The sequence below is a fragment of the Gopherus evgoodei genome, chromosome 1 (assembly GCF_007399415.2).
Source record: "Gopherus evgoodei ecotype Sinaloan lineage chromosome 1, rGopEvg1_v1.p, whole genome shotgun sequence".
Taxonomy (NCBI): domain Eukaryota; kingdom Metazoa; phylum Chordata; order Testudines; family Testudinidae; genus Gopherus; species Gopherus evgoodei.
In genome coordinates this window covers 205335915-205624272 of record NC_044322.1, presented here as the reverse complement: position 1 = coordinate 205624272, position 288358 = coordinate 205335915, and the positions used below count along the sequence as shown (strand labels likewise).

The following is a 288358-nucleotide window of genomic DNA, read 5'->3' as shown; positions in this document are numbered from 1 at the left end:
TCATATCAGCAGTCATCTGTTCCCTCCTGAACCTTGCTGCCCTTGCCTGAGCTGTTTCTATACCTTCTGGCTAACCCCATTCCTCTGGGTTTGCAGCCCAAACTCCTATCTCCCAGGAAGTAACCATAGGTTACCTGCCTCTGTAACCCCAACCACACCTCCCTTCTCCCAGGGAGTGAATGCAGACTACTTCCCTGCAGCGCTTTTCTATTGCCAGATTCCTGGCTTTATAAATCTGGCCCAGCTCCTCCCACAGCTGGACTTCCTTAGCCAATTAGGCCTTAGCACTCCTTAGCTTTCCTCCAGGTCCAGCTTATAGGTTAATTGGCCTAATTTACCCATTCAAGTCTCATGCGGGGTAAACACCCCCCATTAGAGTGTCCAAAAAGAGTGCTTCAGCATTTGAGAAACATCTACAGATTTACACTTTGGGGGGGGGGGGAAGGCATCTGGCTCCAAAGAGAGAGAGGTCCTATGGTTTAGGCTGAAAAGGATCAAGGAGCCAGAACCTTGACAATCATCTGGCTGAAACAAAAAAGATAGCTTGCCTGTAAACTGCACTGCCCCAGAACTGATGCAGGAAAGCTGAGAGCTACAGCACCATCCATTTATTAAGTAATAACATAGAAAGAACTTGGCAGAGACGTCTAAGCAACAGCAGCTTCTCTGCCGCCTTTTCAAAGGGCGACAATAGCAGCACCTCCTTCCTTCCAACCTAAGCAGACAAATGTCCCACTGAGGGTTCAAATGCCTTAGCTCTTAAGAGGAAAGGGGAAGGAAACAATCAGAGAAAAGTTCCCACCAAGAGAACTAACATGTCAGGGCAGGGGGGAACAGATCAGGTCATGAAATAGCAACTAGAAGCTCTCTGGTTACTCTTAGCTCTGCACAGAAGAATGCAGTGCTCTCTTGGAGTAGATATTGGCTCTGTTGGGACATTTTGGGGAAGGAAGGAGGCATCCCCATTCTAGACCTTTTAGGAACAGAGGGAAAGGAACTACCAAACAACATAGTGCTAAACTCTTTTATGCAGCAGCTGACATTTCAGCCATTGGCTTCAGGTTGATTGTGGCTTTCTGGTATCACAGACAGATCTACCTCCTTTCATTTTGTAAAGATCCCTGCACTGATGATAAATCATCACCCCCACAGGCACTAGGATCAGAGCACCAACTTTACAACACCTCACTAACAGTGACTATATCACAGATTTTTAGTTCAACATCCCATAATGGCTGTTCTGTTAGCACCCATGAAGCACTGTGAGTACTATGTGTTAACATCATTACTGCAAAAGGCTTTGGAAATTGATACTATCCTTAGCTTAGAATTCAAAAGTCTGCTCTGTCCATTTCTCAACTCTATGGTGAACACTGATGCTGGGTGTATGGTATCCCTGGATAGAAATACAGATGCTGAAGTACACACAATTATATACAGGCACTCCTTAGCAGTTGGTTTGATATTGGTGCACCACAGTATAATAAGGTATTGCATATGATCAGCATATCCTTCCAACTGTCATTTTTTTAAATTTATCCCTTTACCCAGTAATTTGGTTTGAGTAGAGACAACTGTGTAAAATCTTTCAAATGATTAATTCCAAAAGGGTGGAGAGGCACTGCAATGTTTAGCTGACACACACTGCTACTCAGCACATGCCAGTTTTAAGCAGCAGGATGTATCAGTGTAAGCATGTTTAAATACTACTACACTTTCTTCTGCTGAAGTGCTTTCTTCTAAAGAACACAAAATCATGTCATCTCTTCATACTCTGACAGTTGCTATCAGAGTAATAGAAAGATTGTCTGCCCAGCAAAGGGACAGGAGCTAAATTCTGCTGTTATCAGATACACCAGTGTAAATTCAAAGCAACTCGACTGAAATGGAATTACTGTAGATTTACACAGGTGATAGAGGAGAATCAGGTTTGGTATGGTTCGCTGAGTCGGCAAATGCAATCCTGATGGGTACTCTTGTTCAGAAAGTTATTACAACTCAATTCACTTTTAATCAGATGTTTCTTTTATCAAACCAGCAGCAAGCAAGGAAAGGGAGTTAAAACTTGTTAACCAACTGGGAACAGAATTATTTACTCTCTGAATATTGGGTTTGTTTTCCCCCAAGCCGTACAACAAAGGCGGGACAGACTCTGAGCAGCTGAAGGGCAGATTTCTATACAGGATGAGCTAACTGGAAACTAAGGTTTTTCCACCTCTAACTCAAAGATGTGAAGATGAACATGCACCCTTAAAATTAAGTGATTTAAAAAAAACCCCACCAAACTCCACTCTCTTTCCTCAAAGAGAAAAAGGCTTTGTATAAAAACTGGTCAACTCTCTCCCATACTTGAGCACTATGAACAACAGTGACCAGACAAGGTTGTATTAATCTGGCTCAGGCCATTTCCTTTTTCAATCAAATTCACAACAACTCTGATAAATAAACCAGAGTAAAGGCTCAACAATTCTGTGTTTTAAACAGGTGTGGGGCAAGGTGGGAAACAAGCAGCACATTTTTAAAAAACCTGTTGTATGCTACATTGATAAATAAGCAAGCTTTAAAAAAAAAAGTTAGATTTATTTATATATACACACATACAAACACGTTAACCAAATTAAATCCAAACCTTGCATTAGGTCTGTCTCCAACACAGGAAGGGAGGGGCCCTATTTTACAGCAGGCGCAAAAGCTACAGCTGACTGCCCCAATTACATCAGCCTGATCAGAAGAGGCTGAGAGGAGAAACTAATGAGAGTAAGAGAAAGAGAAACAAACTAGGTAACAACATAGATGTAGCTATAACATTTCTACACACAGTTCTGCACATCCATGTCTGCTTGGTGCTCTTAGGGTGCATTACCTGCTGGGATCTCATAACATGTAGTGCCCAATTCTATATTATTCACACTCTGCAGTTCTCTCATTCTTCTCCCTCTTTTCTTCCCCTGTTCATCCTCTGCTCCACAATGCCTCTCCTGTTTTTTCAGATCAGATTTAGATGTGAGTGTCCAGTTAGGGTAGTATAATTAAAAAGGGGGATGAGCTCTTAAGACTATTCCACAAACAAGTTTTTTTTTTTTTAATTATATAATAAAAGTCTGTTAAAATTCTGCAGACTTCTGGCAAGAGAAAGCTGTTCAAGTTTGGTAATTTGGCCCAGAGGCCTTTGTCTTCAAAACCTGCAGACCACTGAAACTCAACTGGCAAGAAGCATGCAGTGCACGGATCAGATACCTGACCAAAAGAAGGATGGCGTACGAGTGGGAAAAGGCCTATAATATTGAAACAAAATACTGTGAAGCAGCAACTAGCCATGAATGAAGTGTTCTATTTATGCTACACGGTATGTTTTCAAGAGGGTGAATTCCTTCCTGTTGGTGCGGGCTGCCCAGATGAAGAGTGCAGCTGCCATAAACTGTAAAGGAGCAGATACGCAAGCCAGGCAGAAGGACCATCCAAATTCACCCTGCACATCATCAGGTGGGTGCAGCTTCTTGTGGAGCAGCTCAATCCCAGCTACGTAGCAGCTGACTGAGCCCAGCGTACACAGACCTAGGAAATAAACAGTAAAGGACAATCAGCTCACAGTACAGATGCCCTGGCTGACACAGTCAGGCAAGTCACTCTGCTAGGAGATGGAGAGGACTGGAGCACATAACAGGACCCACCTGCAAGGAAATGTAGGACTCCTATGGCAATGGCAGGGTAGAGGCTTCGACAGGCACAAGCACAAAGGCCAATCAAAGCCCCAAAGCACATTAGCCCTAGGCTGACGAAAGGCAGGAGGAACTGCAAACGCCAAAGATCTGTGTATATGTGTGAGAGAGAGAGAGAGACACATCCATCCATAGGTATGTTAAAAACATGCCAGTGTCCGACATTCTCCCTGCCCATCTATGTTCATTCCCATACACTATGCCATCACTGACTTTTAACCTGAGCTAGGAAGGACCACTGCCTGCTGTGAAAAGAGAGGGAGGAACTTGAAAGTGTGTTCACTTACTGAGTTTTAACACAACACTGTTCTCTGAATTAATCCTTTCCTACAGCAAACAAACAAATCACCTACCCTTGCCTTAAAGTCATAACTAATATCCAGGGTTATTATATGAAGCGTTGGCTGAGGTGGGCAGATCAAAATAGTGAGAGAATAAGGAGAGAAGTAATTCTAATGATTGAATCTGGAAGTGAAAATGTCTTCATTTCTTTTCCTTCCCAGTCTCCTTTATCCCGCACATCTACCTGCCAAAGGTGAAAGGCACTTACAGGTCCGGTTCAGGTCACTGCCACTATTGTGGTTCCCAGGCTCCACGTACTTCTCCGCAAATTGATCAGAGAGGGAAAAACTGATGCAGCGTCTGACCATATCAGTTTCTGGAGGGGGAAGGACAGGGGAAGAAATGCAACAACCACCATTAGTTTTATTCCTTATTTTCATTTGACAATCCTGCTCCCATCCAGTATCTGCTGTTCTTTTTATATGAGAAATCCCTTTACTTCCGAGAACTGTTCTCACCCTAAAAATAGTTAATCTTTATAGAGACTAGCCACTCCCCCTTATCCCACTGCTTCCTGGATCAATTCACATCACACATTTACAGTCGAAGCAATAAATACCGTAACTCCTTCACAGTTCACCACTCTCATTTCCTGATTTAAGAGCACTATGTCCTCTTGTCAGAGGGATAAACAACTCTGTCATACTCTGACTCATTTTAATGAGTCTCATTACTAGGAGTTACAATAGTAAGCTGCATTTACTATAGATTAAGTATTACATCAGAGAGGAATATTGAAAAATTGTGCTGGCATATATAGGTCACTCAAGTGTTGTGTCAAGCTAGCTTCACAGCCAGCTGCCTCATCCCTTACATGACACCTCAGGAAGGTTGTTGTGGTAGTTGAAAGTAAAATATCTAATATGCGTGAGTGCTTGCCAAATTATTAAAGTGAGTGCTTAACTATGCAACCATAACTTTTTCTTTATAATGATATTCCATTAAAATAAATGTATTGTGCATTTATTTCAGTGTGACATAAAATTAAAATATGCAGCACCTCCAGGCAATCTAGAGAGGTCTACACCAGCGCTTATTGATACAACAGATTGAAATAAGTGTGATGCGAGATACCCAAATATTGTATGGTCAGTGCTCTTCATTCTTTAAATTAGACATCCAAAAAAAGCAGCTGTGTTTAGCTCCATTTGAAGAGCTCACTGCCTTGTTAAACATTTCATGGAAGGCAAGTACACTTTTTAAACACTTCTATTGCACTTCTATTGCTATAAACAAGTTTTTAAACATTTCATAGTATTTGTTCCCACTGAAAATTTGTCCATTGCCACTTTGAAGTTCTAAAAGATGCCTTTGAGTTGAGATGGTTGAAATTTTCATCAAAAAGATCCTTCATTAAAAATGGGGTTTCACAGAAAATGATTCCATGGGAAAATGTTGTGACAATTTTTCATTGTTCAGAAAAACAAACAGTCTCTAAATGAAAAATTTCAGGAACATAGAATTTAAGCATATTCAAAAATTTTCATTTAGGAATTGTGAGAAAATGCCCACACCTTTTCAACCACACTGTTTCCTCTAAAAAAGTGGGGAAAACAATAAACGATATCTCTCTCAGTTGGAAAACAAAGTGCAGAAAAAAAACAAATTACACTGGACTCACTTTAAGATGAAACTGAGACTTGGTGTACACTACCACTTATGTTAGTATAACTGCATCACTCATGAGTGAGGAAAACCCACATCCCCGCTGTACACAGCACTATGCTGATAGGAGGTATTCTCCCATTGACATAGCTACTGCCTCTGAGGGAGGTGGAATACCTACACTGATGAGAGAAGCTCTCCTGTAGGCATAGGTAGCATACAGCTATAGCAGCTCAGCTGCACTGAAGTGTAGACAAGACCTTAACATATCAAATCCTGGTTCTCTAAACACTCACTAGCAGCTGCACAAGACTTTCCTTTTGCATCTTTAAAATGTTATATTTGCCCTGTTTAATAACCAGAGAAGCTTTTTGGAAAAAAGAGGTGACATAGATCCATTCTGAGGAAATACTGTTTGATACCCAACCCTTAAATTGCAGCTCAAGGCAGTAAGGAACAGGGAAGGTGGAGTAAAATGCTATTTGGAGGATGAACTAATTTACCTGGTGGGCTGTACCAGTGCGAGTTTTGGGGAACAGTGATACATCTCCGCCACAATCCAACTGTGCCATTGCACCGGAACAGTGCATCTGTATAAGTCTTCTCATCTGCATCCATACTGATGAATTCCTCCAAAATACTCCTGCTAAGTTCGCTGGCATTTCCGACTGGGCTATGGTACTCATACCAGAAATCTGTACCAATTGAGGCTGCCATATAAATGGTGGAAATGAGGCAGAGCACGCAGGCAATTACTAGAGCTGTAGCAAAGTGGTTATCCATCATGGTGTCCCAACTGCGGGGGAAGGAGGAGGAGGAAGAGAATGGTGAGAAACAAAGAGGTTCAATTAATAATAATGGCAACCCCCCCATGCCCAAGCACAAGGTTGACCCTGCTGGGATAAACTGCTCCCTTTATCCCTCGACCAATCCCTCCCTGGATGCATAACAACATGTCTTTCTTTTCTTGTTCAACATGTGGCAATGAAGGAGCAATGTTTCCGTTCAGATCCTGAATCCTCAGTTGATTATAAATGATTCAAGTGTTCAGTGAACATTTAAGATGAAATATTAACCAAGGTCCCTTCTACCACAGTAATCCTACTGCACTTGTCTGTCCGGCCCATTACAGTGCAAACACCCACTGCAACTTCATTTGCACCAGACATCCACTCATGCTCAATTACCACACGTGTATTCATTTACAGAAAAGAACCTGTCATGCTTCTAGCCCAGGGGTCGGCAACCTTTCAGAAGTGGTGTGCCGAGTCTTCATTTATTCACTCTAATTAAAGGTTTCACGTGCCAGTAATACATTTTAACATTTTTAGAAGGTCTCTCTCTCTAAGTCTATAATATATAACTAAACTATTGTTGTATGCAAAGTAAATAAGGTTTTTAAAATGTTTAAGAAGCTTCATTTAAAATTAAATTAAAATGCAGAGCCCCCCGGACCGGTGGCCAGGACCCGGGCAGTGTGAGTGCCACTGAAAATCAGCTCGCGTGCTGCCTTCGTGCCATAGGTTGCCTACCCCTGTTCTAGCCCCAGGCAAGACTCAGTAGGAGTAGGAAGCACAGACAGTAAAATAACTGCTTGGGAGAGAACATGAGGAGTAATACAATGCACACTTTTAAATATTTATGTCATACCATAAAATCCTTTACAAATTGTGTTATGTGCCAAAGCAATAGGAAGTGCTTTAAATTGAGATTTAAAGGTGGGAAGGGACTAAGGATATGTCTACACTGCAATTAGACACCCATAGCTGGCCAATGCCAACTGACTCAGGCTAAGGAGCTGTGTAATTGTGGTGGTGTTCAGGCTTGGACTGGAGTCGGGGCTCTAGAACCCTGTGAACTGGGAGGGTCCCAGAGCTAAGGCTGCAGCCCAAGCCCAAATATCTACACTGCAATCAAACAGCCCCTTAGTCCAAGCCCTGTGAGCCTGAAGGAGCTGGCACGGGCCAGCTGTGGGTGTACAACTGCAGTGGAGATATACCCTCAGTGACTGTGAGAGTGGAGGAAATTATTAAGATTTATAAAGCTTGGTAGTGATGTCTCTCACTTTTCTCTTTTGTCCACAAGGATCTAAAATTGCTTTTCAGAAGGTATATTTAAAAGCACTGAATCTGTCAGTGTTCTTGGTTCTATTCAATTGGTGTAACAGCAAACAAATAATAAGCGAGCTTAGAGTCTAAAAAGGGATGATGGACACAAAGCACAACACAGCAGCATACGGACCCTGAAGTATGAATGCTCTGTCAATTTTTTTTTTGTTTTTAATGTGTTTTTATTAACGTAGGTAAGGGAGGGAGATTGATGTACATTGATTACAACGAGGATTGAGAATGCCCAAAGCATGGGGTAGGTGAAGGACAAAGCGCACACAAGCAAAAAAAAGCTATTTTCACAGCAGCAAGTGATGAAATTGGGGATGAGGTGATAAAGTAAAGAACGGAGTGAAAGCTTTCAGCAAGCAGCAGCTTACATTTCATATAGGAAAAAAAGGGAAAGTCATCACAGAGAGCTGAAAAAAGGGGGAAGTCACAAATAAATTACCAAAATAACTGAAACTGGCATGATTATATTGTGTTATTTTAATAAAATATGCAGAATTGTAAAATATTGTGTGAATTTTTTAATTTTTTGGTGCAGAATTCCCCCAGGGGGTGCGACTCAGTTTCCCTGGGTGTTAGTGGTTTAATGAGGTGATGGGAGAGAGAGTGGACCCCAAGAAGGGCTGTCACACTGAAGGGGGTTCCCTCCAGGGATCGTACAGGCCAAGAGTGGACATGACCTGTGACTTTGAGGCAGACTGCACTGAATCTCATGGGACCAATATCCAGGAAAAAAGAACTCAGAGAATTTAACTCAAGGCAGATAATGAAAGAACTCAAATTAGCATCGACCCCTCTCCCCTACCTTCCAATTAACTTTCTCCTGTTTCCTCTATTGCACTTAAATCAGCATGCCTCTTTCACATTGCATAAAATGTGCTTCTTTTTGGAAATGAAAGCGGAAAATCCCAGAATACCCTATTTACCTTTTTTTACTTTCCTCAGAAGTCTTACAGTATGGTGATCCTCCCTCTGTATAAGGATAAAAACAGGGCACTGTTTTTAAGACCCAGAGAGGAAGGGAGGTTATTCAAAACTAACTTAAAATTCTGCCCCTGAACTGCCCTGGGATCACTGGTGGTGAGTTCACCATGGAGCAACATATTTATCGAAGGTACCAAGCCTTTCGTTTGTTTTTTGTAGCAAGCAGAAAAATGAAGTGCAAATTTCCCATCTGCCCTAACGGCTCCATTCATTCAGTTTTCTCTTATACACCATCATTTCACAAATGATGATCTATTTAGAGAGACATAAATGAGGTAGTTTAAGCTTACCATTTAACTTCTATTTTAAATAACTACCCTTACAAAACTGTTAATTTTAAAAAAGTCAATGAAAACCTTTGCTTGAATGCAAAAATTCCTGTGTGTAGTCCTACTATTGCACCACTATGCTCACACCCAGGAAGCAGGAGGTTAAAGGAGCCAGTCCAGTTTCACTGACCAAGATACATGAACCATCAAAGAGTGGGTGAATAGTTAAGCTCCTCAAATTCTGTCCTTTGTGACGATTTCTCAGATAATCAGTGATGCTAGGAAGGAATGTTATGAAAGTTAAGGAAAGGAGAGAATACGACTTTTAACCTGAGAGAGTCCTTTATTTCACACAGTTGAAGGGTATTTCATTATATTTAATTGTCCTGAAGGGGACAAGGGACATGACAGGCACCAGCCTCTGAGAGGAGGAGATTATGGGGATTTGAGGAGGAGTGTGACTCAAAGTGAAAAAATAAATAAATAAAAGGGAATAAAAATCAATAGGCAGAAAATCCTCAGATGAGGGGGGGAAATCCATTACCCTCCCGCAGTGCCCTGCCCCCACCTCCCCTGTCTCCTCTTCCCCCCCCCCCAAGTCCCCCTCGGTCCTTTCCCTTTGTCAGCCCCCACCTCAGTGCCCTGCCCCCCGTCTGTACTCCCCCAACCTGCCTCAATGTACCCCCCCCAGCGCACTCCCCCGTTACCCCCTCGCCGGGCCCTCTCCGCACTCACCGTCCACAGCCTCATACCCCCTTCCGACTCCGCCGCGCCGTTTCCGTCTCCCACCCCCGCACCACGCGGGGAGTGGGATCAGCCCGGAGACGCTCACCCGTCCCCCTGCCGCCGGGCATCCTGGGACATGTAGTTCCCCGTTGGCTCCTCGGCGCTCGCGGAGGGCGCGGGGCGGGGTACCCTGGGCCTTGTCGTTCACATGGAGGGTTGTTCGCAACGCACCCTGGGAGTTGTAGTCTGCACGGCGCTCGGCATCCTGGGAGTTGTAGTCAGTCACTGCTTGGGCAGTACGCCCCCTAGGCGCTGATGGGACAGGGAGAAGCAGTGGGTCCAGGGTCACAAAAGCTACATTTGTGCCTGGGCAAAGCAGAGTTAGGGGCTCCTCACATGCATCTGGTTGGCTCTTCTCCTCATCTCTGAGGAAAGAGAGCAAATCCTCTGCAATCGCCGAGTGTGGCTGGGCACCTGCAACTCGCCAGTCAGAGGCCCGCATGGTAAAAATCATAATTAAAAAATTATTAACATTCGTTAGATGATGTCACGTTTCCCAGATGTTCCCTGTCCCATTCAAATGGAAGCTGATTCTCACACGCTGCCCTGGCTGCATGAATTGGGGCTTCAAGGAAAACAACAGAGTGTGTGAGACCAGTAATAATTGATGAGTTTTGAGAAACAATTACCTCCCCAATCCATTTAATAAAATCCCCACGCCTCCTACACATCCTGCAGGGGTTAAATGAGGGTCTTATAATGGGCAAAGGAATTCACATGTTAAGAGTGTTTTGATTAGAAACCTAGAGTCTAACCACTCCCTGCTGTGGTTTTACAAAACCAAAAGCTGACCCACAAAATCGTGCAAAACTAAACCAGAAGCTCCATCAGAGATGCCGTGTGCGATAGGGAGGAGGGGTGGCACATGAGATCAGATGGCCCCAGGATTTCTGCCAGGGTTTATAGGCCCCGCCCTGAACCCCACTGAATATCACTAGAATCTTTAAATTCTTACTCCCGCCCAATCAACAAGTGCATGTCCTTCCTGTCCTTCATTCTGGTTCTCCACATCTCTAGTGCTTTTCATAGGAGAGTCCACCTCTTGACCAGCTGGAAAGCCTTCCACAGTCCACATGACCTAGAAAGCTGGTGGGGGTGGGGGGGGAAGGGGAGAGGGAGAGAGAAATTCATTTCAAAATAATATTTGAAGCAGAATTTTATTTTTTACAAAAGTTTTCATACACATTTGTTTCAATATTTTAACATTTATTTTCAAATATTTTCATTTTGCATTGTTCATTTTTTAAATGAAATTTTTTAAAAAGGATTTATTTTAAATTTTGAAACTTTTTTTCAAATCCCACCATATGATTAAGATGACATAAAAATTACACGGATGCTGATAAAAATCTTTTTCTTCTCTGTTTTTAATTTTTGCTTATTTTCCTCTTTACTCTCTGTATAATATTTAATTCATCATTTTAGCCACATAGCAAGATTTTTTAAAATGTATTTAAAAATAAAAATTTGTTTTGGAAAATTTGCTATTTTTAAAATAGTAAAAAAATATTTTTAATAATAAATATTGATTAAAAGTTTTGCATAAATTGGTCTTTTAAAGATAAATACAGGTTCTGAATAAGATTTGTTAATACTTGTATTAGCCTTCATTATCTTTCCATATAACAGTTTTATATAAATAGCAAAAATAGATTTAAAAAAAAATCTATGTAAAAAGAGCATTTTTAATTAAAAAATGTTGGTTAAAAAATTGTAACCCACTCTAATGACCATTATTTCAAATCCCCCTAAACTGCAGTAGAAACACCAGTAGACTCCATTAGAATTTTTCAATAGTCTCTTGGTTTTTACTGCTCACTGTTGGTTTCTTCTGTCCTCTTCATTCTTTTTTTTATCAGTGGCCCAGGATCCAGCCAACCAACTGATCGATTCTGTTTTTCCAAACCCTAGTTGCCAACTGTAATTTCCACTAGGAGAGAAACCCAGTGGAGAAGAACGTGCCCTACATCTGCCACAACCATCCTGAAGAATAGCTTCGGTTGGCACCTCCATCCACCTTCCATCTACAAAACTACCGCCCACCCCCTTGCCTATATATTGACTCAGTCAGTGCCCGCAGTTCTTACCCCAACTAGTGTTACAGCTTCCCAGCGTTGCAAGACCCTACGGAGGACAACATGACCTACATCTGGCATAAACAACATTTTAGGTATCCTAAATTGGTACCAAACAGAAAATGACCCCTCTCAGCTGGCATGCCTCTTGCTGTTACAATGGCAAGTGTTAAAGAGATCCCAGGCTGGAATCTGTATCAGCTGGGTGCCTGCAAACTTGCCATAGTCAGTGTTGGCAAGACTATAAATTCTTTCCTCTTTAACGGGTGGGCAGATCCTGCTGTTTTTCCTCTTAGTGCAGGGTTCTGAACTTATGAGTTCTTAACAGTTATGAGTTATTGCATTCTGTTTTATATCCAAATTTACCTCTGTTCCCCTCATATTATCTCACTGTTTATTACTGTCACTTTTTATTTGATGTATTTATTATTTCATTTTATATAAACACCCCGGGACAAAAAGCTTGAGGCACATGTAAATTTACAAGAAAAGCACATTTAATAAGTAAATATAAAAAAAGAGAGACTATTAGCCGATTAAAAATCTTGATGCTGGAAACGCTGAATCATGAATCTAAGATTACAGAAAATGTTATTTACATTCAAGAAATTAAAATCAATATTGCCTTAGACTTCCTATGCCGATAGTGTGGCCACGTATCTCATTTCTGAGTTTATCACAGAATCAGAAGGCTAGTATCACAAAGGTACTAACAGCCTTTTACCACCGAGAACAAGAAAATCATCTGATATGAGTGCTATTTTCTGCAAAGCTGCTGCAGATTTAGGGGAAACACATTACACTTCAACTTACAGCCATCATGATTAAGAGCGTCCTAAATTTGCCTTAAATTTCCTTGGTTTTTCCCATAGGGAAGACTGGGAATACTGCAAATATTGAGGTAATATTAGTTCTATATCTATGGCTATTAGCCAGGATGGGTAAGGAATAGTGTCCCTAGCCTCTGTTTGTCAGAGGATGGAGATGGATGGCAGGAGAGAGATCACTTGATCATTACCTGTTAGGTTCACTCCCTCTGGGACACCTGGCATTGGCCACTGTCGGTAGGCAGGATACTGGACTAGATGGACCTTTGTTCTGATCCAGTATGGCCGTTCTTATATTCTATATCTAAGGCAATTAGTACATTTTAAGCATGACAAACATATGTAAAATTGTCCCAAGATGCCTTTTTGAACACTGCAAAAATATAACCATTAAAGGAGAGCGGTGCTCATTCAAACTACTGCTTAGAAATGACTGAATTTAGGGCTAGATTTCAGAAGACTTCAGCTCCCAAGTGGCTGCATTTTCAAACGATCTTAGCTGAGCGTTTTGAAAATCTGGCCACAGATCTGGTTACAATGGTGGCTGAGAAGTAATGAGAACATTTGAAAAATCTGGTCCTAATTTAGGTGCATAAATGAGAACTAAGTTCTATTGAAAACCTGGTTGTAGCTGTGGGTGCCAGAAAATCTGGCCCTACATGAATAAGAGTCCTTACTGAATCAACACAATACAAAAGCAAGGCTAATACATTTAAAATACTTTTTTGCTGCCTTTTTGACAAATTATAGATCACTTTTTAATTATTTATGATAATGCTTCACATTGGACTTGTAAACGTTCTGAATTATTTCTAAAATAATTGTTAGTAATATGGTAACTCACTACAGCACCCAGAAAGCATGCTAGATACTCTACAGAACAAATAGAAATGAGCCCTGTTGCAAACAGCGTACACTATAATTTTTAACTAAACAAATGAGCTTAACAAACCGTAGGGAAGGGATAGAGTGTGAAACTATAAACTATGTAGTTTTTCAGTTTGGGCACATGCATATCTTGATGACTCAGGTAAGGTCTTTTTAAATATTTATGACTGATTCACTTCTTGTGAGCATTGTGGAAAAAGTTAATCTTAAGGAGAAACTGCTATTAAATGGTTAATGATGAGAGATACAGAGAGAGCCCTGCACACATTTATGAGCGTTCCCTGAATCTAGTTCTAAACACACATATGTATTTGCTAGTGTGCTGGAATTACTGTGGAGCTAATTTTAATTTAGCATATTTCCTGACACAGTGACTGAAGGGAAAGGAATGCCCATACCATCTCATCTGGGTATACAATTTTGCAAGTGATTTTTGAAGGAAAAAGTCCCTTTGAACAGAAATGAATGAAATTGGCCCAGTTCTCAACTTACTATTAGAGCTGGTCGAAAACTTCTGAATTTAAACATTTTTAAAAGAAACATGGGGACAAAGTTTTGCAAAAATTATTCTTATTTTTCAGTCATCTCTAATCACTGTGCCACACAATCACAGAAATAAGAGATGGGAAAGTTCTTTTATCTTGTTCAGTCCAAGGGGTCTCAAACCTTTCTGTTCTATGATCACTTCATAACAGGGATCTTTTCACAGATGATCTCATATCCAAAAAACACCAAACACCAAACCAGCTGGCTCTCAACATCTTTCATTTAGTGGACCAATGGGAAAGTTCCCAGGATCACTGATGATTCATAAATCATCTATCCTTGTGCCTGGGAAGGACAGGCACTACACAGTAACTATACTTTGTGGAGTTTGTGCACTATAATTTTAAATGTTCTAAGCTATGAGGCTTAGCCCATTTCTCTTGAAAGACGGTTTCAGAATCCATAGGGCTGGTGCAGGTTTGAGGATGCTGCTCATCAGGCCTGAGGTGCATTGGCAGAGTTGAGTGGTGGAGCAAGGCTGGAAAAGCTGTGGAGTTTGCCGATCTAAAGTTGCAGGGCTGAGTGGAGGAGAATGCTGGAAGAAGACGGGGGAGAGCGGCTGGAAATCAGAACTGAGATTTATTGGCTGGAAAGGGTGAAGATCAGTTATAGAATAATCAGATGTGTTGCTGTTTAGGAATATTGGCATTGGCAAAGCTGTAGTGGAATCAAGGACTTTAAAACAGAGATTTTTAAATCCAGACTAAGCAATGCTGACAGGACTGTGCGTGGGGTAGCTTGGAATTGGAATAGCAGCAGATGTTGCAGATCAGAGATTAAATGAATTAGCAAAGCTTTCAGTACAACAGCAGGAGAGAATATCATAGAAGCTACATACCAGAACTGCATGAAATTTGTAGTGCCAAGGGGAGGCAAGACTGGAATAAACAGGCATTTTGGAGGTCAAGAGTGAGGTAGTTAAGGCAGAGCTGGCGATGGGGAAGGAAGAGCAATTTTAGACTTGAAATTGCAGCAGAAAATGGAAACAAGGACCCTTTCTGACTCTTAGCCACACAGAGAGGAATCCAGAAATGGAATAGCAGGTAGTGCTGCAAGCAGGACCGGCTCTAGCCATTTCGTCGCCCCAAGCCCGGCGGCACACCACAGGGGGCGCTCTGCCGCTCGCCGGTCCCGCGGCTCCGGCGGACCTCCCGCAAGCGTGCCTGCGGGAAGTCCGTGGGAGCCGCCTGCCGTCCTCCTGACAACTGGCAGAGCGCCCCCCGCAGCATGCTGCCCCAAGCACACGCTTGGCACGCTGGGGCCTGGAGCCGGCCCTGGCTGCAAGTCAAGGCTGATATGCATCGGCAAGGCTCTGTGTGCAGATCCAAGGACTGGAATAGCAGGATTTGCTGCTACTGGTTAGAATGGAGAAGGCAGGATTTTAAATAGCTTTTCCTTAGTCACATTTATATAGGTGATAGTCACTGTAACCAGAAAATCAGTTGACAAAATAAGCCAAGGTATAAACCTCCAAGTCTTAGAAAAATATATAAACAGATTAACAACAATTTAGTCAAGAGATATAGGGAAAAAAAGAACATAATGCTGCATTAACCACTTCCTGGTTTCTCTCCATCACCTCAAACCTTCTCACCTATAATAATATCCCGCTTAAAGAGAAAGAAAGAAAAAAACCCTTACCCAAACAGTTCAAAACCTTAAAAAACAACAACAACAAACAACAACAAACCTTAAAAGCCATCATGGTCAAATGCAAAATGCAGATAAAAATCAGTTAGACAAAAAAATCCAACTCAACCCAATCGACTCCTACAGAACATCTGACTTGAGTGGGTTTGACTAATCAGACCCTCCTTTTGCTTGTCTTTATTTGATTGGCTGAGAGGGATGCAGAACTGTGAATATCAAAGTGTGTTGGGGTGTGGTTTTTTTTAAAAGACGTTTCTTAAGATCTTTCGAAAAAAAGAAGAAAGATCAGCCCTGCTATCTCTGATGATAATATTAAGGGTGGTGTCAGCTCGTTCAGAGACGGAGCTTGATCACTTTTTTTCGTTAAGATGTCTGAGATAAATTTGAGCTATAACGATAGCTATGAATATTCCTTTCCCACTGAGAATCCTGAAGAGTACTGCCAAGCTCTGGACATGCCATATATGGGCATTTTCCGTCCTATTCTGTATGCCACTATGTTCCTGGTGGGAATCGTCGGCAATTCCATCTTGATGGGAGCCCTGGTCTTCAAAGTTGGAGTCCGCAGGCTGATTGACATCTTTATCCTCAACTTAGCTGCCTCTGACTTTGTTTTCCTCCTCACATTGCCACTCTGGGTCCACAAGGAGATCTGGCAGGGGGTCTGGAGGTCAGGCTCCTTTCTCTGCAAGGGCAGTTCCTACATCATCTCAGTCAACATGTATTGCAGTATCTTCCTCCTCACTTGCATGAGTGCTGACCGGTACCTGGCCATCATGTACCCCTCTGTAGCCAGGAAAGTCAGAACAAGATTCTACACTAATGGACTTTGCATCTGTGTCTGGCTTCTCTCCTGCCTCCTAGGGCTTCCCACCCTTCTGTCCAGAGAACTCAGGCAATATAACGGCCAGGCTTACTGCACAGATGTGGCGCTCACACCTGCTAAACGGATTGTGTCACTGGTAATGTTAATTCTGGCCTTCTTTTTCCCCTTGCTGAGCATCTTGACCTTCTACTGCTCCATCACCAAGAAGCTCTGCATACATTACCAGAAATCTGGGAAACATGACAAAAAGCTGAGGAAATCTATCAAGATTGTCTTCATCGTAGTGGCTGCCTTTGTTTTCTCCTGGATTCCCTACAACATTTTCAAGCTTCTCGCTATCATCTCTGGGCTCCAGGACCTGAAGCCACCTTTCTGCCTTCCTTATGTCCTTGCCCAGGCAGGCATGGAAGTGAGCAGCCCCTTTGCATTTGCCAACAGCTGTGCCAACCCTTTCATCTACTACTGCTTCGATGGCTATATCCGCAGGAATATCTCGCAGTGCCTGTGTCCATGGGTGAAGGGCCAGAGAGCTGGGAGCAGTTCCGACACCTTGGACACTCGCATCAGCTACTCCTTGTCCACTTTTATTTATGGGGAGCATGCCATTAGGAAACGGAGACGCTCTCTGTCATTCTGAGAGGAGCGGGGACTTTGGAAGGAGACATTTCTTCCAATGGAGAGATGATGGGGAAAGAAAGGTCCACCGAAAAAAGCATGAAGGCAAAAAAAGAAAAAGAGCGTGAGAGTGAAAGGGTAGAGAGAATGAGTGAGAGAATGCAATATGGTAGCACTTCTAGTTACAGAGGAAAATATCATGTTAATTTCCTTTAATTATATAAAAAGAACAGGAGTACTTGTGGCACCTTAGAGACTAACAAATGTATTTGAGCATAAGCTTTCATAGGCTACAGCCCCACTTCATCGGATAAGGATGCATTATCCAAAGAAGTGGGCTGTAGCCCATGACAGCTTATGCTCAGATAAATGTGTTAGTCTCTAAGGTGCCACAAGTACTCCTGTTCTTTTTGCGGATACAGATTAACATGGCTTCTACTCTGAAACCTTTAATTATATAATTATAATTGGAATATAACACTGTAACTATAGGGTAACTACAGGGTTCTGCAGATTACTGTGTAATTACATTGAGCAGATCTAAAACTAGTCTACAGAGAAATACACACAAATGCTTAAAATCAAAATCCCAATGCTCTGCACAAATAACTACAAACTGTAGAGCAGCTCACCAGATTCAGAACTAGCCTGTCACACTCAGGAAGCCTGTGAGCGGAAATGCGCAAGTTCTCATTAGAGTGAAGCACATAATGCAGAAAGAATAATGAGTTTATTGAGTTTACCTTCTTTTTCGAATGTGGAAAACCCATCAAGCAGTCATGATTTTCTCAACATGTATTTGTTACTCAAAATTTGTTGAGGTTTTTGATTTTGTGCATTTTGTTTATTCATTCTAGTGTTGTCAGCTCTCACAGTTTTATCATGATTCTCACAATATTTGATGTCTTTCTTAGAGCCTCAGCTTCTGGAAAAATGGAATTATGGGAGAATCCTAAATGTCCTTTAAAATAAGTTTCTAGCCCTCACAGTTGCAGAGAAAAGCTGGAAAACGTGACCCAAGTGTAACTTGGAGGCTCAAAGCTAAATGGCAAATAAAAAGAATCCTACATTTATTATTTTCATAAAATATTGATTGTTAAGACAACCATGATATTTTGGGGCTTGACTCATGTTGTCAATGCTGTATTGTTCGAAATCCAAAATTCAGCTTGTGTTGCTTACTGCAGTTAATAATTTCAGTCACCTGGTATTGTTACAGTTCCCATATCGGAGGAGTGCAGCTCCTGCAGTCAGGTTTCTGGTGCAGATGTTTGTGAAAAGCAAAATTAAAATGTGTGTCCCCCCCAAGTATTTGAATGCTTAAGTTTGGAATTTGTTTTCTGTGAGCATTCATGGTAGCAAGATTCAGTCACATGAATGTTCACAGAAGGGAACACAAAAGGGGGAAAGTGTTAGTTTGTTAAAAAGGTGAGAGAATATTCACACAAAACAGGTTTGCAGCAATTGCAGGGTTCTCATTTTTGCTGGTGGTTAAACCACTAGTGATCTTTTAGAAATGCCTATGCCATAGAACTGTACATTTGATATGCTGTAGCAAACACACCAATTGTCCAAATAGTGCCAGCTCTGACGGCAAATGGGATGGTTTTTATCACCATGGGCAAAACTGGAGGAGCATGTAAATTCCACAGATTGGGACTATAAATTCTGTAAAGCCAACTCATGTTTTTTCATTTTCTCCCCCTTTTTCAATTTTAAAAGCCCAGTCATGTAAATACTCACCCCTAAAAGCTAGCCCAATGTTAGGTTTATACAGTTAAAACACTGAGAACTAAGGTTCTACCAGAAATGTTAACTCAGTTGTGTTGCAACATGTCCCATACTCCTGTTTTACTTGTTAAATATGTAGCTTAATCTACTATTGCTTGTCATAAAAACAATAAATCTATACCATAAAGCATCCAGGATTTGCAATGTTTAGAGATTGCCATTTGAAAGATTAGAAATTCCCTTTTGAATTTCCTGAGTTTTTACAATTTTATCTTTCTTTATTCCTGTTTTTTTCTTTTGCATTTAGCCTTTCTAGATCCAAAACTAGTTATTGCAAAACCCACAATAGGGTTTAGAGGGCAGATATCATTTGATAATCATCACCATATGATAAAATGAACATGTTGCAATTCATGATTTTCAGTATAGGTAAAGAGATCTTACAGATATTTGTAGCTATTTAAGGTGAAGAGATGCAGCTCTGCTACGGGAGGAAATCACCCGCACGACATGTTTAAAAACAACAAAAGTTTCTATAAAAGCAGCAAAGAATCCTGTGGCACCTTATAGACTAACAGACGTTTTGGAGCATGAGCTTTCGTGGGTGAATACCCACTTCTTCAGATGCATGCATCTGAAGAAGTGGGTATTCACCCACGAAAGCTCATGCTTCAAAACGTCTGTTAGTCTATAAGGTGCCACAGGATTCTTTACTGCTTTTACAGATCCAGACTAACACGGCTACCCCTCTGATACCAAAAGTTTCTATGCTATTCCTCTGCTATGCTGCAAGCGGTTGTAATTAATGGGGTCGCGGTCATTCAGTTATTTTTCGGGGGTTTTTTGAAATAGTTTTCTCATCCCTAAAAGGGGAAATTTATGCTAGGTACTGGGATGGAAAAGCATGCCAAAAATTAAGCCAGTACAAAAGTGTGCTCTAGTTGCCTGAGGGATTAAGCCATATATCTTCTATTAATTTTAATAGAAAGATGTGTGGCTAAAGCCCCTAGACAGCTTTGAAAAATATCAACAATTGAATTAACTTCTTTTTCTATTAAAATCTCTCTCTCTCTTCTTCCCCTCTTTCTGACCTCCCTACCACATACATTCTCCCTTTCTCTGTGTCCTTCCCCTCTCCACAATTGCTTCATTTTGCATCCTATTCTTTGCATTTGATTTTTTCCCCCTTCCTCCCTTTTTCAGACTCACACAGAACAAGTATGAACCCTATTATTCTCTGTTTTCAAACCTACAACGGCTGAAATCAGGCAAAGCTTCCCTTCGGATTCTAATCCTGGCACATCAGAAATTCCTTGAGGGCACCATATCTCTTATCTAAATAAGCCTTCTACCTCACTGCACGACCCTCCCAAGACAAGGAACAAATGTAGAAACATGAAAACAGCAGACCAGTCCAGATTTCTCAACAATACCCCTGCTTTTATCAACTCATTAAATGATGTAATTTGTTATTTAAAAAAAGAGGGATGAAATCTCTAGACCAGGAAGTCTATTCATTATTTATATTCCACAAGAAGTGTGGGTGATGTTTTAAAGGAGGATTGCCTTAAAAATATCAGTACAGGTAATTCTTTATCTCAGATCCCTACAATACCAATTATTTCCCTTAGCCTCTTTACCCACATGAAGCATAGCAATCTGGAATAAAATTAGACTAAGAACGACTCTAATAGTTTTAATCTTTAGGTTATTATTTTTTTCCTCTTGAAAGCTTTAAAAAAATGTCTACCTACAAAATCTTACCATGGCTGTCTCCCCAGTGAATGCAGCATTTGTCTCTAACACACCTGAATGAGCTCCCAAAACATTACAAAAATTGAGCAGGGTCTTTCACGAAAGCCACAGTGAAAGCTTAGTTTAGAGGAATATAAAAGGGAAAAGGGAAAAAAACTAGTCCAACAAAACAAAACACTTTACACTTGTATTTTTATTGGGCACAAGCCATCATGTTATAACAATACATTTTGAGCATGCTTATTTCACTCAGACAGTGTGTGTAGTTGATTATGTTTTTTCCACTAAAACAATATTTACCTTAAGTCATGGCAATGGCAATTTTGCTTATACGTTATTTCTAATCGTAAGTGTAAGGATCTGTAGGTAGGGAGCTGTTGATTTCTTATTAGTTTTCATAGAGCCAAGTAAACCTATAGTGATGTATAAATGATAGTGATTTCAAATGTCATTTAGCCAGCAATGACGAGTAATGTATTTGATCTTTGTTATGAGAGAGAAGTGATTACAAGGTGGTTTGGAAATGATGTAATTGCGATGTGAGCCCCAGCCACAACTTTTAAAAGTAATTTTTATTGCTTGTTTTTCATTTGTATAATTTTGAAATAAAGAAACAGGAAATCATGCAAGCGGACCTGGTAAGACTGGGAATTTTTTTTTAAACCTAACTTTTTCTTTTTTTTTAATTAAAACTAAACAAAACAAATGGGAAGTATTTTCAGTTACATGGCCAAAGATCTTGTGTGACTACTGTTTCATTTTAGGGCAACTTAATTCTGGAAAATATGCAGCAACTGAATAGTAATTAAGTTTCCAGCCGATTATAGCACTGGTTGAAAAATACAAATGGTGACGGAAGATTGTTTTCAGAAGCAGAAGTGAGGAGGTTAGTTTGCTATTATTTGAGTAAGGAAGGAAGATCTGGTGTTTAAGATATTGGCTGGCACTTATGAGACTGGAGGTGAAATACTGACTCCACTGAAGTCTACAGTAAAACTTCTGTTGGCTTTAATAGGGTCAGGATCTCACCCCATGCTTCTAGTCTCACTCTGTAACAAACTCACTGGGCAGCAAGCCACTCAGTGTGTCTGTGCAGCCATGAGTTTTTTTATTGCAATGTAGAAATACCAGTAGGCTCTATCACAGGGGTGGGAAAACTGCGGCCCGGGGGCCGCATCCAGCCTTCCAGAAGTTTTAATCCGGCCCTCAAGCTCCTACTGGGGAGTGGGGTCCAGAGCTTGCCCTGCTCCAGCAGTCCAGTCAGGGAGCAGGGTCTGGGGCTTGCCCCGCTCTACACGGCTCCTGGAAGCAGCAGCATGTCCCCCCCTCAGGCTCCTATGCATAGGGGCAGCCAGGGGGCTCCGCACACTGTCTCCCCCAAGCGCCACCCCTGCAGCTCCCATTGGCTGGGAACCATGGCCAATGGGAGTGCAGGGGCAGCACCTGAAGACAGGGTAGCGTGTAGAGCCACCTGGCCGCACCTCTGCGTAGGAACTGTAGTAGGGACATGCCACTGCTTCTAGGAGCTGCTTGAGGCAAGCGCCACTGAGAGCCAGCACCCATGACCTCCTCCTGCACCCCAACCCCCTGCCCTAGCCCTGATCCCCCTCCCGCCATCTGAACCCCTCGGTTCTAGCCTGGAGCACCCTCCTGTACCCCAACCTTTCATCCCCAGCCCTACCCCAAAGCCTGCACCCCAGCCGGAGCCCTCCCCCCCCTACCCCCACACCCCAGCCCCAATTTTGTGATCATTCATGGCCCACCATACAATTTCCATACCCAGATGTGGCCCGTGGGCCAAAAAGTTTGCCCACCCCTGCTCTATCATAATACAAATAATAAATAATAATTTGTAGGATCGTGTTATTCATGAGTATTCAGAAGCCCAGCAGATATCCATTGAAATGTTTGCAAATCTTGAAAGTTAATCAGGAATTTAAGCACAAATTATTACACATCCAAAAATTCCTATAGGAAAATGAGTTTGTTACTCTCCTATGTAAAATGTTTCTGTCATCCAGCAGGGAACAACTCCACGTGACATTGCAAATATCGCAGAGCAAATAGTCCAAATAAACAGCTTGTCTACAATGTGAAATTCATTCACATAAACTATTTACTGAATACCTAGGAGTAACACAGCCATTTAAAGAAATTGGGATTGGTTTGTGAACAGAAAAAAGGGCTAAATTCACAATGCATATTAAACACAATTAAAAACTTTGCCAATTCTTGATATTTCCCTTAGTGGATTCAAAAGTAATTACCATGTTACCTGGAATCTAACTTGAAAAAAAACAGGAGCTATCCTTTATCATCCCCAGTAATAATATAATCATTACCATACAAGTCTCCAGTTACTGCATCATAATTGCCATTTAAGGTTCAACAGCAACTAACTGTCCAATTTTCAAAAGTGGGCACCTCAACAGGACAGCCATAATCCAGTGCTAGATGCTCAGATCAGCATGCACACCTCAATTTTCAGACAGCCGTAAGGGAATTAGCTGTCCAACTCCCAGTGAAAGTCAATGGGATTTGGGCACCAAACTCAGGCTCCTTTGAAAATCCCAGGTATAGAGTAGGGATTTACAATAAAGATGAACAAGAAATAAGATTGTAGAAGGGCACAAAAAAGCAAGGGGTGTGAGAAACCCAGAACTTCAAGAAGTATTGATTGCTAGAGAAATTACCTAAAAGAGGATCCTACTTCTCCTGTGATGCCTACAAGAAACTGCCAGCTAGCAATGGCCAGGCAGAGAGCCAGTGGGGAGAGCTGATATTTATTTTTAAAATATCGACTGTAGGTTTTATCCTTCTCCCTCACCTTTCATATGCCACTTGTCTTTGATTGCAAGTGCTCTGAGGGCAGTGACTGCACCTTCTTATATATTTAAAGAGCACACAGATTATTGTAGGCCTTACAGTAACATAATAGCGCAGAATAATTTTACCCCCAACTTCTTCAAATTCCAAAAACTTTCTCTCTGACTTACAGAGAAGAATCTGAATCAACAGCTCCCATCACTACTCTTGATAGTACAAATTATTAGACAAGGTTCTTTTATTGTTAACACATTTCCTAAAGCATGTGGGATTGTGTGACAAGCAAGCCAACAACTAGTGGAGAATGTTTCTCTCATTTAAAACTGGAATTGCTGCTTTTATATGTGGGGTCCTAAGCTAAGATACTCAAAAATGACTAGTGATTTGGGATGCCTCAATTTCTGAGAGCCCAACTTGTGATGCCTTAGGGTACGTCTACACTGCCTGCCGGATCAGCGGGTAGAGATCACTCTATCGGGGATCGATTTATCGCATGTAGAGTAGATGCGATAAATCAATCCCCGATCGCTCTCCCGTCAACTGCTGAACTCCAGCTTGGCGAGAGGCGGAAGCAAAGTTGATGGGGGAACTGCAGTGCGCCGCGAGGATGTGAAGTAATTTTAATTCGATCTAAGATACATTGACTTCAGCTGCGCTACTCTTGTAGCTGAAGTTGCGTATCTTAGATCGACACCCCTCCGCCCCCAGTGTAGACCAGGCCTTAGAGATGACTGATTTTAAGAAAGTGCTGAGCAACCACTACATTTGAAAATGTAAGACTTTTGTTGCTGAATCTTTGAAACCTGGTAGCTAGTTCGTTCATATTAACAATATAAGGTCTGAGATTACATAAGGAATGGCCTTTCTTTTACCCACTACCTGAAGCACAGGAAAACCAGTTGGAGAACCTGCGTGGCACATTTGTGAGTTAGAGAATGAAACTCGGTCAGTGGTTTCAAACTCAGTTCAAACCTTGAGTTTGCCCCCAAACTAGATCATTTGGTCTGGAAAGCGGGTCGTGAAAAGCAAGAGCAATATTTCTAATGAGGACACTGTCTACAAATAAACACAATGCACATTTGCCCTATATATTAGCATACACACCTGCTTGACCCTCTCACACACATCTCTCTCCCCCGCCCCCCGTGGCATGACTAAACAGCTGCACAACAACCACAAGCTCATCCATCAACACCTACTTCCTCTCACTCACACCACCCCTCCCTGACAGAACCACACAAACATCTACCCACGCCCTTACAAACACAGAAAAAATCTCAAATCATGGGGAAAATATATATGTATACTCTGGGCAATATGGTTTGACAACTTTGCAGGTAGAAGTAAGGACAAAAATAATGTATGAGAGAAAAAAAGAGGGTTGGAGATGAGAGCACAGAGGACTCAGAGTCCTAGCATAAACATATTTGTCTAACTTTTCTTCATAATTATAACCAATTATAGAAAATGGGATATTAAGGACAGACCTCACTTAAGGGTGACACATTAAGCATGCTCGACGCTTCCCATCATCAGATCCTGTTTTCAATTGCTTAGACCTTTGCAAAACTTTGACCTCTGGGACTGAAATTTTCCCTGCCAGGTGTCTGTCTCAGACTGATATTTTTTAAAAAAAATTTCAATCAAAATGGTGCAGCCATTTCTTAGAATGCGCCTAAGGAACAAGATATTGTTTTGCCCATGTTACAAAATTCTGAGAACCTTTTCTTTGATATGCTCTTGCACCCCCATGCTTTGGGGCAGGGACTTCAAATATGGCCAGGGGTTGGTCTTTGTGTCAGTGATTTACCTTTTGCCATCCCTGTAAAAATCCACCCAAATTTGACCAGCTCTAATTTTTTGGGAAAAAAAAATCACATTTTGCACATAACAATAAGAGTTGCTAGAATTTAGCAGCCAAAATCTCTGAAGATTCCATCCTCCCTGAGCCTGCTCCAAAGCCTCCATCACATCACAGCTCGTACATGTGACAGGACTATGCAAGTGCTTTCCCCACACAGCCACCAAGCATGCTGCAGCCCAGGGCTACAGAGGGGCTCAGAGGGACCTTCCTTGTAAAGGTTGGTCTGGACTGGGGTGGACAGTGGACTGGAGAGCAGGCAGCTTGTGCTGCCAGTGACTCCCCCTCCCCATGCTTGGCTGTGTGGAGCAGGAACCCATCTTATCTGAATGCAGAGGGGACAAAAGCTGGACCAGGAGAAAGGGAAAGGAGTAGACTGGAATAAGGAGTCTGGTGAGACTGGGACTGGGTGGGAGCGGATAGAAACTATTATTAGGAGTTGGAAAGAGGAGACTGGGACTTGGAGCTGTGGGAGAGGGAAGACTGGGACTGGTTGAGCAAGGAGACTAGGAGCCAGTAGGGAAACTGGGGTGGGGATTGGGTGTCACTTGGCTTGGGGCGGGGGGGGGGGGAATACTGAAATAGGATGAGAAGGTGAGAGGATAGAGAAGACCAGGACTGGCTACCCAAGGAAATGGACTGGTGTGGGGAGATAGAGAGACTGGGACTTGGGCCGTGAGCCCTGATGTGGAGGTGAGGACTGATTGGCCAAGCACAGCAATTGGCACAAGTAACCTTAACTCTGGCACTTCCTAGATTGAGTGCTTGATTTTGAAACCTGAATAATGGTTAACATAGTTGTTTGTGCGTAATATTGTTCATCTTAGCACATGGCCTCATTATGCTAGGTACTGTACACATGCAGCATAAGATACAGTTCCTGTCCCCAAAGAGTTCACAGAAAGAAAGACAAAGGGAGAGGGGAGAAACAAAGGCACAGCGAGGTGGAATGATTTGCCCAAGGTCACATAGCAAACCAGTGGCAAAGCCAAGAACAAAACTCAAATTTCCTGGACTCCCAGTCCACTGGCCAACACTGCTTCTCACTACCTCTAGAATCTAAGTGCTAAATAATTTGGAATCCCTAGGTAACATCATGACAGAAGAACTGATAAGTAAAAACAGTCAATAGGTAAACGAGCTAACAAAACAAGGAGGGAGTTTTGGAGATGCAGCTTTTTCATGCACACAGTGGAACACGTTTTGAAAGACAGACTCAGAATATTAACACATAACATCTAACAGTGAATTCAACTGGCACTGGGTGTGTGTGTGTGAGATGTAACAGGGCACAGCCACTGAGAAGAGAGATGGACAGGCCTAGCCTGGATCCTTTTGACACCAGTAAGGGATGAGCAGTGTCCTAGATCAGTGGTCGGCAATCTGCAGCACATGTGCCAAAGGCGGCATGCGGGCTGATTTTTAATGGCACGCTGCTGCCAGCCAGGGTCTCAGCTGCCAACCCCGCTCAGTCCACTGCTGGCCTGGATTACGGAATTCCAGACCAGCAGCGGGATGAGCCGCTCATCCCGCTGCCAGTCTGGGGCTCCAGCCACCAGCCCCTTGCCAGCCGGGGTCCCGGCCGCCGGCCCTGCTCAGCCCGCTGCTGGCCTGGATGGACAGAACTTAGGCCAGCAGCAGGCTGAGCAGCGCCGGCGAATGGAAACCCGGGCCGGCAGCAGGCTGAGCGGGGCTGGCAGCCGAGACCCTGGCTGGCAGGATCTGGCGGATAGAACCCCAGACTGGCAGCGAAATGAGTGGCTCAGCCCACTGCTGGTCTGGGGTTCCGTCTGATGCCCCCACTGCTTGTCTGGCATGCGAAACCTTTTACTGGCACATGAAACCTTCAATTAATGAAGACATGGCACACCACTTCTCAAAGGCTGCCGACCTCTGTCCTAGAAAAACCTCTCTCTCACCATAAAATAGTTTCTAATGCCCAGTTCTGTGAGAGTAATTACCTAGCCCAGGGTGGCTGCCTCATTTGCTGAGTCACTATGCACTCCATATCCATTTTGTTTCTGCCTGACTTCTCTAGCATACCTGGATGCATACAAAAGGAGCTGTAGAAAGCCACCATGCTGTTCATGCTGCTATACTCATATAATTAGGGTAAGAATGATAAATTACACTCCCATCTGCTCACCCCTGTTTTTGCTTTGGCAAACACCAATTGAAGTCAACAGACAAAATCCTGGTCCCATTGAAATCAATGGGAGTTTTATACTATTAATTTTAACAGGATCAATGGCAGTTGGGCTGAAGTAAGGACTGAAAATCTAAGCCCCAGATCATTCACCCTCTGGTGGACAAACCTATAGGCCAGACATGAAGAGATGGAAAAGTCCATGGAGTCCCCATGCAGAGCTTCCTACTAAGCCTCGTAAAATTTGCACACCTGCATGCCCCCACCCTTATCTGTAAAAAGAGGAGCTGTTCACATGGACTGCTGACTGCTCCTGGCTCCACTGCATCAGGATCCTTGCTGGCAATGGCAACTGTAGGACAGGAGTCAGGGGACTTCACAGTGCTCAGTGAGCATTGACTCCCACATCCATGGGATTAGTGGGAATGGAGCGTGACAGCTCCTCTCTCAGTCTCCAGTTTGTTGCAGAGCCCTTCCTACATGCAGCACTCACTAGAAGGGGGGAAGGTGCCTTCTGATGATTGCTACGAAGGTGAGCTTGTACCATGGGGTGCCTTCAGCACCAGCAAGGGGAAATCCACATTAGGAGGGCCCCCTTAATATGTGGATCCCAGCCTACACTCCAGACCTGAGGATTTGGCTCCCACAGTTTACTTGGCTGTTGTTAGCTAACTGAGTGCTGCCCTCACATAAAAGAGGGGCATGGGAAACACACACAACACCTCGTGTAGTGACTGAAGGTTACTGACGTTCTCTCTTGGTACCTGCCTGCTTTGGAAGTCCCTTTCATCCTCACAGAGGAGCGCTCAGAGAGCTTTGGATTCTCCTGACAAGTGCTGAATCGGGTCCCTGATTTGCTCTCTTTTTGGTGACTTGTGGTTGCTTGGTTCATAGTCTCTTTTCTCTCTACTAAGATACTGCCGTGGTAAAGGAATGACTCACCAACACATTCGAACATCACACCGCAGATACTGTACTCAAAGTATCGAAAACATCTATGAGAAATCAATTTTCAGGATCTGAGGGAACCACGAACCAGGACACTCAGCAGTAGGCTGAAAATTCCAGCAGAGATTCTTGCTGCAGACTGCAGCAGGAGGGGAAATATAGCAACCACCTCACTCTAACATTTGGGTATTGCCCTTAATTCAAAAAGATCCCCAAAAATGCATAACGGACAGAATCTGGATCACTTCCCCTATCACTGAAATGCAACCACCCAAGACCGGCGCAACCATTTAGGCGACCTAGGCAGTTGCCTAGGGCACTAGGATTTGGGGGGTGCCATTATCTTCGGCCGCCGCGGTTGCTGCCAGCATCTAGGTGGAGGGAGCTAGGGGAGGGGAGCACAGGGAGGGCCGTCTGCAGCAAGTAAGGGGGGAGGGACACAAGGGAACTCCTCGCCCCAGCTCACCCCTACCCCGCCTCCTCCCTGAGCACAACGTGGCTGCTTCACTTCTCCCGCCTCCCAGGCTTGCGGCGCCTAAGCTGATTGGCTCCACAAGTCTGGGAGGCGGGAGAAGTGAAGCAGTGACGGAGTGCTCGGGGAGGAGGTGAGGCAAGGGTGAGCTGGGGCGGGGCGAGGTGTCTCAGGATGGGGGGTGAGGAGCTGCCACGGGGGGGCGCCTCAGGACGGAGGGGGGGAGCTGCTGTGGGAGGGGCACCTTGGGGCAGGGGCTCGGGACGGGGGAGGGTGCAAGGTGGAAGTTTCGCCTAGGGCACGAAACATCCTTGCACCGGCCCTGCAACCACCTCTGGCATGGCATGCCCTGCAGCACTATAACTTTTCCTCTTGAGAAAAGCATGCTCAGTCGGGGAAAGGGGAGATTTAATGGGTCTATTAATATTCCCTCCCATCATCAGTTTAAAAAACAAATACAGTAATTGGTCAGTAAGGCAGCCCGTGATGCCATGGTATTCTCCCTGAGGCTGATATGCTCAAAGAACAGGGCCTTCTTCATGGCAAAACAGCCTTGTGAATTACAGGCATTTCACAGGTTTGGAAGGTCGGAGCCCCTACCAATTACAGGGAACAGGGACCAACCCTCCCTTCCTCTGCCTCACAGAACAATCAGGCAGAAACTGTCAGTGGGGACAACCTATTTGTTCCTGTTGACGTAGCTGAAAGAGACAAATTTTGCTCAGACTTTCAAAAATAAAAACCCACCTTTGGGCTAAGAGCCTGGCCTGAAAATCTCAGACACAAATCAAGTTCTCTGATTCGGTTCCGAGGCACTGAAAAGGGGAGATTAGAATGGAAACAGGATCTCCTCTACAGAGCATATTCTAAAGTCGATGCGTTCCGTCTTATCGCTAAACTAGAAGCAGATGTCATTTGTTATGAGCTGGACTCAAACATAGCAGGAAGTGGCCATGCTGCTATGGTTAAGAGCACGACAACAAGGATTCTCTCGCAAGGTTAATATAGTATCAGTTATTGTGTGAAATGCAGAAAGGGTGGAGGAGAAAAATAAGAGGGTGATGCACTTCGCTGAATGCACCTGGTAAACACGATGGTGGTGCGGTGTGCTGCTTGAAACTAAAGGTACTGGAAGTCACCAGTGTTGACAGAACCTTGTCCAAGGTAAAAGGAGACAAAGTATGACATTTATTATGTTTTTCCTTTACATCTTATTACATCAAGACTAGAGTATTTGTTCCTGTTTAACTCACAGATTGTCGGGCCAATCATTCAAACATAGTGCCAGCCACCAAATAATCGTGAGATTAAAAAAAAGTGCGGAGGTCTTTTTATTTGCTTTCTGGTCTTTGAGCCATTAAGTTATGATTGGGTCACATTTTTAAGCTTTGCTCTGCAACCATGAAGGCTAGAAACTTTAATAATAATAAAATAATAAAAAAGTAAAATGAGATTCTCATGCAATCGCTTGCCTCCAGGAGCTGGGCTTTAAGGAAAACACCAAATACAGGGAGAATAACAATAAAATCATGATAATTGGCAACACATGGTCAATTAACTCAAATTAGCTGAGGTTTCTAAAAGCTGGGCTAGAGCCAGGACATACAACCACCAAACCACAAATGTGTGTGTCCTGTAATAAGTGTTTGTGGAGTGTTAGCTAACTTGAGTTAACCAACAGCCAATTAGCTGGCGTTAGTAAATACCGATATCAATAAACAAGTTAAAGCAGGAGAAACCCCCCTGTAGTCTAAACTTACTCGTAAGCAATAATAAATGATTAACTGGAAGTGCTAAAGGAGTTGAGGGCTGAAGTAAAGATTTTAAATCTGCCCACTTACCATAAATCATGAAAAGAAAAACATAGAATTTAAGCAGGAAAAAGAAGATCTTTTTATGAATAAAGAATCACAGACTCGTAGGACTGGAAGGGACCTCAAGAGGTCTTCTACTCCAGTCTCCTGCACTCAAGGCAGGACTAAGTATTACCTAGACCAGGGATTGGCAACCTTCGGCACACGACCATCAGGGAAAGCCGCTAGCGGGCCGGGCCAGTTTGTTTACCTGCAGCGTCCGCAGGTTCAGCTGATCGCAGCTCCCACTGGCCGCGGTTCACCGCTCCAGGCTAATGGGGGCTAATAAGTGGCACGGGCTGAGGGATGTGCTGGCCACTGCTTTTCGCAGCCCCCATTGGCCTGGGACGGCGATCGGCTGAACCTGTGGACGCTACAGGTAAACAAACTGTCCTGGCCCGCCAGTGGCTTTCCCTAACGGGCCGTGTGCCAAAGGTTGCTGATCCCTGATCTAGACCATCCCTGACAGGTGTTTGTTTGTCTAATCAGCTCTTAAAAGTCCCCAATGATGGAGATCTCACAACCTCCCTAGGCAATTTTTTTCCAGTGCTTAACCACCCTAACGGTTAGGAAGTTTTTCCTAATGTCCAACCTAAATGGGCTTTTCTGCAATTTAAACCCTATTCTCAGAGGTTAAAGAGAACATTTTTTTTCTCCCTGCTCCTTGTAACAACCTTTATGTACTTGAAAACTGTTATCAGGTCTCCCCTTAAGACTTCTCTTCTTCAAACTAAACAAACACAGTTTTTTCAATCTTCCCTCATAGCTCATGTTTTATCGCCTTTTAATCATTTTTGTTCTTCTTCTCTGGACTTTCTCCAATTTGTCCACATCTTTCCTGAAATGTGGTGCCCAGAACTGGACACAATACTCCAGTTGAGGCCTAATCAGCATGGAGTAGAGCAGAAGAATTACTTCTCGTGTCTTGCTTACAACACTCCTGCTAACAGAGTCCAGAATGATGATTGCTTTTTTTCTTTTTTTGGCAATAGTGTTACACTGTTGACTCCTATTTAGCTTGTGATTCACTATGACACCCAGATCTCTTCCCACAGTTAGAAGCTGACCTTTTATATTCTCTTTACAACACTGGCTTTTTCCTAGCAGAAAATCTGGCACAGTAGCTAAAAGCAAAGCACGAGTATATTCTGATGTCCCATTAGACTTATAATAATTGTTGAAAAGTCAAGCTATTTGTGATTGTTTGAAGGCACAGTCGGTCCCTGTACCATATAGTTTAGAAACAACTCTTCATGCAAAATGCATTAGATACTGGATTAGATTAGCTAGCCAGCTAGCTAGATAATTAGGGCACTGGCCTTTTGTGGTATCCTAAAAATTCTTTCAGTTTGAAAAAAAATAACCTGATGATAGAATGATTGATCTCAGCATTCAAGAAGATCTGCTAATTGTATCTTGTAAAATTAGATTTTGCCTTTTACTGGACCAATATCCTTACTCGTTAGCACAACTCTGATACCCCTTCTAACCCTAAACCCCTACCAACAATAACAAAGGTAATTAATAAAATCTTTTAAAAAAGAAAAAAAATCAAAACCAAAATCTCTGCCTCCAGACAGAGTTTTGACCCCAAAAAGAAGATATGCCGGAGGTTTAGGCTGGCCAGATGTCCTGATTTTATAGGGACAGTCCCGATTTTGGGATCTTTTTCCTATATAGGCTCCTATTAACCCCCCCCCATCCCAATTTTTCACATTTGCTGTCTGGTCACCCTACAGAGGCTCCATGAAGTCCACTAAGAACTTCACTATTTCTATTGTTTTATGTAAAAGCTGCTCAGATACTATGGTGATAGGTGGCAGTACCTACCCTTAAGGCCATGTCTACAGAAGGAGTACTCTAGCAGTATAGGAATACAGGCATACGATACCAGTAGAGCACTTCTAGTGTGGACACAGAGCTATGGTGGCAAAGCTACACTTTGTACCAATACAGTGAAACAAAACCCCATTAAGGAAAATAATGTATATTGGTTTAAAAAAATTACGAAACAGCTTTGCCCGTATAGTTGCATCTATAGTAGAGGCTTCTGCTGGCACAGCTATGTCTGTCAGAGATCGCAACTCTTCACACTCATGACTGACATAGTTGTGCCAGCAGAAGTCCGTAGTGTAGACCTGGCCTGAGAAAGATAACGTACTCAGTGACTCCAGTGGCAGTTTGCCTGACAAAAGAATGAGTACAATTGAGAAGGAACCTCAGGATTTGGTTCAATATTATTAAAAGGATTTTTGCTTTTTAAGAATATCTTCAGAGTCAGGGCTGGTTTTAGACTCGCTGGGGCCCCGGGCAGAAATGAAGCAACCTGAAGCCTGAGCTGCCTGCTGTTGCTGCTTACTCCCCCAAATGTTCCTCCAGGCCCCCCGGGGGGCACACCCCACAGTTTGAAAACCTCTGCGTTAGTGTGATTTATTTCCACTTTTAGAGATTAAATTACTGTAATACCCACATTACGTTTACCACAGGGACTCTGTAGATATGATGTAACAGCTTTGTGGGGCTCCCTGGCAACTGCCCTGCTTGCTACCCCCAGCACCAGCCCTCTTCATAGTTATGCTGAATGCAGAACAGATTATTCCTGGCTCTAGGTAGATCAGATGGATGACTGTTCTTATGCCCTATGTCAAGTATACCATAGCACTTGGCATCATCAGAAGGCCTTAAACTTCAAAAGAGAAGGAACACCACTCAAAATTCCGAACTCTTGTCCCTGTGGTCTGGGTTGTTTGGGAAGATCTAGTTCATGCAATACTAAAATAGGAAACATATGTCACCATTAGTAGGAAATTGATTAATTCTCACATTGCACAAGTGCCAAGGATGACCTAGCCTTGAATTTTTTCTTGTTTTGTTTTGATTTAAATATGATAATTTCTTTTCTCTCCTCTCCAGGCATTTGTTTCAAAAGTTTTCTTAACATCCATGTCTTACGCATTTTCTTTTCAACCAACTGCTCTCTTTAGGTGCAGCTCTGTGAATGAACAGTTAACTATTAATCTAATTTAGGGCTTCCCAAACTTCATTGCACCATGATCCCCTTCTGACCCCAAAAATTACTACAGGACCCCAGGAGGGGGGACCGAAGCCTGAGCCCACCCAAGCCCCGCTATCCGGGGGGGGGGAGGGGCAAAGCCAAAGCCCCACTGCCCCAGGCCTGGGGGCCAAAGCCAAAGCCCAAGGGCTTCAGCTCCAGGCCGGGGGCCTGTAACCCAAGTCCTGCAGCTTTGGCTTTGGCCTTAGGCCCCAGCAAATCTAAGACAGCCTTGGCAACTCCATTAAAACAGGGTCTCAACCCACTTTTTTCTCTGCCTTTTTAGGTGACCTATAACTTTAGGGTGACCAGAGGTCCCGATTTTATAGGGATGGTCCTAGTTAATGGGGCTTTTTCTTATATCGGCACCTATTACCCACCACCCCCATCCCAATTTTTCACACTTGCTATCTGGTTCCCGTAGCACACTTGCACTGTGCCTTTGCATTGTTAAAATCTTTAGTAGATGGTGTAAGTACAGTTTGCTGGGTACTTTTGGTATAAACAATTTTCATGGACACTCTGCCAGGGATGTCCAGATTATTGCTTTCTACAACAAGATGCTATGCATAGATAACGAATGTCATGAGAAACATTGCATACTAGGTCATCTGGGAAATAGTATGTGATCACATAATTAAAGACTGTATAAGGCATACCTTCATGGTGATGAGTTTAAATTTGCACATGCAACCTTAAACTATAGCATTCCCTCACTTTTGGAAGCTTACAGTGGCGAAAGCTTAATATCCTACTGAGGTAACTTTTTCTAATGGAATTTCCTAGGAATCTTCCCTCCCCCCAGAAGAATGAAGAAAGAAGAATTCCATCACGTGGGGCCACTCAGCTTGACATCCCTGGAATGCCCTGTTCATTGCAATGTGCATCTTCACTCAGTTCTGCAGAGCACCGCCATATTCCCTATGCACCTAAATTATAGGATACCCTTCATCATTCAAGCCATACCTTAGCAACTGTGCAGCTACGTTAGACACCTACATACGTGCAAGGCAACCTTTTCTTGCTTATGCTACCAATAAACTTCTATCCCAAGGACTACTCACTAGTTCTGATTTTCAAACTATTATAACTCAGTCAAATCCAAAGCAATTTCCCTCAGAGCCTGGAATGGGACATCTCCCTGGAGTAGACTATTACAATTGTAATTTACCTATTCTGCTACAAACAAATTCTGTGCTCACTGTATGGGGTCATTTGTATTCCTGTCCTAGGGTTTGCCTTTATTAACAAACTAATAAGAACATATCCACCTCCTGCCCGACCTTCCTTTGCTGGAGTGGCCAGTGCAAGTGTTTGGATTGAAGTAGGGTGTGAATTTAATGAATAACTATTCCTAAATAACTCCATGTGAAGATGCTTCTGATTCTGTAAGGAGTGCCTTGTTCCTATTTAGCTCAATCCATGTACAAAGTAGATTAAGCTAAATGGGAACAAGATACTCCTCTTTCAGAATAAAAGAGTCCACACGTGGAGTTATTTTTTTGGAGTAACTTTACTTCTGATCCTTCTCTGCACCAGATCTTACATTCCTCTACCCAGAGAGACACTTCTGCTTTCCCTTTCCATGCTCCTTATAGCCAGGTTAGAATTAACAAACCACACTTGAGTCAGCTGGGACCCCCTTGGCCTCCCAGCAGAATTTCAATATCTGCTAGCAGAGTGGGTTCAGTAGAAAGACTCTTCCGCTCTAGTACTATCTACAGCTGTTTTGGTGCTGGAGGTACGTAAACAGAAATTCACAGCCTTTTTTTCTTTTTTAATAAGAAGAAAAAGTTTCTACTCCTGTCTCTCCCACCTCCATTTGTTCAACCTTTCCAGAACACAACACAACACCAAGCAGAGGCCAGGCCTGGAGAATCTCAGCCCCACAGGTGAAAGCTTCAGAAAATGGATGAACTGAAAATAGCAACCAAAATCACACATCTCAGACCCGAGATATGAATAAAGGAATTGAACTGGAGGTTGTTTTTTAAAGTGTTACAACCTGCATCCACACCTGTGAAACACAACCACCTGGAGAGAAGCAATCAAGGAAAGGTGCCTGTGAAAACCAACCAGCACCTCAGCCCCCCATTGCAAAAACTCTGGCTAGTCTCAAATCCTACCTGAAGGGTGAAGGTACAGAACAGCCATCTCCTGCAGTGCTTAATGACACAATGAAATAGTCTATGGTTAGGCTGAGATGGTGAGGGGGAGAGAAATTGCTGCTTAAGACACACAAAAGGAAAGATTGATGGGTTTCCCCCGTGGCTCGCTGTTCAGTGGGTTAGCATCGCGTGCAAACTTTGAAGAGCCCTAAGGCCTGTCGTGCTGGAGCTGAGTCAATTCTCACCCCCTGAGAGAGAATCGGAGAAATCTGAGACGAAAAGGACTGATGCTGACTGATCTCTCTCCCCGCGCCTTTGCACGCAAAGGTTCTGTGCTCAAGGAAGAAAGCAAAGGAGAGTCTCTCTCCGTTTCAGTTCAGATTCCTAGCCGGTCAGGTAGGCTGCAGCAGAGCAGTTGGGAAGTGAGAGCAGCAAGGCAAAGAAAGAGAAATGCAAATATGAAAGACAGCTAACCGCTGCAGAGGGATCGCGAGAGAGATGAAAGAAAAGCGTGCAAGGAGGGGAGGGGAGGGGAGGGGGGAAAAAAAAGCAATGCACACGGGGAGGCCGGGGCGAGGCAGGGAGATGAAAAGAAAACGGAAAAAAACGTGACGGCAAAAAGAAAAAAAGAGAGCGAGTTAAAAGCTGCAGGACAAGAATCAGATCGAGTGGGAATGAGCATTGGTATTTGATCTCTAGCTTTGAAGTAAATCTAAACACCTGCAACATTTCCCCTCTCTACCGGCCCTGTGAGCGAGGTACCGCGAATCTACAACTCCCGCTGGGTCGGTGTTTGAGGGGCAGCAAAGGGGGCTGCAGGAATCCAGTGACTGCAGGCATCTCAGTGCAGCCGATAGAGAGGACAGTGGCGCTGAAACATTTTGTACAGTGGGGGTGCTGAAAGCCAGAGGGCCCCACCCCAAACTTTTTACCGCCCCCGCCCAGGTGGGCCCAGGAGTGGGACACAGACGTCTCCTAGAAATCAGTCTGCAGGACACTTACAGCTAGCCGAAGAATAGAAACAGCTGCATGCCGTGGTTCTAAATAGATCTGCTTGACATTTTTCATATGAAAAGCTTTGATCACAAGTGGCCTTGTTTTCAAAAACATTTTTAATTTTCCTGCGATTATTTTGGTAAACGTTTTTAATTAAAAATGGTATTGAAATCATTACAGACCATTTTCATTTACCAAAAACTGGCTTTTCAGTAAGTGAAAACTTTTGATAATGATTTTAAACACAAATGTTGATATTTTCTATTAAAAATGTCACCAAAAACTCAGCCAAACAGGTCTGCTTTTAACACAATGAACCAAAAATAACTTCAAAATGTTGCAATTTTTCACAATAGTGTTTTTCCATAATTTGGACATCTCTTTTTTGCAAATAAATTCAGTGTGCTGGTATTCACGGTATCAGCCATTATCTGTGAACATGCATAGCTTCCATTAGTCACAAAAACCCCAACTCATGCAGACTGGAAATTTATTCATTATTAGTCAGTCAATCTTCATCCTCCCCAAGATTTCAGTCATACAATCAGAGCCCAAGAAGTATACCCTGTGAGCAAGCATATGCCATCAATAGTCCAAATTCAGCAGCTCATGAACAGTTCACGAACAAATTATTCTGAAAATTATTCATCATTATTTTGGGTAGATACTTTGAAATAAAAGGTGTATTGGCAGAAAGCAGGACCAATTCATCCATCCAACCCACCACTCCGTTTCCCCCATGCAAATGTGTTGAAATTTGAGTTTCACAAATACTGTTGAACCAACTCTACCTCAAAAACTTTCCCAAAGCTGCTAAATGTGAGGTAATAATGCTTTGTTTTTACAGCACTTTCTATCCAAGGATCTCAAAGAACTTCATCAACTTTAATGGAAATTAGTAGTTGAGTCAGGAAAGTGTTTTCATCTCCATTTTACAGACAGAAATTGAGTCACAAAGACATCAAGTGACTTGCTCAGAGTTGTGTGATGAGTCGGTGGAAATAAAACATAGGATTCCGGTTCGGTGTTTTTACTAATAGAGCATGAGTTACTGTTTCAGCTTGGGAAGAGAATTTTCTCCTTCCCCTGTCCCTGACTGACTGCTCTCTTATCCATCTCTTCAGCTTTTTATCTATATCAACAGATGATCTGAGCAAGTGGGGCTGGTCAGAAGCATGGAGGCAAGAGGCATCCACAGCCTTGCTTCTTGCAGACCATTCAAGATTAGCAGGCTAATGGAGCTGCAAGCCACTGCTTTTTATACACACAAACGTGCACACAAATGGAAGAATGACCAGGTAACTCAAATACAAACACACAGATCTTTGGGCTTATTCAGATTTACCCATATATTGAATCAGTTAAATAGCAGAAATAGCTGATGAACATTTACTCACTGTGGGCAGGTCTATGCTATCGTTTATGTTGATATAACTTATGTCATTCAGGGGTGTGAAAAAGCAAGCTCCCGAGTGGCACAAGTTACAGCAACCTAAGCGCTGTCTACTCTGGTGCTATATCTGGGGGAGATGCTCTCCCACCAACATAGCTTCTTCTGGTCATTGTGGGTGGTTTAACAGAATGGCTACACAGGAGACCTTACAGCAGTGCAGCTGCAGCGGTACAGCTGTGCTGCTGTAAGGTCTCTAGTGTAGACATGGCCTAGCCGTAAGATTTCTGTGTATGTATGTGGGAAGGGGGGGACTTATTACTTGAGAAGAATTGGAGGGCTGCCACTAAGGATGTTTGTGAACATCAAAAATGTTGCCGGCAGATAACTGCCTGAGGCCAAGCAACAGCGGGGGGGTCCGTTGCCTGGTGTGCCACGCCAATAAACACACCAGGGTGGAGAAGCTAACCAAGTTTATTTGAGATCTCAAAGCGGTGCAGGGAGATTGACTCAGATCAAGCACACCTAAAACAAGCAGTCTGTTCCTTTATATCCATGAGAACTTTTCTCACTGACTAGCAATCCCCCGTTTCCCCTCCCTCCTCCTCCTTCCTCCCCCTGTAGCAATTCCATAAGCGCAGGTGCATTAAGTAATCTTGGCCGCAGCAGCTCGTTAGTAAGTTTTCCTTCTGCAAGTTATCTTGTCCTTCTGCTAAAGGTGCACAAGCCTCATTATTTCTGTTTTAGACCAGTTAGAACTGTTGCAACTGATAACAGCTGTTACACCTGGCCTTTTAGGTCGATTAAAGTTCAAACATGGAGGGACTCTTGTCTGCTGAGGCCTAAAACCAGGAAGGCTCCATACTCTTGTGGCCTTCCACCCTCCCGAGTTATGTAGGGTTATGCTTAGTGACACCAACAACTCCCTCCTTTGAGAATACTCAACAAACTTTTGGCTGAGTGTTCTCACATTTAAAGGATAACAGGTGATTAAGCTCCAGGGAGCTGAAGTGCTTTACAGCAAGCAAGCAAGAGAAGAGTAACAATACACAACACCACACCAGTGAGCAGGAGGTGAACAATGCCTTCCCCTATTTCTCCCAGGTTGAGTAACCAGCCCCAGAGGGAATTAGAAATAGTGGGTTTCCTTTCCTGGGCCTTCCACTGTTCAAAAGCCTGTTTGGCTGACAGGATGTGCTTGTTAATATCCTGTGCGCTTTCTGGGACATAAGTACAGCATTCATCCCCTATAAGGGCGCACACCCAGCCCTGGGAAGCCACACTTCCACCCAGGAAGTGTCCAAGTATGTCTCCATGATCACAGATCAGATGGTATTCCTGATGCGTCTATAAGGGCAGTGGGCCAAGTCTGGTACTTAAGATCACTCCAAATGGCCATCAGCTGGTAATTCAGGAAATCCCGAATTCCTAAACATACTAGATCCCACTGCAATGCCTTCCCAGCCTCAGTGATATTCAATACCATCTTTCCTTGGTGTAGTACTATAATACACCTGTTATTTAACTATTCTCAGGTACTTTCAAAAGGCATCGACATTAATAGCATAGGAGGGGGGTTACATTTTTAGTCACTCTCTAGGACACAGGGCGCAGCCTGTAGAATAAACCCCAAGCTCCAATCAATACCACATTTTCAAGCATGGGTCCCATAAATGTCCTCCCGCCAGTGTATAATTCTTTGTTTCTTCACCAGGGTCAGTTCTTAATGTCCTTTCTAGTCAGGAATTCCTGGACTTTGCCAATTTCTGAGTGTTCCTTCTTCTTTCCCGAAACAGTCGTGATGCAGCATCCTTGTACTTTTTCCCTACTGTCCAGAAGGCACAGTGGAGCTAGAAGGTGAAATAGGCTAATCATCAGTAGGAGAATTCTCCCGATGTGGAGGGGTCTTTTTGCAGTGAGAATCTTGGGTCCAATCTTTGGCACTTCACAGTGGTGTTGGTAGGTAGCAGGACTTAATAAGGGCCTTTCCAGGGTGTAGCCAGAGCAGTCTTTCATTGGTGGACCTTTACATCAATCCTGTCTCCTGGTTCCAAGGAGTGGCAGGGCTGCTAGGGTCTTTGGGTAACCCTTCTTTACCTGTGAGAAAAGAAACTTAACACATTTTATTAGTGCCTGGCAATGTTTTGCAAATCTCATAGCTGCGTGGGCAAATTCAAGCCCTCCTTTTCCTGGTTGTTAACCAAGTCTTAACTGTGAGCAGTGTCCTTGAATGGAGTCAGTGTCTTATCCATAGCCTGAACTTGCTATTTTATTTTATTTTATTTTTTCAGTTAATTCATTCTGTTCTTTGTCCTTCTTCCCTTCTTGGCTTCTTTTAACCTGCAAAGGAAACTTCCACTTTTTACTTATACACCTTCTTCCCAACAATGAAGATATAAACATTGTCATTATACAGTACATTAGTCTTATTATTTAATATATGCCACACATACCCTTTTACTAAAATAACCTTATTACAGAGCTTTGGAGCAACAAGCCAGGACAAGCACACCCACTTTGAGGAGTTCACTCAATACAACCTCTAGTCCAATAGCCTTTCACCATCCCCAGCCCTCTGGCTAGAAATCTGAGGTAGCCAGAAAGATCCCATGTACAATATGGGGAGTTGGTTAACTTTTCATGTCTTTGCTTTCAAAGACTGTTGGTATGCAAATTTTAACAACAATTTTGCAATTAACAGTTTGACCAATAAAGTTTCTTTTCCTTACTTAAGGAAATGCATTAGACTTTAGTATATTACATTCTCCTGATTTATCTAAACACTTTGTATTTCAAATTGAACAAAACAAGTATCTGCATTTTAATTTAACCTTTTTGTTTGATCTTAAACCAGACCACTTCATAAAAATATTAAACACAAATTCCGGTCACAAGACAAACACCACAAGACAGAACATAGAACACAAAACATGATTTCTATTGTACCAGTAAATGCATGGTACGTTGAATGCTGTTCAGCTGGCATCAGTTTTCTCTGATTATCTGAAAGACAAAAAAGAGAGGTCTACCCACCCCTTCTGGGCAGACAATCATCGCTTGAAATATACAAATACTCTTGTTGGCTTCAGGCAAAACAGAGGAATTACCCCATAGTTTCTTGTATTTGTTTCATAGGCAGCCCAGGTTTTCAATTACATAACACTGTATACATTCTTCAGCTAATTCAACTAAATTGTTCATAGCCACACCAAATGATTGCAATCCAATAACTTCTTTGCCTGAATTTATTTACAAACATTTCACAGACACCAAAAACTTTTTTTCTTTAGCATTTTTACAAAGTTCAACTGCTGTTTCGTTCAGCAACTACAGAGTTAACTTCTCACTCTCCCTTAAATCACTTGCTTGTCTCCCAACAGCCACTTTTATCAACTTAAATCACCATTCCAAGTAAGTCCTAGGTATTTGAAATCTCCATGCTTACACTTACTGACTCCTTCCTTCCACTACACCCTTAAAGTTTTCCAACCTGCTTTCCAATCTCTCTCTCTCTCTCTCTGTTGCATGCCTGCCTGGGCCCGATCCTGCTTTTCTTGCTGAACCGTCCCTTCCATGGGCACCAACTTGTTCCACTACCAGTTTAGTTAGGAGGGTGGGCTTCTCAACTAGCCCCCACCCCTCCTGGTCTCTTCCCTTAAACATTCTTACTCACAAGACTACCCGAGTCCTCCTTCATGAGGCTTGCCACCTGGACAAAAACACATGGCCCATTGGGCAAAGGCCATTTACTTAACATATAATTTAAAGGACTATTCTTAGAGGGTTTACCCAGAGACTCATTCATCTGTTTGACACTTAAACAGAAAAGAGAATTACACAGAGAGCAGAGGGAATTACAGTCTAAGCCAGACTTTCCCACTTCTATACACTGACCGCTACAGGGGACGGGACAGAAGGATCTCCATTCAACCTCAGAACTTTCTCGCACACATGGCTTCCACTCCGAGGAATTACAAACAAGAGGTTCATTTCTGCCCACACTCCTAACGCCCAAATGACCAGAGCAAAAAAACAACAGTAACCAGTTAAACAGAACAGAACCAGAACCAGATAGCGTTTTCTTATCCTATTAGGACTCACTTTTACTCATGCAGTTCTCAACATATAACACCAACAGTACCAAGCAAAGCAAACACAAAATAACAAGGGTAAAACAAATAGATGGTGTAAATTCTGCAGGGCTCCCCCCTTCTTAATTGCTCACCAAACTGTGACAAATTTCTGTTACCAATCTATCCCTCGTGTCAGGTGATCAGGCTGACACTACAGGATCGTTGGGGGAAGATAAAGAAAACACACCATATAACTGTATTTTAAAGCTCCATTAATAAAATAATAAAACAACAACAGAGAGTGTTGGGAACGCTCCCTCATCACTCAGGAAAACATTAATGCCCCAAGCCCCTTTCATACCCACACACGTACGTCCAGACTGGCCACTTCTGTGTATAATGTTCAGAGAAGGGGGGAGAGGTGGACTGGAGATTATCCTGTATACAGCTTGTCCAGAATTTCTAACATGCTTCCGCTCTTTGGAGGGCTGTTCTCTTGCACCCTGGAATCTTCTGCAGCGTCTCTTTCAGAGATTCCAGTCCAGGTCGGCTACCTGTGGCTTCTTCAGTGTGTCACCAAGCCACACTGGCTCCGGGGTCACAAAGGCACACTGTTGGATCTTACTGGACAGTTAAGCTTTGCAAATGTAATCTTAGTTCTGTAACTTGTATTGCCTTTGGTTCGCCTCTGTCTATATTTTTTCCTTCACAGCCAGCTGGGGCCAAAAGCAGCCCCTCCCTGCACCAAGCACAGTCCGCGCCGATTCCTGACCCTGAACGCAGAGCAACCCCCCCCCCTTCCATCCCTAGGCCAAGATGATTTTTAAATTAACCCGTTCCTTTCCTCAATAGACAAATTTGCTCACCCTGTGTCAGGGCTTTTTGGTGATTAAACGCTCCTCTTAGATGTATGATCTTATCTAGATTGAAGTACCTTCTAGTGGGCATTGTTTAGATGGATTTTCACGCGTGTAAATATTCCAATTCTCTAAATACCTGCAGGTTGTTGAACTATAATGTACGTACATGTAATATGCTGGGGTACCCTTAGGGGGTGAGATGGAATGTTTAGACTGCCCCCCACCCATTTTCCACTTACACACACAGGGAGGGTGCCCTGTCTGCGCTAGCGGCTCATAAACTAAGGATTTTTCCCTACAGGGTACTCACACAGGAGAGGCTAACGAGGATGGCAACGACCCTCCTACACCTCCCTTCAGCAAAGAGTGTCGGCTAGTCTCTGGGAGACAGCGCCGCTTACTCTGATTGCATCCAGAGAGATGATCAGACTGTCAGTAGCCCACACGGAAAGGAAAGGGGAAGGGAAGATGGGTACACACACTCCTAGACCCAGGCAGCTTCCTCACCAGACGATGCCAGGCCAAGTCAGCCTACCATGGGTCGGACCTCCTAAAGATCCACTAGTTACCAGGCTTGCGTTAGAGTAGTCCTGGTCACGAGCTTTTGCTTCACAGGGTACTCTGGGCGTCTTCCGGTAACACTCATTCACACTGGCCCCCAGTACCATTCTGCATCTGATCTTGCTTTTTAGCTACAACAGGGAGAGAGTGCACTAGGACATAGGGTCTCCCCTTTCTAGACAGGTCCCTCCTTTGTCCCTGCACTATCCCTAACCTGCTTTTGGATCCTTGCACTCTGCCAGACAGAGGGAGGAACTGGAGCTACAGTGGGGTATTTTTACAAGAGCTCTCCATACAAACAGCTTCAGAAACTACCCATTTGCTGACAAAACAGGAGTAATTGGAGGATCGTGTTATAATTAAGTGATCCTTCCGGTGGCCACCTTTCTGGTCCTCTAGTTGATATTGAGGCCAGTCTACTATACAGAACTTTTTAGTTTGCTTTTAGTTAGTGGATCTGATCCAAGCACTTCCCAATTCGCTAGAATGCATTCTAAGGGTGTACACCGTGCCCTGCCTGTACTCTGTCCCTGCCCCATATCCTAGGGTGACACTGGGCGTCCCCAGGTCATAACAGGCAAAAATTCAGACCACTGGACTGTTCCTACCTTATCCAAGGGACCGGTTCCTCACCGTCGCCCTCAACTGCTTCTCCACTACTCGAGCACGTTGCACCGTTGTGCCCTCTGGGGTCAGTCGAACTGCGTCTCTGCCGAGGCCCCCGGTGAAGTCACTGGTGCGCGCTGGGCGTCGGTCGTCGCCGCAAGGGATCCAGGCAAGGCTAATTTTAGCCTCAATGCCCCATGTTGGGCGCCAAGAATTGTTGCTGGCAGATAACTGCCTGAGGCCAAGCAACAGCGGGGGGGTCCGTTGCCTGGTGTGCCACGCCAATAAACACACCAGGGTGGAGAAGCAAACCAAGTTTATTTGAGATCTCAAAGCGGTGCAGGGAGATTGACTCAGATCAAGCACACCTAAAACAAGCAGTCTGTTCCTTTATATCCATGAGAACTTTTCTCACTGACTAGCAATCCCCCGTTTCCCCTCCCTCCTCCTCCTTCCTCCCCCTGTAGCAATTCCGTAAGCGCAGGTGCATTAAGTAATCTTGGCCGCAGCAGCTCGTTAGTAAGTTTTCCTTCTGCAAGTTATCTTGTCCTTCTGCTAAAGGTGCACAAGCCTCATTATTTCTGCTTTAGACCAGTTAGAACTGTTGCAACTGGTAACAGCTGTTACACCTGGCCTTTTAGGTCGATTAAAGTTCAAACATGGAGGGACTCTTGTCTGCTGAGGCCTAAAACCAGGAAGGCTCCATACTCTTGTGGCCTTCCACCCTCCCGAGTTATGTAGGGTTATGCTTAGTGACACCAACAAAAACTTCACAGATTATTCACCTGAAAATTCATACTGGAAGCATGTGATTTGCCTGCTTCAGTCATCCAGCGTTTCTTCACAAAACACACTCAACCTGTGGAACTCTTTGCCAGAGGATGTTGTGAAGGCCAAGACTATAACAGGGTTCAAAAAAGAACTAGATAAGTTCATGGAGGATAGGTCCATCAATGGCTATTAGCCAGGCTGGGCAGGGATGCTGTCCCTAGCCTCTGTTTGCCAGAAGCTGGGAATGGGCGACAGGAGATGGATCACTTGATGATTGCCTGCTCTGTTCATTCCCTCAGAGCACCTGGCATTGGCCACTGTTGGAAGACAGGATACTGGGCTAGATGGATCTTTGGTCTGTCCCAGTATGGCCGTTCTTATGTTCTTATCCAGTGAAAGAGAGGAAAAATAATACTATGATGCCTAGGTATCTTAAATCTCATGACACAACAAATAGTCTCTAACTGAAATGGATGAATAACTTTTAGTCCAAAAACTGTTTGTCTACCTATTTGTCAAATATGTAAAAATATATTCAGAAGAAATCAGGATTCATTTCTGAACAATTTGCTAAACAAACAAGATACATATTTGAAACATAGTTCAGCCAGCATTGCTGGACACCAAGCTCTATGGGTGGATTCAGGCTCTTTCCTGCAGACCCTGGATTCCTAGCTCTAGAAGAAAGAGCTACTTCTTCTTTTATGCAGGACAACAGGTAAGCACAACCCAGAGAGAAATCCCCTGGTCCTTTAAAGACCCAATGGGCCAAGAATGGTTTTAGACTACTGAATTTATAAAAACTAGTGAAAGCGGAGCGAGGGAGAAGGAGAAGAAACAGGGTGAGGTGTCACACACAAATAGGGTGTGTGTTTTCATAATGAAAGTAGATGAAGTTTCTGACTTTTTCATGTGGTAAACTCCAACAAAAAGTGAACCCTGTAGTAAAAACTGAACGCTGTTACATCTTCCCGTACGTACCAGTATATTTTCATATACGTACGTGTTTGTGCACATTCCTGCTTGACCAAATGACAGCCACAAAGAAATCCACAAAAAAAGGTCTTCAAAAGAGTAGCAGTGAAATCAGAACTAAGGCAGTGAAGTGCACAGCACAGTTTATGGCTGTGCTGTAGAGAGAATGAATCCACAGGTACTGTTTAAAGATCTGCAAAATTGGTTTCAAGCTGCTGACCATAGCCTTTATCAGCCTGCTGTAATCTGAGGAAGGTGGAGTGAGTTTTATTACCCCAGACAAATGATCAGCTGAATAAGGGGCTAGTTTTGGTAGGTTGTCCTTTTGGTACTTCAAAAATTACAGTTCTGAATGGGTGGGGGTGTTATTTCCCCAGAGAGCACCCACCATACCCTCTGCAACCCTCCAAATTGCTCCGTGAGAACAAAGCTGCTGGAGGGAGCCCATTTTCAGGGGCACAGTTTTTGTGAGAGGCCACTGAGGGAGGGTTGGAAGTATCAGACACTGTTTCAGGGAAGCCCATCTGGCCTGTGGTGTTTAAACACAACATTGAGAAAGGGAAGAAGAAGAAAGAGGAGAAAAGGATCACAGACTCTTTCGGGCTCCTGGATACACAGAGGAATATCAAGAGTTAGTACCATTATGTTAGAACAGGACACTTCTTTTTTTTAATGCTTCTAAGGTGATAGAGATACCATAGATCAAGGGTGTCAAACTCATTCTGTTGAGAGGGCCAAATACCATTATTAATTATTGTCTATGGGTCAGGCTACAAGTTTTAGGACTATATAGAATAACTCCTCACAAAGTCATCCCGGTTAATGTTGTTTTGTTGTTGATCTATCAGAGAACATGCTCGTTTAAAGATGCGCAATGCTCCCTTACAATGTTGTTTGGCAGCAGCCAGCTTTGTCCACTGCTTACAGAAAGAGCAGCCTGTTGGAGCGAGCTGGTGGGGGCATGGAACCAGCGTGGACCGGCTGCCCCCCATTAGTTCCCTGCTCCCCTAAGTTCCCTGAGTGGCAGCTGCCCAGCAGGCAGCAATTGCTGGGCAGTTCAGCTGTCCCTCCCCCCAGTGCCATGTGCTGCTCCTGCCCTCTGCCTTGGAGCTGCTCCAGGAGCCTCCTACTTGCTATGCAAGGGGGCGGACAAGAGGGGTGCTAATGTCAGGGTGTCTCCTTCCTCCCCACTCCTGTCCCCCACTCCTTTACTCCATCTCCACAGAATGGGGGGAGGGGAGGCAGAAACACACAAGACTCAGGAAAGAGGGAGCTTCCTGGCAGCAGCTGCAGTCTCAACTTGCTGATTTACTTAAAAAGGCAATGTACTTAGAGTGGGGTCAGCGACCTTCAAGAGACAATGTGCATCTCTCACATGAGGTGTGTGTCTGTCTCTCTCTGCCATGCTGTCTCCCCTCCCTTCATTTGTGCTGCCTTGCAGAGCGTGAGGCTACATTAACAACGTGTTAACCCTTGAGGGCTCAGCCTATTGCTAGTTCATTATTTAGCAGTAACGCATTCCCTGGGAAATATCCCACCCTCTTACTTCTCAACCAAGCTTCACAATCATCATTGCTGTGTACAGTATTAAATTGTTTGTTTAAAACCTTGTGTGTATATCTATATCTAGATATACACACACACTATAAAATATGGTCTTTTGTCTGGTGAAAAAAATTCCCTGGAACCTAACCCTCCCTCTTTACATTAATTCTTATAGGAAAATTAGATTCACTTAACATCGTTTTGCTTAAAGTAGTAATGTTCCTGAAAAATGCAACAGTAAGCAAGGAGTTATTGTACTACCATTGATCCACAGCAATTCTCATGCTGACATGAATCGGAGGTTTGCACAGCTATCAAGGGTAGAATATGTCCATTGGTAGGTAGCTAAACTTGCTTGTTGTCATTTGTTCATTATCACTGTTAGCATCCCTCAAAAGGGAAACCACTCAACTTATAGGACCACTGTATTTTTTGCCCTTTGCTTCTCTTCCTTCTCCATTCTCTTTTCTGTTTCTCCCCATTTTCCATCTTTGCATCTCCTTTTTTCCTTCCCTTTTCACTCCATTCGATGTAGCAACTCCCAATTCCTCCCCATGGGCTTCCATCCCCTTCCCGATTCCTTCTGCTAAAATGATCAACAATGACATAGTTCATGCTGACATTAAAGTAACATTGGGCTTTACATTTAATACCCCAATGAAGTGAATGCCCCAGTCCCCATTAACACATCCCAGAATCAGTGCTGTAAACGGACTTGGGAAGACATCATTCCATTGATTTACATCTGCTTCATATTTGGAAGGTTAACATCTCATTTTTAATAGAAGCTTTTTGTCCTTCTTAGGAAGGAGCTCCTAACCACTAGGCCATCCTGCCTGCCTGCTGGAATGATAAGAGAATTAAAAACCAGACTACCTGTGTTCTATTCCAATTTCTGCCACAAACTGCCTTGGACAAGTCACTTACCCTCTCTGATCTCAGTTTACTGACCTGTAAATTGAAGATATGCTTCCCCACCCACATGAAGGCATGTGTTGAGGCTGAGATAAATTACTGTTTTCAAAGTGATTTGGTATTTGTAGATAGAAGGAGCTTTAGTGTGCTAAACTGTAGTATTTATCCATTGATGTGTGCGCGAGTAGTTTCTGGTGCTGGAACCTATCTGACAGTGTTTGAAGCACTACAGGACTGTCTTTGGACTGTTACAGCTGGCTTGCTATCAAGTGCCCCCAAAAGACTACACCACAGGTCAGGTGACCTCCTACGAGGAAGGTGGTGAGGGGAAGTGTCTGATTTTGGTTACACTTGTCTGGATGATGCTTAGTATCACTGATATCAGTTGAGTCTTATCACTTCCCTTACATCATATCGGCTCTCACAGCAGCAGAACAAGATGTTATAAAATCACCATCCACTTAAACATTGAATGCAAAGGAGGAAACAAATGAACTATAAACACATCCAAAACTTTATTGGGGTGAGGTGGAAGGTCAACAAATTGTTGAAGGAGAAATTAGCTTTCAAGATTCAACTGCAGAATCGGTCTTCCTTCTATTCCCTTTCTCACATCAGCAGCTACTTTGATAGTGCATCCCCCCGGGAGACAGGTTCTCTGCTCTTTGAAGCTGGTATTCTCACCCCTTCTAGCAACATCATCAGGAACAATTCTATGTTAGTAGCTGATCTCACTTCATGAGGAGAAGGGACGCTGCACATTCTAATTACTCATGTCAAGTGGCCTTGTGACTTATCTCAGTTCTACTGCTGGGATGAGGCTTCCTCTTTCTTCTTCCACAGACCTCTTAATTTTTCCATCAGCTGTTCTGCCAGCACACTGATTTCAGAGGTCTCCTTCACCAGGAAGTTCCTGTAGGAGACAGTAACACATCAGTAAGGTATGTGTCTGGGCGGGGTACCTGCTGTTTCTATATTCAGAGGGCTGCCACTCTCTCATATTTGCCTGTGGGACAAATTAGTCCTGGCAAATTAGTCCATTAATATGGCTGTGGGACTCTTGAACTGCCCTGTAGGGATTCAATGCAGGAGGCAAACTAAGTGTGTGGCTGTGAGTAGCAATATGGAACTGTGTATCCCCCAGGTGGGCACACTTCTTGTTTCTGCCTGCCATCAACTGTTACCTGGGGAACAGATATTTACCTCCTGAAACACCCCTGCTTTCCTTGAAAAAAATTTAAAATTTTTCATTTGAAAACTGAAAAATTCTGCCCAACTCCCCCCCCTCCCGATTCTTCTCATTTTGACAGGAGAGATAACATGGTCCAAGCAGCTCTAATGATATGGTTAGTTCTAGAGCAGGGGCAAGCAAACTTTTTGGCCTGAAGGCCGCATTAGGTTTCGGAAATTGTACGGAGGGCTGGTTAGGGGAGGGGGTCGTGGCCCGGCTCCCACCTCCTATCTTCCCCCTGGGACTCCTGCCCCATCCAGCACCTCCTGTTCCCTGATGCCCCCCCGACCCTGCCCCATCCACACCCCCCACTCCCTGTCCCCTGACTGCCCCCAGACCCCTGCCCAATCCAACTAGTCCTCTCATTCCTGCCCCTGGGACCCTTATCCCATCCAACCACCCCTTCTTCCTGTCCATGACTACCCCTGGAACCCCTGCCCCCCCGACCTCTATCCACACTCCTGACCCCTGACCACCATCCTGAACTCCCCTGCCCTCCATCCAACCTCCCCTGCTCCCTGCCCCTTTACCGCGCTGCCTGGAGAAATGGTGGCTGGCGGCACTACAGCCATGCCGCCCAGCTTGAGATGTGCCACTCCGCCACCGCCACCACCATGCAGCTCAGAGCACTGGGTCAGGCCGGGCTCTGTAGCTGCGCTGCCCCAGGAGCTCACCACTCTGCTGCCCAGAGCATTGCGCCGGCGGCAGAGCGAGCGAGCTGAAGCTGCGGGGAAGGGGAGACAGTAGGGGAGGGGCCGGGGGCTAGCCTCCCGGGCTAGGAGCTCAGGGGCTGGGGGAAGGAGAGAACATGGTCCAAGCAGCTCTAAGGTTAGTTCTAGAGTCACTCTTAGAACAGAGATTTTCTGATTCCCATTCTTCTGCTTTAAGCACTTGATTACATTTCTTGGTCTAAGTAGGAAGGCCAGATCACAGATACAAATGGCTAGAAGTTCTCATTTATTTTACTTATACATTGGACAATCACTCAAAAACCAAAACATACAAACATCAGTTACCATCTGGCTTTTCATTGTACAGCTGGTACAGTGGAATGACATTGTAGAAAAATAGTACAAGGCACATTATAGAGATTAAATAAGATGCAGAACTACAAAAGGGCTTGTCTTCACTGCAGCATTAGCTCAAGATAATTTGAATGTTGCCCCTAACTTGACTCCCACACACGTGCAAAAATCTCTAGCCTGATTTACACTCTGGGATTTCCTTCCAGCATCAGAGTTCTCAGACCATCATAAACAGACAGTACCAGGTCATCTGCATCCAGACATATCCAATGAAGCTGATCAATCAACAAACATATATACGCAACAGGGTGAGGGGGGAGTGGAGGATGAGTAGAAATATGCTTTGGTATACGGGTTTCATAATGTTTACTCTATGATGGATGGTTCTTTTTGTTGTCCCAAAGGTCTCTCTGTATGGAAATGTAGTTTATCCTCCCCATTCCCTCACAAGCCACCTCAGGAATAGAGGAAACCTTTTCATACCTGATCTCAAGGATTACTGGAGTCTGAGCAGCTTCTGCCAAGAACTGACCAGCTTTCGGGGACACTTTATTCACAGATTCATACATGTAAAATGCAATTGAATCTGGTATGATCAGCCAGTCACGACGGACGTGTCTCTTTGAGATTGCCTTAGCACCCACTTCTGGGGAGGAGGAAGAGAATATTAACCATCTTTAATGACCATTTTCCATAATAGCACTGAGCTCTCCCAAGAAGTGCAGTGGAAAGAGATCAGCTGGAAGACTGTAGCAGGATTCAAAGTCTCCCCAGAATTCAAAGGCCAGTGTCCAAGTGTAGGATCCACACACTAGAACAGAGGTACACAAACTATATCTTGCCCATCCCCTGAGCTCTTGGTCCAGGAGGCTAGCCCCTGGCCCTTCCCTCTGCTGTTCCCCTTCCCCTGCAGCCTCAACTTGCTGGCTCTGGTGCAGGCACAATGCTCTGCGCAGCAGGGCTGTGAGCTCCTGGGGCAGCGCAGCTGCAGAGCCCAGCCTGACCCAGTGCTCTGAGATGTGTGGTGGCGCGTGGCCCATCCCCAGCTGGGTGGCATGGCGGTAGTGCCACCAGCCACCAGTGCTCCAGGCAGCACGGTAAGAGGGCACAGAGCAGGGTGGGTTGGATAGAGATCAGGGGAGTTCAGGGTGGTGGGCAGGGGGCGGGGGTGTGAACAGGGATCGGGTGGAACAGGAGGCTGAATGGGGCAGGGGACCCGGGGGGCAGTCAGGAAGGAGGGGGGGTTGGATGGGATAGCAGGAGGCAGTCAGGGGCAGCGGTTCCGAGGGCAGTCAGGGGACAGGGAGAAGGGGTGGTTGGATGGGGCAGGGGTCCCAGAGGGGCCACCAGGGAATGGGGTGGGGTTGGATGGGGCAGGAGTCCTGAGGGGGGCAGATAGGAGGTGGAGGCTGGGCCAGGACCCCCTCCCTTAACCAGCCCTCCATACAATTTCTGAAACCTGATGCGGCCCTCAGGCCAAAAAGTTTGCCCGCGCCTGCTCTAGAACACTGGTTCTAGGCTACAAACCTTCATTCTCTACATGTAGCAGAAACATGAACAGCACAGCCAGCGTTCTCATACCTGGGCATGCAGTGGGAATTAGACAGCAGAACACAGTGCTAAGATACTCCCTACTAAGCCATGTGTGTGGGAGGATGCACTAGTAACTGACTTTACACTCCCAGTCACAATGAAAATTCATGCACTCTGCCCTCTACCACCAGGCATTAATCCTAGTTCATGGCTGGGATAGACTTGTGCAAAGCAGTTTAAGTGCATATAAAGCTGAGGAATATCCCCACCAGCCTGAAGGATTTTAAGACTTACCAGAGAGACTGGTGCTGAGGAGCAGAATCAGAGTCACCGCCAAAGCCTTGGACAGAAGCATGGTTTGCAGCACAAGCTCAATGCAATACACTCAGAAACCAGCTGGAGGTACAATTAAACCCTTTGATACTGAATAGAGAAGAACAGTATACCCCGAATTAACAACAGGCAACAAGGCAAAGAGAGACATCAAGATCATTCTTGCATTATATCCTTTACCTCCTTAAAAGATGAGGACATTCACTGCAAAAAGCTAATAGTGTTATTTCACCTATCTGTACCATGAATATGCATAATTAGCAAGAACATCCAAGCGTACGTTAGATATGTTAAAGCAAAAATGCTTTATCCTAAATAAGAGTTATATTTACGTGCTTCAGGGTAAAGCCAACCACTAACCCAGGGGTCGGCAACCTCTGGCTCCAGCTCGCCAGGGTAAGCACCCTGGTGGGCCGGGCCAGTTTGTTTACCTGCTGTGTCCACAGGTTTGGCTGACTGTGGCTCCCACTGGCTGCGGTTCACTGCTCCAGGCCAACGGGGGCTGTGGGAAGCAGCGTGGGCCAAGGGATGTGCTGGCTGCGGCTTCCCGCTGCCCCCATTGGCCTGGAGTGGCAAACCACGGCCAATGGGAGCCGCGATTGGCCAAACCTGCAGACGAAGCAGGTAAACCAACTGGCCTGGCCTGCCAGGGTGCTTACCCTGACGAGCTGCATGCCAGAGGTTGCCGACCCCTGCACTAACCTAACACAGGGGTCAGAAAGACACTTCCCCCATGGGCAGGTAGCTTCTTAAATTGTACACTATATTCCTGCACCTTCCTCTAAAACATCTGATTCTGGCTACTGTTGGCCATAGGATACTGAACCAGATGGCCTGAACTGATCTCTTGTTTGTATATCTATGGTTGAGAAATGACCTGCCTAGGAGTCCAAAAGAGTTTCTCTTGGCATGTTCATGCTGGGGATAATTAAGAGCAAAAACATTGTTTATGCAGTTAACACTCTAAGCACAAATCCTGCTTTGTTCTCATCCAAGCGTCTCTCTCTGGACATTATTTTCTGCTTGGTCAAGTGAAAAGCTAATACGAGGCCAAGCCATGGGGGTAAAATTAAATAAGCTTTTAAAACACAGTAGATTTCAAAGGGCACATGCTGGAAGATAATTTAAATCGAAGCATGTTAACTTTCGAGTTAAGGTACAACACCTCTAGTCAAATCAAATCATTTCAGTGCTAGGACTTCCCATGGCAGGGAAGGCTGCTGGGCTGCCAAGTCTGAGGGTTTTGCTAACCTAACACCGGGTGGCTACCAGGGGATTCTCACCGTTAGCCTACATACTTAAGGCTGGTCCTCTCCACAGCACCTTCCTAGTCCATATTAGAAGCCATGCTGCAGATGGCAACCAGACAGCTGCTGGTTACTAGCTGTCAAAGTGACAGCTATTGCTTAGGTAGCTTCCTCTCTGTTAATCCTGGAGCCACATTCACCTCTATGGACCAAAGGTATAATATGCATCCATGTGGTCATGAAGGGGTAGGGAATCTCTCCTCTTTAAAGCCTGGAGCTCTGCTGGTGGAGACTGCTTGGGAAAAGCACTGGATCAGCACACCTCTTCCTGCACTGGCCCTACCCCGCTTTTGGAAATGTGCCAGCTGACTCCAGGTCCCTAGTGGGAGCAGGGATTGCAGATGGTTTTTGCCAATGCACCCCCATTCCAGGAAGCATTACTGCCTTGGGGTGGTGGGCTACCAACCTGGGTGAATCCAGCCCTCAGTCTGTAAGAAGAAATTAGATAGAAACAGCCTCCCCTTTCTACTCCCTCCCGTACATTCTATATAGACACCAATCAGCTACAAGGTTCGCACAGCTGGAAACGGCAGATGGAATGTTGCTCTTACCTCGCTCTCTCTCCCACTGGCAGAGGCAGGGGTAGAAGTGTGCTGGAAACACAAGCACTTACACAAAGTTAATATAGAGATAGCAAGCGGGTCAGAGGTCATGCTTAGCTCCACATTGGCTATTTCACAACAAGGGTCAGATGAGTGGGATGGGCAGGAGGTGCATAGTCCCAAGTCCTGTGCGGAGTGGGATTGGGTAATGGAGGGTCAGGCCAGTTGAGACTAGATCCTGAGCCTTTAGCTAGTGTTTGCTTCATACCCTACCCGCCATTCCCACTGAGCACGTACGCAAACAGCAGCTATATTCTCCTCTTCTTACACTATGTATTTTTGTATTTCTAATGAAAAGTCAGTCATTTAGTATGTTCTTCTCTCACATATGGAAAAAGCAAAGAATTCATTTTAAAACAAGACCCAATTAATAAGCACATCATAGTACTATTTACCTCTGTTGTCACTTATAAGCTCAAAGCAGTTTACAACCAGAGGAAAAGTATCATTATCTCATTTGACATACAGTGAGGGAAACCGAGACAGAGGGATTTGTAAAGTGACTTGATTAAGGTCCTGTAATTCTCTGTCAAAATTATTTCTTGATGGAGATTGCAAGGCCCATGTCTTCAAAAGTATTGATTTCATTGGGAATTTGGCACCTCAATACGAGTAATGGGGAAATATACGGGGATCTGGGTCTCAGTGTCTGCTTTCCTTGAAAAATTTCAATTTTTCCATTTGAAAACTGAAAAATTCTGACCAACTCCCTGATTTTTCTCATTTTGACAAAAAGTTAAAATTTTCCAGGGGGAAGGAGAGAACAGGGTCCAAGCAGCTCTAAGGTTAGTTCTAGAGTCACTCTTTGAACAGAGATTTTCTGATCCCCGTTCTTCTGCTTTAAGCACTTGAATACATTTCTTGGTCTAAGTAGGAAGGCCAGATCACAGATACAAATGGCTAGAAGTTCTCATTTATTTTACTTATACATTGGACAATCACTCAAAAACCAAAACATACAAACATCAGTTACCATCTGGCTTTTCATTGTACAGCTGGTATAGTGGAATGACATTGTAGAAAAATAGTACAAGGCACATTATAGAGATTAAATAAGATGCAGAACTACAAAAGGGCTTGTCTTCACCGCAGCATTAGCTCAAGACAGTTTGAATGTTGCCCCTAATTTGATTCCCACACACGTACAAAAAATCTCTAGCTCAGGTTAACTGGTGCTTTAAACTCAAGTTAGCTGGCCCATCGGGGGTGTGGGTAGAAGCTCAAGTGCTGCTGGGTCTAATAATGCAATGGAGACATAGCTACACTGTGCTGCTAATTATTTTCCTATGTGGCCCGCTCACTGGAGCTGAGTGAGCTCTGCAGTGAAGACAAGCTCTAAGATTGTTCCTGGGCCTTTTTGCATTCTCAGTTATGGGTTGCGCGATTGCCAGTAGTCTATGTGATTGTTTACTTTGCTTGAACAACTCAGCAGTTACACAAAAAGCAGCCTCTCGGCCTCCAGTCCTGGAATGGTGCCTACCTACTGCAGTGATAGGAGCTCTGCAAATGCATAAGATAGCCAGGCACATGGGTCCATTCTTGTTCAGTGAGAATGGAAGATTTTATACCACTCATGGCTCTATAGCAATGAGTGGAAAGCAGTTGCCAGGATCAATATCTGCCTGCCCTGCAGGCCAGGAGAGCTTGCACTGGGAGGTTCACACATATAACTAGATCCTTTCTTGTGGGTAGTGAGTAGCAGAATCACTTTGCACCCACTTCATCTCTATTGATATAGGAATTTTCTGGTATGCAAGGGATATTCCTTTGACTGTGCAACAGGATCCACAGACTAGAACTGAATCCACAACTGGAAATGAATTTATACAATTTTTCCACCTATACACAAGGTCATTGACTTATTAATTTATTTGCTCTTTGTAATTATTGGAAACTTTTGTGCAAACAAACTGCAGTCTGTGAATTTCTGACTCCATTTTGTGCAAGTGTGAGTATTTATTATTTAAGCTGCATGTTTTGTTATCTAAACCACATAGTATTGTTTCCAGTCCCTGACCGGATAATCTAAACTACTAGTGTCCATCATTTAATCACAAAATTAAATGTTTCAGCTACAGGTTTAAAATTAGTTTTCCCAAAAACATTCAAAGAAACAGAATTTAGCTCATGTGAATGTTGTCAAAAATAGGGGCCCAAATATGGTCAAAACCAGAATTAATGAATTATTCACAAATAATTTCTTCAGTTCTACTACAGAGCTGGTGGGGAAAGGGCAGAAGAGAGCTCACTTCCTCTGTGTTAGGCCAACACCCCCAAGCTGTGTCATTAATACAATCATACCATTCTGACAACCATCACCAAAGAGCACTGTTACTTGTAACCTTCATGTTCTTTTTCCACAGACTATGCCTACACTTAAAAATGCTACTGCAACACAGCTGCATGACTGTAGTCAGGGGCGGCTCCAGGCTCTAGCGCTCCAAGCACGTGCCTGGGACGGCAAGCTGCAGGGGGCACCCTGCTGGTCACTGTGAGGGCAGCAGTCAGGCTGCCTTTGGCGACTTGCCTGCGGGAGGTCTGCTGGTCCTGCAGATTTGGCGGTGGGTATGCTGAAGCCGCAGAACCGGGGACCTCCCACAGGCACGCTGCTGAAGGCAGCCTGACTTCCGTGCTTGGGGCAGCAAAACAGCTACAGCTGCCCCTGACTGTAGTGCTTCAATGTGGACAATTACTACAACAATAGAAGGGGTTCTCCCATTGCTCAAGTCTAAGTAAGTTACTCCCTTTGGGAGAGGTAGGGAGGACTGTGAAAAATCCACACTCCTGAGAGACACAGTTAAGATGACCTAAACCTTGCTGTAGACAGCTAGGTCAATGAAATTCTTCTGTTGACCTAGCTGTCTACAGCAAGGTTTAGGTCATCTCAACTGTGTCTCTCAGGAGTGTGGATTTTTCACACTCCTGAGAGATGTAGTCATGCTGATGCAACTTTTCAGTTTAGGACAGCCCTTAGCATGCAAACAAGTTTTGCCTCTTGGGAAGACATGCTGTGTTAGGTTGAAGTTATAGAAGATTTTGTGTAGAGGTGGCTTTGGGGGAAAAGAAGAAGCTGTGTAAAAAGCAGTTTACTATCTGCCTTGGGCTCTTATTAGAATCAGTTCATGGGGTGCAGTTGTTCCTTGGGAGCTGGGCACTGCTTTGGGCTGAGATAGTAGGAAGAAGAGAAGGGATTGTGCTGCATGCTGTTTGATCATCTCATTTCAGAACTAAGGTGCATGTAGATAAAGCAAGTTACACTGAATATATCCAGAATCCATATTATTGATTTTTCCTCTCTGGGAAGTCAACTTGCTCAGCCCCAGACATCTGCTGAGCAGAAGCAGAGGGGCAATGCTGAGTGCCAGGACTAGTCTATACGGGGAACTTACAAAGGCATAGCTACAGCTTTCAGGGATGTGAAAAATCCATACCCCTGTGAGAGAGAGAGAGGGATGATGACTACCCCCAGTGTAAACAGTGCTAGGTTGAGAAAAGACTTCTTAGGGAGGTGGATTACCTATGCCAACGAGAGAACCCTCCTGATGCAGTGTAGACAGCAGCAATGCTGCAGTGTTCCAGCTGGGCCACTGTAGTGGTTTAAGTGTAGACATACCCTCAGAATGGGATACTGATGTGGGAAGAAGAGGCAACAATGCTGTTCTTTAATATCAATTCAGTTGTCCACCAACTCTTCATAACTAATACAAAATCATTAGCCAACCACACAGAGAGAGAAATGTATTAAAACCATCAGAATTACATAAGTACCACTACCACCAACATATCATTAAAATCTCATTTTTAAACAACAATTTTCACAGATCCATCTAAGATAGCCAGATTCCACAGAGCAATTGTCTCTTTTTTTCTATGGGGAATGGAGACCTCATCTTTACATTCTGGTTGCTGCAATGTTAGGATTAGCTCACAATGGAAATACAGAAAAGTCTTCTCTAACATTAAATTAGGCAGTCCCTGCTGTGTCCATCACAGCTCTCAAGCTGAACTTGATTACACAGATGTGCAGCCGTGGAACAGACCCAGAAGCAACACTAGACCTGGGAGCATCATCCTCAAGTCCTGTATGGAGCCAGCTATTCCATGTGTGGGGCATGTGTGACTTAGTAGTCCATGCAAGTTATACATCTCCCAGTCCAGAGAAGAGGTGAGTGTGTTAGTCTCCTGCAGTACAGCCTGGTTTTTGATCTCAAGCTTTTAGCTCTACTGGTCCCTGTTTCAATCCCTGCTGTGCTGGCCAAGATGGTGATCATTACATAAGATGTCTCATCAGCTGTTGGCTTTGGTCTCCAACTCTTTCAGGATAATCCAGAAAAAAAACCCTCTTATAGAACAATAAGAGAGAGCTGGATGTTCATCCTTCGCCCTCAGTGTGAGAGAAGAACTAAGAAATGTCACTAGTTCCCAGGGAATTGTGGGAATTTGACTCCTTTCACAGTGGCCCTAGGTTACCAGACGGCCTTTCAGAATCCACTCGCAGCCACTGCTTCAGGCAGCAGTGCTGGGAACTGTGGGACAGTACACCCAGAGAAAAGACTGCTAACATGTTGCAGTACTGCCCAAGTATGAGCAAAGGGTAAAAGCACAAACACAAAGAACACACCTAGTGTGGTAACACCACTCCATTGATACTTGCACCAGTGCTATCCATGAGTTCATTTATTTGGCATACACATAGCCCCAGGGAGGGAGAAAAAGCACTCTATATGAATTCCAGAGGGAGGTTCTCCACAAGAGTGCAAAAAAGGGTCATTTTCAAAATCACTCCTGTAAGCTAGTTTCCCAAAGGAAGTGGCAGGCACTCCACTGATAGTTTTAGTTTTAAAGTGTCCTGTAGAGAGCAATCCTGTGCCAGCTGGGAAATGGACTGGATGAAGTAAGAATAGGTCTTGACCAACCTTTAGGTGTTGCGAATTACAAAATAATATATAAGCCATTCCCAAAGCTCCACACAAAGAGCTGAACCCTACTGTCAGCAGTTCACAAAGTGCCTTTAGAAAGCAGCTTTACCATGGTGATCAGAAGCCTCTTATCTCAACATCCAGAGAAAAGGATTCTTTTGTCTCATCTTTTGCAACACAGCCAAGAAAAAAAAACAACAAAAAACTCCACACAGACTGACCTGCTATTCTGCCTATTGCAATTGGTTTCCAAAGGAAATTCTCTCTTTGCTTTTAGTTACAGGGTAATTTATAGGCTGACACCTTAATCCAATAGTAACCCAACCACAGATCCGTTGAGCAACAAGTTTAGGAAAAATGCAATGTTCAGGGTAAAGATCAGCTCCCTAATAGCATGTCAGGAGGGCACTAGCAAAGCAGGGGACAAGACTTGTCTTCTAGAGCCCATTTTCCCCATACGCACCGCAGGAGGACAGAGGCCAAGAAGGAAAGCAGAGCATATGAGATGCTCGGGAAAGGGTGGATTCCTCAAAAAAAACAAACAAACAAAAAAAAAAAAAACACCCACACAGGGCATCATTTTTGGAGGAGACAGCGTATCACCAAGCTCCTATTGACTTAAAACAAGCATGAGTGTGGTAACTTTGAAAATCAGGCCACTGTTGCCAGGATGGCAGTTACCCATAGCTCAGCATCAGCCTATGATAACAGAACCTTATAGATTAGTTCAAAGTACACTAGAGTCTGGGTCAAATGGCCAGGCAGAGCTTCTCCATGTCCTTATTAAGGTACGTGTCAATATAAGCTGAAAGCACTGGCAATTTTCAGGCGTTTTTCCAAGCACAGAAGTTGCTGTGCTCTCTTTTAGAGAGTGCACTTAGATCCGCATGTGCATGCAGCATTCCGACACTTCCTTTACCGCACAATAAATTGCTTGCTTGGCAGTTTCATTAAGGGCTGTACCACAGAAACTCACTGAGGCAAAAAGGAAACAATCACTTGTTAGTCACAGCGAACATTCGAATGTGTGGTGCTGAATCTCAGGGCCACATGCACAACATTTGGTGATATTTGAAGTCAGAGAGGGAGGACATGCTATTTGTTCAGTGTCACCAGAAGCTCTACTCTCAAAGGGACCATGTTCCACAACCAGGGTCTGTTTGAAACCAAAGTCTCTAGAGTAAGGAAGGAATAAGAAGGTTTTCAGATGTTATAAAGGCACTGAACTCCTGGCACCCTTCGTACATTTTCCTCCTTGGTCTCCACTACATTTTATTTTATCCAGTTGTTGCAGGTTTCCTTTTCAGTCAGAAGTAGCCATCCCAAATTACACACTGGGAGGGCAAAAGGGACCCCCAAAAACAGAACCATTGAGAGTTTCAGTCCTTCCACCATGGTGTTAAATGACCATGCTTTTCCCACTGCGGGAACTTCCTTTTTCCTGCAGAATGAAAAAAAAAAAAAAAAAAAAAAGAGAATCACAAGTGTGGGGATAACACAAGTCTCCCTACCCCACTCTGTAGCAAAGCAGAAAGGACCTTTGTACCAGCAACAGAGTTAGAATTGGATCTAGGTTTCTCTAAGGGAAACCTATCTTTGTAGCTCTGACAGGAGAGGGGAGGGGAATACCACATTGCTCTGGGGCATGACCCCTTTGACAAGAGCCCTCTGTTTTAAGATCCTACATCTGAGGGACTTGGAGGTCACTTGTTTCCCCACACTTCCTAAAAATTGGGATGTATAAAAAAAAAAAAAAAAGTCAGGGGACATAGGGAATGGGCTGGATAACTCAAAGGTTGGGAATTGGATATGAAGGCTTTTGCCCCTGCATTGCCAGTTCAAATATTGCCCCAAGTTGAAAGCTCCCAAAAATTGTTCTCAGCTAATCCCTGTTAAGTGTGAAGCAATTCAGTTCTCAGTCCAGGTATCTGCAGTAGAATTGGCACTAACTGCTCAGTACCTCTGAAAATCAGGCCACTAGTTTAGGAACCTAAGTATGGACGTTGGTGCCTAACTTTAGGTGCTCAAGTCTGAATGTTTTGGCCATATTAGATACAGGTATTTATAAAGGTATATTTTGCTCCTTACAAAATTATTGTTAATTTTCTTAAATAGCAGAGAGACTTACAGAAGTAACACACCAATTGAAGTATTTAAAAAATGGAACTAATCAAAGTTTAAAACAAAAACAAAAACCCCACCCCTTGTGCCTTGGGACGACAGATACCCTTTCCCAAGGCTGTGCATCAGGGGAACAATTTGATACCCCTCCTACCCTGACACACCGTAACTAAGCTGTATGTGCACACAATGGGGAAGAATTCAGCACCTCCCTCAACCAAGCTGTGTGGGATATTTTGCACCTAACCCCAACCTTGACATACATCAGACTCCAGCACGCATTTGACACCCATTCTCCCACACACAGAGGGGCTAACCGTTCCCAACAGAGAGCAGTCAGGGACTCTGACTCACCGACTGCTGTCCCACACTGCTTCTATGTCTGCTGTCCTTGGCTGGGATGATTTCCAGTGAGCGGTAACTGGGTGGCTTGTCTTCTGGCCAACCTGGGGAGCGATGGTGGCGTTGCCTATTGTTCCCCTGGAAGTGATCATGCTCTTCTGCTGAGCTCCAGGACTCTCGCTGCACTGGAGGAGAGTAGCTGCGATGCTGGCGACCCCGCTGCTCCGAATTGCTGCCCTTTCTGTTGGAGTGTTGATAGTTTTGCCTCTCCAAAGGCTGCTGCCTGGGGTCGAAGCGGCGGCCCGAGCGCTCCCTGGCCTCCTCAGGGTAGGAGTTGCCACCATACCTGCCACGGTCTGGTCGGCGCATGGGTGAAACATCCTGCCTCGAACTCCGGTGCCTGCCCTCATAGCTGCCCTCCCCATGCCTCTGAGGTGGCTGGTCTCGTCCCTTGTCCCAGGATTCCCGATCGAAGCTGGAGTGAGAATCTCCATCCAAGGGCTGGCGTCTTCTCCAGTCCTCACTCTCATCGTCTATTGTGGAGCCCCAGGGTCCTGCAGCATGGCCAGCTCGCTGCAGGTGTGACAAGTTACTGCTCCTCTGCGAGGATGGGATGAGCTCAGTGATGGGAGGCAGCTGGATTACCCTGCGCTCCACAACCTCCGAGCTCAGGGAGGAGAGCACACTCGGATGCTGGTTGGCTCCAAAGTGGTGGGAGGGTAGGAGGGGCTGGGATAGGTTGAGGTTTTGGATCTCAGACTCCAGATAGTCCAGGATATTGTTTTTGGGAGGCAGCTGGCCCTGTGAATGCACCAGTGGGAGGCTGCTCTGCAGAGAGACATCTAAGGATAGGGGACAAGGGAGAGCAGCAGTCAGGGAGAGGCAATAAGGAGACATCCCCCTCCCTGCTAATGAGCAAATTGGCTCTCCTGAGTCAAAACGGAGCCCAACTAAGCTATCAGATACTTTCTCCCCTCTCTGCCTGTTAGGCAAAGGGGCCCCTGCAAAGCCATCTAGCCCTCACACCACATGCAGCAAGGACCAAAGCCAAGATAGTAGTGGGGCTGGAGTGTTCTGGGGAACTTAGAGGTGGTAAGTCACAGGGTCATCCAGCCAACCAGGAATGTCAGTTCAGGAGGCATTCTTCTAATTTAGCTGCTTGAAAAAGAACAAATTGTTCTGTATGGCGAGGACACCAGTTCATTTCCCTGCCAACTTCGTCAAAAGCCAAATGTAAATTCACATGCAAAACTTTGTGAAGCTGGAGTTGATTCATATTTGTGACTGTAATACTATGAAAAAAACTAAGTACTATGAAGATTAGCATAAAGAATAGCAAACTAATGAACTGTAATGAACACAGACTTATGGTATTCCAAACAATCTTAACTCTGCCCCTCTCCTCTGCCAGCATGAAATCTCCTAACAGACCTGTGTGTTATAGATAAGTGTCAGAGTACCACTTCTCAAACCATGCCAGCCTTGGTGGCTCAATCTCAAATTCATTCTGTACAGACAGAATGAGTATAAGGCCTTGTCTACACTTACTGGGGGAATTGACATTCGGTGATTGATGCATCAGCGGTTGATTTAGGAGGTCTAGTGAAGACCTGCCAAATTGATGGCAGATCGCTCTCCAATCGACTCCTGTACTCTACCTGAAGGAGAAGTGCAAGGGGAGTTGATGAGAAAGCATCTCCAGTCGACATCGCGAAGTGTACACCCCGTGGTAAGTAGATCTAAGCACATCAACTTCAGCTACGTTATTCACATAGCTGAAGTTGTGTAACTTAGATTGATCTCCCCCAGTTGTGTAGACAAGGCCAAGATGTACAGTTGGGCCAGGAAAATGGGGCTTAAGAGATGAGCAGCTATAGGAGCTAATTGACTGGCTGTACAAAGACAGCATGCACAGAAGCATGGTGGACAATATCAGTTAGTTGTAAGAGATCACTGATTAGGAGGTCTTCCAGCAATAAGCATATAAGCAGTTTATAATATGTCCTGAAATTGCAAGAGCTAAATCTGAAGATGCACATTGTGCAGCTGTATGGCTGTCAGGACAGTATTACAAAACTTGTTTCAAGTCGATGGTGAACAAGGGCAAAGTTAAAGTTGTTTGGGAAAACAGCATGCTGCACTTCCTTATTTTCCAGTGTTTGCTTTTTTAAAGTTTTTCTATAAGAAATCCTACTCTGGTTTGCTAATCATCTCTGTACAACAGTCTTTTAACCTTTTCCTTAAATTACTTACACTCATTTACAACTTTAACTATCTTTTTTGAGGGAGGGAGGGCTGAAAACATACATAAGGAACCAACAACAGGCAAGAATTAAGCTCAATGTGAATCCTCCCTTGTTTCTTTGTTAGATGTAATAGAGATATTGAGGATCATTTGTCCTCAGTCATTTATAAAGACTGGTAGCAGCATAAATGAATTGCCTTCTACTCATAGTGTGTCAGTTTTGGCTATAAGGAGTTGACTATTAACAGCATAACCCCTGTAGCTCCCTCTCCAGGGCAGAGAGACTGGATCCCCTCTTACCTCATGTATCAGAGGGGTAGCCGTGTTAGTCTGGATCTGTAAAAGCAGCAAAGAATCCTGTGGCACCTTATAGACTAACAGACCTTTTGGAGCATGAGCTTTCGTGGGTGAATACCCACTTCGTCAGATGCCTTTGCTGCTCTTACCTCATGGTACAATATAACCAGTGATGAGCTGCCAAAATCTTAACAACCGGGTCCCTATAAAAAGTTCTGATTTAAGGGTGGGGGTGGGGGAGGGGCCGGGGGGCAAATTGCCCCAGCTCCCCACCCCGCCACCGCCCTGGAGCTCGCAGCCCCCCCCCCGTCTCTTCCCTAGCCAGCAGCTCAAAGCAGCAGGAAAACTCAGGAGCTCAGCTGAGCTGCCCAGCTGCTGGGGACGCTGCAGCTCTGTGGGAGACATCCTCATGGGGCCGGAAGCCCGGGGCAAATTTCCCCATTCCCCACACCACCCCCCCGCGACCCCAGAGCTCGCAGCCCCCCTCCCCGTCACCTTGCCAGCAGCTCAGAGCTCAGCTGAGCTGCCCAGCTGCAGCTCTGCGGGGTGGGGGAAGCAGGATAGGGCCTGGAGGAGACATCCTCGTGGGGCCGGGGGCCCCTGCAGGGACCGGGCCAATTGCCCCACTTGCCCCTCCCCTCCAGCCAGCCCTGGAGCTTGAAGCAGTCTCTCCCCCACCCCCACCCCCGCCACACCTGCTGCTGCTTTTTGAGCAGCCCAGCAAGGACTCCTCTGGAGCTCAGCTGAGCTGCCCAGCTGGTGCCCATGGCTGGCCACCTGCAGCTGGGGGGAAGCGAGGGAGGGGCCAGAGGAGCCTCAGTCTCCCTAGCTGGGAATCCTGGGAGCAACAGGATGGTCCGGGTGTGGACTGGAGTTCTTTGCCCACCCCCTGGCCCTTTAACAACCAGTTCTCCACGGAAGTCTAATTTTAGCAACTGGTTCTTGGGAAACCTGTGGAACCGGCTCCAGCTCACCACTGAACATAACTGAGTCATAGTAGGAACATTTCATCATCACTGTGGCTGAAGAAGTACAGCCAAGTCACTAGACCCCAAGGAGTTACCAGACTCAAGTGCCAGCCTCACTCTCCCTGCACAGATACCCAAGGGCTCACCTTTTTGCAGCAATGGGTTCAGTTGGTAAGAAGAGAGTTGGGAGTTCCTGTCAGCTCCCACGTAGAACGGGTGGTGTGTCATCCATGGCATGAGTGTCCGAGTCTGCTTCATGAACCGATGTCGTTCCAGGGCTAGGCGAGAAGAGACACAGTTACAGCGTTTCTGCTCAGGGACACTGCCTGCCCAGCGCTCTTGATACAAACTTTGCTTGGCATATGGCGGCATGTGGGTGTGAGCAATAGAGAATTACTGGAGATCAACCACATGAAGGGCTCTCTTTGGCTTGGGGCAAAGTTGAAACAGAGGCAGGGAGGATCCAGCATAATGAGCATGACCCAGGAAAGAAGAGAAGGTCTAGAGTAGTTGCTAGAAATGGAAACAGTTTTGCACCCCAGCAGAATTCCTCTATCTGAGGCACCTGGGAAAGAGTTCCCTTGTGAGGAATGGTTCTGTTATGTACTGCACCTTTTAATGTAAAAGGTCCACCGGCTTTTTCACTAGAGGGAGGGCTGTGAAGCAGTTCAAGACGGAGATTTACACATAGTGAGAGAGGCACTTTATACTTCCTTCTTTCTCTTAATCCCTCTTTAAGTCCTCCATGCCCCCATCATTGCTGACAACACTTCCAACCTTCTTTTTGCCCAGAATTACAGCTGGTTTGATGATGGGGGAGTTACAGTAAACTCTTCGCTCTCTTTTGCCCCATCCATGCAAACTGTCCAAATCCTTCCTTTTTGTCTTCCACAAAGTATCTCCAAAGCCATCCCTTCCTCTGTCCTCAGGGCTAAGGCACTCTGTCATGCTCTGCCCAGCTCCTGTTTGGATTACGCCAACCTCTTTCTCTCTGGCTGATCCAACACCTGTACAGTATTGTACTATTCCAATCGATGCACAGTAGCGCTGCTAAAGTTATCTTTCTTGCTCACCAGTTTGACCATGTCATCCCCAACTTTGAATTTCTCCCCTTCCAAGTTTAAACTTCTTGTTCTAACCGTGCAAGTGCTATAAACTTGGCTCTGGTCTACTCCACTGATCTTTCCTCTCATTGTATTTCCCCAGCCACTCCAACTCCTGTGCGCCACCAAAGATGCCAGTCTCAAAATCCTTTTCATCTTCTCCCATTCCATACTGCCTCCGATATGTGGAATGCTCCCCTCCATATCTGTTTGCCAACCACCACACACTCCCCATGCAAGTCCCTCCTGAAGACTCACTTCATCTAAGGACACTCATAAGAAGTGAGTCCACACACAACAAATTGTGTCTTTTCTGTCCTCACCAGCGTAGGGCAGAGTATGCTCTCTGAGGCAGGGAATTTCTTCATTTTGCCTTAATCTAACAAGCCACCTAGAGTGAAAAACACCTGTTTGTTCTTATGTGGTTTGGGGATCTCCCAATACAAATATCTCACACAACCCTCACCTCACCCATCCATCCACACCAGCGCAGACCAGTGTCATGTGGTCTGAGCAACAGGCTAGGAAGTCAATAACTACAGCGCTCTAATCCTGATTGGTTTCTTTTCAGAGCAGTGCAGCCTAATAGAGCACTGCCTTGGGAACTCAGAGACCTAGATTCTTTTCCCTGCTCTGCTAACGACCCGCTAGGTGAACTCGGGGAAGTCATTTATCTCATAAGCTTACGCTGTACAGTTCTCTGTGCACTGCCAGGCCATACCATTTTGTGTTTGCACCCCAGAAGGGGTGTGCACTTGAGTGCTGTTGGGTAATCCCCAAGTTGAGCTTTCCCATACAGAGCTGACCTCAGCATGTCTGTGTGTTCCTGCAGCTGGGTGTGGCCCTGCCTGTGTGTGTGCTGGAAGGGAGCTTGAGAGCTGGTCACAGCAGCACAGAGTAAGGGAACCCAGGCTGGTGGGTCTTGCAAGTTCAGTGGTACCCCAGTGCATCCAGAAAAGTATGGGGAGGGACAACCTGTCACAGTGGTAAAATAGCCTAACTCTCTTAAGCTGATTACACTTTTCTGCACACCTGCTGAATGTCTACTTTACAGACCAATGGAGTGATGGGGGCTTGTAGTAGGAAAAGCTGCTGATAGGACGGAGTCACACAGTTTCCCCTAGTCTAGACCAACGAGTTTATCCCAGAACTTTCCACTGGACTGACACTTGCTTACACTAGGGATGAATTTGGTCCGCTGAGCATTGTGTTTATATACATAATGCAAACCCCAATCCAGGATAAACCCACCTGTTTTGTTACCAAAATCAAAATCAGTTTCAGTAAGGGCATGTCTGTACTACACACTCCTTATGGAGATGTGTACAGTACATATGATGCATGCCCCCCTTAACATGGTTATAAATAGCAGTGTAATTTGTGAGGTACTGCTTAGGTGAGTAAAGTAAGATATGCCTGAATCCTGTGACTATGCCCCCTATATGACCCAAGCAGTACCTCCCATGTCTACACTGGGACTTTTAGCAGTGTAGTGTCAAGATGCAGGAGCCTTTTCTCACCACAGGGAAAGGCTGCAGCAGTGAGGAGTCAACAGGGAAAAGCTCTGGCAGCTCCCCTCTGCCACAGCTTTTCACTGACATGTGGCTACACACCACAGTGTGGATGCAACCTGTTTACACTGTGGTGTGCAGCTACAGGTACCCCACATGCCACTGGTGTGCATTTTAGACATACCCTAAGAGATTCAGGTCCTTAACCTTTACCTGGACATCATTAGCAGCTTTTCTTGCTTCACATGGTGTGGGCCGCCCTCTAGTGGCCCAAGCAAACAAAGATACTGTATGTGTGAGGATGTGTGTCTAAAGAGTTGTGTTCTTCTGACATAACCAGTTTTTCCATAGAATGTCCTGCTATCCCAGGAACTTATTTTGAGATGCCTCTAGCATCTCATTCTTTGTTTACTTTGGAAGGAGACAAGTACCTTTCTGGACGCTCAATAATAATAATAAAGACCAAAAGGAATTGGGTCAGGGAGCAATGGAGCACAGCAATAGCTATAAGGACCTCTTAAAAGAGGCAGAAAAGGAAGAATTGCTTAGAGGGTTTCTACACGCATAAATCCCAGCATGCAGTCGAGGGAAAAGTGCAGAAGAACGGAGAGGACTGGAGAAGAGCACAAATTACAGTCAAGGAACCAGAGAAAGAAGGAGGAGGAGCAAACAAAGAAGTTGACTTCTGCCCCGGCCACCCTCTGCAGCCCAACCTGGACCAAATCTATGTGGTGCTGCAACCCCCTGTGCCAGGCTGCAATGCCCACAGCAGGGATCCAGGCCCTGTCCTGTGGGACAGAAGCCACCACTTCAGGTGGTAGGTTTGACCTCCCACACTACAACACAAGGGCTTGCTCTCCAAACACACAACTCCTCCTGCCCCAGGGCCTCCCCTCCACACTCAAGCTGAAGTGGCTGTTTGTCTAAAAGCCCAGAGATGGGGTAATCTGGCCTTAGTTGTAAACTATAGCAGTTTAGAGCTAGCCATAGTGACACAAAAATTCAGCTTTTATAAAGCTACTTTTTGAAGCAGAACTGCACTTAGGAATGTAGCTCTGTCAATGAACCTAAGGGCAGGGTCTCTACCATGACTCCTGGGACAAGGCAGTCCCTGCCTATATCAGCTGCTGGGGTAGAAGAACTGCAGTGGGATAGGGAAGAAATGACACTGAGCTAGCCATGTGAGGAAAATGGTGGAAGGGGGGAGGAGAGAGAGAGAGAGAGAGGAGGTGGGGGTTGCTTCATTTGGACATGGGACAAAAAGGGAGGGAAGGGATGGGGACCATGTTGTCTAGACTACAGTCTCTCATTTTAGAAATGTTGTTCTGAGGGTAACATTAGCCAGAGAAATGTCACAGGGTAGCTTGCTACTAAAAAGCCCTGCTTTCCCCATACATTGAGTGATACGAGATATGTTCCGTACCTGTGGATGCCGTAGTACGTGGGATATACATGCCCATTTTTGCCTCACCTTCCTCATTGCAGCAGCACCGGGTTGGACAGCAGGCACAGCGGACATGGCAGCAGCAGTGTTGGGGACAGCACTGGCACCAGCACACCCCGATCAGTATGAAGAGGAGGAGAGCACCAAGAATGATGAAGATCACCGTGAGCCAATCTAAGGGGGAGGAGGAGAAGAGGAATTAAGTTGCTGCAGGTACACACAGCACCTCCCAGAGACTTTGAGGTGAGAGAGAAAAGAGAATGGCAGGTGAGACTTACAGGTGGGTGGAAAAACAGAGTGCTGGCACTTACGCAGAACAACGAGCTTAACCTCTTTGTCTGGGTCGCCTGCAGTGTCTCCTGGAGACTCAACAGCACAGTAGTAGACTCCATGGTCCCACCACATTACCTCATTGATCACAAGATCTGCCCCTAGGGAAGAAAAACCACACAGTGAGCAGAGGCCACTTTGGGACTGGCACTGCTCTCAGACCCTAGTGTAACAAAATTCCTGTGCTACTGATCAGAGAGAGGTGCTGCACCACCATCCCTCTATTGGGAAGCTAGAACCCTGGTTCTTCATCAGCAAATTATACAGGACTGCCACTCAAGCTAACCAAGAGCTCCCCCTGTCAGTTGCAGCAGCAGGTCCCTTATCCCTTTTGTGGACTCAGCCACTGGAGGGTAGCCTTACTTACGAATAGTACACTATATCACCCTGTTCTCTGCAAAATACGATGAAACCTTTACACTGTACACACCCCTCTATCTTTCACTTTTCTCTCCTTCTAATAAGGAGTCATCCTATTATTTTTCCAGAGCATGAATCAGTCAGCCACATCAAAGCATGTTATTGCACAATAAGAAAAATATCCCTAGAATTTATCATATCAGATTGAATTCACTATCACACTCCTGTCCACATCAGGTCACATCACTGATGCATTAAGTCTGGTATCTCACCTCCTGATCACACCATATCATTCCATCAAGTCTATTAACCCAAGTCTGGCTGTAGCAACTACCTTTCTTCAGAGAAAAATGAACTCTATATAATGCACCTGGTCACTTGCCACATACGGTGCAGAATTCCTTCCTAACCCCTGTGGTGCTCAGCTTGCGTGAGAGTATGAAATCCAAGTGCCCTTATCTCAGCTTTAGCTTGTGGAACTGTAAACATCCTCCAGTGGTGACATTCAACAGGAATCTGGCTGCAGGCCTTGCTCATAGTGTCTGTCAGTCACAGACAGAGTTGACCAAATTCATGTTTTGTGATGTGATGGCGGGCAGAATGTTGGGTTGTTACTGGATTCATGCCCTTTTTCCTCCCCAGTGGTCACTTACGATTCTGGATGGTGATCTTGCGCTGTCTGTACTCTATGCCTAGCACAGGCTCGCTCTGTCCACGTCTCTGAATGACGATGCGCACCGTCCGCTGGTTGTCATTACAGTCATTGGATGGGTCCTGGCCAAGAGCTAACCCAGCCTGGTAGGCTACAAATAAGCCATTAAACACAACTTAGATGACAACAAGGATTTGAGTCAAGCCCTGATCTGAAACCCCAAATGCTATAACCTCAGAAAGGGCAGGGAGTCCCTTACTGACATATTGTGTGTATCTGTGTCATATCCCTTCTATCTGGGGGTATGTCTACATCTACAATTTTGCAGCGCTGGTTGTTACAGCTGTATTAGTACAGCTGTATAGGGCCAGCGCTGCAGAGTGGCCACACTTACAGCAACCAGCGCTGCAAGTGGTGTTAGATGTGGCCACACTGCAGCGCTGTTGGGCGGCTTCAAGGGGGGTTCGGGGAACGCGAGAGCAAATCGGGGAAGGAGACCAGCTTCGCCACGGTTTGCTCTCGCGTTCCCCGAACACCCTGCAAACCGCAGGGAAGGAGACCTGCTTGCTCGGGGATTCGGGGAACGCGAGAGCAAACCGCAGGGAAGGAGACCTGCTTGCACGGGGGTTCGGGGAACGCGAGAGCAAACCAGGGAAGGAGACCAGCTTCGCCGCGGTTTGCTCTCGCGTTCCCCGAACCCCCCTGCAAACTGCAGGGAAGGAGACCTGCTTGCTCGGGGATTCGGGGAACGCGAGAGCAAACCGCAGGGAAGGAGACCTGCTTGCATGGGGGTTCGGGGAACGCGAGAGCAAACCGGGGAAGGAGACCAGCTTCGCCGCGGTTTGCTCTCGCGTTCCCCGAACCCCCCTGCAAACCGCATGGAAGGAGACCTGCTTGCTCGGGGATTCGGGGAACGCGAGAGCAAACCGCAGGGAAGGAGACCTGCTTGCACGGGGGTTCGGGGAACGCGAGAGCAAACCGGGGAAGGAGACCAGCTTCGCCGCGGTTTGCTCTCGCGTTCCCCAAACCCCCCTGCAAACCGCAGGGAAGGAGACCTGCTTGCTCGGGGGTTCGGGGAACGCGAGAGCAAACCGGGGAAGGAGACCTGCTTGATTACCAGAGGCTTCCTCAGGTATGCTGGGATACCTGCTTATTCCACGGAGGTCAAGAAAAGCGCTGGTAAGTGTCTACACTTGATTACCAGTGCTGGATCACCAGCGCTGGATCCTCTACACCCGAGACAAAACGGGAGTACAGCCAGCGCTGCAAACAGGGAGTTGCAGCGCTGGTGATGCCCTGCAGATGTGTACACCTCCTAAGTTGCAGCGCTGTAACCCCCTCACCAGCGCTGCAACTTTGTGATGTAGACAAGCCCTGGGTGTGAGTGAATATGTGATTATACAAAGTAAAGTGTGTTGAGTCTTTAATACAAAGTATACTGCAAAACAGGGACGACAAAATCTTTTACGGAGTTAGAAAGTGAACGGAGATGGAAAGTCAGTGAGGCGGAGAGATTTTGAGAACGCAGAAGCTGCAGAGAAGGCTCTTGCTCCCACAGTGATTACGACGGCAGAGAGGAGCAGAAAGGAGGCCAGTTCTCAACGTGTAGAGGGAACCATGAGGTGACCTGAGATATGCAGCAGAGATATGGGACAAGTGGAACAAATCTCAACCATTTCAAAAAATATTAGGTTTCTTAAATAGAGTTTTGAGGTGAACAGAGATGTATGGATTGTCTCCCTTTTCCCCAACTTTTCCATGTTGCTTTTCTTGAGAATGGGGAAAGGACTGTGTCTTTCTGTGTATGTGGACAAAGTCTAGCACGTTATAGGCACTTATGGAATATAGAATCTGGAGATGGACAGTGGATCCAGTGGAATTATTAGAGGATGAGAGGGAATAGGATTTATTTCCGAGACCAAGCTAGCAACATAATCCTCAATTTCCAGGTGTCTGGTGAGCTGAAACTTGGGGAGGCATATGGAAGGGAGATAAATCACCAACCTTAACCTTCTTTAAGCCCCAACAAGTATTCTCTTATAATCACATCGAGGGGAGGAGAAGGAGAGTGGATTTGAAAGGTTTGCTGTTTGCACTTCCATAAAGTCAGTCCAAAGGATCACACACAAGATACTTAATCAAGAGAGGCCATCACTGGCACTAGTATGCTGTGGCTCATGCCCCCGAAAAGTAGGCATTTGCTCCATTTCCTCTAGTCCCCTTAAATTATAATGCCTGGTCTCTGCTGGCCAGCTGTGACCATGCGGACCTTCATTCCCATGGAGGCAGGAAATCTCAGCTATAAAGTCTGTTTGCTGCCCATTCTCACTGCCCGCAGGGCCTTTGTTTCTGACTACCCAAAGGCAGAACTCTGGGTTCCACGCACACCAGTGATGATGCGATGAGGAGGATGGGCTGCTATTGGCCAGAACTTCTACAGAGGTGGAATATTAAAGTCTTCACACCCCTCAGTGACAATCCCTGCCACAAGTTTCCCCAGCCTAGAGCCTGCAGGAAATGCCACCATACTGTTTGGTTTGTGAGCAGAGGGTCAAAGGCTTGCCCCCCCCCACAATGAGTCTCCCTCCTTCCTCCCCATTGTAGAGGCATCCCAGGGAGGAGGAGTAGAGCACTCACAGGCAGAGTAGTAGTCAAAGATGGGGTCCTTGCAGAAGGATTTGAAGCGCCATGTCACCACTACATCCTGCAGTTGTGCTGAAGTGCTGTAGTCACACTTGAGGATCACAGAAGCAAATAAAGTGGTGTATCGCTCAATATCCTGCACTACCACAAGCAGGGAGAGGCAGCCTGCAGGAGAGAACACAAGAGGCACCAGCCAATGGGAATGGATGTTGCATAAGAGCTGCCATTCAGTAGTAGCAGCACCGCCACCTTGCCCTTCTATAGCAACTTTCACTCCTAGCCTTTCACAAGTGCTACACTAAGGGAAGGCTCAAAACCCTTCACGTGAAGTATCATCATAGCTATTTTACAGATAAGAAAACTTGCCCAGGGTCACACAGGGAGTCAGTAGCAAAGCCAGGTTAAGAACTCAGAGGTTCCAATTCCCAGTCCCCATCTCTGACCTATAACATACACATTAGTCCATCTAGTCTGGTTTCCTGTCAGACAATGGCCAGGACCAATTGCTACAAAGAATGCAATATGCATCCTATAAAAGTATTTCTATGCATCATTATCCCATGGGAAGAAAATGTCATCCTGAGCCAGCATGGTAACCACAGAATCATAGACATATAGGAGTAGAACGGACCTCAAGAGGCATCTAGTCCCGTCTCCATATGGTGATCTGAAGCACAAGTAGGAGCTCTAAGGCCTGGTCTACACTATAGTTAAGCTACCTTGCACCAACCTATGTTGACCTAACACTGAAATCTATACTGAAATCTGGCTCCTTCCAACATAACTGCCCCACTATGCCAACTTAATAACATCATGTCCACGAGAGGCGTAAAGTCAAGGTCAATGTAGTTAGGTCAATGCAATGTCAGTGTAGAGTCTGCATTTTACTGGCTTTCAGGAGCTGTCCCACGATGCCCCACGCTGACAGTACAAATCGATGCAAGTGCTCCTGGTGAGGACATGCACCACTGACACAAGGAGCAAAGTGTAGATAGGCACAAGCAATGTAATTACTGTGGTTGCTATCTGCAGATGTAAATTAGCATGGCCTTAGACTTGTCAGCCTAATGAGCATATCATCTGTGGCTCAACACATTCATATAAACATCAATTTTTAAAATCATTCTAAGTTATTTGCCACAATAATATCTGGCACTAACTGTGATATAAAAAGATGACACTGCCATACTTCACTGCAACAGGGCAGTTAATAAAGGCAGCCCACTTATCAGTTCAGAACAATTCACATCACTTCTTTTTAATAGGGTATAATTTTGACTCTCTTCACCTAATTCATTTCATCCATATAGTTAATCCTTACTAGTCTGTGGCATGTTACATCCCAAACAACTACATCTACTGAGTAAATTTTTAAAGGTTTCAATAAACAGTACATTAGCTCAGTCACACTCCAGCATTCCCTTATCAAGGGAAAATAAGATAACACAAAAGGGTGTGTTTTTAATTAATAATAACAAAGATATCACCAGCACCCTTAGATAACCCAATACAAACACTGCTGAAGGGGAGAGTAGCCCACACAGGACAGGACATGGCAAGGGTGGGATGAAATGGGTTTAGGCAGAGATTTTCAAGGCAAAGGGTACCTAATTGCCCTAACTCTAGCAAAAAGTCATTGTGAGCTAGCCATCTACCTTCCATTGCATCTTTGAAGAGCTCCTCCATAATGCCATACTGCTGGTGTTCTCACTGTAAACCCACATCCCCAGTCTTTTTGGCAGCAAAGACATTGCTACACCTGGCAAAATCTTGAGCTGATTAGACCCTTAGAGGCTCAGGGGCATATCTCCTTTAAGGTTCAAATCAAAGAAACACAGCATCAGATTCCCATAAACTATTTCTAACAGTGTCTCTCAGGCAGGAATAAAATCGTACCTAAAATTCATATAGTGCATTTTATCTGTGGACCTCAAAGCTCTTTCCAAAGATGGGTCAAGGTCACTACCTCCATTTTACAGAGGGGGATACTGAAGCACAAAGGTAGCCTGGTTTTCAAAGATGCAAGAACTTCCCATGGAAAGAAATAGGACTTGCAGGTGCTCTGCACTTCTGAAACATTGAGCTAACTGACTCACTGAAGGTTACACAGTCAGTTGCAGAGCTAGATAAAGAATCCCTTGAATTTATAGGCCAGTGAATAGGGTACTGGAGTTGCTCTCTCTCTCCCTGCCTGGAAGAGAGCATCAGACTGAACACTTGCTAGATTTTTAGTTACTGAAGCCTCAGATTTCATATTCATTGGAGAAATGGCATTGCCCTTGATGACTGGTGAAATCAAATGAAGACGACTTGGTCCTACTTCTGACCAATTTAATCAGCATCTGCCTCTAAGAGGGGAAACTATTACCCTAAAACATGTGATAGTTTAGGTCAGAGGTTGGCACAGTGGTGTGCCAAGTCTTCATTTATTCACTCTAATTTAAGGTTTTGCATGCCAACAATACATTTTAATGTTTTTAGAAGGTCTCCTTAGGAGGCAGGTGGTTTAGGTCATTCTCAAGAAGCCATTATGAACTTGTAGACTAACTCCCTGTCTGTCAGTTTTCACCCTAGCTAAAGTTACTGTGAAGTTATTGCCACATCTCTTCCAGCAGCATCTGATCTCTATGAAAATTCTATACCAGTCAGGCTTCAGAGCTGGATATGGCAGGGAGACAGCAATGATTGCACTGGTTGATCTATCTCCTTACAGCCATATATCCAGGCCAAACATCCATGCTGATACTGATGGAAGTACTGGCTGATTTCAACAGAGTTAGCCACAGGATACTACTGGTTCACCCACAAGAACTACCAGGGGTTGATGGGCTAGTCTACACTAGAGTTGCTACAGCAGTACTGCTAGCATAGATGCTCTATGCCAACTGGAGAGAGAGCTCTCCCATCAGCATAATTACTCCACCTCCCTGAGTGGTACCTATGTTGGCAAGAGAGCTTCTCCCACTGATATAGCACTGTCCACACTGGTGTTTAAGTCAGCGTAACTTACGTTGATTGGGAGAGGGGGGTGGCTTCTCCATACCCCTGAGCAACTTAAGTTGTATCAAAGTAAGTGCTAGTGTGTACAAGCCCTAAGAAGGCTTCATTCACTCCTTTCAGATAGTTTGGAGATGGTCACCATGAACATCCTTTCTTCTCAAAGGCCTATCTCATCTCTTTTTCTGTTGTCTTTTGGTAACCACTCTGACTTTTTGCCCATCACTTAAAATCTGTTTATTCTACATGAAGCAGTACATTTGGTTTGAAGCATGTCAGAGACTCCCCTTGGGATAACAAGCCTGGTACATATCAATTTCTTTGTTAAATTGACAAACTCATATAAGCTTGCAGCGTCCTGTGGGCATAACCGGACACTGCAAGATGGAGGTTCTTAGGGTTGTCTCTGGGGCCGGAGACACTGGCTAGTGTCATTTGGTTATGCAATCCAAGAAGCAGATCACCAGACCTGATAACCATCACAATCATATAGCAGTGTCGCTCTCAGACAAGACAATCAATGAGTGCACACAACTCCATATTTTGCTCTGTACACTGCCTCCCTCTGAATACAGGATCTTTGTTAAGATCATGAGGCCATCTTTGAATCACCCAGTGACTGTCCAGCAACCCACCAAGAATGCTACAGTCAATACTTCCAGACAGTAGGGAATGGTTCAAGGCTGGGAGCAGTGATTTCCTCAAGAGAGGAGCCCTGTCTGTTGAAGCCTCTTTTTCCTGGATGTCTGGCCATCTTTACAGCACTGTCACCCTTTGTGAAACCACAAGGGAGGCTGCAAAGCAGCCCAGCCCCATTTGCCCCTTCTCCCGGGGAACTCACCCCGCTCCCACCACAAGGGGTTTTAGGGACAAGGCTGCTGCCTGCTTGCAGGGGGCACGTGGATGGCAAAGCACCCAGGCTAGCCACTGAGCCCCAGCATCTTCCTCTCGCCCCCCTCTCCCCCATGTGGTTGCCCAGCTCAGCTAGGGAAGAGCCCAGCTGTCCCGTCTCCAGGGATGCATGAACCCCAGCGCAGAGGGGAGCAGGGCCCCCAGGGAGGAGATCCCCCGCCCCAGAACTGCTCCAGGAAGAGGGGGGAGCAAGAGTCCAAGTACTTTGGGGGGGGAATCGCAGACCCCGCGGCTGGGGAGGGCTCCCCTGACCAGCCGCCACCCCCCTGCTGGGGCCCTTTTTGGACATGGCGCAGCCCCTTTCCAAGGGGCCCCGAAGACTGGGGCAGGGCCTGTGTGGCCGCGGCTCCCGCTGAGCCAGACCCGGCTGCAGCCCGCTCCCCCCCCCCACTCACCTATGGGGAGCCAGGTGAGGACCAGCCCCTGCAGCCACCGCCAGCTCCAGGTCATGGCGCCGCCGCCCTCTGCCTGGAGCCTTCCCCCGAGGGTCACCGCGACAGCCCCGGCCAGCCCAGCGCCCCGCCTCGCTCCCCCACACCCACCTGTGCCTCCTTCCTCCTCCGCCCCACTGCCCTCTGCGGTTCCCTCCCCCAGGGAACTGACCGCCCTTCCCCCACTGCCTTCCTCCACCTGCTGCTCCTGTTCCTTCCCCTTCCTCTAACCGCTGCCATCCACTAGCCCTACAGGTGCCGGTCCCTCCCCGCTCACTGCTCAAACCCCTCCTCTTCTCCCTCCCTCATTGCCACCTGCCATCCCTCACAAACAAACCACAGTCACTCCCCTTGCCAGACAGCCAGGGGACACTTCTCCCTCAGCCCCCCTCACAGTTCCCTTCAAAAGTCCAGCAGGCAAATGCTGCCCATCCAGTCTCATCGCAGGGCTGAGTTACAATACAGAGGGGCGCAGGAGCTACTGGAAATAAACCCCAGTCTCTTGGCATGTGCTCCTGTGTCGCAGCCTTTCGACACAGTCTCTGTTAAAGTTAGAACAATCATCTCAAATCATAGCACAAAAACACAGCTGCTCACAGTAGTGCTTGGGACTTTTTTTTTTTTCTTAAAAGGTGCTAATCTTTTAACTAGGGGCTCCCTCCAAATTTCCGCCTTTTAAGGTGATGAACCCCACTTCCCCTGGCTTCATTTACTTAAAAAACAGGTGAGTTGAGGGAATCTTGAACCATGAATTTGTATTCCCATGTTTTCTCAAAACTATGAAAAAGGAGGGAGGCAACATCACACAGCAGACAAATGTAGACACTTTTGTGGAGATGGGGGCTGAACATCTATCTTAGCTATCTGTGTACTTGCCTGTTCTTTACCACCATAGTATCTGAGTGCACCATAAATATTATTGTGTCTCCTCACAACTCCTCTATGATGTAAGGAAATATTACTATTCCCATTTCACAGGACTGAGGCATAGAGAAATGTCCTCTGTAGAGGACCTGTTTGCAAAATTTCAATAGTAGGGTGGCAACTGGCAAAGTAGTACTGCATCTAAAGCTATTGTTTCTCCTTCCTCTGTGAAACTTCCTCCTCTCTCCCTAACTATGCCTGACAGCCAAACCTTAGAGTTGTTCCTCCCCTGCCTGGCTCATCTTTCCTTATAGCTGCCTTCTCCAATTCCAACTCAACAATAAACAAATCCTAGAGCTAGTGCAGCTCCCTCCCCATGAAAAGTAAGGTCCTTGTGCTTGCATTCCTTCCTTCTGGAGTCAAATCACTTCTCTTTTCCTCCATGCATCAGAGAAAGCAAACAAACATGGGGAAAAATCCTCCATATACTTCTTACTCCAAGATGCAGAGTCCTTTTGCTACTACTCCAGCAACTTTTTTCTATAATTGTAAACTACTGGCATATACTATCCTACATTCCTGTTCTCATAAACACAATACATGGTGTGTTGAACAATAAGAAGAAAAGCTCCGTGGAAGATCAAAAGCTTGTCTTCTTTCCACCAATAGAAGTTGCTCCAATAAAATATATTACCTCACCTAACTTGTCTCTTGCACAAAAAAAAAGTCATTACCCTCCTTGCATAGGAACCAAATTAATTGACTTCAAAGGGAACTTTTACAGGCATAACAGCCTGCCTGCAAGATCAGGATTTAGCTGAACACCTGTGGATTTAATGAAGGAATTTAAAGTACATTTTCAGTGTACAGTTTTCAAGTGCTCATATACCATTGGTAAATCTAAGCCAAGCAAAGACTCTCTAGTCTTTAGTTAAAAATATACCCAGTTCAATTCAAAGCTCAACCATTCATGGTATAGTCCTGTTCAAAACAGCGTGGTTATAATTTGTTTATAGTGAGAAAAGTGTTTTTCCACAGTAGTTAGCTAAATTAAGAGTGTTGTGGGTTGTTCCAGTTAGGAAGAGAAATTGATTAGATAGAGTGAGAAGTTTTTTTTTATTGCAATCTTGTTTATCCACAGACATTATACTTAAAGTCCTGTTTCCCTGCACACAGTAAAAATCGAACAGTGGGAGATAGTTTGGTCCAAACCTTTCCACCAATACTCCTACCCAAAACCTCACTCATTCCATGCAGTGTCTGGACCTTTTTGCTCCTTCTGTTTGTGTGGTACCTCCTCTAGTGTTGCCTGTGTCTCTCTGTTGCCAACAAAAAAAATACCGAATACTAATCGAAGCCCTGCACTCACACACTTCTAATTCTTGGGCAGACTCATACATGTTTTAAATGTCTCTTACTGCTACCTTAAATAAGGGGTGGTGGTCACACCCAACAGTTTGAAAGAGGTTTAACCCAAACCACGATAATATTTTTTCCAGGAATCCATAATATAAAAGTGATTGGAGCAATTTTGCTCAAACCTTCCACAATAATTCACCAGTAGAGACCAGACATGGAAAATTTCAGTCCCAAAGGTGAATGTTCTGGAAAGATATGACCCTATGAAAACAGCAAGATATTATAGAAAGCTATTTTATAATCTTAGCTATTATGGTAATCTGACTGGACCACTAGAATGATTTTTGAGTCTGGAATGGATATTGCACATTCCAGTGCCAGATTTGCTCAGGGCTGATTCAGGTACTGCTGCCAAACCTGCAGTTTCAAGAGCTGCTCATCATGGGAACTTCTAGGAATATAATGCTGCTCATGCCCGAGAGTAGGGGGTAGATAATACAGAATGCTTCATGCTGACATTGCTCTGTGATAATGTGAGAGCATACAAAATTTGTTGAATGTCTTCCCTTTTAACATTAAAGCAGAGATGGGTGTAACATTACCCAGGGTAGAGTTTGGACTAACGAACAGCTATATCCCCCCAATTCTTCAGCCTGGGGTGCCTTTTACACTGCTTTGCTGTGAGGGCTACCACCACTTCTGGTCTGCTCAGATACAGCCTCCAGCCTGCAAGTCACTCCCAGTTATAGTACATGAATGCTATAGCTAGCCATTCTTAAAATTATGCCATAGAGCAACACCAGCAAATTCCGAGTCCAGACTTTCCCCAGGAGTGTACATCTTGTACTGCCCAGCTCTGTCCTGGACAATACAAGCTCATATAAAGGCTGTCATTTTATCAATAAAAAATGATATGCATAAATCCTGTTACCCCAAATGGAGTGCCTCAAAGACTTCAATCCAAACACTAGTTTAGATAAAACAAAACAAATGTATTAACTACAGAAAGATAGAATTTAAGTGACTAAAAATAATGAAGCATAAAAGTCAGAATTAGTTACAAGAAAATAAAGGTAAAATGCAACTAATGCCTAACTTAACAAGCTATGTGAATTCAAATCTCTCTTACCACTTTTCAGCAGTTTTACTGGCTGAATTTCTTTCAGTCGGGTTACCTCCCCCAATCCAATGCTGTTTCCCTGTTCTTCAGGTGTTGCTGATACCATGGGTAGAGAGAAAATATGAGATAATTTAGGGCATCTGCTTTCTCTTCTTATAGTTCTTTCCCTTCTTTGAGAATCATCTCCAGCTGAGGTTCAGGAAGCAGAAAGTCTGTGAGGATGAGAACATCAATCTGTTTCTTTGCCAAAATGTAGATTTTTTGCTCACACCCTTTTTCCTGCCAAAGAATGGCTACTTAACCAGGTGATGGCCTGTTTGATGGCTGAGGCACTGGGCAGCCTTTTGTCTTTTGGGAACTGGTTGATGACTGCTCTCCAGACTTGGAACATGTCATAGGGTATGTCTACACTGCACTTTCATCAGTAAAACCTCTGTCGCTCAGAGGTGTGAAAAAACACACCCAACCGACAAAAGTTTTACTGATGAAAAGTGCTGGCATTGGTAGTGCTTTACTGCCCCTCATTGGAGATGATTTTATTTTGTGAGCAAGAGCGCTCTCTCCTACTGACAAAGAGCGCTACACTGCATAACTTACACCTGTGCCACTGTAAACATAGCCTTAGTAGTATCATACAGTAGAATCTTATAACTTTAGATATGTTGCCACATGTGTCATAAACATATAAGAAAAGTTAATAGCACAGAAGTACTTTATATCTCTTTGACTGTAAAGGGTTAACAAGTTCAGCAAGCCTGGCTGTCACCTGACCAGAGGACAGGATACTTTCAAATCTTGAGGGAGGGAAGTTTGTGTGTTGTGCTGTTAGTTTTGGTTGTTATTCACTCTGGGGGCTCAGAGGGACCAGACATGCAACCAGGTTTCTCTCCAATCTCCCTGATACAGGTTCTTATAGATCCAGAATAGTGAGTACTAGATAGCTAAGGCAAGTTAGGCTTATGTTTGTTTTCTTCATTTGCAAATGTGTATTTGGCTGAAAGGAGTTCAAATTGGTATTTTGCTGAAAAGATTTTAATTTGTATTTGTATACTTAGGCTGGGAGGGTGTTCCCAGTGTCTACAGCTGAAAGACCCTGTACCTATTCCATTTTAATTTACAAAGATAATTTTTACTGTTTTTCTCTCTTTAATTAAAAGTTTTTCTTGTTCAAGAACCTGATTGTTTGTTTTTGTATTCTGGTGTGAGACCCCAGGGGACTGGGTCTGGATTCACCGGGGAACTGGTGGGGAGAAAGGAGGGAAGAGGGAGAGAGAGGCTGATTTCTCTCTGTGCTAGGATTACTTTCTCTCAGGAAGAGTCTGGGAGGGGGAAAGAGAAGGAGGGAGGAAGGTGAATTGTCCTCTCTGTTTTGTGATTCAAGGAGTTTGAATCACACAGTGATCTTCCAGGGCAACCCAGGGAGGGGAAGCCTGGGAGAGGCAACGGTGAGGGAAAGGGTTTACTTTCCTTGTGTTACGATCCAGAGGGTCTGGGTCTTGGGGGTCCCCGGGCAAAGTTTTGTGGGGACCAGAGTGTACCAGGCACTGGAATTCCTGGCTGGTGGCAGCGCTACAGGTTCTAAGCTGGTGATTGAGCTTAGAGGAATTCATGCTGGTACCCCATCTTTTGAACACTAAGGTTCAGAGTGGGGAATTAGACCATGACAACATGTTTTACCAGGACAATAATGATCAGCAAATTATGAATTTTCAAATGATGTCTCACAAGGTATACTTCGTACAAAATGTATCATACTCTTGTAAAAAGGGCAAACATAGGAGTGCACACTGTCTGAATACACATCTAAGTCTACATTTTGCAGTTTGAGCCCAACTCCAGTTTAAAGGAAATATTTAAGATTATACCCCTATCTACTAGTGGGGCTGTAGGGCAGTAATTATTTCATTACTACCTAGGATCATAGAAGCTAAAGACAGGGAAGAAGTGTTCTCACCCCACAACCACCCCACTTTGTTTACCAATAATAATAAAAAGAACCCAGATAAGCACAAATATTTATTTTAAATGTAAAAAAGAAATTTAAAGTAAAAAAAAGTTAAAAATAATCGAGAGGCTGAAATGTTACAATCCTTTAAACAGCTTTGTTAGTTTAAAAACACCCCCCCCCAAAGTGACCAATCAAGTCTCCCTCCCAGAAAATCCTCAGAGAAGCGGTGTGTCCTTCAGTGCCTGTGTAAACAACAACCACTATGACGGTTTATGGCACAAACCTAGCCCAGTACAGAATCAAGACGCCTTCGGACCCCACCCCGTGCACACGACGGCACGTTCTTCTGGGCTGCACTGCGCGTGCGCCTACTTGCCCCCTCATGTCACCTTGCCGGGGCCTAGTTCGGAGCATGAGATCCAGCCCGGGGCGCGGCCCTTCGAACTACAATTCCCAGGAGGCGCCGGGCCCCGGAAGCGGCTGCCTAGCAACCAGGTAAACCAGCGATGGAGGCGGAGGGGCCGCGGGACGCGCCAGGTACCGAGCGCGGGGCAAGTTCCCTTTATAACATGCAATTGTAGGGAAGTGAGTGAGCGGCTGCCGTGTCGGGGGAACCTGTTCTGTTCTGTGCGTTCTCTGAGCACAGGGCCCAACACGACCCTTTACTGATAGAAGCCGCGTCGAATGGAAGTAAACGCGTAGCTGGCGTGAGACCGGATTAGCGCGTCTGGGCCGTGCGGAGGCTGGACAGTGCTGGACACAGATGTCAGACGTTTGAGTCAGTGACATTTCTGGTTAAAATGCAAATGTCTTGTACATATGTAACCCAGGACCGGCGCTAGGGGTTTGCGCGCCCTAGGCAGACAGCAATTTCGCCGCCCCGCGTGCTGGTTCCGCGGCTCCGGTGGAGCTGCCGCAGTGGTGCCTAGTGGTGCCTGCGGGCGGTCCACCGGAGCTGCTCGCAACCATCCGCAGCCATGACTGCGGCAGCTACACCAGAGCCGCCTGCCGCCCCCTCCGGCAAAACGGCGCTCACCATTTATTCTGGCGCCCTAGGCGATTGCCCAGGCTGCCTAAATGGTAGTGCCGGCTGTGATGTAACACCCCCCCCCCACACTGCCTGGGTGTGGTGCTCTGTCCCATCCAGTGGCACTGAGACTGCTTCCAGAGAGTCTGCTGCTCTACAGCCTTTGCTAAAAGCCACTTTTAGCTCATGTGGTGGAGGCTCATGCACTAAGCTCCAAAGGCCCCAGATTTGATCCCACCACCTGACTACCGGGGTCTGTCGGTGTTACACGTAGGCAACATATCAGCAAGGTTCAAGGGCAGCACCTTACTGGTGAATCCAGACCACTTATTTTCTCTCTTTCAGACTTTAAAGCCAGAAGGGATCATCATGATCATCTAGTCTGACCTCCTGCACTTTGCAGGCCACAGAACCTCCCTCACCTGCTCTTGTAATAGACCCTGAAATCATGCTGGGAAGGGAGAGGGTGCTGAGCCTAGGGCAATCCCCGGGGGGCACGGATTCGTCTCTTCTGGGACTGACCGCACCAGCCAATCACACCAGCCTGTGGAGCCCAGAGCAGGGGGGGCCCAGGGCGGAAGTGACAGTTTCCGCTCTTCCTGGACTGAGCACACCAGCCAATTGAACCGGCCTGCGGGGGTCCCCCGTAGTGCAGGGTCTGGAACGGTTGCCCCAAATCACCCTACCTACAATCTGTTTGTGTCTGGACCCTGTTTGATAGCCCTATCTTTTGAATAGCAGTCTCTGACTAAGCTTCACCCCAACCTGCTGGAAGCAGAGTGTTTTCTATCTCTTCTCCCACTAGAACAATATAACTACTATAAGAAAGAGGGTCTCAGAATCCTGGTGGTTGCTGGGGAGAGGAAGAAGAGAGGAAGGAGTTCTCTGCTACTATACCTCTTCCTTAAAGTCCATAATTTGAGTTCTCTTCCCCTGTGAACAGCTCCAGTGCCCATCTCTGTTACTAATAATTTTCAATTGCACCAGCAACATCAGCAGGACATGAACAGCTTCACAACTAATCTGCAATTCAAATAAATACATAATAATACTTCTAAAGTTCTTAATAACATCCATTAAACTAATGAGTCATGTTAATTTCACATTACTGCATCTTGGCAAAACAATGAGCAACAGAAGACTCTTAGAAGAAAAGGCAACATTCCTTGAGTTACACACAATTCACATTGGGAAGATTTTCTTTGTAATAATCACAAGTACAAGAAGATTAACTTTTAAAAAATTAAATTCTGCAGAATTGCTGTTTTCCCCCTCATGAGAACTGTGAGCTAGTATCATGTAGTTCTGTGATAAAAGAGGCAGGCTAACAGAAACAAAGATTAGTCTCAATGCCATGTTCTTGTTCATAAAGAAAAGGAAGAGGAAGACTCAGAAGAGTCAAGACAACAGGATTTAGAAGATGGAGAGAAGTCTGGCATTTCCAAAGATCCGGAAACAGAGAAGCCAAATGAGTTCTCAAAAGAAGGTGAGTGGAGGTTTTCTCCAAGTCTGATGAAAGTTTAATATTTCAGTCATTGTGTAAGATCCTCATTGACTCAGTAGTCTAAAAAGACAGTGGTGGGCAGAATATGATGTGGTGATGTTCTCACTGCTCATAGTTACTCTGTTGGACAGGAATGGAGAAGGAATCAAGAAAGGAGAAGAAAGTTGTGGAAAATAATAAGTTCTCCCAAGTGGAAGGAAGTCAAACACTGTAAAGGGAAACAAGATATAAGGCAGCTGACCCTGGAGAAAAGAATGAGTGGGGTGAAACTCACTTTCCAGCAAAGTGCCTTTAAATTAAAAATTCAAAGTTGTAGAAAAGTGTAATAATTGGCGGGAAGTTCAGAACTGAAAGGTAACTAGAGCTGGGTATGACATGCCATTTTCAATGAGGAACTCAAAACAAAACCAGAAATATTTCATTTAGTTTCATGCATTGGATAAGGGACAGGGGAGAGGGTGTTCAACAATCCTGTTGTTGTATAATCAGATCAATTGTTAATGCACTGGTACAGAGAAATCTGGATTGCTCGGCGAGCTGGGTGCAAGCAAACAATATTTGTTTTCATGTAGCTAAATGTAAAGTTATACATCTAGGCACAAAGAATGCAAGCCATAGTTACAGGATGGGAGACTCTATCCTGGGAAGCAGTAACTCAGAAAGACTTGCGGGTCCTGGTGGGTAATCAGCTGAACATGTGCTCTGAGTCTGATGCTAAGGCCAAAAGGGCTAATGCAATTCTTGGATGTATAAACAGGTGAATATTGATTAGGAATAGGGAGGTTAATAGTACCTCTGTATTTGGCACTATTGCAACAGCTACTGGAATAATGTGTCCAGTGCTGGTGCTCACAGTTCTAGAAGGATGTCGGTAAACTGGGGAGGGTTCAGAACAGAGGCATGAGAGTGACTAAAGGATTGGAAAACACCTTGTAGTGATAGACTCAAGGAGCTCAATCTATTTAGCTCAACAAGAGAAATTGAAGGGGTGACTTGATCAGTTTATAAATACCTATGTTAGGAACAAATATTTGATAATGTGTTCTACAATGTAGCAGAGAAAGGTATAACTAATCTAGTGGTATGAGGTTGAAGCTAAACAAATTCAGACTGGAAATAAAGGTGTAAATTTTTAACAATAAAGATAATTAACCAGTGCAACAATTTCCCCAGGGTTGTAGAGGATTTTCCATCATTGGCAATTTTTAAATCCAGCGTGGATGTTTTTCAAAAACATATGCTCTAATTCAAGCAGCAGTTAATTCAAGGAAGTCCTGTGGCTTGTGTTATCCGGATAAGAGGGGTCCCTTCTGGCCTTACATTCTATACATCTATAAACTTTGTTATAAAAACACAAAATTCAGCCTCAAATACCCCACAGTTTTGCTGAAAGGCTTGTGAGGTCAAAATTTTTCTTACAAATGTTGGCTGATTGTGAGTCTGAACATAAAATGAAATCAGCCAAGTTTGACATGGCTTAGGGTTTCATAGCTCATCACTAGTCATTATAGTATAATTACATTTTGCATTTATAGCTCCTTTTTCCTTAGTATTATCGTTCTCATTTTACAGATGTAGAAACTGAGGCACAGCAAGACAAAATATGTTACCCAAAGAATGCCAGGACTAGAACAAAGATCTTCTGACACTCAGTCACCTACCTTAATCACTAGATATATTTGGAAATCTTGGGAAGGAGCATAACAGTAGAATATATTCCTGTCATTATTTAGTTTCTTGACTTTTATACATTTAAAATATCAGCCACAGCACTGCATTTATGTAATGTTACACAAATTATCTTTTTTTGTTTTTCTAAACAAAAGACAGTAGAACAAAATACAAAAAGCTTCTGGTACCTCTGATTATTATTTATGCTTTGTCAAATAGCAGCAGCAGGAGGAAAACAACAACTTCATAACTAAACTGTGATAGAAATAGTAAATAATAATGCCATCCCCAGGATTCTGAATAGCAGTGATGAAATTGACCAATCATGTTAATTTTACCCTGATGCAGCTTGGCAAAGCTATGAGCAACAGCAGAGGTACTAGAACTGTAGACAGTGCTGCATTGAGTTATATTTGATTCACATATGGAAGATTTTCTTTGTCATCATAATGACAAGATTAGTTTTTTTAAATGAAAATTTTAATTCTGAACTGTTGTTGCATATGCTTGCACCTGCTGTCCCTCTCGAGAGTATTTTAAGCAAGTATTGCAATAGTGTCATGATAAAAGATGCAGGCTAAGAGAAACACAGATTTGTATCAAGGGCATATTCTTGTTTATAAAGGAAAGGAACAATCGGAGAAAGAGAGTACTGAGGGTACTGTACTTGGTGACAACTTAAGCCAGCCAGACTTGGCAGATGGAGAGAAGTTTGACATTTCCAAAGATCCTGAAACAGAGCTGGACACGGAGAAGCCAAATGTGTCTGCAACAGAAGGTGAGTAGAGGTTTTATCCAAGTTTAATGGTAGGCTAATGTTTCAATCATCATGTAAGGTATCCATTAACTCAGTCTAAAAAGTCAGGAGTGGGCAGAATATGATATGGTTATGTTCTTACTCTTCATGGTTACTGTGTTAGATAGAAATGGAGAAGGAATCAAGAAAAGAAGGACAGTTGTGGAAAAGAGCAAAATTCTCCCGGGTGGAAAGAAGACAAAGACTATAAAGGAATAGGATGCAAGTCAGTCGATCTTGGAAAAAAGAAAGAATGAGTGAGGTGAAACTCACTTTTCCAGAGACGTGCCTTTAAATTCAAAATCAAAGCTGTAGAAAAGTGCAGTAATTGGCAGGAAGTTCTGAACTGAAAGGTTATAACTTGAACTGGGTGTGACTTGCCATTTTCAAAGGGGAACTCAGAACAGTACCAGCAATATTTCATTTAGCCTCATGCATGGAATAAGGGACAGGGAAGAGGGTGTTCAAGGATCCAGTTGTCATATAAATCAGACCAATGTTACAAACTTTTGTTATCAAAGCACAAAATTCAGCGTCAAACACTTCCCACTTATCCAGAGATAGCACAAGTTTCAATTTTGCTGAAAGGCTTGTGGGGTCTAAAAGTTTCCTACAAAAGTTGGCTGATTTTTGTGTGTGAATATGGAAATGAAATCAGCCAGTTTGGCATGATTTAGAGTTTTGTTGCTCTACCCCACCTCTAGCTCATCACCAGTTATTACAATAGAATTACATTTTGCAGTGATTGCTTCATTTTTTCTGAGTCTCTCACAGTGCTGAACAAAACTTGGTATTATTGTTGTATAGATGTGGAAGCACAGGCACAAAAAGTTGAAGTGTGTCATCCAAAGTCATAAAGGGAGTCTATGGTGAAGCCAGGAATAGAACTCAGTTCTCCTGAGTCCCAGTCTCCAGCCTAACAACTAGATATGCCCTTTTCCAATATATAAAACAGTGAAATATTTTCTAGTCATTTAATTTCATGACATTTATACATTTAAAATATCAACCACAGCACTGTATTTATGTAGCCTTGTGCACTGAAATACCATTTTGTTTTGATAAAGAAAAGGGGAAAGACTGGAGGACAAATTTGCAAACAGCATAGAAAGATGCTCTCTCTGCATTGGGTTATTCATTGTCACACTTCTGAATGTACGGTTAATCTATCCCATATTCAAATAAAGGCATCATTTGATCCTGATGGCAGCTCTGTATGTTGTTTTATATTTAGGTAATCCACTAGTCTTAATAACTCATTGCTAGTAATTTAACAGCAGTGTTTGTTGGATACATAATTAACATATATACAGAGCATCTGACCTCAGGTCAGTCCATCAGTCTAACCTAATACCAATCTGCCTCCTCTAGCTGTCAGTTCCCACATCCTGGAGATTCTATTCATTCTCCTAAAGCCACACCACCACACTTTGCATCTTCAAAGCTCTCTGTGTTCTTACAACTTTACTGACAACTTGTGGGACAGCTTTGTGTCAGCAAAATTGCTGATTAACAATTTTTTTTTGATAAGACGGAGAGGCATGACTCCATGCATTTCCCTCTCTTGAGACCTGTTGTGGCTTGTGACAGGATGGCCAGGAAGAAGGCAGCCTAAAGCACTGATGGCTGAAAGTGAAAGAAAACTTGGTTTTAAGGCTGGACGTGTGCCAATAAAGCAATGCTGAGGGACCAGTATAGGCCTGATGTAGTTTTATAGACTTGCACAAATACAGACATATATCATCTTCCTTTCCAAATGCAAATGGATGGACATCATACCAAATGGACTAAAGGTAAAAAATCCACTGCTATCTACATACTAGACAGACCACAGTGAGAGATTATGCCATACTGTATCAAAAAAACTGAGGAACCACCTGATCAGCATCCTATACAGCAAACAGGAAAACATCAAAAAAGAGCTCTCCAACCTGGAGACTCTCATTAATAACCAAACTTCTATACAAACGGACTTCACTAGAATAAGACAGGAGATCTACATTACTCACTTCACCTCTCTACAAAGGAAAAAGGACTGTAAGCTGTCTAAACTCCTACCTGCCACATGGGGCCACAACCGTGGTACCCCTAACCCACCCAGCAATATCGTCAATCTATCCAACTACACACTCAGCCCAGAAGAAAAGTCTGTCCTATCTCCGGGACTCTCTTTCTGCCCTGCCACCCCCACCAACATGATACAGTTCTGTGGCGATCTGGAAGCCTACTTTCGCAGTCTCCGACTCAAAGAATACTTCCAGGACAACACTGAACAGTGCACTGATACACAGGTGCCCTCCCACCAACAGCACAAGAAGAAGAACTCTACATGGACTCCTCCTGAGGGTCGAAATGACAACCTGGACCTATACATTGAATGCTTCCGCTTGCGTGCACAGGCAGAAATCGTGGAACAACAACATCGCTTGACTCACAACCTAAGTCGTGCAGAACTCAATGCCATCCACAGCCTCAGAAACCACCCTGACATCATCATCAAAGAGGCTGATAAAGGAGGTGCCGTTGTCATCATGAACAGGTCTGACTACCAAAAGGAGGCAGCCAGACAACTCTCCAATACCAAATTCTACAGGCCACTTCCCTCAGATCCCACTGAGGAATACACTAAGAAACTACAGCATCTACTCAGGACACTCCCTACACTAACACCAGAAGAAATCAACATACCCCATAGCCCCGACCAGGGTTATTCTATCTATTACCCAAGATCCACAAACCCGGAAATCCTGGACGCCCCATCATCTCGGGCATTGGCACTCTCACTGAAGGACTGTCTGGATATATGGACTCTCTACTCAGACCCTATGCCACCAGCACTCCCAGCTATCTCTGTGACACCACTGATTTCCTGAGGAAACTACAATGCATTGGCGACCTCCCAGAAAACACCATCCTAGCCACCATGGATGTAGAGGCTCTCTACACAAACATCCCACACACAGATGGAATACAAGCTGTCAGGAACACTATCCCTGATGATGCCACAGCACAGCTGGCTGCTGAGCTCTGTGCCTTTATACTTACACACAACTATTTCAAATTTGATGACAATATATATCTCCAGATCAGTGGCACTGCTATGGGCACCCACATGGCCCCACAATATGCCAATATCTTTATGGCCGACCTGGAACAACGCTTCCTCAGCTCTCGTCCACTCACGCCCCTTCTCTACCTACGCTACATTGATGACATCTTCATCATCTGGACCCATGGGAAGGAAACTCTGGAAAAATTCCACCACGATTTCAACAGCTTCCACCCCACCATCAGCCTCAGCCTGGACCAATCTACACGGGAGGTCCACTTTCTTGACACCACGGTGCAAATAAGTGATGGTCACATTAACACCACCCTATATCGAAAACCCACCGACCGCTATGCCTACCTTCATGCCTCCAGCTTCCATCCCGGGCACATCACGCGATCCATTGTGTACAGCCAAGCACTGAGGTACAACTGCATCTGCTCTAACCCCTCAGACAGAGACCAACACCTACAAAATCTCCACCAAGCATTCTCAAAACTACAATACCCACACGAGGAAATAAGGAAACAGATCAACAGAGTCAGACGTGTACCCAGAAGCCTCCTACTGCAAGACAAACCCAAGAAAGAAACCAACAGGACTCCACTGGCCATCACATACAGCCCCCAGCTAAAACCCCTCCAACGCATCATCAAGGATCTACAACCCATCCTGGACAATGATCCCACACTTTCACAGGCCTTGGGTGGCAGGCCAGTCCTTGCCCACAGACAACCTGCCAACCTGAAACATATTCTCACCAGTAACTGCACACCGCACCATAATAACTCTAGCCCAGGAACCAATCCATGCAACAAACCTCGATGCCAACTCTGCCCACATATCTACACCAGCGACACCATCACAGGACCTAACCAGATCAGCCACACCATCACTGGTTCATTCACCTGCACATCCACCAATGTAATATATGCCAGCAATGCCCCTCTGCTATGTACATCGGCCAAACTGGACAGTCTCTACGGAAAAGGATAAATGGACACAAATCAGACATTAGGAATGGCAATATACAAAAACCTGTAGGAGAGCACTTCAACCTCCCTGGCCACACTATTGCAGACCTTAAGGTGGCCATCCTGCAGCAAAAAAACTTCAGGACCAGACTTCAAAGAGAAACTGCTGAGCTTCAGTTATCTGCAAATTTGACACCATCAGCTCAGGATTGAACAAAGACTGTGAATGGCTTGCCAATTACAGGACCAGTTTCTCCTCTCTTGGTTTTCACACATCAACTGCTAGAACAGGGCCTCATCCTCTCTGATTGAACTGACCTTGTTATCTCTAGCTTGCTTGCTAGCATATATATACCTGCTCCTGGAAATTTCCATTACATGCATCTGAAGAAGTGGGTATTCACCCACGAAAGCTCATGCTCCAAAACGTCTGTTAGTCTATAAGGTGCCACAGGATTCTTTGCTGCTTTTATAGACTGATAACTTGTGAACCAGTACTGAAAGGAACAGCATTAGTTTCCAGCTCTGGCAAATTGTGAAACATTGGATCTAAAAATAATATTCTGGTTAACATTTTGCTGTGTTTTCCATTTGAATTCTGATATAATTTCAGTGGTCACTATGTCCAGAAGTAATAGAAATTGAACTCCTTGCATTATATCATCTGAAAGCTTGAGACCTCAGTTTTCAAATACAGTAATAATCTGTACTCCTTAATTCTAGCAGTTTAGGAAATGCTGTTAAAAATTCATATGAGAAACAACTGTTGCAAAGACACCTAGGTGGTGAACCAGTACAAATGCTTCCTGGACTAGTCAATGTGAAAGCCTGGTAATGGGATCAAAGACATAAATTCTGATCTCTGAACTTCCTCAGCACTTTCAATCCCTGTGGGATAATACAGGGACACCTCCTGTATTACAAACATTGAGCACTGCAACAACATGCTGCCACTAGATCCTTGATGACTCTCGGAATGAAATCTTCATACTCACCTTTCAGCCTGATGCATTTTTCAGAGCTGAGTAGATTTATGATGACACATCCTTAAATTTAATAATAAATGATTGATTAATAATTAATTACAATAATTTGAACTTTCATAGGACTTTTTGCCATAGATCTCAAAACACTTTACTAAGATGGGTAAGACTTGTTATTTTCATTTAACGCATGGGATAAGTGAGGCATATAGAGAGGTTAAGTGGCTGGCACAAGTTTACACGAGATGACAGTGCCAGATTTGGGATTGGAAGAACTCCAGTCTCTGGACACCCTACCCTGTATTCATTCAACTTGCCTGCAGCTATATCTGTGACTAACTGTAGTGCTGATAGAAGAACCTCTGTTCAAGTATTTCCAGCCCCAAGTCTATTGTGATTCTTTGCAAGTGTACAAAATCAAGAGTCAGGAATCTAAAATAACGAGATTGGCTTTAATATCCTGAGTTGTTCTTTTAAAAAAAAAAAAAAGATTTTGGGTTCTTTTCATCTTCTGAGTTTTGAGCCTTCAGAATTTATGTTTTCAAGCTTTTTTTCCAGCAATCATGAGGGCTAGAAATGTACTTTTTATTTTAAATTAAAGCTGAGATTCATGACTCCAGGAACTGGCATGTTAAGAAAGACAACAAATATCACAGAACCTGCAATATAATTCCCAGAGTCGGCAACACTGCTGTTATAATGGAACTAGGAGGCCATCTGAAAAGTATAGGTGGACAGACTAATAGGTTTAATTAATTGTTTATCATGAGGGATGTAACCAAACAATACATAAATGTAGACAGATTCTTATTACTGGTCTATAAGACATGCTCTTGTTTATAAAGAAGAAATCAAAGTCCAGAGAATGAGAGTTCTGATAAGAACAAACCTAGGAAAGGTTCAGGTCAGGAGGATCAGGCAGATGTGGAAAAGTTTGACTCTTCAAAGGATTATGCAGGAGAGCAGGATGCTGAGAAGATCGTTGAACCATCAGGAGAAGGTGGGTAGATTTTTTCCAGCATTTGCAGGTCGATTACATTCCAATCATACAGTAACTTCTCCATCCTCCAATATCCCATGATACAATGTTTGTCAGCACTCTGCATTTCATTGGATATTTTCACTCTCCTGAAACTGGAACCCCCGAAGTGATCTATCCTAGCATAGATTCTTATCCATTGTGAAATTAGGGATATATTCCATAGGGACTTTTTATTTCTTAGTTTGAAAGCTCTGGTTCCAGAAAAGAAAGGGGATCCAGTTAGATGTTAACTGTGCATTTCCAAGCTTTCAAATATTCAAGTTTCTTTTAAGTTGAACCTTAACTCTGGATTTCTAATACTTATTTTTTTATTAAACTACAATATTCTTGAAAGTTGTTTTTAATCTTTAAATTGCTCATATGTACTTTCAATCTTAACTCCACCTTCAAGTGTCTTGTCTGGGAATAGATGCTTACGTGAAATCTAAAAAAGCAAGAGACAGGGCAAGTTAAGATTGAGACTAAGGTAAAGGTAACTTGCGAAGGAGATGAAGGGGGAAAAAGGCTTTATGCTTATTTAATTATTTATTTACATCTTTGTGAAGTAGTTAGGAGGTCAAGAAACATTTTAAATTAAAAGACAAAACATTTCTGCTTGTTTTTTAAGTTAGAAATTCAGGTCTTGTCTCCCCGGAAGACTGTGGCAACTGGAGCACTAGTGCAATTGTAACACCATGAGAAGCAAAAGATTGAAAGCTGAAGAATAGTTAGGGGAAGGATAGAGAGTCAGGCTGTTTAAAATCCTTTTTTGTTGTTCATTTTTATTATACCTACTTAACTACAATGCCTGTTGAATACTTTAATTTGTTGCCCTTAAGTTATTGTGTGAGACCTCATAATGCACATCTCCTGAGACTCTCAAAAAGTCCTTCAGCAAAAGAAGGGAAGATCAGGTTTGACATACCTCATATTTCTAAGGTAAAAAACAAAACCATTCTCCTGCCTCCTTTTTAAAAAAACATCATAAAGAAGCAATAAAGGGCGTAAATCAAATTACTTTGCAGGTCAAGTCATGTTTAAAAGAAAGTCGTTGAGATTGTTGTCTAGAAATGTGTGTAAAGTCCATCTGAATATTCAACCTGACCTGCAGAAAGGAAGTGTCTTTTGCTTTTATTTTTTGAAGGAATGAAGTGTATTATTCAATGGATTTCATTTTGCATAGTAGAAAATCCCTTGTAGGATAGGAAGAACTTCAATGTTGCATTATTCTGATATGTAGCATACAAACCAGTAACACAGGTCCACCTTTTGGGACTCCAAATATACTTAAGAGGGTATTGAGAAGAAGTGAACATTATCCCTGTTTTATTTTGCAGAGGAAGTCAAAAGTAGTGCCCAAAAAGAACCACCTGGCGAACTAGTATCACCCACTCCAGGGGGACAGGAAGGTGTAGAGAAGGCAGTGGAAAGTGCAGACGCAGATACCAGTAGTGTCCGTGAGTATTACCTGCCATTACACAGAGATTTCAGTACTGACCCTAGGATAATCTTAAGTCTGCTTACTGGGCAGTTCCCTGTTCGTTTGGTTTTTTTTTGTTTGGGGGGGGGGGTGGCGTAAAGGGATGGGTGGGGAGGAGGAAGGGGTCTATGGTTCTAGTTCACACCAGTGTTTGTTGTGGACATCCTGGGGCTAGGGTTGATTTCTTGATGAACCAAGGTAAGCTGTCAGCCTTTGATTGATGTGTACTGTACAACACAAAGATGTCCATGGTGGACCAATGCATCTGCTTCTTGTGTGTTGATGAGAAGCCGGCCCAAAGAGTGTTCTGTGTATTCTGGGTTCACTGCTCAGGCTTGAAAAGACAGGAAGTAATATTTTCTAAAAATACTAGGCCTGATTCTCTATTGCTTGGAACCTTGTTTAGAAATTTGCATAATTCTGACCTGGTAGCATTTTATACCTACTTTGCATTAGTCTGACTACACCAGGTAGAGGAATCAGGCATAATATATACACATTGGACTCAATCTTAGGCCCAATGCTCCCAAAATGACATGGGGTAGAACTCTCCTAGCTCTGAAGATTTTTACCCTTTTAGGCAAAGTAGTGGTGGGCAGTATGCGAGACACCCATCTTAGTGGTTAATGTGAATCTCCTCAAAACTTTCCAGCCAGTTCCTTCTTGACCATGGTCGGTGATGGTTCTTTCTGAAGAAGCTATGTGCTGTCCTCAGTGGTTGTTGCTCCAACTCTCTCCTGATCCACTGTCTGGCCTTCAACAATCCATGCTTGTTAGACCAGCTTCTTCAGTCAGGACTATAATAAATTCTTTTAGTTTTTTTGCCTCTGGTGCCTTTCTTGTTTCTCTGGATTACTTAGTCCTGAGAATGTCAACTCATTCAACTCGTTTCAGTCGTTGCATAGATTGCTACTTTCATGATGATAGGCTTGTTCTCTGGATGTTTTGGGTCCAGCTTCCATTTTTGTGCTTGAGTATGTTATAACAGAATATTGGCACCCGCCGTTCAGGGCATGGTGTCTATTGTGGTTCTTTGCAGGATATTTTGTTGGAACTTTGGCATGCTGTGTCTTGACCCTTCAATTCATTCTCTCTGTTAATGCACTTCTCCTTTCCAGGAGGTGCTCCTCTTCTTCTCTTATGTCCTAAATCAGTTTTAAACAGTGAAATCCACTCTGCATGATCAGGAAATCCATTGTAGGGTAGAAGGAAGTTTAATGCTCCAAGACTGGATGCTGAATTATCCAAATATGGAGTGTGAGAGCAAAACACAGAAATATACCCTGTTTGGAATGCTGAAGAAGTGAAAATTATCCCAATTTTTCATTGCAGAGGAAAGCAAAAGTAAACCATCAGGTGAAGGAGAGGTGCCACCAATTCCAGAGGGACAGACAGAAAGAGTAGAAAAGCCGGTGGAAGGTGCTGAGTCAGATATTAGCAGTGCCCGTGAGTATTGCCTTCTCCCTAAGAGACATAAACATCAACTTAAAAATCCCACTGCATCTTGAAATTGTTTGTGTTTGCCTACTGTTGTTAGAAGTAACATAAGGCCCCCGTAACTGACAAAGATTAGATAAACAATTTTTTTTTCTACTTTTTCAGCTTGTTCACTTCACAGCACTTAATAAGCATTCCATTTTGCTTTCCCGTGGACAGTCTCTGCCCCCTTGGTTGTTTGTATTGGTGCATCACATGATAACAGGGAGAGACAAACATGTTAACGAAAAAGATAATCTGACTGTAAAACAATAAGAATTAACAGAAATGACTCAGATTGAGGACTAGAACCTGAAACTCATGTTTATAGCTGACTACAATTCCTGCTGACAATATTCGTTCAATGCATTGAGTTCCAGTTAGGAACTATCTAGATCAGCACATTAGTAGAAAGCCTTTGTTAGCACAGTGTCTCCATGGCAACCTGCTTTATGTGAAGGAGCGAAGTGCTACACGTTTGTACTGATTAGTCAGCATAAAATTATGCATTCAATATCTACTGAAGAAAGAAGCCTCAAACTTGGCTTGTTTTCCTAAATCTAATTGAGACCTAAACATCAAACAAAAAGTTTGAATAAAACTCTCCCAGTAGCTTTAAGGTCTCAAGGTTTAAAGTCAGTAAAGATGACATATCTTACAAATATTGACAGAAGTTGTCTGCTATGTGTATGGGGCAGTGAATTTTCAAAACATTCTTACCTTGGTTATTAAGAACCCAGATTTTTCTAATCTTAGAAAAAACACATGCTATTCATTCAAGGCTATTCACAGGATAGGTTTCATAGTGCAAAGACAGCATTTCTTTGGAGGAAGGAAAGAATGAATGAATAATCCACTTTGGCAGTTAGGGTATTGACATTTATACCTATCTGACTAAAGCTCTTTTTTTGGTCACTATTTCTGAAACACAGAGGAAGATGAGGAGGAGGAGGAGGAGACTGAGAAATCCCCAGAGCCAGAAAAAAAGCCTGAGAAGCTAGAAAGGAAAATCTCAGAGACCTTCTTCTATAACTATGAAGATTTGTGCTCGCAACCCTTTGTGACATCAGACTCTGGGATACCAATTAACCTCCTCACTCTCATGCATCCTTCTCATGCTGGATTGTATAGACTTAGATCTAGGGTTTTCTTATCTAAAAGCTGCAGTATATTATTTCCTCCAGGTGTAAGGGAGGAACAGGGAAGAATGTGTGATTTTTCAGACGCACAGGTGGGTTTTCCATTGGGATGCTGAAGATGCTGTGAGGAAACCCCTCTTTGTCTCTTTTCTGCATCAGGGCAAGTCTATGCTACAAAATTAAGTTGACCTAAATTACGTTGATGTACAGCCACTGCAGTAATTGAATTGGTTTTGCTTATCCACACTACGCTCCTTGTTTTGGCAGTGCATGTCCTCACTAGGAGTGCTTGCACTGATTTAACTGCCAGTGTGGGGCATTGCGGGGGGGGGTTGGTTTCTGAAAGGCAGCAACAATTGATGTAAGCAACACAGTGTCTATACTGACACTACATTGACCTAACAACATCGACTTAAGCACTACGCCTCTTGAAGAGGTAATTATTAAGTCAGTGTAATGGGCAAGTTACTTTAGTGGGAGCTACATTTTAATGTAGACAGTTACAGAGTTAGGTCGACATAATCTGCCTTACGTTGACCTAACTATAGTGTAGACCAGGCCTCAGATTGGCAGAGGGAGAGAGCTTGAGGGCTTGTCTACACGGAGTACTAATGTGTACTGGTGGGGGTCTGATTTCTAAAGCCTACTAATGTGTTGCATGTTAATTGGTTGTATAGACCCTGCTGGTGCGCACCAAATGTTCCCCAGTGCACTTAATGTAGACCATGATGGTGTGCACTATGTTAAAGTGCACGAGAGAACTTTTGTTGTACACCAGCAGGGTCTACATGACCAATTAATGTGAAACACACTAGTGCACTTTAGAAATCACCCTTCCTTCCACAGTACACGTTACTTCTCCATGTAGACAAGCCCTGAGACATTGCTTTGGTTCTGTCTCTTGAATACAGTGCACTTTGTAATCTGATCAATTTCATTTAAATTTTATTTGAAAAAAGAACATTAAGACAAAAGAGCAGGGGTCGGCAACCTTTCAGAAGTGGTGTGCTGAATCTTCATTTATTCACTCCAATTTAAGGTTTCACGTCCCAGTAATACATTTTAACGTTTTTAGAAGGTCTCTTTCTATAAGTCTGTAATATATAACTAAACTATTGTTGTATGTAAAGTAAATAAGGTTTTAAAAATGTTTAAGAAGCTTCATTTAAAATTAAATTAAAATGCAGAGCCCCTCAGACCGGTGGCCAGGACCTGGGCAATGTGAGTGCCACTGAAAAAAAAAATAAATCAGCTCACGTGCCGTCTTCGGCACACGTGCCATAGGTTGCCTACCCCTGCAACAGAATATGAATTCTTAGGAGATCTCCAGAGATCAGGATAGGCCATAAAAATGGAGTCTGACGTGGAGCTGGAGGGATGGTACATAAATCTTTAAAATATTTAATTTATATTTTCCCCAATTATTTGTAATACCTTGGTGGGTTTTTGCTTCATCATAGCACCAGTCTTAAAACAAACCAGAGCCAGACCAACTGAGTAACCACCACCCAACTCAGTGTTCCTACCTGGGTTTGCTCTAGTTTTTAGTATTAATACCTTTATTGCTATTACTTGGAAGAAATAAATCTCAAGGTCTAAAGTCAATGCTTTTCCTTAGTGAGCTGTTTGCAGACACTCTTTTGGTTATGACTGCACCAAAAGTGCAAACCTGCAATTGCTGGATAGTCAAACACTCCTCTATGTAGCAGGCAACCAACTGGTGCTCTTGGACCTGAAAACTAAATATCAGACTTATCTCCGGAGCAGCAGCGGTGGTGGAATTGGCATTATCACGGTATGGCTTTTATTTGCCTCTTTAGGAAGAAGATTCCTTTCTAGAGTTTAAAACTTATAGTAGTGAAACAGTCTGTGTGTCTCAGTTGTTTCACGGAAGATTTCCACAGTTGCCTGCATATTTGGGCTTGAATGAAAGAGCAGTATTGATTAAAGGGTGGAAAAGAAAAGTCAGTAATCTCAGATGTGTTGACCAGTAGCAATCCATCAAGGTGTATTACATAGACCTAGTTGATTAATAGTCAGAGAACAAACAGCTGCATGTCTTAAATAGGTCCAGGTTCCAGGCCATACTAATAAGTTACTTACAAGAATTGACAAGAGTCAACTGGGTTTCACTTTTTTGTTGTTTTAAAATTTTATTTATTAAAATGCTCTGGATACAGTTTAACTGTTTTTGTTCAATACATCATCTATCCTGATTACAGTTAATATTGGCTAAATGTTTCACCTGTCCTGAAATTTGGAATTTCAAGTACATAGGTAAATGGAGTGAAATGTTGTCCAATTTCACTGTAGCAAGCTCCTCTCTGTGGGCCAGATTATGAAACGCTTACTCTGGTTTATCACCATCTTATTCCACGAATAGTCCTGTTGGATAATTGATACTATTCCAAGAAAGTGAGGCTATTAAAATCTGGCACTATGCTGTTTTGTTATATTGTAAGCAATACTTCTTGGAGAATCAGGTTCTCACATCTCCTGCACAGAGCTGGGTGATGTTTTTTTACCGGCAAATTAATTTGAGGTAAAATGCATTTTTCTATCAAGCAAACCTATTTGCAAATATTCGTCAAATTTGGCATATGATTTTGGATGAATAAAAATAATGGAAAAAATCAAAAAAAAGAGTTGAAACAGTTTTGACATTTTTAAAATGAAATATGTAGATGTTGTTTCAAAATTACAGTTTGCTTTGAAGTTTAGCTAAATTTGTTTAAAAAAACCTTTAAAAGGGTATAAGCACCCAAAAAGTAATAAAATATAAAAATATTTTGAGTCAAATGAAACTTTTTCAAACCAAAACAATTTTTTCCTGTTTTTGTTTTGGCCACATAAGTGGGGGAAAAAAATCAATTATTTTCCCAACTCCACTACTGTAGAATAGCCCCTGAATGTGCTGTTGCTAAGTTTGCTTCTATTCTCCAATAGTAGAAGGATAGAGCAGTGCCCTAAATGCTGTCAAGGGGGAGATGGATTGGTGGGCTGAATGCAGGTGAGATGATCAAAGGTGCAGGATAAATACAAATTATTGCATGGTTCCACAGTGTGTGTGGTGGTATACAACTTGATATTTAGTTGAGGACAGCCAAAGGGGATATCAGAGTACGTAACAGAGTCTTTGCTTTTTCTAGGTACATCCTAGTAAACAGTATTTTGCAGTAGGAGAAAAAGGATGGAAGCCAAATATCATTATCTATGAGTATCCTTCACTAAAGCCATACAGAATACTCCAAGGTAGGTTAAATAGGACTATTTCGGTATTACATGGATACAGCAAAGTTTATAGACTCCAGCAAGTGGAATAATGTTATGTTTTAGATTTTTTACTAATTATATAATCTTTTGGCACTTGAAAAATCACATACAGAAAACTGATTGTAAGTAGTTGTCCTTGCACTCTTGGGTGTGTGGAAAATAGCCAACTGTTGGCTGACTCTGATTCAGCACTAGCCAAATAATGAGAACTGAACTCTTTTTAAGCAACCTTTCTTTGTGGACATCTGTCCTTCAGGTGGGACTGAGGAAGCCTATGCATTTGCTGATTTTAACCATTATGGAACACTACTGGCCAGTGTTGGGAGCAGCCCTGATTACATGTTGACAATCTGGGATTGGAAACAGGAAAAGATTGTGCTGAGGTCAAAGGCATTTTCCCAGGATGTTTATAAGGTCACATTCTCTCCTGAAAATGAAGAGCAACTCACCACTTCTGGAGCAGGACACATTAAGTAGGTTGATTCACTAACATCAATTGATGGGAAGTAACTAAAAAAAATCATGAAACTTACAAGGTGATTGACTAATATGATTGTTAACAGGTGCACAACAATGGGGAATAGTGTTCTGCTTAGCAATACAAATGTTGAAACCTCTGCTTTCCAAAAGAGATCGTAGAAATGATAGAAACACAGGGTTGGAAGGGATCTCAATAGGTCATCTAATCCAGTCCTCTGCACCGAGGCAGGGCTAAGTATTATCTAAACCATCCCTGACCTCTGTTTTTCTAACCTGTTCTGTAAAACCTCCAGTGATGGAGATTCCACAACCTCCCTAGGCAATTTGTTCCAGTGCTTAACTACCCTGACAGTTAAGAGTTTTTTGTTGTTTGGTAATGGTGTACTGGAATGCCCAATAAACTGCTCCACTGTTGATCTTCAAAAGTGCACTGAAAGTGGGGAGAACTAGTTAAAAGAAATATTTCTATCAACCTCTGTTCTAGCTGTTGGGTCAGCACATGGCTCTTCTCTGCATTCTGGGCTTCTTATCTGTTGGTGTCTCTTTGGCTTTGTGAAATGGGCTGACACATGCTGTTTGGTCAGATTTAAGAACTAATCACAAAGCATGGCCAGACAGCCTATGAGAGCACCAAAAAGGAAGATACAGTCTGTTTTATAGGTAAATTTAGGTTCTTCTTGTAATTAAAAATGGACTAAAGCATTATGCTTTTGGGGAGTAGGGACCATCTTTTTGTCCTATTTGTACAGTACCAAGCACAATGGGATCCTGGTAGATGACGGGGGTGGTACTGCAATACAAATAATAAATAATACTAATGATGAATCCAAATACCTGTAAATTTTACAGAGGAATCAAATAAAAATCCCTACATACTTGCAATTTGATTCCAATTTGGATCTAAACCGAGAAAGGGTTTATTTTCAAGGTCTAAACTGATGAGACTTTATTGATAGTTGAAATCTCACAAAATAAGATGTCTGGTGAGATTTTTTTCTATTTTGAGCTAAAACATCATTAAAGATAGCTTGAAATATTTCAGTGCCATAAAATCCACACTTGATCCCTAACCCTGATTTGTTCTCAATTATAGCATGGTCCCAAAACATTGCCTAAATATAATCTGGATCCTGATCCACATACCACGAACTTGGACCATCTCTGATTGAAATAGGAGATGAGAGTTTGTCTACAATGGATTCGTTATTTTGTACTTCTTTATCTGTGTAACATTTCTGCATGCTTTGTTAGAAGTAACTTTGGAGATACAGGCCCAAATTCTGGCTCATTTAGATTAATGCAACTCCACTAAAGTCCATGGGGTTACACAGAATGGAATCTAGTGGAGAAGTTATCCACAGGATTTCAATAGATGAACATCCTACATTGGAGAACAACCAGAGAGAAAAATAGGCTGCTTCAAGTAAATATGGAAAGTATTGCAAGATGGATATATAAATTGATTTAGCACCTATTTAAATATTAATCTTTATTTTCCCCTGCCCATATTTTTCTAGGTTTTTCATGGAAGTAGGTAAAGGGAAAGTGTTTTTTTTTGAGGGGAGATGGGTGGCCGTGGTGTGTAAACAAACGCCTGACTGGGATCAGGATGGGTTTGGTGACCTACTCATCTTGTGGGTACACAGGTGTGTTGGGGCATTTCAGTCCCACTCAGTAACAACAACAAAAAAACAACCCTGGATAGCCTCATTCAGCACATATAAAGTTTTATCTAAATTTTAAAAAACTACAAACCCTCATATTTAAAAGTAATTGAGTAGTCCACACATTGGAGATACTCATGATACGATGGCATCAGAGCCTGAGAGACAGTACTTTCTAGATACAATCTCAAGTGTAACCTCAAAGACTGTTTTCTGTACTCAGGTTCTGGAAGATGGCCCATACATTCACTGGACTCAAGCTACAAGGAGCATTGGGCAGGTTTGGTAAAACAGCTGTGACTGACATTGTAGGGTATGTGGAGCTGCCTGATGGGAAGGTGAGTAGAGTAAATGAGTACAACTGTTTTCTTTCTCCTTCTCAGGTACTGAACAAAGGTCCATTGAAGTCAATGGGAGTCTTCCCATTCACTTCAGAATGCTTTGGATTAGGCCTTCTATGCACAATCAAATATACAGCTGTGAATCTAATATTGACATTAACTGACAATAAACTGGCTTATTTTTAACAGTTTAAAAGTATCCATTATTATTGTGATTCTCAGACAAATGAGCTCTCTTAATTTAAAGGCTATAGTGAGCTAAGATATTCACCAGTCTCTCACCAATATCTGCACATTGATATGTTATAACACTCATGTATTACTCTTCACTTGCATGAAAGGTTATCTCTGGATCTGAATGGGGCAACTTGCTGCTTTGGGAAGGGGGTCTCATCAAAGTAGAGCTCTGTCGAACTGGACATAGACCCTGTCACAATGGCCCTGTTAATCAGTTAATTCTGGATGAGGGAGAGCTGGTCACTGTTGGAGGAGATGGCTACATTAGGGTGAGTATTTTTTCCTTTAATAGTCTGGGCACATATTTGGTATACAGAGTCTTGTTAATAGTGGGAAAGAGAAGTAACTTAGCCTATACGTTGTATTGGAAGTAGCCTATTGATGGAGTTTCTTTCTGTGATCATTGTCTAAGAATGAATTTTGACAAGGAACTGGATAGGAGCAGATCTCTTTCCACAATGTAGATGTTTGGATCAGATCACATTTAAATATCACTTTGTGCCTACTAATGCTAGAGAAATCCCTTCTGTGCACTAATAAATCAGAATCAATTTCAATGATGTCTCTAACAAGTTTTATTTCTTAGTTTTGTCTTCAACAACCTTGGGGATGTTTTGTGTGTGTAGCTTAGGTTTATGTTAGTCATTTTCAGGCCTTGTTAAGATGTCACATACTATTCAAAGGATAATCACAGTAGTGTTTGAAGTTAATTTCTGATCATGTGAACACTCAAGGCATTTGTGTAAGTAGCTAGTACCTCTGTCATTTTATTTCATAGATGTATCCATTTCAACTGAGCAGCAAACCCCTGTTAAAGAAAAAATAAATAATGGGACATCCTCAATTTAAAATCAAACCAATTTTAAAAAATGAGTTAAAAGAAGTCTCAAGTTCTTCATCTGCTTCTGATTCTACTTGCCAATTTGTGGGTTTTACAGTCATATGGTCCTGTTTTGTGTTTGTTTGTTTTTAGTTTAGTTTCCTCCCCTATTGCTGCATGAAAGGCCCAAACAATGGAAAACTGAGTGTTCAGGGAAAGAGGGAAACTGACAGTAGACAAATTACTGTTAAATGCTCAAAATAAACAAAGTGGAAAAAAGTGTGTCTTTTCCCATCTAATCTTTTAGTTGTAGTAATTAGAGGCAGTGGTTACAGCTATAGGGAAAAAGTTTCAGATGAGGATTTTGGTTTGATTTTTTGTTTTTTTTACATTGATGGTATTCTTTATGTAAATGTTGTCCTGGCGAAAGGGTGCTGGACTGGCAGATCTGGAAACCGAAATCTGCTCTTTATCCACAGAGCAGGCAGTGGAGGTGCAAGCTTTCTCACTTTGTCCTTCCATACTGCCTCACTAGGGACAACTTCTAGGAGGCAGTTTTACTCTCCATAGTTGTGACACTGCTAACATGGGTACTAAGTAGTGTCAATTGTAGTTAATGATTTTTGAGATATGGGTAATAATCCAATTCCTAGAGGACAGAGACCTATAAACACATTTTACATGGGCCACTGAACAGATATTAGATGGTGACAGCCTCTGATTGGCTTGAACATGACCTGGAGCAGTCACGATGATGTGGACACAACAGGCTCCCTATTCTATATCCTGAGCCACCCATTCCCTTGGATTCTTATAGTTTAATTTTATATTGCCATTGTGCATGTTAATGTGAGATATGTTGGTATTTGGATTAATGAACGCTGCTCTGTTCACTTCCAACTGCTTGAAGGTGTGGGACTTTGAGACGATAGATGCAGCTGATTCTGTGGATGACACAGGTCTACTAGAGATGGAGCATATGAATGAACTTCTTGTTGGCAAGAATGTCAACTTGAGCTCCATCATGAAAATTCATGATCTTGGACAGCCCATTTGGTATGCTCAGGTAAGACATATTTGCATTCTTACGAGCTCTGTGGAGCAATATTGGAGAGGCATGTGGTAATGCATTGCTAGAGGAGGCAATCTGTTTTTTCTTGTAGAACTAGTACCTTGTCTCCTCCTGGATTATTTTTAGAATAGAATAACATTTGAGTCTCTCTTCCGCTTTGAGAGTGGGAGCAACATAGGTGTGGGAGAATTTGGAAGTGTCATTCCCAGGCTTCATTGCCCTGTTCTGCTACTGAGCACCAGGTGAAATTGACATCAGGCTATGGGGTCTAAATCCTGTTTCTTCCAGATGATTGAGATTCTTACATACAGTATTTGTAAAGAATTACAAGACTAATGCTATTTTCAAACTTAATTTGAAAGAACATTCAGATGTTAAATATTTATTTTATTAGGATTCCAATGGAGCCATCTGGAAGCTTGATCTGAGTTTTTCAAATGTCGTAAGTTTTATTCCGAGCTCTCCACCCGCCCTGTTTTTTAAGTTCCTTTAATGACACTGCTCTACAGCCAAAATGCTTCTGAAATAAATGTAGTCCAACTTTACTAATTCTGGGTCACTGAGAACGAAAATGATGCTTAAAAGTGTTGATTGGCTCTAGTTTTCAAGATGCGCCATTGGGTCAGTATACATGACCCTTGACTTGGGAATGGCGGAGGATAAGTGAGTTATAAAGGGAAAGGATCTCAATTTAAAACAGAAATGACTAAAATACATCTTTGACTGGGTCTATGAATAATCTATGACAGGGTTTGGACAGTACTTGCTTTTTAGGCAAAACAATGAATGATGCAATCTGAAGCTGGATTGCGTCATACATGATATGAATTGCATCATGTTATTCCTAGAAGTCATGGATGATGCAATCATAACGAAGCTTACATCACTCTGCTGAACAACTTGCCCTATATCAGCTCTAGAAATCATACAGTGTCGTGCTCTCTTATTTGTCAGTGTTTGATTTTGCAAAGGGACACATTTCTGTTTAGCCAAAGTGAGCAGAGATGCCTCATACTTGTGTGAAAAGTGCAGATAACTTCTGCTATGTTTGTGGTGAAGTGACTTTTGCATCACAAAAGCGCAGTCTAACCACTATGGTTAAGAAAGCCTATCACCTTTATTTTGGCTGCAAAATTGGAGATCTGGACAAGAGGTGGGCCCCACACATATGCTGCAACACTTGTGCAACAAATCTTCACCAGTGGTTGAACAAGAAAAGGAAATCTGTGCCTTTTGCAGTGCCAATGATTTGGAGAGAGCCAACAGATCATCCCAGCAATTGTTACTTCTGCATGGTGCCTCCAGTTGGGAAAGGTGTGTCAAAGAAGAAAAAGTGGACTGTGCATTATCCAAATATTCCATCAGCTATACGCCCAGTACCCCACGGAGAAGGACTGCCCGTTCCTGATGCACCAGAATCATTCTCACTTGAGTCAGACGAGGAAGAGGATGAAACTTCTGGTCCTGAACCATCAATGTCACAGGACCCACATTTTCTCCCATCCTCCTCCTCTGAACCACACCTCTAACACAAGGTGAACTGAATGACCTTGTCAGGGATTTGGAACTACCCAAGAGTAAGGCAGAGCTGTTGGGCTCCACACTACAGCAGTGGAATCTCCTGGCAGGCTATCAGGGCAAATGGAGCCCATCAATGCTTGCAGACTATTGCTGGACAGTGACAAGAGATGCTCCATTTAATGAATACAAGAGACAAGCCAAGAAGCGCCGAGTAGACACTGAATAGGACTAAACTATGTACATAATAGTTTTTTGCCTTTTCTTTCATAATAAATTTTATGTATATAACCCTTTTGCTGATTTTTAAAGTGTTACATAAACAGGACAGGCGAAATATCATCATGTGAAGCAACCATAAACACACGAAAAGACCTAGGTTTACAATTTATGATTAAAACTCTACTATCTACACAACATACATAGACATAAAATGTAAAAACTTAAATATCTTAGAAACAGTAGCCAACCAGTTGTTTTAATTGTCAGATTTGAATTCAGCACATCAAAATGCATAATAAATATCGCATTTTATCTCTGAAGCAGACGACTTCTCAAAAATTGTAGACCAGTGTTACACTGTGTGGCCACAAAGTGCCATTCAACTGTGTGGCCACAAAGTGCCATTCAACTTTTGACCAACTGTACAGCTGAGGATTTAGTGTTATTATCAGGCACACCTTTATGTTTTATCTTCACTGCTTCATTAATTACAATTATTGGCCAAGATTTTCAAAGGTAGCTATTGATTTTGGGTCCCTCAATTGTTGACTGCTAAACTGGAACTACTTTAAAGGGGCCTGATTCTCAAAAGGTGGGAAGTGATGGACGTTAATGTGAGAAGTTAAGGTGTGGGCTGCTACTACAACCTGTCTGGATAGGTATTTCTGAAGTGCTCATCACTTTTGTATCTAGATGACACTGAGGACAACATTCACGTTTCTGTACATTTTATCAGACTGATTGCTATTATCATCGCTGTAGATCTGCTATTGGTGAAAAGGGTCACATGAGCAGAAAAGTTAAAACAGACACTTTGTTTGATCAAAAATTCCATCAAGCAGACCCCGTAGCAGCAGAAAAATGAAGCTGCGGCACAATTATGGCAAAAAGCTATGTAGAAAGTGTATAATAAATACAGGAGTATATATGGAAACCTATTTTTCAACTTGTATTGGAAAAAGACTTCCAGCGAAATATAAAGCCCTTGGCTTAAAGTCATTTTCTCAGCCTTCAAAGTAATCGTTTTCTATTATAAATTTGATCTCCAGGCATTGTACCTCCCAATTTAATGTTATTCACCTTTATTTTTACATATCTGATGCCATATTTTTAAATCCAGGTGCTTAATATGCCTGTAAAAATTTGCTCATGCACCTGTTGTACAATCAAAATAGGCATTTGCAGGTACAAAAAGGGAACTGTACTTGTGGGTATCTTGTTGCATGTACAAACTCCACACTTTTGCATGCGATAGATTAGGGTAGATTTTGCACGTTTATTTTAGGTGTCCATTTTATGTTGATGAGGCATTGCAAACCATGTTTTCAGTCTCTGAATGTAGGAGAACTCTGTTCTGATTTCTCTATAGACCCATGATCCAGAGTGCCTGTTTACCTTTCACTCGGGAAAGATTGAAGCCATGGGGGTGTCTCCTGTCACATATCTCATGGCCACTACTGCACTTGACCGTAAGTACAACTCTTCCCTAAGCGGTTAACTTGTAAGAGCAGGGTTGCAGCAGTCGGGCTCATTGTGGAATTATTCTGTTTTAAACTAATGTGTTTAGTTCACAGTTGTAGTGGAAGTGTGTCTTTACTTTGTAAAGATACCTACCAGCTGGTCATTATTCTTGGGGACAGTTTTTTTTTAAATAATTAGAACAGATCATTAATGGGTTGAAGCTACATAAAGTGCAAGGAGTATCTGATCTCAAGAACTAGGTTTTCAGTTAAAGAAAGTCTCAATGTGAAGCTTTATAAACTCTGTGAAAGAACAGAAAAGGGGAGAATTGTTTAAAGAATTGTTTAAATCATATTCCAGACTCAGTGGATCAACAAGTGTTTTATAATGCACTACATTTATGACACTGTATAAACAAGTCTGAGTATTAATATTTGTGCCTTTCTTGGTAGCTGCAACAGTTATCATGCCCTCATTAATAGTTTCTCAGACTATGGACATTAATTTATGAAGGTGTGCCTGAGCAAGCCTTCAGCACTTCATTTTAGCACTTGTTAGAGAGGGAAGGAATATTGGCCATTTCACTGACATTATCCTTCATACTTTTCAGAAAGTGCCACAGGGTCTTAAACTTGATCTTGTCAGCTATTAATTATATATGGTGTACTACTAGAATCCATATATTGTGGCCTGAAGGCAAAATTCCTACCACTTGAGCCAAACTGAAACCTATGAGGGTTGCTGATTGTTATTGAACTGTATGTACTAACAGGGGTTTCCACATGCCATTAATTCCAGCTAAAGTGAAACTGGCTCTTATCTGGATTCTTCTCCATTTTAACCTATTTAATCACTTTCCTCAAAGGCAAATCCAAGTATCATTATATAATTTTTTTCTTATGCTGTCAGCACAGGACTTCCTGTAGTACATGTCAGTGTTGTACCTGTGACTACTCGATAATGACCCCAGCTGGCCAATGAGGCTCATTCCTCCTTGTTCAGAGCTGAATATGTTATTTCCGCAACAGTCTCAGCCCCTATTACCCTTGGGTGTGAGTGTTTAGGTCAGAGTTAATAAAGCTAGTGTTTCCTTTGTGATAGTACAGAAAGCTACAGTGCTACATAACCATCAATAAGGTACTTGCAGTTGTGAGTTTTGATGTGAAGTGAAAGATTACTAACTTTCCATTCAACCTTTCATTAAGATGCATCAGAAATTTGTCCTGAAATCTTAACAAGTAGTTTTTCAAGAAAAAATTGTCTGCAATAACCTGTCTCCTTTCCACTTCCATCTGTCTTACACAGACTCAGTGCGTATCTATGATTTCATTGGCAATTGTCAGTTGACTGAGATTAAGTTTAAACAGGGAGGAACGGCACTGACTTGGGCACCCCGAGTGGTAAGTTTACCCTACTGCAATGCGTTAACATGGATTCATAATGTGGCTATTTCATTGCAATCACACATGTTCATGACACAGGGTTTTAATGAAATTATTGGCCAGCTTGGCCTTTATGAATCACCGTTGGTGAGGTTATTTCACAGTGGTAAGATAAAGGTCTGGGAAATTTTTTCTTCCTTCACTGGGATATCTGATATGAGCAAGCTTTTTGTACTATAGAAGATTATCCCAGAGCAGTAGAGCTTGGATTTATTGTATGGGTGTTTCCCCATGTGTCTTGGCTTGCCAGGCATTCTACATGGCCTGTTGTACAGATTTGTAAAGGTGAGCAATGTGGACCCTCCCAGATAATACTCTGAGTCTATGTCTGGAATAGAGTTTTTGCTCTTTAACTCAAGCTTATTAATTGCTGAAATGGGGTGGCACTCACCTCTTGCAAGCACCCCTTTGACCAGGGCCCCAAAGAGGCCACGCTGAGATTGCTGAATTAGGGCAAACTGCAAAAAAATGAGGCAGATTAATTCCCAAAATTGGTGGCTATTCTAACACAGCTTCCACAATACCTTACTGGTTACCCAGAAGATAGAAATACAATTCCCTTAAAGCAAACCAGCCATGAGCTCCCAGCCAGACAGCCAAGTCAAATATGATGAGGATTACTGAAAATTTTGTTCACCATATAAAAGGTTCTACCAATCCCAAAAGATCAGACACATTACCCACCAGGTTAATGAATCTCATATCTTACCCAAATACACACAGCCAATTCTTTTAAACTAAACTAAGATTTATTAAAAAGAAAAGAGAGCGTATTGGTTAAAAAAGATCTTTATACATAAAGATATGAATAAAGTTCTTAGGTCAGTTTCATAGTGGAGATGATGAGCTTTAGAACTGTAAAGAGTCCTTTCAGAATTAGTCCAGAGGTTACAGTCCGATGTCCAATATCAGGGTGATCCAGATGGGACTGGATACCTCAGTCTTGTCACTCAAACATCCCCTGATGAAGCTTAAGCAGATCTGAGGTAAAAGGATCAGCACCCAAGTTACCTTTATATAGATCACTGTCAGGCTATGATAGCCTCTTGACAGCAGATATTCCTTGGGTGAAGAATAGCTGCTTTGTAGTAAAACTACCTATTTCCTATGTGTACACAAGTAACTAGTTGCATTCATCAGCATAAGGTAATTATCCATTAATCAGTTCATAGACAGTTTACTACAAACTTCAACGAGAAATATAGACTGACATTACACCCAAGTTTCATCTAAATGTTAATATTTCCTTTAGATCTCAGAATCAATGGATATAGAAATAGACAGGAACTGTCTGTTTACATCTAACAAGATATAAGTAAACACATACAGTTAGTATTCCCTCTAATTCTCCAACAATACAGGTTTGCATTTCAAAGCTCTAGTCTATTGAACATGAAATGGTCCTAACTACCATTTATATACTTTTCTAACAGGTCTCAAAGGGTTGAATTTGGGTCATTTAGCCAGCTGGGTTGCTTAACCCTTTCTGGCCCTGTGTCACAGCCCCCTTGGCAGAGAGCGTGTGCCTGCACTTCCTCTGCCTTGTGATGAGTCTTCAGCAACTCAGCCCTCTGGCCGAGTCTCTCACAGTCTGTATGTGAAACAACAGACACATAAACCGCTTTCGTGGTATAAGTCCAACGGGGGGCCTATCCCAGTACTCCTTGGTTAATCAGTGTCCTTCTGTAACCATCTGTGGGCTCAGGTCCTTATTTAGTCCAGCAGTCTTTAAATAGTCTTGGCCCAGAATACCAAGCCATACCCCCCAGGGCTCCCTCCATGGAGGCAACATCTTTGCCTTCTCTGAGCCTTTCTGGCCCCAGCTTTCTAGCTGGGCCACTATACAGTTCAGTTCCCCTTTTTGGGGTGTATCAAAGTCCAGCCACTTCCCCAGTGGCTAATGGGTGTCTGTGTGTGGGGAATCTGGGCCTGCCCACTACTCTGGGTCACAACCCAGGGATCCTACAGATAGTTAAAAGGCATGTGGTGGATGGCTGCTAAATTGTGTTGCTGCTACAATTCCCTGGGCCACCTCCCCTTGGCCACAGCACATTATTCACCCTTACCTCAAGGCCTTCTCCTGATTGAGTCCCAGCAGCCCCTCTTTGCTCCCTGCCAGCAACTGCTTTGTCCAAGGTCCTTCAGCAAGCCAGGAGCACCAAATTCCCTCCTCTGGCTCCAAGCAGCAACTGAACTCGCTCTGGCCCTCCAGCTCTTTTATACTAGCCTACTGGGCCCTGATTGGGTGCTCCCTGCTGCCTCTTTCCTGATTGGCTGTGTCCTGTGCAGCCTCTCTAGGCAGCTTGGAGGACTCTCTCCACTGCCCTTTTCTGGGGCAGGGTATGGCAGAGCTGCGAGGCCTCCAGCAGGAAGTCTCAGGGCCTAGTCCACCCCATCACAATTTCCAATTAATTTGAGTTAACTAACAGGTTTAGACACTCCACAAATGGTTGTGACCAGGACTGAACATTTGTGGAGTGTCTATACTATCTTTTAAAAATATATTAGCTAACTTGAGTTAATTGGCAATCAATTCACTTGAGATAAACTGTTTTGTAGACATGTTTTTGAGCAAACATTTATAGTAAGTCTGCAGAGGTCACTTATACAGGCAGTCAGAGAGGGAAATACTGTACCTTGATTTTTAAAGGGTAGGGTGGCTTTATGACTATGCTTTCAAGAGCATTTGTGCTATGCAATCTTATGACTATATTATAGGTGACCAACTGTGTGCTTATGAAGTAAGCTGATTGGGCCCTACAAATATACAGCACTATACTCAGGGCCAGATTTACAAGGGTAAACAGATACTTTTAAAGATGCAGCTAGGTACCTAACTCTCATTGAAAGTCAGTGGGAAGTAGGTACCTTACCTGGTTATGCTTTTGTAAATCCCACTAGATGCCTCTCTGCATCTTTAAGTGCTAAAATGCCTTTGTAAATCTGGCCCATAGTGCATCCTAGAACATTTTCATTCAGTTTTCTTTGAAGTATTGGTGTGTGAGGGAGATATACCTGGCCAGATGGATGAAAGGACTGAGCCCAGTATGTAAGTTCCTACTGCAAGTAGCTAGTCAATGAAAGTAAGTCAATTTATATCATATGCTATGAGCCATTTATTTATCTAGGATCATTTAAATATCTCTTCCCTAAAAAGAATATTAGAAGCTGCTGTTGGTTCAGATAGTGTCCCTAGTCTCTGTTTGCCAGAAGCTGGGAATAGGCGGCAGGCAATGGATCACTTGATGATTGCCCTGTTCTATTCATTTCCTCTGGGGCACCTGGCATTGGCTACTGTCAGAAGACAGGATACTCAGCTAGATAGACCTTTGGTCTGACCCAATATGGCCATTCTTATGTTCTTACACCACTGTCCTGTGAGTTACAAGCATGTGAGTCCCATCTGGCCTGACATCGAAATCAAAGCTCATTTTCCATGGTGGTATGTAGCATCGCTAAAGACTACTAGGCTTTTAAAATTAAACCATGTTCCCTGCATGTGACTCTTTCCTTCATGTATGTGGACAATAGAAACTCCAAATAGAATGATTTATGAGATGGGGTATATGTTAACTCTAGAGTTGTGTGTTGTACAGTTTCTCAATATCCTCTTGATGTTGATCCCAGGTAAAGTAATGGAGTAGCTGATGCGGAACTTGATTAAATTAAATTATCCTCTAATACTTTATTAATGCCAATCAGCGTTGATTTATGGAAAATTGACCCTGTCAAACCAACTTAATTTTTAAATGAAAATGCATATTTGGTTGATAAAGGCATTTGATGTAGCACTGCACTATATTTTGATTTAAAAATTAGAACAATACAAAATGAACATGGGACACATTAAATGGATTAACAGTGGACTGACAGGTCTCATAATGTAATTATATTTGGGGACTCATCTTTGAGCAGGTGCATTTCTAGTGGGGCCCCACAGGGATTAGTTTTTGCCCTACGCTGTTTAACGTTAGTTTTTGCCCTACGCTGTTTAACGTTATTGTTAACTACCTGGAAGGAAACAAAATCATTGCTGAGAAAGTTTGCAGATGACACACAGATTAGGGGAGTGGTAAATAATGAAGAATACAAGTCACTGATTCAGAGCGATCTGGATCGCTTGGTAGAATTGGAAGTCAAATCCTACTGAGGACGATAGAAAGGAGTATAAATTCTGGCAAATCAAGGGTAAAAGTATAATTAGGCAGGCCAAAAAAGAATTTGAAGAGTAACTAACAAAAGACAAAATATAACAGCAATTTTTTTTTAAAGTATATCAGAAGCAGGAAGAGCAGGAAGCCTGCCATATAATCAATTGGGCCATTGGATGATCAAGGTGCTAAAGGAACTCTCAAAGAAGACAAAGCTGTTGCAGAAAAACTAAATGAAGCCTTTGCATTGGTCTTCACTGCAGAGGATGTGAGGGAGATTCCTACACTGGAGCCATTCTTTCTGGTGGCAGATCTGAAGAGCTGTCCCAGGTTGAGGTGTCAGTAGAGAAGGTTTTGGAACAAACTGATAAATTAAATGGTAGTAAGTCATCAGAACCAGATGGTATTCACCTAAGAGTTCTGAAGGAACTCAATTATGAAATTGCAGAACTGCTAACTGTGGTATATGTAACCTGTTGCTTAAGGCAACCTCTGTTCAGATGACTGGAGGATAGATAATCTAACACTGATTTTTAAGAATCTCCAAAGGTGATACTGGTAATGACAGGCCAGTAAGCTTAACTTCCAAGAAATTTGTTGAAGCTATAGAGAAGAACAGAAATATCAGACATGTAGATGAACATGATATGTTGGGGAAGAGTCAACACTGCTTTTGTAAAGGGAAATCATGCCTCACCAATCTATTAAAATTTGAGGTGGTCAACAAATATGTGGACAAAGGTGATCCAGCGGATACAGTGTACTTGGATTTTCAGAAAGCCTTCAACAAGGTCCGTTCCCGAAGGCTCTTAAGCAAAGTAAGTAGTTATGTCATAAGAGGAAAGCTCCACTCATGGAACACTAAATGGTTATAACTCAGGAAATAAAAGGTAGGAATAAATGATGAGTTTTCAGAATGGAGTGTACTGGGACCAGTGCTGTTTAACATGTTCATAAATGATGTGGAAAAAGGGGTAAACAATGAGGTTGCAAAATTCGCAGACAGTACAAAATGACTCAAAATAATTAAGTCTAAAGCGGACTGTAAAGAGTTATGAAGGAATCTCACAAAACTGAATGACTGCATAACAAATTGGCAGATGAAATTCATTGTTTATAAATGAAAATTAATGCACTTTGGAAAACATAATCCCAACTTTACATATAAAATAATGGGGTCTAAATTAGCGGTTGCCACTCAAGAAAGGGATCTTGGAGTCACTGTGGACAGTTCTCTGAAAACATGTGCTCAATCTGCAGTGCCTGTCATAAAAACTAGTAATGTTAGGAACGATTAGGAAAGGAATATGTAAGACAGGAAATATTATAATGCCACTATATAAATCCATGGTGTACCCACACCTGGAATACTACCTCCACTTTTAGTTGCCCCATCTCAAAAAAGATATAAGAATTGGAAAAGATACAAGAAGGGCAACAAAAGTTATCGAGGCATGGAACAGCTTCTGTATGAAGAAAGATTAAGAAGATTTGTATTATTCATCTTAGAAATGAGATGACTGAGGGGGGATGTGATAAGAGATCTATAAAATCATGAATGGTGTGGAGAAGGTGAATAGGGAGGTGTTATTTACCTCTTCACATAACACAAGAACCCAGGGTCACCCAATGAAATTAATAGGCATCAGGTTAAAAATTAACATAGGGAACTAAACAGGCAACCTGTGGAACTTGTTACCATGGGATGTTGTGATGGCCAAAACCATAACTACGTTAAAAAAATAATTAATTAAGTCCATGGAGGATAGGTCCATCAATGGCTATTAGCCAACATGGTCAGGGATGCAACTCCATGTTCTGGATGGCCTAAAACCTCTGACTGCCAGAAGCTGGGAGTGGAGGATAGGCAGGTAGATGGATCCCTCAATAATTGCCCTGTTCTCTTTTTACCTCTGAAGCATCTGACACTGGCCACTGTTGTAAGATGGTATACTGGGCTAGATGGATCATTGGTCTGACTCTCTATGGCCGTTCTTACATTGTTCGCTTCAACCAGTTTACCATTAGAACAGTGTGTTTTAATATGGCCAATGTAAGGTTATACATCTGGGAACAAAGCATTTAGGCCATACTTAGAGGATGAGGCACTCTATCCTGAGAAGCAGTGGTTCTGAAAAAGATGTGGGGGGTCATGGTGTATAGTCAGCTGAACCTGAGCTCACAGTGTGATGATGTGATAACAAGAGCTAATACAGTCCCTGGATACATAAATAGGAATATTGAGTAGAAGCACAGAGGTTATATTATTTCTGTATTTGGCACTGATGCAACTGCTACAGGAATATTTGATAGTGGGCTTTTCAATCTAGCAGACAAAGGTATAGCAAGATTCAATGGCTGGAGGTCGAAGCTAGACAAATTCAGAGTGGAAATAAGGTCTACATTTTTAACCATGAGTAATTAACCATTGGAACAACTTACCAAGGTTTGTGATGGCTAAAATCAAGGTTGGATGTTTTTCTAAAAGATATGCCTTAGTTCAAACAAGAATTATTTTGAGGAAGATATGGTCTCTGTTATGTATGTTAAACTAGGTGATCACAGTGGTCTCTCCTGGCTTTGGAGTCTACAAATTTTATCTTTTGCCTGAAGATGCAAGTGTTTTTAATTTCATTATGCACAGGTAAATCCCAAAGGAGGTCTAATTGCTGTTGGGTTTGAAGATGGCGTTGTTCGCATTATTGAAGTTTATGATCCCAGGGGGCTCGCCATTGTTGCAGGACGGACCTATGTAGGGAATGCAGAGATGCGTCTGAAACAAGCTTTTAAACCCCACACTGCTGCAGTTACAGCCTTGGCATACGAACGAAATGGGGAAGTACTTGCCACAGGGGTATGTGTTACTTATTCACTGAATTGTTTTTATTAAGCCAAAAATATAAAACTATTTTAAGGTGACATGATTATGCTTATTTATTGATTTATTGAATCATACCTGCCTCAAGGAGGCTTTTCTTGTGATCTCCTCTTAGCCATTGCAGGAAATAGCATCTGCTGTCACATGGACCATGGAGATTAAGGGTTGTATGGACTACGGGGTAAGACCCCTGCAAAATCAGGAGAGGCTCAGGGAGAAAAGATCCCAAAGCACTTGGGGGAGGATAACTTAGTGCCTAGAATTACCTGATTTTCTGTATCTGTGATGGGTCTAAGTAGATTATCTATCCAGTTAGTAGGGAGTTATATTGGCTGACAGATATTGGGAATTCGCAGCACTGAGGTGAGGGTGTATGCAGTCCTTATCTGAAGTATGTGAAATGGTTAGAGAGCCTTGAAATGCATGCTTTTCAGTACCTTTCTTCTTTTCTTTCTCAGAGTAAAGACAAAACAGTTTTCTTCTTTGCCGTTGAAGACAAATATGAGCCAATTGGATACATTTGTGTTCCTGGGCCTGTGCAGGCATTACAGTGGTCTCCACCTTCTCATGTGAGTAGTGAATGTTTTGCCTGGTGCTTTAATCTTATTTTTAAAAGAAGCTGTTTCAACACACTGATGATGTAGCCTACATTGTTATCTTAAGGATGAAGAATCCTCATCTAAGCAATGTATTACAGACACTTTTCTGCCATACTCTTCATACCCTTTCAGGATGAGAGAGATTACTAAACAGAATTGTCCTTCAGTACAATCACTTAAGAGTTTTGGACCTGAGCAACAGAGTGCAGGATCACCTGGAAGCTATTAGAAACTTGGCCGACCACCTTCACTTGCTCCTGTGTAAGAAACAAGCTTTTGCATCCACTAGTTAAACTTTTAAGGCTTAGTTTTCATTTAAAAAGCACGGATTTGAACATGGACTGTGCCTGTTGCCCATATTCAAATAGGCATATGCAATTGTAAACAAAGCTTTCAAAGCATCAAAAGCAAAACCTTAGGTGTTTCTCTGAACTCAAGCTCCAGTGCCTTTGATGTTTGTCCATGACTAATTCAAATAGAATTTTATTATTAAAAAACAAGATTTCAATAGTTTAATAAGGCCAGGTCCACCCTAGAAACTTCTGCCAGGGTAATAATGTTGGTTGGGAGTGTAAGGTTCTTTATGAAATTTATAAACTAGCAAAAAGCCCTAGCGTAGATTGTCATGCTGTCTGGAGTGACTCACAACTGTGAGTGCCAATCTCAGGACAGACTGTCAGAAAATAGGGCAGACATCCCAAACTGGTGGTATATTCTATAATTAGATTTCACCAAGCCAGTAATAGATGTGCACTCCTGGATCGTTATACCAGTATTACCATGGAGTCACAGGGAGTCTCCTTATGCTCTCCAGCCTATATTGCCATCCAGACAAACTGGAGTTTCTGATAAAAGTTTATATAAACCCCAAATCATATTGGGTTACTCCCAGTCCCAAAGGATCAGTCACTTCTTACCCCAAATCAGTTGGAACTCTGGACCTTACCCCAAAAATCACACTGGTAGCCAAATCTCTGGTAAACTAACTAAAGATTTATAAGCTAAGAAAAGAAATGAGAATTATTGAGAGGTTAAAGCAGGTAAAATACATTAACAGGTGAGTCAGAGTTTGTAAATCCAAATGTAGTAATCTGCTAGCTTTCCAAAAGTCTCTCAGGGTCACCCAGAATAACACTGGGGATCTCTGTCTTGCATCTGGAATGCTTCCCTGTAAGTGTCCAAACAGTTCAGAAATACAAGATCTTTCTGTGAAATCCATTTTTAATCTTCTCCAGAAAATAATCTGAACAGTGTCTTCACCCGCATGGGTTTTGATGAGTAAGAAATACGGACTGAGTCTGTGATTTTCCATTGTTGAACACAATGCCCTTGCTTTGAAGTTAGCACTCTTCTTCGTTTGCATTTCCCCAAGGCTTCATCTGCATTTAAGGGGTTATTTAGTTACAAGAATATACATAAAGGTAATTGGCTGCCATCACGTTATAATAGAAATAGATAAGTGAAAACAATACAAGTAACATTCCATTAGTTTTTATGAAGTTTTAACATGTGACTACCATCTCACATTAACATAACTTTAATCTAGGGTTATTTAATTACAGGGTATCATAATGTAGAAGTAATGTCATAGCAAACTACAGGAGATAGGCGGATGAAAACAATATAATCAGCATCTCCTTTGATCTCTGTTAGCATAAGCGTAGATGCAGTTATACCGGCCAAAAAAGTCCTTTAGCCAATATGGCTTGTTTTGTTTGGGAAACTGATATAAGCTAGATGGGCAAAAGGATTTTTTTGCCGGTATAAGTTGTCTCTGCCAGGGGGTTTGCCACTATAGTTGTACATACTAGTATAGCTGTACTGGCAAACCCTATCTAGACTAGACCTGGCCCAAGTAACCATGGGAATTAGATCATAGCTGCTATCTTGGATTTATTCTATGATGGCAACCCTACTCCCTGTTTACCTGACAAGCACCAGTATGTCTTCTCCCTCTGGCTTGTCAGGCTTTTCTGATTGTCCTCCTGCCCACCAGTGACAAGTATCTATCCCAACCTTTCTGATAGGTGCAGAAACCTTCCTAACATAATGTATTTATTTTCATGTATAATTTTTAGGTTATACATTCATATAACTGTCAACTGTCAAATGTATCTTAATTTTTCTTACTTTAATATAAGCAAAGAAGAAGATTAAAAGATAAACATTTAATTAATGGTGTAGATTTTATGTTTACAAAAGCAATGTAATTTGTTCTGATTCCTACAGCAACTGCAACTAGCTCCCTTTGCACACATTAGGGCTGGGTGAATTACTTCAGATAAAATAAAGAGCCCTGCCCCATGCCCGAGGCCTCCTTTGGGGAAAAAACACCTATATGCAAACTTGACTTTTATTTCAATTTTAAAAGTTTGGATAATTCTTCCTCCTACCTCAGTTATTCCTCTGACATTGGCATTTCAGGGATCTAGCAGGGACCAGAAATCCTGTAAGATAGCTGGGGTGGGGGGTTCCCCAAGATTTCCAGGCCAGTCTTAAAGACATAAGAGATATGGATTGTACAGATAAAGCATCTAAATTTTCAGCTGCTTATTCAGACAAAACCTCTGACCCAAGCGTTTGGTTTAGACCCATCTGTGACTGGAGTCCTGAGGTCACTCAGTTAGGGTGAACTGCAAAGAATGGGGCAGACAATCCCCAAAGCTGGTGGATATTCCAATTTGTAGATTTACCAAGCCAGCACAAAACAGCATTTTTATTACCTCACCGGTTGCCCAGAAGCCAACAACACAGTTCCCTTAAAGTAACCCAGCCTCAGGCCTCCACCTAGACACCTAAGTCAGTTATGAAGAGGATAAACGAAAATCTTATTCATCATATAACGAAAATCTTATTCATCATATAAAAAAGTTCTACCAATCCCAAAGGATCAGACACATTACCTCCGAGGTTAATGAATATTCCAGATCTTACCCAAATACACACTACAGCCAATTCTTATTAACTAAATGAAAATTTGTTAAAGGAAAAGAGAAAGAGTATGGTTAAAAGATCAATATACATACAGACATGAGTTCTATTCTTGAGGTTCAGATTCATAGCAAAGATGGTGAGCTTTGTAGTTGCAAAGAATTCTTTTAGAATTTAGTCCATAGTTTATAGTCCAATGTCCAATATATATTTAGGGTGTTCCAGTTTAGGACTAGGATGTCAATTTTCTGACTCAAACTTTCACTGGTGAAGCTTAAGGAGACCTGAGATAAAAAGGATTAGGACCCAAACATCTTCTATACATTTCATGCCTTCTTTGACAGGTTGGAGTCCCTCAGCGACTAATAGACCCTCATTTCCTAAGCATCACCTGGTAATTATTCACACAGATTAACATAAAGCAATTGTCTGTTTTTCCACCATTCACAGATGATTTGCTATATGTTTTAAAGAGAGATGAATACCACGACATCCTATGTTTACAGTTCATTTAAATGTTAAGATGTTCTTTTGATCTCTGAATTAACAGAATACAGCATAGACAGGGACTGTTTGATTACATTGTTGACCACTACCAATATATATGTAAATACACAAACAGTATCTCCCCATATGTCTTTAACAGGGTTGAATTTTAGTAATTTATCCTGTAGGATGCTTAACCCTTTCTGGTCATGCGTCACATCTTCTTTCAAAGAAGCCAGGTTCACAAGGTGTCAATGATTCCCCATCTTCCCTGAGCACCTCCTTGCAGCAGGGCACCCTAACACTCGATTTACAGTCCCACTTCCTCTCTCAGGCTCCTAGGAACTCCCCCCCACCCCCACAACAGTCTCTCTTGCCTCAGTAATACCCATCCTTGGGGCTGGCTTATTACAAAAACATAGTGCAAATAATCCATAACACAAGTCCCAAAACATAGTCCATTTATCAACCCCAGTGCATGTAATCCTTATAACCCCACAACAGCTAGTCCATCAGCATAGCACATACCATACTCTGGCATCCTCCACCACCTTTGGGCTCTACTTCTGTCCTCTCCTGACTTTCTGCCAGGACAGCCACCCAAGCCCTTACAGGTCAAGTGCATCTCCACTCTTCCTAGCAGAATTACACCCTCATCCCCCAAACCTTTTGCTGGGAGTTCATCCTCGCCAGTGGACTATCCATTGCTTCCCCTGTTTTGTTAACCTCTCATCTCAGACAGGCAAGCAGATAGGTACTTCCACTGTTCCCAACTTCAGCCCTTTCTGGTCCTCAGCTCCAGCTCTCTGGCTTAGAAGTCAGCATGCAATGCCCTCTGCTGCTCTTCTGCCTTTAACTTTCTGGTCCTGCCTCTTGGCCTTTGGGAGGTCAGCTAGCAAACCCTCCTCTAGCCGTCCCTACAAGCCTCCTCTCTCTCTAATTCTCCCTGATCCTTTATAGCACCAGGTGCTGCTCTGCCTTTTTAATTGGCTAACTGGGAACACCTGTACTTGCACAGAGGAACTGGACCTGCTTCATTTAAAGGGGCGAATCACCTTGTGACACTAAACATCATCATGCTGCTCTCAGTCTAAGATGATATTCTCTGATTTCTGATGGTGATTCGTCCATTTAAATAATCACATAAAGTGAACGTTGACTGGCGTGCCTTTGACTTTGTGGCTTGACAACTTCTAACCTTTAGCTTTACTCTTCCTCTTTCCCACTTCCATATGTCTGTCTGATGCTTGTGTTTTATGTGCTATTCTACAGGCAGAGAGCATGCTGCTTGTGCTCTGTGAGAATGGCTTTGCTCTTCAGGTTCCTGCACCCATCCTTGGAGAACAAGACACAGTATCCACCTATGAGATCAAAGACCTGCCTACACAGTATTTTCATTTCTACAGCATTAAATCCCAGATCAAGGTAAAGAACTGTCCTGTGGGGAATTAAATTCTCAGCCCTCAGTTACCAGTATCCCTAGAGTGCAAAACTACTCCACTCAAGTTGCTAGTCTGTGAGGTGCTGAACGCAGGATTCCAGCTGAGCTATTCATAAGGAAGGACCAGGCACAGACCACTCCTGGCTTTGCTTCATCTATTGGAAAATATATGTTGTCAACACTAATTCATGGAAATAAAAAGTGGAATTGAGGAATAACATATAGCTTATAATGCATGTATATTATAGGATTACACTAGAGGTAGTAGAGATAAAGTTAATATGTCGCTTCCATTCTAAAATATATTTTTAGTTTTTAATTTTCAGAAAAATTATCCTTACAGGTATAATTTCTCATGCTCAATCTCAGCCTCAAAGGAAATTCTTTTGAACAGTTTCATAAACATGGATTTGGCCAGTTTTGAGTTAATCAAACATGAAAAATGGTTTTGCCAGTAAAATTTTTCTGATACTTTTTGAGTGCTGTGATAACTGTAAATGGACTCTTATAAAAAAAAAGTCAGTGTGACGTTGCACTCTATATAATTTTATGAAAGTATGCTGATGAGTGTGAACATAATGTAACTAAAATATGCTTCAGGCAAAAGGTTTCTTGTAAGGTATCATTACCAATCTTATTATCTACTGAGCATGGTCATCCTATTTGTATAAATGTATCACTCTTGTATCAGAAACTAGAAATATGAACTATAACTCTGAGAGCCTATTTGAATTATACAAAGTGTGGGCCATTAATGATGGTTTGGAATCTTGATGGCTCCTATTAACCAGGACAATTGACTGTAGATGGCTCTGTTTTACTTGTAAGTCTTCCTGTGTACGTGTGTGCTGGCAAGTGGGCAATGAAGTCTTGCCGTGACATGTGATCATGTCACCTGAACTGGAATCCATCTTTAACCTGGTGCTTTTCTATTGAGAAGGAGGGGGTTGGAACCCAGAGAGGGACAACGGATTCCCACTTTATGCAAAAAATATGTAAGTGGGTGGAAGAGAACAAAGGATGGGGCCATCATGAGAAATCCCCTAGCTACCACCTGAGCTGGAACAAGGGCTGTGCCGGGGAAAGGATTGTGCCCAGACTAGGGAGGTGTCCAGTCTGTGAAAGAAACTTATTGAAATATCTCTGAGGGTGAGATTTTATCGGTATTCAGTTTTATTACTGTATTAGGCTTAGATTTGTGTGTTTTATTTTATTTTACTTGGTAATTCACTTTGTTCTGTCTGCTATTACTTGAAACCACTTAAACCCTACTTTCTGTATTTAATAAAATCACTTTTTACTTATTAATTACCCCACACTATGTATTAATACCTGGGTGAGGGGGGGCAAACAGCTGTGCATCTCTATCAGTGTTATAGAGGGCAAACAATTCATGAGTTTGCCCTGTATAAGCTTTATACAGGGTAAAACGGATTTATTTGGGGTTTAGATCCCATTGGGAGTTGGGCATCTGAGTGTTAAAGACAGGAACACCTCTGTTAGCTGCTTTCAGTTAAGTCTGCAGCTTTGGGGCACATAGTTCAGACCCTGGGTCTGTGTTGCAGCAGACTGGCGTGTCTGGCTCAACAGGACAGAGGATGCTGGAATCCCAGGCTGGCAGGTAAAGCAAGGGCAGAAGTAGTCTTGGTACAGCAGTTGGCAGTTCCCAGGGGGGTTTCTGTGATCCATCCTGTCACAATCAGGATTACATTTATGCATTCCTCAGTGAGGACTTGCTCCTTTGAAGACATGTGAGGCCAAATTCACTGCTGGTATAAACATGGGCAACACCTTAGATAGCACTGAAGTTACACACACTTTCACCAGTGGGTATTTTAGGAAACTGAAAAAGCAGCTCAGTGGCAGGGTGAGGATTAGAACACTGATTACCTGACTCTCAGCGTCAGTACTCAATCTGCCACATCACAGCTGCCTCTCGTGAGTGGTGGCACTTCCACTTTCAACCATCTTTTCAAAGATTTGTAACTATTATTTTGATGTTTTGTTAAAGATCTGGCAAAGCCCCAGCATCCACAGTGACCAGGAGGAATTCAGTACTCAGGAAGAAGAGATGTCTTTGGCTAACTTACAAAGCTAATATTTCCCTGGGAAAAGATGGCATGATATTTGACACTTATTTATGCTAAGATACGTTTTAATAAAATGAAGATGTTAAAGATTGTATAAATTGGCCAGGGCAGTACTCTTCAATTCAGTGTTCAGAAGGAAGGTCATTACAAACATTTTATTTTTCACTTTAAACTTATGTTTGAGCACAAACAATGCCACATGGGAATCTGAATTCAGGTCTCCAGCATGGTCCCTTTTACTTTTGGGTAAGTGAAGGACAGAGTTCGGGAACGCTGCAGAAGTAGTGCATCCAGTCCGTGAGTTGATAGAGAACCTCCCATTGCTGTCAAGCAAACTGTCTGGCTCACATAAGGCTTGATTGGCTTGGGAAAAGCTGCATTTAGCATGTCTCTGGTGGAGAGTGCTTGCTGTTTCATTAGTCCTTGGAGGCAGAATATAAGAGGAGGCGGGAATGAGAGGATTCCCACTGCAGCTTCAAATGAGGTATGATGGGGCTTGTCTACAAAGGCCCTGCAGTGCGTACTACGGGAGTCTGAATTGCTGACTGCATCGAAGTGTTGTGCTGTAACTACTCCATGTAGTCCCTGCTAGATTGAACTAAAAGGTAGCTAGTTTGTGTTAATGCAGTCCCATTTCAAATAGGACTCTTAACTAGAAACATGTACCTTTTAGTTTGTGCTAGCAGGGCATATATGGGCAATTGTAGCACAACATTTTAGTGCGTGCTGCATTTCGCACACCTATAGTCTGCACTGTAGAGTTGTGTAGACAGGCCTGACCTCTGTTTAATTGTGAGGAATACTTCCCTAATTTCTAGTATTTTTTATCATGAGAGCCTTTCAGTCAATGGTGCATTGGTTTCATGACTCATTTTTCACTGCTTTCTGTAACAGAGGGAAGAGGAGATTGAGCGCAGAGAGAAAAAGAAACAGGAAGAGGAGAAGGCAAAGTTGGAGTGGATAAAGAAACAGCAGGATATGGGACTTGAGATAGAAGAAGAGCCAGAGGCAGAACCTAAGAAAGAGGAGCCACTGCCACCCATCTACGTCCCACAGGAGCCCAGCCCCATTGTCTGCGGGTTTTATTCAGCACCAGGGAAATTCTGGCTCTCTTTGGTAAATTAAATATTCTTTCATTTTTAATTTGAGAAAAGGATTGTTAAATGTAGAGACAATAAGATTCATGGACTTGGGGATTAGGTGGCGTAGAGAACTGGTATTTGGAATAAAAACCTTTTGCCTCTAGGACACAAGCTCATGTGTGCCCCATGCTTGAAGATATCCAGATTCTCAGAGAAGACCAAGTGCTTGATGTGAATGCTAAGTGGTCTTTGTGAAATGGTTTTACAGTGTCATTCCAGTTCACAACAAATGGCACTCTTTTTGGTGGTCTCCCCAGAGAGGCCAAGATAGTCCTTTCCCCACTAGTAGATGGTGGTCCCTTGTGGTCATGACTGAGGCACATTGATGGGACAGAGAGAGATGGCAAATGCTTGTAACTCCACTGATAATGGTGGACTTATTCTGCAAATAAACAGCGTTTCCAGGGGTTTTTAGTCTGGCTTCTTTCACTTGCAATGGATTCATTTTTAAAAAGAAATTTTAAGAAAAAAGCAGTTGTTCATGAAACTGTATTTTCGTGGGTGCCTACATCAGCATCCTTTCCTCGTGTCTTCTTCATGGCCCTTCTCTTCTTTAGAGTGGCTATGACTCTGGGTATCTCTACCACTGTGCATTCTCCTCGATTCAGCACCAAATATCCCCTGAAAGCAGGCAAGATGAGCCCTTTGAGGTGATTCCTATGGAGAACACAGATGACAACCCAATCCAAAGGATCTCTTTCTGGTAAAAGAGCTTATGCACTATGACTTACTAAACTGATTAACTGGAATCAGGAGATATGATGGTATATTCCTCTGTTTCTTTCCTTGTGTGGATGAGTATCCATGTGCAAGAGTTCACAAAGAGTTCTGCTCTTTCCCTGGTACCTAGAGTTAGTTGGTTACCAGCTTTAGGATTCCTGATTGGTAGGATTTGTCAGTACAGCTGTGTAAAATACATTATTTTTTCTTTTAAAAAATGTTCATGTTGAAAATGTCTACTTTTTTGAGCACTCAAAGCTCAATTGTGCCTTTAAGACACAACCATGGATTGGGAAGTTCTCCCCAGCGAAAGCCCTGGGATGTTGCTACTTCCTTCGGGAGGTGCAGTCCACTACCTCGGTGCTTGCTTGGCCAGTGGGTAGGGGGATGGAGTCAAGGCCTTACCTCCTTCCATTGCTCACCCTTTTTAGGGTGCTCTTTGCTCCCCGGGAGAGTATGGAGGGAGCAATCCCCACACTTTCATTGTGCCAGGCCAGCAGCTTGAACTGGACATTATGTGGACTGCACAGGTGGAGTGGAGAGCTCCTTGTGCTCCCCAACCCATGAGACTAGGCCTGATCTGACCCCAAGGAAGCCATTTTAGGTTATAAAAACTGTAATTTACACCTGTCTTCTTCTCTCCTGCTATTGGGTGGAGTATGGGGAGGTGAAAGTCACCTCCCAATCCCGAACCAGGCTGTGTGGCAGCCGTTCAACCCCTCTTTAGCTGCTAATCCAGTCTGTGGGTCACAACCAATCTGCACCTGTTGTGTGGGTGTTGGAGCCCATTGGAGCCATGCAAATCCAGATCCAAAACCCTCCACAGCTCATACCTTATCCACTCCATGTTGATTTTTTCTGCTACCCCATGACCCAATTCTGAAGCCAGTTCCATGATGTATAGGAGGTGCATGGATACCCTTGTACAGTCACTTAGTTTGCCAACAGCCTTCATTTCTTGTGCAGGGCATAAGTTGTATGGGTGAGAGAACCTTGCTCGAGCCTTTCATACTTGGGTGAATTTCACCCATTGTGTTAATTTAGCTTTTGTTCACAAGTGTCACTGGTTCTTTGCTGTTGCAACATTAACTGTTCTAGATCAGTACATGGAATTGTTTAACTTTTGTTCACTTTACAGCACCAGCAAGCTGTTGATGTTCTGTGGGATGAAGGATGGAGCAGTGCGAGTTTATCCTCTCCAGGATAAAGACCTGTCAGCAGACATGATGAATGGATACTGGTCCTTCAACATGCATGACAATGATTATGGCCAAATCCAGGCGATATACTCTAGTTATGATGACCGATTCCTGGTTACCTGTGGAGCAGATAGCAACATCTTTACCTTCAATATCCTATCTCCAGAGGACATTCAAAGAGAGCTAAAAGCCAAAGTGCCCTCTCCAAGAGTGAGTTACTGAATGAACACATTCCCTAATTCTTCTGTATTGTGTTCTGGTGCATAGGTAAAAGCATTACAGTTCATTCTCCAGGACATGTCCAAATCTATGAATACCAGAGTACGCTCTAGTGCTAAGCAATGCGGGCCTGTTACTACTTCTGTGCAAAAAACACTCAGTCCTTTTGCATTGTGGGTCATTCATGGCAAAAACTGAGGATTTTCAAAGCAATTTGCGAATATGAGCCCATGCAAAATGTCTGCTAATGTAATAATAGTCTTTATGTCTGTAATTCTCCTTCTCTTTCTCCTCTCAGTGCTTTTTTCCTTCCCTCTAAAAGTGTAAGGTCTGTTTATTCTGTTGATGTACATGGCCTCCCTTAGCTAATCATCACTTCATATGTTTGTATGTTGAGAACAACAAAGATCTGGCAGGTTTTCTCTCTATTCTGTGCTTCTTTTTATTAAAGTGCATTTCTAGTCTGAATAGAGACTTAAAATATGGCAGCATAAAGGCACTATGTTTATTTTTTATCAGTGGCTTCTGTACCACAGTTGCTCAACTTGTAAGTAAAGAAGGAATTTTTTTTTTAAATTTACCTAACCTGCAAACATCCCATGAGAACTGCGAGTTAAGCTGGGCTCTTTCATTCTCATACATCAACACCAGTATTAAAGATTCTGCAAGCCAAATTAGGGACTCTAAAACCCCCGTGCTGCACCTTTACCTTTATTGAGTTTTCACAGATTAAACTGATTGGAATTTAGCAAACAATTCTATTGATGATGCACTAGAAGGAATACACCTCTGCTAACACTCTTAACTGTATTGGTTTTACAGGGTAACAGGAGTAAAACTCAGTAAAAGCTTAATGAGTCACTGAAGTAACCAGATCTGACTCCAAAAGAAAGAGAAGTCTGTTCAATAAAAAAGTGCTGTCTTGACAAAATCATTTTTTGAGTAGATTGCACTTTAAAATATTTTTGTAAAAATCTGATGATCTCTAGAGCCCTGTGCAGATACACAAATGTATATCTTCATCCGATCCACTATGCTCAAAAATTATCTTCTGATAGCTGCAGATATCTGTTGATTTGTAGGGCTCTACACTGAGGGCCAGGCTGAAGTTCTGAGGCATCCCGCTCCTGGAGCCGTATGAGGAGAGCCGCGTGGGCAGCTGTGGGGAGCCTTCACAGAGTTGCAGACCCTCACCTGCCCTTGGCCAGGTGGGGAGCCTTTGGGGCGGGGACACAGCCAGGGGCTGCTCAGACCCCCCCACTGCTGCACCGTGGCACCCAGGGCAGCCTCCCACCCAGTGTTCCAGGGAAGATGGAGGGACCCAGGTTCCCCACAGCTGGCAGTGCGGCTCTCCCTGACCCAACTCTAGGCAAGGGGACGGCTTGGAGCCGCAGGCCGGCCATGATAAGAGCCAAGTGGGCAGCAGTGCTGAGCTGTGGCAGACCCTCCACCTGCTCTGGGCGGGGAGTCCGAGCAAACCCCGGCCTGTGTCCCTGCCCTCCAGCCCCACTGCCAAATATCCCAGCCTCTCTGCTCAGTGTCCCTGCCCTCCAGTTTCTCCTGCCCAGTGTCCCTGCCCCCCAGTCCCTCTGCCTAAGCAGGTGGAGGGACCTGGGTGCCCCACAGCTGCCAACACGGCTCTCCCCAGCTCAGCTTGGAGCCGTAGCCTGGCCATGAAAAGAGCCGGGCAGGCAGCTGTGGGGAGCCGTGGTGGATCCTCCACCTGCCCTGGGCGGGGAGGCCTGGGGCGAAGGGACACTGGATGTCCAGGAGAGGTGGAGGATCCATGCTGTGGTTCCTCATAGCTGCCCGCCTGGCTGTTACCGCCAAATGCCTGCACGGATACAAAATTTGTATCCGCATCCGCATTACTGTCCGCAGAAATGGTCCATGGATATAAAGCAGATACCTGTGGATTTGCAGGGCTCTAATGATCTTTATAACATCATTTCCATAGCGTAGGTTGACAGCATTGCTTTATGTCCATCTTAAAAGTGCTATTTCTTATCAAAGTAACTCTTCAGGGAGTGTCTATTCTAGTTTTAGTCCCATGGAAGAGTTTTCAAATTCTGTCGCTACCTTTAAACATAAATGGGATTCATAGTGGGCCAAACTCAATCCACTGAAGTTAATTGAGTTACATCATGGATCAGTTTGGCCCCTATATTCATTGGTAAGTGTTGCATTTGCCTCTTTTTTGCCTGGGGGAACCATTAGAACCTGATATTTAGTGACTCTGTGGTGTCATTCATCATGAAGGTTTCATCTGGCTTTACAAACATCACTTGACTTGTGAGGAGCAGTGTGAGGTTCTCCCTTAACTTGTGGAACTGCCTCATGAGCCGTTGAGTGTCATTCCTTGTTTATGCAAAAGCTATATTTTTGCTTCACAGAGAGATCTTGAAAAGGAAAAAACTGCAGAAGATATTGAGGATCCCAGTGCCTACAGGTAAGGCGTGCTTGATGAAAGCGAGAACGGCTGCGCTTGCTGGGAGCCCTGCCTCCAGTTCAGGTGGCTCAGCTGTTTTGCCTTCTAAAAGAAGGCAGTAGCTCACTCCAAAGTTGGGCCATTGTCTCAAGACACATGGGGCCTTCGATGCCTGTGCAGCCTTTATGCAAACATCCATCTCATCCACCTGTTTTTGTAACATGATGTTCTGACATTATTATTTAACATATATGTTCTGATAGTCCGTAGAGGCCTACTAAACCAGAGATCCCCGCTGCTAGGCACTGTGCAAACATGTAATAAATGATAATCCCTTCACCCAGAAGCTTACAGTCTGTTTCATTCTGCTTTTCTTCAGCCCCATTGATTCCAGAGGAGCTGCACAAGTGTCAGTGAGGGCAGAATTTTGACCTGTGTTTGTTCCTGGCTAGAAGGCTACACTATTGTCTCCTCTCTCTCTACCCCTCCACTATCCAGATAATGCTGCTTCCTTTTTCTTGCATTTCCAGTATTGAGAATGCCAGGCAAAAAAAGGAATATGACCAGATAATGAAGGCAGCAGAGGACAAAAAAAAGAAAAAGAGGCAAGAGCTGATCATCCTTAGGCATGAGTTTCACCACCTGCTTCAAAGGAACATGGAGCTGCCAAAGCACATGCAGCTACACAGAGAGGTACATCAAATTGGTGTATAAGTCCTTTATCCTTGGATTAGGCTGCTACTTTAAAATGAGCTGTGTCCAGTGTGGTAGAATCAAAATATCACCAACCCATTTTCCCCCTCTTCCCACTCCAGCTCCTTAAATAAACTGCTTCCTCATGGCACAGGCATTTCTGAGTGTGCTGCAGAAGTTAGTGCCTCAGAAGTACCTGTAAGACCTATAGACCAAGCAGCAATGCTGCTGATTTCCAGTCACTCTTTAAAGGCTACAGTGAAGGGAATGGAAATATGATCGAGGAGCACACTGAAGTGAGTGAAAGTGGTAAAGCTAGTACTGATTTGCCTTGGTTCGCCCTTGCCCACTGTATTTCATTCCTGCTAATGAGAGGCATTGGAGTTCATTGATTTTCAATTTTAGATGGATTGGAAGAAGGGGTGTGTGTGTATATATTTTAATATGCTAGGAGCTCCAACTCACACCTAGTGCTGGGTGACACTAGAGAAGAGTTTTGGAAGAATGCGGCTCTTTGCACTGCGGTGAACAGCTGTTGGAATGAGCCATTGGGTCGATGTCATCAACTCCTATGTCTGAACAAAAATATGTCTTAAATCTAACCACTGCTACTATCATAGCCTAGCATTCAGCATGCTATGACACAGTTTCCCATCTATCTGCAGGAATTCGAGATGGACCAAAGAATTCGTGAGGAGATGGATAGGCAGACAGCACAGAGAATCCAGCTAGTGCAGAAGGAGTTGGCTTGGGATCAGGAGAAGCACCACATTGGACTGCAGAAATTGCAGAGTCGGTAAGGACTAGCTTTCTTTCACCCTCCTCCATCTTGAGATGTTTCATTAACTAAGATCCATCTGCCTTAAGAAACATTTTCTTCATAGAACTAAAGTGTATATATGTCCTGTTTGTGACTATATTCTTGTTTGGTCTGAACCATACACAAGTTAGGCAAGCACTGATATGCACATCAGGCTATTACTAAATCAGCACTGTGCTATCCACCTCCATGGCATCAGAGCCAGGTTTTGGGGAAACAGCTCTTCTTGATTTTCAGCCAGTGACATTTGCTGGGGTTCTAGAAGTGCTGGTGGAACTCTGAGGAATAAGCTGTGCAGTGAACCCATGTCCTTCAGGTGTGGTGAAGTGCAGCTGGGGACAAACTGAGCTTGCTATGGAAGAGATGGTCCTTGTTTCACTTTGGGAAGGCAGTGTACCAGCATTCCTTAAGAACAGATGGTTTATTGAGTCGTGGTCAAACCATCTGATGTGGAGAATCTCACCAATTAAAACCCTATTGGGAATCTCCCTTTATAATAAAATATGGAGATATACCTCTGTGATAGAGCTGGAAGGGACCTTGAAAGGCCATTGAGTCCAGCCCCCTGCCTTCACTAGCAGGACCAAATACTGTCTCTCCTCCAGATCCCTAAATGGCCCCCTCAAGGATTGAGCTCACAACCCTGGGTTTAGCAGGCCAACGCTCAAACCAGCAAACTATCCCTTCCCTCATCTCCCCTTTGTGGGGAAGAATGCCGCAGTGATGCAGTTCTGTTGATTCCTGGACTCCTCAGATCTCTTTGATCCTGTCAAGTCCAGTTTTAGGCCTGAGTTTGATACAGAGATTGCTCTACTAGGTGATTTTTCTGGTGGTAGACAAAGATCAACTATCTATGCTAGTTCACCTAGATCTGTCAGATGCCTTAGACACCATTTTGGTTGATGGGGTATTGTTGACATGCCCACGCTTGAGTGGCTCCATTTCTAGACTTCATGACGTCAGTGGAAGGTACTTCTATCATGGCACTGATACCTGTTGTTTTATGTTTGCAAATACTATGGTTGTATAATACGTTTAATTAGTATAATACATTGTTTAAGCCTTTTGGGGCAGCAATATGGGCTAGAAGGAAAATACGTCATAGACTGCTACTGCAGAAATCAGACGATAATGAATGTTATCTCTATTTTATTTCCTTAGGTTTCGGGACACACTGGAATTTGACACAGTGGTCGTTCATGCTATAGGAAGTAATCATCAAATCTCCACATATAGGCTCCTGGCAATATCTGAGAGGTACTACAGAGCCAGAAAACAAAGTCAAACAGGAAAAAGGAGGACAAGCAAATTAGGAAAAGAAGCAGAGCAAAGGCGAGAAAGCCAGAAAGAGACAAGTAAGACATATGCAAAGGCCTAAATGCTGCCATTCTGTTTACCATAATGTGCTTTCCATTCTTTATCTCACTTTGTTTATTTTCCTGAGCTTGAGTGGAAGAGACTGCAGTACCTCACATCACCTTTAAGCAAAGAAACTTGGCAACAGAAGGTGGTCACAGAGTTATCTTCATGTTCTGTTTCAGGCACCACTCTGCATTCTCAGTCAACAGTTCCCCTGTGCCATTTAGAACCAGATATTTTCCACATTCTAGCCAATGTTGGCAAAAACCCATCAACCCACAGGGTAGACAAAATTGCACAGCATTATAGTTTTTCTCACTAATTGATAATATGGCATGAGCAAAGGACCATTGATTGCGGCTATGCTGATTTATAGCAGCTGATGTGCTGGCCCAGTATGGCTTACAGTACCTGTGACTTGCTTTTAGGTCACATCATAACACCTAATGCTTACACATCCACTTCACTCCTTTTAGGTCAGGCTGCTCGAGTTAGTGAAGAGGAGATGGAAGCTGACAAGCTGAAAAAAAGGCCCCAGCTGCAAGGTGCTATAGGACGTTTTGGTGGAAACCGACTTGAACAAATTAGAAAAATTATGGAGAAAGCTGACAAGGCCAAAGCTAAGATTATGCAAAGAAGGAAGGAGTGGGATGAACTGTAAGTCCTGAATCACAAACTGCATTTTTCCATTGGCCTGCCTTTTTCTGTGGTCAAATAATTGTACTTAGCTCTTATATGCCACTGTTTATGTTTTTGTATAATTCCTTATTGTTCTAAGGGGGCAATTTAAAAACGAATTAGCTCCAAATGTCAGTTGTGGACAGCAGATGCCCTTGAATCTCAAGTGAACCTTAGAATTTTTTGTGCTGGCTGCCACAGCTCCTCTTTTAAAGCAATGCCAATGTGGAGGCTAAAGGACACAATCAGTGGCCAGATAGGTTGCTCAATCAGATGGGGAGGTGAGGGAAAAGGAAGAAGGGAGTACTTGCTGGAGGTGTCTAATTCCATCTTGGCTTGGGGCCACCAAGACTTCTAGGGTCTGTCCTTGATTAACTCCTTGAGCGATAGTGTGGGTGAGCCACTTGCACTAACATCATAAACATTATGTTAGCATGTGTGTACGTACGTGTCACACAGTCCCTTCCCTTTCCCTGCTGGCTCCACTCTTAAAATGGAAAATGCCAAGAAAGTCTCTCAAAATGCATGGAAAACAGGAATCTCTTCAAACTTAATGTATAGCTTACTGATATGAATGGAGCCAGCAATGAAGGCAGAAAGATAGTGCAGTGAGTTGCAAATCCTTGAAGTCAATGAGAATTTGACTGGATAAGAACTGTATGATTAGGCCCTGTACTCTATGCTGTAGCCAAGCAGAACTTTGCCAACCGTCTCTCTGGGAAAGTCAGCAGCACGTGCTATGCACATTAGTTGAATTAGTCATGTAACTCTTATCCCCTCTCCTGCCCCTGCCCTTTCCTTGGGTCTTAACATGGCTTGAGGTATTGAATCAGGGGAGGCGCTACAGCTGGTTGGTGCCATCTCCTCTTTGTTGGGTGTTTTGTCAGCTGAAATCAGCTTTATAGCATGCTATCTGCTGCTCACTGCTGTACAAGGGTCTTTTCTGAGCCCAGAGCCTCATTCAAGGGTCTTATCCAAATCTGTCCTTAATGGCAGAGCTACATCATGTATTTGTTTAGTTTTTAAAAATCACATCTTCTGATGCATGTTTGTTTTTCTCTTCAAAACTGAAGGAGACATTCATCCCCAGGTATGGATCACTTTCCGACATTCCTGCTACTCTCATAGATAAACTCTTCCAAACAACTGATATTTCCTTCTAAGTAGTGCTTAGTCTTCCACTGACACCTGTCTCTCCTACCAAGCCTTATTGCACAAATCAGGAGTTATCAACATGTAAGGTAAGCACAGAAGTGGGAGATTTGGGCAGTCTTAGAATTTCAGTTTGGTTTTGGTGCTTGGCAGATACAAGAGCAAACCCAGTGACAACTATGAGAACCCCAAGGATGTTCAGGACATCAAAGAGGCTCAGGAAAACATGGGGGATTTCAAACTGAAGACAGCAACAAACTACAAGATCCCAGAGCACATGCGTATGAACGCAGAGAAGAAGAAGATGCAGCTTACGTCGTTAGAGGTGGCGGTATGTAAATGGATTCACTGGCAGTGGGACTGCTCCCTTTTTGGAAAATGAGCCATTGCAAAATGTTTTGAAAGTGATATGGTGGAGGGCCGCTAAGGACAGACCATGTGTGGTCAGTTTTAACTGCACATTGGTGCTTATTTTGCCAAGCTTTTGTGTTTTCACCTAGCCCAAGGTTACATCAATCCATACTTATTATGATAATCCTCAGATGGCCCTCATTGACCAAGCAGATATATTAAGCAGGGGAATTGATTTTTCCCTGCCCTTTAATAGAAACATCAGTCTTTTGCATACTTCCAAAAACACTACCGTGCAGAGGTTAATAAATTTTCTCCAGAAACTCAGTGACTTAACCTCTCCCCCACACCATGTTGCACCATTATAAAAACAGAAAATTAATAGGTCTTCTTTATGTGGCATCTGCATATTAACATTTGTGGGATTAGTGCCTCCTGGCATGGAGCTGCGGAATCTTTCTAGTAAGCACTGTCCATTAGAGCTGTTCACCCCTCCCATCCCCATGGAAAATTCTGAGGCTATAAAATGGGGAGTGGCCCTACCTGTCCTTCAGTTCCTTTTAACTGCTGAAGGTGCAGCGAGCATGGAGCACATGCAGTATCCTCAAGGCTTTCCTCACTGGTTTCTTTCCTTCTGCCCTTTTGGGACTTGTTCATTTTAATTAGTGAGACTGACAGTGTGTCAAAACATGTTTCTTAAGTTAGAAGAACCAAGAGAAAACAGTACCAGTCGGGTCTGGGAATTGTCTGAGTGATCTACAGGGACAGGAGGGCTTCCTCACATACCCCTGCTGATGGGGGAGGCTCTGGTGGCCCAGTCGAATAAGTCTGGTAATGTGTAAGTCCAGCATCAACTTTATATGTCTGCTAGCCCTAAGTGGCTCTGTGACCTCCTTAAGTGGCATCCATCTCCCTGATGTTATCCCACTGAGTGTCAGATGCCGAGGACCATATCTTCCTCTAGGTTGAGCTAATTTGGCACTTAGGTTCTCAGACTGTCAATATGATCCTGCAGTCCCTGGGTCCTATTGGAGCCAAGGTTCCAGAACTATCAGTATACCATCAAGGTTCTTGGGTCCCCCCTCGTTTGACTTAGTTTATCACTGAGGCTCAGACATAATTGGTGCAGTGCCACAGCTTCTGGATCCTTCCAGATCAACTGAATTCAGTGCTGACATCCTGGCCTCATCATTATGTCGCTGAGGATCTCAAGTCATTTCAGGTCAACCTAGTTGAGCACCAAGGTTCTAACACTATGGACATCAATATATTTATCCCAGTTAACCAAAAAAAGTGGTTTGGATCCAGCATCATGGATCCTGGTGAACCACTTGACGATGTAGTCTGGTGCCCACTGTACACCGCATTTATGTTCTGCCATCTGGGTCATCTAAGTCTGGAGCTAAGATTTCAGCCTGTTAGCTGGTTTACCACGTCTCAAGTGGTCAAGCACCAGTATAAGAGGTGTTAGATCTCTAGATCTTTCTGGGTTGACCAGGTCTAGTGCTGAGGATCCAGCACAATTGACACTGGTGAACCACTTGCTTTAAGTGGCTTGGTGTACAATGTACTTGGCGTGTTGAAGTGGTTTTGTACCCAACTCAAATGGCTTAGGATACATGGATCCAACTGAGTCAATATAGCTTAGTGGCAACGATTGAGCTCCATTTCCTGAGGTAAGCCACTTGTCAATGTAGATTAGTACCCAGGTCAGCAATACACAGATCTCCAGGATAATCAGCTGAGGCTCTGGCATTCTTTGTGTGGGAATTCCTCCAGACAAAATCAGTAGAACAGTCTATGTTTCCCGGCTGGGGTTCCTAGTAGGGCCTCAAACTCCCTTTATTGGGTCCTGACCACTTCTTCTGGGTTCCCTAACAGAGATGTCCTAGAAAAACCTTGGAAATGCCTTCCCCAGCCCAGACTGAGATAGCTCTAGTACCTACCGAATCTCATTTAGTGCTACACCACTATTGTCTCTGAAAATAACTAAGACTTCTAATTTGGTGCTGATGCTCTGACTTTGAAAATGTCCAAAGCTGTTATTGCCTCAGCGAAGCAATATAGATAGAGAGAGAGAGAGAGAGAAATTTTGGCAGCCACTCCTGGGATCAACCTGCCTTGGCACCAGAGATCTTGGTTATAATCAGATTGGGCCCTTTGGTGCCTCTTGTAGTCCTGTGTTTTAGTCCTGGAATCTATTATGCTTCAGTGTCAGGAAGATTTTGTAAAAGCAGCAAAGAGTCCTGTGGCACCTTATAGACTAGCAGACATTTTGGAGCATGAGCTTTCGTGGGTGAATACCCACTTCGTCAGATGCATGTAGTGGAAATTTCCAGGGGCAGGTATATCTATGCAGGCAAGCTAGAGATAATGAGGTAGTTCAATCAGGGAGGATGAGGCCCTGTTCTAGCAGTTGAGGTGTGAAAACCAAGAGAGGAGAAACTGGTTCTGTAATTGGCAAGCCATTCACAGTCTTTGTTTAATCCTGAGTTGATGGTGTCAAATTTGCAGATGAACTGAAGCTCAGCAGTTTCTCTTTGAAGTCTGGTCCTGAAGTTTTTTTGCTGCAGGATGGCCACCTTAAGGTCTGCTATAGTGTGGGCAGGGAGGTTGAAGTGTTCTCCTACCTGTAGAAACTGCTGAGCTTCAATTCATCTGCACTAAAATTCCTCCTCTTTGCAGGTCCATGAAAAGAAATTGACCATGAACAAATGGATCATCTCACTTAGGGACCTCAAGGTGGCTATTATTGAAGAGATCATCTGCCTGGTCCAAGAACTGAAATCCATACAATCAGCCTTGGATGCATCTGAACAACTCCCTATTCCTCCGATCCCTCAGTTACACCCGGAGGAGATGCCAGAAAAAAAATTCCAGTATGACAATAATATTCTTTTGAAGTTCAAACAAGAGCAGGAGAACAAGCAAAGGCTCTCTGAGCAGATGGAAGATAATGCGTCATTTGCAGTCTTTGGGGGAAAGTTCCTTCATGCACCTTCTCTAAAAGAAATAGATTCCACATCAAGAGCCTCAAGTGTGAGATCAATGAGAATGGTATCCTCAGTCACCCCAGTGCAACCAAAGGTTTTTGAAATTGAAAAGGCAGAGCCAACAGAGATGGAACTGGAAATTTTAAAACGGGAAAAGATCAGAAACATTTATCTTCAGGAGACCTTGATCAAGAGGGTAGGAAAATAAAAGGGAACTTCTCAAGGGTGATTGCCCCTACCATGCCAAAAACAAATCCAATTCACCAGAGCTCTCTTTAAATCTGTCCCACTAATGCCGTGGCAGCTTTTCGCTTTTGCATTGCCTTCGGGAGGTCCAGGAGAGTCCACTAGAACAAACTGTGGAGCTGATGTATTAAACTTCAGAGAGTGCACTAGAACACCATTGTGGGTATTACCTTGTCTCTGAAACAAAACCCATGGTTAACCTAGTTTTGGCAGATGCTGGTGCTGAAACTGTTGTACCTGCCCAAGGAAGATGTTGGCAGATATTCTGCAAGAGGGTGGATGAGGTGGAGGTCAGTAACATGGGTCTACTGCTGCAGCAGGCAGGAGATTACATGAAAGTGCAGGCCAGCTTAGAAAAGTCAGGTAGTTCTTTGGAGATTAATTGGGGATAATGGGAGGCATTGAAACATCTGTGGAATTTCTGGTGATTCTTATATTTGCACCATGCATATCAAAAACATTCCCAGGGATTAATGTTGTTATCTTGAATGCCAAAGTAGCTCATAATAAATGTTGCTGGCAAATTGTTGGTTTAACAGGCAGGAAAATTTTCTTTTTTGCTCCTGTCTCTTGCCTTGCATATTTAGCCTCATTTCTTGATTTTTCCCCCCCACTCCACTTCTCCCCCTTCCCACATTCCAGATCAATGAACTGGTGGTCACCTTTGATGCTGAACTCCACCTCCTACGGCACCAGAAGCTGAAGCTGGACACGCAGATGAAGTGTGCTGACCTACGTCACATCACGTGGTTTGAGGAGCTGCTTCTCCTTAAGAACTTTGAGAAACATGAGGACACTCTCCAGGAGCGTGTCAACAACCTCAGCAATGAGGTGGAAGAGATGCAAGTATGTAGGATACGCTATCTGATTTGTTACTACTGCAACCGGTAGGCCTGGAAACAAACATCCCAAAAAGAGGCGGGAATGTCCCTCTGCTGCCTTTATGCACCAGCCAATTCCTTTGTGCTGAATTCTAAGAAACAAGAAACATTCGGTGATAATAAAAGGGCAGTCCTTTTAAACTTAAATATGGGTTCTTTCCCTTCATGCTTGTATTTTTATAAACCATTGGAAGTGTGAAATTAAAATCCATATCCTATCTTAAAATACGCAGTTCTCCTTTGGAAGGTGACTGTAAAAATAGCATCATGGGGCTCCAGTGGTTTGAGCATTGGCCTGCTCAAACCCAGGGTTGTGAATTCAATCCTTGAGGGGGCCATTTAGTAATCGGGGGCAAAAATCTGTCTGGGGATTAGTCCTGCTTTGAGCAGGGGGTTGGACTAAATGACCTTCTGAGGTCTCTTCCAACCCCGATATTCAATGCTGTCAGATCAGATTTGCTTTCTTTACAAATATAAAGGTGAATTTTCAAACTCCAAGGCCTGCTAACTCATCCTGGGATCTGAGATTCAAGCTGGGATCTTTCTGGTGCATGCATCTTCAGTAGCAGACTCTTCAAGCCAAATTCTGCCCAGGGTGACATCTGTGTCACCCTTTCCTTTTTCAAATGGGTAACACAAGTGTAACTTCAGAGAGAATTTGCCTCTGCAATTGGAACTTGGTTAACAGTGAAGAACTGAAGTGAGTGGAACCATGTTCTTTAAGTTAAACAGACACGTATGTGCTTTGCTAGATTGGGGCCCATATTAGGGAAGAAGGAAAAAAAAAGTGAATCACATTTCAAGCCTACCAATTTCGACAAGTCTGCCTGTCTCTCTCTAGATGGATAAACTGCTCGTACTTCAACAATTGAAATGTATAATTTATAATAATTAGCATTTATTTAGTGGATTTCATCTGAGGATCTCAAGGCAGCACTTTGCAAAAGTGGGTCAGTATCATTATCCTCATTTTATTGATGGTGAAACTGAAGCACAGAGAAGGGAAATGACTTGTCCAGCATCACACAGCAAGTGATTGGCAGAGAACTGTGACTAGAAAGCAGAGAGCCTGACCTCCAATCCCTTGCTCAGAACTAGGAATTGCTGCCTTTACATGTATTCTAAAAAAATCTAACAGGTGCTGACAACAGCCTAAAAGACTAATGCTTCAACAGCTATCAGTTTAATGTACTGAGTTGTTTTATATTGTTGGGGGGGGTGTTTTTGTTTTTTAGTGGAAATTAGACAACTACCTCTCACAGATGGAGGATAAAAAATATGAGATTGCAAAGCTTCAGGAACGCGAGAAGGCATTTTATGCCGCTTTCCAAGCATCCCTTGGAGAGAACAACAAATTTGCCAGCTTCCTCACTAAGGTCCTGAAGAAGAAGATCAAGCGTGTAAAGAAGAAAGATGTGGAAGGAGACAGAGGTTGGATACATTGTTTCTCTAGTTTTATGTATTCATTTACACAATTCAGCCTTGTCATGTAGTGATGGCACTGAACTGTGTCCCAAAACTTGGCTGAAACCCTGGACAGATATGAAGCTTTAACCTGGTACCAGGTCATAAACAAAACGTATGATTAGGTCCAATCTATACGATAAGACCAAACTGTTTTGTAACCATCATGAGCGATAATAGTGTTGTAATCACATCCCTTGCACAATTACTGTCAAAAGACCTTAAAATCAGTGTTGAGGCATGTAGGTGTTGAGTGGAAAAAGGGAGCAAAGTTTTACACAGCTGCTGCCTATGTTGTACCTGATCTGTGGACAGCTGTCAATCTGGCATCTATGTACACTAAATTTCCCTTTCAATCTATCCATTGACTAATGACTAATCATTAGGGTTACCAATTCTGGTTGGTCGTATTCCTGGAGGTTTCATCACATGACATAATCTTTAATTAAAGATTAATCTTTAATTCCTTGAGAGGGTTGGCAACCCTAGTAATCACAGACCTAATCTGTAATCATCCATTAGCCAATTAATAGATCAATTCAAAGAACTCAGTCTATTGGATTTTCCTCAGCAGATAGATTCTGAACTGTTTAATACTAGACAGTACTATTGATCTGAAATATTTCTTCTTTATCTTTGATTTGGCATTTGGTTTCTAGGAAATGATCATGTACAGTATGAACTGGCAGCAAATGTAGGCACTAACACACAGCTCACCTTTTTAGTTAGTTAATTTCCTCAGCCGAATGGTAATACATAAGATGACTGAACCCCAAGGTTTCAGTTCAGAATAACTACAGTACATTAAAAAAGGATATATACATTAAGAAATGCAAAAAAGAAAGAAAGAAGGTACCTTTTATTTAACTGTGTATGTACCAATATCTGTTAATCCCTTTCCCCACTTCTTTGTCATGTGGATTCATTGAATTAGTGGAAGGGACTGAAGGTGGTTGGGCCCACATGTCTCTTTGCTAACCTCTTTCAGAACATTTGAATTGTTGGGGGATGTGTTCACTCAGACTCAGTGGGCACTGTTCTCCCATCTCGTAAGTAGGAATCTGCAAAAATAACATACCAGGAGAATGTCTGTTGCTGTAAGTGACTTTTCCATGCCAGATAGGAACTTGAAAAATAAAACTATTTGAGTCACTGATCCGAGTGCAAAGAAACCAACCTGACATTTCTTAAAACAGAATATATTTTTCTTTCTGTCTTCTGATAGCTCAGAAATGGCCAGCCAAATGACATTTTACCAGTTTCCCCAAAAATTCACCCATGGGTTGTGTACAAGTATCAGAAAATTCAGTCCAAAGAGTCATTTTACAAAAGTTTTTAAGCAGCCTTAATTAGTTTATAAGAATGAAGACCCACCTTCATCTGTAATTCTAGGGTCTCTGCTGTAATCCTATAATACAAGATACTGTCACCTTTTCCCTTGCCTGATACCTGCTGTGTGTAAATGCCAGCATGAATTAACTTCTGCTGAGTCCTTTCAGCTCAGTATACATTTCTTTAACAGGACAACTTTTGTACAGGTAAGATACTGTATATAAGTGAGAGGTATTGTACCAGTTTGGGCTTATGCTAGTGGGATCAGTGTATCTAACAGGGAAACTAGAATCCTTGAGCAGGAGCCAGTCACCATTTTGTCTTGTTCAAAATATATAATCACCATCTTTCTGGGAAACTAGCTCTTTCCAGTTACTCTAAAGGGTTAATTTGCTGTGTCATTCTTAGACTGCAAACTCTTCTGGGCCTGGAATAGATCTGAAGCCCTGATCCTGAAACTGACAGTGTCTGGGTGGACTGCTGAGCCTTTGTGACTTCAACAGGACTTTGTGCAGGTGCAGCAGTTTGGCTGCATGCTGTCAGTTGCAGGGCTGTGGTCTCAGTAGTTTATAAAGCACTGTTTCCGTCGGTGGTGCTCTTTAAATGATTTAATTGGCTTTTGAAAGCCAGTAGTATGGTATTGCTCATTGGGGCTCCATTGGTGTGCTGTACAGCCAGCCAGCCTGTCACAGATTAGAACCAGGGTTTTCTGAGTGCTAACAATACTGCTTTCCTCTCCCAGATGAAGAGGAGGATAGCGATGAAGAGAGTGACGAGGAGTCTAGCTTGGAGAGCGATGAAGAAGATTCAGGATCTGACGATGAAGTCTTTGATGACTCTGTTTGCCCAAAGAGTAAGTGAGCCATTACTTTCCGGTGCTCTCTGCTTGTTTAGCTTTATGGGTAACACTGTGAATTTAAATTCAAAATCAGGAATTTTTTCTTTAATAATATTAATTATGGCCCAGACTCTTCCCCTCCCATGTTGAGTAGCACCTTGCTCCTTAAGTAATCTCAGTGATGTGGATGGGACCTTGTGGAGAAAAGTATTACTCAATCTGAGTAAGGATGAAAGAATCTGGCCTGTGTGTTAAATAGCAATTGGTTATTTGTAAAGAGGAGTAGCAACCATTTGCAATAGATAAACATAGATAAATGTTTCAGTATTCCCTTGCTTCATCAACCTATAATATCTGCAGTGCAATGACATACAGCCTGGGGGACCTCAATTACCATCTCTGGGGAGAAGGAAAGTGAAGGAAAATCTAATCCTTAAAAATCAAAAAGGGAACTAACTTTAAACGAGTTCTGGTGCGAGCCAGTGGGGCTGCTTTGGGATTTGCTTCCAACTTTTTATTTGTGAAAAAAGGAACAAAAAACCCATCAGGTTTCTTTTTCAAAACATTACATACCTGTAGCCATCCCTGAAATACTTATGGACGGGGGACAAATTACCAGGAGGTCTGGGTTCTCTTCCCATTTCTGCCACCGATTCAGTCAGAGACCCTAGGCAGTAGACACTCAGTGAGAGTCTTTTCCCCTCTGTAAAATGGAAGTAGTATAATACTTATTGCACAGAAGTCTGGGGATGATCATCACTCACAAGTCAGGTAAATGTACAACACAAAGTGCAATGAATTAATTGTTATGAGTGAAGGACTATTTCCCATTTCTGGACTGTTTTCTCCCTGAGGGGTAGAATTGGAGCCTGTAATATATGCTCTTACCATGGAAACATGAAGAATAAACTTTTTTTGCTAAGATTGTTTTCCTTCATCCCATGGAAATCCTGAATGGTCCCTAATTTGGAGTATCAGAGGGGTAGCCGTGCTAGTCTGTAGCCACAAAAACAACAAGGAGTCTGGTGGCACCTTAAAGACTAACATTTATTTGGGCATAAGCTTTCGTGGGTAAAAAACTCAGTTCTTCAGATGCATGATGGGTTTTTTACCCACGAAAGCTTATGCCCAAATAAATCTGTTAGTCTTTAAGTTACCACCGAACTCCTTGTTGTTCTAATTTGGTGTAAATTAAGTTCTTTGTTGCCATCTAGTGGACATAGGCCTTAATTGCTCATTGGCAGGCATATTTTCTTTCATTTACCAGTAAAGACTAAAGGTTTTATTTATTTCTAAACTTGTCTGTTCAGCACCTTTGTAAAATCTTACCCAGTCAGCAAGGGCAAGTAACTTATTTTGTTGAGTGAGTAAAACCATTAGTTTAGTAAATGTTTGAGGTTGGCCTGGTGTATTTTTATGACCATTTAATAAGGCTGCTTTTCAGACGGGTTTATTTCTGATTTCATTAGAATTGATTAGCAAATTGCCTTGCCATAGTTTTATAACTGATTTTTTGTCAGTTTGCTAATGGTATTGTTATCCATATTCTTTCCTTCTATACTGTGGTGGGAGGAGAATCCTGATAAACAGTTAAAATCTTCTGCAAAGTACAAATTATTGATGCAAGGTGAAGGCAGAGAATTGCCTGTGTGTTTTTTATCTTTACTTGCTTGTGTTCTTAATAGGGTTTGTCTTGTTCATTTACCTGACTTGTGAATGATGTCTGCTGTCTTTCACACATGCTTAGTGTTTTAATTGACACACTGAACTGACAGTATGGATTCCCTATCCCACAGTCCCCCCTCTCAGTCCCAGTCTCCTTTCCCAACCATTCCCTGTACCCTCCCCCCAACCCTCATCTCTTTGTCCCCAGTTTTCTTGCCCAGCCAGTTCCAGTTCCCCACCTCTTGGCTCCCCTTCTGATTTGTCTCTCTCCCCGATCCATCCATATTCCCCATTCCCACTGACTCCAGGTCCCAATCTCCCTTCCTGTGTTCCTTGTCCAATATTGGATGATCCCCCTCTTCCCATCAATTCCTTGTCCATGTCTCTTTGCCCAGCCAGTCCCGGTTCTCCCTATGCCCCCTGTCTCCTTATTAGATCGCTTTTCCCTCCCACCCTCCTTTCTCCACCACACTGGTTCTCTGTTCTAGTCTTCTTGCCCATCCAGTACCAATATTCCCCCTCATCATTTAATCTTAGTCTCCACTCTACTTCCCTTCTGGCTCCAAGATCCATCTCTTTGCCCAGCCAGTCCATTTCCCCCTCCCAGGTTGCTTGTCCCAACGTACTCCCCATCCCTCCCTGCAGATCTAGCTCTTGTCCCCTCTGTTCAAATCAGAGAGCTTCCTCCCTCATGTTGCCTCAGCCTGGTGCAGGAGATAATTGAAAACACAAGAGAGACAGGCTTCTTGCTCTTAGTTCTTGTGCTTAGACCTGGAATGGCTCACAGCAGCCCAGAGATGCAATTTCAGGGAAGACCCTGCTTTTAGCCCAGGGCTGGTGCATGCTCAGTACAAATGGAATCTTTGGGGAATTTAGATCCCTGACACAAAGGTCACCCCATACCAAATTCCAGGTTCTTGCTCAATGCAAGGGGGTGCTAGATAATCTCAAAAAAAGACTTCCAGAATTTAACATGGCAAAACAAGGTTTTTTCCCTAGTCTTGTTCACGGAAACGACTGAAACATTGCATCTAAAATTTTCCAAGATGAGTCAGCCTGAGGCAGGCTCCTGGGCTGGAAAATTTCAGCCCAAGAGAGTTAAAATTTGGCAGTGTTATAAGCAACTGAAAACAGGGTCTTATAATGGGAAATGTCAGGCAATTTTAGGTAGGGCTACCGGTCCCATCTATAAATATAGTAAAAGTCAAAACTAAACCAAAGCTGCCACCCATCTAGTTTAATTCCAACCTACTTCCTTCTCAGACTGTGATGAGGCACTCTTCGAAAACACTCTTCAGCTCCGGGAGAAGCGGCTAGATATTGAGGAAGCCTTAGTGGAGGAGAAGAAAGTTATTGATAATCTCAAAAAGGAATATGATGCCTTGGCTAAAAAGGTACAATAGGCTGTCAACTTCCCAGCAAGCCTCATTTGCTCTGTGTGGATGGGAATGGCGTGGTACTCGAGTTGTCATCTTTTCACTGAGACTTAAAACCAAGGGCCTAACCTCTCAAAATCATCAAGGATCCATTTGCAATTTTGGCAGGATTTGTGGGCAAAGACCTGGCAAAATTGCAGTGAGGGTGATTACATTCTGCCCACATAAATTCCCCTTTTAATAGCAATTTGATACACTGATCTTCACATCTTGTCCTAAAGTGGTATGCAGTGTTGCTGTGCTACACAGCTGTGGTATTCCACTGCTTTAGTGGTGAGTGAAGTGATATGTAATGCACTTGAGGCTGCAAAGCATCACTGTAGAGAAATGAAAGTTCTTGCAGCAGTTATTTGCTGTGTCTGTTTTATAGCTTGACTGCATGATACATCTGAAACTATATAATTTTATGCATCTTCCCTTAGTGTTTGGTCCCAGTGTAAAGATACCAGGCCAGATTCTCAGAGTGTGAAAATCAGCATGGCTTCATTGAAGTCAGTAGAGCTACACTGATTTATAGCAGCTGAGGATCTGAATCATTTTGCTGCATCATCCACATCATGTTATAGCCATGTCACAAACAGGATTTTGCTGGAATGAGAGAGTGTGTGTGTGTGAGAGAGAGAGAGAGAGAAAGCCTTGTCTTAACACAAATGTCTGAAATAATAGCAAATAAAGTTAAAATTTTTTTTCCTATCTTAGGTATTTCTAGAACACCCATCACAATAGTAATTAACAAATAAACCCCAGCTTTGTTGAAATATTATTTTAAAAAACCCACACCCTTAAATTTATTTAAGTGTAATTTGCAATCTTTTTGGTTTAATCTTTAAACATTAAGTTATTGAGCTTTGGGGCTCTTTTTTTTTCATCGGGAAGTTTAATTTTTGACTAATTCAAGACCATGTTTTTTTATTTAACGTGAGATTCTGTTTTGAAAAACTACTCTGCAAAAAAAAAATAACAGCATTGTGTAAGGGTCCATTTTTACTGTCTTTCAAGGATACCCAATCCAATAGGCTCAGTTTACAAGTTTGTATGTTTGTCTGATAAATATTTTTCTAATCTCAATACCACACATTCACCCTGGGATCTGAAAGTCAAGCTGGGTTCTTTTCTTCTCACACTGCAGCAACATTCTCCAAGCAGAATTTACTAAAACAATGCTGTTGATGATGCATGACCCAGAATAGAATCCAGCCCCCCTTTCCATAGCTTGTGGACTCTGCAGGGCTAACTGAAGTAAAAGCTTATTATTTTAGTCACTAAAGTGGGTAGATGGTATTCACCCAAGAGTTCTAAGGAACTCAAATGTGAAATTACAGAACTACTAACTGTAGGTCTGTAACCTGTCATTTAAATCAGTTTCTGTACGAAATGACTGGAGGATAACTAATGTGACGCCAATTTTTAAAAAGGGCTCTAGAGGCAACCCTGGCAATTACAGGCAAGTAAGCCTGACTTCAATACTGGGCAAACTGGTTGAAACTATACTAAACAACAAAATAGTCAGACACATAGTTGAACCTAATTTGTTAGGGAAGAGTCAATATGGTTTTTGTAAAGGGAAATCACGCCTCACCAATCTGCTAGAATTCTTTTGAGGGGCTCCACAAGCATGTGGACCAGGGGGATCCAGTGGATATAGTGTATTTAGATTTTCAGAAAGCCTTTGACAAGGTCTCTCACCAAAGACTCTTAAGCAAAGTAAGCAGTCATGGGATAGGAGGGAAGGTCCTCTCATGGATTGGTAACTGGTTAAAAGATAGGAGAAAAAGAGTAGGAATAAATGGTCAGTTTTCTGAATAGAGAGAGGTAACTACTAGTGTCCCCCAAGGGTCTCTACTGGGCCCAGTCCTATTCAACGTATTCATAAATGATCTGGAAAAAGGGGTAACCAGTGAGGTGGCAACATTTGCAGATGATGCAAAACTACTCAAGATAGTTAAGTCTCAGGCAGACTGCAAAGAGCTACAAAAGGATCTCTCAAAACTTGGTGACTGAGCAACAAAATGGCAGATGAAATTCAGTGTTGATAAGTGCAAAGTAATGCACATTGGAAAACATAATTCCAACTCTACATATAAAATGATGGGGTCTAAATTAGCTGTTACCATTCAAGAAATAGATCTTGGTGTCGTCGTGGATAGCTCCATAAAAACATCCACTCAGTGTGCAGTGGCAGTCAAAAAAGTGAACAGAATGTTGGGAATCATTAAGAAAGGGATAGGTAATAAGACAGAAAATATCATATTGCCTCTATATAACTCCCTGGTACACCCACATCTTGAATAATACATGCAGATTTGGTCGCCCCATCTCAAAAAAGATGTATTGGAATTGAAAAAGGTTCAAAAAAGGGCAACAAAAATGATTAGGAGTATGGAACAGCTGCCATATGAGGAGAGAATAATAAAACTGGGACTTTTCAGCTTGGAAAAGAGACGACTAAGGGGGGATATGATTGAGGTCTATAAAATAACACAAGAACTAGGGGTCACCAAGTGAAATTAATAGGCAGCATGTTCAAAACAAACAAAATGAAGTATTTCTTCACACAACACACAGTCATCCTGAAGAACTCTTTGCCAGAGGATGTTGTGAAGGCCAAGACTATAACAGAGTTCAAAAAAGAACTAGATAAATTCATGGAGGATAGGTCCATCAATGGCTAATAGCCAGGATGGGCAGGCATGGTGTCCCTAGCCTCTGTTTGCCAAAGGCTGGGAATGGGCGACAAGGAATCGATCACTTGAGGATTACTTGTTCTGTTCATTCCCTCTGGGGCACCTGGCACTGGCCACTATTGGAAGACAGGATACTGGGCTAGATGGACCTTTGTTCTGGCCCAGTATGGCCATTCTTATGTCATTCTGATATGCACAGTGAGGGGGGGGGTTACTGAGTAAGAAGGACACTTTTGCACCAATACAGTCAGCATAGAATCTCAGTTTAGAAAGGAGATGGTCCTGTTATTGGGCAGGGAAGGTCACTACCAGGGGTGGCTCCAGGCACCAGTGCACCAAGCGTGTGCCTGGGGCGGGCCTGCTGGTCGCCGTGAGGGCATCAGTCAGGCTGCCTTAGGCAGCATGCCTGCGGGATGTCTGCCGGTCCCACGGTTTCTGCGGCAATTTGAAACCCACATGACTGCTATGCTTGGGGTGGCAAAATACATAGAGCTGCCCCTGGTCACTACAGATAACAAGACAGAAGAAAATAGTGTGGCCCTTCCATATCAGGTTCCCTTTAAACTAGACAAGAGTTGCCTTAACTTTAACATAGAACCCAACAGTACAAATCTGATGGATGGGGACCCTACTTCTAAGCCAGTCCCAGAGCAGCCCTCAGTCAGTATGTGGCTTGCATCTCTGCAGGTGAAAGTGGTGGAAGCCAGCTTGGACACAGCTGAGGGGGAGCTGGAGGCCTTTCAACGGGAGAAGCAGCAAAGACTGAATGAGCTCCATGTAGTAGTGCCTCTGAAGCTACATCAGGTGACGTGAGAGTGTGTGTGCGCTGCCTCTGGTTTAGCAGCAGCAAGACGATGCCAAGCAGATGGAAAATAGGCCAGGTTGTGACAGTAGCAGTAGTGTTCTCATCGGCCCACAGTTCATTGCTTGCAGTTTTTCTTCTCCGTGTTATGAGACCCTGGACTGACTTGGAATATTTTTCCTCTGAGTTCAGTGCTTTTTTGCTGTTACTTTATTTTGTGTCATGCTTGGAGGTTTATGCAGAGGCCACTGAAAAAATAGGACCACTCTGGCTCAGCTGCCTCTGAGGCAGGCCCTGCTCCCCCTGCCTGCTTTCTCTTCCTTCATTGAAATAGATCTTTGGTCAGAAATTAAGGACAGAAATGTGTCAGAACTGGCCTTACAGCTCTGCACACCCCAGGCTGCTGGAGTGCGCAGGCAGTTGGGTAAAGAATTGCCTCCCCGCTCTATTCCAATTGCCAAAGGTGGAAGCCTGAGCCAGCATCTGCGTTGAAGTCCATGCAGGGCTATAAGTAGGCTCTGATCATGCTGGGGTCTGCTTTGTTGGGAATGGGCTTTCCCTAGGCTGTACTCTGCCAGTCGTGTTTAAAACAGCATGCTGTCCTCACACAACGGCTGGGCCATAATCACTTGTCCACCAACCAGACCACTGACTTGAGTTTCCAATACCAGTAACATGCAGTCATCAGTCTTGTCTGTGACTATTTCTGGCAGGTGGAGTACGTGGTAAATGGGGAGTTACCTGCCGACCTATCCCAAACATTGGTATTTACCAACCAGTCCTTGGAGTATCTGCAGCAAAGGATCATGGTCCTGCAGCATGAGAAGTTGGATCAGAGGGAGCTCTACAAGCAGGCCCGGCAGCAGCATAAGCAGCTCATCCGGGACAAGAGGGAGATAGAGATAAGGATCGAGCGTGAGTTCCTAAGCACAGTTTGGTTTTCTCTGTTGTGTATATGGCATTCTAGGTCTCTTTCCACATTATAGGGATGGGCATCTCTTCTTACGTGCATCTGTGCTTAATGTATATGCATTGCTTGGTGTGAATTAATTCATTAGCCAGGGCGGCCCAGGGGTGAGGGAGGCAAGTGGGGCAGTTTGCCCCAAGCCCTGGGCCCCGCAGGGGCCCCCACAGGAGTTTTTCGGGGCCCCTGAAGCTGGGTGCTTCACTCGCTCTGGGGGCCCCGGAAAACTCTTGCGGGGCCCGGGCCCCTGGAGCTTCTTCCACTCCGGGTCTTCAGCGGCAATTTGGCGGTGGGGGGTCCTTCCGCTCCGGGGCCCGCCGCCGAAATGCCCCGAAGACCCGCAGCGGAGGATTCTTCCGCCCCAGGAGCCACCGCTGAAGTGCTGGGTCTTTGGCAGCAATTCGGTGGCGTGGGCTCCCCTCCGCCAAAGACCCCAGGCCCCCTGAATCCTCTAGGCCGCCCTGTCACCTGCTGCATCTATCACCTCTGCACCCTGCACTGACACAGATATCCCAGTGGGCTATTGTGGAGATGGTGCTGATGTCATAACGACCACACAGGAGAAATAAGCAGGAGCACAGCAGTAGAACTGTTTCTCATCAGCATCAGTGGCTTTTCAGTGATATATATTGATAATGAATGATACAAAGAAGTGCTGGTTAGAGCATCAGGACTCCTGGCTACTATTCCAGCCTCTCACACTGAATCCTGGGGCCCTCAGGAAAGCACTTTAACCTCTGTATGCCAGTTTCCTCCTCTGTTTAAAAAAAATACTTATCATCATTTAGGGTTGTTTTTTTGAGGCTTTACATGAATTAATGTATTTAAAATGCTTTGAGGTCCTCAGATGAAAAGCACCATACTAATAATATCTAACTCTTATATAGCACTGTTCATCAGTAGATCTCAAAGTGCTTTACAAAGGAAAGGAATCTCTCTCTGTATCATTGATGTGACTTGCTCAAGATCATCTACTAGCAAAGCTGGGAACTGAACCCAGGTCTGCTGTGTTCCAGTCCACTCTGGCTCTAGCCACTAGGCAACTGTATCCCCATACCTATGCTCGCCATTATTCACCTATGAAAAACGTTTCCAAATACACATCTTAAATGTGATGACTGTTCTGCTAGGACTGGAAGAGAACTGTAATCAGCTGATGCTGATGAAGTTTGGCCGGGTGGTGGACTTGGAAGCCCTGCAGACACTCTCTGTTAACACAAACCTGGAAGAGCTAAAGATGAAAATGATGGAGAAAGAGCACATACAAGCCCAGGAACTCAAAAAGTGGGAGGTAAGGAGCGGGGACAGAGGCCCCCAGGCCAGTGATACAGCTGCAATTACAAGGAATTCACTTGCCTAGAAACCGAATAGCTGCATAAAAATCTCTTCAGTGGGAGTTCTCAACTTCTTTTCACCCATCATTCTTGAACCACACTCTTTTTCCTCCCGTATCCCCAAATTCTTTCTGCTTCAGCCCCAAACTGCTGTTACACTTGCAGTTTTGTACTGGAGAATCAGGACATACAGTCACTATTTTCCTGAGTTCAGTTCCTGTCGTCCTAAGGTATTTCTACAATTTCCTTGTAATTTGCAGCTGTTTCACTGTATCACTTTCCATTGCTTTCAATTGATGTTCAGCACCCAACACCCTAAATTTCCTTTGAAAATCTCAGCTGTAGTATTGAATTTAGCTCGTAAGTGCTTTAGGGTAGGTACAGTCTTTGTGTTCTGGTGTACGTCTGGGGTTCCTGAGTGCCACAGGAATACAAATAATTAAACAAATACTTCCTGATAATTCCCAACCATCTCCTAGGCTAATAAACTCCTCAGCCTACTTAGTACTAAGAGCTTGTCCTCTAGACCTAAGTACTTATTCAGCCTGAGACCCAGCTAGTACTTTGTAAACTGGAACCGCCTTCCAGTTATTGTTAGAATACCCAGGCGTTATTTATGTCATTTTGAAAATATGAAAACCATAGGGAACATGTGCAACGAATTTAAGAGTGACTGCAACAGTCAAGAGACATGGAAAACCTCCCATATAAACATACACTCTTGCCTGTTTTTAATTTTAAGGCATTTGACCAAAATCTTGTTTCTCCCAGAAGTGCACAATAAAACATCCAAGCCTACATAGATATTTTTGATACATTGTACCTTCTTTTCACCTCCTTCTCAAGAAATCAATTGCAAAACTGTCTTTGGGCAAGATTTTGGGCCCAGATCTGCTGGGGGTAATTCACTGCACTTCAATAGAGTTTCTCTGAGTTTACATTGGTGTAACTCAGATCGGGATCTGGCCTACAGAGTTTTGCCATTGACTTCAGTGGGAGCAGGAGCAGTATGAAACATCTACTCCCTGCAATATTATGGTATTTGCCACTTAAAGAAAAGAAAGTTTCCTTCAACTTTCCTCCATCCTAGGAGAAGATTTTTGAGCTGCGGCAACGGCTGATGATACTGATGAAAGAAAACACTAGCAAGTTGCAGCAGCTGAACAGCTTCTGTATTGAAAAGCAGGGACTCGAAATGAAGCTGGACGCACTGCAGAATAACCTGGTAAACTTTCCTGCTGCCCTGCCTAACACTTTATTGTGACAGTTTAGTCTGTTCCCACTAAGACGCCTTTATAATTCCTTGTACTGCCATCAGCATTTAGTGATCTGAGTTAATGATGCTCATGGTAAAAGTTGAGCAGCAACTCCTGAAATTGAAACAGGCAATGCCCAGATTTCCCTTTGTTAAGGCCTTGCCTTCCTTTTACCACTGCAATGCAACCTATATATTTCTGACCGAAGGAGACTGGATGGGACTTCCCTTGCAGCAAGTCCATGCCACTCCACTGTCCAGAGTGATCTGAGTGAAATGACGTGTGGGTTCTTTCCTCCGTGCTATCCGTGGTGCCTGCTCTGAGGCCCAGCATTGAATTAACTATCACTTACCGAGTGGGCGTCAGATGTGAGTGAAGAAGGTGTAAACTTGTCCTGTGCCTGGGTTGGTGAGGGGAAGGCTCAGTTGAAGTGAAGCTATGCCTTCCCTGGTGCTTAAAGAGAGCTCTGTTTCCTTCTTCCTACAGGGAGCAGAATTCCAAGGCCCCCGGAAAGCTGAGATACAGGAGAGAGAGAGGCTGATTACACTGGTCCAACTCCAGGCCCAGGAGGCAGAAGTACTCAAGGAGGAAATCACTCTCTTAAGCAGAAAAGATGGGCGCATCTTCCCACCACCTCAGCCTCCCCCCGATACCAAGATACTAAACTAAAGTTCTCTCTGTCACCAGCCTCATTCATTAGACATTTCCCCAGTGATGGGCATATGTCAGTGAGAGGCCCTGTCTGCAACCAGCACCGGTTCCAATAACACACAGGGTGTCAAAGTTTGGGCCAAAGGTTTTATCCCATTTGCAGTCTCCCCCTGGAGTTTCATATTGCCAGTCATCCATAGGGCATCTTTAATACAGAGGGGCTGTAAACACTACAGATCCCAGTCTGCAATGCTCCCTTTTGAACTTCCATTCAGAGCCAGCTAGAGCTTTGCAGGCTGGAATCTGGGTTCACAGGCTGCATTGGGGTGAGCTGCAGCAAATGGCTTGGTTTACTGCCACTTAGATGCAGTTTTTATGGAACCTTTAAGCAAAGTCTGCACTCCTGCAATAAGGGCTCATCCTATGTTCCCATAGCTTTTACAAGCTATTCTTCATGGCAGTCAGACCTGCCTTGGGATACACTTGTCTAGGGCAAATGAGCTGTGCACTAGTCCAAGGCCCAGTATCTGTGAATGTCACCTATTCACTCCCTTGTCTTCCAGCCAGCAGGGTAGATCTTCCCTTCAGTGCCTCTTGAAACATGATCCATTTTGTATCTTCTTCTGCTGAGTGTCATGGCTAATTAATACAGTTAAGAATTACCCAACACACCCTTACAGGATAATATGCATAAAGAAAAGAATGGGAAGGGATTGCATGGATTTTAAATATGTAAAGTCAGTTTTGAAGCTGGCATCATACCGTAGATAATAGAAGTTTGTAAGCAGGTTGGAGTGTTTTGAGACTAGTATACACTTTGATTTTTTAAGGCCAAAAGGGATCATTATGATTAGGGTAAAATGTTCAAAAGTGACTTAGGTGTCTAAGTGCTTTAGTAAGTCACTAAGGTGGTTTTTGAAATGCAGGAGGTCAGACTAACAGTAACAATAACACAGGCCATAAAATGTCACCCGCTGATCCTTGCATCAGACTCAAGCAATTGTGGTTGAACTGACACATAGCATTTAGAAAGCCATCCAATCTAGAGATAAAGTGATGGAGAATTCTCCTGACTTCAGCTGTCAGCCATTTGATCTTGTTATGCCCTAGGGTGGTAGACGATCCTATATTAGTATCATGGCTTGCAAAGCAAGGCTAAAATGATTTCCTTAAAGTTTTGTTTTGATAGTGTGTGCTCTGACAACTAGGACTAATTACAAAGGGTAACACTCGTAAATCTGCAAAGAAATACATTAAGAATGCACTGGAGGCTGGTGATCTTGGGCAGTCAGAACACTCGTGGTTGGGTGCAAATTTTAACTAGTAGTACATACAGGTAATAAAGGAAAAAGAGAGGGTAAGAAAGAGGGATAAAAGTGGAGTCCCAACACACATTCACTCATCTCGTTTTAAACCTTTATCATAGTCTTGGCTAGAAATAAACGAGGCTAGGTCAGTGGTTCTCAAACTTTTGTACTGGTGACCCCTTTCACATAGCAAGCCTCTGAGTCCGACCCCCCCCCCCATAAATTAAAAACACTTTTTTATATATTTTACACAATTATAAATGCTGGAGGCAAAGCAGGGTTTGGGGTGGAGATTGACAGCTCACAACCCCCTATGTAATAACCTCGTGACCCCCTGAGGGGTCCTGACCCCAGTTTGAGAGCCCCTTGGCTAGGTAGTGCTCTAGAGACCATCACAGAACACTGTTAGTGATGTGCTACAGTGATTTGCATTGGACGAGTGCTGGATGTGCTCTTAGTCCTTGTTCAAGAGGGGGTAATTTTTGATGTGAGATCTACCCACTGGAAATTGCATGCCTCAGCTGTAACACTTGGGCACGTATTCTGAGAGAAGCATGTTCCACCAGCTGTCTGCTGAAGAACAGGTTAGCCCAATACCACAGATGCTCTCTGCCCAGTCCACTGGGGGGGAAAGGGTGAGGACGCATTTTGAAAGGGGGCATGAGCGGGAGGAACAAGCTGTTTGGAGGAGCCCAAGACAAATATGCTGTACGCTGTGGATGAACTTCTTCAGGGTCTGAAGGGTTAAACTTTGCCTAAAGAAGGGAAGGCCATGACTAAACCACAGACTTTGCTGCTTGCCTCAGCTCAGTAGAAATAAGACACTGCAATGAATTGGGGTACTGAAGTCAGTGTTAGGGAAAAGTACACCTGGTGTGTTTGTAGCAGCAGTGGGCCTCAGTCTGTTCTTACACTGGTTTGACATTGGGGTAACTATGGACTTGGTCCAACTTGAATTAGGCTGGATATTTCATTGTTTTTGTGTTTTCTTCTTCCTTTCCCTTCTCCTGGAATCTGGTGGTTCCCCAGCTGTGGTCTACAGCACTGCTGCTGTCTCACTGCCTCAGTCATCAAGTGGTGAGATTTCATTCTAAGGCAGGTGTCCTAGACATTAATGGTCCAGAGACCTTTTTGAACCGACTAAACTAAACCAACCAACCCTCCTGGCTCTCTGCCCCTTTTCAGGTTGTTCTTTGTGAGGTGTTTTGTGTAAATTGAACCAGGAAAAATGTGTGAACCACTCTCAGATTGGAGGGGAAGCAAAGCAAGAGCAGGACAGAACAGAGCGTGGGAAGCTTCCTCGTCCAGGGAAGAGTCAGTTATAAATAACGTAAAGCAGTTGGAGCTAGTGAGCGGAAATGAAGAACAGCAGAGATCCCCACTGGGCAGATGCAATGCAGTTGCACCCATCACAATACAGCTAGTGTTTCTTGTACTGTCTACTTCTGGCCTATACGCACCCTCAGCTACCATTCAAAGGGGCACCTTTACCTACAAACACAGATGCTAAAGGCTTCTGGAATAAGGAAAATGAAAAAGAAAATCAGGAGAGTCTGCACCAAAGAGACATTTTTTCTGTGCAGCTCTGTTCACAAAGATGGAGCTAGAACTCCTCCTCTCCAGCTAGTTCAAAGGTCCGACCTTGTTCCCCCCAATGAGCGCTCTGTCTGGACTTCACCTGGAGCCAGACTGGGCCTCACCTCGTCTATTGACTCCTGGAGTTAGAGGAACCAGCTGGGGGCCCTGTGTAAAGCAGTAACTCATGGAAAACATCCCCCCAGGGAAGGAGACTGGGCTCAGCATAGGAGAATTCAGCAAACAGCAGACCATAGAGAAGACAAAAGCCTTTATTTTAGCTGTTCAAGCAGGGGTTTGTCTTTGCAGATACTCTACTACAGACGGCGTGTATGTGAAGGGTTGTTAATGCCAATATGTATTGTACATGATTTCATTCCATGCTGAGGGGCATGTCGCCAGGAGATCCCTTCCAGCTGAGAGAGGAAAAGGGACCCTCCTTTCCACACACTCATCTTTCACGTAGTCCCTGCTGCAAACAAATACCTCAGACCAGTCTCCTCTTCGCAGCTGTGCTTGGCCCAATGTGCTACGATGGCTCTTGTGCTTGGGCCGAGCAGAAGGCTGTCGTTCCCGGGCTGTGTTCTGATAAACAGCCTGATGCCATAGCTGGCAGATGCCCCAGTTTCTTGTCTCCTCCTGTCACCTTGCACAGGCTCCCCTCTCAATAGCATTATAAAAAGCACATGTACATCTATTTACAAGTGCATAAATATATAAATAGGGATGTTATACAAAAATAAATACCCCGTCTCTCTCTCTCTCTCTCTCTCTCTCTCTAGAATAATAGTCTTTTGCAAAGGCAGCCTTGTCCCTAACTGGTAGGAGGAGGAGTCTCAAAGGGCATGTGCCGTGGAGGGCTGCTGCTCAGATGCCTCGTTGGGTCCTGCCCCAAACAGGTGATGGCTGGGTTCTGGGGACACCGTTCTCCTCTGAGCTGGCAGCAATCTAGCCTCTCTACTTCTTCAACTGGCACCAGACCAAGGCAGCAAGGGGTACCTGAGAAGGAAGGGGAGCAAGATCCAATTATAACCAAAGAAAACAAAGCTGTGACCAGTGCATGAACGTGCCAGGTAGAACTGCTACCTCCAAACCACCTTCTAACAATGGATCCTGTTGGCAAAGAGAAAGTGATGTGGTGCTTGGTTCTCAACACAGCTGCTATGTGGGTAGCTGTGTCCTACAAAGACATGGCAGCAGGTACCAAAGTAACAGTGTCCTAGGGTATGTGACGCTGATTGACCTGTTTTCCCCACCAGGAAGAATTGTTTTGGTGGATCAGGCCCCTGCAGAATGGATCACTCTAACCTTTCATGAACTGTGAACTTAAGTGTGTCTTCCCACGCACTTGTTTGACTGGAAAGTGCAAGCACTGGAAGGGTTAAGGTACTGCAGCGGCTGAGTACATGTCTCAGGTACATCTCCAGCCAAGTTAGGTACCTGCCATCATGCAGACTAGTTAGTTCCCTGGGTGTACGGTCTCAGGGCAATGAGAATCAGCGTGTGCTAGGAACACCTCTTCCACCAAATAAATGCCCCATCCTCCAATACGCTGGGCCAGTTTTGTGGACTCTACCTACTGATCTGGCCCTCTCATGTTGCTGTGTGATCCTGGAAATTACAGGCCAGTAATCCTAACTTCAGTACTAGGCAAATTGGTTGAAACTATAGTAAAGAACATTGTTACCAGACACATAGATGAACATGATTTGTTGGGGAAAGAGTCAACACAGCTCACCAATTTGTCTCACCAATCTACTAGAATTCTCTGATAGGGTCGACAAACGTGGATGAGGGTGATCCAGTTGTTACAGTGTACTTAGATTTTCAGAAAGCCTTTGATAGGTCCCTCACTAAAGGCTTTTAAGCAAAGTAAGTTGTCATGGGATAAGAGGAAAGGTCCTCTCATGGACCAGTAACTGGTTAAAAGATAGGAAACAAAGGATAGGAACAAATGGTCAGTTTTCAGAATGGTGAGCAGTAAATAGTGATGCTTCTCAGGAATCTGTACTGGGACTAGTGCTGTTCAACATATTCATAAATTATCTGGAAAAAGGGATAACCAGTGAGGTGGCAAAATTTGCAGATGATACAAAATTATTCAAGATAGTTCAGTCCAAAGTAGACTTGCAAAGAGTTACAAAGTGATCTCATAAAATTGGGTCACCCAATGAAATTAATAGGCATCAGGTTAAAAAACAAACAAAAGGGGGTACTACTTCACACAATGCACAGTCAACCTGTGGAACTTGTTGCCAGGGGATGTTGAGAAGGCCAAAACCATAAATGAGTAAAAAAAAGATAAGTTTGTGAAGGTTATGTCCATCAATGGGTGTCCCTAAAGCTTCTGGCTGCCAGAACCTGGGAATGGATGACAGGATGGATGATTCGATAATTGCCTTGTTCTGTTCATTCCCTCCGAAGCACCTGGTGTTGGCCACTGTCGTAAGACATGGTACTGGGCTAGATGGACCATTGGCCTGACTCACTATGGCCATCCTTATGCCCTTTGTGATATTCAAATACTGCTCTAGCACAGCAGTGCTGAGTGTTAAAAATGACAGCTTGCCTTCAACCCTGCCCTGCAAGAGCCTTGGAAAAGTCTTCCCAGACTGATATTTTCCTTTCAGTATCAACCTAAATAAGTATAACAGCAGCAAGCACTGAGCTCTCATGTCCACTGACCTCTGTGGAACATGGGATCTCGCAGGGCTTCCAGGCTGGGGCCTCCCATCTTGCATCCTGTCACTGGGTGATGTAGGCCAACGAGTTGTTCTTGAAGATGACAGCAGTCATCATGTGGCTGGAGCAGCTGGTTGGTGGAGTCATCTGGAAGGCTATAGAGGAAGGAACTGTCTTCTGGTCTAGCATCAGAGAGCCTGATAGAAAGACAGATAAGGGTCATCTCTAAATACTCCTTCCCAGAAGTCTGCTAGAGGGACATGGTGATTGTTGCATTCAGCCAACTGAAGGAGCTACGAGAGGATTCCCTTTGGGTGGACAACGGACCTGTATTGGATAATCACCTTCCATGGTGCTGTGTTCAAATACAATATCGGTCTCATACAATAACAAAGTGAGTACTCCCAAATGGGGGAAGAATGTGCGTGTGCGCTGGGGAGCGGGAATTGAGATGCCCATGGAACATCAGGAAGACTGGACATTGATACACACCCTTATCTGATAAACCAACATCTGGCTAAAGACACAACACAAAACAGTGAGCTCAAGGGCTGGCAGGCGCCATACCTGGTTTCAGATATGTTAAGTGCAGTCTGTCCTACTTCAGGGTGTCTTTGTGGGAGGATGGATTTAATCAGAGCTGGATGGAAAAACAATTTCCCTCCCACAAAAAAAATCAAATTTTTGAAAAATATTTCATCACAAATTGAGACAAAAAAGAATTCTAATGCAAAATCAAAATTTTCCAGAAACAAGGGGAAATTTTTGATTTTTACAGACATAGAATTTTCCAGCAGAAAATCATTCCCAACCAGCTCTAGCTTTAATGTAAAACCTGGAGTCTTCAAAGCTGCTCTGGTCACAGCCTGGTCAACAAGGGCATGGAGAGGAGATGGCAGGAACAGGGAGCATCATGGATGATAGAAACCATGATCTGAAATCTGAGCAGTGAATCACATTGCTACAGCAAGCCTAGAACTGGACTGAAGGCATCTTTTGAGGGATTTCATCAACACGGTGGATGTGAGCATTAATCCTGTTAACCTGTCCGAGTCTCCATCCCCATTCGGGACATAAAAAAGGGGGAGAAATGGATCTTGGCCATCTCTAAAATGAGGCCCGGCCAACTCCACCCTGACATTCTAGGAGGGATGAGATAGAGTTCAGAGAGAGAAAACATTTAGACTGGAAAAAATCCTAGGCAGTGAGATGTTTTAGGGTGTGGACTAGTCTCCCAAGGGAAGAGTTGGGGGAGAAGGGTGGGACTTTAAACTAGACTGGAGAGATCCCTGGAAGATAGGCTGTGGCAACGATCCTGCATGTCAGAGAACTTGACCTAACTAGCTCTTTTCCATTGCTAAGACATTCCATGCCTGTGTATCCTGTCTGCATAACCCTCATCAGAGTCCCATGGCCCAGAGCTTACCGGGAGGTTGGATAGTGTTCTTGGACAGACCCATTTTGCAGCACCCTCCCCTGCAGTAAGGTGTTGGTCTCACCCTGTGGTTGAAAGGAGAAAGAGGAAAAAGAGCATCTTAGAAGAGCAAGAATCCAAGCCAGATTTAAGAGGTGGAGGCTTGTCTGGACTCCAGAACCAGCGCAATGAAGGCAGCCAGTGATGAACCTGCCTCCCAACGGGAGAGGGCAGAATTGTTGCTGCAAACTGAACTGAGCACCAACAAACTCATTTCACACTGGCCATGGAACCATCAGATGAGAACAACATTTCTGTAAGAGAACTGGTGGGCTGAGTTCTCCTATGTCTTAGCCCCTGTACAATCCCAGCATGCCCTGCCAAGGTTTGGGCCAGCTCTTATTGATAGGAAGTCAGGATCTCTTGCTAACTTCTCCAGCCGGCCTCTCAAGGGACCACTTTGTTTAATCACTGGAACTATGAAGATCTTTCCTATACCCCTTCTGCCCATGACTCAAGATCCATGGCACAGGGGCCTAGTGTTTCCATCCAAAGTTAACTAGAACTGGGCTTCCCTTCCCAACCTGCCCATGTTGCCTCCTTTAACTGGGCACTGTGCCTGGCAAGCTGCTCCATCCACCTGATCCCAGCTCTGGAGTGGGAGTGACTGGAAACAAAAATCTCAGAGCGAGTTCTAACCCAAGTAGGCAATGGGTCAGACCTGGCTTGACTGACACACCCCCCTCATCCAGCCCCCAACATGCTGGTTGTTAACACAGGGGGAGACGGTACCTGGTGAACTTCATCCGGACTGTAGTCTCGGGACTTTGTGCTCGGGTAGCCTGTCCCACCTGAGGGGCAGCCGCCATTCAGATGCATACCGTTGGCATAGGGCTGCCCATTGGCTCGAGGAGTGGGGACACCTCGCAGGGGCACCATGGTGTACTGGCAGGAGGACACCAGCAGCCCCGTTCCAGAGAAGCCCAGGTCTATGGTTTGTTCTGAAGAGGGAGAAGAAGAAGGCAGCTGAGAGAGAAGACGAAACACCGCTGGTTGTTTGCAAGGATCCTGCGGGCACACTGGGCTGTACCACATGCTAACACACCTGCCAGGTGGGACAATGATCCACCACCCCCCACTGGATGGGGGACTCTGCCTGATGGAGACAGGTTCCTTCTTTCTTCCTTTCCAAAATTCAGGACTCTTTATGGGCTTGATAAACTGGACAAGGGAGAAAGCTTGCGCCTCTGTCTGCATAAGCTTTCACTGGGACTTCGCTCCCCAGTTTAGCCAGGATATTCCCACCCAACTATTCTAACTGGGACGCCAGCCCCTAACAAGCACCCTCCCTCCTCTTTAGAGCGAAGCCACTTACTCTGCTTGGACCAGGCTCTCCACAGACAGACGGGGATGAAGGCCACAATGATGAGGACAATAGAGCCCAGCACTACCCCTACGATCAGGTAGGGCAGATCACTGGAGCGGGCCACCATGGCACCAGTCCCCAGCCCGCCGTGTCCACCACTGAGCGGTGGATGCTGCTGCGGAGGCACCGTTGAGGGCGGAAGGCGCCCAGGCAGCCCAAGAGACTTCCGAGCTGCAACAGGAAGACAGGAAGTTAGAAGCAGACCTGTCACTCAAGACAACAGGCAGCTAAAAGGGGGCTGTGCACATTGTATATGGTTCACAGAACCACCGCTCTCTAGGTTCATGTGGCTTGGTGGGTAGAGCCTTTCCTTGCTGATCGTTATAATAATCATATTACATGGAAATGTAGCCGCCGCTGGGCTAGAACAGGGCAGCCATTTCCTATCACCCCAAAACACTACCCAGCAGCTCAGGACAGGAAGCGAAGGGGACTCCTGTGTCCAGTAAGAGCTGCAAGGGAATTTTAAGGGAGGCAGAGATAATTATCCCTCTCCTGCTCTACAGAAGGGTCCCATGGGGCTTGGTCGTTGGTCTCCTTCTCTTCTCCCACTACACCCTTTCCCTCAGCAACATAATCCGCTTACATGGCTTCAACTGGTAAGTGTGCAGGTGAGTCACATATCTACCTTTCCACTCCTGAGCTGCTTCCCTCCATCCAATCCTGCCTCTTCTGACAATTCCTCCTGGATGTCTCACCAACAACTCAAAGCTAACATGGCCAACAGTTAAGCTGGACTTTCCCCCTGAACCCTCTCCACTCCCCATGTTCTGTGTCACTCACACCACCACCAGCCTCCCTGCACTCGGTTCCACAATTGGGGCGTTATCTTTGGCTCCTCCCCTCTCACATCCAAGCTGTGTTCAAATCTGGCCATTTTCTGCACACCAATTGTTCAAAAGGTCAGCCCCTTTCCTCTAACCTGACAGCAAAATCTCTTCCAGGCCTTGATCACCTCCTGGCTTCATCACTGCAGCCTCCTCCCTGGCACCCACATTGCCCCTCCCCATCCCCTCCAAAACGAGCCCACTAAATTGTCTCCTCACACACGGCACACAAGAGTCACCTCTTGGACTGTCTCCATTGGCCCTGCCTTCTCCAATGCACCCGGGTGCAACCCGCTTGTCCTCACATTGCACACCCGACACAACTCCTCTGTTTGGCCAGGCTTTCCTCTCACCGTGTGCCAGCCCCACCACTGACACCAGCCTGGCTCTCTGACTGATCAGCTTTCTCAAAAGGGTCTCTGTGCATACTGCCCCCTCTCACTACTCTGCTCTCTTGAGCCTCTACTCTCCCCTCAGTGAAAATCTTGAAAGCTGCAGGCATCCTCCACAGGGCCCACGCCAAGTGAGCTAGTTTGCTCTGACTGGAAGCCGTGCTGTTATTCTCCTGACCGCTTCCTAGACCCCCTACAACCCTGCTTGTTTGTTTCATTCACCTCTTATATCTCGCCTTTAACCCAGACCAGGGGTGAGGACTGTCTCTTCCCGACACGTGTGTACAGTGCCCAGCCCAATGGGGCTGCACCCACTGAGCTGTGCACAGACCTAATACCAGCACGACGGCATCACTGCAAACCCTGCCCTTCCTCACCTCCTCCCCTCCCTCATCTCTAATCCAGACTGTTAACTCCGCTGGGCCAGGCCCCAAATCACCCCCATGAGTTGGGAAAGAAGAAAGGGGACGGTTGCCGACCCACCAGAGGAGCCAGATACCTTTGGTTTCACAGATCATCACGTTGCTGAACTCGCTCTCACCACCCTCGTTGAAGCACTGCATCTTGATGTCATAGGAGGTCTCTGGCTGAAGGTGGCTGATGGAGTGCCAGTAGCGGTCCCCTGAGGGGTGGGGGAACCAACACACGGCTCCGTTAGCTCCCTGCCCTGGCACTCAGGCCAAGCCTCACTGCCTTTGCCCAAAGGCCACTGGCAAATGCGGACTCACTAATTCTGTCTCTGCACCCCAGCGAGGGCAACGGGTGCCCCGGAGACACACTTCCTATTGCCACCTCACCTTGTCGTGTTGGACAGAGCTTCAGCAGGGCTGTGCCTGGGCAGATATGGCCCCTAGGCATCGCCATAGCCAGGTGCCCCCCAACAGCCGCTCCTTCTTGCCAACAGACATTCTCAATGGAGAAACCACCCAGCACGCAGCAGTTGGAGCCAGTCGTACTACGCCTCTTACCTTCCACCACGTCCTTCTTGTAGTCGCTGTCGTTGTCGCTGTCGGTGGGGCGGTAGTAGATGTAAAAGCCATGGATGGGGGTATTGTTGTTACTAGCTGGGATGTACTGCAGAGACGAGGGGGAAGGCAATGTTTAGAGGTGTCCATGCTGATCAAACTGCCTCTCCCCAGGGAGGAGCCGCAGGGATGTTCCCCTCTTCCCATGCTGCCCTTGGACCTAAGAGTGCTCACTATCATATCCCAACCTCCTGCCCTTCCGTGGGGACCTGGGTAAAGCTGGGATGCCATCAGATTTGCCATGAACAGCAGGCCCACTCCCCCAGTCCCCACAGTGATGCGCCTGGCCATGCATGAGATCTGATGACCTTTAGTTTTTACACTACTAAGGCTCAGGTGTCCTGTACAAGCTGCATTGTGTAATGATCCAGTGGTCACATGCCACATACAGGAGACAGAGACAGATGGACCGACCTCTCTCCCTCACCCTACTGGCTGACAGCACAGCCACTAGCCATCAGCTCCTTCGGGCTTCCCCCAAGATATTTCGGGTGAGTCCTCACCTTCCTTGCCCTCCCTCAGCCCCCTTCAGATACAATCTCTGTGTTTAAAGAAAAAGCAGCCAACAGTGGAAACTCTGCCATGAAGCCCCCAAGGGGATTTGTGGCCAGAAGATGCGGGCTGGGAAGCGGGTAAACCAACTCTATGGCTCACCCTGGGCTAGTGGAAACCCTTAGATCTGTGCAGGTAGAAAAGGAGGATGCCATCCTCGATCCGTGTTAATTCATGTGTATCGATTAATAATGGCCCTTTTGACAGCATCCGTGAGCCTGAAGGATCCCACCCAAAATTGAAAAGAAGCCACCTCTGGGGAGGAGCGCAGAGGCTGTTTAGCAGCACCCAGCAACACCACCCAACAGATGAGCACAGGAAGTGACGATGAACACTGTAGCCCATTGAAACTGCAGAGAAATTTAAGGAGTCACTAATTAATCAAACAGGAATTAGGCTAGGGCAGCAAGCTTACCAACCCCCCTTTCGTGAATCTTTGTTGAGCAAAATGGTCACAGTCCCCCGGAAGACCGCATGTCCAACTGCCCATTCCCCAGCACCACGTGGGTCACTGAGTCAGTACTGACACCGAGGAAGGGGAGTACTCTAATGCATCGACAGCAGGACTTCCTAAATAATTGGAGTTTCCCACCCAAGTACTGAGGAAGCCTAGTCTGCTGTAGCTGATGAGATCTGATAGCCACCGGAGATGTTATCTTCTAAGCCACCCAACCAGTGCCCATCCCTCCCTCCTGCAGACACGGATTCCCTCCCTCACCATCCACTTCAGCATGATGGTAGTCTCATTGATGGCATCGGTGAAGGTGATGTAAGGCCCGGCGACGGGGCGCTCGTACACTCGGTTACTATATCCCGACACAACGTATGGCTTAGATGCGGCGCTGGGGTCACTCTCCCCCAGTATGTTCAGTGCCCGGACGCGGAACTTATAGGAAGTGCCTAGGTGGAAGGAATGGATTGGAAACAATGGCATTAAGAGAGAATTGGTGCCTCCTGCAAGCCCAATAGCCAGCATGGCACCTAAAAGAGGAAAGCTCTGTGTGTGTGTGTGTGTGTGTGTCTCTCTTTCTCTCTCTCTGTCAGCTCAGCCACACCCCACCCTACTGGGTGGCACACAGAGATGTTGCAAAGAAGGGCCTCCCAGCCTTTGACATTAAAGAAGCTAATGGCCTGAGTTCACTTGTGTCCCAGACCAAGGCCACTTTCTCTCCCCAGAAGGCTGTCTGGATGGTCCACAGGCCACAGTAAAACAGCTGGGAGAAGACCAACCGTCCTCCAGCTTACTGAAGATGCTCAAACGCCACAGCATTGAGCATGGCATAATAGAAGAGAACCACCATATAGAAGCAGGACTATTTGTCACGTCCCCCAGAAAGACGGAGGGAGGAGAACATCTCCTACCTTTCTCCAGGCCTGTGATTTCCACTGAGAGCCGAGAGGGGGGGATGTCGCTGGTGGCCAGCACCCAGTCTCCTAATTTCTTCAGTTTCTTGTACTCCACTCGGAAAGATTGGATGGGGAACCCTCCATTCCCACGGGGGATCCAGGTCACATAGACAGATGTCTCCGACGCTGTGGAGATGGTAGGGCGGTCTGGTGCCTCGGGAGCTGTGAGGAGCAGGGTAGAACATGAAACACCTCTCTCTCTGCCTCTCCTTCTCTAAAGCAAATTTAGGGTGGATCAGAGGTACCAGTTTGATTGACCCCCCCCACTCTCCCTCATCCTTGTGCCACCAATCCCTCCCACTTCTCTTTACTGCTCCTGCTGCTCCCTGAAAACTCAGCTCCTTCTACCTTCTTTTTGCAACTTCCCATATCCCGATCCACCACTTCCAGCAAAACCCTTGCTGAGAGGGGCCCAGCTGGCTCTGAGCACGCTCAACCTGGGGACGCAGCTAAGAACTCCCATCTTTCATGTCAAGAAAGAGCACCTTTCAGCCCATGGCTCCCATCCAGGAGAAGGACCATCTCAGCCTCAGGCAAATCTGTGCAGGCCAGGTGGGGCAGGGGTCTTGTACATGGGTGTGTCTGGAGAGGGAAAAGGGTTGTGTGTCGGGGAGAAGGATGTGTCCATGTGGCAGGATCGAGGTAGAGAAGAGAGTATGCAGAGGCAGTGAATGATAAGTAAGATGGTAGAGACTGATACAGCAGCTGAGAGAGAGAGAGGAGGAGAGAGTGAAATGAGACAACAGAGAAACATGGAAAAATTATACATGATGAGAAAAAAAGTTTGAGGGAAAACCATCAAAATAGTGGGAGGAAAAGATATGCAGGAACTGGAAAGAGAACAGGAGTGAAGGAAGGAGAATGAGAAGGAAGAATGAATAAAAAGGGGAAACTTCATAGGAAGGGTAATGGCTCCAGTAAACAATACCCAGGTCAAACATGGGATGGGACATGACAAACAGGACAAGCTGTTCATACTGACAAAAATGACAAACAGGACGTTCATACTGACGTTCCCCATCTGCAATGAAATGCCAAAGCCCAGCCCTGCACAAAGCCATCCATAGAGTTAGCACTAAACATCCCCCTGCTAGCAGGCTCAGTTGAAAGGCCAAGAACCTCATGGGCTACAAAGCCGGGACTCCCCACTCATCCTTGGAAGGGGTCCCTCCAGAGCAGCATGGGGTGTGGGAAATGTATATGGTCCCTTCGCCATGTTGCACTGGTTCTGTGGCTTGCAGTCTCCCTGGCTGGGAAAACTGCACCCTTCACCAGCATGAAATTCAGTTAAAGAGAAGGGTAGATGTTCGATGGTCTCCTTGGGGATGGGTGTGCCATTCTGCAGGTGACACAAATGCTCTGTGCTCGACTAGTCATGAGCAAAAAGAACCCCATAAACTAAGCTTAACGTTACCCAGGGACTGACTCTGATCCCGACACAGCCTGGCCTTGGATCCCCACAACACACATGGCATTTTGCCCCTCCCCACTCAGGCAGGGCCTTACGGGAGAGGCGGCTGTTGTCCAGTTGGTTGCTGCTCTGAGTGCTAGTGCCTGGGTCATCCCTTTGGATCTGCTGCTCTTTACTGGCGACAATGTCGGGTTTTGGTCGTCGGCCTGGCCAAGAGAGAAATGACATCAGAGAAGATGAGGCGTGATGGACAGTTATCCACTGGTGTTTATTTCCCATTGGAAATTTGTAGCCACTACATGGGAATAGTAGCACTTTGCACTTACAGAACCTGAGGATTTCACAGCATTGATAAGGCCCTACTTGTATTGCAGGATGATTGTCAAAACAACTGCAGCTGAGTTGCAGGCAAGGTGTGGAAAATCGTGGAAAAGTGATAATGGACTTTTATTAATTGCGGTAACTTGGAAAAGCTAGAAAAGACCTATTTGTTTAAGATAAATTTCCTGGAACAATATAAATACTCAAGTATTATGTTATACCTGCTAATTTTTTTTCTCCATAACTAGACATTTTGCTGCAACTATATTAACAGTATGAGGCTGAGAGCCTGAGCTCCAGCCGCTATCAGCTCGAATAAATGGGATTCTACTGTACTAACGAGGAAACAAGTGTGTGTTGCAAATCTCAAAATGCATGCAAAATTGTGGACTGGGCAAAGTAAGCTAATTACAGTCAAAATTGCAATGGAAACCTAATATTGTGGGACCCGCAATTTCGCAAATGAAGTAGGACCTTCAGCAATGATGAACAGGCTCTAGGCTCAGAGATGTTGTGAAGAACAAGTGACTCTTTAGAAATGTTCAGCTACATTTTTTGCCATTTAAAAACATTTCTAAATTCTTCCTGAAAAATCCATCACCATTTCTCCCACTAGCTGAACCTGAGAAGTTGATAACCATTGGTAGAGAGACCTCTACTTGGGCCACAGAGAGGGGAACTGACTTTGCTGAGGTTACCCAGCCAGTGATTGGCAGCAGCAGGAATGGAACCCAGGAATCCTGATTCCCCCCATCCAGTGCTGTCAGCACACTGCCTACCACCCTGCTCATTTTCTCCTGTAATGGACGGTGACTCTGAACGTGGGGACAGCTGCCTTTCCACTTGACAGGCACCGAACCAAAACACAATACGTGGCAGGGTACGAGGTAGAGAGGCTAGCTCCAGAACGGTGCCTGCTATCACGGGCTGGGAGATGGGAACTCAGGGAGTTAAACCAAAGCATCTAGGGAAAGATTTGGCCTTTACCAGTCCTGAAGGTCACCATGGCCGTCTGTCCCTCGCCTGCACAGTTATAAGCTGCCATCTCCACCTCATACAAGCTCCCAGGATCCAGTCTGGTCAGAGTCAGGTGGTGCTGAGTTGCAGGGATGTCCCTGACCGTCCAGTTGGCTGAAGAGTTCATAATCTGCTGAAGAACAAGTAACAAGCACAGGGATCACTGGCCTGGCCAGGCAGGGGCGGCTCTAGGTATTTTGTCACCCCACGCACGGCAGGCAGGCTGCCTTCAGCGGCTTGCCTGCGGGAGGTCCCTGGTCCCACGGATTCGGCGGCAGCCTGTGGGAGGTCTGTCAAAGCCGCGGGACCAGCAGACCCTCTGCAGGCATGTCACCGAAGGCAGCCTACCTACAACCCTCGTGGCGACCGGCAGAGCACCCCCCGTGGCTTGCCGCCCCAGGCACACGCTTGGCGTGCTGGTGCCTGGAGCTGCCCCTGTGACCAGGGGAAAGGGGGGCAGGCTTTCTTTTACTTTTAGGCTGAACTTGAACTTTTGCCTAAACCTTGAAATAATGCCTGGAAAGTTTGAAAGAGTGTCTCACTTGTCCCTCCCAGCCATTGTTTGGCTTTCTGCAAAGAAGTGCGATTTTCCATCCCAATTTTGCAAAGCTCACCGGTCAGATATGTCTACGGTAAGCCTCCAAGTGTTGGGGATGGCTCTTCTGACCTTAGTACAGCTTATCCACCCTCCAGTCCAGTGGCTCTCAACCTTTCCAGACTACTGTACCCCTTTCAGGAGTCTGATTTGGCTTGTGTACTCCCAACCTTGACCTCCTCAAAAACTACTTGCTTAAAAATACAGAAATGTCACAGCACGGTCACTGAGAAATTGCTTACTTCTTCATTTTGTCTGCATGAAATTTTAGTTTGTACTGATATCACTAATGCTTTTTAGGTAGCCTGTTGTAAATCGAGGCAAATATCTAGATGAGCTGATGTACACCTGGAAGACCTCTGTGCACACCCAGGGGTACACATCCCTCTGGTTGAGAGCCACTGCTCTAGTCTCACCCTACCTTAATAGATACTGCAGGGTATTTAGCTGTGTAATGGTTATGCATATTTAAATCTCTGAGGACTCTTCTGTCTACCATTTTGTGTTCAATTCAGCAGACTGTCAGACTGCGCCTGCATGCGCGCACACACAGTGTGCTCTCTCGTGGTGACTTCACTTTTGTTCTGTCTCCTTTTGGTGTTTCACTTATGATAAAACAACCGTCATTCTGACTTAAAGTGTCTGGTTGCTCTGCATGTCTGGACAAACATAAGCAGTGCCATTTATATTTGCTGTGGGAAGGCTCCCACCGAAACACAAAGGGGTACAATTTCCAAAAGTGCCTAAGTGACTTAGGAGCCTAGGTCCCATTTACTTTCTGTGAGATTTAGGCTCATCTATTTCCCGCTGTGCAAGTTGCCTAGATTTTTTTTTTAGCTGATCAGCCCCTGCATGCTAGAGTGCACAGTTACCTGCTTGCAGGTCACAATCCATTCTGTTTAGTATCAACAAGCCATTACCCCCATGGCAATCAGGCTTCAGATACCAAATATCAGGGTGTAGCTCTTTACATCTGTTATTCAGTCATCAGGAAATTCAGGGGAAATCAAATACCATGCAATAATTTCCCCTTAGTGTGTGAAATGCTGAGCACCCCCTGCTGGCTCGGTACATAATGAGTAACAATTACAGTCCTTGGACCCTTAAAATCACTTGTCCTGCTAGTGCAAGAAGGGAGTGCCCATTAACAAGGACTCAGTGTTATTCAATGCAATACCCTCAGCAGGGGAAGGGGGATTTTAAACCCACCTCCCAATGCTGCATACACTCTAGCTGAGGGCCTCACTGATGCACAAACAAGGAAGAGAACATCAGAGAGCTGGGTCAGCTCCAGTGATACAAAACAAAACTGTCTGCACAAGGGGATTTTAAGACTGGGCTTTCTCAAATGAAATTCAATGGGAATTGGGTGCCTAACTCCCTTAGGCTTCTTGGAAAGATCCAGCCAATGGCTAAGGAGAGATGTTCTCATGCTGCCTAGAACGGGGCAAAGACAGTCAGTGCTATTTAAAGCTATATTACATAATATGAGTTTATGTGACCCTCCAGTTCAGGGGTAGGCAACCTATGGCACGTGTGCCAAAGGTGGCACACGAGCTGATTTTCAGTGGCACTCACACTGCCCAGATCCTGGCCACTGGTCCGAGGGGCTCTGCATTTTAATTTAATTTTAAATGAAGCTTCTTAAACATTTTAAAAACCTTATTTACTTTACATACAACAATAGGTTAGTTATATATTACAGACCTATAGAAAGACCCCTTCTAAAAACATTAACATGTATTACTGGCACGCAAAACCTTAAATTAGAGTGAATAAATGAAGACTCGGCATACGACTTCTGAAAGGCTGCCGACCCCTGATCTAGTTTAACACTGAACGGACACGTGTAGGAACAAGGGGGCGGAGTTAAGCTTGTGACCTGATGTCTGGTATTTCCTGACTTTTGAGAACTTTACCCTGCAACCTTAATGTTCGTTCAACATAGCTTTCTTCATGGAATATGCAGCATATGGCCATGGCCTCCAAAGAGTTTTTTAAACACAGCTTTATCTTTCAGTATAATTGAACAACCAGGTCAAGATGCCCCGTACCACAAAGTATAGGGCATTTCTCTTTTCCTTCCTCCCAACCAAATGAGGGGAACCTGCAACTGCAAGGATAATATTGTGCAGGCAAGCAGGCAGGACACCTCAATGACCCTGCATGGAAAGGAGCGGTGACAGTGCAGGCAATGTGATGAAACGGAAATGCCAAGCCTCTGCAATGTAATATATCTTCTCTGAGTGTTTGACACTGATGGATTAACGGATTTGACACTGACAGATTTTATTTTTATTACAGAGTCTGTGGGATTGCGAGGCCAGAGAGAGGTCCCTCAGGACTATTACATTCAAGAAAGCAGGAGCTGGGGTGTGTGTAAAGAAGAATATTAAAACCAGAGATAATGACTGGGTAGGAACTGACTTCCCTTAGACTGTAGAACAGTAGAGTAGTTGCTCCCATGTCTATAGAGTGGGTAAATGTGGGTGGATACAAATTTGTGAAAGTCTCTAAATCACGGAGAGCTGCTGAAGTTAGCACAACAGAAAGAATCTTCACAATTGTATTTGCTTTTCACTATTTGTGCTCTTTATTTACTTTTATGCACTTCCTTCCGCTGACTGGTCAGTTTCACTCTCATACCCTAAGGGGCCTGATTTCAAAGGCACTCAGCACACACAATTCCAGCTGAAGTCAATAGGAACCGCAGGTATTCAGCATGGCTGAGAATCAGATCCTAGGTTAGCACCGCTCTGACATATATGGATTTCCAACAGAGCAGATCTTGTGTGTGCTCTCTCTCTCTCTCTCTCTCTCACATACATTTTTAAAATTGAAATAACTCCTCTCTCCCCACCACATACACACAAATATTTCTATTCATATTAGTTTTCATTAAATCTGGATCTTTATAAAACCTAATTCTAAACATCCCTTGGGTTAGCAGTCACAGAAAGGACAGCAAATTAAGGGTTAATGGGGCTAAACTCCATATGTAGGGACCTAAGAGGCACAAGCAAGAGTCTCCAACTGAGAATTTGGACTACACTGAAAATGTGTTGGTGCAGACAGCAGTGACCCTTGGCAACCTTCTCTGCCCTAATGACCTTCCAGGTGAAGCACTGAAAAAACAAACAAAACAAAAACAAACTGCAGCCCATAAGCTAAGATCACCCGCAGAATTGGTTTCATTCCAGTGCTATTCGGGGGCTGCATCTTGTCCTTGCAGATGGAAAGACTCAATGAGCCAATGGTTTTATCCCTTTTCTCTGTTAGATCTTGTGCTGACATCTCACATCTTTATTGTAAATGGCTGTTTAAAGAGACATGGTTAGTTTATGCCCCAGATTTCAGTTTTATTTAGGGAGGAAAAAAAAACCAGGATGTTCTCAGGGGTTATAAAGCCTTAAACTAGAAATGGTTTCATGAACTTAACCATTTCTGGGAAAATCGGCACATTTTTCCTATGTATGTAATTGAAATTTAAAATCCTCCAAATACAACTAAATTGGAGTGCGTGAAAACAGGAAAATCTATATCGGTTTTCTGTCCATGATGAAGGAAATGCAACAAGTAAATGAACAGCAGCAGTAAATTACAAAAAAAAATACCCCCCAACATTCTAACTTATTAAAAGTAGGAAGGAATTTTTTAAATAATAAAAAAAAAAAGTAGAATTTTTATCTTGACAGCGTCCCAACATTTTCAAGTGGCAGTTGGATTTTGGGCTCTGTAGTTTTTGACATCTCCCCCCCAAAATGAAGCATCTTAGCCCAGTGGCCCCTATCGAAATTTATGGCCCAGAGTTGAACTTGCACAAACATAAGGAATGTGTATATTTGCATTTCGAACAGAAGTTGTGTTTCAGGATGAAAATTTGAAGTTCATCATTCTGAATGTTAATGAACAGTTATAACCTGATGTGTTAAAATAACATTCTAGGGTGCGAGTGATGGAAATTTTAATCTGGCCTATCAGTCTGAAAGTCCCAGCAATGATTCACACCAGGAGGAGCAGCATCATGAGTGATTAGGTTGGGCAAAGACATTTTGTGATGTTACAAGGGATTAATCCCTGAAACAAGGCAAGGATAGTTACCAGAGCAATAACAGTTCACTCCACACCACCAGGTAGGTTGTGTGCTCATCATCTTGTCATGTATTGGCTTCCAGGAGAAAGCCTAGAAAAACAGGTAGTTTGGGACATTCCCTGAAGATTTAGGATTATTAGGACAGCTACCGTACCTGTCAGCATAGCAATCCTGCACATCATGTCCCAGCCTTGCTATTTGTTGGACAGCACCATTTAGTTAGTGGGGGAGTGGGGTGGATGCATTTCACATTGTTGGGTTTTCCAAATGAAAAGGAACTGTAATTTTCTTGCCTGCATTCTGTACCTTTAAATTATTATTTAATGTTTATATTATGGTAGCACCAAGGAGCTGCAGAGGAGTGTTCTCTGGCTTTGGGTGTTGTCACTGGGTGATTTGGCTCAGACACAGGATGTTACAGAGCGAGTCAATGTGTGCTCTTCCCTAGAGACTTAGTTTCAGAAATTTAGGACATCCCAGCAACAAACGCAGGAGGAAACCAAATGTCACAGGTAAGGCAAGGGTGAGTGACTGCCCCTATGAGGTGAGTGGCTGCACTTGGATTGCACTGTTAGATAACTGCTCAGCCCAGTCACAAATTCACCTACAGAGCATCAGTGATGGAAACATGGAAGCAGCATGGTGGTACCTTGCGATGCTTCACAGTGTAGTAAAGGATGGGGGCCCTGCCATCGTGTCGCGGTCTCCACACCAGCTCGTAGCAGTCCGTCTTGGACGTCCTGGGAGAACTGAGGATGATGGGCGCCTCAGCCGGAGACACCTGCCCTCTGTTAGTCATGCACTGGAAAGATGCTTCCAGCGCAGTAGGCTTCGGCCTTTGCAACATGGCTTTTTCCTTCAGAGCCTTGTCGCTGAACAGTGGTGTGGGGGACTGAGCTGAGCCCGACCTGGAGTCTTGCCGTGGCTTCATAGTTGTTCCTGAAATACAAGTTGGGGTGGAGGGAGGGGGGGCAGACAGAACAAACGCCATTTTAAATCACTAGTAAACACAGAGATAGTAGGAAGCAACCTCAATTCTCCTGCTAGCCCTGGTGCCATGAACCTTAGAGGAACCATAGCCAAACTACTCAAGAGGTGTTAGGCTGCTGCATCCATTTCACTCTGTCTGAACGATGTTCTCCATCATGTATAACTATAACACACCCCTCCATCTCTCCCACAATAACAACGGGGCAAATGGACACTGGGGCTGATTGCAGAGAGGGCAGCTTCCTATCGCTCTGTAGCACCTCTTACCACAGACAGGCCCAGTGGGGTCCCACCCCTTCCTGTCATGATAAAACTCGAAAGAGACAAGTGGCACTTGTTGTAACATAGCCAGCTCCTACCAGGCGACATGGAGATCCTAGTGTGAGGAGCCAGCTGGGGGTGCCCTAGCAATTTGGAGGTAAGCTGCTAGAAGAGCAGGACAGCTGAAACACAAGCAGGACAGAAAGGAGTTATCAGCCCTTTCATACTCCAGTGACTTATTTGTACACTAGCCCCTTGAATTAAAGCACCGATGTCTGCAGGAAGGTAACTTGTGAACTCTACTGAAGACTCACCAGGCTGGGTGGTCCTAAGGTGCACCATGGCTTGTGCACTGCCAACTTCATTCTCTGCCACGCACTGATAGATCCCATCATCCTCAGGCCCCACACTCATCACCCGCAGAGCCTTACGGGACAGCCGAAACCGGGGGTTGGAGGAGAGAGGCACGGCATTGCGCAGCCACATGACCGAGGGCTGGGGGTTCCCTCGCACCTCGCAGGTGAACTTTGCACTCTGACCCCAGGGGATGATCTGCTGGGACAGCTCCATGGCGACCTCGGGAGGTTCTGTAGGGCAAAAGCCATGAAACAACAACTTTCTTTTAGCTCTGGCAAAGTGCACACCATGATTGGTCATTCGCTTCTAGCAGAGAGAGAGGTTGGAAAACTGAGCCTCAATCAAGAAAAGTCCTCCTCCTTGATGGGGTCACCCAAGGATCCACCCTGTCACCTCTTCTGTCTCCACAGGAGACCACTCAACAAGGTGGTGGGATGCCACACGTCCAGTGTCCACAGTATGTCAATGACACACAGCTGTGTATCCCATTTTTCCCCAGTGCCACTACAAGGGTGTCCCGATGCCTACAGGAGACCAGCACCTGGATGAAATACAGCTGGCTCAAACCAAATCCGTTCAAGTCCCAGCTAATTCCTGTCGGAAGGGGGAAATGCTCTACAGAATTATCTGGGACTTATCTTCCTAAACATTCTTGCCTCAAATTCTGGAAAAAGGAGGCTCAGATTCTGAAGTCCGCTAGGGTCCCTTCCCATGCAGATTTCAATGTACCTGGAAAGCGCTAGATACTACGCTAATGGGTGCTATAGAGTACCCAAAGCAGAAATATAAATAATGGGAGATGGGATTCCCATCTTAGACTCAGAGTGGAACCTGTGGGAGAAAGGTGCAGGCGATGGGGTCCTCAGGGGCAAATCCATCACCTTATACTAAAATTGGCACTAAAGATGCCAGCAAGGAGGGTAGGTTCACTTCACATTATAATGGAGGTGGGGTGGATATTTCTCCCTGAAACAGGTGCTAGGAGAAAGCCCGGGCTCTGTCTGGGGAGACGGTAGGAAAGCTGCAGTACTACTCACCAAACACCTGAACGTTATAGAATATGAACACAGCTCCAGCCTCGCCCACCCCATTGTCAGCCATGCAGCTGTAGGTGCCGGAGTCTTCCTCGCTGGTGGCGTCGATCAGCAGGTTGCTGAGCAGGAAGCGAGTCTTGTTGTAGCCAGAAATACTGGAGCCGTTCTTGGCCCAAGTGACCCGGGGAGGCGGGATCCCGCTAGCCACACATTCCAGGATGAGGCTTTGACCTTTGATGACGATGATGGTCTGAGCCTCCGGAGGATAGATTATCCGCGCTGCCTCTGCTGTGGAGCCTGGTGAGGTGGGAGAAGAAAAAGAATAAGACACTGCAGCTCCTACAAATAGGCTGGGGCAGTGGCACCCCAAGAATGCTTGCTTCCTCTGGACAATAGGACAGACGGATGCACCATGCAGGCTGAGAAACTTGGTAGTTCTTATGCGACCAATGTGCAGGGGACCCAGTCAAGCAGTGGAGTTCAGACCCTTGCTCCCAGGTCTAAATGCTCCTCAGAGGGTATAACAATTCCGCAGGGTGGCTGCATGTGCATGCAGCACAGAGAACAGACCTCTCGAGCTTCTATTGTGAAAACTACAGCTCTCCACATCTGCTGCAAAGGAAGTTTTCCAGGAGCAAATACATAAAGTCCATACATAAAGCTACAATAATAGAACATGGAGGCTGCACAAGTAAACACTCAACAGTCAAGAGATGCCAAAGATAATGTTGCACATGCAAAGAGGGATGAGTTGGAGGCCAGGAACCCAAAATGTTTAAAGGGATGCATCTTACGCCGCACGCGGAGTCTGTCACTGGAGACGGAGGTTTTCACTTCCTGGGTCACGGGGTTGTAGGCAGCACATTTGTACGTTCCTTCATCCTCCTGGCTGGCATTGACTATCTGAAGGTTCCCAGACGGCATGATCAGGTAGTTGTCTATAAGGGAAAAGAAGAGAGGACCTTTCTCTGTGAGGAGCTATTCTACCAGCCAGATAACATCTCAGCAGTGTGTTTCAAACATGCCTGGGCAAAGGGAAGGGAGAAGGTGGGAAAAGAGGAGGGAAAGATAACTGGATAAATCAACATCACAAGAACGGTTCTCCTGGAAATAAGCTGATTCAGTCTCAGAATTGGGACAAGGAGAGAACTGATTTGGGAAGGAGGGAGATGAACAGACCTTCTGGTGAAGTTGAAGTGTCACAAGTACAGATGGGCTCAAGTGGCAACATTCAGACTGGATTTTAAAACTTCCCAAGGGTTCATAGGGGTTCAGAGCTGGGGCTTTGGTTCTGACCCATCTCTAGTCACGTGGGTGAATAATTCATTTTAACAAAATTAAACTTAGGATTTATTCAACTCAGGCCCCCTCCTTTTTCTGTTTGCAAATTGTTGTTGAGCATGGCCCCCTCAGGCATGGCTGCCTGGGGACAACACAGAGGCCAGGCAGCGGCTCAGAAAGGAGCAGCTGTGGGGGAGACATACATCAGGCAGTGGGCAGAGAGGGGCTTATTCTCTGCAAGACTGGAGAGCTAGAGGGAAAGGTAAAGGCAGAGCCAGCGGATATGGAGACGTGACAGAGCTCGCTGGGACAGAAGCACGGGGTAGCAAAGAGAGTAGAGGGACCCTCCCCTCCCTGAACGCAGCTCACCTCTGGAGGCCTCCAGCCACTCCTGTTTCACACTGTAGCGCACCTGGGCTTTGGGGTGGCTTTCGGGCAGGTCACATGCAATCACAGCTGTGTTCCCTTCATCCACTTCAATCACATGCTGGCCATCAAATTTGAAGTCTTTGATCTCTGTTAAGAGGACAGGAACAGTAAGTCTTAGCACTGGGGTGGGAAATTCAGGAGTTAATGGAAAGGAGTAAAAAAACCAAACAAACAAAAGAACCCGCCCCAATAACCTGAGGTATATTCAGTACGTAAACTTGTAATTCAGCTAGATTCCAAAGCTGGGCTAAAGCACACAATGGGGAACAAGACAATGCATATAGTTAACACTGGGCCCTTCTATCCTAGGACTTCAAAGAGCTTTACAAATATTGATTTGGCTTCCTGACACCCCCATGGAGCAGGTCTTCCATGTCCATACAAAACAGGCTGGCTCAGTGCACAAAGCTAGTCACACTCTGGATCTTGGTTTTGGTGCAAAGAGTATCCTCTTCCTGTTGTCTGACCTTTACCACCTCAGGTTTGGAGTCAGGACCCAGTTTAGCGCATCTTGGCAATGGATGGTACTGAAGGGGTGCCCTCAGCGATGAGTGGGACTGGGCTGGTGTCAGAACACTACTCCTTTCTATCATCTAATAGCTCCAAAAAGGGCTCATCAAGAAACTTTGTGAATAAACTGCTCCTGGGATGTGTATGAACATGTGAAATCCCAGCCCTAAAAGGTAATTTACTGAGCAGCTGAAAATTGAGATTCGAAAGGTAAGTGCCATTTCAAACATAACTGTAGTTGGGCTGCCCAGAAGCTACCACAAACATTGTGAACTGAGCCTGTGTGGAGAGGGTTCAAAGGCTGGGTAATACAGAAGAGAGGATTACATCATGATCCTTTGACTTCGCCTGAACACCTGAAATATGGTTAGAAAATGACATCCCCTTCTGATAAGTGAGGAGGATGGTCTTGAACTAGAAAATGTGGGGGCAGTGAGGATTAATTCATAGAATCATAGAATATTAGGGTTGGAAGGGACCTCAGGAGATTATCTAGTCCAACCCCTGCTCGAAGCAGGACCAGTCCCCATTCATTAGTGTCTGTGAGGTGTTTTGAGATCCTTGGAGGGAAGGTGCTGGAAATGGATAAAAATATTTGCTGCCCAGATCTTCCTCCTGTGGATTCAGTTCTACCCCTAATTATGCATTCACTGCTCCTATTGACTTCACTAGGAACTTGCTGGAGTGCATCTGAGGGAAGAATTGTACAATTGTGAAAGACTCAAACTGGTTCTGGGGTTTTCTCTCACTTCACATGTCCTCAGTGACATTGCCATCTCTGGACAGCAGGTGTACACTAAATCACGAGTGGGAGTGGAGCAGAGCTTGCTTAGCTGATACCAGGGAAAGACAAAGAGCAGGATCAATGCTTTCTGGATCTAAACTAACTGTTCAGCCCCTGGATAATATGGTGATGAATGCTGTGCATCTTCACATGCTATACATCCTAAACAGATGGATTAGACCAGTGGCTCTCAACTTTTCCAGACTACTTTCAGGAGTCTGATTTGGCTTGCATATCCCCAAGTTTCACCTCACTTAATAACTACTTGCTTACAAAATCAGACATAAAAATACAAAAGTATCACAGCGCACTGTTATTGAGAAATTGCTTATGTTCTCACTTTTACCATATAGTTATAAATCAATTGGAATATAAATACTGTACTCACATTTCAGTGTCTAGTATATAGAACAGTATAAACAAGTCATTGTCTGTATGAAATTTTAGTGTATACTGACTTTTGCTAGAGCTTTTAATGTAGCTTATCATAAAACTAGGCAAATATCTGGATGAGCTGATGTACCCCCTGGAAGACCTGATTGAGAACCACTGGTTTAGACAGATGAGAGCATAGGAGTAGATAGATCCAAGAGATTTAGAAGGCAAACTTTGGGCATAAAGGGAAAAAAAAAAAAAAGATCACACTTCAACTCGCAGACTTGAAAGATTTGATCTGGAAGCAAATGGAGAAGACTTAATATGGAACAAGAAGTAAAAAAGTCATTTTCAGAATCCACTTTTGTGACCACAACCACCACTTCAAACTCTTCCATTGCCTGAATTCTAAGCATCTCCGTACAGGGAATTCTTGCTCGAGTCAAACACTCGACAGCCACAGGCTGGTTTACCACTAGATTGTTATTGTGTCCTAAGGTTCCCCCACCCCCAGTTTGTTTGGGGAGATATTGGAGGGAATGGGGGGGTCACAGAAAAAACAGAAGGGAATTATTGGTCTCTAAATGCAACTGTGCACATAAAAATTAAAATGATTTTGAAAGATACCAGAGAGGGAGAAAGGCTCTAATGACTGGCTACGAACCAAACTTTGGCCAAGTTCCTTTGTCCACTGACCTAGTTACCCACACCATGCCCTGAACACACACCACGTTCCTGGGGGCTTAAAAAACCCAACAGAGGGTGCCTTTGAGAGAGAATGAGAGTACCAGACAGAGGAACAGATCAGGTTTCATAAGGGAAGGCATTTGACGAGACACCTGCCTGCTGGTACATTTGAGAAATCCATTAGGAGAGAATGTTTTGACAGAGCTGTTCACCGCCCCCACCCGCCAGCCCAGTCCTCCACCTTCCTTCTCCCCTGCTGTCCATATTCTTCCAGCTGCACTTCTCAACCAACTCCACATGAGGCAAAGAGTTAGAGGCCATAATGGAAACATTGCAAGGACTCTCTGCTAGACTTTATGAGCTGACTGACCCCTTCTCATCAGAACCTGCTCCTCCACCACCCTGCACAGCTGACTCTTCCTGCAAAAGTTCAGTGACCTCAGAGACACACTAGCTGGGCCATTGCCTCACCATGGAAATGTCTCTGTAACGAGACCTTAGGACTCAGATGAACTCAGTATGAACCCCCTACAATTTCCTGCTCTCCATCCCCACCCCTAATGGAAGCAAAGTATCTCTCTCTATTTTTTAATACTACTCAGAAGACTTGGAGCAAATACCAAGGTGAAATGGCCTGTGTCAGGTAGCACTTCAGGTCTACACCAGACACTCAGAAGCTGAGAGCAGAAATGCTGCTGAGTTTAAGACCATTCCAGTCCCAGACTGGTAGTGGCAGGATTGCCAAACCCCAACATCAAAGACAAGAAGATAAACCAAAATAAACCCAGGAGACCTATTTCCAAACCCATTCCTGGTGAAGATGCTCCTGTAACCTATATGTGCACTATAACATAGTAGCACTGGGAGCTGGTTCATCTCAACTCACTTATAGGACAGGGAGATGCAGCTACTACAGACCTGGAACCAACCCATTTGAAAGTGCTTTAAACAAAGTTCTAGCTAGCCTGGTTCCTGGTAACAGTTTGACCAGCCAGTGTGGATGAAGTCAACCCATGTTTAGAAAGCATGCTCCGACCAACTGCAAGTAAACTAGAACGTGGCTCTTCTAGCAAATGTTTGCAAGTGTTTCCTGAGTCCTGCAAGCCCAGCTCACAGGAATGTTAAAGAGATGAACATTTATTTCAGGAATTTGGTTGCAGCACCTGCTATGGGATGATGCTATGTCTTTGCATTGGCACACTAGGTCAAGCAGGCAGGGCCAGCGCTTCCATTTAGGCGACCTAGGCAGTCGCCTAGGGTGCCAGGATTTGGGATGGCGGCAGACTGCTCCAGTGGACCTCCCGCAGGTGTGCCTGCGGACGGTCTGCTGATCCCGCAGCTCCAGTGGACCCGCAGGCACGCCTGCAGCAGGTCCACCGGAGCTGCGGGACTAGCGGGCTGTCCGCAGGAATGCCTGCGAGAGGTCCACTGGAGCTGCGGGACCGGCGAGCCGACCCTGCGCCTAGGGCACCAAAAACCTTGGCGCCACTCCTGCAAGCAGGTAATGACACTGTGTTTTGAGGACCCATCTTCAGCACCTTGCAGCAATATGCTATGACGTTGCAACAATACTTAAAGTTGCATCTTTCATAGCATGACCTAGCATTGACACACTTCTTCAGGGTGGCATGACCCTGCATTGAAACGAGACCACATTGCCTTTTCAAAGCATAATGTAACAGCAACACAGTATGACCTACACCACCACGACTTTGTGCAGGAGTGTGCCATTATCACAAACACAACTATTTTGTTCCTTGGAACCAATACAAATCCAAGGCCCGCACAGCCTCAGGCAGCTCAGAGAGCAGGGATCAGAAGCGCTCGTGGATCGCAGACTACACATGACCTTCCCTTGGCAGACCGGGAGAGTGGAAAAATGTGTTTTCATTCTCTGGGATTTATACCAGCTCTCCAACAGCAAAGACAACTCTGGCTCCAAGGTTCTCCCACCCACAGTCCTGGAAAAGTGACATGAAATGTCTCAAAACAGACTTTCTGATTAAAGCAAGATTCTTTTTATTTTTAAATAAAAACCAGCTCCCTTGGCAATGTGCTGAAAAACCTTCCCAAATGTAAAACGTATTAGTTGTCAGGCACATTGTTTGGAGATGGTTCTAGTGCCCAGATTCGAGAAGCAGGGGGTGGGGAGGGAGAAAGGAGGGAGAAGGTTGAAAAGAGAAGGAGAGGTTTAGCAATGTCATAAAAATGATTTGCAGTGAACGTGCTCAAGACTTCAAGAATTTCCTGGCTTCATTCAATTAAAAATAATAATAATAAAAAGCAGGAATAAGAGTGAACTTCAGAAATGTGATTAATCCTTTAAGACAAGCAGAGAAGGGGAGCCATGTTTCCACTGAGTATTAAAGCCAGATGAAGGTTAACTCTTAACATGCAACACATTCTGTTCCTCTGATAATAAATGTTACCCTTGGGGAGGGGAAGGGTGCTGGGTGTTTTCTCCTCTGACATTTGATCAAGGGATTAAACAGGAAGAGACACAAACAGAAGGGGGCGGAGAAAAGGAGAGAAGCAGAAGTCTGCTTGCCCATATCACACATACTTCCCTGATCATCAAAATATAAACGAGCATCAGGAAAATTAATGTGCACCCTGGTGGTCTGAATTAATCACGGCCAAATTATGATCTCAGAGCCAAGGCCCAGGCTCCAGCAGTGCTGGCAGGGATTTATATGAACACACAGGGACCCAGAAAAGGAGAGAGGCCTAGGAGCCAATGAGCTTGGAGAAAGAACAGACCAACACCTCAAATGCAGAGCAGCTCACCAGTGAACGTAGTTCTTTAGGACACGGAAAATAACTACAAGATTTCTGCAATTAGAGACAGTGTTTCAGACACTGAGCTGGGTGTATAGAGAGGAAGGATCGTTCTTAGGTTAACACAGATCTCAGAGTCAGGGCTCCTGGGGATTATGGTTGCTTGTGCCACCCACTCGGTGTGCGGCCTTCAATGAGTCACTTTGCTTTTCTGTGCTTCATTTGCCCTCATCTTTAAAGCAGGGATAATATCTCATGTGAGGTACCATTGGAAAAGTTATGAGTTGCTGAATATGATTATCCAATCTGTATGCGTGTATCATTCTTGTATCTAAAGTTAGGAATATTTACTATGTATCTGTATTTCAATTGTGCTTACTCTGGGTGACACCCACAACTAGCCTTTCTAGTACAACAATGAAGAAGCCAGACAGTGCTGATGGCCCATTAGCAAAGACAATGGACCCTGGAAGAACTTAACCTTCCTGAGAACACTCCACACAGCCTGTAAGTAATGGCTGCTATGACTCAGCAAGGTATGCAAGGGCATGTGATCAGGCCACATGTCTCTGGACTCCATCTTAGGATGTCAGTGTTTCTCCACAAACCGATTTTGGGACAAAAAGGTTCCCGCCCTATGCTAAAGCTATATAAGGCAGGGAGTGACATCATCTGTGGTTCTGCACTCCCCACATAAGAGGACTCCTGAAAACACCTGAGAAACAAAGACTGGACTGGTGGAAGTGCTGGATCCAGGCTAAAGAGATTTTCTAGCTTGTGTATGAAAGACCTTGTAACAGCTCTTATAGTGAGTAACTGCTAATTCATATGTAGTCTGTCTAGTATGTTAAGCTTAGTTTGCATTTCTGTTTATTTGCTTTGATCTGTTTGCTATCACTTAAAAATCTATCTTTTGTAGTTAATAAACTTGCTTTTGCTTTATCTAACCCAGTGAGTTTGAGTGAAATGCATGGGAAATCGTAGCTCAAGGGGCAAAGGCTGTTGCATTTTCCTGTCCACACGGGGTGGGGGAGGGAACAAACTCTATGAGCTTACACTGTACAAATCCCTGTGCAGTGCCAGACAGTATAATTCTGGGTTTATACTCCAGGGGAGGTGCATGCCTGGGGAGCTGAGAGTTACCTTGGCTGTAGCCCTTCTATTATTGATTCATGCAATGGCTGCTTAGAGAACCTGCATGTAACTGCAGCTGGGTGTGTCCCTACCTGGTGAATGCTGTTGAAGTGTAGGACCGGGAGTGGTCTGCAGTTTGTTACAGCAGCACAGTGAGAGAGGGAGCCCAGGCTGGTGGGTCAGAGGGCTCAGTGGTACCCCAGTTCCAGGGGGCACTCCAGGGGGAACCCATCACAGGATGGTCTTGAGATTAACACACAAATCTCAGGGGGCTCCTGGGGTTTATGGTTGCTTATGTTACTCACTCAGCATGTGGCCTTCAATGAGTCGCTTTGCTTTTCTGTGCTTCATTTGCCCTCATTTGTAAAGCGGGGAGAATATCTTCCTGCCGCACGGGAGGGTGCAAAGCCAAAGGCTGGTGAGACGGGCAAGTGTCAGTGGGGCCTTCCACCTCCAGACCTCCAGGAGTATCACCCTTTGATATCACAGCAGCTAGTCTGCCAGTTCAGGGAAGAGGAGGACCACCACCCCTTCCTCCCGGCATCTCTCAGCCCACCAGCCTGGTCTCCGGGGAAACTGAGGGGAAGGAAGTGGGTGGGAGTGGAGAGAGCCAAGAGCTGTGATAGGAGAGGCTGTGGGGAGCCATGGCAAGCAGAGAAAGGAGAGAGGCACCAAGAGAGGAAGAGAAGGGAAAGATAAGGAACTTAAAGCACAGAACACAGAATAGATTATTTTGACCATCAGTTATTCAAAAGTTTAATGCCAGATTGTTCCAGTAAATGTCCATCTCCCACAAATAATGTTTAGTTGTATTTGTAAATGGCTTCTACCCAGGCCTCTGCCTCCCCTGGGGCGTGTGTTTGCCTGTGCGCACTCACAACCTACATACAAACAGGTCTGGCAAACAGAGGGGCAGTGTGGTCATATCTGGCCTGAGGTGCTGCTGCAAAGATAGTGCCAGTACTACTGCACGTACCCGGCCTGGCCCAGTGGGGGTGTCACGTGAGCCAGAGAGACCACACCGACTCCTTTCTGCAGGCAGGTGAGATGGGGAATTTTGAGACCAGCAGAACCTGCGGGTGACAGCTTCTCCTCAACACTCACTGACTGACTGTATTTGGCTCTGGTCCCCACATCCGGCCAGCTTCTCTATCCCCAAATCCCATGCTACACCCTACCACTGCTCTATTCCCCTACTCACTGTCGTTGTCCATTAAAACTCACTGGGGAGCTGCGATAGCCCAATTCATCACTGTCCATAAAGTGCTTTGAGACCATCGGATGGAGGGCACTGGGGATAGCTGAGCTCCAACTGTGCTGAAGCCACCGTTTTAAGAAAAATGGGGGCAGCTCTTGTTCTCTTTAGGATGAGCTGTGTACAGAGAGAGAAAGCCAGCCTCTGCCTGTGCATGTGTGCTCATGCCCCTGCCGGCATGGCGATGGGCAGGGTTGAGGAATCATCGTAGGACTAGTAGGAAAGCCCTTGTTTGGAGGAACTAAGGCCCTCGGGTACTACAGCTAGGGGGCCAGGTAAGTACATGGACTAGACAGATAAGATCAGATCAGACACAAGTGAGAGACCATGTGGAACTAAAAAGTACAGGCTCCAGGGGCTTGAGCCTTCCGTATAGGGGTGGAGAAGGGCCTCTGAGAACATGAAATGGTAAGGACTGAGGTTCCTCCAGCACAAAGTGGGGCGGGGGGGGGGAAGAGTTATTCCTCACTAATCCCCATTTTGGCTGCCAGAGCCCCATGGGGTTAGAGTTCTCCTCTTGTACTAAGCAACGTCTCAGTTGTCGGCCTCCTCCTCATGAGGAGTAACGGACGTAGCCCTGAGTGCCACGGCAAGACGCGCACAATCCCATTCTCCCACCTCCTTCATGCATTTCTGTCCTCTCAGAGTCACTCCCTGTCCCCCAGCAGCAGTGGTCAGATCCCCTTCAAACAGCTCCTCATGCACGCACCCCTCATATGCTAGCATCCGATCACATACCAACATCCTCCCCCAACCCCCACACCACATCCCAAGCTTGGTTCTGTGCCACATCACGACCAATGTGCCATGTCTCCGCAGCAGACATCCCTCCCCTCTGATAACTGACTCAGGAAGCGCCACCTGTGTTTTCATTTCCTCCCCACCCCTCACGCCACCCCAGTCCTTGTAGCCGGAGGCCTTTGGTGGAGGCGAATCAAGTAAGCAAATGCTTTTTCAAGATGGAGGTGAACCTCCCCCTCCACTGTGTCAGGGGAGTCATCAGCTGAGAGGCCCAGGCAGAAGGAAAATGAATGGGTTTTTCTTTAGAAGACAGCTGCAAATTCCTAAGGGACCCTAAACATGCCCCAGAGCAGGGGTCACTGCCCACTGGCACTTCGTAACAACACCAGGCTTGCTCCCATGTGCTTAGCCAATGCTGAGGGCTGCTCTGCTACTTTCGTTTCTAGAAGCTGAAAGGGCATGAAGGAATGACCCTCTCTGGCCCTAGAGTGTTTCCAATATGAATGTCCGTCCCCCAATTCTCTCCCTCCTATCCCACCCCCCAAAAAAGCATTCCTCTGTCTCCTCTTCCATTGCAACCAAGAATTTGACAAGGAGAAAACCCAGTTTAGTATATTCCTCACCTCTCACAAGTGCTTGTCTGGGAGGTGGGGGAGATCCTAAGATGTAAGAAAAGGGATGTAAGAAGCAAAGTAGCTCAGCATGCACTGAGTGGGCATTCAACAGGCATGTAATTGCCATTTGCCTCCATTTGCTATTCAGTGGGATCAAATTCAGCCCTGGCATGAATAGGTGCAACTCCAGTTGAAGTCCCCACGAGCTGCTCCAGCTTACACCAGTACTATCTTTGACCTTCGTGTTAGTGACTTTTCCTGCTACATCCCTCTCATCAGTCTTTTTGTGTAAGCTGCGCTCATTTTGTGTGACTAGTGCACGGTCCATTGCTTTGCCACTTCCATCCACTCATTCTCATCCGGCAAAGCACGATTCAGTTAAAGTGTGCAAGCAATCCCACTGGCTTCCACAGGGCTACTTGCATGCTTAAAGTTCAACCTGTGCTTATAGTCTTTTGCTGGATAGGGGCCCTGATGACTAATCTTCAGCAACATGTGACTTTTACCACTGTTGTCGTCCCTCCCAAAGCGTTCCAGGGGAGTCACACCCACTTAGTGCAGAGCGCACTTCACTCTTGGGAGACAACAAGAAAAAGGGGCTTGGAAGGGGAGCTGGGTGTGATGGCAAAGGGAAGCAACAGACTATATTCCTATGCCCAGCGCTGGGCTATATATTTTAAAGTCAGGCAGCCTTACAGAGTCTCATTCCATCCTTCAGCTCCTGTGACCATGCACCCCTCCGTTTAGGCTGCCCTGGATTCCAATCACTCTCAACATAAGGGCTAGGACCTGGAACATCCCAAGGGACTGGGAATCAGATATGGAGCCTTTCTAGATATCCTGTTCCAGTGCAGCTTAGGCTGGTAGTGATCAATGTCATTACCATCTGTTCTGTGCACTGGGTTGGTGTTTGCAGGGGGGGAGGGGAAGAAGATGGGGGGTCACTCCAGTTCCAATAAGTTACCTTCTAGTACCCCAGCCACATACACCCAGAAAGCATCTGTACCATATCTGAAGACTTGAACTGAACACCGGCAAAGTGATCCTTGTTCTGTTGCTTTAAGAACTCCACCTCCATCCCCTTCACAAATCTCTCCCTTCCCGGGGGCTATAAAACTATAGCCAGATTTACCTCTACTGCCGGAATTAACTGCTAGTCTCAATCAGTCTTCTGAGTTAGCCTGATCAGAGATTGGCTCAGGCATGCCAATCAGCCACATACCTCAAAAAGTGCTGCTCCTTGCTTGTCTTGCTCATGTCCCACCCTCAGTTCCATCTTCTCCCCCTTCCATCCAGGCTCTTCCCAAGGTAGGATCTGTTTCAGGGCTCCCCACTTCTCTCTACTCCCCAGTGGGATTCACTCTGTCCACTCTCATGGCTCCCTCTGCCCAAAGACAGCAGGGATCATGGTGGGAGCGGCCCACTTAGCCATCTGCCAAGATGACAGGAACATAAGAACGGCCATACTGGGCCAGACCAAAGGTCCATGTAGCCCAGTATCCTGCCTTCCGACAGTGGCCAATGCCAGGTGTCCCAGAGAATGATCCAGTGAGACCCAGCACCTTCCCTGCATGGCGCTGAAACTCGATGGTGTAGGAAGAAGACACAAGTTCTCAGGGGACAAGCCATGTAGCATAGATGGCTCCACAATGGGTTACTGTCTCTCACTTATTTAACCTACCTTCTCCATCAGTTCACAAGACCCATTCAATGGCGTTAATAACCATCCCCCTATTGGTGGGAACAAAGCCCATAAAGCCCTCACCCTCCTTCTGCAACCCATCTGATCCTCCTCGCTCCTCTCAGTGGCAATACACTTGTGGCAATGGGGAGGTCTCACTCATCTTCCGCCTTCCATGATTACAGCTCAATGGCTCAGGCCACGGACCACTTATCTACCTGATCTCTACACCTCATGTCAGGCCTTGTAAATGCTGTTGTTAAAATTCAGTTCTCTCTGGCTTGGTGGGGGTGAGGGCAGGGATGGAGTATACATGGGCCTGAATCAACACTAGACCAACTTCTGGGGCCCCACTACAGCACTGGACGTGGTTATAGCTGGAGTCTGTCTCAGGGAGGATGGTGGGGACTTCCTGCACACTAGCAGCTTGATCACAGCCTCTGCAAAGGATGCCTGTCTCCCCTCAGTCACCAGAGTCAGCGGGGGAACGCAGCACCCAGGTAAACGGAACAACCATGGCCTCGTCCAAACGATGACATTTAAGAGAGGCCTAAAAGCAAACAACCGTACTAAGGAGCGTGCGTGCACTGGCCTCCTTATCCTTCCTAAATGCAAACCATGCCCTTGGTAATCCCATCCACTTCTCTGCTCCCCTCCTGGGCCAGCCCACTGGCAAAACACAGCCCCCATTATGCTCTGGAATGCGCTCTCCGAAACTTAATCTAAGTGCAAAGCCCAGACCAAATCCCCCGATGGCTTCAACCCAATGACAGCCCCCTCCCACCCAGCCTCCAAGAGCAAGAGCTGCTGTTCCACTCCACTCTCCCGCTCCTTCTCCTCCTACCCAGCCCGGCCTAAACATTTCACTTCTGATTAATGTCTTGATGACAAGCCAATAGTTCTTGGCTTTAACACAAAGCCGGCCCCCGTTTTGCACAAACATCTTCTCTCCTTCAATTTCTTAGACATACCCCCTTCCCCAGCAATCTCCCTGCCTCCTCCCAGGACCAACTGAGGGAGTTTACAGAGGAGCTCTGTCCATTGGGTATTACGGATAGACATGCCCTGTCACAAGTGTTAATTCTGAACGCCCCTCCCTCCAGCATCAGCATCTCAAGAAGACCATGACCCTACCTCAGTTAGGGTTGCCAACTTTCTAATTGCACAAAACCAAACACCCTAGCCCCACGCCTCACTCACTACATTACCCCTTCCTCAGTGGCTTGTTCTCCCTTTCCCTCACTCACTTTCACAGGGCTGGGGCAGGGAACTGGGGTGTGGTAGGGGGCTCCAGGGTAGGGGGTGGGGTTAAGGGATTTGGAGAGCAAGAGGGGGCTGCAGGTTGAGGCAGGGGGTTGAGGTGTGGGAGTGGGTGAGGGCTCTGAAGTGGGGCCAGAGATGAGGGGATTGGGGTGCAGGAATGGGCTCCAGGCTAGGGGGTGGGGCCGAGGGATTTGGTATGTGGGAGGGGGCTGCGGGTTGAGGCACAGGGTTGGGGTTCAGGAGGGGGTACGGGCTCTGGGTTGGGGGTTCAGGCGTTTGGGATGCAGTAGGGAGCTCAAGGCTGGGGACGAGGGATTCTGTGTGCAGGAGGGGGCTGCAGGTTGAGGCAGGTGGTTGGGGTTCAGGAGGGGATACGGGCTCTAGGCTGGGGCCAGGGATGAGGGGTTTAAGATGCAGGAAGGGGCTCCGGGTTTGGGGGCTGGGGTGCAGGCTTACCTTGGGTACCTGCCAGTCAGTGACACGAGGGGGCTAAGACAAGCTCGCTACCTGTCCTGGCACCACACTGTGCCCCGGAAACGGCCAGCAGGTCCGGCTCCTAGGCTGGGGGTGGGGAGGAAAGAGGCTCTGTGAGCCTCTCTTGCCTGCAGCCATCCCCACCCGCTCCCACTCCCATTGGCCGTGGTTCCCAGCCAATGGGACTGCAGAACCGGTACTCAGGGCAGGGGCAGCATGCTGAGCCACATGGCTCCCCTGCCTAGGAGCCGGATCTGCTGGCTGCTTCCAGGGCACATTGCAGTGCCAAAACAGGTAGGAACTAGCCTGCTTTAGCCCTGCAGCACCACCAACTGGACTTTTAACGGCCCAGTCGGCGGTGCTGAGCAGAAGAGCCAGGGTCCCTTTTCAACTGGGCGTTCCGGTCAAAAACCGGACACCTGGCAACGCTAACCTCAATACAAGGTGCACTCGGGCGTAGGGGTGGCTTCAAGGGGTGGCTTCAACATGAGTGCCTCCCCTGCCAAGGATGTACCCCAGACTGAGTTTGCTGCCCCAGTTGAGATGCATCCTTAACTCAACACACTCTCTGACCTGAGCGTAGATCCCAGCCTGAAACAAGAACGCCCGTCGGAGATGTGTCCGCCATCACCTTTACCAAGGTTCGTTTTGGAGAATTTCCATCACTGACCAATGTTTAAATCAAGCTTCAAAGATCTGCTGTGGGAATTATGTAGGGGAAGTTCGCTAACCTGTGTTATGCAGGAGGTTGAGCTAAATGATCACAATGCTCCTTTCTGGCCTTGGAGTCTATGAATCTTTTTCCTACAAGACACACTCAAATAAGAGGGTAGCCCCCGGAAAGGAGACATACCCTGAGGTACTAGCGCAGCCCCACAGCATGACACATGGACCAAAATTAACGTGGCTCCTTCATCTGAGGTCTCCCCAACCCAAGCATCCCTGATACAAGACCCCACCCTCCATACAAATAACGCAGCAATGTGAGTCAGAAATGCCCCCTGGAAAGGAAAGCACACCCCAACAACATAATATTAGACACTTTGGTGTGAACAAGCGCACCTCGAAGCCTCCCCTAGAGAGGCAAGCCTTGATACAAAATGCATCCGAGTATGATCATGTCCCCCCTGCACCACACACCCAATAAATGAATCTACTTCCCTCACAACATGAGTGGAGCTCAAAGAAGAGCCCAGACCCCACCCCTGCTGGCTGTACGCAAGCATCACCTCTCTTACACAATACAATAGCAACCCTCTGAGACCTTCCTCTCCCCGGCCTGGAATAGCAGAGCTTCCTTTTAATCTGAAGGAGGCAATCCCAAGGCCTCTCTTCAGTTCTCCTGAACATTTGTTGGGGTTGTATTGGTTATTTACCTCACGCCTTCCTTGCTCTCCTCCTTTACCCTTCCTTCTGTGGGTGATCTTAACTCTTCCATAGGACACCAGAAGAGACAACTTTTCAGAGCTTCATAATAGGGGGGCTTAAGATAAACCTTCCATGTGACCAGCCAAAGCACTGATCTGTGGTGCAGCTGGGAACACGCTAGGAATTGAACCGGGAACCTCCTGTTGGAAAAGCAGGGCTACCGCAGCTTGAGCAAAAGAGGTGAGAAGTTTAACAGACTCCTCCTCCATGGATCAGGTACAGATGGAGACAGGTAACACGTACTGACCAGTAAGTTACAGAGTCCAGGAGGTGATGTGGCTTGCAGTGTCCTATAACACATCCCACAGCTAAACTCACCCTGCGACTGCAGGGTGGAGAGAGAGATTCCAGGAGACTCCATGAGCTTTTTTGTTGAAGTCAGATGTCAGGATGATACCTAGGTGCCTCAGAAAAGCCTAAGAGTGATACCGTGAGACACAGGAAGAGAACCAGGCAGATGGAGAAATATAAATCACTTGATCTATCTCAAATGCAGACATAGGTACAGGTGAATATTACGTTATTCATTGGTTTATGTAGTTACCCTTAGAAGGTGGTATGATACGAGCTTGCAGTCTATCACATACAGGGATTGCTTTGCCTATTCTAAGGTAGAACCCGGCAGGCCTGTGTGTCAAAGATACTACAAAACAGCCCAGGTTCAGGGACTACTCCAGAAGCTTGGGATCAGACTGGGGATTCCAGCAGGAGCAGGGGTGCCTGGTGGCATCATGGGATCAGCCTGCCCCACTGTGTCTCAGAGGCTGCAAGTCCCCCAAATGGAGGCCCAACCAACGAGAGGGATCAAATGCAGAGTAAGGGACGGGAGAAGACAAAAGCTACTCACTGGCTAAAGTCACTGTGGCTGGGACGCTGGCAACAACTCCCTCTGGAATGCGGGCGATGCACTGGTACCGGCCCACGGTGTGGTTGTTGAGAGCCATGATGATGAGCTTCCCCAGCTCAATGTGAATCCCCAGCACCTCATCCGACCCTACCAGCTCCTTCCCATTCAGCCTCCAGGTAACGTTGACTTTCGGGGGCTCCACCACACACCCCAGGCTCACCAAGCCACCATACTTTTGGACGGTAGAAGCAGGTTGGACGGTGACCTGAAGAGATTCACCTGCATAGTGGGGGGCAAGGACAAGATATCCACATGAGCATCAGCACAGAGAAGAGCAGAGGGAGATCTCCTCCACTGTCACACTACACACCCTGGGCCACTCTCCTCACACAGAGCAAGTCCTGGAACTCTACAATGACTAGGTCTCAAGTAGAGAGAGGTCCAAGCTGGAAAGTCCAGCTCTATATTTTGAACACCTCAAAGCTTAAGTGTGTGTTTGGATCCAGGGGTGTGGTTTGGTCCATCATAAAGCTGGGGCCATAATTCTGCTCTCAAAGCCTCTGGGTTATTCAGAGTTCTGGTTCAGGCCCCCATCTCTAGTCACTACTGAGGCTGCTCCAGTGGCTAAGAATGAGATGGAGAAGTTCTTCTCCTTAGGGATAACAGATCACTTGAAAAACCTGAGCTCCTAGAGAGCTGCTTAGCTTCCAGGAGAAGGACACAGAGGAACTGAGTGTTCAAAGCATGCAGGAGGCAGGCTAGGCTTGTCCAGGCATTGGAGCAAAGGTAGATTAAAGACTACACTGGGGCCAGAGCCACCAAAATTTTGCCTGCTCACGAAACATGCTGTCCCCTGTGGACAGCCACTCACCCTGGCTCAGCTACAGACATGCACCTCCTGATCTCTCTCCTGGGCTTATTTTGATGTGACTTGAGCTGTAGGCAGTACACTGAACAGCATGGTTTAATCTCCTTTTTGCTGGATCCTATGCTGGCAGTAAGTTGTCAGGCAGCAGGAATCTGCTGTGCACTGCGCATTCGGCAAGTGTGGAACTGGAGCCCGTTGATCTCAAGGGTCCTTTCTGAACCCTCCCCTGCACTGGGGCAGGTTTCCAGAAGGAAAGGCAGCCTGGAGCTCTCACTTGTCACACAATCTTCTCTAGTGCTGGAGACCCTCCCCAGCCCCTGTGACACGCTTCTCCATTGTCACTGACCATCAAGAAACGGCAAGAAGGAGCAAGTTGTGTGGGAGTGGCTATCTAGATTGAGGATACTATAATCACCCCAAAAGGGGGATGGATTGTTGGACCAGGTGAGCAGAAGGGGGATCCCCTTCAAGGGTGCGCGTTATCCTTCAGGTTAACGAAGCAGTGGGATCAATAACACCTCCTGCAGCCTATGTGTGGGGTGGGGTGGGGGGAGAATGTCCCATTAGGACAGGGTGGGGCTGATCCTTTTGAGATGGAAGCAGGGTCCATTTCTTGGAGACTTTAAGGGCCTGCGGTTATTTCAAGGCAGAGTATAAAAATGGGTAAGGAGTAAAACTCACCAAAATTAGCAAAGCAGCCAGCAGCTGCTAGGGTCAGGCAGGCGACGGCAGACATTGGTCTCTTCCTTCCCGGGGTCATTGTCATCCCATGCAGCGTAGCCTGGGGCAGAAGGACGTAGGCGGGGCTCCCATAAGCCACCTTAGGGCCTGTGGCTTCCTGTGGATGACAGGAGGGAGATGATCAAACACGATTCTCAGATGCTTTTTTCTCAACCAGCCCTCCCCAGTGAGAGGAGCCCACAAGCCCCAATGATGGCTGAGACTCAAGACCTGAGAGGGTGGACAGAGGTAGGTATATGTGTGGTGCCTCCTTCTCCAACTCCCCACCCTGGAAAGTGGAGGATACTGTAGGCATCTCTGGTTTCACTGCCTCCCTACAGGAACTCTTTACAGGATGAAGGGTACTAGCCAATGCCCTGCGCTGCTCCAGTACCACCTAACCTCCTTATGGGATCAATAGTGGCATAAGGGGCATATGAACCACCATACTTCTCCAGCACTTTCCACCAGAGGAGTCACTCAGAGAACTATACAAACATTAATGAAGCTTCACAAAAGCCCTGGGTATTATCACCCTTGTTTCTGAGAGAGAGAGAGAGAGAGAGAAACTCCAGCACAGGGAGGTTAAGGGTATAATTTTCAGGGGTATACTAATCAGCAGCTCCCATTGACTTCAACTGCAATCGTGCATGTTCAGCACTTCTGTAAGCCTGGCCCTAAGTGACTGGTCCAATGTCACACAGCTGGTCAGCCATTGCATCAAGTTTCAGGTATATACAAAATCTCCCCAGGGAGGACACATCCTCAGCTCCCTGTATAAATTTACACACTACACACACCCCAGGTCAAATTACACCCACTGAATACTGCGCTAGGCTATCAGCGTACAAGCTACCTCTTTCAGGAGCAAAGCAAACATTGCCAGCTAAGTGCCACTTAAGAAGTTTGTTTGCCAAATGCTGTTGCCTCCCTCCATGGCTGTGGTAATAAGACAGCATTTTGGTTTAAATGCTGGGAAAATCAGCGAAGAGGCCCACACATGCTCCTTGGAAAAGGCATTTATCACACACTACATGGAGAAATGGTTATGTCATCCCTGGATCTATGTCTCCAGCTCCAGTTCATAGAGATTTCCCCACTTGATGCACATTTCAGGTCTGAAGGAATCCAACGCTGAAAGGAGAAAAGTTGGGCCAAACAGCTCGAAGTGCCGGCTAGGTTTGCATCCCAGCAAACTTCACGCGATTTGGGTTCAGAACATCACAGCACTGCTTGCAAGAGTCACAGATTTCAGACACCCTTGTGATGAACCTAATCTGAATTTGGAATGAGCCCCCAATAAACAAGCAGTGTAGGGTGTCTCCAGGGTTTTGTTGCCAACAGCATTCCACCCAGCTCTGCTCAGGGAAACCTTGCATGTCAAATCAGGATCACCTGCAACCAAAGGCAAAGGATTTAAGGAAAGGAGACATTCTTCCTTTATTAGATGGGGATATGTGCAAGGGGGTTGAGTACTAATTGTAGCACTTCTTAGCGCAGGAAATTGCCAGCTGGACTGTGCTGCTTAGAAGTGTTAATTACTGGCACTAGCAGGCTGGTTGGTCCCCTTGTTTGTAGTGTCAGAGGAGAAGCCAAAGACAGACTAGAACATGGAGACCAACAAGGGAGACAATCAGTACCAAAGAAATCCACACTTTTTTGCCATCAGACGAGCCGCATTATCAGCTGGCGAATTGCTACTGGCATCCTCCTGGGGCCTGGATTCTGCAAAGCTGTGCTACCTCCCTAGGCTTTTACATCACAGTCATCATTCCTGCAGCCTATGCTGAGCTTAGCACACACATGTGGCATAGTCCCTATCCATGTCCATTCAGTTAAAGGGAAAAGAAAAGAAAATTATATCACAAATGCTTCAGGCATAAGGCCTGGCCACATCAGATCTCTAACTGAGGGGGTTCCTGAGCTAGGACTGGGGATTTCACACTCCAGGGTGCTTACAGGCCAAGAAATGCTGGTTATGTATTTGTGTATGCCATGCTTGGTGGGAGGGGGTTGGGAAGTGGGTAAGGGCTGAGGTAGAAGGTATCCTTCAGGCAGTTCAACAGAAAGAGGTTTTCTGCAGATCTTGCCATTGATGAATTCAACCTCTACAAGCCAATCCAGGCTTCCTCCCTCCAGTTCACACATCGTAAATAAATACATAGCAAATGGAATATATGGATGCCTTCCAACTGGATGAGTTCCATGGGTAGATGACATTCTTTTTCAATTCCTATCTTAAACTACTGTGCAGCATTGAGGTATGTTGTTCAACAACTGCCACAATCCACCTCAGAGTTGCCGCTTTTCCAAAGTGGGTGTAGTGATAGTGTTATGGGATCACTCTGAGTTAATTTGGTGTATAAATATACCAGGCCAGATTCTCATTTTGGCTACAGTTCCTTTTTGTCACTCCCGCAATATAAAGAGTCCTCAAAGTAGATGTAAATATAATACATTTCTATTGAAAATAATTTATACCCACTTTCAGGCTTGTTTACACTACCAGATTTGCATGAAGAAGGCGTAGCATAAATTAGAATCGGCCTCCTTACTTATCAGTATCTATATAATAACATGCTCACTTTGTCTTTCCCACAATGTCCTCTACAGCAGTGTTTCTCAATGACCTGTCTGTGGTCCAGCACCAATTCCTCAAATCTCCCTGACACACTTTAGGAAGGCAGCAAACCAGTCCCTGGTATCAAAAAGGTTGAGCAGGACACACTGCCAGCCCAGCCCAAGTGGGTGTGTTCACATTGCCCTCAAGTTGCTCATGGCAGATTTAAGCCCGTCAACTATTACATGAAATTCCCACTCGCTTTTATTTTACCAAAGGGCTTCATTATCTGAAACCTCAGGAATATGTCAGCTACAGTTCTGAGATCTATTGAACATGTGTGATCACCTGCAGATTGCAGTGGTGGGGAGGATATGCCAGGCCGGTCAGGAGATTGTGCCCTTCTCTGTCCAGCAAGGACCATACCGCTGTGATCCAGGCCTTTGTTACCTCCAGGAAAGACTACTACATCTTTCTTTACCCGGGTGTGAGCATGAACGTCACACAGAAGCTACCACCCATTTAGCACGGTCATTATAAGCACTTCACTTCAGTGCTCCACTCACTCTGCTGGCACTTCCAGGTTGAACTGAAAGCCTTGGTCCTAATCTACAAAGCCATACATAAGCCAGTGCCTGCCTCAGGGACTACCTCACTATAGCTGTGACTCTCAAAGACAGCTGCACTCCAGGGGACAATGCAGGAAAAGAGGCCAGGTTCAGTCCCTAGCAGTGTGGGGACTCTCCATGGGCTATGGATTCTCCATGCCAGCTGTGCAGCCCCTTCCCAGAGGAGAGCAGACAGAGACAAGCTGAACCGTATTTACACCGAGATGTAAATCTCATTTCTATACCATGGTCAGCGTACAATGAAGCTGAGAAAGGAAGGATGATACAGTAGCAAGGGCATCCAGTAGCTAGTAGCCCACAGGTTCAGTACCCTGTTCTGTCACAGATTTCCTGAGTGACCCTGGGCAAGTCACTTTTAGTTTCTCTCAGCCCCATTTCACCATCTGTACAATGGAAGCAATGGCACTCCCTACCTCAGAGAGGGGTTGTGGAGATAACTGCAACACAGACTGTGAGATGTTCAGCTACTACAGCAGTGAGGGCCATATAAGAACCTACACAGAATAAGTCACTGAAGCAGATGAAAATGGCAAGAGGGAAGAGGAATGAGAGAAGGTAGGGAAAAAGGAAAAGCCAGCCTCAGATTGGGGAGAGACACCAAAAGGATCTAATTAAGACCTGCATAATAAATCGATACGTACAATATGATATCATGGTGATAGGTGCTTTGCAGATACCACAGAGAGATGAGGTAAAGTCACTCTTTAGTGACTGCATCATACAGAGTGTATAAGACCTAATACCATTACACATGGGAAGCTCCATAGGATACTAGTTAGAAAATGATACTGACTTCATTTCCCATCCTCCTTATCCTCCCATGCCCCCACAGCCAAGGAGTAACAACTCGCCCAGTGACTCCTCCTGCCAAGAGGATCACCTACTTACCCACACAGCTGTTGCACTGTAAACCTTTAATTATTGCCTTAAGGTGTGTCTACACTAGCAAAATTAATATCCTTATGTCAATAAATGCGAACAACATTGCTGCTGTGCTGACACTAACCCCCTAGTGTAGACAGGGCTAAGGAGGTGCTATCTCCAAACCTGCTCAGAGCATAGCAGTAAAAATGCCTGAGCCCCTTCTAGGCAAGTGCTTATGCCTCTGTCACCAATGATGCAGCTGCGCTATTGCTGGCAGTTGCTAAAGTACAGGTACTAATTATACTAGTGTAGACAAGATCTGTCAGGTAGCTTAGGCCTAAAACGTGGCTTGTTGTTTTATAAGCTCTAACAATAGCAGAAATGTTTTCAGGAAATTAAAGTAAAACAATCAATACAATTTTGGGGGGGTCGGAGTTATGTTTTCCCCTGCAGTGCTGGAAGCCAACAGTGAGTGAAACAGACTAGCTCAGTTTCACTGTCCATGTGGACGGCTTTGGCAGAGAGAGGAACGAATACTGGAAGGAAAAAAGGGGTGCTTCTTGGAGTATGTGCTGGGGGGCAGGACCTCCCTGCAGGCCTCCATAAACCCCTTGCCAGAGGCTTTGCACTGAGGCAATAAGCAAAGATGTGCAATGCACCTTTCCCAGCTAGGACCATCCATGTGCACACAATTACAAAACTGATGGCCAACAGCGGCAGAAAGGTGAAGGGCAACAGGTGGCAGAAAATGGAGACTTCCCCAAGCCCCCAGCCAGAGTCCAGGCATTAATATATCCTTATGTCAATAAATGCAAACAACATTGCTGCTGTGCTGACACTAACCCCCTAGTGTAGACAGGGCTAAGGAGGTGCTATCTCCAAACCTGCTCAGAGCACAGCAGTAAAAATGCCTGAGCCCCTTCTAGGCAAGTGCTTATGCCTCTGTCACCAATGATGCAGCTGCACTATTGCTGGCAGTTGCTAAAGTACAGGTACTTTATACTAGTGTAGACAAGATCTGTCAGGTAGCTTAGGCCTAAAACGTGGCTTGTTTGCTTCCTTTCGTGGCTTTGTGTGCTTCCTTTCATAGCTGGGAGTCAAGTGAAGAAAGTAAACTGCCAGCATAAATGGGGGTAAATGAAAGAACAGCTGATATCCAGGGACAGATTTTCATATGGTCAGTCGTACCCACAGTCAGAGCCAGATTGTCAAAAGCGCTTAGCTCCCAACATATCAAATAAAAATTCTGGTCCTAAGGTGGTGGCAGTAACGCAGGCAAGAATTTTAAGTAAGCAGACTGATTTCTGTCTCAATAACATTCCTGCAACCAACCTGGCTCAACCCCCGACTTGTGAAATGTCCATGTCTCCCAGCTAGATTTCGGTTGCATGCCCAGTACATGCTTCCCCCGGCATTAGGCGCTGGTAAGACTGCAGTCCCATGGGAACAATTTCCATCTTTCTACCCAAATATGTAGTGGGACCTTACTCAAAATGTCCCTAACTTCCTCTTCTTCTCCCCTGAAGGCAGCTACATTGAGAAGCACCCCTTTTCCTTGCATCAAGATGTGGGCCTTACACTATCAAAACCTCACACCCCCCAACTGTTCTGGGAAAGAAAGGGTTAAAGACATGGGGGGGGGCTTTGACAGCAAAAAAAAAAAAAAGAAAAAAAAAAGATCATTTTCTTTCTTTCTTTTTTAATTATTTCCTGTCAGATTAAAATAACAATTTCCTGTCAGTGAAGTGAAGGTACCAAGTCCCTTTCAGATAGTCCAGTAAAATCAAAGAACTGGGCCATTAGCATAGTGAGATTAACAAGGGCTGCATCAGATGTGTGGGGTGAAAAAACTGTCAGCTTAGTTCCCTGCCACACACACTGCACTAGGAGGTGGAGTGGATGGGGGCAGGGGGGCAAGAGAGAATGAGGTCGAGAGGGGAGGGAAGAGAGTAGGAGACAGAAGAGAGATGTGAGGAGGAGATGGAGCGAGAGCAAGGACGCTTTGCATTAAACGCAGGCAGCAACAGAAGTGTTTGCTGATTAGAAGCTGAAGGTTTTACTGAGGAAATGCTGCCCACAGACCTAGGCCCCCTCCTGCTTAACGAGGGCCAGCCAAACAATTCCTGTTACTACCACACTGCCTGTAATTTATGAGGGTCCCAAATGGAAAACAGCCCCTTTCTATCCTTGGGCATCAACATGCATTTACAGCTCCAGGGGAGTGGGAATGTCCTGGGAGGAAGGAAAAATGAAAAGCCAGAACAGACCGGGAGGAAGAACGCTGAAGCTCAGGAGAGCTTACCCTGTTTCTGGACAACCCTCTTTCCCCCACATCTCTTGGGCTATGGACTGGATTAGCATGGGCTGGCCTTTTGATTCAGTGACTAGAGCATAGGACTGGGAGTGAAGATGCTTTGGTTCTGTTCCCCTGCCATTGCCTCATTCAGTGACCTTAGTCAAGGGACTGTGCCTGTCTGTGCCTCAGTGTCCACATCCGTAATATAGGGCTATCACCACCTTCTTAAAGTGCTTTTAGTTCTGAGGAGAAGAAGTGAAACAGCAGTGCCAAGTATTACTGTTGTTTTTTAAATTATTTCCTGCTCTCCCTATATCCCCCAGCACAGCCTGAGCTGAGAACAGTGCTAGCACAATGCTAAGCCATCTCCCATTGGCTTACAGTGGTATGAGCACCAGATATGCTAACACTGAGGGAGGTACGGGCAGGCCAAGGACGAGTATTAAGGGGCCTTCTCTAAGGACAATCTGGATCTCAGGGCAGCTGTCAAATAAGAAAACATGGATGTCCCACTGTGATTGGTAGCCAGATTGAAGCATCTTTAAAAAACAACAACTATTTTGTGTGTGTGTGTGGAAGATCCCAGTTGTCTCCACTTGGTGACAAGCTGCTGAGCTGAGCTGCCTTTAAAAATCCTAGCTGCACTGACTGCCCAGCACATCAGAGCTGAAGCTGAATATGAAAACCAGGACTCCTGCCCCAGCATCCTTGTATCCGCCACCTCAGAACAGCTGTGCCCCAGACCACACTTTAGCAGGGACGCACCCATAAATTAGCCATGTGCTCTTATCCCAGATAGTATGGGCCACCACTAACTGAGAAAAGCCAGAGGAGTTAACAACACTCACAGTCCGAGAGAGTAAACCATCCATCTCTTCTGTTATTTGGTGACATTTACAAGGAAGTTGAGGCAGGAGGCCAGTTTGCATTGTCAGCATCAGGTCAGATGCACCAGTCTGTGCACACTGGATTTCTGAGAGATCATCCCTATCGAATACCCAGGCTTCAAACAGCAGGGACATTTGGCTCTATGTCCAGATAAAAACTTAGGGCTTGTCTACACTTAAAATGCGACAGCGGCACAGTTGCTACGCTAAGGACTACATTTTTGATTGTTCCAGTCTGCTAGACAGAGGGTTCCTTCTTGGATGCAGGAGAGGGGAAAATTAAGTATATCTGGAAGAGAAGGATTGTTTTGTGGTTAAGGCACTGAACTGGGCACCTCCAGAGATCTGGTTCAATTACAGGCACTCCCACAGAAACCTTCTGGGCCATGGACAAGTCACTGAATCTGTCTCTGCCTCTGTTCCCCATCTATAAAATAGCAATAATATTTTTTCTCTCATCTTTGGTCCATTTTGTCTATTTAGAATGTAAGCTCTATCAGGCAGGGATTGTCTCTTACGTTGTATAGTGCCTAGCGCAGTTGGGACCCCACTAGTCACTACTATTACACATGTAACAAACAAACATGTCACACTTATATAGTACTTTTCTTCTGTAGATCTCAACACTAGGCCATGCTAGTTTGAAACTGAAATATTAAGTAGCATTAGGAGGTAAGTCACCACTCACCCCCACAGCAGAGAGTCTAAACAGGGTTAATTTTAGAGCTTGACATTGTTGGGCAAGTCACAATGTTAGTTATACTCACTCTCCTGGAGAAGTTTCAAGCATGGGATAGCTGTAGTGACGAGAAAAGATTTAACAGTAGCTGCACACTCAGTGGACTCTATTTAGGGAGAACTTGGCTCAGGAGGGAAAACTGACTGGTGTATCTAAAGTTGTAGACAAATATTTGTGATACCTGTATTACAGTCCTTACTAATTCTCAAATACTGCATCATAATGTATATGCATATAGAGAAAGAATAAAGATTGCCAAAGTTAAGAAGGAAGCACATTCTCTGACTTTGGAATGCTTAACTCTGTGACCTTCAATTAATGCCATTTTTTGTACTGAATATCCAAGTTTTGTTTTGTTTTTTCTTTCTCCTAAAAAATTTTAAATGATTTTTTTTGGAGGGAGGACAGGAAGGAAAAAATGAAAAGAGGGACACACAGTCTCTAAAACTTTATGGTTCATGCTGGCTGTTCCTGAGATCAGAATCTGGCCCAGCAGCAATGCCCCTCTGCTATGTACATTGACCAAATTGGACAGTCTCTACGCAAAAGAATAAATGGACACAAATCTGACATCAGGAATCATAACGTTCAAAAACCAGTAGGAGAACACTTCAACCTCTCTGGTCACTCAGTAACAGACTTAAAGGTGGCAATTTTGCAACAGAAAAGCTTCAAAAACAGACTCCAATGAGAAACTGCTGAGCTTGAATTAATATGCAAACTAGATACTATTAACTTGGGTTTGAATAGAGATTGGGAGTGGCTGTGTCATTACACATATTGAATCTATTTCCCCATGTTAAGTATTCTCACACCTTCTTGTCAACTGTCTAAAATGGATCATCTTGATTATCAAAACAATTTTTTTTCTCCTGCTGATAATACCTCATCTTAATTAATTAGCCTCTTACAGTTGGTATGGCAACTCCCACCTTTTCATGTTCTCTGTATGTATATATATTTCTTACTATATGTTCCATTCTATGCATCTGATGAAATGGGCTGTAGCTCACGAAAGCTTATGCTCGAATAAATTTGTTAGTCTCTAAGGTGCCACAAGTACTCCTATTCCTTTTGCAGATACAGACTAACAGGGCCACTACTCTGAAACCTGTTAGAAATATCAGACTAAACTCATCCTTGTCGTTGAGATTGTTAAAGCATCCTGAACATAATTTGGGGTGAGCACACCATCACTGTTTTGCAAAGCAGCAAGTTTGCCTTGTAAGTCGTGGCTCATACTTGGGAGGGGGTTATCACAGGACTTTGCAGGGAGGGATCAGAGATTTGCTTAAAGTGGCTTTGAGTACAGAGGCAGAAGTACCCACCAGAAAGAATTAAGTAGGTCCACAATGGAAAATAACCTACACACTTGGAGCAGAACTGTTCACGCAAACAGAACCAAACCAAATACATACCCACTGTTATAAGTCATTTCATCATCCTCTAATATGAGACTATTGCTCCTCAAAACTTTATTCTACTACAGCCCATGCTATCACTAGAGAGAGATTGGATGGCTCAAGGATAGGAATGGGATAGAGAGCATTCCATTGCTAGTTTGGCTCAGGTCACTAGTGAGAGAATATCAGTCGTATCTGACAGCTTTTGGTGGCCTGAGTATCATTTTCTAGTGAGCAGCTGTCAGCCATGCCAGTAAGCCCCTTCCTAGGCAGTTTCAGCAGCAGAGCAAGGGCTGAATTGGCTATGGAATCTGGACTCCCCTCTCAACTGAGAGTGGTCCTTCTGAGTTGGGATGGATGGATAGGGGGCACTATGTGAGGGAAGCTTGCCCTGTGGTGTACCTGTCCTGTGCATAGAGGACTTTGGTTCCCTGTGCTGCCAAAACTCAACACCTTTAACCAGTCCTAAATTCATTACAAATATACAAGGCAAACAAAAGGGATGTCTGCATTTTCCTGTCACACCCCAGACTTGTGCCTCGTTCTGTAACCTTCCTTATTCTTCTTCGAGTGATTGCTCATATCCATTCCAGTTAGGTGTACGCGCCGCGCGTGCACATTCGTCGGAAAACTTTTACCCTAGCAACTCAGTGGGCCGGCAGGTCGCCCCCTAGAGTGGCGCCACCATGGCGCTCCATATATACTCCTGCCGGCCCACCCGCTCCTCAGTTCCTTCTTACCGCCCGTGTCGGTCGTTGGAACAGTGGAGCGCGGCTTAGCTGACCTCCACTTCCCTAGCTACTCGTTTTCTCGTATATAATTATGCAGTTATAACCCTTTTATATATATATTTGTATGGTTATACGTGTTTCTTTGCTAACATGGTTAGTTTAGTTAGCGGGGTTCAGGAAGTAGCCCTTCCATGAGCCCAGTGCCGGAGCCATGCATGGCTCACCCGGTTTTAAAAGGGGCCCGGCTTGCCAGAAGCCACGGCCGAAGAGAGATCTACATGACTCCTGTTTGAAGTGCCTCAGGGAATCACACTTGACAGATAAGTGCCCCATTTGCAAGGCTTTTAAGCCGAGAACAAAAAGGTGCGGGACTTTCACTTATCCCTCCACCTTGGGCGCCGAGCGATGTTCAAGCGGCGGGCAGAAGCGCCTCCTCGGCACCGGACCCCGCCGGTACCACCAAGGCCTTTCGGCACCGACCGTCGCCGGCACCGATGTCGACTCGGCACCGCTCCCTTCTTCCGAGGTCGAGAGAGTCTACGATTCCTGCTGGTGCCTGGCAGCTCCCCGGCACGCGCCGTGGTTGAGCCCCCTGCTCCCGCTACTTCCGTGCCACCTGCATCGCAGCCAGAGAGCTCGCCTAAGTTGCGTTATCCAGCACCGTCACCTGCAGAGGCACCGATGACTTCGGCTCCGTCGATTCCAGTCCCCCAGGACCATGGAATCTGGTGCCTGGCAGCTCCCCGGCTCGCGCCGTGGTAGAGCTTACTGCTCCTGCTGCTTCTGTGCCAGCTGCACCACAGCTAGACAGCTCGTCTAAGATGGCTCGCCCGGCACCGCCGACGTCGGCACCGTCGATCCCGGTCCCACGAGGGCCGTAGAATCCGGTGCCTGACGGCTCCCCGGCACGCGCCGTGGTTGAGCGTATTGCTCCTGCTGCTTCCGTGCCAGCGGCACCGCAGCCAGAGAGCTCGTCTAAGTCGGATCGCCCAGCGCCGACACCTGCTACGGCACCGATGACGTCGTCACCGTCGATCCCGGTCCCACAAGGGCCGATAGATCCGGTGCCTGACGGCTCCCCGGCACGCGCCGTGGTTGAGCGTATTGCTCCTGCTGCTTCCGTGCCAGCGGCACCGCAGCCAGAGGGCTCGTCTACGTCGGATCGCCCGGCACCGACACCTGCTGCGGCACCGATGGCGTCGGCAACCGTCGATCCCGGTCCCACAAGGGCTGTAGAATCCGGTGCCTGACGGCTCCCCGGCACGCGCCGTGGTTGAGCGTATTGCTCCTGCTGCTTCCGTGCCAGCGGCACCGCAGCCAGAGGGCTCGTCTACGACGGAGCGCCCGGCACCGACACCTGCTGCGGCACCGATGGCGTCGGCAACCGTCGATCCCGGTCCCACAAGGGCCGTAGAATCCGGTGCCTGACGGCTCCCCGGCACGCGCCGTGGTTGAGCGTATTGCTCCTGCTGCTTCCGTGCCAACGGCACCGCAGCCAGAGAGCTCGTCTACGTCGGATCGCCCGGCACCGACACCTGCTGCGGCACCGATGACGTCGGCACCGTCGATCCCGGTCCCGCAAGGGCCGTAGTATCCGGTGCCTGACGGCTCCCCGGCACGCGCCGTGGTCGAGCTAATGCTCCGGCTGCTTCCGTGCCAACGGCAACCGCGGCCAGAGGGCTAGTCTAAGTCGGATCGCCCGGCAACCGACACCTGCTGCGGCACCGATGACGTCGGCACCGTCGATCCCGGTCCCGCAAGGGCCGTAGAATCCGGTGCCTGACGGCTCCCCGGCACGCGCCGTGGTTGAGCTCCTGCTCCGGCTGCTTCCATGCCAACCGAAGCCTCTGAGGCACCGACAACATCGGCACTGTCGATTCCAGTCCACAAGGGCTATCGAATCCGGTGCCCGACGGCTCCCCGCACGCGCCGTGGTTGAGCGTATTACTCCCGCTGCTTCAGTGCTGACGGCACCGCAGCCAGACAGCTTATCTAAATCGGTTCGCCCGGCACCGCTCCTACCGAAGCTCTGATGACCTCGGTACCGTGGATCCCGGCCCCACGAGGGCCGTCGAATCCGGTGCCTGACAGCTCCCCAGTACGCACTGTGGTTGAGCCTGCTGTTCCCTGCACGCCGGAGATGTTACCAACGGCGAGGGCTCTCAGTGCCATGACAGAGTCAGTGCTGCCTGACCCGGGCACCGCCGGTACGGGTATACAGTCTCTTCAAGGGACTGTCCCCTGTCAGTACAGCAGAGCGGCACCGTTCATGATCACGGTCCCGCAGACACTCCAAGTCCTGTCGGCACGCCGGACACCACTGGCAGTCCCGGTGCTGTTTTCCTCGGTACTGGTCACACTCGCTGCACCGGTCGGTATCCCGTTCGCCGACCCGCTATCGGCACCGTTCCGACATCTGGCACCGGGGCAGGTACCTTGACTCCTGTAGCTCTTCTCCGAGCCTCGAGATCTCGGTCGACCTCCCAACACCGTTCTGGTTGCGGGTCTGGATCTCGTTCCAGGTACCGATACGCCTCCCGATGCCGGCCCCCGTGCCGAGTTGGGCAAGGTCCGAGTGAGTCAGAGACTCGGCCCATGCCTTCTTTTAGTACCTCCATGGCCGTCCGGACACGCATCCGTGTCAGCCCATATGCGCAGATTTTATGCTCAGGACCACGATCCTGATATGATGGCCAGCGGGCGCCAGCCCCGAAGCAGAAAGAGCCTTGGCGAATGCAAGGTGTACTCTGCAGGGGCCCTGCACCTCTGGGTAGCAAAGCAACAAGCCTTGCTTAGCTGCGATAATTATAGCACCTGGGTGGAGGAGTTTCTCCCTCGACACTCCCACCTGGAGTTCGCTGCCGTCTTGGAGGACGGGGGAAAGAATTTACCCTTTGTTGGTAAAGGCATCTTCGCGGCAGAGACAGCCCCAGACTGCGAAGCCTGCTGGACAATAGGGTCCTAATACGTCTCAGCATGTATACGCTAGCGACCAAACGCAGGCCTTTATGGCCCCAGCCGCCATACTCTGTGCCTAGCCAGAGGCAGAACTCTGGAAAACGGCAAGGCCAAGGTGGTTGCAGACAAACGTCAGGCCCCCTAAAAAGCCAAAGTCAAGGTCCCTCGCAATTACCACTGGGACCAAAAGACGGACCTTCCAAGGTTCGCCGGAGGGCGGTGTACCAGTCGCAGGACGGGATCCCGATCCCGCTTTCCTCCTGCATGGCCCCAGTTACTTTCAGATCGCTGGGTCCTGCGCACGATGGAGCATAGGTACCACCTTTAATTTGCTCCAGCCCTGTCCCCCTTCAGCGGACGAAAGGGGCAAGGGGTTTTACTCCCGTTATGCCCTAGTCCCCCACTCGAACACAGGTCTCAGACCTCCCTGGTCCTGCATGGACTCAACCGGTTTAGGATAAGGTTGAAGTTCTACATGGTATCCCTGGGAACCATTATTCCATCCTTGCCTCCTGGGGGCTACTATGCCGCCCTGGATATGAAGGACGCGTACTTTCGCAGTGCCATCTTCCCTCCACACGGGAGATGCCTCCGCTTTATAGCCAGCGGTGAATACTCCCGTTTACGGCCATAGTCGCCGCCTTCCGTCGCTGATGTCGGATATGCGTTTTTCCGTATCTGGACGATTCGCTTATCCGAGGAGACTCTGAGACACAAACCGCTCAGCCGTGGGCATCGTCACGGTCTTATTCACAGATCAAGGCCTGATGATTACTATAGAGCAATCCACTCTGGTTCCCACGCAGAGGTTGGGCTTCCTAGGGGCTATCCTGGTCTCCTACCTAGCCGGAGCCTGCTTATCACAACTGCGGTTTTAGGCGAGGGCAACAATCATCTGAGGTCTGAAGGCTTTCCCAACGACCTCAGCTCGCTCTTGTCTCAGTCTCCTGGGTCCATGGTTGCCCGCAAAGTTGTAACCAAACACGCCAAGCTCCGCCTCCGTCCTCTCCAAGTCCGGCCCACCTCGGCGTACCGCTTGGTCAGGGAGCCAATGGTCATGGTAGTCACCGTTCCCTCGAACGTCTTAGGCTCCCTAGAGTGGTGGCTAACTCCCTCCTTGGTGTGGACAGGGATGCGGTTTCATCCGCCCCAGCCCTCACTGCCCCTGACGGCGGACGCATCATCTCTCTGCTCGAGTGCTCATGGTCGCCTCCGAGCTTAAGGCCTTTGGTCTTCTAAGAAGCTGGCATTCCTCGTTAATGCCCCCAAAAATGAGAGTAGTCCGCCTGGCATGCCAGGGGTTCCAGCGGCAGCTGCGAGGCCGTTGTATCTCGGTGTTTGCAGCCAACACAAGGGCCAGGTGCTTCATAAGTATTCAGGGGGGACATAGTCCTCCCCCCTTTTTTGTCAGGAGGCCATCCATTTCCGGGTCTTTTGCATGGCCCACTCGATGGAGCTGGCGACGTCCTTTCTCCCAGGCGTTCGGAACGTCTTAACTCTTTGACTCAGCAGGTTTTTCCTGTCTTACGAGTGATCACTCTGCCCCATGTGAGGCGTCCCGCTTTCCGGAAGTGGAGATGTTTCCTCACACAGACCTGTTCGCTCACCGCGAGAGCAGGAAATGCCAGGTGTTCTGCTCCTTCCAAGGTCTCTCCTCGGAATCGATCTTGGACGCATTCCTGATGCCGTGGAACAGCCAACTGCATTATGCCTCCCCACTGTTCCCACTGGTTCGTTACGTCCTGCTCAAACTCCGCAGGGGCAGAGCGTGCATCATCATGATCACTCCAGAGTGGTCCAGACAGCACGGACATACCACGTTGCTCGGCCTGTCAGCCCAGACCTCATCACTCAGGGCAATGACAGGCTTCGTCACTCGGACCTGCAGCCTCTTCGCCTCACGGTGGCTCCTGCGTACCTGAGTCGGGGTGACAGGCAGCCTTCCACCTGGTCAACGTACCGAGCCAGGTGGAAGCGTTTCCTTACAGCTGCAGTACGCTCGATCTTGCTCCTGCTGAGGTCTCGATCCCCTCTATTTGGCCTGCCTCTGGCCTTCAGCGGCAGGATCTGGCGGTATCATCGCTGAGGACACTCTCAGTGGCCATCCCTACCTTCCAGCAGGCTAAGATGGACGTTCAGTGTCCCACGCTCTATGGATTCGAGGTCCCTCAAGGGCTTGGAGCGCTTGCACCCTCGGGTGCGCCGCCCAGCCCCGCCCTGGGACCTCAACCTAGTCTTGGCCAGACGGGTCTCTGAGATCAGAGCTCTTACGAAGGTTCCAAAAAGACAAGGTGCAGTTATGACCGCATCCGGCTTTCCTCCCTAAGGTGTTTTGGCCTTTCATGTTACCCACAGCTCAACGCAATGGGCATAACCGTTGCACTCCTTGGACATCTGTGGAGTGCTCGCATTATATTGTGCTGACAGAATCATTTCCTAAGGTGCCCCAGCTCTGCCCCGGTAGCGGGCCAAAGGGAGGGCTTGCTTGTTTTCCTCTCAGAGGATCTCATCTTGGGTGATGGCGGACATCCCCACTTGTTATGATTTGGCTCATATTTCCCCAAGCCACATCACTGTGCATTCTACCAGGGCTCAGGCTTCATCTGCCGCCTTGCTGGCTCGTGTTTCTACCCACGAGACCTGTCGCGAAGCTCCATTGGTCCTCGGTCCTTACCTTTGCTTCGCAGTATGCCCTGGTTCAGCAGTCAAGAGAGGCTGTAGCCTCTGGCTCGGCAGTTTTATTCTGCCACATTTCGCTCCGACCCCACCGCCTTTGTAAGGCTTGGGATTCACCTAACTGGAATGGATATGAGCAATCACTCGAAGAAGAAAAGACGGTTACTCACCTTTGTAACTGTTGTTCTTCGAGATGTGTTGCTCATATCCATTCCGCACCCGCCCTCCTTCCCCACTGTCGGAGTAGCCGGCAAGAAGGAACTGAGGAGCGGGTGGGCCGGCAGGAGTATATATGGAGCGCCATGGTGGCGCCACTCTAGGGGGCGACCTGCCGGCCCACTGAGTTGCTAGGGTAAAAGTTTTCCGACGAATGTGCACGCGCGGCGCGTACACCTAACTGGAATGGATATGAGCAACACATCTCGAAGAACAACAGTTACAAAGGTGAGTAACCGTCTTTTCTATCGCCCATCCCCAAAAAGGAGTCTTGCACGAAACAGTAATCGTCAGAGTTTCTCTATCCTCTGCCCAACCCGACAATGGCTTCAGCCCTTTAAAGGATAAAACCTCCTTGCCAAAAAGTGTAAAGAAAAAAGAAAACTCACAACTTTTCTTCGATATCTCACCCCTCTCCCCGCATCCCACACACTTAATTTCCCCCCCAACTCCCCCTTCCATTCTGTATAAATTCAATTTGACAACCCTGCTAATTGGATAAACGCTGCTCCCTAGGCTCCTTTAAGGCCGTGCGCTTTTCTTTTCTTGTTTTTGGAGGGCGATTGTGGCTGTTCTTTAACACGAATTCCATCTGCTTTATTTCTCCTCTCCCCATTCAACACCCCTCCTGAATATTTATGAGGCCTTCCTTCTCCCCCCCTTCAACTTTCTCGCTTTCCTAACCCGTTTCTACTACACCTCATCTCCTCTCTCCCCCCCCCCCCCATCTCCTTCTCCATCCCTGCCTGCCTCAGCTCTTCTCCTCTCCTATCTCTCATTGCCCAGGACAATAACCTTCCAAATGCCCCTTCCCCCCCACCCCTTTTGTTTTAGATAAACACAGGCAGTGTCAAGTGTGAGGAGAAGCGGGGAGGGGGTTCAACTGCCAGTCAAGCCTCAGGCCTTCAATGACGCCTAGAGGCCTACCCTAATCTGCTGCATGCTTGCCATATGGGAGCTGTGTTGCCCTGGGAAACACTAACAGGCAGAACGGAGCTTAATAGAGTCCACATTCATTGTAATGCAGTGAGATGGCTCGAGGGACTATTGCCCCTTGGGTCGGTTTTCATTCTTCTGTTCCCCCTCTTTCTTCCTTTCCCCCCTCCCTTTTTTCCTTTCTTTCTTCCTTTCAAAAGGCCGAAGTCCCTGGAGAGCTCTAATCTGGAGAGGCTGGGGGCTCAGAGAAGGGCTGGAATTTTAGGTTGGGGCGGAGGAGAAGAGAGATGATTGAAGACGAAGGAGAAGGAAGCAACGAATAAGCATGCAGTTGGCCAGCTGTCAAGTTGTTCCCAAGTCTGCTCTTCGGGCAAACGTCCAGCCCAAGTTGGCGTGGAGGTGGCTTTGGGGTCCTTCTGTTGGAACCATCTTTCCCCAAGTGGCTCAGCCCTTGTCTGTTGAGCGCAGCCTTGATTGCTGAAAAGGCCCAGGCAGACTGTGCTATGAAACCTCTTCAGAAATAAAATGCCCCAAGAAAGCGGAAGCTGTGCCGTGGTCAAGCTCAGAGCTGCTGCCCTCTTCCTGCTCCTTCTCTGAGCCACACAGGCAGGGGTGGAAACACCTAACCAAACAACCCCCTAAATTCAACTCCCACCAGGGAAAGTGGCCAACAGGTTTAGATGACTTCTCTTACCATCTTCTCTATCCCTTTCCTCCTTGATCTAGCTGCAGAAATTCCAGCCTTTTGGCTAACAGCCACTCTAGTGTCACTTTAATACCTTAAAGTCCCCAGAGAGACAGGACATCTCCAGCAGTTGCATAAGGGAAAGTCTCAATGAGCCAATGGACCTTTCACACCTCTTAATAGTATCATCCTGTGAGATTCCAAGCAGCAGTCCACAGCTTTGCAACTCAACCTGCCCTGCATCCCAAACAAGCTTTTGGAGAACAGGGAAGGATCAGCCTGTAAAACCAACAGCAACGTCACTGCTCTCCTCATGGAGGTTTGCTACCTATCTGACAGACCACCGGATATCCTCTTCCCCTCCAGCCTCTTTGTTGTGAGTTTGTCATATGGATGCTGCAAACTCAGCTCACTGAACAGTTACATGGTTCAACTTATTTTGGGCTCTGCAACAAAATGTTGCATCTGCACAGAGTATTGAGATGTGAGAAATGCAGGGGACAGGGTCGCACAAGGACAACAGCGTATGTGAAGATGCAAAAAACACAGTGTCAGAGTACCATGGGTTAATACTACATTAATTTTAGAAGCAAGGGATTTACTGTATTGAATCAGATCATTTGCCCATCTAGGAGTCATATAAAAATGGAAACTAGGACAAATTACAAAGGATGAATATAGGCAAATGACACAGGAATGCAGGGGCAAGATTAGAAAGGCAAAGGCACAAAATGAGCTCAAACTAGCTACAGGAATAAAGGGAAACAAGAAGACTTTTTATCAATACATTAGAAGGAAGAGGAAGACCAAGGACAGAGTAGGCCCATTGCTCAGTGAGGAGGGAGAAACAATAACAGGAAACTTGGAAATGGCAGAGATGCTTAATGACTTCTTTGTTTCAGTCTTCACGGAGAAGTCTGAAGGAATGTCTAACATAGTGAATGCTAACGGGAAGGGGATAGGTTTAGAAGATAAAATAAAAAAAGAACAAAGTTAAAAATCACTTAGAAAAGTTAGATGCCTGAAAGTCATCAGGGCCTGATGAAATGCATCCTAGAATACTCAAGGAGCAAATAGAGGAGGCCTCTAGCTATTATCTTTGGAAAATCATTGGAGATAGGAAAGATTCCAAAAGACTGGAAAAGGGCAAATATAGTGCCCATCTATAAAAAGGGAAATAAAAACAACCCAGAAAACTACAGACCAGTTAGTTTAACTTCTGTGCCAAGGAAAATAATGGAGCAAGTAATTAAGGATATCATCTGCAAACACTTGGAAGGTGGTAAGGTGATAGGGAATAGCCAGCATGGATTTGTAAAGAACAAATCGTATCAAACCAATCTGATAGCTTTCTTTGATAGGATAATGAGTCTTGTGGATAAGGGAGAAGCAGTGGATGTGGTATACTTAGATTTTAGTAAGGCATTTGATACGGTCTTGCATGATATTCTTATCGATAAACTAGGCAAATACAACTTAGATGGGGCTACTATAAGGTGAGTGCATAACTGGCTGGATAACCGTACTCAGAGAGTAGTTATTAATGGTTCCCAATCCTGCTGGAAAGGTATAACAAGTGGGTTTCCGCAGGGGTCTGTTTTGGGACCGGCTCTGTTCAATATCTTCATCAACGACTTAGATATTGGCATAGAAAGCACGCTTATTAAATTTGCAGATGATACCAAACTGGGAAGGATTGCAACTGATTTGGAGGACAGGGTCATAATTTAAAATGATCTGGACAAATTGGAGAAATGGTCTGAGGTAAACCGGATGAAGTTTAATAAAGACAAATGCAAAGTGCTCCACTTAGGAAGGAACAATCAGTTTCACACATATAGAATGGGAAGAGACTGTCTAGGAAGGAGTACGGCAGAAAGGGATCTAGGAGTTATAGTGGGCCACAAACTAAATATGAGTCAACAGTGTGATACTGTTGCAAAAAAAGCAAACATGATTCTAGGATGCATTAACAGGTGTGTTGTGAGCAAGACATGAGAAGTCATTCTTCCGCTCTACTCTGCGCTGGTTAGGCCTCAACTGGAGTATTGTGTCCAGTTCAAGAAAATGTGGAGAAATTGGAGAGGGTCCAGAGAAGAGCAACAAGAATGATTAAAGGTCTAGAGAACATGACCTATGAAGGAAAGCAGAAAGAACTGAATTTGTTTAGTTTGGAAAAGAGAAGACTGAGAGGGGACATGATAGCAGTTTTCAGGTATCTAAAAGGGTGTCATAAGGAGGAGAGAGAAAACTTGTTCACCTTAGCCTTTAATGATAGAACAAGAAGCAATGGGCTTAAACTGAAGCAAGGGAGGTTTAGGTTGGACATTAGGAAAAAGTTCCTAACTGTCAGGGTGGAATAAATTGCCTAGGGAGGTTGTGGAATCTCCATCTCTGGAGATATTTAAGAGAAGGTTAGATAAATGTCTATCAGGGATGGTCTAGACAGTATTTGGTCCTGCCATAAGGGCAGGGGACTGGAGTCAATGACCTCTCGAGGTCCCTTTCAGTCCTAGAATCTATGAATCTAGTCCAGCATCCTACCTTCTGTCATCCCAGAATACTAGTTTATCTGCTATTTGCATTATAGTATTACTCAGAGGCCACAGTCAGGGTCAGGGCCTGGTTGTGCTAGGTGCTCTGCAAACACATAGTAAAAGACAATCCTGGCCCCCAAAGTGTTTACAGTGTAATTTACAGGGATTATTCTCACTTTAGGATGCGTTACGTTATTGGACTCATGAAGTTACCCATCCACCTCCTCCTTTCAAATCCAGCTGCAGTATTTTGACCTGCAGGCAAACAAGTGGCACCCTACTTCTAGATGACAGGCCACAACTAATCAGTGATGTGTCTGTTTTTATTTAACTTAAACACCCTCAATTCACTACATTCCATGTCTCTCATTCTCTATCCACTATTCAGCTCTCCTGCTCTGCCTCCCCAGGGGGATGAGGCAGTCAAAGCGGGGGGGGGGGGGAGGGGGCGGGAAGCAAGGGGTGGGATGGGGAGCGTGGGCAGGTGAGGCAGACACACTTGGAAAGAGGGGGTGCAAAGGAGAGTGACAGACTTCAGCAGTGGTAAACAATTCCAGGGGGGATTTTTCCTCCTGCTCTGGCCTCCTAGCCAGCTAAAGGAGGACTTCCTCAGTGTAGGTACCGCATGGTCAGTCCAAGGCCGGCCTGCACAAGCTGCTCACCAGCCTCAAGCATGCTGGGGGAGGGGGCACACCGGGGCAGGCCCAGAACGTGTAGCACAGTGGAGATTCTGGGTGGCACAGCTAACCACAAACAACTGAAGTAGGGCTGTTGTAATTCAGAGAAGCTTCCTGGGCTATCGAAGTTATGCCAGCAGCTATTTTGGTCCCCAACCAGCCCAGAATCAGAAGAGGGCAAAGGTAATTTTAAAGCCACCTTTGTCCCCTATCCCTCTGGGCTGTGGCTAGGTGTATGGCACCTCCTGGAGCAGTAGCACACAATCATAGCCTTCTACTGTATTAGGAAGAGCTAAAAAAAAACAAAAACAAAACAACCCACCAAGAAGTAACCAAACCATACGCAAAAAAGCAACAACCCTCAACTGGTTTAAAAAAGAAGGCGGCAAAAAGAATTGTATCCCAGACAAGCAGTGTGGAATATGGCAGGATCTGGGCCCTGGCCTGGAAGGGGGACCTATGGATCCACATAATTTGAACCAAAAGATACACTGCACAGAAGGGTACTGGCAGCATGCTGGAATTCATCAGGAGGACTGGGGAAGAGTCTGTAGCATTGGCAAGCTAGGAGCCAACAGTGCCACGATTGGTCAGGAGGAAGGGGTGGAAGGAGCTTTGGCTTGTTTGAGTCTAAGCCCCAATTAGGTTTAACCCAGCCCTGAACCCCAGGGTTTCCTTGCTGAGCCAAACCAAGGGACAGAGTATCAGCCAGAGAGAGGAGCAGAGGGAGAGCTGATACTCCTCTGTTGGGAGTCGCTGTCCCTGAGACACAGATGTGCCTGTGGCTTGGATACGTTACTCTGGGCGCTGAGTTTGTTTTTCATTCTCATCCTTTCCCAACAAAAAAAACACTTGAAGTCTGGGGCTGGGGCTGTAATTGCCTGTTAGGCAGGAGGAAAGCCTGAAAGGAGACAGGCTAGGCAGACGCAAAGGAAACAATGCTGGGCAAAGGACCAAGGGTGTCAGAGGCGGTGGGAGCAGGGGAGGCAGAAAGGGAGAAAAAGAGAGAAGAGGGGTTTGAGGAGGGAAAGGGAGATGGCTGAATGTTGGAGCTGGTGTTTGGCAGGTCCCACTATGCTGTGTTTTGCCCTGACTGTTAGAGAGATTCAATCAGCAATAATCAGACAGTCCTGTTTTCTCATTGCCTTCCCCAACTGATGCATATCCCCAAAAGAGCCCCAAGAAAACCCTCCTGCCCAGCAAGGCCTCACACCAGTCACTAGGGTGGGAGGCAATAAAGAGGCAGGACCTCATTGTGCTGACTGAAAAGGTGATTCTTTTTTGAAGCTGTCCCAGACTGACAGATACCTAGTGTCACCGCACCAGGCTTCTCTAAAACCTGGTCTGAATTAAATAGTCATGGAATGGGCTGCTGACTGCTTTGTAGGCCTGGTCTACACTATGAGTTTAGGTCGAATTTAGCAGCGTGAAATCGAATTAATCCTGCACTCATCTACACAACGAAGCCATTTACTTTGACATAAAGGGCTCTTAAAATCGATTTTTGTACTCCTCCCCGACAAGGGGAGTAGCGCTGAAATAGACATTGCTGGTTTGAATTAGAGTTAGTGTGGATGCAATTCGACGGTATTGGCCTCCAGGAGCTATCCCACAGTGTACCACTGTGACCACCCTGGACAGCAATCTGAATTCTGATGCCCTGGCCAGGTAGACAGGAAAAGCCCCATGAACTTTTGAATTTAAATTTCCTGTTTGCCCACGTGGAGAGCTGATCAGCACAGGTGACCATGCAGAGCTCATCAGCACAGGTAACCATGCAGTCCAAGAATCAAAAAAGAGCTCCAGCATGGACCATACGGGAGGTACTGGATCTGATCGCTGTATGGGGAGAGGATTCTGTGCTAGGAGAACTATTTTCCAAAAGACGAAATGCCAAAACATTTGAAAAAATCTCCAAGAGCACAATGGAGAGAGGCCACAATAGGGACTCAATACAGTGCTGCATGAAAGTTAAGGAGCTCAGACAAGAGTACCAGAAAACCAAAGAAGCAAATGGAAGGTCCGGGGCAGAGCCGCAGACATGCCGCTTCTATGCTGAGCTGCATGCAATTCTGGGGGCGGGGGGGGTTGCCACCACTACCCCACCCCTGACCGTGGATTCAGAGGAGGGGGTACTCTCAGCCATGCCTGAGGATTTTGCAGACAGGGAAGATGATGAGGAGGAGGAGGACGAGCTTAAGGAGAGCACACAGCACACCGTTCTCCCCAACAGCCAGGATCTTTTTCTCACCCTGACTGAAATAGCATCCCAACCCTCCCAAGGCAGTCCATGAAGCCAGAGCACGGACATCTGGTGAGTGCATCTTTGTAAATATAAAACATGGTTTAAAAGCAAGCATTTTTTAATGATTAATTTGCCCTGAGGACTTGGGATGCATTCGCGGCCAGTACAGCTACTGGAAAAGTCTGTTAACGTGTCTGGGAATGGAGCGGAAATCCTCCAGGGACATCTCCATGAAGCTCTCCTGGAGGTACTCCAAAAGCCTTTGCAGAAAGTTTCTGGGCAGTGCAGCCTTATTCCGTCCTCCATGGTAGGACACTTGACCACACCATGCTAGTAGCAAGTAATCGGATACCATGGCATGACAAAGCCTGGCGGCGTATGGTCCCAGTGTTTGCTGGCATTCAAGCAACATCTGTTCTTTATCTCACTGTGTTATCCTCAGGAGAGTGATATCGTTCATGGTAACCTGGCTGAAATACGGGAATTTAATTAAGGAGACATTCAGAGATGCCCATTCCTACTGGGCTGTTTGCCTGTGGCTGAAAAGAAATCCTCCCCGCAGTTAGTCAAGCAGGGGGGGGCGGAGGGAGGGACTTAGCACTGAGTTGTTCACATTTGGCTAGCAGGGATCTTCCCTGATACCAGCCGTGCGGTGGGGGGAGGGGTAAAGCGATCATCCCAGACAATTGGATGAGGTGGGGGATTAGATTGCTTTCTGCTGCTGCACGTTAACATGAAAACCACAGCACTCAATAGGCTTTGCTTGGTATGGGAAAGTAGGGTGCTGCTTTTATGAAGGTTGCAGAAGCTGAAAGACTATGGCTTACCATGGCCACCTGCAAGCTGAATTCTGTTGCCCGGCCCTGTGTCTGTGATCTCTAACACCAAAGTCGCAGGCACTCAGTATTAAGATGCAAAATGCAACCTTCTACTGAAATCACATGTGCTATGTGATGTGAATAGTGTTGTTCACCGTGAAAGAGTATACCTATTGTTCTGTAAAATGCATCTTTTTAAATACTTCTCTCCCTTTTTTCCCTCCTGCAGCTGCAAATTTTTCAAGCCTCCCTCCTCCATCCCGAAGGCTATCTCAGATAAGGCGGCGAAAAAAATGCACGTGCAATGAAATGTTCTCTGAGATCATGCAGTCAACCCCCAACGAAAGAGCTCATCTGAATGAGTGGAAGGACACAGTATCACAGTACAGGAAAGCTGCCAATGAACGAGATGAGAGGTGGCAGCAGGAAGATCAGGAGGAGGCAGGATGCAATGCTGGGGCTATTGTGGGATCAAATGGACATGCTCCGGCGTCTGGTGGAGCTTCAGGAACGGCAGCAGGATCACAGAGTGCCGCTGTAGCCCCTGTTTAACCGCCCTCCTGTTTCCCCAAGTTCCATAGCCTCCTCACCCAGACACCCAAGAACGCGGTTGGAGGAGGCTCCATGCACCCTGCCACTTCACCCCAGTGAACAGCCCAAGCAACAGAAGGCTGTCATTCAACAAATTTTGAAGTGGCCTTTTCCTTCCCTCCTCCCCTCCTCCCACACTCCACCCGGGCTACCTTGTCAGTTCTCTCATTTTTATAATCAATTAATAAAGAATACATGTTTTTTAAATTATAATGACTTTATTTCCTTTGCAAGCAAGCTGGGATTGAAGGGGGGAGGGCGGTTGGCTTACAGGGAATGAGTCAACCAAGGGAGTGGGTTTTCATCAAGGAGAAACAAACAGCACTGTCACACCGTGGCCTGACCAATCATGAAACTGGTTTTCAAAGCTACTCTGATGCGTAGTGCTTCCTGGTGTGCTCTTCTAATCGCCCTGGTGTCTGGCTGTGCGTAATCAGTGGCCAGGTGATTTGCCTCAACCTCCCACCCCGCCATAGATGTCTCCCCCTTACTCTCACAGAGATTGTGGAACACACAGCAAGCAGCAATAATAATGGGAATATTGGTTTGACTGAGGTCTGAGCGAGTCAGTAAAGTGCGCCAGTGACCCTTTAAACATCCAATGCACATTTTACCACCATTCTGCACTTACTCAGCATATAGTTGAACAGCTCCTGACTACTGTTCAGGCTGCCTGTGTATGGCTTCATGAGCCATGGCATTAAGGAGTAAGCTGGGTCCGTAAGGATAACTATAGGCATGTCAACATCCCCAACAGTTATTTTCTGGTCTGGGAAGTAAATCTCTTGCTGAAGCCATTTAAACAGACTAGTGTTCCTGAAGACGTGAGCATCATGAGCCCTTTCCAGCCATCCCATGTTGATGTTGGTGAAACATCCCTTGTGATCCACCAGTGCTTGCAGCAGCGTTGAAAAGTACCCCTTGCGGTTTATGTACCGGGTGCCCTGGTGCTCCGGTGCCAAGATAGGGATATGGGTTCCATCTATCGCCTCACCACAGTTAGGGAATCCCATTGCAGCAAAGCCATCTACTATGCCCTGCACGTTTCCCAGAGTCACTGCCTTTCGTAGCAGCAGCTCAGTGATTGCTTTGGCTACTTGGATCACAGCAGCTCCCACAGTAGATTTGCCCACCCCAAGTTGATTCCCGACTGACCGGTAGCTGTCTGGCGTTGCAAGCTTCCACAGGGCTATTGCCACTCACTTCTCAACTGTGAGGGCTGCCCTCATCTTGGTATTCTGGCGCTTCAGGGCAGGGGAAAGCAAGTCACAAAGTTCCATGAAAGTGCCCTTATGCATGCAAAAGTTTCACAGCCACTGGGAATCATCCCACACCTGCAGCACTATGCGGCCCCACCAGTCTGTGCTTGTTTCCCGGGCCCAGAATCAGCGTTGCACGGCATGAATCTGCCCCATTAACACCATGATCTCCAAAGCGCCAGGGCCCGTGGCTTTGAGAAAATTCTGTGTCCATGTCCTCATCACTCTTGTCGCTGCACTGCTGTCACCTCGTCCTCGCCTGGTTTTCCAGGTTCTGGTTCAGCATAAATTGCATGATAATGCGCGAGGTGTTTACAATGTTCATGACTGCTGCGTTGAGCTGTGCGGGCTCCATGCTTGCCATGGTATGGCATCTGTACTGAAAAAAGGTGTGAAACAATTGTCTGCCGTTGCTCTGATGGAGGGAGGGGCAATTGACGACATGGCTTACAGGGAATTAAAATCCACAAAGGCGGAGGCTTTGCATCAAGTAGAAACACAAACAACCGTCACACAGAATGGTCCCCTCAAGGACTGAACTCAAAAGCCTGGGTTTAGCAGGCTGTTGATTTCATGGAGGGATGGGGGAGCACATGAATACAAAACAAATCTGGTCTATTTCTTGTTTTGATGCACTCCATCTATCTTTTACACCTTAGGCTGGCAGCAGATGGTGCAGTACGACTGCTGGCCATTATCATCTCCTGGGTGCTCGGCAGAAAATGGGAAATGACCTGGCTGAGTCAATCCCATCTCTGTATGACGACAGTAGCTGCCAGTCCTAATGCACCGTCTGCTGCCAAAGGGCAATGAGCTGCTGCTCTGTAGCAATGCAGTCCCACGTCTGCCAGCACCCAGGAGGCATACGGTGATGGTCAGCTGTGTGGGCTCCATGCTTGCCGTGGTATGGCATATGAACAGGTAACCCAGGAAAAACGGCATGAAAAGGTTGTCTGCCATTGCTTTCATGGAGGGAGGGAGAGGGGGGCCTGACGACATGTACCCAGAACCACCTGTGACACTGTTTTTGCCTCATCAGGCATTGGGATCTCAATCCAGAATCTCAATGGGCAGGGGAGACTGGGGGAACTGTGGGATAGCTACTCACAATTACCCACAGTGCAACACTCCAGAAGTCGACACTAGCCTCAGTACTGTGGACACAGTCCGCCAACTTAATGCACTTAGGACATTTTGTGTGGGGACACACACAATCGACTGTATAAAAACAATTTTTAAAAAAACGACTTCTATAAAGTCAACATAATTTCATAGTGTAGACATATCCTGAGGCTAGTTTAACCCAGTTAACATCAAATCCAAAATGGTGTACAGTGCAGACAGGACAAAGGACTTGCTAGTACAATCAATACAAAGTTTAATTTCCAGCTGACTGACTTTGGAGGCATCCCCCATCACACACTGTACAGGGAAAACTGCCAGTGGGTTTGCATTCTCCTCATCATTGATATGTAGCTCGGATGCTATTTTATTCAACTAATGCAGAGTGAGGTCAGTCCCAACAGTGGTCTGCTGTTGAGTTTTAAAGGTGAAAGGCAAAAGGGGAAAAAGTGTCTTTTTTGCTTCTTTATTATGTATTAGAGGAAACCTGGAAGGTTGTGGTTTGAGCATTGGCCTGCTAAACCCAGTGTTGTGAGTTCAATCCTTCACGGGGCCATTTGGGGATTGGTGGGGCTTTGAGCAGGGGGTTGGACTAGATGATCTTCTGAGGTCCCTTCCAGCCCTAATAATAATAATAATAAATCTATGAAATAAACTCTGTGTGCGCATGCAAGCATGCATGTACATGCTCTCACAGAGACACGTATGAGGTTTGGTTTGGGTGATGGGTTTTTCTTTGTTTTTCAAAAACATGAGATTTGACATTCCTGATATTTCTAGTCTTCCCTGCTTTCTCCTGGGGGACCAGAGATGTGGACTGGGAGCTTTCTCTGCCCTTACAGGAAGGTGCAGCAATATTGAATCTTTCACAATGAGATCTTTCCTCAGCGGTTTATCAGGCACTTGAGTTAAATAGATATTGTCAAAATATGAACATTCTGACTAGAAATCCCTCCTTGTTTAGTTGCTTAGCTTTCATTTTCTTAGTATTTGTGATGTCATAAATAGACCTGTGCAAAACCTTTTTCACCAAAAATATTTGGAAATATCTAAACGTTTTGACTTTGTTTTAGAAAAAAAAATTGTTTTGGAATTTGACTAATTTTATTTAAAAACATTTTTTAAAAACCCTTGAAAATTAAATGAAATATTTTCACCATTTCATTTTGCCTCCCACCAAAAAATGAACATTTTTCATTTTCGGCTGAGCCAAAGTGAAATTTTAATTTTTTGGTTTGGCCACCAAACTGAAAAAAAAATTGGTTATTCACACAGCTCTAGTCATAAACCTACTCATTGTATATTGAGTCTTCTAGGGAAAAACTAAGGTAAGGCAAGATTTTTGAATATGAAGCACAACTTTTTGTGGGGAGAAAAATAAACCCTTCTGTATATATATTAAAGGAGAAAAAAAAATATAACCCAGAAATTTGTTTTCCTTTGCAGATCACTTTTAGTGATGGTTTTTGTTTGGGAATAAATAGAGGATTTCGGTCTCCAAAGGCTGTCAGGCAAATGCTTTTGACCAGCACTAAATCACGTTTTTTTTTTATACTGAGAAAATCTGAAAAAATTGTGGGCTGAAACTGAGCTCGTCTGACTCTCTATGCTCAGTTTCCCACTGAAATGGTATGTCAGTAATATTTAAAGGAAAGAGCCCTATGGGATGTAGCTCTGTCAGTGCCAGAGACCAACCGAGAAGAGAAAAATTATTGCCTGAAGACAGTGCTTTAGCCTCTTCACTGACTCCTGATCCAATTCTGGCTTACCTATAGGATGCTATCCCTGTGCTCTAATCCCTGAATGGGCTCGGACCAAGCTAACCCATAGACTACGAGGCTTAATACGGGAGTAACTGGAGAAAGTTCTATAGCCTGTCTTATGTAGGAGGTCAGTCCTGGTGGTATAATAGACACTTCTGGCCTTAAAAATCTATGACTTCATGGCCTGCCATGGCATCCTGCTTCTCAAGGGTACTGTGAGTGATGGTCCCGAGGTGAAGCTCCAGGGCTGGAGGCAGGACCGGCGCTAGGGGTTTGAGCGCCCTAAGCGGCCGGCAATTTCACCGCCCTGAGCGCTGGTCCCACGGCTCCGGTGGAGCTGCCGTAGTGGTGCCTGCGGAGGGTCCGGTGCTCCGTGGCTCCGGTGGAGCTGCCGCAGTCGTGCCTGCGGCAGCTCCACCGGAGCCGCGGAGCACCGGACCCTCCGCAGGCACCACTGCAGCAGCTCCACCGGAGCCGCCTGCCGCCTCCTCCGGCAAAACGGCGCCCACCATTTATTCTGGCGCCCTAGGCGATTGCCTAGGCTGCCTAAATGGTAGCACAGGCCCTGGCTGGAGGTGACAGGGAGTTCTCACAAGAGGGTGATAGATTTCCCTCTCACCAACGATCAGGTGGAGACTGACGCTTGATTCTTTCACGACACAAATGCCGGCAGCCTTTTCCTTAGCCACAGAGCCATTCATAGCTCAGCTCAGGCTCTGCTGAAGACAATTACACACTCGGGATAGCAGCTGAAACAAGGGCAGGGTGAGAATCTTAGTGATGGTCACACTGGAAGGCAGGTCAACAGACTGACTAGGAGAACGTGAGATTTGCCATTGCCTTAGCAAGCACAGCTACTAAACATTACTGCTCATAAAAAGCAGCTCTGGACAATACTATTCTTTAATATTCATCCTTACTGTAGCATCCAGGGTTTCTGACCAGCAACAGGATGCCAAGGGCTGGCCAGCCCCACCCACCCACCCACCGAGAGAGAGAGAGAGAGAGAGAGAGAGAGAGAGAGTTCCTGCCTCAGACAGCTTACAGAGAATGACAGTAACAGGATGTCCCACATGACTCAGTCCCTGGCTCCTTGCTTTCCCCCTCCTCTCTCTTTACACTTGTAAACAGACCCAAGGAGTGAGACTGTAAATGCGCTGCTCTGCCCCCCGCCCCCGCTCTTCACACAATAAGCATCAGGCAACAGTTCCAGCTGGAAAGTTTGCTTTCCTTGACAGCCAGTTTACTTTCTTCATTCCCTGCTGCCCCTGCCACTTCCCCCTCGCTCCAAAAGCTCTCTCAAACAATCTTAAGCTTTAAACAAATAAGAGTTTGGAAAGCAGCAGCCTGCCCTCAATTTCTCTCCCCACTAGCCTCTGCGTTTCCCCCCTCCTCAGTGTGAGGGAGCTGGCAAGAGCTGCACGTGCACAGAGAAACAAACACGTGGTTTGGCAGAGCTATTTACAAAAGGAATGAAGCAAGCAGGAGAAGAGAAGAGGAAGGCAGGGCTGGAAACATTTTACTGCATTCTAGATCCCCAGCGCAAGCAGGGACATGTACATATGGACACAAATTGCTAGATCTATGCATCCAGCAGAGATGGGCCTATGCCAGGGTTACAACTTGGCTAGTATTTGACTAGGGGCTGCCAACTTTCTAATTACACAAAACCAAACACACTAGCCCCACCCCTTCCCCAAGGCCCAGCCCCTACTCCATCCTCCCTCCCTCCCTCGATCGATCTTCCCCACCCTCACGCATTTTCACTAGGCTGGGGGGTTGGGGTGTGGGGGGGGAAGGCTCCAGCTAGGAGTGCAGGCTCTGGGGTGAGGCCAGAAATGAGGGGTTCAGGGTGTGGGAAGGGGCTCTGGGCAGAGGCAGGGGCTGGAGTGCAGGAGTGGGGACAGGCTGTATCTGGGGGTGCAGGCTATGGGCTGGGGATGAGGGGTTTGGAGTGTGGAAGGGGGCTCAGGGCTGGGGCATGGGGTTGGGGTACAGGCTCCAGGAGCGAGTTTGGGTGTGGAAGGGGGCTCGGGGCTGGGGCAGGGAGTTGGGGTGTGGGCTCTGGGAGGGAGTTAGGGTGCGGAAGGGGGTTCCGACCTGGGGCCGGGGTGGGGATTCATGCTCCAGACGGGCAATGCTTACCTCAGGCAGCTCCCAGTTGGCAACACAGCGGGGCTAAGGCAAGCTCCCTGCCTATCCTGGCCCCTGGAAGCAGCCAGCATTCCGCCTCCTAGGCGCAGGGGCAGCCAGGTGGCTCTCTGTGGTGCAAGCTGCCTGAGCCCGCAGGCACCACCCCTGCAGCTCCCATTGGCCAGGGTTCCTGGCCAACGGGAGCTGCAGAGCCAGCGCATGGAGTCTCCCTGCTTGCACCTGAATCTAGGCACCACCTAGTCTGAACCTAGCCTGAGCCCTGCTGTGCCACTGATGGGACTTTTAACAGCCTGGTCAGCAGTGCTGACCGGAGCCGCCAGAGTCCCTTTTCGACCAGGCGTTCCAGTCAAAAACCAGATGCCTGGCAACCCTATATTTGACCAACCTGGCCGGGTTTTTTATGGATTTGCCAGTTGCTGGAAAAATTATTTAATTTGCCAGGTTTTTTTTCACATGGGTCTAAAGATTTGCATTATCATGTGAACATCTAATGTTAAAAGTTTCTGTGTCCAGCTAAAGATGCTGCAGTGCTCCCACTTCCACAGTTTAAATGATAGCAGATCAAAACTGTTGAAAATGCAGCAGTTGTCTGGCCATCAACACACAAGTGTGCCATGCATCTGTGTGAGAGAGGGTTTGAGTCAGGCAGAGTGAGGAGATATGGGATGTTATCAATGTTATCTAGATGTGTTCTCTCTCTAGTGGCTGTTAAAGGGGGAGTGGGTTACGGAGTTGCTTTGTGGTTGCTTGCCGGTTTTTTTGCATTTCAAAGGTGGTAATCTTAGCCCCATGGTTTTCAAACTGTGGGTCCCCATGCCTTGCTGGGGTCCAGGGCCAAAGCCCAAGCTCCACCACCCGGGGTCAAAGCCTGATGGCTTCAGGCCTGGGTGGCGAGACTCAGGTCACAGGCCCCCCATCTGGGGCTGAAGCCCTTGGGCTTTGGCTTTGTTCCCACCCCCTCCCCCTGCCTGGGGTGGTGGGGCTCAGGCTTTGGCTTTGTCCTTCCTTCCCCCTCATCCCCTTGTGGCAGGGCTCAGGTGGGCTTAGGCTTTGGTCCCCTCTCCTGCAGTCATGTAGTAATTTTTGTTGTCAGAAGGGGGTCAAGATGCAAGGGAATTTGAGAACCCCTGCTCTAGCCTATGCTCTCCTCCACACTCCCAGTTCAGAGTAATCCCTTCTCGCAGATCCCCACTGTTGTAGGGAGAACCACCGGTGGAGGGGAGATACTAGGGGACATGTCCCCACTCAACCCCCACTTTTATACTGTCCCGCTTGAAAGAGCTGCAGGACCTCTCGCTCCTTGTATCCCAAACTGTAGATAGTAGCAACCTAAGCCCACTATGGATTTCAGCTCTGATATTCTGGTGTCCCTTCATGTGCCAATCTGCATTAAGGAACTGTGAGCATGTATAGAGAGCAGAGCTGTGGCAGTTTCAAGTCATTTTGCATCAGCTTTGGCTCCACAAAGGATTTGCATGGTCTCTCTTCTATATCTCCCCCTCTCCCCACAAATAATCTTGCAGTGAAACTGAACTGAAACCCTTGTAGTTTGCCTAGTTTGGAGTAGAAACCACGTGAAATGGCTAAATTCCATGTGGTTTCCACCTCAAACCATAACTCGGCCCCAAGATACCTCAAAAAGTTCTCAGCTGTGTTTGGGGATGGCAGCAAAGCCAGAGATATTCTATTTGGTCTTGGTACAAAATGTTCCCACCACCTTCGTAGAGGGTGAGCAGATCCGGGCCCCAGGAGAGAATTTTGTTCCTTGCTAGTTAATACCAATGCCATGTGCTTTTTCCTCTCGGACTCTTCTCCTGCAGCACTGCAGCAAAATACTGTGGGGCTGAAAACAAGAGGTCACTTAACTATCATCTTTCCTGCGAATCATGTTATGAACACTAGATCATGACTGGGGAATGCAGCAACCTTGGAGTAATGCCACAACCCCAGTTTTCAGGATTGAGTTTACAGTATTGCCAAAATACCATTAAAATGACTAATGAGGTGGCATTTTAAAAACTGCATCTGGCACCTCTCCTTTCTAAGGGTATTTTATTTTGCTCTCAAGACAAGGAAGGAAAGTTTCCTAATGTTCACAGCAGGAGACTGGGAGTCAGAATGGCTAGATTTTATTCCTGGTTCTCTCAGATTTCTTGTGTGATTTTATGCAAGTTACTTTTCCTCCCTCTGCCTCAGTTTTCACTTCTGTAAAATGGGGACAATAATACAGAACAACCCAATGGGTTCTGTGAGGCTGAATGTCAGTCAAGCGCTTTGAGATTCTCAGATTCTCAGCCTTATTGTATTTACTGCTCCCCTGAAGTCTCAGGATTTCTGGATTAGTAAATCTGAAGAATCCCAATTGTCAGCATTCTGGGGTTGCAGCCTCACTGAATGAATCAAGCGAGGAGGGGCAGACTGATTACAGTGGAGAGAAATCATTTTTCAGAGCACACAAAATATTTTGGTTAACGGGAACGGGGATGGGGGAATTATAGACAACAAAGGACGAGACAATTTAACAAGGGTTTGTCAGACTAAACTGCTGATAATCACAGACTCCACACAAAGTGTTTGCAAATAAACAGAGAGACATCCAGCTGCCAAGAGCGAAGCAAACAGTGGAGCTGTAAACGGCAACATGGTACCACTTGCAAATGTCACATGATCAGCTCCCCCATCCAGTCGTATCACATCTGTGCTTATATACTAAGGAATGGGTGACACAACCATAACTAGCTGCCCAGGTGGCAATCTGTGTCTGCAACGTTTTTTCAGCAAGTATAGAATCTCTACAACCAAACATATAAACCTGTGGGTGCGGTGGGAATTTTCCCACAGCCAGTGTGCTCTAAAACTAGCGCCCTAAGGAGGTGGAATGAATAATCTGATCTAGGCTTCATGCTTGAAATGCTCCACGGGGACTCCTCCACAACAAACAGCTTTTGCAACACACTGCCTTTAACTGTGGGTGTTAGCTGTTAATTAGTTGTAGTCCAGTAGACCCCAAGGCCCCAAATGAGATCAGGGCCCCATTGTACTAGCATTATACAAACACAGCGAGAGAGAGTCCCTGCTCCAATAAACTTTCAATCTAAGTAAGCAGCAAAGGATAGGAGAGGAATCAGATACTAACAGATGAAGTGATTTGCCCAAGGTCAGACAGCAGATGAGTGGCAGAGGCAGGACAAGAAGCCCAGATCTGACTCCCAGTTCAGTGCCTTGCCCACTGGACCATGCCTCTACCTTCCCCAAAGAATGAGTTTTGGAGCGCTGCATTTTTAATCCACCTGGACCCAAGTTTAGTACATCGTACCTCCAGCTGATTAGAAAGAAACATTCAAAACACAAGGTGTATGTCAATGCCTGTGTTCAAGGAGACATTCCTATATTAGTCACTGGTCAATCCATATGTCCATCATGCTGCAGCAGCCACAGCTCATTGCTTTGACTTGTGTGTGGCACGTTTCCTTCAGTACAAGGGGTGAAATTTCACACGCTGCAGTAGAAATCAGAGGGGAAGGGAAGGAGTTTTACAGTCTCCAGCTTGAGGTCAGTGACACCTTCTTTGGGGCTGGGGGCTGTGTTTATGTTCTGGATGTACGTAAGGGGATTAAGGAAGCTGTTTTCCCTGTAAGGGAACAAAGGGATTGTGGGAGTTTTGAGAGCTGGCAGGCTCTGCAGTCCGAGAAGTTGCTGATCTCTGTAAGGGGGGTCTTTCCAGGTTTGTCACAGTGAATGGAGACTCTGCCTGAGTTAACACAAAAGGACTTTAACTTATTTTATGTATGCAACATGGGCCCCCCAAATATCTGAGTTCTAAGGGAGACGGGTGGTTTTCCTAGGAAGAATCCCAGCAAGATCAAGGAGGGGGTTCCCCATATAAACAAATAGCCCAACACCAGAGCTCAAACACTCTTTTTTTAAATAGGAAGTGCATGAGCTGCTATGACTTCCTAACACAGGGAGGATACTCCAACTCTTCATGGCATGGAACACATCTTAATAGAGAGAGCACCTCATGGACAACTCCCCACTAAAGCCCATGATTGTGTAACATCCCTGTGGCAGCTATAGCAGTGACTTAAGTGCCAGGTGTTTCATCTGACTCGAGACAGTTAACAATATAGCCAAACTTCCCTAAGCGTTTTGCCTTTGTTTTGACAGAGTGTTGCAATGAAGATCCTGGGTGTTCATAGCAGCAGCTGAAAATAGGGAGGAGTCGTCAGCACCATGTGACCAGCCAGCTCTCCCCATGCTACCGGGAAGTACTCTGGTGACCACAGTATGGGAACTGCTGTCCTAATCAGCTGGGGACTGTGCCATGTCTCTGTCTAGTTATTCTAATTATTATTATTTCCAGGGGCATCCGGGGGCAGGGGACAAGTGGAGCAATTTGCCCCAGGCCCTGGGCCCCGCAGGGACCCCCACGAGAGTTTTTCGGGGCCATGGAGCAGGGTCCTTCACTCGCTCCGGGGGCCCCAGAAAACTCTCGCAGGGACTGGGCCCCCGAAGCTTCTTCCATTCCGGGTCTTTGTCGGCAATTTGGCGGTGGGGGGTCCTTCTGCTCCGGGACCCACCGCCGAAGTGCTGGGTCTTCGGCAGCAATTTGGCAGTGGGACCCCCGAGCTACAGGTCTTCGGGGCACTAAGGCGGCGGGTCCCGGAACAGAAGGACCCCCACCGCTGAATTACCACTGAAGTGGGGACCCTCCACCGCCGAAGACCCCAGGCCCCCTGAATCCTCTGGGCGGCCCTGATTATTTCAGATGCTTGGATGACGGGGTACAGAAGGGTTGGGTTTTTTTTGTTTTTTTTTTGTTTTTTTTACAGGCATTTTATAAAACTGTAGGGAGGTAGCATTATTGCCATTTGTAGAGATGGAGAAGCTGAGGAACATAGAGGCGAAGTGACTTGATGTTTGTGGCAGAGTTGGGAATGGAACCCAGAAGTCCTACTCCCACTAGGTAAATGCTGACTTTTTAATGGCAACCATCATACTTGTATCTTCATTGACAGGCAAACCTAGACTGTTTGTTGGTTAAGGAAGACTCTAAAACATTGCACAGTTGTTATCCAAGGGGAATAGCCGGCTTTGCCTCTGGCCTGTACCAATACCAATAGGCCACATTTCTGTACCAATATAGCATGAAACACAAAGCAGCCAAATTTAGGACTCTGAGGGCCATGCTTTGAGTCCCCCAGTCCCAAAGGAATGACTCTTACTTTGGATGACCAAGTGTTAACTCTGAGATAACCTCAAAACTATACATTGCCTTTCCAAGCAAGAACAACTTTGGCAAGGTCCCCATCGGGAAAGTGACATCCACCCTCCTCACTTCTTTTCAGGGCTCAGAACAAAGCCTCTTGTTGCCCAACGTATTCCTCCACTGGTTTCATCTTGGTCCAAACTCGTCTTGGAAGGAGTTAAAAAACACAAGAGACTACATGTATGTGTGGGGCAGGGGAGAAGACGAGTATTAAAACTGTGTCTTGATTATCCACTAGCCATTGGAGGAAATGGTGGGAAGAGGAGATTTTCTGAGTATCTCATGTTATCTTGAAGCCTGGATCAAATGGGCCACAAGAGACTATACATTATCCACATGATCCTCCTCTTCCCACAGCCAGAACCCAGCTGCTTTCACTTTCAGGTCCGTGCTGGGTCACTCCACCAACAGCAGCAACATCTTATTGAGTTCCACCTCCTTCTCTGTTTACATGACATTTCTAGATTCTGTAATGCAGGAGGATGACCACATCAGCACCCCCGCTTTGTGCTGACTCCCCCCCACTCCCATTCCTAGGAACACAGACCACTGTCTCTGCTTATCATTCCTGAGGCTGAAAATAAGCTGGTTTAGTTTCCATACAGACCAAGGACGAGTCAGGAGTATTCAGAAGAAGCCAACTCTCCCCGTGCTTCCCTCCCCTGGCCCTTTCTGCTACCACTAGCAAAAACAATTTGTGGCATTGCAGTGATGCACTGGCAAAGCATGCAGGTCACAGGCATGGCTAACTCTTGGCCAGCCAGCTGGAGCAACTATTTTCCAGATTCCTTTCTATCATACTCAATTCGGAGTCTGTCTCGTCGTCTTGCAAGGCTTTAGGAATCTGTGATATGGAGGTGTGCAGCCCCCATCGGTGTGTGTCCTAATGATGGTCCCCACCCCCACCCCTTAGTTTAGCCCTTATGCCAGATCAGCTCATTTAATCGCAGTGTCCTAGGATGCCACAACCTCAATATCCTGGGATACTATAGTCCCTCTCACTGCTGTGGCACCAAACTAATGGCTGCTCTCCAAGTCCTTGTCTACACAGGCTTGGATGACATACTGATAAAAACACAAGTGCCCTGCCTACACTAGTGCTTCTGCCATTGCTGCCAGTGGAGACACTGCATCAGTGCTAGAGCAATGGTGCAAAGAGTCTCAGTGCAGATACACCCTGAGACAGGAGGAAGCCTGTGGAGAAGCTGCACGTGCCAGTCAGTGTACAGACTGGTTCTTCCATCTTCCAGAGAAGACATAGAAGACTCTCAAAGAACAAAAACAGTCTAATTAAGAATGCTTGTCAATGCCGAATCCAGATAAATCTGAGCAGGGGAGCGGGAATGGTGTTCTTTTGTTCCCTCCATGACAGGAACTTGATTTTTCTCCAAGTACACCAGCACTCTGGTGTACTTGGAGAGAGGGAAGACCATCCCACATTCTGTCACTCTTTCTATCTGAGGTATTTTTAAAGGCACCAAATTCTCTCTATTCCAGAAGAATGGGACCAGCTGAGCAAGGAAGAGAATCTAGTGCCAGTGTTGCTTGGGCAGCCTTAGACATGGTCAACAGCTCCACCTCTTCCCAGACCCTTATGACAGTTCCAGAGCCATCCTGGTCTCCACCCAAAGACCTTCCCTTCTCCCTCTCCAATACGGACTATACCTTCCTCCATGATCTAATGCTGACCCAGGCCTTCCTTCCCTACCCCAAAATCAATCTCATCTCCAAAACACCTCTCCTTTTCCTCATCCCATGATCTTCCCCTTCTCCCCATAGGCAGCCCCTCATCCACCACAAGGTCCCCTATAGATTTTAATGACTAGTTTCCAGGGCAGCAGGAAAGGGTTTACAACTCAGTGCCTCCCACCAACCCTCCATATCCTCCACGTTTTTTAATGTAATATTTCAGATGTCGATGCTGCAAGGACACCATCTGCCTCATGTCAGCGTCTAATATGGAAGGTGGTCCCACAGCTCATCTGGCCTGCTCTTTGCACAGTGGTGGATAGGAAGGAAATCCATTCAGCAAGGTGTTGCTACCTAGCTTTTTTATAATTTATATTACAGTAATGCCTCAGGGTCTGTTGAGAACAGGGCCCCACTGCAAAACCATAGAGCAACAGTCAGTGCCTGCTTCCATGAGAACTTCTCTTTTTACCTCACCCACCCCTTAGAGGCCATCAATAACAACTTTGGGCTTCCCTCTTCCTCATGCTCACCCATCCTCCACAAATCAACCAAATAGGGAACAAAACTCATGACCAAGTTACTTCAGATAAGAGTAATCTCACCTATCCCCAAATTCATCAGCTGGCCCCCAATTCTCAGGAAGCACACCCCTCTTGTCTTGTAAATTTATTCATAGGAATTCATTTTCAGGATACTGGGAGGTGATTGTTTTGCCACTTTGGACAAATGCAAATACAAGCTCTAGTGCCTGGATGGAAAGTCACTGAACAATTAAATAGTAAGAAATCCTTAAAGAAAACTCTCCCCAAACAAGAGGCCAAGGAACAGAAGACTCAGACCAGGTCTTTACTACAGACCTATATCGGTATAACTACGTTACTCAGGGGTGTGAAAAATCCAAATCCCCTGAGTGACATATTTATATTGACTTATCCTCACGTGTAGATAACGCTATGTCAGTGGGAGAGCTTCTCCCCTCAACATAGCTACTGCCTCTTGGGGAGGTGGATTATCTATGCCGACAGGAGAAGCTCTCCTATTGGTGTAGTAGCATCTTCATTTAAGCTGCAGCACTGTAGCACTGTATGTGAAGACAAGCCCTCAGTGGCATACTATCAATCATTGATCACTGGTTCTTGGATGACCTGCAACAGTGAAGCAGGAAAGAATAAAATACCAGTGTCTAGCTAGGAAGAGACACATATTCTCTGATACATGAAATTCTTACAAGCCTATGCCCTGGCCACAGATTATGCACAGAGGTTCTACTTCTCCTATATCATAGAAGGAGCGTGAACCCTTTAGGATCATGCATTCTTTTCTCAACATAAAATGCTTTCCTATGATGCCACAGAGCACCTCATACTGCATGACACCATCAGGCCTACTTGATGGATAAGTGCGTCCCCATCCAGGATGGCATCTCTAGAACCACTTGCCAAGCAGAGGCCTGAGAAAATAGGATCCCTCTCAGATATTATCTCACTTGCATATGAGGAACACTACAGGAAACCCCCACCTATCCGACTGATCCTTACACTCTCTGAGGTACAAGGTGAGTAAGGTAATATCTTTTATTGTACCAACTTCTGTCAGTAAAAGAGACAAGCTTTCAAGCTTACACAGAGCTCTTCTTACTCTATCTGGCTAATGGAGAGTCAAGAGCACCTGGTACTCCTCTTATATTACTACTAGAGTAGTACAGAGACCCCAACAAGGGCCAAGGCCTGATAGTGTTAGGCACTTTACCAGCATACAATAACAGAGTGTCTGCTCCAAGGAGCTTACAATTTAAATACTTACAGAGGATGTCAATAACTTCTTTGGAGGAGGGACATCTGCCACATATTCAGTAGCCTCAATTACCACTAGAAGAAGAAACTATCAGTGTATGCAAACAATCTATGCAAACTCCCATCCAGTTCTACTCTCTTATTTCTATGCCAGCTAACCCCAAACTTGCCCCCACTCCACCTACTTAGTGACTGCCACTATCTCAGACCCCCTTCCAGTCAGGTTTCAACCCAAGACTTAGAATCACATCACCTCCAATCTACACCAAACAGTGTCCACTTGTCACAGACCATCCCTGCAAAATTTGAAGCAGAAAGGAAAGGAGTGTTTTGAGGATTTTAAGCAGGGAGGGGACAAATCCAGTCTCACTCTTAACTATGGAGAAGCTCTTGCCTAACTAATAGTTTGTAAAGTGCTAGAGATCTTTGCAACAAAATGTTTATGCATTATTTGTATTTACCATAGCACCTAGGAGCCCCAGTCATGGATCAAGACCCCATTATGCCAGGCACCGGACCGACACAGAACAAAATGACAGTCCCTGCCCGAAAGAGCTTACAAGGTAAGTAAATGCAATATTAAAATGGGAGGAAATGGCATTCCGGTGTTGCTCTGGGTAGTTAAACAGCTGCAGTGAACTCTTCCTATACATTATGATTTTTAAAGTGCTTTAGTGCCCAATAGTGAAAAAAGACAAGCTATACAAATATAAGGCATGACAGAGGTGCAAAACACAGATTACAACATTTCTGCAACAAATCCAATAATGAAACCGTAATAATTTCCCTCCCTCCCTGCCTCCCGCCCAGGCAAAGTCTGTCTCTTTTTTCTATAGCGTCCAGAGCATAAGGTTTCCATACACACTCCGTCATCTTCCTTTCCCTGCTTCTCACTATCACTTATTTTTCATGGGAGCCTCCAAAAGCCATAGGGCTTATCCAAGAGTTTCAGTAGATTTACTATGCTGTGGCCACAGTCCCTAGTCCCTTCTCTGACCAATACAGTCCTTGTCATGTTACCTGGGATCCCCTCGCCCCTTCCGGTGCTATTACACCAACTTCTTCAGTAAAGCAATGGCAGCATTGACATGCAGCAGCCAACTGATTAGACTGACAGATAAACTCCCTGGGCCAAACCCAGACCATGTGCACATGCTGACTTCAGCGGAGCTGCATTTGCTTATGCCACATGTGAATTTGCCTCCTGGCGAGTCATTTCCCTGCCTATGTTTAATTTTAGAGATGGGTCAAAAACCATAACCAAAAGCTTGGATTCAAATCCCAAGATTCAAATTGACACCTCCTCACCCCCTCCAAACACCTTTGAATCAAATCTGGAAGGGGCTTATCTTCGTGTCTGGATGGGGCCAAAATCTCCTAAGAATAACCATTCACCAGAATTACCCTCTGCTTTTAATTCCAGGGAATAAAGGCAATCCACCATCACCTACTGTACAACGGAATCAGTCTTGCATGTCGGGATTGGTCTCTTGTCCCCAGGTCAAGCATGGCTGGGAGCACTGTTGAGGGAGGATGTTTAGACCTGGGAGGAAACACCTTGGGTTGTTCTTGACTGACTCCCTCAGACTATTCAGGAGCACTGTTAGCAGGAGCACAAGGAATGAGCCACAATGAGTCCCTCTCAGCTCTGGCAACAGTAATCATGGCATGGGGGCCCTAAAGTGGGGAGTTCAGATAAAAAAATTGGGTGGTGAGAAAACCCAACTGGTTCTGTTCACAATCCCCTCAGCCCTCAGAGAGAAAAACACATACACGCTCCTTGAGTATAACATCTTAACTGTGATCCATCTCTAATCCAGTTCTCCCCCATCCACAATCTTTTTCATCACAGATCCTGAGACAAGTTTTACTGGTAAATTGAGAGGTGTGGGGATGCCGTGTGTGTGCATGCACACATACCTGTGTTGGGAGAGAGGTAAGTTATTTTCTTGATTCATAAGGGGGACCCAATTTTCCAAACATCTCCTTATAGGACCTCTCATTACATCCCACCCCAGCAACTGAGTCAACATTTCCACTTTGTTTTGGTCCAGCTAGGTTGGTGTTTCAGCAATCTGTTTGGTACACAGAATGCAACCTGGGTTTGGAAAGTGGAAAAGTAGAATGGCATACAGGATGGTGCTACGGTAAGTAAGAACGGCCATACCGGGTCAGACCAATGGCCCATCTATTCCAGTATCCTGTCTCTGACAATGGCTATTGCCAGATGTTTCAGAGGGCATGAACAGAACAGGCAATCGAGTGATCCACCCCATCATTCAGTCCCAGTTTCTGGCAGTCAGAGGATTAGGGACAACCAGATCACGAGGTTGCATCCCTGGCCCTCCTCGCTAATAGCCATTGATGGGCCTATCCTCCATGAACATATCATCTACTTTTTTTTTTTATCCCAGTTACACTTCTGGCCTTCACAACATCCCCTGGCAACAAGTCCATAGGCTGACTGCTTTGGGTGAAGAAGTAGTTACGTTCTATGCTTGTTTTAAACCTACTGCCTATTAATTTCATTGGGTGACCCCTGGTTCTTGTGTTATGTGAAGAAGTAAAGAACACCTCCCTATTCACTTTCTCCTCACCATTCATGATTTTATTGATGTCTATCATATCCCCCCTTAGTTGTCTCTTTTCTAAGCTGATCAGTTGCAGTCTTTTTAAAATCTCTCCTCATATGGAAGCTGTTCCATAAACCTCATCATTTTTGTTGCCCTTCTCTGTACTTTTTCCAGTTCTAATATATCTTTTTTTGCAATAGAGCAACCAGCACTGCATGCAGTATTCAAGGTATAGGCTTATCATGGATTTATATGGCAGCTTTATAATATTTTCTGCCTTATTACACTGCTCTACAGCCAAAATGCTTCTGAAATAAATGTAGTCCAACTTTACTAATTCTGGGTCACTGAGAACGAAAATGATGCTTAAAATTGTTGATTGGCTCTAGTTTTCAAGATATGCTATTGGGTCAGTATATACAACCCTTGACTTGGGAATGGTGGAGGATAAGTGAGTTATAAAGGGAAAGGATCTCAATTTAAACCAGAAATGACTAAAATACATCTTTGACTGGATCTATGAATAAATCTATGACTGGGTTTGGACAGTACTTGCTTTTGAGGCAAAACAACAAATGATGCAATCTGAAGCTGGTATTGCGTCATACATGATATGAATTGCAACATGTTATTCCTAGAAGTCATGGATGATGCAATCATAATGAAGCTTACATCATTCTGCTGAACAACTTGCCCTATATCAGCTCTAGAAATCATACAGTGTCGTGCTCTCTTATTTGTCAGTGTTTGATTTTGCAAAGGGACACATTTCTGTTTAGCCAAAGTGAGCAGAGATGCCTCATACTTGTGTGAACAGTGCAGATAACTTCTGCTATGTTTGTGGTGAAGTGACTTTTGCATCACAAAAGCGCAGTCTAACCACTATGGTTAAGAAAGCCTATCACCTTTATTTTGGCTGCAAAATTGGAGATCAGGACAAGAGGTAGGCCCCACACATATGCTGCAACACTTGTGCAACAAATCTTCACCAGTGGTTGAACAGGAAAAGGAAATCTATGCCTTTTGCAGTGCCAATGATTTGGAGAGAGCCAACAGATCGTACCAGCAATTGTTACTTCTGCATGGTGCCTCCAGTTGGGAAAGGTGTGTCAAAGAAGAAAAAGTGGACTGTGCATTATCCAAATATTCCATCAGCTATACGCCCAGTACCCCACGGAGAAGGACTGCCGGTTCCTGATGCACCAGAATCATTCTCACTTGAGTCAGACGAGGAAGCGGAAGAGGATGAAACTTCTGGTCCTGAACCATCAATGTCACAGGACCCACATTTTCTCCCATCCTCCTCCTCTGAACCACACCTCCTAACACAAGGTGAACTGAATGACTTTGTCAGGGATTTGGAACTATCCAAGAGTAAGGCAGAGCTGTTGGGCTCCAGACTACAGCAGTGGAATCTCCTGGCAGGCTATCAGGGCAAATGGAGCCCATCAATGCTTGCAGACTATTGCTGGATAGTGACAAGAGATGCTCCATTTAATGAATACAAGAGACAAGCCAAGAAGCGCCGAGTAGACACTGAATAGGACTAAACTATGTACATAATAGTTTTTTGCCTTTTCTTTCATAATAAATTTTATGTATATAACCCTTTTGCTGATTTTTAAAGTGTTACATAAACAGGACGGGTGAAATATTATCATGTAAAGCAACCATAAACACATGAAAAGACCTAGGTTTATAATTTATGATTAAAACTCTACTAGCTACACAATATACATAGACATAAAATGTAGAAACTTAAATATCTTAGAAACAGTAGCCAATCAGTTGTTTTAATTGTCATATTTGAATTCAGCACATCAAAATACATAATAAATATCACATTTTATCTCTGAAGCAGACGACTTCTCAAAAATTGTAGACCAGTGTTATCTATCCCTTTCTTAATGCTTCCTAACAGTCTGTTCGCATTTTTGACTGCCACTCTGCATTGAGCAGAAGTTTTCAGAGAACTATACACTATGACTCCAAGATCCTTTTCTTGAGCAGTAACAGCTAATTTAGACCCCATCATTTTATATGCAATTGGGACTATGTTTTCCAGTGTGCATTACTTTGCATTATCAACACTGAATTTCATCTGCCATTTTGTTGTCCATTCACCCAGTTTTGTGAGGTCCCTTCATAACTTTTTCCCTTCCACCACAAGTCTAATTATCCCTTAAAGCACTTAGAATGAGTAGCAGCCCTTTATCACTCCACTCCTCCCATGATGCACCTCAAACCACGATCTTCCTGACCCCTCCCTCACTTCCCTGCAACACAGAATATTCCTGTACTGACTATATGGATACATGCAAGTGATGCTGCCCTCTACTGACTGAGTCCACAGCACAGCTAAGGGGCCCACGGCTGGCAGCAGCTATAACCGTTTGCCTTTGGCTCATGTAGTAGAGGCTTGTGGTTTTGGAGCAGAAGGATCAGAAGCCTAGTCCCAACCCTCTTAGCCCAAGAGAGAATGGGAGTGATATTTATATAATAACTGTGCCTTGTCCACAGCACACAAAGTAGTCACACTAGTTCCCTTACTCTCTGGCAACTACTCTCTTGCTTTCAAGTCACCATACCTCAGCTAATTCTCTCTTGTTAGCTGGCTCCCTTATATGGAACCGTTTCTTTCCCTTCCCCTAGGCCGGCCTTGCACTTTTCCTTTCACCTGCTCTTTCCCCAGTATCACCGCAGAGCTCCCTTCAACTTTCTTCAGGCTGATAGGTGCTTCGACACTGCAGTGGTGTGCACCACAGACAACTTTACAGATGAGTCTACACAGCAAATCAGGCAGTGCAGGTGCACCTCATGTAGACGTACCCAAGCTAGCTTCAATCAAACTAGCTGGCTAAAAATAGCAGTGTAGCTATGGGCTGCCCAAGTAGAATCCCTTCTGGGTCCAAAGGTTCATACACGGTAGTTAGTCCATCCCACCACAGCTACACTGCCATTTTTAGCGAGCTAGCTCAATCCAAACTAGTGTAGGTATGCCGGCACCTTCTGAATTTAGCCTCACAACACCCTTTTTCCTCTTTACCTCTCTAGCTAAAATAAAAGCAAAATATTCAACTGTGACATCCTCCTCAGAAAGTTAGTGTGGGCCAATGGATAGAGCACTGGGCTGGGAGTCAGGAGATGTGGGTTCCACTCTGCGTTTTGATACTGACCTGCTGGGTGACTTTGGGCCAGTCGCTTTGCTTGGTTTTCCTTCCCATACTTTGCCTGTCTTCTCCATTTAAAAAGCAAGCTCTTTAAAGCAGGGACTCTTTCTCACTATGTGTATGTACAGCACCTAGCACAATGGGGCCCAGAACATGGCTGATTCCTCTAGGTGCTACAGTAATACAAATAATAAATTTAGGATTTAGAGTAAAAGGGGAGCAAGAGGCTTTTCTCAGGCTGTCACCTGGAGAGTCATATTAACAAACCTCCTCTTAGCTTAACTCTTCTACTATTAAACAGGTTATGCTCACATCTTTTTGATCTGGTAAAATGTGTGCGCGCTTGTTTGGTTAGTATATTTTAAACAGTGGCTCTTTGAAATAGCTCTGGGGTTTGGGATATCTAAAGCAGTCCCAGCCGAAATGGATTGGTGGGCAGAGTGCAGGTGAGGTGACCAAAGGTGCATAATAAATATGACTTACCACTTGGTTCTGCAATCTCAAACATGGTATGTGTATAAATGCCATTCTATTTCCTCTCCAGCCATCCCCCACCCCTCCAGCAAGCAGCATAGCCTTCCTTAAATGCAACTCAACTGCCAGGTGAGACCAGCGCATTTTCATTACTACTCTCTGTTGTATACTTAAGGCTTGTACCTGCTCCTAATGAAATAAATTGATGTCAAAACTCCCAATTAAGTGGAAGCCAGAGCCAACACAATCTGTAGTATGTTGTGTAATTGCAATTTTCTGTCTATAGAGGACTTCTGGCCTCTGTTTGGCATGCACATGAGTTGTCCCCAATCCCTACAAGATAAGGTAGAAAGGAAAGTTGTGAGGCTAAATTCATTAGTTAGTAAAGCACAGTACGATCCTTAGATGGGAGATCCTTAGAAATGCAAGGCATCATAGCTCAATGTTTGTGAGGAACTTAGTTATTAGGGTGATGTGGGCCACATAAGTACACACAGATGGCCAAGACTGCTTTCTTTCATCTGTGCTTGTTGAGAAGAGTGCAACCTTTCTTCTCAGAGGTCGTCTTTACCACAGAAATCCAGGCCTTTGCCCTCTCGAGATTAGGCTAATGCGACACTCTCTACTTGGAACGACACCATGGGATCACGTGGATTGGCACACCCTATGCAGTAAGCTGGGCCTTGCACAGAGATCACATCACATTGATGCTTCATAGTCCGTTTCGAGGTCGGGCTTAAGGTTGTGGTTTGGAGCTAGACTGTTTGAACCTTAACAGGGTGGAAACCCAGCTAGCTGCTACCCGGGTGACACTACAGCATAGGATCAGTGAGAGTACTCCAGAAAACAAGGCCCTGATTTTAAAAGGAAGGAGAATTGTTTGGATTTTGAAAAGCACCTTAGTGACTTAGGAGCACATGGCCCACTGACTTTCAATGGGCCTAGCATTAAATCACTTTGGTGCTTTGGAAAATCCCACCGAGAGTGATTTCCAAGAGAATGCTTCAGCTTTGGATCTCAGTCCCACCCTCTTGGCCTGACACAGCTCAGACTTGTTGACCTAACAGCTTTCCTTTAAATCCTGTGCCAGTTGTCTGGGGTCCTGGGACCCAAAGAAAGTGCTTGCTGGCGACAGCAGGCTCAGAGAGCAGCTGGGCAAAATGTGCCCATACCACCCACAGCCATGCAGCCATGCCATGCACTGATTGAGTGCCATCCTCCCACCCCAGAGCTGAGTGCCTCCGATTGGAAGGGGTGGAGTGAAGAGAACCTTCTATGCATTATCTATAGTTTGGAGCTCTCCGAGATGAAAGGCCCCAGACGAATGTAAAAATATTAGTCATCATTCAAAATACCACTGGCTTCCAAATAACTGTCCACTTGTTTGCGAGAGAAAACCCTTGCTGCATGGAGTATTGCCAGTGTGCTCTCTGGGGAGAAGGCCTCTACATGGACTTAATCTAGGCTTTGGATTTTAAACAGGAACAGCTCAGACTGTTCTAAGACATTTTCTCTGGCAACTGGGCTCCTAGTGGATGTGATGATTTCTCTCTTGCCTCCTCTTTCTCCACTTTCAAAGTGTGGCATCAAAGGGCTTCTTTGAAGATAAGGCCAAATTTTCAAATCGGGGCAGGGGAGGGGTCTTCATAAAACAAGGAGAGGAGGGAGAAGGTGGGAGTTATTTTGTTTGTGGAGATGCACGCTGCTTGGAACATAAGATTAGAGTGGTCTCTCTGTACCACCACTGGCTGGAGCCATAAATCTATTGCAGTTCTGCTACCGACACTAGACTCCCTGATGGTCACACTCAGCTAACAGGTCTTCTATAGCAGGTCACCAGCTTGTTCTCCGAATCTCAAAGCACCACACAAAGCCCCCAGAAAGCTTCCCATCCATCCAGTACAAGCCTTTCACCACACTGCCATGCTTGCAGAAGCATGCTACATTTCCATCCTAAACCAATCGCAGTTCCTATCTATGGCCTCCAGAATCACAGCACCTCATACTCTTTACTGAATTTATCCTCATCATGCCCCTGTGAGGTAGGCAAATGCGTTCTTAGAGATGGGGAAATGAGACAAAGAGAGGCTAACTGATGTGCCCAAGGCACATCAGATGTCTGGTAGAGCAGGGGATTGAATGTGGGTCTCCCCCAGGCCATCCTTCATTTCAGTGCTCCTCAGTGCAGGGCACTATCTACATTGTTTTGAAACAGCTTTAGACCCTGTCTCCATTAAGGAAATAAGCATCAAAGTAGCTACATCAGTGTGGACCCATAATTAGACACACTGCAGCAGCGAAAAGCAGGGGCTATGCTGGTGCAGTTTATTTTAGTGCCTCACTAGATTAAGCTGTACTGGGGTAAGACTCGCTTTGAGCCAATGCAATGCATCTAGGTCAGGGGGTCATACCATTGTGACTGCATTGCTGGAGTTACACCTGCATAAATTTCCTTAATGTAGACGGGGCCTTGTTTACCATTATGCAATGGCTCAGAGGGCTCTATCTAACCTGCCAGCTCGGCCTGCCAGCTTTCAGATGGCACCAACCCTCCATTGCGGAAAGCCTCTAATTTCAGGCAATTTGAAGTGGTTTGGAGAAAATAAAAATAACCTAAAGGCTTCTGGTCTGATGTTAGAAAGTTAATGCTAGAGTTCTTAAAGGGATAACCCTCTCACTGCCCCACATTTGTATCATTATAGTGACAGGGGACCGTCCTGATATGCAGGCCCATGCCTAAAAATCAGTTAGAATCCTTGGCACTGCCCAGCAAAAGGATCCACACACACCAAGACCCTGACTCTACAGATCCCTTTGCTGGGTGGGACCTTTGGTTGCCAAAATGGAATTCTCACCAGTGAGGTTTGGTTGACAGACTTACTGGCTGTTATCGGCAAATAGCTGAACTCCTGGAGGGAAGATGGACCAAGTGGGATGACAGTGATTTACTTTCAATCCCTGACTGAACTTATACAACAGTCTGCGTATACCCACTGCAGCCCATATTGCCTTGACTCCACTGTATCCTCCTAGTGCCTGACTTTTGTGAGGTTTGGATTAAGCTCAGAAGCCTGTGGTCACTACACAATGACTAGGCACAATCACAATCCTCATGCCTGAGAGCTCAGGGATTGATCTCCCCCGACATCCCACCAGGTGAAAGCTGCTCTGAACCAATTGAGGAGAGGGCAGGGTCCAGGTCTGTCTCCTTCTTGGCACTGGCACTCTGCCTAATAACGGGGCGCAGCATTTGTGTAGCTCCCACATATTCCCTGAAACAAGATCCTTTAGTTCCTGCTGTGGGCAAGCAGCTCTGCACCATCTCTTACTCAGGACTCTTATAGTCTATTATGGTAGCACCTAGGAGCTCCGGCCACAAGCCAGGACCCCGCTGTGCTAGGTGCAGTACAAACTCAGGATGGACAGTTCTTCCCCCAAAGAGCTTATAAACGTGACTGTCAAGCACAACGTAGCCTTTAAATTACATATGGGACGCCACCTCTTTTATGGGAAAATTACAATTTGCACTGTCAATCTGAATAAAAATAAAATTAAGAAGTCAACTAAAAGTGATCCAACCCGTTCTCCAAAATGCCCATCTGATGCTCACTTTCTTTTGAGGGGTGGTGTTTAAAAATAAACCTGGCTACCTTTGTCATTATTAAAATTGTGTTTACATTTTTGTACTTCTTTGCTTCCTGGTTCCAGCTGAGTTAGTATCTAAGACCCTCTGAGCAGGGATGTGTCATGTCTTAGTTAGAGCCCTGCACACCCATGGCATTTACAGAAATAGGCAAGAACTGAAAAGCCTCTAAACACAAACATTCATCTTTGGGCTTGTCTACATGGCGAGTTTCACACCCTGCCTTGCCACAAAATATCACAGCACCCCAGATTCCCATACGGTAACTCGCTGCATGGATCCTGCTATATGGAGCTGAGTGAAAGGCCCTCAGCCCATTGTTACAGATCCAGAAGGCCTGAACAGACACTGAGATTTTGGAACATTTATCCAAATCTTATATGAGCCTACTGAAGACAACGGCGATCTTGCCATCAACTTCACTGGGACCTGGGATTGGGTCATTTTACATCCATCTGCCATTGTATCCTGCCAAAACCCCATAGTGAATGCAGAATGAAGGTTGCCTACCGCCACTTCATTTGCTTCCGGAACATGGCGACTAACCGTCAATCTCTGAGAGCTAGGGAATGCACGGGTAAGTTATTGTCTTCCACACTGCACTCCTACCCACCTTAAACTCTGCCTCTGTGGAGGTGGCAGTAAGCACTGTAAGTACAGGAGAGCTCTGGGTGCTCAACATAGCTCCACTTCACCATTCCTAATCAAACAATTTCACAGTGTCAAGAAGCACTGGTGTGGGGGTACTTGCAGGTGATCAGCATGGCTCTGATCATCATCTCCCCGCCTAAGGATGTTGAGAAGCAAAGAGATTAGGAGAATGCTTCACCTCATCCTAATGAGCCTTGGCACCTGGGCCGTCCCTAGAAGTGTGGGGCCCGGGGCAGAAGTGATGGATTCTTCTCTTCCGGGACCGACCACTCCGGTCAATCGCACTGGTCCATGGGGGCCCCAAAGCGCAGGGCCTGCAGCAGTCACCCTGATTCGCCCTATCCAAGGGACGGCTCTGCTTTGCCCCTTCCCAGTGTCCACCAGAACTCCACACCTACACTGCCAGTCACGTGCTGCTGGGCACCCTCACTGACCCCGTGCTGCACTGCCTCTCTGGTGAATACTAGCAATGCGTTTGTTGCATCACTGTGGCCACAAGACTCACCAGGGTAACTGAAGAGGACATCCCAACCAGAGTCCTTAGGACAGGAACAAACAGGTGTTAAGCACCTGCAAAGTCTTTGGGAGTTTGTTCTGACTAAGAGAAACAGTCGCCTTTAAGTCGGGCTACTTTATAACTAGACTTGGCAGAAGCTGAATTTTATTTCTTTACAATTTTGACAGATGACACTGATGTTTATTTTTATGCAGTTTTTTCTATTTTTATCTGTTTAAAAGTTCTCAGTGTGGGAATTTGGGGGGGAGGGAGGGAAGAGTCAGATAATTATTTAACAATAGCGGACGTTGAGATTCATAAAGTTAAAGCTTTAAACTCGTTAAAACACCCCATGTCAAAATACAAAGTCAATATCCTTAAATCAAATTCAGGCAAGCTCTCAAGCCGCATTTTTGTTACTTTGCTTATCTGTAAATTTCGATTATCGTCATAAATGTGTTTCTGGCAGTTTTGGCATGCATGGGGAAATCGACATTTACAGATAAAAATCTGATCCTTCTGAGCCTATTTACAACCATACTAAACTGCTGCATCTTCAGAACTGTGATTCCACAAGCAATGAGCTGACTCAGCACTATAATCATCAAAGCACAATGGCTGGTTACTGCAACATGCACATGCAATAGGATTTCCAGCTAATGTTTCTGAAGGAGCTTTAAAGTGACCCAGGAGGCAGGTCACCTGAGCCAAAAGATCAGCAATCCCCTGACCATAACGCACCAACTAGGTTTTTAAGGTCAGGCTTGATAAAGCCCTGGCTAGGATGATTTCGTTGGGGATTGGTCCTGCTTTGAGCAGGGGGTTGGACTAGATGACCTCCTGTGGTCCCTTCCAACCCTGATATTCTATGATAACTACAAGCCAGCAAAATCAGGCATTTAACATGATGGATCTGAACAAATGACCTCAACAAACTCTACCTCGCAAAACTCTCCTAGAAGATGTCTGAGGTGGTATTTTCAAAACCACTCAGAGTTGGCCTAACTTTTCTCACACTCAAGTCAAAATTCCCACCGACTGTGATGGGAGCAGGGCAAAGCCACCATGAACCCTCATTGTCTGCAGTAGTTCCAATGTCTTGGGGCTATCTGTTACACGAGCTTAAACCCAGAGACGTTCCTTGGCCTTCAGCTGCTCAGCTATGCATTACAATCTGCCCATCAGCGTGCAATGACGGGAGGGTGGCTTTAAACATATGGTTTAGCTGCTTTGCCTTTTTCCTTTGGCCCCAGGGTTAAATTGAATGATTTGTTATTAGTCATGTGACAGACCCAGGCCAGTGGGGTGCAGGAGTCTGGTAGAGGGCAAATATACTGGTCACTGGGTGAGTAGTTTTTTGTTCCCTGAGTGACCAGAGCAGGGTCTGCACTAGAGTAATCAGGAACTTGCTGGAACCAATTAAGGCAGACAGGCTGATTAGAAGACCTGCAGCCAATCAAGGCATGGTAATCAGGGCACCTGGGTTTTAAAAGGAGCTCTCTCCAGTCAGATGGGGAGGAGCCAGAGGAGAGGAAGTGCATGTGAGGAGCTGGGAGCAAGAGACACAAGGAGCTGAGACTGAGAGGATGTGCTGCTGGAAGACTAAGGAGTACAAGCGTTATCAGACACCAGGAGAAAGGTCCTGTGGTGAGGATAAAGAAGGTGTTTGGAGGAGGCCATGGGGAAGTAGCCCAGGGAGGTGTAGCTGTCACACAGCTGTTACAAGAGGCACTATAGACAGCTGCAAAATCCATAGGGCCCTGGGCTGGAACCCAGACTAGAGGGCGGGCCCGGGTTCCCCCCAAACCTCCCAACTCCTGATCAGACACAGGAGGAGTTGATCCAGACTGTGGGGGAGATCACTGAGGTGAGCAAATCTGCCAATAAGCGCAGGACCCAACCAAGGTAGAGGAGGAACTTTGTCACAACTGGTGTCAAAAGTGGGATTTGGTGCGCACAGCGCGGCAGAAGGAGGGTGATTTAAAAAAAAAAATGGTAGAGGGTTTATTTTTTTTTCTCACCACAATGGATGACTTAGTGCAGGCATTGATACAAGCTACGGCAGCCCAGCAGGAGTCTACCCGTGTCCAGGCAGCTGCCCAACAGGAGGCAGTGCGGCTGCAGCAAGAGACTAATCGCCTGCTGATGGACCAGGCTTCTCAAGACCGAGCTATGTTGTGGGAACTGGTAAACCAGTTAAAGAACCTTACAGAGCTGAACCAAGGCCATGATAGGACACAGAACATACAGGCCAGCCATTGGCTGCAGAAAATGACACGGGAGGATGATGTAGAGGCATACCTTCTGGCCTTTGAGAGGACAGCCCTACGGGAGGCCTGGCCTCGAGATCAGTGGTCTAGCATCCTTGTCCCATTCCTGTGTGGAGAGGCCCAGAAGGCTTACGATGATCTGCCTGAAGAGGCTGCAGCAGACTACTCTGAGCTGAAAGCAGAGATCCTGGCCAGATCCAGGGTAACGACTGCAGTGCGGGCCCAGCAGTATCACGAGTGGAGGTACCAGGAAAATAAAACCCCGCGGTCTCAATTGTATGACCTCATCCATCTCGCACGAAAGTGGTTGCGTATGGAGTCCCGGAGTCCAGAAGAGATACTAGAGGTTCTGGTCATCGACCGATACATGAGGGGACCACCGCCAGACCTTCGTGCCTGGGTAAGCCAGAACGAATCCTCCACCTATGATGAGGTTGTTGCACTGGTAGAGAGACGAAGTACAGCAAGGGAGCTGACCCGACCAGTTAAGGAAGAGGCATCCCGGGTTAAACTAGCAGCACTAAGCCCTAGAGCTTGGGTGACAGGACGACAAGGAGAGCCCAGGTGGAAAAAGAGAGGGGCTGAAGTAGGGTCCTGGTCCCTGTGTTCTCCCTTCCACGGGGATCGCATGATATTCTTATAGATAAGCTAGGAAAGTACAATTTAGATGGGGCTACTATAAGGTGGGTGCATAACTGGCTGGATAACCGTACTCAGAGAGTAGTTGTTAATGGCTCCCAATCCTGCTGGAAAGGTATAACAAGTGGGGTTCCGCAGGGGTCTGTTTTGGGACCGGTTCTGTTCAATATCTTCATCAACGATTTAGATGTTGGCATAGAAAGTACTCTTATTAAGTTTGCGGACGATACCAAACTGGGAGGGATTGCAACTGCTTTGGAGGACAGGGTCAAAATTCAAAATGATCTGGACAAGTTGGAGAAATGGTCTGAGGTAAACAGGATGAAGTTCAATAAAGATAAATGCAAAGTGCTCCACTTAGGAAGGAACAATCAGGTTCACACATACAGAATGGGAAGAGACTGTCTAGGAAGGAGTATGGCAGAAAGAGATCTAGGGGTCATAGTGGACCACAAGCTTAATATGAGTCAACAGTGTGATACTGTTGCAAAAAAAGCAAACATGATTCTGGGATGCATTAACAGGTGTGTTGTAAACAAGACACGAGAAGTCATTCTTCCGCTTTACTCTGTGCTGGTTAGGCCTCAACTGGAGTATTGTGTCCAGTTCTGGGCACCGCATTTCAAGAAAGATGTGGAGAAATTGAAGAGGGTACAGAGAAGAGCAACAAGAATGATTAAAGGTCTTGAGAACATGACCTATGAAGGAAGGCTGAAGGAACTGGGTTTGTTTAGTTTGGAAAAGAGAAGACTGAGAGGGGACATGATAGCAGTTTTCAGGTATCTAAAAGGGTGTAATCAGGAGGAGGGAGAAAACTTGTTCACCTTAGCCTCCAATGATAGAACAAGAAGCAATGGGCTTAAACTGCAGCAAGGGAGATTTAGGTTGGACATTAGGAAAAAGTTCCTAACTGTCAGGGTAGTTAAACACTGGAATATATTGCCTAGGGAAGTTGTGGAATCTCCATCGCTGGAGATATTTAAGAGTAGGTTAGATAAATGTCTGTCAGGGATGGTCTAGGCAGTATTTGGTCCTGCCATGAGGGCAGGGGACTGGACTCGATGACCTCTCGAGGTCCCTTCCAGTCCTAGAGTCTATGAGTCTATGAAGGCTCACCAGATGCCACAAAGAGTCAGAGCACTGAGAGAGAAGAGAATCGAGATATTAGACTGCCCAAACCAAGAGACCGGGGAATGCCTAAGGCCCCATACAGATGTTATGCCTGCGGGGAGTGGGGACATATAGCTGCACAGTGTCCCAATGCTGAGGAGCCGATGCAGTGTAACCTGTGGAACTGGGCAGAGTCATGCTCCCTAATCCACCTTGTGGGGGTCTCACTAACCCCACATATGTACACCAGACCAGTGAAACTAAATGGGGTAGAGACCACGGCACTGGTTGATTCAGGGAGTGCTATCACGCTTGTCTCAGGGAAGCTTGTGAAGTGTAGTCAGCTGCTGCGGGCTAAGCGTACAGGGATACCATGTATCTGTGGGACAGTTGGTTATTACCCCACCATCCCAGTAAAACTTGAGATTCAGGGGAACACTACTGAGGTAGCAGCAGGTGTAGTCCCTAAACTCCCATACCCGGTGCTCATAGGGAAGGACTTCCCACGGTTTGGAGACTTACTCCCAGTAGGAGGACTGGAGAAAGAGGGGAATCCTGAAGCTAGTGAGGCATCCACAGTAGACTGTCAACCCCCAGTCTCCTCTGAAATATCCCCAGATTTATTTTCCATTCCCAGACATGGTAGAAAGTTGAAAAGGGAAAGGAGGGCAGCTAAGGCCTTGGAAACCCGAATACTGGCCCAAACCCAGAGGGTCTCTCTCGTAGGTAAGCGGACCCGAGCAGCTGAAAAGGAGGCCACCCAGGAGGGAGAAGCTCCTGAGTCTGACCCCCACCCTAATGCTTCTGAACCAGTAGAGGCAACAGAGACTGGGCCCCTAGATCTTGGGCAGAGTAGCCCCGGAAGAGGAAATTTTGGACGGGACCAGGCTGAAGACCCAAGGTACAACAACATTAGAAAGGAGGTGACTGAAATAGATGGGGTCCCCGTGGAAGGGAGAACACAGGGACCAGGACCCTACTTCATAATGAAGAAGAATCTCTTATACCGAGTTGCATTAGTACAGGGGCAGAAGGTACAGCAGATCTTAGTACCTCAAAAACACCAGAATGCTGTATTAAGTCTTGTGCATAGTCATCTTTTTGGGGGGCACTTGGGAGTAGAGAAGACCCTGGCATGAGTCCTACGACGGTTCTTCTGGCCCGGAGTACATGAAGAAGTGCGAAGGTACTGTGCATCCTGCCCGGAGTGTCAGCTGCACAGTCCCCGTCCCTACCTGAGGGCACCTTTAGTACCCCTTCCCATCATAGAGGTCCCCTTTGAGCGAATAGCCTGGGACCTAGTGGGACCCCTGGAGAAGATGGCTCGGGGCCACCAATATATACTTCTTGTTTTAGACTATGCTACTCGCTACCCAGAAGCCGTCCCCCTGTGGAACACAGCCTCTAAAACGATAGCCAAAGAGCTGGTGGGGATCTTTGCCCGAGTGGGGCTATCAAAGGAGATATTAACAGACCAAGGAACCCCATTTATGTCAAAGCTAATGAAGGACCTCTGCACGCTGCTCCATATACATACCCTGAGAACTTCAGTTTACCATCCGCAGACTGATGGGTTGGTAGAAAGGTTTAATCGAACCCTCAAGACTATGATAAGGAAGATGGTAAGTCGGGACGGGAAGGACTGGGACACCCTACTGCCCTACCTTATGTTTGCTATCTGGGAGGTACCTCAGGCCTCAACTGGGTTTTCCCCATTCGAGTTATTATACGGACATCACCCCAGTGGCATACTAGATATCGCCAAAGAGATTTGGGAAGAGGAACCCAATGAGGGGAGAAATATAATAGAACATGTAATACAGATGTGAGACTGGATAGCCCGTGTCACCCCTATTGTACGGGAACATTTGGAAAAGGCACAGGAGGCCCAGAGAACCTATTACAATCGCCAGGCAAAAGTCTGACAGTTCCAACCAGGGGATCAGGTTGTTGGTACCCACGTCAGAAAGCAAGCTTCTGGCCCAATGGCAGGGGCCCTATGAGGTGGTTGAACCCGTGGGGAAAGTAACCTACAAAGTGCGGCAGCCAGGACGCTGAAAACAAGAACAGATTTATCACATCAACCTTCTGAAACCCTGGCATGCACAAGAGGCATGCATAACTATCCGAAAAGACCTAACCCAGGAAAACAAGCCTTCCAAACAGGTGAGAGTGTCTCCCGATTTAACACCAGACCAGAAGAATGAGGTGTCTGAGATGATCTTCCGGAAACAAGATGTGTTCTCGACAAAACCAGGTCGAACAACCGAGACATATCACCACATCGTCATGAACCCTAGGGCCAGAATAACAATGAGGCCCTATCGGGTGCCAGCAGCCAAAAGAGAAGAAATAAAAGCAGAAGTAAAAAAAAATGCTGGAGTTGGGGATCATCGAAGAATCCCACAGTCAGTGGTCCAGCCCAATTGTGCTGGTGCCCAAACTTGATGGTACCACAAGGCTTTGCAACGATTTCCGGCGACTAAACGAAGTATTCCAGTTTGACGCATACCCCATATCTCATATAGATGAGCTAATGGACCGTCTGGGGAATGCCTGGTACTTGACTACCCTAGACTTGACAAAGGGTACTGGCAGATTCCTCTTGTGGAAGACGCAAAGGAAAAGACTGCGTTCTCTAAACCAGAGGGTCTTTTTCAATATACTGTCCTACCTTTTGGACTACATGGGGCCCCAGCTACTTTCCAGCGCCTCATGGACAAGCTATTACGCCCGCATAACAGTTATGCTACTTGGACGATGTGGTCATTCATACCCCAGACTGGGAAACCCACCTAGAGAAGGTGGAGGCATTCCTTGATACCTTAAGGTGAGCTGGCCTTACAACAAACCCTGCCAAGTGCGCTGTAGGGTTTACAGAGGCCAAATATCTTGGCTACATTATGGGAAAAGGTCTGGTAAAACCCCAAGTGAACAAGTTGGAGGCCATCCAAAATTGGCCCCAACGCGTTGCAAGAAACAAGTCTGGGCATTCCTAGGTGTAGTGGGGTATTACCGACTATTTATCCCCCACTTTGCCACAAGGGCAAGCCCCCTGACAGACCTAGTGAAAGCCCATGGACCTGATCTGGTGAAGTGGTCTGACACAGCAGAGGAAGCATTCACAGACCTAAGGACTGCCTTCTGCAGTAACCTGTCCTAATACCCCCTGATTTCACCAAGGAATTTATCCTGCAGACGGATGCATCGGAAGTAGGGTTGAGGGCCGTTCTATCACAGATGGTCGGGGAGGAGGAACACTCAATTCTCTACCTCAGTAGGAAACTCCTTCCAAGGGAACAAAAATATGCAGTGGTGGAGAGGGAGTGCCTTGCCATAAAATGGGCCATGGAAGCATTGCGCTACTACATCCTCGGGCGCAGATTTGTCCTCGTGACCGACTATGCCCCTCTCCAATGGATGCAGCGGAACAAGGAGAAGAACACAAGGGTGACCAGGCGGTTTTTATCTCTCCAACCTTTCCAGTTCCGTGTGCAAGACAGAGCAGGGAGCCGTCACGGCAATGCCGATGGCTTGTCACGTGTGCACTGTCTGGCTTCCCAAGCTGCCCAACGCCTTGGTGTTGAGCAGGGAGGAGGGATATGTGACAGACCCAGGCCAGTGGGGTGCAGGAGTCTGGTAGAGGGCAAATATACTGGTCACTGGGTGAGTAGTTTTTTGTTCCCTGAGTGACTAGAGCAGGGTCTGCACTAAAGTAATCAGGAATCTGCTAGAACCAATTAAGGCAGACAGGCTGATTAGAACACCTGCAGCCAATCAAGGCAGGCTAATCAGGGCACCTGGGTTTTAAAGGGAGCTCTCTCCAGTCAGATGGGGAGGAGCCAGAGGAGTGGAAGTGCGTGTGAGGAGCTGAGACTGAGAGGGTGTGCTGCTGGAGGACTAAGGAGTACAAGTGTTATCAGACACCAGGAGGAAGGTCCTGTGGTGAGGATAAAGAAGGTGTTTGGAGGAGGCCTTGGGGAAGTAGCCCAGGGAGGTGTAGCTGTCACACAGCTGTTACAAGAGGCACTATAGACAACTGCAAAATCCAGAAGGCCCTGGGCTGGAACCCGGAGTAGAGGGTGGGCCCGGGTTCCCCCCAAACCTCCCAACTCCTGATCAGACACAGGAGGAGTTGATCCAGACTGTGGGGAAGATCACTGAGGTGAACAAATCTGCCAATAAGCGCAGGACCCACCAAGGTAGAGGAGGAACTTTGTCACAGTCACCTTGAAGTCACCCTAGACAGAGGTTCATGTGCCTTGACTATGGTTGTAGCCAGGAAACTTGCTCACCCTTTTCAACACAACTCCTCCTCCTAGGGGTGAGATTCTGCACTATGCCTCTTAGCAGTGCAGCGCAGCATTTACTGCCCAGGTGGAGAAGAGGCTAAGGTGGCTTCCTCCCATTCCTCTGCCATCCCATGGCCCCTACTGTAATCTGGACAAACCTGCAGGCTTGTCTCAGTTACAGCATCCTATCCTTGCTGCCTATGGCATTCCCTAAACATGCCTTAGTTCCCCTCTAGCTGTGCCCTGGGTACACATGCCCTTCAAGGCTTGCCAGGGGGCCTCAGAAAGCACTCTGCGGCTGTCCTCCTCAGATCCTGTGACAAAGGAATACTTTTAGATCCCCTTTATGCTCTTTTACCCACCATATAGAGGGAAGAACTGAGATGAGGATATCACCGTATGCATCCAATGTCTAGCCTCGCTTTACCAAGAGAAACAAGGGTTTATATTTGTTGGCCCTGAAGTGTCAATATTATTAATCATTTGCAATTCTATCGTGCTTTCCATTCATGAGTTAGTTCAGTATTAGACCAAATTTTAATAATGGGGAAACTGAGGCTAAGAGGGAGGAAGGATCTTACCTCAAAAATCACACTGGAAGTCTGTGTCGGCCAGGAATAGAACCCAAGTCTCCTGACACCCAGCCTTGTGCTTTAACCTAAAGATTATCCTTCAAACCCTGTTTCTACTCTGCCCTAAGACAGCCACAACAGTGTGAGCAGGAATCTCTTCTGGGAGCACATAATCCAACTGTCAGCCTTGCTCACTCCTCAGAGTGTGAGATGCAGGAAGAACCCAGGTGGCACTGGCAGTTAGAAAAGTAAAGTAATCCGTTGACTTGGAAACCGAGCACATTTGATCCAGTATCACTGAGAAAAACAGGGAGTTTTTCTGACTGTTGTCACACTGACCTCACACCCTCTTAGGCCAGGAAAGAGCTTTATTTCTTTGCACCATTCTCTGCAGTGGGCTCAGAGGATTCCATGGGTTTACAACCTTAGCTGCAGGTTTCCTTGTTTTGAGGGACTTAAGTTAGATCCCTAAGGCTGAATTCTGCCACTCTCAGTAACACAGGTGAATGGGAGTTGCACTCCTGGATCTGAGCTCCATAGTCAATATAGTGAAGCTTGCAGGGTTTGGATGGGGGGGGGGGGGAGTGCGAGGAATTTCAGGAGGCAAGGGGAGTTGGGCAATTATTCAGCTATTCTTTGGCCAAACAAACCTCAAAAGTAAAAGCTGAGAGGGTCTGACACCCAAGGGGCTAGAAAGACCTCATGAATACTTAAGTGTCCCATTCAGCAAGATGAAACCAAACAGCCCAGGTGCTGTGTTGTGTCAGGTGGATGACCCAGCGCGTCACAGTAACAAACAGATGAGGAAAAGCGGTGCTTTCCAATCCCTAAGGAAGTAGAGAGCGACCATGAGAATTTACATCCTCGAATGTAGCAGCCACAGCCACCTGTTATGTATCCTCTTTTACCCCTAGTGCAGAAGAGAGGGCAGTGTGGAGGCTGTCACCTTTACAGTTTTCACTGAGCTCTCTCTCAAAAGAGGAGTTATTTTTGAAAGGGTGAAATGAATTTGGTCCTCAATTTTGTACATCAGCTTTTTGCGCTTTCTTCATGTGAACATGCCCTATTTTTCCTACATAGAACTCCATCAGCAAGGAGGGGAGCACTAGGTCTGATCTCAGCCCTAACAGAAAACACCCATTGGGGATTTAGCCTGCTTGAGACCTGGAGGATAAGACCTTTTGATTGTGAGGGAAGCAAAACTCCACTGATTTCTTGCCACAGATTAATCCATCCATTTGATGGGAAAATAATAACTCTCTCTAAATTATATCTTCCCCAACAGAGTCCAGGGTGCTTCCTATTAGCAAGGGGAGCTATTTACATTCAGTTATTTAGGTCATTTATAAAACAAAACACCCACCATTTGCAACCCTCACAGTGTTTCTTCTGAAACCTTTTCCATAGCCGTAAACCTCAATATCCAACCCACTAAAAAGGTGTCGTGTGTGTGTGTGTGTGTGTGTGTGTGTGTGTGTGTGTGTGCGCGCGCGCGTGCACGCAGCCAACAATTTTCTCTCTTCCAAATGCAGACAGACTGAGAAAGCACACTCCCAAAAGGATAGGAAAACCAAAATAAAACCCGAGTTGCAAACAAATGAAAAAACACAAAAACTCCTAATATTCTTTTAATCATTTTCCACTATGAAGTTTTTTAAACCATGGGAAATGAAGCTTGACAGGCTGCAAATGGACATATCAAAACGACATTGCCAGTGCTGCTTGGTAGCTATGCAGAAATTAAGAGAATTGGTCATCAAGTAAATCAAACAATTTAAGACATGCAAAAATTGTATATGAACACAGACCAGTCTGTATATATAGAATCACACTCTCCTGTTCACATAAACCAGAATATGCGTGGAGGCAATAGAGTTTCATTAAAAACAAAACACCAAGGTGACAAGATCCTGAAATATCTTTCCCACAACTTCACTGAAATATACTTGAGCAACTGTGGCCCCTCTACAGGCATAAGTTTTAGTCAAAAATAAAATGTGTGTATTAAATCAGTTTTGCCCTTTGGGGTAGCAAGAAATTTGCTTGCTTAGTCTATTATTATTATTATTTTCTATTATTAGCAAGTTCTTCAAAACTCTTATTTAAAAGAGTAATTTGAATGCAGCTATAAATCCTGAACTCTTCCCTCCCCTAAATAATCGGTGCATTTTCTATTTAAAGGCAATGTTACAAGGACCTGCCAAAGTTACAGTCCAAACACCAAGCTACACATGCATAACATCCTCTCAAGTCCCACATCACAGCAGAAAGCGATTCCCTCTCAACTCTCCTTTAACACCCCCACTCCCCATCTATTTCACCGATCACCTTCGCATAACGACTAAAATATACAATTGCACAAGAAAATGCAGGCAATGAACAAACATTTTACTCACAGAAAACCCACCCACGCTTCTCTCGGCAACAGGAACCCCACCACATAATCACAAGCCAAGATGCCTTTGCATTAGTTGTCTTTTCTGCAAACTCCCATCATTTTTTTAAATAAATCCACTATTTTTTACGAAAGTGGGGGGGGGAGTACAGAAATCTGTTTCTTAAATCTTCTTCCCCCGTATCTTGTTGGTTGGGGAAGAGAGCCGAGTTGATCTTTGGGGAAGTTTTGGGCATTGGAGCTGCAGTACCCACAGAGTGCGTGCAGGGCCCTCCATTAATGCCGAGAAAAAGACAGAGTGAAATAAACAAGCCCCAAATCCCACCTGCCCGGTCAAAAACAAAACTCACCCTAGAAAGGGAGCGAGGAAATCGCTGGGGAAACTGTTCTTCTCTTGCTGTTTTTATTCCATTAAAAAACACAAACCACAGAGATTTCCCCTAAAAGCATCCAGCAAACAACCCTCCCAAACTCCAACACAAAGATTTGCGGCTCCTACGCGTAAGAGCTTAAGGAAAGGAAAAACCACAACCCACCAGAACGTCTCTCTCTCGCTCGCTCCAAAGCAAACTTTTTTTAACCTCCCCACCCCACCCCCAGCTGTTTCACTCACCGGAGATCTCTGATGGAGCAGGAAGAAGAAACACAAAGATACACAAAATGAGAAGAAGCAACAAAGAGGCTAATGTCCAGGGGCTGGGAAGTTCCAGGCCGGATCTGGAACTCAGCAAAAGAGTCAGGGGGTTTTGATTTGGGGACTTACTTTCTTTTCGTGCTGGTTGATTTTAGGGATAATTTTAGGGGTGGAGGTATTCTGCAGGGCTCAGGGGAGGAGGAAGAGAAGGAAGCTGTTGCAAGAGGAAGAAAGAGACATTGGAATCAGTGCAGCCACATGGAAGAAGGTTTTTTGGATGACTGAACTCTCAAACAATTCCCTTCTTTTGCTACCAGTCCTGTGGCTCTTCTGGAGCCTCCCATTCTCCCCTCCCCCTTAGTAGGAGGAGGGAAAGGAGGAGGAGCAAGACGTGAGAGGGGGGAAAAATAACTCCCCAAAGGAAGGTAAAGAACAATAGTCTCCCCAAATACTAATAATGGGCATCAGATGGATTCTCTCTGTCCCATCTCCCAGCAATTGGGGTGAGTTTAAAGAATCACACACACAAAGCAGCTGTCCTGGTGCTCTCCCTCCACCCCCCTCTATCCCCAGAGAAGCGGAAGCTGGGAAAGTTGAGCTGAAAAGTTTGGCAAAAGAAGGAGGGTCCCTCCACCACCCCTTGTCTTGTGGACTTGGGATGTGGCAGTCCTTAGTGACCCCCTTGTCATCATTGGGGGGGCAGTTAGAGGCTGGTGCTGCTGCAGGAATGTGACTTTTTCTTTACACAGAACACTGAACCTGTAGGCAGGAAAGTAGGTCTCTCTTGGAACATACAGCCTTGCTGATGGAAAAACGTGTGTGTGTGTGTGTGTGTGTGTGTGTGTGTGTGTGTGTGTGTGTGTGTGTGTGTGTGTGTGTGTGTGTGTGTGTGTGTGTAACCAACCAGGGGCCCTATTTTTCTTTATTAGTAACTGCTCTATATTGCACATGCAATAATATTGTATTGTATACTGTATGATGTCACTAGGCTGAAGGGAAGTTGGGGATAGTATGTGTCATTACAAAACTAAGATATATCAACTGTAAAGGATAGATGTTTAATTGTCTTCCCCTGTCCCAGCCTTTTGGATTTTGCTCACCTTTGTAAGCCCCTCTCTTGCAAACATTTAAGCATGTGTATAACTTTACTCATGTGTATAGTCCCATCTAAGTCCACAGGACTGCTGCTGAAAAGGGCTTGTCTACACTTACTGTTGCAATCGATGCAACGAGTGTTGATATAGCGAGTCTGGTGAAGACATGCTAAATCAATGGGAGAGCACTTACCCATTGATTTGTGTACTCCACCTCCAGGCTTGTCTACACTACTGGCCGATCGATGCAGCGGGGTCGATTTATCATGTCTAGTGTTGATGTGATAAATCGACTGCCGATCTCGCTAACGTCGACTCCGGTACTCCACCTCAACCAGAAGCGCAAGGAGAATTGATGGGAGACACTTTCCCGTTGACTCGGCGCAGTATTGCCACCACGGTAACTGATCTATGTTGGCTTCAGTTATGTTATTCATGTAACTAGGGTGACCAGACAGCAAGTGTGAAAAATCAGGACAGAGGGTGGGGGGTAATAGGAGCCTATATAAGAAAAAGCACCAAATATCGGGACTGTCCCTATAAAATCAGGACATCTGGTCACCCTACACATAACTGAAGCTGTGTAAGTAAGATCGATTTACCACATGTGCTTAAGTATTCGCAAGCTTGGGCTTTAAATCTTTAAATTGTCAGCTCTTTGGAGCAGGGACCGTATCTCTCCCATGTTTGGGCAGCAGATAGCACAACAGACCTCTCGCTGTCATTGAGGCCTCTGGGTGTTCTTTTCACCATAGGCCCAATCCTGCTCCCACTGATGTTACAATTCCCATTGACTTAGGGCTGGTCTACACTATGGGGGAAGATTGATCTCAGTTACGCAACTTCAGCTACATGAATAACGTGACTGAAGTCAATGTACTTAGCACAACTTACTGCGGTGGCGACTCTACACTGTGTTGACGGAAAAGCATCTCCCATCGATTCCCCTAGTGCTTCTCATTGAGGTGGAGTACCAGAATTGATGCTAGACACAATAAATTGACCCCTGCTGGATCAATTGCTGCCCGTCGATCTGGCCAGTAGAGTTGTGGGTGCTTAGCACCTACTGGGCTCAGAGAGAGCCATCTTTCATAGAGAGCAATGTGGCCAGAACAGAACGTACTGACAAAACCTTGATACTACATCACTGCTTCATGGATTCTGCATATGCTACAGATTTAGCAGAAAAGTCACTTTAGAAAGCTTTTAAAACATTTTACTGGGATTATTTTTCATCTCCCTCAGCCTATAAAACGAGACTCCAGTGATTATCATGACTGGACCTTGGAGAGAGAGAAATAATAACAAAATGAGCTACTAATAAACATGAACAGAATCCTTGTGGAAAAATCCAGTAGATTTTAACAGGGATGAAACCTATAGGGGTCTGTAGAAATTACTTTGTCTATAGAATTAAATAGAGAGGATGTCTTTTCTATAGATTTTTTTTTAACCATGCTAAGGGATCTTTAGCAGGGACATAAATCTCTATGAAACTCTCTGGGTGGTTCAAAGGTTCTAGAGGAAAATTGACATTTTCTCTTAAAATCTATAGGACTGTCCCATAATGGAATATGTAATATAACCAAAACATCATGGCCCACCCTTTTCTGCAGCTTCAAGCTCTGAGTGTGACTTCTTTCCCACTATTCCGTCTAGAAATTGTACCAGTAAAGAGCGAGGCCAAAAGTTTGTATTAAATACACTTCTACATGTAACATTAGCACATTTACCTGCTGTTCTTTAGGCCCTCATGAAAATTAGATCCCACACACTGGCTCTGATGATGGCTCACTGTGTGATCTTGACAAGTCCAGTCCTCTCTGTGTGCCTCGGTTTCCCCAGCTGTAAAACACGGATACCCCTGTGAGGCAGATGCCTTGTCTGTCTCACATGGGTAATTAATGTCTGTAAAAAGCTTTGAAGCATTCTGTCTGGCCAGAATTACCCAGGCAGTGGTTCCTCTAAGTGAAGGTCCCCCTTTCCACCCATGTAGCACCATTAATGAGGCTGGGCAGTGGGCAGAGGATTTACCCTCAGATGCATTGAAGTATCCCAAAGGAGAGACGGCAGGAGAAAATGTACACTCAAAGGGGAATGGAATGAAGGGGAGTAAAAGAAAGAAGAATGAGAAAGAGGAGTGATGGGGAAAGAAATGAAACCTTGTGAAAGATTCAGGGAAAATAAGAGCAGCCCAAGCAAATCCAAGGCAAACGAGAAAAGACCACAGACCTCTGTGCAGAAAGAACAGAACGTGTGGCATGGCCAGGGAACGAGGGGTTGGAGCAGGGGAATGCTGGCAATGCCACCAGTTAGCCAAGCCTCTTTCCCTCAGCAGCAGGGTCTGGTAAGGCTCCATTCCCAGGTTCGGTCCCTTTTCTTGGAGTCTAGGGTTACACCTCCAACTCCCCCCTCCCTTTCTTCTGAGCCTTCCTACCCTCAGCAGATTTCTCTTCAAGGAGGTGGCCAGGGATTTGGAGGAATTTGCCCTTGAAGAAGCTTTGGGATGTAAATCATCAGATTTCCCTGCCACTCAACAGGCAGAAAACCCTGATGATAGAGAGGCAGCAGATAGATTTCCCTCATCAAACAATATCATCACTGGAGACCAGAAGGAATCCCCATAGCCCTGAGACTATGATCTTCTTTAGATTCACCATGGTGCATTGCTGTTGTCTAGTCTTCACCAGTGAAGTTCTGGAACAGCCTTCGAAGGGGAGTAGTGGGGTCATAAGACATATCTGGCTTCAAGACTAAGCTTGATAAGTTTATGGAAGAGATAGTATGATGGGATAGCCTAATTTTGGCAATTAATTGATCTTTGCGGTAAATATGCCCAATGGCTTGTGACGGGATGTTAGATGGGGTGGGATCTGAGTTACTAGAGTGAATTCTTTCCTGGGTGCTGGCTAGTGAGTCTTGCCCACATGCTCAGGATTTAGCTCATTGCCATATATGGGGTCGGGAAGGAATTTTCCTCCAGGGAAGATTGGCAGAGGCCCTGCAGGTTTTTCGCCTTCCTCTGCAGCATGGGGCACGGGTTACTTGCAGGAGAATTCTCTGCACCTTGAGGTCTTTAAACCACGATTTGAGGACTTCAATAAGTCAGACATAGGTTAGAGGTTTGTTATGGAGTGGGCAGGTGAGATTCTGTGGCCTGCATTGTGCAGGAGGTCAGACTAGATGACCATAATGGTCCTTTCTGACCTTAAGTCTATGAATCTATATAGGGCAGTGGTTTTCAGTCTGTGGTCCGCAGACCCCTGTGGGTCCACAGACTATGTCTGAGATTGCTAAAGGGGTCTGAACCTCCATTTGACATTTGTAGGGGTCTTCAAATGAAAAAAGGGTGAGAACCACTGAGATAGGTGAATGGTTTGGGCTCTGTTGGAGCAAATAAAAGGCTTGAGTTCCACTTTTGAACATCCCTCTGCTTTGCAACAGGGCTTGTTAGCTTGAGCCCTTCTGCAGGCCAGGATTGCATGAGTACCTCAGGGGAGAGAAGAGGAGCAGTCTGTTCAGGTAGCATGGTCCTCCCCAAGCCACTGAGGTCAAAACCAACATCTTAAACTACATCTGGAAATCATCATTCAGTGCAGCGCTCAGAGTGTCTGTGCAATGTGCTTTCTACAGGCAGCACTGCTTAACAATCAGCCAGCCACATTCTGCACTAACTTAGGCATCCAAGCACTCTTATGCAAGAGCACATGGCTTTTGCAGCACATCAGACCTAAGTTATGCAAGATGGACCCCAGAATTATGAAGCAGTGTCCCCCCTGCATGCCTTCTTCACCTCACTGCCCCCACATCCAGGCCAATCAGTACACCTTCCATGCATTATTTATATAATTTGATATTCAATTCCATTGGTATTACTTTGCTCCTAAATGTGTAGTGTGCCACTGTTTATGAACTGCAATGTGTAACGGCACTGTAGAAGTCGTCGGCAGGGATACTCAAAGTTCTGATATCTGAGAAAGGGGCAGTTGGAGCTTTTGGGAACCACACGTGGGAAGCAGTTTATGTTTCTGGTAATGAGAAGACAACTGAGGCTTTTAATATTGAAGAAGGAATTCATCTCCATCCTCCCTCCCTCTTTTGGGTTGGGGTAAGTTTAAATATTGGAGGATGGAGTTCTGATTCATCCTCGCTCTTCATCCCAGCAAACCAGCTGCTCCCATGACACCCTGATCCAATAGCTGCCACTACATCCAGCCACAACAACAGTGGAAGAGAACATTTCTGCGGAGGTGATCAGCAGTTAATGTTGACATTTACATCATCATTAGGTTTCAGAGTTAACATCACCATTAAGAGGAATCAGATTGATTCATGTGGGCGATGATTTGGGGCAGGGAATTGTGTGCTTTTTTATGATGTATAATGTAAACCTGGAAGTTATTTTTTTTTAAATTTCCTTTAGTTTTTTATATTTAGACATACCAGGAATGTCAAATCTGGTCTGTGCTGGAGGATATACTAGAGATCTTGAAGGGTGTGTATCATTGGCTCTTACATGTATATTGAATGGGCAGGTTTACTGAATCTTTAACAAAGATTTTCTTTCTCTGGAAGGTTAACTTTTGGTCTAATGAACCAGAAAGAAAGAAAGAAAGAAAGAAAGAAAGAAAGAAAGAAAGAAAGAAAGAGAAAGATTTTCTGCTCATTTTCTTATGTTCAGCTCCTAAATCCACATGTAGGAACCTAAATAAATGGCCTGTTTTTTAAAAGTGCTGATCACCCAGCAGTTCCCACTGAAGTGAAATAACTTATCTGACCATTAATGCCTGCGTAATGTAATGCAGTTTTAAGATGCTCTACATTAAACAGGAGCTGAACTGGCTCTTGAGCAGTTTTAGGCTTCGGGGTGGGAAGGAAGAAAGAGGAGAGAAAGGTGCCTTAGAGTTACCCTATCTTATCCAAAAAATCCGGCCCTGTGTTTGTAAAGCGAGATGAGTGTTAGTACAGGGCACCAGAAGGACAGCTCTGGAGTTTTTAGTTCTGTGTTTATTTCCAGGCACGGAAGAACACGTGGCTGCAGTGCAAGTTTTCACATGCATTGTCCTCCTTGTGTGCCTCATCCCTAGATTCAGAGCAACCACCTCTGAGGGCTTTTCAGTTTCTTTGGCCATTCAGACCTGGGCACCTCTCCTGAGAATGCCAGAGTGCTACCAGTGGTGGTGTTTTTGTGACAAGGAGATCTGCCCCCCGGGGCACTCGACTGGCACCAACTTCTTTCACACTGGCCATCAAACAGCCATTAGAGGGCAATGACTTTTGGTTACTGTTGACCTGGACCAGATCTGAACCAGCAACAAAGATGAAAAAGCCTCTTTAGCCCAATCCCCTAAGTCATCCAGTCCCTCAAAGGAAACTTCTTAACATGAACTATTTATGAGGCTCGAGCCCCAGCTAGCAACATTTCATCAGCAGTATGTGCCACAGTGTCTTTGTTGTCCTAGGCTACCAGCTAGTCTGAAGAAAGCCCAGCCTTTTCTGGTCTCACTGCTGCCTCAGTTAGATTAAAACCCCACCTCCTCAGAGCGGCAGAAACTCCAGCTGTTTGATATTGTGCTGAGGAAGACGGGGGAGCATAAGAAGACTCCAGATGAAAGAGAGAACTCAAAGGAAACTGGACAGTGGAGTTTCGATAAGACACTCAGTGGGTAACAGGCTCAGTTAAATTTGCTCATTCAGCCAGTGAAGAAAGTGAGTTTTCTCATACATCCTGCTAGGCTGAATTCATCCACACATGCCATCCAATTACTGTAGAAGTAATAAACAGAACAGGGGGAGGGGAAGCTCAGAATTCCAGATCCAAGCACCCGCAAAACTTTGGAGGAGTTTGTAATCTGAATTTTGTGGCTGACAACTATCTCTGTACTGAACCCATCCAAAATCAGGAATTCCAAATGCCTCAGACTTCTGTGGAAATTTGAATCCTGATTATAAACTCTGTGACTCAGGCCCATCTTCAATCAGCATTAAAATATACATCCGTGGCTGCACAATGAGAGTGTATTTCAACCCTAACACCAATTCCTTATTCAGGCAAAACTCCCAGTAAAGTCAATGGAAAAAAACTCAGTAAGGAAGTGCTTTCAGTTCTTGATCTAAGTGAAAATGGGAGTTTGCTGGGAGTGGATTGGGCTACAGAGCCAAAAACAAGACAGAGGGGGGGAAATCCCTTTTGCAGGTATACAAAGCTGTCAAGCTGGATTGCTGGTTATATTGGTGAAGGGAAGAACAAATAGGCTTGTGATTATTTCATGCAGAGGACAGGGCTGGGCTGAGGGGAGCAGCCTCTATTAGAAGTGGCCAGAAAGTCATCTTGACAGCAGCAGGGGAGAGAGGGAAAGGAATCACATTAAGAAGTGAAGTGATTAGGAAGCCCCTAGTTCAAAGACTTGAGACAAGAGTTTTACTTTGTTTACTCTGTTGTAAAGCTGTTTGTGACTTCGATAATCCATAGGAAATGGGATCTTTCTCTCTTGGCATGTCAAATTAAACAAACAAATAAAACCTTGCTTGGCTGGAGAGAAGATTGGAGAAGAAAGTGTCAGAGGAGGATTCAGAAACTAAGCATCTTTTAACAACAGATTAGACAAATCAGAGAAAACAAAGAGGGAAGGGCTCAAGTCATCAAAACACAGTGCACTAAATTTCAGAGGTGATGCAAGAACTAGGCTTATCTAGTTTAGGAAATCTGCATTAGTGTAAACTAAATTGCTTTGATGTCGATTTAGTTATACCGATATGACCCCTTAACATAGACACACTTCAGATGGTTTTAAGTCACATTTAAACTAGTTTATTTTAGGCCTGGTCGACACTTGGAAATTAGATTGACCTATATCCATCACTTAGGGCTGTGAAAAATTGCATGTCCTGTGCGATGTAGTTAGGTCAACCTAACCCCCAGTGTAGATACGGGTAGGTCAAGGGAAGAATTCTTCCATCAACCTACCTATGACATCTGAAAGATGGATTAAGTATATCAACAGAAAAAAACCCTTCCCTCGCTGCAGGAAGTGTCTATGCTACGGCTACACCAGCACAGCTACAGTGCCATAGCTATATCACTGTGGCAGCTGTAGTGTAGACATAACCTTTTACACTCAGGAGGCCCTTTAACCGCCTTATTAATGTGTAGAGGGGTCTAAGATGGTGAAGCTCCCATACTGAGCAACCAGAAGACACTGTAACAAGATGTAAATTATAGCAGGGTGGAAGCCAAGTTCTTACACCCTTTTCCTGTTGATTGTTTTTCTTACTATACTCCTTTTTTTCTGGGTCCTCTTGTGTAGCCATAGATTTTACACTCAACTTGCCAATGGCCTAGGCTATGCAGTTTTGTACCAGCATAACTATCTCAGCTAGGGGGTGACTTTTGTTTTTACTGGTCTAGTTATACCTGTACAACCCCTAGTATGGACACAGCTATACTGGTGTAACAGTGCCTTATGCTGCCATAGCTTGGTTTCCTTCCTGTACAGGTAGAGCTGTGCTTGGTAGAAAGGTGCTTGATACTATACAGCTGCATCCACCCTCAGATGGTTTTCCTGCTTTAGCTACACACTGGTACAGCTAGTAAGGTACAATTTGCGTGTGTAGACAAGCAGTTGGTGGGTGTAAAGGATTGTACAAAATGCAGGACAACAGTCAATAGACCCCTAAGGTTGTGAGTTACAGCTGCGTAGACTCACCTCTAAATTTGGTCCACTGTCTTAAAAATATTCAGGAATAGACTATATCATATTAACCTCATGGAAGAATATAAAAAACTTTCATGAATGGTTAGAACGATGACTTTTTCATGCCTCTGATAGAAAGGTGGAACTTTTGTGATTTTTCCTGTATTCAGTGGCCCATAATGAATGAATGCGCCAAATATCAAAGCTTCTATCTCAGTGAGAAAGTGGAAATAAGTGACTCCTAAAGTCTCCCCGTTACAAGTGCCTGTATTCAACTGTAATTCATAATTATTACTGATTAATCTAAGTGAAAATGCCCTAAATTAATTGTCCAGGATGAGCAAAATACAAAAATTGTAAAAATAGCATAAATAGTGAGACCACGTTTTAAAACACAAGATTTTTTTTTAAATAATCGATCTTATTTAAATGGACTGCCCCCAAATGGCTCCTGGGATCTAAATTCACTCAAACTTAAGGGAAGCTTACATCCAGGACTTATTTTACCATTTCTAATTTCTGAAGATTAGTCCTCTCAGTTGTCCTCTTTATGATACCTTAAATTATTAATTTAAGCACAGGAAAAATTTCTTTCTCCACTGCTGCTAGTGATGTCCTGCATTTCATTCACCAGGAGCACTGAAAATTGAGGAGTTACAATTGCACTTTGAGTTGCAAACCCTTGCCTTAATCTTGCATTCTTTGCACACCCCAAACTCTCACTCCTGTCAATGAAAATATTATGCCAGCTTTGTGCCTTAGTTGTTTGGGACATTCTGGGGGATGCTCAGGCCCCTGGCACAGGTTAGAGCAGTCTGAGCACTACCCTAACTTGTGTCCAACTGCCCACGCACGGCCCCAGGAGAATTACAGCACCCAGGAATAGTCAGAGCCCAATAGTACTTGGGCCATGCCTCTTCACTCCCAGATATGCCCCCTGACACAGCTACTCCTGTAGGCAGTAGTGTTGGACTGGCTATGCCTGTTCTGTAATAGCTGGGGAAGCCTCTCACATCAGGGTCATCCCCTAGTTGCCACAAAGGGACCACACGGTAGTGATGGATTGGGATTTTTAGAAGCTCTGAAGCAATGCCCAGAGGGATCCCCTCTGCTTCCCCCAGACTTGATGGTCTATTTGGCTCCTACTTCTCATTAACCTCCACTCACCCTCCCTGGTGCCCGGAATCTGCTCTGATCTTGGCCTTAGGAAACCTGCAGCCTTCAGTGCCTTGTCTGCAGTCATTAGACATGGGCAGGCAGACATAACTGCTGCCTCTGCGCAGTTTCCTTGCCCCCCTTCTGCTCCTGTGGTGACATTCAAGTATGTAAGAGCTACGTATGTTGTTCTCATCTAATCTGCAGTGCATAAGATCTCCAAAATCCTAAGCACAGATCCTTAAAATATACATGTTATGAGTCCACCACAGAACAGTTGAACTTGGATATACAATCATCAGGGCAGGGCTCTGCAAGTAGTGCACCGGCTGGGGGAGAGGAGGCAGGGGAAAGAGTTTAGCCGAAGCACCACTCTTCGGAGCACTAGGTTCTAAGGTGAGTAAACATTGAACCCGATGGCACTTTTTTTTTTTTTTTTTTTTTTTTTGCATTTGGATCTGTCTTGCTACAATTTGGCCCTTAAAGGTCAATAAATGAATCCATAATGCAATGCAATAATCTTTTGCTATTGTCTGCGATCCTTGGTTGCTATCCATGATGATTATTCTCCGTTCTGATTTTTCTGAACCCTTCATTTTTCCAGAGGCTTCATTCAGGGGTCCTTGTGGCTTGTATTTATTTATACATCCTCATTCTGGCTAGGAATCAAAGCTGATGGGACGAGATAGTTGAGTTGTATCCAGTTCTGTTATGATTTGGTATTCTGGGCACTGCATCTTTACACCCTTAGGAGTTTTTTTTTGTGGAGTCTTTTAATCTGAAATAAAAGTAATCTAGGCAAGGACTAAGTTGGTGCTTAGTCCATGGAAAGAAGCAATAATACTAGAAGGCTGTTTAAGGGGTTTCCGTGCTAATTTTGCTGATTCAAGAGATCCTGGACTTGCGGTCCAGTCTTTGAGGGTTCAGGGCATATTTAATCTAGCTCTAATCACCATGCGAATTCCTCTTCTCTGATAAGACTGTAAGAACAGGACGGTATCTATAGGCATGGCAGAAATCAATTTTTAAAAATAATTGATAATACCCTTCAAAATATTTATTTTAAAGCATTTTTTTCAATTTAAATATTCCAAGTTGTGGGAAGTTACAGTGCGAGGTGACAGACACTAATCACTTAATGAGAGTAGACCCTGTAGTTCAAAAATCTAAAGTTTTATAACCGTTAACACAAACTGTCGATATCATATGTCAACATTTTAGCCTTAAATCAAAGTAAATTCTCAAGCAGCCTATCTGTAAATCTCTGTCATCATCAATGGGAGCATTTTTCTTGTGTGTGTGTGTGTGTGGTGAAAATTGACATTTACCAATAACAGTCTAATCCTTCCAAGATTAATTATCTACAGCTGTATTCCCCTCCCCACTTGTTCTTTTAGCACACATTCTCATTGACCTAGGTTTGTTCTTTCTTGACCCCTTTAGATCACTCTAAAATTGAAATCCCATTTTCAAAAGTGAAGGAACTGGGATTCTGATCTCTCCAGCCCCCATTAGTCCATGCATCCATTTCTCTCCTTCACCACATCTCAAGCGTAAAGGCTGGATTAATCTAGAGTGGAGCACATTGTGCATGAGTCATGGCAGACTCACTAAAGCATGCAATGCTGATAAAGGCTGTTCTGATGGGTTCTGTCAGGGACACTGGAGAAACATCATGGAAAATATCTGCTAACCCCTATCCCAGCTCCAGCACCTGGGGTCCCAAGACAGGGAGGCACCTAGGAGAAAAGCCCACACTGCTGGCCTGGCCCTGTTCCTGCCTCAGCCCAAGAAAGAGCCTTCAGCACAATCCCCATTGCCTTCTGCTTTGCCTGGTGGCTGCTGCTTTCGAGGGGCTGCATGGTCAGCTTCAAACTTGCTGGGCCAAGTTCACCCCTGGTGTTCACCCCTGGTATTATACCAAGAATAGTCCCCATCCCTCTCTGCTGATGGGGCCAGAGAAAGATTTGGATAGTTACTGACTTCTAGCAATCAGGCAGCCCTGCCAGGCCCCTCAGCCATCTGCCTGACACAGGGTCCTTCCCCACAGTACATTTTCCAGCACTTTGTCCCATTCAGTTTAAAATGTCCCAAGTGATGGGATTTCCACACACAATTCCACAGCCTCAGTTCTCAGTGTTAGCAAACTTACTGTTGTCCCTTTGACCTGAGTGGTTCATCAATATTCGGTGCCTTTGCGGAACTGTTTCCATTATGAGAAATTGATGATGGAGGCAGGTATGTTGTCTGGTGCAATCCTGTTTATTTACAATGAGTGCCCACAAACCCCTGCTTTCCTAAATCCAGTGGGAACACACAGCAGACACTTTCCTTGGTCACTATTTCCAAGTCTGCCTCTCCAGTCAGTTCTGCACACCAAGGAGTTGTGTCTCTGCTCCCTCTCAGGGCCATGCTGACAACTGTTTCTCTTTCTATCTGCTGGTGCTCTCCCTCTAACACACACACAGCTCGCCAAACAGTTCCTTAGCAGGCCCCTGCATTTGCAGTCAGCGAACTCCTCAGCCCATATGACTTAGCTTCTGATTGGGCCTTGCTATGCAGCCCATTGCCTTGGACCGTGGCTCCTGTTTCCAGCAAGCTCACTATATAAAGGGTTTAATTGCACCTTCCATTTTAAGCAGGTCGGTGATTGTTTATAGATCAAAGACCTGCTTAGTGGCAGCCACTATCACCTTCCAGCATGACATTATGTTATTCACTTTAAGTTGTCCTTTTAAGCCCATTACTTCCAGTTATTAGGATCATCCTAAGCAATTCCTCACCATTTCTGGTATTAAGACCAGCAAATACTGACTTATAAAATTAAGCCTCTCCTCTTTAGCTGTAGTTTGACACATACATACCCTCTTCTCTAGCTACAGTATTTCTTTTTTCATAGTTACTCATTCAAAACAACACTTTGTCCCTTTAAAGGCCACCACGATGTTGGAACATGGGGATCCCCACTCTGGACTGTGCAACAGGCAAAAAGAGTTGTGCTAAGAGCTGTACCTGTGTGCACACATGCCTGGATTTACCTTGCATTAGGCTGGACACACATTTCTACAGCATCTTTCAGACCAGGATCTCAAAGCATCTAACAGCCACCATAATTCCTGGAAATTTTCAAAACAAAAAGTCACTCTTGACCTGGAGCTAGTCCTGAGGCACTTCTTACAGGAACATAGGAATAGCCAGACTAGCTCAGTCCCAAAATAAGATAGTTACTCACCTTTGTAACTGTTGTTCTTCGAGATGTGTTGCTCATATCCATTCCAGTTAGGTGTGCGCGCGCCGCGTGCATGTTCGTTGGAGATTTTTACCCTAGCAACACTCGGTGGGCCGGCAGGGCGCCCCCTGGAGTGGCGCCGCTATGGTGCCGGATATATACCCCTGCCGGCCCCTCCGCTCCTCAGTTCCTTCTTGCCGGCTACTTCTACAGTGGGGAAGGAGGGCGGGTGTGGAATGGATATGAGCAACACATCTCGAAGAACAACAGTTACAAAGGTGAGTAACCATCTTTTCTTCTTCGAGTGCTTGCTCATATCCATTCCAGTTAGGTGATTCCCAAGCCTTACCTAGGCGGTGGGGTCGGAGCGAGACGTTGCGGAATGTAAGATCGCTGAGCCAAAGGCAGCATCATCTCTAGACTGCTCGACCAGTGCATAGTGGGATGCAAAAGTATGGACGGAAGACCAGGTAGCTGCGCGACATATTTCCTGGATGGGAACGTGGGCCAGGAAAGCGGCAGACGAGGCTTGAGCCCAAGTAGAGTGGGCGGTGAGATGGCCAGTTGGAACGCGGGCCAAGTCGTAGCATGTCCGGATACAGGACGTCACCCAGGATGAGAGTCTCTGGGAAGAGATAGGCATGCCTTTCATGCGCTCTGCGACCGCTACAAATAGCTGAGGCGAGCGTCTGAAGGGTTTGGTCCTCTGAATGTAAAAGGCGAGGGCCCGGTGGACATCCAGGGTATGTAGTTGTTGTTCCCGGCGCGATGTATGCGGCTTCGGAAAGAAGACTGGTAGGAAAATGTCTTGATTAATGTGGAAGGCAGAGACCACCTTGGGAAGGAAAGCCGGGTGCGGCCGCAGCTGTACCTTGTCCTTGTGGAAGATCATATACGGGGGGTCTACCATCAAAGTACGAAGCTCCGATACTCGTCTGGCCGAGGTGATAGCGACGAGGAAGGCCGTCTTCCAGGACAGGTACAGCAGCAAGCATGTGGCTAACGGCTCAAAGGGAGGGCTCGTGAGCCTAGCTAGTACAAGGTTGAGGTCCCAGGTAGGGGAAGGGCATTTAACTGGAGGGTAGAGCCGCTCCAAGCCCTTAAGGAACCTGGAAACTACAGGGTGAGAGAAAATCGAACTGCCGGATTCCCCAGGATGGAAGGTGGAAATTGCGGCCAGATGCACCCTTATCGAAGAGAGCGCCAGGCCCTGCTCCTTGAGGTACCATAAGTAGTCTAAGATAATGGGGACCGATATGCCTGAGGGAGTAAGGTTACACTGGGTGCACCAATGGGAGAAGCGCTTCCACTTGGCGAGATATGTCACCCACGTGGAAGGCTTTCTGCTTCCCAGGAGGACCTGTTGCGCCAGGGTGGAACAGCGCAATTCAGATTGGTTTAGCCAGACAGCACCCATGCTGTCAGGTGGAGGGACTGCAGGTCCGGGTGGTGAAGTCTGCCGAAGTCCTGCATTATCAGGTCCGGGTAGAGTGGCAGAGGTATTGGGTTCGCCAGAGATAGGTCGAGCAGCATGGTGTACCAGTGCTGCCTCCGCCATGCCGGAGCGATCAGGATTAGCCTGTCCCTGTCCCTGCGGAGCTTGAGCAGGACTCTGTGGACTAGGGGAAAGGGTGGAAAGGCATAAAGTAGACGACCTTCCCAGGGAATTAGGAACGTGTCCGAGAGGGAGCCTGGGGAGCAACCCTGCAGGGAGCAGAATGCCTGGCATTTCCTGTTCTCTCGGGATGCAAAGAGGTCTATCTGGGGAAAGCCCCACTTCCGGAATACTGAAAGGAGGATGTCCGGATGGATGGACCACTCGTGGGACAGGAAGGACCTGCTCAGGTGGTCCGCTAGAGAGTTCCGGACTCCCGGGAGAAAGGAGGCTACCAGGTCTATCGAGTGGGCTATGCAGAAGTCCCACAGTCGCATCGCCTCTCAACAAAAGGGGGAAGATCGCGTCCCTCCCTGCTTGTTTATGTAATACATGGCCGTTGTGTTGTCTGTGAAAACAGCAACACAACGGCCCTGCAAGTGATGCTGGAAGGTCTGGCACGCCAGTCGGACCACTCTCAGTTCGCGGACATTGATGTGAAGCGCCAGCTCCTGAAAGGACCAAAGACCCTGGGTGCGGAGGTGCCCTAAGTGAGCACCCCAGCCGAGAGAAGAAGCATCTGTTGTCAGAGACACCGAGGGCTGCAACGGATGGAACGGATGACCGGCACACACCAGGGAGGGCGTCAGCCACCAGTCGAGGGAGCCCAGAACGCTTGATGGAACCGTGATTATCATGTCTATGGCATCCCTGCATGGACAGTAGACTGAGGCAAGCCAAGTCTGGAGAGGTGTGGTATCTCATGCGGAGCGAAGAAAATTCACACAGTCAACACAGCTGCAAACAAGTCAGGAATCAATTTATTTTTTTCCACTACCTCCTTATATAGTTAAGTCTGGTTACATAAGAACCAATCATGTGGGCTAACATCATACATGCTAGCAATCTAATTGGACAAAAAGAAAATTCACGCGCTTACCATGCCTCTAATCACGCGATTGGCCAACCGCAACAACGCAATCCCCGACCACACAAAGAAGGATCTACAGCCTCCTCCCCTCTCCTCTCCTGAACCAATCGCTCCGTGTGAAACAAGCGGCTCGGACCAGCCCCCCCAGCCACAGCCACAGGACTCCAGCTGAGGAAGCAACGGACACTCACGTGTGACAGCTGCCGCCCACCTCTGCCCGCGGAGCGCCCCGCGCAGAGACCCACACCTACCCGAGATCAGAGCGGGAGCAGCGCCGAGCCCGGCCGCCTGGGCTCCCCGCGCTGCCCGGCCGGGGCCCCAGCAGTGCCCGGCGTCAGAGCGCATGAGAGGGAGCGAGGAGCGGGGGCCGCGGCCCGAGCCGCTCGCCTCCTCTCCCGGACGGCGGCAGCAGAGAGACCGGCCCGGGGGGAAGCAAGGAGGCAGCGAGGAGGTGGCGGCTCTACGCGAAGAGCCCGGACACAACCCCGGTCCAGCGCCGCACTCCATCAGAGTAGGGAGGATAAGTCCCTACAGAGAGGACGCATGCGCAGTCTCGCGTGCTTCGTAACAAAAGTGCAGGCAGCCATGTGACCGAGGAGGCCGAGGCAGGTGCGGACTGAAGTTGTTGGGAAGCTTTCCAGTTGCTGTATAAGCAAGACTATAGTCTGAAAGCGCTGTGGGGGCAAGCTGGCTGATGCACGATTGGAGTCCAGCCTGGCCCCTATGAATTCTGTCCTCTGCGTAGGTAGCAGAACGGATTTGTCCAGGTTGATAATCAGGCCTAGATGGGTGAATAGGCCCTTGATGACGTTTACATGAGCGGTGACCTGAGCCTCGGAGGTCCCTTGAATAAGCCAGTTGTCGAAGTATGGGAAGACGTGTATTTGATGATGGCGGAGGGAGGCGGCGACTACCACCATACACTTGGTGAATACCTGAGGGGCCGAAGAGAGGCCAAAGGGGAGAACCGCAAATTGGTAATGTTGACGATTTACCACAAAGCGTAGGCACCTTCTGTGCGGAGGGTAAATTGCGATGTGGAAATATGCGTCCTTCATGTAGACAGCAGCGTACTAAGCTCCGGGATCCAGGGAAGGGATGATCGTCCCCAGGGACACCATGCGGAACTTGAACTTTCTCATGAATTTGTTCAGTCCTCGCAGGTCCAGGATAGGCCGGAGGCCCCCTTTTGGCTTGGGAATTAGGAAATATCTGGAATAGAACTCCTTGCCCCTTAATTCCTCCGGAACCTCCTCTATAGCTCCCAATGCAAGGAGCCTCGAAACCTCCTGCAGAAGGGGTTGCTCGTGAGAGGGGTCCCTGAAGAGGGACAAGGAGGGAGGGTGGGGAGGAGGGGTTGAAATAAACTGAAGACAGTAGTCAGACTCCACCATGCGGAGGACCCAACGGTCTGAAGTCAGCTGGGACCACGCAGGGAGGAATGCGGCAAGGCGGTTGGCGAACTGAAAGGGATCCTGGGAGGTCATTGGTACAGTGCTCTCGGGCGCACTCTCAAAAGTTTGGCTTCGGTCCCGCCAGTGGCTTGGTGGGACCGGCATTGTTACCCCCCTGAGGTCCAGACTGTCATCTGCGAGAGGTACGAGCTCGCCTTCTGGTGAAGTCTTGCCTTGGCCAAGGCGGGGGGTAGGGGCGCTGAGGTTGCGACCAGAAAGATCATCTCTGAGTCTGTGGCGTATGCATTCCCAGTGAACGCATGATTATGCGATTGTCCTTCAAACTCTTTAGGCGAGGGTCTGTCTTCTGGAAGAAGAGGCCCTGGCCATCAAAGGGTAGGTCCTGTATCGTGTACTGGAGCTCAGGTGGTAGGCCTGACCCTTGCAGCCACGATATATGCCACATGCCAATCCCAGAGGCGACGGTTCTAGCTGCCGAGTCGGCGGCATCCATCAAGGCCTGGAGGGAGGTCCGCGCAACTTTTTTCCCTTCCTCCAGGAGAGCTATGAATTCTTGGCGGGAGTCCTGCGGGACGTGCTCAACAAACTTCCCTACTGCCTCCCAGGTGTTATAACTGTACCTACTCAGGAGGGCTTGCTGGTTCACCACCCTGAGCTGGAGGCCTCCCGTGGAATAGATCTTTCTCCCCAACAAATCCATTTGCCTGGCCTCCCTTGATTTAGGAGCAGGGGCTTGCGGGCCATGGCGCTCCCATTCATTGACGGATTGAACGACCAATGAACAAGGAGGGGGGTGAACATACAGGTACTCGTACCCCTTGGAGGGCACCATGTATTTACGTTCAACCCCTCTGGCTGTGGGCGGTATGGATGCCGGGGATTGCCAGATGGTATCCGCTCTAACCTGTATCTAGCAGATGAAGGGGAAGGCCACCCTGGTTGGAGCCTCCGCCGACAGTATACTGACAACCGGGTCGTCTACCTCAGGAACTTCCTCCACAGGCAAGTTGATACTGAGGGCGATGCAGCGCAGAAGGTTCTGGTGTGACCTGAGGTTGATTGGGGGTGGTCCAGATGTAGACGTCCCCGCCACCGCTTCATCCAGGGAGGAAGAGGATGAAACCCCGGGAACCAGTGGGTCTTGGATCGACTCCTGATCTTGGGGGATGTCCTGAGGCGGCAGATCTTGAGGGTCTGGCACGTGTGTTGGAGATTCCTCCGTACCCGGTGGGAGAGGTCTGCTCACTGTGGTCTCTGGCGCCCGATGTTCAAGGGCCAGAGCACGATGGTATATGCGGATTACCTTGGGTTTGGTGGTAGGCCCAAGGTGTCCAAAAAGGTCACTGATGAGGTCCCTGGTAGTTATCCAAATCCCCATATGATGCAGTGTCTGCATGGGAGGAGATCGACGGATGACGAGACGGCCACGGGGGAGTGGAGACCATTTGATGTAGGTCCCTGCGTCCACTCGAACCGTCTCTACGCGGTGCCGGAGAACGGTACCAAGAGTCACGACAGTGCCGGGAGTGGGACCAGGACCTGTGACCAGCACGGTGCCGGGAGGTCGACTGGTGCCTGGAATCGCTGTGCCGAGATCGGCTGCGAGAAGTCTGGTGCCACGAGTGGTGCCAAGATCTGGAGCGGTGCCGGTAGTATCTGGACGGCGACTGGGACCTCGAGCGGTGCCGCGAGTACGACTGGTACCTCGATGGGGAAGAGTACCGGGACTGCGAGTGGCCGCGGGACCGGGATCGATGGCGGGACCGGGAATGCCTGTGGGACCTGGATCGGGACCGGCGACGTTCTGTGGTACCGGGCGAAGAAGGTCTCATGAGGGCCGGTTTGCCTATAGACTGAGGAACCCGCACCGGCGGCGCTGTGGGTTGAGGCAGCTCAGGCTCCGTCAAGGCAATCAAGTCCCGTGCCGTGGAAAACGTCTCTGGAGTGGAGGGCACGACAAGCTCAACCACGGCGCGTGCCAGGGAGCTGGTGAGCACCGGACTCGACGGCTCCAGCGAGGCCGGAATCAACGGTGCGGAGGACGTCGGTGCCGCAGCAGGTGACGGTGCCGGGCGGTCCGACTTGGCTAAGCGCTCAGACTGCGGTGTAGATATAGCAGCCGCAGGAGGCTTGTGCTTCTTGCTCCATGGTGAGAGCGAACGGTGCTGGGTAGAAGCTTGAGCCGGTGATGGCTGATGTCGAGGAGCCTTCGCTGTTGGAGTGTGCTCCGGTGCCGAGGAGGCACTTGCTCCCGGTGCCGCTGACGGTGCCAAGGACTGGGGAGTCAACGCTGCCTCCATCAATAGTTGTTTTAGGCAAATGTCCCGTGCTTTTTTAGTCCGGGGTTTGAACTCCTTACAGATGCAGCTCTTGTCCGTCAGGTGGGATTCACCCAGGCACTTAAGACAGAAGTCGTGAGGGTCTCCTGTGGGCATCGGCCTATGACAGGCCGAGCACGGTTTGAAGCCCGGTGAACTGGGCATGGGTCCCAGTACCGGGGGAGGGAAAAAATGGCTAGACCCCAATCCCTCTTAACTATCTACAATAACTACTACAGAACTAACAACTAAACACTAACTATACTGATAGAAATCGAACTATATACACAAATACAACAGAAACGAACGAATCGCTAGGGTGGTGGAGATCAGCTAAGCTGCGCTCCACTGTTCCAACGACTGACACGGGCGGTAAGAAGGAACTGAGGAGCGGAGGGGCCGGCAGGGGTATATATCTGGCACCATAGTGGCGCCACTCCAGGGGGCGGCCTGCCGGCCCACTGAGTGTTGCTAGGGTAAAAATCTCTGATGAACATGCACGCGGCGCGCGCACACCTAACTGCAATGGATATGAGCAAGCACTCGAAGAAGAACCATTTCATCCAGCATCTGGCCTCTGACAGTGGCCAGATGCTTCAGAACACTGCAGTTGGCAGATACGAGATGGAAATCCTGATTCATCAATTCCTGATATTCAGCCTAAATTTTCCTCTGCTTTATTTCATCCCATTACTTCTGATTTTACTAGGTTGGACCATGCAAAACAAACTCTTGCCTTCTTTGGTATTTCTTTGATCTCATCTTAACTGTTAATTAGCAAGCAATGCTTATTTCAGGCCTGGTTCTCCTCTCAGTTATCCTTATGTAAACCCCACTTCATTCCCACCAATGTAAATTCTAGTGCAAAGTGAGAGGTGAATGGGGCCTTTAGTTCTTTTAGTTTCCCTGCATAAATTAATTCCTTCTGCAGCTCTTTAGTCATTTTTCCAAGGCCCAAAAATGCACCAACAAGGTTTTAGTGACTCTAGAGAGATCAAATGGACTGTGAAGACTCAGTTACCTTATAGGGCTGCAAACAGCCTGGCTAGAGGCACTGAGCTCAAAGACTAGCGGGCAGCACACAGGGCTGTGCCATGAGAAGGCCTCTTGGATGAAGGATGAAGTTAGCAGTAGCTGCTTCTGTCTGTTTAAAGGACCTACCTACCAGCGAGATTACTATTTACAGATCGAGTTCAGTGTTGATCAGTACATTTGCCCCTTCTCCATCTCAACAGAAGAGAGGCAGCTTATCCCCCCTCAAGAAATTGAACTACTGCTAAGTAGTTTTTCATGGCTGTTTCTATAGTGTCTCCTGCTGGGGTTGGAGTAACTATGAATTCTCCCACAGCCAGGGTTCCTGCACTGCTGCCTACAGTGCCTCCTGCTGGACAGGAATAGCCATGAATCCCCCTATATCAGAGCCTGCTCTCATTGTGCGAAGATTGTTACCCTAGGCTCAGGTGCCTCCTGTTCTTTAATTGGGTAGCAGATTTATCATCCTGGAGAGCCCCACAAGGTTCCTATAAACTCATGTCTCCTGCTTGAAGCCAGAGGACTGGGCCCCACACTGCTCAGAAGACAAAACCCTTGCCTATTGGAAAGTGGGTGGAGTCCCCATGGAGGAGTTACATTACAAGTGTAAGATACAGAACGACTTGGAAAATTTTCTCCCTCCGACACACACACCTCTACCCAACCCTTTCCCCCTACCCACCCACCACAACACAAACACAAAATCCCACACAAACCACTCCTGTGGCCTGGGAATAAATGAGATATTTCAGATCCAAATTATTGTTTTTTAGAAAATTAGAAGGGGTTAATTTTTTTAAAAGCCTTTTAACAGAAGTTGTCTTACAATCTTAAAAATATGCTATTAGGTTCTTTACAAAATTCCTTTCCGATAACAGATTAGGGCTATGATTTTCAAAAGACCCTAACTGAGTTAGGTGCCAATTGAAATTCAGGGAGATTTGGGGACTTAACTCATGGAGATCCTTTTGGAAATCCCATGCTAGGTTACTCAAATATTTGTCACACTATCCTCTGGCACTATTTGTCCTGTTTACTTTTGGCACTTCTCACAGCTTGGACATGGAAAATAGGTGGTTGTTTTGCAGTCAGTTTCATTAGCAGGTCCTTATGCCCTAGCACAATGATGCAATGTTTGGGTTGCAAATGCAACTTCTACCACACATCACATGATATCCACATGCCTTTGATCATGCTCTTAAAGCTCTCCTCAGTAGGGTCATCCTTTGGCATCATGTGGTTCCCAAATTCTTTTTGTCAGGTCGGGGGCAAGGGGCAGATGGTGACCATGACTAAAAGTCCCTGATTTGAACAACCCCACATTAGTCCTTACCTGAGACTGACATGAGCCCACCCTGCATGCAGGGCTGAGTACAATATATGAACAAGTTGGGAGAGTTAATTGGAAGTGCTACTTAGAAGGAAAAACAAAAAAAGTAATCGGAAAAGCATCCTCATGTGACCCAGGGCTTAACCAGAACCAGGCCTTTCTCCTTCATCCTCCCTGCCTGGAAAACAAGGGAACAGCCACTCACAGAGCATGTGTATTCATTCCAATGGGAAATCTGAATCCTCGTAGAAATGTATGTGTAGAAATATGTAGGCCAACCTGCTCAGAATCAAATGGAACCCCATGTTTGCTCCAGAGGCTGCTATTCTGTATAGATGACAAGGTCCACTACAAGCTCACTTATCGAGCTTCCTGATCTGCCTTTGGTCCATGGAGAACACATCTGCTAATCCTGCACTATGACAACTCATGGCAGTCCCCCTCCAAACCCATCTAGCCCTGCAAGTCTAATCTCATTTGGACTCAGAGGAGGCTCACAATGACTGGAGAAGAAATGTGGCAGAATAGCCACTGAGTATCAAGACGACCACTGTAGACACACATCCCCCCGTTCCAATGCTTGGAAACATGAGCAACAGCATACAGAGAAGTGTGCTCCTGGGGAAGTGTATGAAGTGCGAACAGTTCCCCTTCTGCCCATGGGCAAGAATACTGAGATTGTGAAGCTCCACTATTTTTACCCAAAGGCATGAATAGTGCAGAAACACTGGCTGTGGGGAGTTCATAGCTACTACAGTGCCAGCTTTTCCCAGGAAGAGGTACTCCAGGTACTCCAGGGCATTTCCAATTTATTCCATTTCAGGCCTCTCCTATTAGAAGGTGCAGTAGGTGACAGTGTAGGAGCATGTAGTAGCTGTAGAGATCTTCTAGTTTACTTCAGTGCTATGCTAATCTGGCCCACTCTAACCCAGCAAAAATTGGGTTCTGCTTGTGGTATGCCAGACCCAGCCTCTCCTAGATGGAGTTAAACTAGGAAATAGTGTAGGAGCATGGGCCATGCTCAAATTCATAGCTCCTCCTCTACCTGCATCTCCCAACAGGAGGCATTGTAGGGCCATTGTTAGATAAGTTTCCAGCCACCTTCAGCAATTGTCCGGAGGACTAGTGGAAGAGCACTGGCCAGAGAGAAATTCCTAGTTTCCTCAGTCACTCCATTCATCAGCAGGTGTGCCTACAGAAGAGAACGTCCAGTGAATGCTGGGGCAGTGCTGGCCTGGTTATCAAAATACTGAGTATTCTTATTCTCAACAGAGAAACTGATGCATACATTTGTCTTTAGTTTCTCCTCCCTTACCCACCCTCTGCCAGCCTTTTAGCCCCCACTCCCACCACTCCTTCCATCAGTGCTGTGTGAGGTGAGAAACTGGGACTGAAAAAATGGATCAACTTTCCTGGAGCTGGACTCTTTATAGCTGCAGGAGGTATTTGGCTGTAGGGGTCTAGCATGTGTATGAAACAACATGTGGAGTGAGGAATGTTCAGGGGGAAGGAAACAGGAATCATGGTCTCCCTATAGGGCCAAGCCTTCTGGGCAGAAGAATGAGGAGACTTTGCTTTTGTTTATTCTTCTAAACACATTATCTCTTGGATCAATTCCTTGGTGCTGCCAGAATCCCCACTGAAATACAGAACACTGTGAAACTTGCTCCAGTCACTTGTTGTAATAGCTGATGAAGTTTCTGTCACCAAGAGAGCTGCTCCCAAACATATGTGACAGCAGTCATGGCCAGGAAGCATCAGGTCCCTTTGGTGAGCATGAGGGTTTCAGTGTGTGTCTGTTCAGATGACTTAAGATTTCCCTCAAAGAAAAAAACCAAGCAGGGCTGCTGAAGATGACAAGGGATAGAGAATCAGGAGGCTGAGTCCTGGCTTGTTTATAGCCATACAATCTAGGACACCTTATTGCTCCACGATACTGTACAGCACATCATAACCCCACTCCTGGCACGGCTCTGGGAGCGTGAGGTACTGTAGGCCATAGCAGCACACGCTGGGAGGTCCTAGTACCTGAGAGGCACATAGAGAACCGTAGTCTCTCATCTGGTGATGTTATGGTACCCCAAGGGGCACGCTCTGTGGAACACCATAATCATCAGTCTGGGCCTGTGTGAGAAAACCAAGGGGCACTTTGTATGGGATATAGTAACTGCAAGTCTGGTCACAAGGCACAGTAACCACCCTGTACCCCCAGAATGTGTTATAGTTCTGGGGACCATGTTGACTAGGCTATGGTAACTACACACTCTGTCTCCCCTGTTTGCACATCACTATCTGCTGCTGGATTGTGGTTCCTTAAAGTTATAGAAATAGGCTATTTATTCTGTTTGGCACCTACATCAATTCCTTCATATTTCTCTCTTTCCCTCCCAATTCTGCCTCCCCCCAGCCAAGCTAATGTCTTCCAGATGAGGTGCTAGGAGCTGCTAATTGTACCCGGATCCATCGTGATTTGTGCTTCAGTCAGTAAGGCACCTCATTAATGGATCAGAGACTTGGCAATGGGCCTGGGATCAGCGTCAAAGGAAACAGATGAGAGAAAGAAAGAGCAGAGTGTTAGAGAGAGAGAGAGAGAGAGAGAGCAGAGTAGGGTAACCAGATGTCCTGATTTTATAAGGACAGTCCCAATTTGGGGGTCTTTTTCTTATATAGGCTCCTATTACCCCCCACCCCGTCCCGATTTTTCGCATTTGCTGTCTGGTCACCCTAGTGCAGAGAGACCAAGAATGGAAAACTATCACTCTTCTGAGCAGCCAGTGCCTGAATCCTGATAAGGTTTGTGGTACTCCCCAGTGAAATTGTATGTGTGGGATTTCAAACAGCACAGCCTCATTCCTTTCTCTGCGCAGAAACCTGACACCTGCCCCGGCTGGCCCTTCACTTTCTTTCCAATCACTTGGCAGGGAGCACACAGCTCTGAGGGAGGCTCATGTTCTAAGGCTGACAGCAATGCAGAGCTATAACACACCTGGGTTTTATGAGCTTTGCTCCCATGCAGGGCCTCTGCTGGCTTGAGCTACTGGAGCCAGTTTTCCTGGAGCAGAGCTTGAAGAGGCCTGGCTGAGGAAAGCTGGGAACTCCGGTCCAAGCCGTTTCTTCTCAATCAATCGGATGCATTCATCATGCTTAAGGAACACCCTGTGGGAGAAGAAGAACCAGACAGGCCAATGGGAAATCTGATTCCTGGTGGTAGTGAGGGGAGGGAGAGAAGTGTAGAGAAAATAGGAGGGATGGAGAAATAGGGTTGCCAGGTGTCTGTTTTTGACTGGAACACCCGGTCAAAAAGGGTCTCTGGCGACTCCACTCAGCACCACTGACTAGGCCATTCAAAGTCTAGTTTGCTTGGGGCTGACAAACTCCTGGAAGTGGCGACATGTCCCCCAGCTCCTGGAAGAGGCGACGTCCCCTCGCAACTAGGTGTAGGCATTGCTGGGGGGCTCCGCATGTTGACCCTGCCCACAGGCACTGCTCCCACACCTCCCATTGGCTGGGAACCACGGCCAATGGGAGCTGCAGGGGAGACATCTGTGGGCGGAGGCAGAGAGCACCACATAGAGCCGCCTGGCCACCTCCAAGCCTAGGAGCCAAGGGACATGCTGCTGCCTCTGGGGTGCCCCCAAGGTAAGCGCTGCCCAGAGCCTGCACCTGAACCCCTCCTGCACCCCAACCTCCTGCCCACACACACCCCATTTCTGGCCCCACTCTGAAACCCACACCCTCAACCTAGAACCCGTACCCCCCTCCCACACCCCAACCCCTGCCTCAGCCTGGAACGCCCTCCCACACTACAAACCCCTCAGCTCCAACCCCCAGCCCCCTCCTGAACCCCAAAGCCCTCATCCTCAACCCCACCCCAGTGCCTTCTCCCCAAACCCCCAGCCGCAGGCCAGAGCCCCTTTGCACCCCAAGCCTCTCATTTTTGGCCTCCACCCCAAAGCCCACCCTCCCCAGCCAGAGCCCTTTCCCCCTCCTGTACCCCAACCCCCTGCCCCATCCCAGTGAAAATGAGTGAGTGAGGATGGGGGGGAGTGAGCGATGAGGGGGGGCATGGAGTGAGCAGGGGTGGGGCCTTGGAGAATGGGCGGGGCAAGAGGGTTCAGTTTTGTGCCATTAGAATGTTGGTAACGCTATGGGGAAGTGGGGGAATGGTGCAGAGGTAAAGCAAATAGGAAGGAGGGAGTGAGGAGTGAAGGAGAAGGGAGGGAGATGCAGATGGAGATGGAAGAGAAGGAGGGTCTGAGAAGTGAGAAACACAATGAGAGGTACTGAAATGGGGCAAGGACGCCCAAAGGCACAAAGGGGGAAAGGTGGAGTAGGACTATGAGGGAAACACAAGAATGAGCAGTGGTAGGAAGGAGCCTGATAGAGTAGTTTGGGGACAGCTCATTTTAGTCCCATCCTAGCTGACTCACACACCTTTCCCTGTTTGGAGAGGTTCTGTTACAGGTTTGACTGGGCTTAATTTTCCCTGTCTCTGAACTGCCTGGTTTAATCTGCAAAGAGCACCACCAAGATGGCATGAGGGAGACCCTCACACAACTCTACCGACTAGGCCAGAGCCAGGAGGGCTGAGAATCCTCCAGGGACTCCTAAGGAGAAGAACTTCTAAACCTCTGGGGGCTTCTCCCAGTGTTATAGAAGTTTGCCAGTCAACATGGCTGGCGGGTATAATAGGCCAGGATAGGCTAAGCCTCTCCAAACAGGATGCTTCTGGTCTGCCATCTTTGGAGTGCTGCCCATGCTGTGCCCCGAGGCTCTTCTCACACATCCTATTCTTGCCTGGTGGTCCTGCCCACGCTGCTCCTCTTCCCATCCCTGCTCTACTGCTTCTCCTGTGGCACCCCCCCTGCCCCCAGCCATCTCTCGTGCTTCTCTGCTGCTTCCCCACTAGGGTGAACAGGTGTCCAGTTTTTGACCAGAACACCCAGTCCAAAAGGGATCCTGGCATGGCTCTGGTCAGCACCGCTGACCGAGCCATTAAACGTCCGATTTGCACGGCGCCACAGTGGGGTTGGCAGGCTCCCTGCTAGCCACCATGCCTCGGACTGCGCAGCTCCTGGGTTGGGTAGCAGGTGGCATATCCAGCTCCTAGCCTTAGGGGTTACCAGTGGGGTCCGTGTGCTGCTCCAGCACAGCTCCCATTGGCTAGCTCAGGACAGGGGAGGAACTAGAGCCACTCGAGTGCTCAGCTGGTGGCTGCTGAGGGGTTACGTGTGTGCACCTCTCCTGCTGTTGCCTGGCCCTCTTCTTGTGTGGCTGGGCTCAAGCTGCGGCAAACCACGGTCTGTTGCCCCATCACCGTCACCCAGGAGTTGGAGGTATGTGTATCCCCGTCTCCGAATGCTGTGAATGGGGTGCATCCCCATCACTGCTTCCCTCTTCATCCCATCATTGCATCCCTCCCCTTCCCTGCATCCCTCTCCATCCCAACCCCCCTCACTGCATCCCTCCCCCTCACTGCATCCCTCCCCATCCCGGCATCCCTCCCACCCCATCCCCCGCCCTGCATCCCTCCTCATCCCATCCCCCCCACATACTTGCATCCCTCCCTATCCCACCCCCCATCATTGCATCCCTCCCCTGCATCCCTCCCTGTCCCAACCTCTCCCTCCCCACCCCATTCCCATCCCCCATCATTGCATCCCTCCCTGCATCCCAACCTCTCCTGACCCCATCTCCCTTACTGCATCCCTCCCCATCCCATCCCCCCATCATTGCATCTGTCCCCATCCCATCCCCCCCTGCACCCTTCCCCCCCCAGTCCCAACCCCATCACTGCATCCCTCCCTGTCCCACCCTCCAACACCTCATCCCCCTCACTACATCCCTCCCCATCCCAACTCCCCCATCCCACCCCCCATCATTGCATCCCTCCCCATCCCAATCCCCCATCCCTGCATCCCCTCCAGTCCCAACCCTCCATCCCCCTCACTGCATCCCTCCCCCGTCCCATCCCATCCTGCCTCCCACACCTACCCATCCTAGCCCTGTACCCCTTACAGCGCTCTCCCAGCCATCCTCTCCACCGCCTGGAGTCACCAGCCCCATGTCCCTCACCCCCCACAGCCCTGCACCCCATTCACCTCCATACTGTGCTGCACTCCCATTATGTCCCTATATACCCCTGTGCCCCCCGCATCCTCATGCACCTGTAGCCCTCTGCCTCCCCCTGCATCCCCATCCTTCCCACATACCCCCTCCTCTCTCCTTCACTGTGCCCTCTCACCTCCAGCCTACTCTCATCCTTGGCCTCTTTCCCTCCCAATCCTCTCTCCTCCACCCTCTTCCCCTCCACCCCCACCCCTGCAAAATCTTTTCCCCTCCAGCCCATCCTCCTCCTCCCTTCCTGGCTGGGTGATTTAGGCAGCCCCTGGAAAAGTGTATGAAAAAGTGTCTTTGTGTAGGTAAGTATGTGCATGCATGCATGCACTGTATGTGTGTAAGAGACTGTCTCTCTTTCTGTAGGGAGGTGCGTGTATTGCCACATGTATGTATACCTGTGTGAATAAAATCAGCAGCCTAACTCTGACTTTTATTGCTTTTGCTGGCTTGTGCACAAAAAAATAAATTGATGACATAAAATGTGTGTATTCATTTCATAACAAGTTTTTTAAAAGAGACGGGAACTCTACAAGAAATGTATTATTCCTTAAAAAGTGAATGTTGATTAGCAATTGCAGAAGAGCCAATATGTCATACATTTCTCCTCACCTTTGTCTAGCTTTGCAGATTCTCTCTTTTTATGTGTATATCCAGCACCACCATGGAGCCCTGATCTTAGTTGGAGTCTCTAAGCACTAAACAACAAGTGTAATAATAAATAATGTGGAAGTGTGTGTGTTCGTGCATGCTATGTGTACACATGAATACATGTGTGTATCTGCATGTAGGTGTGGGGATCAGTTTCTACGGATTTAATTATATAGGTATCTGGACAGGTGCATTTCTGTGGTTGTGCTCTATGAATTTGTATTTGGGCTTCAGGAGTGGGCCTTTAATGGACCCATTGCAACTGTGATAATGTGTGGTCCTAATTCCACACATCAAATTACAATAACTTGGTGAACAAAACACACACAGCTGGTTCCAAAAAATGGGAAGAGGGGAGGGAAAGAATCATGAAAATCTTTGTGAAATTTCATTTTTTTTAAAAATTACCCTTTTGGACTATTTTGCTGCCAGCTCTAGAGTCCTATAACAAATAAAAACTGAACGTAGCGTAATACATCTGTCAAAACAATAAATATGACTGTTTGGGGCTTGCAGTGAAAATGAGCATGTGAGCGAGGGCGGGGGGAGAGCAAGCGATGGGGGTGGGGAAATGGAGTGAACGAGGACAGGGCCTCAGGGAAGGGATGGCGCAGCAAGTAGGGCACGGGTGTTTGGTTTTCTGGAATTAGAAAGTTGGTAACCCTACCGCCCTCTCCCTCAGCTGCTTCTCATGCTTCTCTGCCTGCTCAGAGGCAGAAATGCGTGGACATGGGGCCCCTCAGGGAGGGGGCCAAATGGGTCTGGGACTTGGAGGAAGCGGGGGGTGGCCACGGTCCAGGTGCCAGTGCCCCCATCCCAACACTTCTAAGGAGCTTCTGGCACTCAGGCCCAGTATCCCCAAATGCAAGAGTCACACACTGCCCATGCCAATCCATACCTGAGACACAGGCCAATTATCAGGCAGCTGGAGGACAACTGCAAGGACACTGGGAAGTTCCCAACCTCAACACAGGGAAAGGTGCATTTCAGGCCAGGAACAAGAATGCTGTCTTGGGCATCAGGTGTCCAATCTACTAGTGCCTCCCTGTTGACCCTGTTCCATAGCCTGTATAAGGCTGTCTCTGAAGCTTTTCCCCCTCAGTAACTGTTACACATGATCAGCAACAACAGCCTGCATCCTCGTACAGGAGACCAAAGACCTCTAGCACCACAACCCATAAATCCTCTGCTTCAGCATCCAAACCTTGGGATTAGGGGAACATTTGTACTTATTAGTCCAAATGTTACATGTCCATCTTCCCCTCTGCTGGCCAGAGGTCTTGTGGAGATGTAAGGTCTAAAAGTGGAGGCAAGGCTCCCCAGCTGTGAAATATGCCTTGTGTTCAAGTATAAACAAGAATAAGCACTATGGAGTATTTTTCAACTGTAGATCTCACAGCACTTTACAAAAGACAGGCCAATATTATAATCCCCATTAAGAAACAGAGGCACAGACCAGTGAAGCGACTTTCCCATGGGTCACACAGTGAGTGAATGGTACAGCCAAGAATAGACCTCAGGAGGGCTCCCAGTCTGGTGCCTTATCTATTGGACCACATCTGTTGCACCATTATGTGTGAAGTCCACACTGCCATAGAGTCATTGCCGTGGGAAGCAAGATTTAAAGCCAGATTTAGGCTAAATGCAAATTTGAAAGTAGTGTGAAGAACAAACATAACTATAAAAGCAACAAGGAGTCCTGTGGCACCTTATAGACTAACAGACATTTTGGAGCATGAGCTTTCGTGGGTGAATACCCACTTTGTTGAGGTATTCACCCATGAAAGCTCATGCTCCAAAACGTCTGTTAGTCTATAACGTGCCACAAGACTCTTTGTTGCTTTTACAGATCCAGACTAACACGGCTACCCCTCTGATACTAAACATAACTATGTTGCTGATCTGGAGGGATGAGAAATGGTCTAAATTAAAATTCCATCAATTGCAAGCAGGAGAAGTCTGGTAGAGAGACCTAAAGAAATAATCTGTGGCTGCCAGGGG

At 45.8% G+C, this 288358-nt stretch overlaps 6 protein-coding genes across 11 annotated transcripts; 2 read left to right on the top strand and 4 right to left on the bottom strand.

Moving 5' to 3' along the window:
• Positions 1 to 2562: 2562 nt before the first annotated feature.
• Positions 2563 to 9978, bottom strand: CLDND1 (claudin domain containing 1). 2 transcript variants are annotated; one of them, XM_030533036.1, is made up of 5 exons: positions 9772 to 9971; positions 6170 to 6462; positions 4270 to 4377; positions 3672 to 3809; positions 2563 to 3555 (listed from the first exon to the last, which is right to left on the bottom strand). In XM_030533036.1, the coding sequence occupies exons 2-5, from the start codon at positions 6450 to 6452 to the stop codon at positions 3335 to 3337; spliced, it is 750 nt and encodes a 249-aa protein (XP_030388896.1). In that variant the 5' UTR covers positions 6453 to 6462; positions 9772 to 9971; the 3' UTR covers positions 2563 to 3334. The 2 variants fall into 2 exon arrangements, with proteins under 2 accessions (XP_030388896.1, XP_030388906.1); XM_030533046.1 differs by lacking the exon at positions 3672 to 3809 and having other exon boundaries at positions 9772 to 9978.
• A 6213-nt stretch (positions 9979 to 16191) lies between these two features.
• On the top strand, positions 16192 to 17498 carry GPR15 (G protein-coupled receptor 15). The gene has a single exon (XM_030533022.1). It carries the CDS (start codon positions 16264 to 16266, stop codon positions 17269 to 17271), a length of 1008 nt encoding a protein of 335 aa, XP_030388882.1. The 5' UTR covers positions 16192 to 16263; the 3' UTR covers positions 17272 to 17498.
• Positions 17499 to 49296: 31798 nt separating this feature from the next.
• Positions 49297 to 52856, bottom strand: LOC115646604 (apovitellenin-1-like). The gene is made up of 3 exons (XM_030552619.1): positions 52777 to 52856; positions 51433 to 51595; positions 49297 to 49606 (listed from the first exon to the last, which is right to left on the bottom strand). The coding sequence occupies exons 1-3, from the start codon at positions 52835 to 52837 to the stop codon at positions 49498 to 49500; spliced, it is 333 nt and encodes a 110-aa protein (XP_030408479.1). The 5' UTR covers positions 52838 to 52856; the 3' UTR covers positions 49297 to 49497.
• Positions 52857 to 57610: 4754 nt separating this feature from the next.
• ILDR1 (immunoglobulin like domain containing receptor 1) lies at positions 57611 to 78019 on the bottom strand. The gene is made up of 8 exons (XM_030533009.1): positions 77964 to 78019; positions 73654 to 73824; positions 71018 to 71167; positions 69986 to 70105; positions 69702 to 69848; positions 65763 to 65894; positions 62119 to 62948; positions 57611 to 61084 (listed from the first exon to the last, which is right to left on the bottom strand). Exons 1-8 carry the CDS (start codon positions 78016 to 78018, stop codon positions 61043 to 61045), a joined length of 1647 nt encoding a protein of 548 aa, XP_030388869.1. The 5' UTR covers position 78019; the 3' UTR covers positions 57611 to 61042.
• Positions 78020 to 83787: 5768 nt separating this feature from the next.
• CFAP44 (cilia and flagella associated protein 44) lies at positions 83788 to 156332 on the top strand. Of its 2 annotated transcripts, XM_030532951.1 has the most exons (37): positions 83788 to 83827; positions 85690 to 85803; positions 88118 to 88270; positions 95653 to 95772; positions 97128 to 97241; positions 98204 to 98375; positions 100043 to 100205; positions 101560 to 101662; positions 101940 to 102156; positions 104051 to 104165; positions 104510 to 104674; positions 106136 to 106291; positions 106692 to 106739; positions 109407 to 109506; positions 110804 to 110898; positions 117736 to 117945; positions 118428 to 118538; positions 123258 to 123410; positions 126411 to 126632; positions 127216 to 127361; positions 128517 to 128787; positions 131190 to 131245; positions 131755 to 131917; positions 132583 to 132713; positions 133899 to 134092; positions 134573 to 134753; positions 136080 to 136257; positions 138963 to 139466; positions 140159 to 140362; positions 141633 to 141828; positions 143936 to 144046; positions 146960 to 147090; positions 150504 to 150620; positions 151332 to 151533; positions 152713 to 152873; positions 154007 to 154141; positions 154659 to 156332. In XM_030532951.1, the coding sequence occupies exons 1-37, from the start codon at positions 83797 to 83799 to the stop codon at positions 154839 to 154841; spliced, it is 5826 nt and encodes a 1941-aa protein (XP_030388811.1). In that variant the 5' UTR covers positions 83788 to 83796; the 3' UTR covers positions 154842 to 156332. The 2 variants fall into 2 exon arrangements, with proteins under 2 accessions (XP_030388811.1, XP_030388821.1); XM_030532961.1 differs by lacking the exons at positions 83788 to 83827; positions 85690 to 85803; positions 88118 to 88270; ... (2 more) ...; positions 98204 to 98375; positions 100043 to 100205 and adding an exon at positions 98393 to 98502.
• On the bottom strand, positions 145841 to 258086 carry BOC (BOC cell adhesion associated, oncogene regulated). 4 transcript variants are annotated; one of them, XR_003996476.1, is made up of 20 exons: positions 257777 to 258086; positions 195340 to 195496; positions 193791 to 194069; positions 179160 to 179306; positions 178304 to 178447; positions 177513 to 177806; positions 176433 to 176705; positions 175517 to 175806; positions 170150 to 170312; positions 168937 to 169047; positions 167386 to 167592; positions 166742 to 166923; positions 165415 to 165520; positions 164946 to 165068; positions 163177 to 163398; positions 162594 to 162802; positions 161814 to 161887; positions 160391 to 160584; positions 158453 to 158704; positions 145841 to 145850 (listed from the first exon to the last, which is right to left on the bottom strand). XR_003996476.1 is itself a non-coding variant. In XM_030532973.1 (19 exons), exons 2-19 carry the CDS (start codon positions 195422 to 195424, stop codon positions 158520 to 158522), a joined length of 3288 nt encoding a protein of 1095 aa, XP_030388833.1. In that variant the 5' UTR covers positions 195425 to 195496; positions 257777 to 258086; the 3' UTR covers positions 157962 to 158519. The 4 variants fall into 4 exon arrangements, 3 of the variants coding, with proteins under 3 accessions (XP_030388833.1, XP_030388856.1, XP_030388842.1); XM_030532973.1 differs by lacking the exon at positions 145841 to 145850 and having other exon boundaries at positions 157962 to 158704; XM_030532996.1 differs by lacking the exon at positions 145841 to 145850 and having other exon boundaries at positions 157962 to 158704; positions 170150 to 170309.
• Between the last annotated feature and the right edge of the window lie 30272 nt (positions 258087 to 288358).

Coding starts and splice junctions, on each gene's coding strand:
- CLDND1 (XM_030533036.1), bottom strand. CDS start 6,452: ATGATGGATAACCACTTTGCTACAGCTCTAGTAATTGCCTGCGTGCTC. Junction 4,378..6,169: donor GCACTGGTACAGCCCACCAG/GTAAATTAGTTC, acceptor TTCCCCCTCCAG/AAACTGATATGGTCAGACGC. Junction 3,810..4,269: donor CAGTGACCTGAACCGGACCT/GTAAGTGCCTTT, acceptor ACATATACACAG/ATCTTTGGCGTTTGCAGTTC.
- GPR15 (XM_030533022.1), top strand. CDS start 16,264: ATGCCATATATGGGCATTTTCCGTCCTATTCTGTATGCCACTATGTTC.
- LOC115646604 (XM_030552619.1), bottom strand. CDS start 52,837: ATGCTTCTGTCCAAGGCTTTGGCGGTGACTCTGATTCTGCTCCTCAGC. Junction 51,596..52,776: donor CCTCAGCACCAGTCTCTCTG/GTAAGTCTTAAA, acceptor CCTCCTCCCCAG/AAGTGGGTGCTAAGGCAATC. Junction 49,607..51,432: donor CCAGTAATCCTTGAGATCAG/GTATGAAAAGGT, acceptor TGTCTCCTACAG/GAACTTCCTGGTGAAGGAGA.
- ILDR1 (XM_030533009.1), bottom strand. CDS start 78,018: ATGACCTGGAGCTGGCGGTGGCTGCAGGGGCTGGTCCTCACCTGGCTC. Junction 71,168..73,653: donor CTTTGACTACTACTCTGCCT/GTGAGTGCTCTA, acceptor GCTTATTTGTAG/CCTACCAGGCTGGGTTAGCT. Junction 70,106..71,017: donor CAAGATCACCATCCAGAATC/GTAAGTGACCAC, acceptor TTTCTTCCCTAG/GGGCAGATCTTGTGATCAAT.
- CFAP44 (XM_030532951.1), top strand. CDS start 83,797: ATGGAGGCGGAGGGGCCGCGGGACGCGCCAG. Junction 117,946..118,427: donor GGGAAGTACTTGCCACAGGG/GTATGTGTTACT, acceptor TTTCTTTCTCAG/AGTAAAGACAAAACAGTTTT. Junction 150,621..151,331: donor TGCCTCTGAAGCTACATCAG/GTGACGTGAGAG, acceptor TATTTCTGGCAG/GTGGAGTACGTGGTAAATGG.
- BOC (XM_030532973.1), bottom strand. CDS start 195,424: ATGACAATGACCCCGGGAAGGAAGAGACCAATGTCTGCCGTCGCCTGC. Junction 175,807..176,432: donor CCTTAGGACCACCCAGCCTG/GTGAGTCTTCAG, acceptor CTTGTATTTCAG/GAACAACTATGAAGCCACGG. Junction 170,313..175,516: donor ACACTGTGAAGCATCGCAAG/GTACCACCATGC, acceptor CTTGTTCTTCAG/CAGATTATGAACTCTTCAGC.